General features: G+C 37.8%; 2 protein-coding genes and 1 long non-coding RNA gene across 7 annotated transcripts; 2 read left to right on the top strand and 1 right to left on the bottom strand.

Annotated features, from left to right (window-relative positions):
- The first annotated feature begins 24,402 nt into the window (after positions 1–24,402).
- Positions 24,403–37,529, top strand: YIPF4 (Yip1 domain family member 4). Its single transcript, XM_071429847.1, has 6 exons — positions 24,403–24,759; positions 28,314–28,467; positions 31,099–31,270; positions 33,438–33,515; positions 35,200–35,313; positions 36,478–37,529. The coding sequence occupies exons 1-6, from the start codon at positions 24,675–24,677 to the stop codon at positions 36,613–36,615; spliced, it is 741 nt and encodes a 246-aa protein (XP_071285948.1). The 5' UTR covers positions 24,403–24,674; the 3' UTR covers positions 36,616–37,529.
- Positions 37,530–40,491: 2,962 nt separating this feature from the next.
- Positions 40,492–217,441, top strand: BIRC6 (baculoviral IAP repeat containing 6). 5 transcript variants are annotated; one of them, XM_071429879.1, is made up of 74 exons: positions 40,492–40,878; positions 56,179–56,360; positions 58,716–58,853; positions 59,246–59,439; positions 61,069–61,180; positions 62,428–62,510; positions 63,619–63,841; positions 63,943–64,103; positions 65,956–66,014; positions 66,738–68,132; positions 76,874–77,023; positions 80,265–80,490; positions 84,759–84,919; positions 87,703–87,834; positions 89,067–89,198; positions 89,451–89,629; positions 90,101–90,231; positions 91,062–91,223; positions 91,333–91,464; positions 91,738–91,835; positions 93,025–93,172; positions 97,656–97,789; positions 98,881–99,027; positions 99,571–99,758; positions 100,393–100,707; positions 101,087–101,186; positions 101,675–101,889; positions 102,062–102,270; positions 102,573–102,919; positions 103,980–104,199; positions 105,137–105,270; positions 107,770–107,907; positions 108,708–108,835; positions 109,246–109,377; positions 111,343–111,558; positions 111,939–112,122; positions 112,508–112,663; positions 113,004–113,137; positions 114,737–114,890; positions 115,665–115,781; positions 116,698–116,852; positions 118,009–118,135; positions 118,996–119,106; positions 120,721–120,854; positions 121,793–121,920; positions 123,702–124,264; positions 127,188–127,363; positions 127,898–127,994; positions 128,170–128,364; positions 130,220–130,420; positions 131,086–131,365; positions 133,839–134,095; positions 135,341–135,389; positions 135,901–136,122; positions 139,049–139,829; positions 140,712–140,855; positions 142,561–142,690; positions 146,017–146,148; positions 148,493–148,660; positions 151,693–151,866; positions 155,949–156,145; positions 158,289–158,589; positions 161,240–161,457; positions 164,102–164,266; positions 166,212–166,380; positions 194,487–194,697; positions 202,579–202,724; positions 203,546–203,656; positions 204,894–205,111; positions 205,784–205,945; positions 207,243–207,320; positions 211,417–211,605; positions 214,902–215,036; positions 216,070–217,441. In XM_071429879.1, exons 1-74 carry the CDS (start codon positions 40,644–40,646, stop codon positions 216,247–216,249), a joined length of 14,505 nt encoding a protein of 4,834 aa, XP_071285980.1. In that variant the 5' UTR covers positions 40,492–40,643; the 3' UTR covers positions 216,250–217,441. The 5 variants fall into 5 exon arrangements, with proteins under 5 accessions (XP_071285980.1, XP_071285962.1, XP_071285987.1 ...); XM_071429861.1 differs by having other exon boundaries at positions 40,493–40,878; positions 135,281–135,389; XM_071429886.1 differs by having other exon boundaries at positions 40,493–40,878; positions 99,571–99,659; positions 135,281–135,389.
- On the bottom strand, positions 172,177–176,890 carry LOC139591335 (uncharacterized). The gene is made up of 2 exons (XR_011679614.1): positions 175,595–176,890; positions 172,177–174,475 (listed from the first exon to the last, which is right to left on the bottom strand). It is a non-coding gene; the product is annotated as an uncharacterized lncRNA (long non-coding RNA).
- Positions 217,442–241,117: the final 23,676 nt, after the last annotated feature.

Here is a 241,117-nt window from a genome sequence, read left to right on the forward strand (position 1 = left end):
GATCAGAAGTTAGTTAGATACCTAAAACCAGATACCATTCGTGTTTAGAAACAACCTAATCTGGGAGTACAGGTGCTGTTACCTAGCTCTTCATGCCTCTTTACCTATGACCCTTCACAGACCTTCTCACAAAAATATGCATCAAAGGAAGTCTAATACACCACATGTTCAGTTTCTAAGGAGAGGGCTGACCTGCTGGGCCCTGACAGGAACTTGGGGAGAAATAGTGCCCTGTCACTTGGAGCAAGAAAGGAAAAGTGCTGATTCTGCCCCCTTGTTCAAAGCACTCAAATGAAAAAGTGACATCTTTTTCTGCATGCCATAAAGGGTGCAATGAACAGTGCACTTTTGTAGGATGAGAGAGAACTGGCACTAGAGCCCATATCTGCCCACTTTAAGGGCTGAGAACGTCTATTATTATAGTCTCCAGATCAAGGCTAGAATTTTCTCACTCTTTTTCTGACTGTGGGACTCTTGCACTGTCAGATATTCAACACAAAATAAAGGCAAGACAGAGCGCTCAGGAATTTGAATGCTCTGAGCAGAGATACTTTGACTGCATGAGGTTCTAGGAAAAGTATGTGTGAGTGCATGTGAGCGTGTGTATGTGCGTGCCTGTGTGTGTGATATGGCTCCGGGATACAAGGAGCCAGACCACACACTGGAAGAGAGAGAAAAAGCAGCCTCAACAGTCTGAACAGAGCTGCTGTGTAGGCTTGTGGGAAGCCTGGAGAGGTGACTCTTGGATTAAGGTTCTGGCAGAAAGAGTCTTGAAGGGGTAAGTGAAGAAGCTGTCATAGGTTGTTTAATTTTTTTTCCTGCGGTCAAAGTGGGATTTGGACATTCCTGTAAATCAAGTTGCATGGAAGATGTGTGATTGAATCCATTACTAATTTTTCTTCCCAGCTGGCTGATCTAACAGCTGCTTAGATAAAAACCTGCTGCTAGCAGCAGTAGCAAGTTGTCTTCTCATGGGGAATGGGAAGATATTTTTAAGAATGTTCATATTTTTATGTTTCGGTGCTATGTCTACTATCTCACTACTGCTGCCCCTTTTTCGTGGTATTCAAAGATACTATTATTTCACAAAAGCAGACTTTAAATTTAGTCTACCATTTCAACCTTTTTGTCTTGAAATAATTCAGAAAACTCAGAGTTCTCCCACGAAGAAGATAGGCTGGCTTCCCATGTTAGCTGTACTCCTGCAAAGCTCTATCAGTTGACTCTGAGTTTGAAATGAATCCTGCAACTCAGATCATTTAGGTTACGTTAAGTTTATATAAGAAACGAGATCTGAAACTCAGCTGACAAGTACAGATCTCAGTGGTATATGTTATCTGTCTTTTCTCACAAATCTGTGCTTGGCACATCATCCACAGACAATAGAGAGGAAGAGAGACTGACAGGGAGATGCACAACTGACAGTTCAAAATAGTCAGAGAGGGGCTAAGGCTTGCTTTTGTTAAAGGGAGAAAAGATGCTGGGGAAGTCAGTCAGCTTACTTTTGAAAGCAGCTAGGAGGCTTCTTTCCACCCTCCAAGGAAACTTTCTGACTTTTGGAAGGAAAAACCTATCTACAGAACCCAAGATGGCTCAAGCTTAAGAGAAGTGAATGAGCTGCAGGCTGGCTGCTCTGCTGAAAGCTAGTGCTGGCTTCTGCAGAGACAAGGGAAGTAAGTAAGTAAGTACCTTCCCTCTGATCTCAACAACCTAGTAGTGCTGACATCTTTTAAGAAGTAAATTTAATTTGTATACAAATGATGCACACATAAATCCTGCTAGAAGTGAGACACTGCTCATGATTCACATTTCCTACTGCATGAGCATCCAGGTGAAATTTCTCCCCACTCACTTTCAGCAGTGGCCTGGCTCTGGCTTAGGTTTGGGCTCAGGCTGAAGCTCAGATTCCACCACAGTTCTTGGGGCTCATCCCATTAGCTTCCAGCAATGTGAACTGTTCTGCAAAGCTGTAAAAAGCCAACATGGAATTTAGCTGAATAAATAGTTTAGGAATGAATACTACAAAGTAACCTTTTACTTGGTCTTTAATAAAAAAAAGCAAAAAACCAAACCAAACCAGGGGATAGATGTTTTGCTGGCAGTTTGTGTGTTTATTTTCCAGTTGCCATAGAAAATAATTGACCTATTTTCTTCCAAGAATAAATATCTTTATTCAAGCTCCCTAAAAAAACAGGCAGCCAAGACTTGCACTGAAGCCCCACCCATGCTGTCTGCTGCTGCAGTCCACAGTGGACAGATTAAGCTTTACCATTTTTAATGAGGCTTTTGAACTGTTGGATGAAAACGTGTTTCTTACAGTACATTTATCCTGCTGACTCCTACTGTTTCAGACCAGAGATTTGGGTCTAATGAGAAGCCTGTGTAAAAAAGACAACATATTGAGCAGTGTCAGTGCCTTGGGCTCATTCCTGTTCTCTTTCCGTTTCTCTAAATCTTTCAAACAGATAACTAAGCCACCTTTCAGAATGTTTCTCCTAGCCATTTTTCTTTACCTTGCTCTGGATATGTAAGGGCTTCATCAAAAGGGCACTGAATTTATGGAAAGAGTTGATGGCTCAGGAGTTGAGAATTTCAGTGTTAAGTAGATTATCCTTTGTTTCTGGATCCTTTTCTTACTTTTGCTTGTGGATATAAAATGGAGTCACTTTGGAAGTCCTCATGGAGCTCCCTGAGAACGAGGCCATTTGCTCTGTTACCTTCTCTGTAACCCCATAAAACTCAGATACTTCTCCAGTTGCTTTTTCTCTTCATACTAATTCCTGAATATTCATCTTCTTGCATATTTTTCATGTTTGCATACTTCTGTTCACTTTAGATAATTCTAAAATTATTTCTGACAGATTATAGGCAGTGTTTCTATTTATATATGGTAGATTTTTTTTCATTGCTGCTAAACAGTGCACTGTATCTCTGAAAATCTTATCTATGGCTTTGTCTGCAAAATTTCTGTTCAATGTTTAGTGGTGTACATGGCAAGTGAGGTAGCCTTGACATGACTGAGAGTGTCTGGAGGAGTCCAACTTTATTTGCTGAAAATGTGGAAGCATGTAGTAAAGGCAGCACAATGATACACAAAAGAACAGAATTATGGTTTGATTTTATGTACTTGATTAAGTAGCTGTTAGAACAGCAAGTTGTTGGGCTGTTTCTTCCGTTCTTCTTTGCAGAAGAGTCAGTATCTTCAGACCCATCTACTGGGCAGTCAGAAACATGACCCAGGAGGACTAGGTAGAAAATTCCTCATAATCACAGGTAGATCCATATTATCCATTGGGCCATATTTGAACACAGCCTTGCACCTTTTCCTTGTCTGAATGCAAGGCATGACTTGGCAATACTAAAAGAGAGAGTCAGAGAATATCCTGCACCTGAGTGCCACTTCAGGCCCCCATCCCCAGGGGCTCTTTGCTCTGCCTGGCAGGTACTGCTCTTCCATCCTTCAGCTGCTCTCTGACACTACAGGAGTCCTCTGTCCTCCAAACCTCCACATGGAACGTACCATGGGGACAGTTGTATCTGCTTCCCAAGCCTATTCATCACATCTGCAAAGGGAAATCATTATAATGCATGATCCTGTCTCCCAGCTACCCTTGTAGAACATCAGGTATGTTTTAAAATGCAGTTGTTTAAAACAATCCATATTATTTGTAAACTCCCTTTAAAAATATGCAAATAACTAAAAAATGCTTTCTTAGTACACATCACAAGATTTTATTTCAGATACTAAATTAAAATTGAGAATAGCTGGAGTTTCTGAGATAAATAAGATTGATGGCAGCTGGGAAAAGGAAAGAGAAATTATTATTATTTACTTGGTGTTGACTGTATCATTAAGTTAAAGAAGGGATGGTTTTGATCTTGTCTTTCCACTAGGATTTCATGTATGTAAGTTAAGTGATCCCAAAGATGCTCATAAGTATCACCATTCCTGCATGACAAACTGTTTCATGTTCTCCATGGTATGATAGCGAAATAAATAGAGGCAGTGTTTATTTTGCCACTCAGCAGATCTTTCAAATATTATCACTGTGACATATTTTCTTTGTTTTATTTTATTTCAAGTCAAAATTCTATTTAAGACTTTAGGTCACTGCTTTATGCCCTTGGGTCAGGTACAGGTCTTTAACCAAGCCACTGTAAATAAACGGTAGTGATTTCCATGATTGCAGATCATGACCACACTGGCGGGAACATTTTCTTTAAATGCCATGTCACTTTCACCTACTGCCTTCAGGCCAGTGCATGACATGCAGTAAGTGTCAGGAGAAATGTCACATCTGGGAGGAAGAGCTTGTGTGAACGTTAAACTGGAATGTGGAAAAATGGTGTCACATACTCTGTAATCTAATACTGTTCTCCCTTAAAAGGGATGTTTTCTCTATGGAGATATGTGTTTACCAAAAGGACTTCTGCTTGAAGTTCAACAGAAACTAAACTTATCTACTTATCCCAAGTTTTCTTGGGAAGCTCTTGCTACAGGGGTTGAATTCCACGTCCTTGTATATTTTGCTGACATGATAAGAGTCTTTAGCAAATAAACTCAGAAAATGGAAAGGAGAGGAATGAAATTAATTTGTTCTATGGAATGAGATTAACCTTCTCCTAGGACATGAGAACAGCATCCTACCCCTCAGACTCAAAGTCTTACGAGTCCCTATTCTTATATTTGGAAGGATCCAAATATAATAGTAGGGAGGGTATCTAATGATGCTTCACTGATGCAAACTCAGCTCAGGAATATTAAGGACTAAGGATGCATCATGTGCAGTGCCTTTTTTCTGTTTGTTTTTAATCTGTCACCTGCTAGGTCTGTTTGATATCCATAGTTCTTATAATAGAAAAGGCAATGGAAAACTATTCCTATTGTTATTAATTTTTCTTGGCTACTCTGCTTGCAGAAGTCTGCCACAGCATTTCTCCATTGCTTTCTGTGATGTGTTCTGTTCCTCTTGTGGAAGACATTGCCTGGCTTGTCAAGAATCCCTCTTGTCTATGTCTTTATATTTTCTGGTTTTACTATATGTTTTTTGAGATGATGGCACTGGAATGAGTTTGCTGTCCACTGTGGATTCATGCTGTACTCTTTTCCAAATAATTCGCAGAATTTTAGCAGCTTATCCATTAGTAAGGATACCTTTCAAAATCTCTCTCCTGAGTGACAAACTATTTCTGAATCTAACTGGTAGGTAGGACTGTTTCTCCCACAGGCATTACTTTACATTTATGCATTCAGTTTCATTCATTGTTCTATTACTGCCAAAACATCATAGAAATCAACAAATCCTCACAGTCAGCTTTCATTCTGGTTACCTTGAAGAATACAGTAGCATCAACAAATTTTGTCACTTCACTGTTAGCCTCCTTTCCAGCTCAGTGATTACATTCTCTGCCACTCTTTTTATCTGTTTAGGTAGTGTTTTCAATAATCTTGAATTCTTATTTCTGACACCTGTAAGGAATTCCTTTCAGCTGTCATTGGAGTTGTTATAAACAAAACATTACATGTAACAGTTAAAAGTTTAGTTATTCCAAGCTTGAGATCCTTTAGAACTCTGCTCTGAACTACATCAAGGTACAGTGATTTGTTACTATTAATTTTGTTGATAATTCCACTTCCACCAACAATTAAGTTTGTGACACAGCCTCAGATTCATCCTCTAGGAAGGAGGAGTCTGATGGAGAAGTATACCCAGAGTCTCCAAAGAAAGCACAACTACAAATTTTTTTTTACTGTTTCTGCTCTGTTCTTGTGTTCTCTGAATACTCCCTTTTATGCTTGGCTATCAATTGCCCTGCTAAATTTCAGTCTGGCTTTTTATTCTTCATCTATTTGAAAAATAATCTACGTGACATTTCATGTCTTCTGCAAGTTGTTCCTCAAACTCTTTTCCAACCTGCCTTCATATGCATTTATATTTAACCTGCCAGGTTTAATATTGTTTTCCATTTTCCTCTTCTCAGTGTAGCCTCAGATATTTGAAAGCCTGTCTTCTTACGTCAAATACCTTCCATAAACCTGATATTAAATCATGTCAATTGATTGCTTTGGGCTCAGGGTGATATACCTGAAGTTTGTGTGGTACAAGTCCTGCCATCCTTCTGAGCCTTTGAAATACTGCTTATAAATAGTCTTCATGTTAACTGCAAACATTTACTCTTTAGTTGCCCCTTTAGGTAATTTTTTTCAGAGTTCTCATTTTTTAATAGCTCTTGCTTTTTTTGTTTAATTTTTTTTCTCTTTTTTAAAATCAGCTACTACTGAAATAAATAGATTTTGGAGACTTGCTGCTCCCCAGAACTATCATTGCCTTTTTGTGACCTTGCTTCTGCCTTCTCACTTGTCAATTACCTGGCTGTAAGAGATTGTCTTTATGTGCCCCTTTCAAAGATGATGAGAAATTTTGCCCATGTCCTATTTTCAGGGAGGTGATTCACCCAGTAATGCATTGCCTCATTCAAATGGGATCCTCTGCATTGCAACTGCTCTTTCTTCCAGTGAGATATTCCCTTCCTGGAACCATTTAACTGGATCAACACTCAACTTGCCCTTTTATTTCTAGGCAGAGGGATAATTGTGTGGCGTCATCTCAGACTGTGGAATGAAACTGTCACTGGTGCAGTGGTGCCATCTTACAATATTTGCCAAATAGGTCACAGAACTGTTAGTTAGTATGTGCTGTCATGTCAGCACCACTGCCTCTGCCCTCAGACTGAGCATCTTCTTCATGCACCCTCTTCATTTGACCTCAGAAGCAAGCCTCCCAAACTCACATTTTTGATGGGTTGGTACAGAGCAGGGCATACTGACCTCACTGAATACTTTATTAGTGAAGAAGTAAATTATTGAAATGCATACAGATAGAAGGAGAGAAAATGGAAACCATGCTATAAATAGAGAAAACTTGCTGCTTGAGAGTTAAGCAGCCATTCATACTCATCTTCTACATTATTTAACTCACTGCTTTAATTCACTAGTTTCTTCCAAAATGAAAAATTGACACTTGTTTCTATGGCAATCCTCTGAATTTACACTGAGCTGAAGATCTAGATAGCCCCTTATATTTTACAGGGGTTTTTAATCTGTTTAACCAAAACCTATAAACTCAAGTTTACCTTTATTTTTTTTAAATATATCCTTGAGGTTAGCTCTGTGTCTATACACTGATGACAGCGATAATACAGTAGAAAAATGAATAAGAGAGGCTTAAATTGATTTCATCAGGATGTTGCAGCCACAGTAACCTTGACATAAACCAGCTGCAAGCTTCTCAGGCTAAAACAGTCCTGAGATGGATCAGTTCTAATAATACTTCTGGCTTGTGTGCCATTTTAACTGTATCTAAAAGTCCTCCAGGTTTATTGAGTTCAAGAGATATTGTTATTATTCAATTTTATTTGCATGAGTCACATGAAACTTAAGCAATAAGCTCCCCACATGCCATGTACTTTAAAGGGTCATAAGTGACCTGTGAAGAAGTTTGTTGTAAATCCTTTGGTCTTGCATCTATGGTTCTGTCACAGAGCTTTGCAGACAGAACCAAGTGAACCACACAACTCAGAAAAAAATCTTGTGTCTGTGTACAAAAGACCAGAGAAAGAGAAATCTCATTCTTAGCTGCTTTCTTCAGTTATGATTGAGGGATGGGCCTGGAAGTGCCTGACCCACCAGCAGCTGCTTCATTACTGTACCTTACAAATGGTGTAAGGTAACCCCATCTACCCATAGTTCAGTGAAGTTCACTATTAAGTCAGTAAATGTCAGGATTTTCAAATTCACCCACCCAAAGTCCCAAGTCTAGGTGCTCGCTTGTTGTTTTTTTTTTGTCTCAAGTGATGAAAACTATGCATGTTTTAGCAAGTTTCCTTGGCACAGAGTGGACTTCTACAGCTGTCACTCTGTTTAATGTTGCTCAAAAGTAGACTGAAAATATTGGGACTGTGTCTGCATTATGACTGGTTTGCACTGGATCTCACTGTGAAGACAAATCTAAGCAATAACCAGGTGAAGTTTAATAGTACAAAATTCCTGTTTAATACTTCCAGAATGCTTTGTCTCTCCCCTCAATCAGCTTCTTATTTCCTTAGCAAGGAGGTAAATCAGAAATAGCCTTGAGAAGGAAATCCCATTACATTTTGCTTCGTCTTGAACTGAGCACTTCGGAGACAAATTTGGATCATGATCTTTGAATCCAATTTTATCAGTCACTTGAAATGTAAAGAAATAAAATATTATAGACGAATCTTGCTGATTCAACAATATTCCTCACAGACCTTTTCAAAACAGAGAGCACTTCAATATAATTCTGAAACAGCTTAGTGCAAACCAACATAATCTGAGAACCTCTGCATGCATGCTCTTGGTGGTGATCTGAGGACTAAGGACTGCAGCATTAAAGTCATAATATTCTGTCTGGTATCACAATTCAAAATGGTTACATAAAAAAATAAAATGAGAGGACACTCTAGCATTACTTTATGAAATAAAGGATCTGAGGGTAACTCAATGCATATGGTCCATGTCACATGGTTAAGAGTTGCAGTGGTGGGATAGAAGAGAAACACAGCTGATTAAAGCATCTGTAATGTGGCAAACCAAGTAAGACCTCAGAGGTAAACCTGCACAATGGAATTCTAAATATTTGAAGAGAGATGCTTCTGGTGAAGATCCCTCTTAGTTCTGTTGCAAGTGTCTCTAACTACAGGGTATTTGAGCATATGTCAGGTTAATCACAGCATGTGAGTTAAATGTCAGCAAATTCCTATTAGGTCTGTCATTTCCTACTTTACATCCCATATTTGCCTTCAACTGAGAAATATGCATCCAGAGAAGTTACTTCTATATTTGCAGAATGGAAGAAGGCAGTGTGTAAACACCCTGATTTCTTGTTGTTTTGCTTAAAGCAGTCATTTTAACCATCCTTTCCAAAAATGTCATCAACACTTGGAGTTGTTTGCATTTGAATGGATGATCTCATTACAAACATATGCCTTTGGTGTTCCTCTTTCTCAGCATCCTGTGATTTTCCCATCAAGAAAAGGAAATTTGAAATGCAAACTGCAATTTAAAGAAGTGGTGAGACCCTTAACAAAGTAGAACCTCACAGCTGGAGAAAGGAACTTCAACAAAACTGGGCTTTCTGTCCAGCGTGACTGGATGATGATCTCATTGCTGTCAATGAACCAGAACAAAGACCTGACTGGAGCTGTTCAGGAATTTGAGAAGAAAGTGTAATGACAGTGGAAAATCCTGACCTGTCAAAACCAACATGTTCTTTGGAAATAGTTTGGTTTCAACAAACTTCTTCCAAATCACTGTTGTATTTCCTTTCAAAACTTGCCTAGTTTTCTGAAAATTCATGGAGACAGGGCAGTTAAGGAGTTTGTACTTCAAAGGTCTAGAACTCTTGCCAGCTCTAGCAAAGCTTAAAATAAGTTGAGTTGGAAGGAGTTGAAGACACAAAGTTTACAGTTTGTGAACAGAAGGGTGGTTTGCAGGAGAGAGCACTCGACAATATTCTGAAGAAATTCCTCTAATTGATTGCTGTCTTCAGAGCCCTGCATCTGGGCTACAGCAGCTGATGACAGCTTCTGCAGAGAGCAAGGTCCATTGCTCAGCCCTCCTGACAGAAGAAGACCAGACAGAAATGATCAAGTGTCACAGGCTCCATCCTGGTAGCAAAAGGACTGCTCCTATCATTTCCACTTCTGCAAAACCGGTATGGGAAAAGGGAAGGACCAAAAAGCACCTGGCTCTGCCTGGTGTCAGGAAAGAAGATGTCATTGCCATTACAAACTTAGGAGAGACTGCCTCAGAGAGCAGTTCTTCATAATCTTACTTCCACAGGTACAGACCTGATTTGGGATATGAGAGATCAAATTAAATTTTTGACAGGGGTTGGGCTAATCTCAGGCTGGTGGTGGCCCCCACATTGATTTACTCTATGCTTATAGAACATGTAAGGCACAGGTGTGTCTGATCTTCAGCCTAGCTGATGGTTAGACATCCCTAAATTTCAAGTCCCCTGCCCATACATCTGGCAGACTCCCTTCTTGCTGACCTCTCAGGCTATAACACAGGGCCCAGGAGCTCTGGGAGCCTCAGCTCCCACGGGGTGTCACAAGACCTCCCCCCTCCTCAGCAGAGGACTGGCTGCTACATGTAGACACCAGAGTTTTTTGGCTCCCTGAGCTGGGTCTGGGAGTTGGGAAGCCAGGATACAGGGGGGGCTTTTGAGTGTCCTGGGATCTCTGGCACAGAGTAGAGCTGTGCCAGGCTGCAGGGCAGCAGCAGCAATCCTGCTGGAGAGCCCCCAGGAGATAAGTCAGCTCTGTTTCTTTTTAAAAGACAAAACCAAAAGCAAAGCAAGAAGACAGAAGAAATCTGGTGAGGGAGTGACAGTGCCTGTAGTTTCCATTCCAGATCAGAGGGGAAATAGTCCATGTTTAGGAGTACAAAAGCCTGAGTTTTAGGCAATTCTAGTTGCAACCACAAGGCCCCAGTCCTTGCAACTGCTTAGGCATCAGCAGACTCACAGAGGCAGAGGTAACTGCATAGCTGCTTCAGCTCCTCACCAGAGAATGTTTCTAATGCATACTCAGAATTTAGAAGATAACATATGTATAACTCACACTAAGTCAGTACTTCTCTCTCTTGTTTTCATCAGGACACTGACCTTTCTGCCTTCCTTGCTGAGATTGATCAATCAGAATAGTGTCATTGATACCTACAGTTGCCTGACTCTTGCACGAATACTTCAGATAGCTAAATATATATCACATGGATATTTCAGATAGCAAAATATATATCACACTAATTTGACCCTAAAGAAAAAAGAAAGCACTTCACCAGCACTTTCTGTTCTTGCTCTGTGATAACCATAGCTGCAAGACCAAAGAAATGTTGAATCTTAGATGCAGTTATCTGCCAAGTCTCAACTCTTTCTACTTATGCTGCTGTCAAGTCCAGAGATGCCAAGAGAGTATCACCACATATTTCTTCTGAGCTTTGCATATGTGCCAGTCATGACAATTACTCGTGGCAGAACCTTATAGAAAAAGACTTTGAGAGGCAAATTATATGCCTGGACTTGAAAGTGAGGGCTTTAAAGTATCCTGACAAGTTGGATCCAGGTTCCCTCCTTTGACAGCACCACCTCTTTCTGCCTCTGCTCTTCCCACTGGCAGTCCTGCAATGACCTGCCAGGCCTTGCTGGCAGGAGCTCAGCACAGCTCAGCTCCAGGCTGGGATGCTGCTGCTGGTGAGGTTCTCTTTGCTGTCCCTGCAAGCAGTGCATGGTAACCTTCACTGACAATGACACTCTGTCTTGGGAAACATAAATAGCTGGAGAAGCATTCAGGGGAGTAATGTGTACAATGATCTGTCCAAAGCTTGGAAGTTATCCTGGGCTTTGTTTTCTCTGTCAGACTGAAAGCTGTTGGTGAAACAGAGGGTTGGAAAACCAGAGTTTTGAGCTGTTGTGTGCCATAATCAATCTTTTTTAGAAAAATATTCACTGAAGAAAGAACTTCCTTCTGGAGAACAAGTTGTTTACAGGATGAATTCCATGCTGAGGTTAATATTTATAGCCACTATGAATCTTTTAAAGGAGAACAGCTTCTAAATGCAGTAAGGTATGAGGCTTTAATAACACAATAGTTGCAGAGCTTGGTCAAAAGATATGGTAGGCTTTTTTGTAGCCAATCTGTTGCAGAGAATGAAATATAAAATGAGCTCTGCCCACGCTGCAGTCACAGTTGCAGATTGTAAAAAGAGCAGAAAAAGCAGAAAAAGAGTATCTTTTTCCTACAGTAATTTCCTAGTTGATTTTTAGTTTTCTTATCATTACCTGTTCATTACTTTGGGGTTAAGAGTTTCTTATATACAGCAGAATAAGCAACTTGACAATTCCATAAAAAAGCCACAATAATGGTAGGCATTATAGGCAACTGATTTATTTTCTTAATATAGTATCAAGCCCATTTTAGCTGTATTTGTAGAGACACAGTGACACCCAGTGGTTGCTAATAAATATAATAGACTGATATATAATTTATTTGGGGCACTGGATCTGATCATTATCTAAACTAGCTCATATACATTCAGAAAAGTTCCAGTGTATGCTGTTTACTAAAAAAAAGGTGATTCAGTACCTGGTTTTGTTTTGTGTTTTATATTGAATCTCTAAAAAGAAAATAAAACAGAAACATACAAAGCTGATCATACAAGTAGTGTTTTCTGATAAAATAAAATTGTGTTGGCTCAAGCACAGTCCAAAGAATTAGCTGTTTTCATTTGCCACACAATTTTTTCTAATCAAGTCTGTACAGGAAATATTCTGTGTTTAAGACAGGAGATAGCATGGTTTACATTCACTTTATCCTTCCATCTTTATTTTAGCGTCTTGGGTAGCAAATGTGCTCTTAAAATGGACAAGTGTGTGAAGACCACTTTATGTTTTAAAGAAAAAAATCTGGCTTTCCTCTGTGTTCAAAGTGTAGATTGGAATTTTATTGTGATTTTCTTTTTTTTCTTTTTTTCAGGAGCCAAATGAGACTTAAAAATTGAAACAGTACAAGGTTTAATGAAAAAAACCAAATTGCTCTTGCATCAACTTGAGATAAATAAGAAGCTTCCTGCTTGAAATTAAGCTAATAGTGAGGAGTGATTGCTGATTTCTAATCTAGCAGCAATAGTCATTTATTTTTCACATTATGTAGAGCTGATGCTCAGTAATTCAATTCCCTTCGCTTGAAATATTTATTGAATCTTTGCTGAAGATTCACAGAGGTTATTCTGATGTTCTTGTGATGTTCTTCTTCTGATGTTCAGCAGAAGGAGTACAACAGTTTAAGGGTGGTTCTGTGCCAGGCACAGATGAGCATTAGTACACTGTGAAAGATGAGACTGTGCACGTTCGAGAGTCAGGGGAGGCAAAGCAGCATCAAAGCCCAGGCTCCACAGAGGATCCCAGAGAAACTCCCACTGACATCAGTGGAGCAGAACTGTGTGTAACTGGCCATGAGTGCTGGCCCAGGGGATTCCCGCTGTTGACAACGTGCCTCAGGTCTGGGGCAGATATACACTCCTGAATTGGCTATTGCCACCCTGACTGTTGGGAGATATTGTTATACTCACTCATCTTCCAGGCTGTGGCTTTCATGAAGTACTGGTTTTGTCCTACAGCCTGAGGAAGAAATCTCCTAGTCACTCATCTTTTCATGTTGTACTGGAAAAGGTTTGCTTCCACCAGGCACACTCCCATCTTCTAACATATAATTCAGAATAGGAGTTGTTTAAACCTTTTTTAGGATTATGTGTGAGCTGACATACCTTCTAACCTTCAGTGCATGAGCTTCTAGAATTTCCCAGCAAGGCACTATTGCTACTGGCTGCAGGGAGCCAGGTGTGCTCCACATTCCTTCATTCAAACTGTCAGTTGGGAGTGGTCTGGGGCAATTTTGAATAGAGAACCTAAGGGAATGTGAGTAAAGCTTCTGAGACTTCTGTGTGCCTTGACAAAGAATAGGAGTAGCTATGTCGCTAGTTTCTGCGTCTCCAGATCACTGCAATTTCTCTCTGGATACTGGAATATTCACAGGCTTGAAGAGGAGCAAGACTTTGCTGTTTTTCCTATTATATTCTTATAATTTGGAGGGGAAAAAATGAGTTTTAATACTAACAAACATAATTCAATTCCCTTCGCTTGAAATATTTACTGAATCTTTGCTGAAGATTCACAGAGGTTATTCTGATGTTCTTGTGATGTTCTTCTTCTGATGTTCAGCAGAAGGAGTACAACAGTTTATGTTGTTTTATGTATATTATGTTTTTGCATTGTGGCAGGTGGCACCAATTGACACAGATCTCAAGCTAATTTTTGAGGTCCCAGTTCTTGAATGAATTTGAGTGATTGCAGCTCCCACAAAAGCAATCTGGCCATTCCAATATCACCATTAAAATCTAGTTAAATACATTTTGTTAAAAATCTCTTTGTTTCAAAGAGAAGGATATCAGGGAAAATTCACAGGAAAAAAGGAGAGGGAGGAGAAAGGAGTAAAGTTAAAGAAGAAAAGGGAAACAAGTGCAGGGGAATAAATTTCAAAGCCAGATGTGAAGGTTAGAAATAGTCCCCACCTTATTTCCTTCCTATTGAATCCCAACATGTTTTCACACAGGAGAACTAACACAGTAAGGACTCTAATACACTTCTTGCATGCTAGCTGGTTATTAGAGCCTCACAACAAGGAAGGTGATCAGAGAATACTTGTCACATGCCCAAACTACCCTAATTCAAGGAACTTGCCACCTCAGTGCATCATATGAGGCAGGTCAAGCCTAGGGTGAAGCAAGCTTTCCGTGTAAGAATTTTAATTAGCAATGAGCACAATAAAATACATAAGCTGCTGAAAGTTAACAAGTGCTACTGTTTGAGATTTTTGTTCAAATCCATGCTGTGCACTTCCCTTTCCTCACTGCTAATGGATTAGCAGTATACTGGATAGTAATCAACAAATATTACAGTCATCCTTCTAATCTCATTAACAAACTTGTAAGAAGCATTAAGGACACATTTATACCACTTGTGGGAAACAGTCCAAATACAACGAACCAAAAGCTGCTTATCTACAAGCAAAACCAGCATTATATGACTGAAGGGCCAAGTAAATCAGAGCTATCAAGAGGCTAATTCAGGTCCAGAGGGCTGAGAAGGCAGGTGAAATGCTTGTTCATAAATCATTGAAAGCATACTGTATTGTACCACACTATACTGCATTGTAGCAACAAACAACGTTCTTCTGTAGGGTGCAGTTTCCTGCTTTCTGTATGTCTGTGTTTTGACATTTTAAGTATCTCATCAGCATCTCTTTAAGTTGTGAATATGTTATAACTCAGCTTGTTAATCATCAGATATTTAGGAAGGAAGGGGATAGGCTGTAAAAACAAACCTAAAATTGTTCATGTTTGCAGGGAGCACTACTGTGCTCACTACAAGCATATACAAAATAGAAAAGAATGTGGTTCCAAGATAGTGTGGAAGAAAACTGGGGAAAGCAACTGAGAAAATCTGAAAAATCAGCTGTATATGTTCCCAGCTCCTCTGCTTTATAGGATGGAGGAGAGGACACGGATGGTTAATTTTTCACTTCAAAATACTTTAGAGAAGCATTGAAATGTGCTGGTTTATATAATATAAGCTCATTCACTGATTCCACCAGGGAAAAACTGGGATCTGGTCTTACTATGCCTTTCCTCTGATGGGATTGAGACTATCCACAGGCTACCATTCACTACTGTTTAGAACTGTCTTCCAAAGGCTCACTTACCAATTTTTAAAAATGTTTAAAACACTGTTCCTCAGCTGCTTGCTTCTCCTGCACCCACCCCCCCCCCCCCCCCCCCGCCCCAGTCCTAAGGAAGACTTTCCTACTACTTGCTGTAAGTAAAGGATTCCCTTCAAAGACTAGAGATACTGGCACTCATTTCTGATCTCACAAGATGTGGAATATACTCCAGTTCTACATACAGCACAATATTCCATATTTCCAGTTCCTGATATTCTACTGCTATGCACTGTGGTATTTACATGCATCAGCACAAAGCGAGGGCAAAAGGCTCCATTGCAATGTGTTCCCTCTGAAAAAATGACACTCTGGGATAAAAGACAACAAAACATGTTAGGAAGAACAGAATAGTCCTTTAATTACAATCATTAAGTCATGTGTGGTTTTGTCAATTTTCCCAGAGAACACAGAAGGTCTTCAGACTGGGACAGTATGGCTGAATAGCACAAGAGGCCAAAGTGAAGCTAACACTTCTATTTGATAACATTGCCAAATCAAAATTGTATAAATTTGTCTTCAGCTACCTGAACAGCATCATTTGCTCAGTTTTGCAACTTCATGGGCATGTTTTTCAGTTCTCTTCCTTTCTTTTCTCTACCAAAAAACTTTACATAGCCATTTTTAGCTCTAGGAAGTAGAATGCCTCAGGGCTCGCACAGTCCTTTCATTTTTAGCATAGCATGAGACATAAGCCCTCATCTGGCTCTTATTTTCTTTCTCAGCCTCACCAAAATTTGACTGCTCCATAGCTCACATTTCCAGCTTGGTCCTATTATGTCTGAAATGCCAACTGGCAACAAAACTGCACAGGCACCTGGAGCAAAAAGTAAATATTTCTTGTTCATTCTAATTTTTCAGCATCATGTCAGAGCTCCTGGTTTGCTCCCTAAGATTCTCCCTAGGGTCTCAAAAAAAACCAAAAATAGGATTATCCATCTCCGTTCAAGCTCCAGGACTGAACCTTTACCATCTGTTCAGAATTTTGCTCTTACAAGGCTCCCTGCCTGGATTGCACACTTTCTTCTTCTGGTTCACCAACAGCCATTAACACTATTCTGTCAGCAGCTTTCTAGAGATGAGTTTTTGCAACTGCCTTTAAATGGAAAATGAAGCCCTCTCATTTGATTGATTCAAACATCTGTCCACATCCTTGTACATTAATTATGAGGCCTAATAGAGCTTTTTGGTTTTGTATCATTTGTCTTAGCTGTCATACATCTCAAGACAAAAACACTCAGTATGCTGCAACTCAATATCCACCAGAAAATAGACTGAGGGCTTTTCTACTTATATTTTCTTACAGAATAAAGCTGTGGAGCAAAAGGGATTTGACTCAATCTGCAGAATCAGGTGGCAGTCATAAAGAGTAAACAAAAGAAGACACATAATAAAAGTAGTCTTTCTAACTTTTCATTGTTTCTGCTGTAAACAACATTAACTGCAGTCTTTGGTGAGAAGTACACTCTTCTGAGGAAGCAGGAGGAAAAGAAACCAAATTCTGCTGTGAGAAGAGAGAGGAAGGGATAACCAAGAGCTTCTGAAAGAGAACTTTGAAGCAGTTGCTCTGCTAAGCAACTAAGAAATTGAAAAGATTGGAATTCTTAAATGTTGATGAGAATATCTTATCATATTATGCTGAGATCTCTGTTCATCATCAAAATTAAAAATAAGTATTTACTACAAAAATCCATGTGTCTGTTTTCACAGATGCACCCTAGCAATTTTAAATCAATTTTTCTATTTTATTCAGCTTTATTCCATTTTTGGTCATATATCTGATATAGGATTTTTCTGCTTGGGGAAAAAAAATCTACTATGTCAGATTTTCTCAATACAGATAACTTACACATTCTCACTGAATTTAGCTCTTTGTTGAATTGGAATCATGCCTTTGAAGGAACCAAACTACAGGAAAATTACTCAGAAAATTTTCTTTTAATTGGCAGGGTGAAAGTAGCTGAATGAAACAGCTCCAAAGCACTGCCCAGCACAAAACAGAGCCCACAAGCACAAGTGCACATAAAGAGATAACAGAGATAATGGGTTCATGATGTAGCAGCACCCATGGTTTAACAGTGCCTGGAGAAGTGAAACAGCAGCTCTCACAGGTGCTTCTGCCCCTTCATTCCACTGACACACTGGAAGCAAAGAGTACTGTCTTTGGTTGGCCACCACTTTTTACAGAGGTGGCCGAGTGACTCATCTGTTTTCTTCCTCTGTGTTTAGAGCTGCTTTGCGTGCATGGTGCTCTCCTGGGACATTTGTGGGCTCTGGGGGCCTGGAGACTTCATTCTGACTTGTCTACACCAGGACCTAAAAAGGTTTCAGTCTTCCTGTAAAGTGAAAGTACAACATGAACTTGAGAGCACACCTGCAACTTTGTTATTATATCCAGACGTCAGCTCTTATCACATGTTAAATGTGAGATGGCTTATTGTGAAAGAAACCAATACATGGTGACTTCTTTCTGCAAACCCAAATGGTGATATATTAAAGATGGTAAATTCACTTAAAATAAACTATCTGCTGCTTTGCTGTAGAGTAAGAATTCATTTGTGGTAAATAACTAAAGAATAGCTTCTGTTTACGTCTACTCCAGCTCTCCTTTGTAGAACTAATATCCTCTAATCACTCTTGTTATTTTAGAGGTCTAAGTTTTAATTGGCATATTCTGTCTTTGCAATAAATTTTCATGTAGTGAATTACAGAGATGTAACTATACTAGAATTGTCCTGCTGGTAGGAAAAATTTCCTTTTTCTAGGTCAGACAACTGTACTATCCCACTGGAAAAAACCCAATGGTAAAACACCTACCTATTATCCAACAGGTTGCAGGTTTTATTACCTTTTTCTTAAGAGCTTTCTCTAATCTGGATAGTTAATGTCAGAGCTAACAAAAAAGAGCTCATAAAAAAACCACACAGATAAAGTGAACACTCTTTGAAATCAATTAAAGACAGAGGGGTGTTACAGGTTGCTGGATCTGAGGGTAATGCAAGGTCAGCTCTCCCTTAATTTCTTTTGACTTGTTTCTTCCAGAAGAGGATATGATACTATTCTCACTCCAGTCTCACTTGCCAACAAGGAGATCCAGATAATCCTCAAGCTGCTGAGTCAATATGTGGTTATAGAGAAAAGTATTTCTCGAATATGAGAGATTGTATGTCCACTGGGAAAGCTCTTTTTCAGGCTTCTCTCTCAAGGAAAACAAAACTAAACTATTTCTCATAAGTCACATTTTATTAACCTCTAGCTGTTCTTGGTGCTCTCTCTCAACTTCTCTGTACCTTTCTTAATAATCCTACTGAGGCTGAACTCAGACTTGTTTTTAGGACTCACCAGCACGTTTTCTGCAATAGCACAGTTTTCCCAGTCTTTCACAGAACAGCCTTATTTTTTATCTGTTACACAGGTAAACCTCCATTTATATTAATGAAAATGATGACCCATTCCCAGCTGCAGCTTTTTACATCGGTCTGTAATGAATTCCCTATTGTCGTTTTTGAATCACTTCTTAAGTACATCCAATTTGATTCGTGGTTTTTTATTACAACAGGGTTGGTAAGCCTTTGAAATTCTGTATCATCAGATATTTTGTAAGTGTATCCTCCATTCTGTTGTTTAAGCCAACTTTTAACATATTGGTTAGAACAACAAAGGACTTAGAACCATAGAATTATGTTTTTTCCTTCTGTTACAGAATTATGTATTCATTGTCAAAACACACATATTCAATTTATAAACTTACTATTATTATTTTTACCTAGAACTTCCACAGCATCTCTGGAGATACAGCAGTTGCCTAGTGGGATTTCTTCAAGGTTGCTTAGTTCATCAGGGATTTATCTCACAATGTAGGTTATGGTATCCTCAGTAGCTACAATAAGCATAGCCTTCTCATATTTCTGATACCTTCAGCCATGAAGAGGATGAGGAAAAAATAACAGGTCATGTTCTTAGCTGAAGTGTTTTGGTATGTTTCTAATGCCTTGGTCACAGCAATCTGCTAGACAGAATTAGATGATTACTCTCTTACACACTACAGCTGTCTGTATTTTGATGCCATCAATTACATGGCAAGTTTTGTTTGCATAAAAAGATAAACACAGCCTACTGATCAGGTACTGTATCATGTAATCAATATGAACTACCCCTCAGCCCAGAGAAAGTAACTCATAGAAGATCAAATGGGATCTTCCTGTGGAACAAATCCAGGAGAAACACTTTTTTACCAAGTCATCAAAGGCAGACGTATGAATTGCCATATCCATTTCAGTTACTAGATTGTGTGGCCCTAGCAAACACTCAAACTTTTCAACCTTGGTATCCAGTGACTGACCTCACAGAGAGGCAGCAGTCAGGGTCAGAGAGGGGAACTGTGTCACCTTTGCAACCTGAATGGCAGTTGGTGCAGATTAGCCAGGGCTGGGGTCAGTCTGTCAGATCAGCTTTACTGTGGTATGCATCACTAACTTGAAAGGAGCTCTCTGATACTTTGTGACATTTAGGATACAGAACATATCACAACTTCAGTGCAAATGTATAAGAAATCACTTTTCCAAATAAGTTGTAGGATTTTCAAGTTGTATTAGCATACAAACTTCAGAGGTTATTAAAACATTCACATTCTCAGCACAATATACTTTATTGTAGTGTAAAATAAGAGTAAGCAGCAAAGTGTTGTAGTGCTTGTCAAAAACTGTCTCCACATTACCTGAGTGCACTTTCTCTGCAAATTTTCTCCATGTACAATTACTTCATATCTTGTTTGCTTACAGAGTAAGTTGTGCAATGCCCTTCTGTTGCCAGAAAAATTAGAGAATGGTTTCCTGATGTAAAGCAAGTTCCTGTTCATAAGTATTTGAAATTTTATGATACAGCTATCAAAAACTTGGTTTTCTGTCCAGAATTAATAGTCCAGTTAGCAAATATTTCTGCTACCAGCAGAAATGAGTGTATCTACAATGCATTTAATTCATTCATTTTTAATGATTTCATTAAAAGATGGTAACTTTAATTCATTAATAAGATGTTTTTTTGTGGGACTTTGATATCAAGACTAAACCAAACAGTCATATTGTTCCAAGAAGCCAGACCTTACTAATTTGAGCAGCACTGACTCAAGCAACTAAATATAGTGAGGCAGGTCCAAAGAGAAGCTCTAACAACCCTAGATGAAAATTCAAAAGCCATTTCAAAGTGGATTATTTATATTATAACAATTAACCTAATCTGATATTACTCTGAGACATTAGGAATAAAACTCCACAGCAGTCTACCTACTTGTCTCATCATGGCAGTTGGCTCCAAATTTCCCAAAGAAATCAGAAGATGACTTAACATCAGTGGTTCTGACTTCCTTTTCACACAGTAATTATTACAGTATGTTTTGGAATTGACATTATGCATGATTCTTGAATGTCTAAAATTTAAATCAAACAGGAGTCTTTCCTAATGGCAGACAGGTTGTATTTGTGATGATGCAAAAAGGCATTTTTATGCAGCACAGCTTATTACAATCTGTTGAAATGCTTCCTTTCCCCTTTCCCTTTCTACCATACAGTAAGCCAGAGGGAAAGTAAAATCCCACTGGTGGTAGGAATGAAGCCAGCCTTTGCCTATAGTTAAAATACGTGGAAGGGTGGCTATGTGCAGAGAGCTGTAAGACACCCTGAACTTCAACAGGCCAAACAGAACACTTTATGATTGCTCACATATCTACATGTGGTGCGGGCCTTAATAACTAAAGGCAATTTACTCAGCAGGTTTCAAGCACTTCTCACACACACACACACACACACACACACACACACCCCCCCAGGAAAAATCCCTGAATGGAACTGCGGACAAGGGCTGATCTAGAAAAAGCAGTGCTAGAGTGCCCTCCGCTGGCACAGCTCAGGCAGGAGATAGAGGGTTGCTCCTCTAGTCTGAAGGGAAGGAGCTGAAAGGAGGACACTGAATATTTCAGCAAACGCTGAGAAAAATCCAGATGGATTTCTTGATCCTTCACTACTCACGTGTGACAGAGCATCCGGAAGAGCAACTCTTAAAAACCTACTCACTGTTATTTTACATAGGCATGGGCAGAACATCTATCCTTTGTCTCTTTCAGTGTCTCTTTGATGTGAAATTCCATCTGGATCTCAGCTGGTCAGAAAATCCCTAGAAAAGGAAATAATTAAAGTAAGTTTTAATCTTACTCTTATCAAAATTATATTTTAAAGTGCATAATGATTGATAATTAATGTCTTCATAAATAGTCTTCTATTGAAAGCAGAGAAATCAATTTACTTAAGTGCTTGTGCTCATACAGAGATCACAGTCAGAATCAGACAATGAGAAAATACAGAAAATATTTCCAAATAGTGAACAATATCTCGTCTTTTCTAGGTACCAGCAGTGTCCCAAAATTGTCTCCTGCTTCACACAACCTATGTGTATTTCACTTATACTTAGAAAATTATACAGCACATGCACAGTACAGGGTCCAGTGCATGAAACCATGAAACAAGGAGAGACAGAACTAGTCACCCAGCCTGTCATGTAGCCTCATTTGTCACTGCTCCTTTTCAGCACACTAATAAAACATGCATTTGTGACTCATCTTATTGCATAATATTCTGTCATTAACTACCATTGTCCAAGTTTCCTCCTCAAAGCTGATTCAGAGTGATATTTCATCTCTTTCTCTTTTGTCTCCTCCCACCCTTTTACAGTGCCCTGAGGACCACTCCTTGTGTTTATCAAGAGGTACACTACTTTTGTGCCCCTAATCACCAAGTTTTGTTCTAGTTTTGTATGCTGTTCATCTTGTTAGGAGGCAATTACTAAACAGCTTAAAATTCTATTTCGATAAATAAGAATTGCAATGAGGCAAGTGAAAGGTTTGCCTTAAGCGCAAGCAATTCCTTGACATGGCATTCTTTGTTGCCATCCCTATATGTAGTTAAATAAAAAGAAAAAATAAAACCAAGCAAACAAAACAATAAAAACCACAAACTAAGAAAGGAGTCTAGGCTCCAGAGAGGGATCTGGACAGCCTGGATCAGTGGGCCAAGGCCAATGGATTCTGCACTTGGGTCCCAACAATTCCTTGTAGTATTATATGCTTAGGGAAGAATGCTTGGAAAGATGCCTGGGGGAAAAGGACCTGGGGCTGCTGGTTGATGGTGATGTGCCCAGAGAGGCAAGAAGGCCAATGGCACTCTGGCCTGTGTCAGCAAGAGTGTGGCCAGCAGGAGTGGGGTGGGGATTGTCCCCTGTACTCAGCTCTGGTGAGGCTGCACCTCAAGTTCTGTGTCCAGCTCTGGGCCCCTCACTACAAGAAGGACATTGAGGTGCTGGAGCATGTCCAGAGAAGGGCAACAGAGCAGGTGAAGGGTTTGGAGCACAAGTCCTGTGAGGAGAGGCTGAGGGAGCTGGGGGTGTTTAGCCTGGATTAGAGCAGGCTCAGGGTGACCTTGTGGCTCTCAACAACCGCCTGAAAGGAGGGTGCAGCCAGGTGGGGACTGCCTCTTCTACCAGGCAACCAGGGACAGGATGAGAGGCCTCAAGCACCAGGGGAAGTTTAGATTGGCTAAAGGAAGAATTTCCTCCCTGAAAGAGTGGTCAGGCATTGGGACAGGCTGTCCAGGGAAGCAGTGGAATCACCATTCCTGGAAGCATTCAAAAAAGTGTAGTTGTGGCATATGGGGACATGGTTGAGTGGTGGACTAAGTGGTGTTAAGGTAATGGTTAGACTTGATCTGAAGTGTCTTTTCCAGCTTAAATGGTCCCATAATTCTATGATTTCATTATTTGAAATTTGTCTAATAATAGACCTGTCTGGCATCCTCTGGAGGGCAGATTCCAGAAGCATCCAAGACATCCCAACAACAACACGGAACAGCACACTCATAGCACTGTAGTTAAATATAATAATAGACTCATGGAATGTCTCAAATTGAAGGGATCCATAAGGATGAACAGGTCTAATTCCCACCTGCTTGCAGAAAACTATATGACTAAAAGTATCATCCAAAAGCTCCTTGAATTCTGACATGCTGGCTGTAACTAAAAAAAGAGAAAGAGACATCCGAAACTGAAAGAAGCCTATTGCAAAGATCTTGTACCACATAACAGCTAAGAAAATGAGGTGCTCTTAACAGATGTGTTGACCGCTTACCTTTTAAAAGGGAAAATCTGACAATACAAGTGTCTGTAGGGGCATTTTGTACTCTTAAGACAATTTTTTATTTAAAAATAGGTTATGTGCAAATATAGGTATTTTTTCCTCTGCTGCAAGGAAACTGATAATTGTTGTAAAATGTCTACAGAGAACCTGAACCTGAATTGTATTTGATATACATGCAAATTTGAGTGATGCTTGGATTTGGCAAAGTAGGAACTTCAAGTCATGTTTTTTCCTTAAAAAGAAAAAGATTGGGTTTTACTTGTTAAAAATTTTTTGAGATGGACCTTGCAGATTTCTTTTAATGGGGTATATATAAAAAAGAAAGTTCCTTCTGTACATCAAACCATTGTTCTAATGCTATTTCTGGACCTGCAACTTTTCCAATTTATAATACATTTATATTTATATCTTATGGCACTTGATGAGATCTATGTATGAAATGGAATCAAATGTATGTACCACGAATGCCACATTTAAGCCTGTTTCCTCGAGATGTCAGGCAAAAAGTGTGTCCTCTCAGAATAAATGTTGGTATTTAGTAGGGAACAAAGGGATGGATTTACCCTATCTAGGAGCTTTTCTGCTAAGTCATTGAACACAGGAAAGTGAGATCCCACTTTCTGATTCTTCAAAGCACAGACCACAACCAGAGCCAGTGCTTGTCGTCTTATTATAACAGGGATTGGCAACATCTCAACTGTATTATTTTAAAATTTCCTCACTGCTACAGAGGGGAGGGGAGGGGAGGGGAGGGGAGGGGAGGGGAGGGGAGGGGAGGGGAAGGAAGGAAGGAAGGAAGGAAGGAAGGAAGGAAGGAAGGAAGGAAGGAAGGAAGGGAGGGAAGGAAGGAGGAAGGGAAGGAGGTTCGGCCCCCGGGAGGAGCTTGGCGGCGGAGTGGAAGTGACCTCACTCCCGGGAAGCGCCGGGATCCACTCAGCGCTGGAGCACCGGCGGCCAGTGCGGGCGCGCCTTGCGAGCAGCCAATGGCAGCGGCGGCGCCGCTTGTTGTCGCCCCGTGAGGCGGCTGCGCCCTGGGCTCGGTGCCGCCGCCGCCGCAGGAGGGACCCGGGAGGCCCCAGGCCCCGGTAGCCGCTCGCCTCTCGCCGGCCCCGCAGCCCCCGCGGAGGGCGGGGAGATGCAGCCCCCGGGCGCTCAGCAGCCGCCGCTCTACGCGCCCAGCAGCGGGGACTTCACCTTCGTCTCCTCGGCGGACGCCGAAGGTGAGCGCGGGGCCGCGGGCAGGGCCGCACTCGCTGTCCCGAGGCAGGGGCTTGGCCGGGCCCCGGGGGAACGGGCCGTTCCCGGGCCGCGGACACAGGAGGGGCCTTCCCTGCCCCCCGTGCCGCCGGCCCCGCGGTTGGTGTCGTGGCTGGGGGCGGAGCGGGGTGGCCGAGCTGGCCGCTGCCCTGGGGCCGCTGCCGCGTCCGCGTCACGGGAGCAGCAGCAGCGTGGCAAAGGCGGCCGTGCCCTCCGCTTGCAGCTGCTCTGGAAGCCGGGGCCGAGAGTGTCCCGGCTAGGTGACATAGCCGTGAGCACTGTCGCTGCCTGCTCCTCTGGCTGCCGAGCTGCTGGAAGCCCGCTCTGTTTTTTGTCTTACCGAAGCCACGTTTGCTGTAATGTGCCGAAGTGTCTGCGCCGTGTCTCACTGCGGCACAGTCATGGAGCAGAAAAGGAGGCCGTGTATGTAATTTAGGGGGTGAAGCATGGCCTGTGCCAAGCTGCTGCACAAACAGCAGTGCTGTGCCAGCATGCCGTGAGGATGTGCCTTCAGACTTCGAAAATGAACATACAGGATCAACATCGTGCAAACTTACTTTGTTGGAGAATATTTTTTGGTCTCTCCCCATTTAAATAACAAGGATTCTACTTTCATGTGTGTATTTAGTTACTCTTAAAATTGTGACTAAGGAATCGTATAAATCCTTACTCATGTGTCCCACCCTGGTAAGGAATTGCTGAAGTGGAGAAATTACTGTAGAATACCTGTTCTTTAGTGAACTTCACAGTCCTTCTGAAAAGAAACGCAAGCCAACAGTACTGTTGTAGCTGTGGGGTTTTTTTGCTGCTGTGTTTTTTCTTTTTGCTGGTTAGTTTTCCTTTGTTTTGGTTTTTTCTTCTTCTTCACCTTGGCCTGAAAAGGAATCCTTGTACCTCTGAGCAGAAGCTCTGTGCTTCTTCTCTGGAAGTATTTGTTGGGCAATGCTGAACCCAATCCAGTAAAACCACCTTTCTGGTAGGTTGTGTTGAATCACACTTGGCTCTGTGTTTTTTATGAACACAAGCAAGATGTGATCTCCTGTGTGTTCAAGTGTAGTCCTGTCCTCAAAGTGCTGGATAGACCTACCCTAGCAAAGAAAAAATAAGCAAAATTGAGCATCGTGATATTTTAAAATTAAAATACTATGCATTGCCCTCTAATTTTTGCATGTTTCCCAAATCCCAATCCATATGAAAAAAATAAAAATTAGCTATACTGTTTCCCCATCTTATTTTTTGGGAGGTGTTTGGAAGAAAGCTGGGGAGATGTTCACAATTAGGTCACCAGACAGAGTAGAAAGAGCCCTCTGTTTGGGGTTTTGCCTCTTGTACTGCTTTTTCAAAATTAAGAGTCAAGACTGTTTTGAAAGCTGGTTTTCTACAATGCTTAGTTGAAATGAGGCATCGGAGAGACTTTGGGTTTGCTTCTGTTGTGTTCAGCCTGAGACAGTAGCAGTGAAGGCACCCAGACTGTCACTAGGAACCGTCAATGTCATCAGTTCTTGGCAGATTTTCCAGTTGCCCTGCAGTTAAACATCTCATTCAAAGCAGCCTGCAGAAGAGGAGGTGACCAATCCCTTTTCCCCTAGGTTTCTGCAGCTTTTGTCTTGCAAGACAGACTTAAGGTCATGTTAATAGATTTTAAAATTTAAAAGTATGGTTGCAGGTATTTATGGACTGTTAAAAGGAGTCTTGGAAAATACGACTTGTGTAGGAGTTTCCGTGCTTCAGAATGGATTGTTAGTGGTCCCTGAGAAAGGAGAAATACGTGGCTGGTGGGACTCTGCTGTGTTTGCTTCTTTTGACAGCTGCATTTATGCACAGAATAGCACTCCTTGCAAAAAAGTGTTATCTCGTAGCAGAAACAAATAATAACATCATATATATATGTTATTTTTATATATATATATATATATATATATATATATATATAATGTTAATGTTATTAAGACAATATATGTTGTTGTCTTAATAATAACAATAATCAATTCCCAATGGATTATTCCCCAATCAAGAGAAAACTTCTCAGGCTTCAGCTTGATTAAGGCATTAAGATTCTTCTTTTTTCCCCCCTCTGTAAACAGCAGAGGAAGGCTTTGCTTGAGGCTGGTGGGAACGCTGCGTGTGCTGGAATTGGGAAGAGCAAAGAGAAATTCCTGCCTTAAGTTACAGTGATCTTTACCAGGGTCCTGTGCAGATGGTGTTCCAAGAATCAAAGGGGTGGATCAGTGACTCTCATGACTATGAAACAGTTGAAAAGCTTTTGTGGAGAAGCTGGAATCTGAGTGGCCTAGCAAGCTGGTCTGGGAAGAACAATTCTGTTGAATTAATTGCAATACTGAATGATCAATGAACACCTGAGACATGTTGGCTAAAGACATTGAGATTCTGTTACTGTACAAATTGTTTCTATAACACTGTAATATTTCCAAAGTGGATGTTGCAAATGTAATCTGCAAATGTGGCCTGATGTGCCTCTGTGAGTGTTTCAGAAGTACTTGCTGTAGTTAGGTGTTCTGGGAAATTTGTGCTGAGGAACCTTAATGTGTGAAAAACACACAATGATGATAAGGCAAAAGATATTTTCTTTACCTCCCAGTATATTTATAGTAAGCTGGTACAAAATATTTACACATTTCTGTTTGGATTTTTCCTTCTTAGCAGATAATGGAAATCCATTATTTCCTAGAGAAATAATTACTCCCTTCTTATGTATCTTTTTCTTTCATCAAGTTGCTTAATTTATTTTCCTATACTATTTTTTATTTTCTGTCCATATATAACTGAACAAAATGAGCAAAAAAATTAATATTTATTGGCAATTTTGCCAAAACCAACCAGAACATAGATAAATTGCTGTTTGTTTTGCTTAGTACTGTTGTAGAAAAAGATCATAGTATAGCAAAGAGAAGTTGTATAACTGTGTAACTTCTAATTGTCTAGAGCCTAAGGATCTCTGATAGCATTCTTTCTCTAGCTTTTTCAGCTGCATTGAAGGTAGGCTACAAATTAAAACACCTTAAAATGTTTTCCTTTTATGAAAAATTTGGCATAATAGCAGAGACTGGTTTTGGCTGAAACAATGACACTATTAAAAAATGGGTACCAAAAGAGGTAGAGTATGATCAGAAAAAAATTATAAATAATCCACAATCTATAGCATGCTGAGACTCTCATTAGTGTCCTCCTTTTGTGCCTTTAAACACTTAATGATGAAGCACAAATGGAAGCCTTTCTGTTGTACCACAACACTGTGTCATAAAACAAGAGTCCCATCCAAAAGCTAAAACCTGGTATTTGAGACCTAACCCAACATTGTTACTATTGCAATAAAACCACCAGTACACTTTCAAATTATGTATCTGTGAAAGTATAACTTTATTTTGTAACTTTGACTGTTTTATGGTCATGACCAACACAAGTAGCTTCATATGTTTGTTATCTTCCAGTACTTTTAAAATCAAATGGCTTTTGGCAAGACATAAAAAGGTCTATATTTTTCTCCCTTTTTCTTTAGATCTTAGTGGTTCCATAACAACTCCAGATGTTAAGCTGAATCTTGGAGGAGAATTCATCAAAGAATCTACTGCAACTACATTCCTAAGACAGAGAGGATATGGCTGGCTTCTAGAAGTGGAAGATGATGACCCAGAAGATAACAAGCCACTCTTGTATGTTGTAATTATTTCTGAGTATCTGTCTTTATTAGCTGTGTTGGGAAAAGAAACAACTTGTAGTCTCTGATTGTCCCACAGCCTTGTGCTGTGACTAGAATTCTGTTTGACAAATTACTTGACCAATGAGTGTTTTCTGCTGCAAGAATGAAAACATTGTTTCTATTATGGATTTTAATCTCCGTAAGTATAAAGCCTATATGGCTTTTCTTCTTTTAACTGTTGATCTTGTACTGATTTTTTTAAAAGAGACTGCATTCTTTGTATCATTTGCATTCATGTTTCTGGATATTGTGAAAGAATCAAAGACTTAAGACAACCCCATGGGAAGCCTTCTGCTAAGTAAATCTCAGTCAGTTCTGTCAGTTATTCTGAAGCAAAAGCACTGTGAATGATGGTTGTTACAGTAGGGATATTAGAAGCAAGGTAGCACAAACTTTATAATCTTTATGTTGTCTATTACTATAAAGCTAGATTAAAAGGGTGATAGTGCTGAAGGACAATAATATCCTTAGAACTGGAAGTCTCGCATCCATTGTTCTGTTCCTAGAAACCTGGTTGGCTGAAGAAAGTTTGTATCTTAAGGTTATTACATTGTGAGTCAGGCAGCCTGGTCCTTGTTCTGCACCCAAGCAACTTCATTCTCACTGTCTCAGTGTTTTCCTGTGAATTAAACATAATGATGCTTTAAAAAATTGGAATGAGAGAGAGAGTACTCTGTAAAGCTCAGATGAGTGTTGGGAGACAATAGATATCTGGAGAGCTTAATGACAGTGCTACTTGAGAACTGGCTTAAATTAAAGTGTGCAGAAGTAGGTCCTTGTGTGAATGTCTGTTTTGTGAACCTCTAACTTTTAATTAAGAAACAAACTTATGTAGTGAGGTTACAACATAGGAATTCTGACTTTAGTGTAATTTTGTTGTTTTGATTATTCCCAGAAATGTGTCATAATGAATTCTTACAATCTGAATCCTATTAAGGATTGAAAGAGCAGAAGCCTGCTAAGGGAAGTTCACCAACACAGGGCTACAGTGCAAATGTTTTGTTTCAACAAAGTGAGATTATTTTTTTCTACTTTCTCATTGGGCAGCCTTAGTCCAGACACTTATTTCCTGATACAGCTACCATCGCTTTCAGTCGAGTTAGCTGTCAGCTTCATGCAAAAGACAGTTTATTCACATGAGAAGCTGTCAGAAGACCTAGACAATGAGAAATAATTATTTCCATGTAGCAAATATTTGTATTACACAGTCTACAGAGTAAAATATAGGTCTGCTACATCCTTTTTAGATAAATGGTAGCAAATAGATGCTTCTAGTGTGTTCTTTAATTCAAGGATGGTTAAAGAGCAATTTTTGTTACTTAGTCACCAGTTAGTAATACCACTTATAAAGTAGCTTTAGTAATAATAATCCAAAAATTGCCTTGAGGGGCTGAATTAATACTATTTAATTTTTTTAAACAGAATTTGTGATGAATCACATCTTTGCATTTTTTTCTCACATCAGCTTTTCTGAAGAAAAAGCCAAAAAAACAAAGCCTTGGACAAAACCTTCATAAACGGACTTAGGATATAATTCTACATTTTTCTTCACTATGTTCTCAAATATAGAGCAGTTTATCTGTTGGAAGTGTCTTGCAACTCTTCAGAGTTCCTCAGTCATGCCTGAGGTTCTGCACATAAAGAGGTGGAATTGCCCATTGCTTGGGAAGTGTGATTCCTTCCCCATGAGGCTAGTACAGTCAGGGCAGCATGTCCCAGAGTCTGGGCAGAAGAGTCTTCTGGCCAATTTGTATCTGCTTGCAGAGAGTTCGTAACAGGAAGCAGAGAAGGCAATGAGAGAAGGCAAGATCTGTTGATACATGTTGGAGCTAGTTCAAGTGACTTTTATTTATTTTACCCATAGTGGACACAAGCCAGAAATTGAACAATAGGCATAAACTGGTCTGTTGAAAACTACTGTTCTTGAAGGAAGCTAAACTCCATTATCTTTTAAAAAATTAGTTTTACATTATGTATTTGGAATGGTTTAAGGTTAGTGAATGTAATGGTGTTCTTTCTTGCAGAATTTGAAATAAAATATTTTCATAGTAAGTGTGCTCATGGCAAACTGTTTGGCATAGGAATATACAGACATTCTTTATTGTGTGCATGTCTTTGACTTGTAGTGTGTCACATGTCCTGGTGTATCTGAAAAAACCCTCCTATCTTAATGCAGACTCAGGGTATCACAGAATCATAGAATGGTTTGGGTTGGAAGCGACCTTAAAGATCATCCATTTCCACCCTCCCTGTCTTGGGCAGGGACACCTTTCACCAGTTCCAGTAACTCAGAGCCCCATCCAGCCTGGTCTGGATATGCTTTGTATGCTTTCTGTAGTCAGTCATGTAATTTGCTTTTGAGTAATTAAATAAATCTGTGTCCCAGCAGTTGCTGAATGCAGCATGAAGTTATGGTGTTGCTTTACTGTGGATAAACTGTTCCTTTGCTAGTCGTGGCTTCAGAAAGCCTTGTGGCTGACAGGAGACTTGCTCTATAAATTTACTGTTTGCCCCTGTACTTATTTTTTTAGTTTTATTTCATTACTGTGCTGTATAGTAATGCTCACTTGCTTTACAATTTCAGGGAAGAACTCGACATTGATCTGAAGGATATTTACTACAAAATTCGATGTGTGTTGATGCCTATGCCTTCTCTTGGGTTCAATAGGCAGGTAGTGAGAGACAATCCAGACTTTTGGGGTCCTCTGGCAGTTGTCCTCTTCTTCTCAATGATTTCATTATATGGACAATTTAAGGTAGGTATAAATCTTCTGCCTAAAAAGAAATCTGAACTAAATTTGGGGATGTGATTGCTAAGCAATTTGCATTCTTACGTAGGTAGAAAGTCTTTTTTTCACATACTAATGTGGGGCATTTCAAGTGCTGTTTCTCAAGTTAATATGTAGAAAGACAGCAGTTAGGAATGTATTAAATAGCCCACGGGTAAGTTAATCATGATGAAATGTCAGTATATATATTTTATACAGTAAAACAAAGGAACAATGTGGTTTTTAGAGGAACCAGATTGATACTAATGGGTTTATAGTCATATTAGTGAATCTTTCCATTTTAATTGTGACTTTTTGTTAACTTGCTTTTTATTACTAAAAAATGTTAGCAAAAAGCATTTCTTTGGATGGCATGAATTCTAATTTCCTGACAAATAAAGCTGCTTATTTAATTCATGCTATATGGCTGCTGTTATCTGGTGTATTTAATCTTCATTAGTGATGTTTGCTATTTTGCCCTCCCTGCTCAGTTACAATCAAATAACTTTCCTCTGGTCAATAGACTTTTCCATAATTCCTTTTGAACTCCAGGGTGAATAGCTACTCAGAGGCATTGTGCATATGTAATTGTCATAAACACCGTTTTCTTTTTTCTTTATCTTCTGATTAAAATAAAGAAGCGTTGTCATTTATAGTAACAATTTGTATGTAAGCCTAGGTGCTCCTGCATTAGAAATCTTTATGACTAAATGTGTGGTTACAGTTGTTATAAATGTGACCAAGTATGGCAATATCTGTATGTAAACCAGCAGAATGTGCTTATGCAAGGATTCTTGTGAATGGTGGGATAAAATCATTCCCTTTGGGACCTCTGGCTTCCATATGGCATACCAAATACTGACTAAGAATTCACTCAGTAGCTTGTCTCTATGAGGCTTGAAGTGAGTAGACTAAACCACTTTATTGTTCAGGTCTTCTGGGTGGACCACTCACCTGTCTCCTTGGCAAAGCAAGGAGCATTCCTTGACCCTGGGACAGATGAACCACCTCCTGCAGTGTGTGTACCTCCTGTACAGGAGCACTGGCTCTCATGTTTCTTGGGAGCACTGGGTTTACCATATGGATGCCCTAGTGCTGTATACGTACAAGGAGGGAAAGCTAGCAGCCAGCAACAGGATGACTGACCGTACCTGGACTAGATGAACCCAAAGGTGGGCTCTAAACTGGAGAGAGATGAGCACTTCTGCTCTTTAGACTTTAAACTGGTCCTCTTCCTAGTCAGTGGAGGAAAACAGGAAGTAAAAAGAGGCTATGTGCTATTTTCACAAATAGAATAAAGCCACTTCTATTGTTTTTAGTGCTGCTGTGATTTTTAGCTGTTTTTTTCCTATTTCATTCTTCTGGAAATATGGAACTTCTAATTAAGCAAAGTACTGAACTGAGTACTGGCTTAATTTTTTAAGTTCAGTCATTGTACGTTTGGAAGTACATAGACTGGACTTAGACTGTTGTTTCCTTCTAAAAAGTTGTTTCAGAAAGGAAAGCTCTCCTTCTGGTCCTCCCAGTGGCTCAACACCAAAACCAGCTAAGTTAATTTGAAGGATTTTTTTAAGCCAGAGAATGACTTTAGGATTCCTTCTGTAGTTTAAGAGCAGTACTATGAAAGAAGCAAGAAAAAATAATGACAGATTTGGTCTCAGGAATCTGAGGCTCTTTATTAAGTTCTCATCATCATCAAGTTCCACTGAGAAGTAAAGTCCTATGTCTTCTGAGCATTCTCAGTTTGAGTAAAGGATAAAGTGGCATCTTTATAAGTGAAAGGAGAATTCCAACTGCTTGTATTGGTTGGGCTGACTTTTAAAAACAGTTTGAGCCCATATTTTGTAATAGGTGGGATATGAAGACATTTAGGGTAGTTTTAACTCAACTTCCTACTCCTGTTACAATACTTACAGACCACATTGAACATGCATTCCATGTACACTAAACTTACCATTAATGTGACTCTGTAAATGTAACTTCTGAACTTCATTTGTTAATTACACTGTGATACTAAACACTGTTCTTGCCACAATTCAGAATTCAGTTTTGCATAATAAAATCCTTGACTGCCGTGAAAGTGATTATGGAAATGCATTTTCCTTTTTCACAATGACAATTACTCATTTATATGAATTGTTCTTTATCTCTCAAGGTTGTTTCTTGGATCATAACTATTTGGATATTTGGATCCTTGACAATTTTTTTACTGGCCAGAGTTCTTGGAGGAGAAGTAAGTACCTGTATGTGAAAATGATGTAGAGGGAGGTAATGTAAAGTCTCTTGACAGTGTTTTTCAGCAATAGTTGGGTTTTCATAGTGCTTGGGTTTGGATCTTGTAGCCAGCTCAGAATGGATGCAGTTGCTAAGTGTAAAGTCAACATTTCAGGTTTTCAGTCTCCAAAATGAAGTCTAAAATACAGAGATCATCAGCTAATCTCTTGGTGCAATGGATGGTGTGCTTGCTTCCAGATTAACAGTCTAGAAATTTGTGCTGTGAACCCTGGAATTCTAGCAGCTTCCTGTGCTCCAGAACTGAAGTCCATTCTTGAGGGAGAAATGCTTTCAAGTTTTTGGTCACTGGACTAAATGGAAACTTTTTTTTTTTTAATGGGGTGCTAACAGCAGTTAGATGTCATTGTGTGTAAAGCACCTGCCAGTGTTTGTTTTCATCCTTGGCTGATGCAGTTCAAACCCATCAAAGTATGAAAGCTAGGGCATGTTTCTCAACTGCAAATCCAGCTGGAGTTGTGGCCTGCATCCCTTCCTCCAGCTGCATTCACCAGCAGGGTTGGAATAGCTGCTTGAGCTGTTTACAAATTGACTTATTAAGCAATTCAGGTGTAAACAACAAAAAATGACTTAGAGCAAGGTCCACAGACAGCTGCAGTGGAACAGTCGGGAGAATAAAACTTCTTAAAATGGATCTGCAGCATAAAATGCATTGAACTGTGTAGCTGGGAAGAACTAAATATTCAGTGATGCTTTATTTTTATACTTTTACCATGGATATTGCATTAATGATGCACTAGTATTGCAGAGGTCCTATGTTGTTTACTTTAATTTTTAAAAATTTTTCTTTAAATCACAATTGTTAGAGTCTTCTTTTGTGAATGCTGTTGTGAAATAAGTTTTTTATAAATGTGATTGCATGGTATTTTTCTGCATTTTAACACAATCCAGAGGCCCTTAAATCAATCTGGTTTGTGGCTCAAAATGGGAAATCATCAGATGTATAAACTGGAGAAAAAGTATAGGTTTGCAGATCTTGTCATGAAGGATCATCATTCACAAGAAAATGCTTGCAAGATGCCACTACTTTTCCTGTTAAATCCAAGAAGCCTAGCTGTGCACAGGATCATTTCAGACCATAGTAGGGGAAAATCAGACATTTCCTTCTGAAGCTAAAAGTAGTTATGGAAGTACTTGGAACAACTCTGTTCTAGATAGTCACAATAAATTGAAGCTGGAAATCAGAATTCTGTGCCTTACAGGGATCAAGTTTTAACTCTTCTGCTGACACCAAAAACATTCATGTGCTTTATGTATTTATTTATGTATAATGGATATGAATATGTTAATGCAGAAAATTATGTCTTTGCTGCTTTTGACAACCAGGACTACAGCTGGTCCTTGAGAGATCTGTTGCAGTTCTATGCTCCTGGGTATCATATGTAAATGCTTCCTTTGAAAGTGATAGTTTACAGTTTTTTGGGGAAAAAAAAAGATAACATATTTCTAATTTTAGGGTTTAGCATACAAAACCAATTTTTATACTAGTAAGCCTCCTTAGGCTGAAATTTCCTGAGTATAACACATTATAATTATTATTCATAGTGTTATAACAAAAACAAATTGTATTTGGTGACAGAGATTGAGTACTGCAAAGCTTATTTTTATGTGCTTGAAAATTTCAGGTTGCTTATGGCCAAGTGTTGGGTGTAATAGGATATTCCCTGCTTCCCCTCATTGTCATAGCACCTGTACTTTTGGTGGTTGGATCATTTGAAGTTGTTTCTACACTAATAAAAGTAAGTTCTTATAATCTATTGAGAATTTAGTTATTTTTAAGTCACTTTCTTAACACTTCAAGTACTCTACTCAGGAAAACATAATGATGTGTCAAAATTTTCAGAACTACAAAGCGAGCTCTGTGATCCTTTTGGATAGCATGGTTGAAAGTGAATGGGGTTTTAAATGTTCCATTTGAGTGCTTGGGAATATACAATGCTGTTGCTATAACAACACCTGTTGTTACTAGAGTAGCTTTTATTTAAGTATTTTGCTGTGCTCTAATAGTTGCATTATAAAAAAGATTGGATTCTCATGTTGAGAAGAGAATGCATAATTAAACCTCAGAATGAAGAATCTGAAAATAAGCTCTCCCTTCCCCCATGATCCAGATTATTTTTAGTCACTGCAGCATGAATATGACGTTAGTCATTGTTCTGAGACCTCCCCGTAGTGGTATCAGTACAAAGCTCTCCATACCCTTTGCAGAGAAGGTAAGGATTGTTCTGATTTAGAGAGGGGGAATGTAAGGCACAAAGAATAACCTGCCTGATATCACCTGCTGCTGGACACCTTTGAGAAACATTCCCTCAATGATCCCAGAACAACATAATGCTCTTGAACACTCCCAGTACCTCTTGAAACCCTTTAAGGTAGCCTGTGAAGTTACTGCTGAGCCTGGGAAGGTTAACTGATAAAATTCTGTTATGAGCTAAGCTCTACACTTTCTGGAGGTTTGTTCTGTTGATTTCATTATTTCTGTCCCTTTAGCTTGCTGGCAGACAGTATAATTGAAGCACAACTAGAGTTATGATAAGTAACAAAATTGCTGTATTTGAGATTTGATAATCTGGGAATACTGATAAATGATAGAATGTAAATCATTAACTTGCCAGTTAACTAATAAATAACTTCAAAATAAATATACGTTCATGAAACCTCTGTTACTTGATTACTACTAATAGCCTCATGTTAACTTCATGGTGAATCTCTGCAAGGTTCTTATCTTTGCACTACTAGTATGAAAATGCATTACAAGCCCCACCTGGCCAAAATTTCTTGGGCTGTGACAAGCACTACTCCTGTAGCTGGCTCTGTGTTGTACTGAGCAAAGTGATTTTTACTGTGGTATTTGGAGAGACTTTCTTGTGGTGTCAGCTAAGACTGTTCATCTTCTTTTTCAGTTGTTTGGAGTCTTCTGGGCTGCATACAGTGCTGCATCATTACTAGTTGGAGAAGAATTCAAGACCAAGAAACCCCTTCTAATTTATCCAATCTTTTTATTATACATTTATTTTCTGTCCTTGTATACTGGGGTGTGATCTAGTGTAAGATGTGGCCAGAAACCATATTTCAGTCACTTGCAGACTGATAATGTGTGGGATTAAGAAGGCTGGAGATAATACAAGTGACTGTTTTGTATGCAGTTGTCAAGATGTTTTAAGATGGAAAAGCATATTTGTGTATATTATTTAATGAAGCAATTGTAGCTATATAGATTTGTATCAAAGTTCTAGGTTTGTTTAAGACTCTTCAGATTTTAATGAACAAAATAAAAGAACCTTGTGTTTTATAACAAAGCGTAGCAAAACTGCAACTCAATACCTGTGCCAAAAGCACTGGGACCAGATTACTATATTCAAGAATTAAAAATGAGAAGTTAACTGTTAACAATCTCAAAGTGCAATTTTTCCTTTAAGCTTAAACACAGCTGGCTTTTTTTGGCACAGCAAATTCTGTAGATAATATATATTTATGAAACAGTCCTGATTGTTCACAGAATAGTCTGTATAATCAAGACAAAAAGATACTACTTTTAATTTAGTGCCTCAATTACTGTGATTTGGCTGTTGAGTTTTTATAAATTCCAATTTGTTTTCAAAACATGTATATACTGTGTATTTTGTATCTATGGCTTGTGTGTACCGTAAATACTCCTTGGTTAAGGATGTATATTGGGTTTTTAAAAATTGAAGATACAAGTATTTGAAGTTTTCATTTACTATCTCTGACCAAAGGAGCAAGATACTTACCGTGTGACATAATTAATTAAAGTGCATATTTAGAGAATCAAATTATTTTACTTAAAAGTATAAATTTACAGAGAAATGGGTGAACACCTTTCTCAACTCTAGTGCTGGCCTAATGTTGGAGAAAAAAAGATGATCTATCAAATTTGTGTGATCTTTAAACAATGTTATTTTATGATGACAAAATAAAAATACTGCTTCCCTAACTATGTTTTACAACATCTTGCTCTGTTTTGCTTTTAATAGCATGGTATTTAACATGCCTCTTTTTTTTTTTTTTTTGCCAATACTGTTAACCCCCTGTAAAGAGAAATAAGAAAGATTTGAGATTTGGAAGGCTAGATTCTCCCTCCACTAAACAAGGCAGAGTTACAGCCTTAGTAACAGTTAGAGTCTTGCTAATTTTGACTCTCCAAGGATTATGTAATTATGTGATGACATGTTAAATATTTCCTGTATACTGTGTTGATTGCTTATGTAATGGTCCTTATGGTAATATTTCTTCACAAGGGAAGTCCACTGAAGTTCACTTTGTATGGTACTAACACAGGCATTTGCAATCTTCAGGATGAATCAACAAATAGCTCTGAAGGTTTGGGGGTTTTTTCTGACAACAGAAAAAAAGCATTTCCCATTCTCCCCCCTCCATCCTTTTTTTTAATGCTACAAATAAAAATCAGCCATGACAAGATAATAGCAAGGGCTGTCTTGGATCCCTGATGGACATATATCCATATCAGAACTGTAATTTTTCAGCTTTTTAGACTATGTAACTAGCCAGGTTGGTAATTTATTTTTACCAGTCATTACTGATGCAAAATACGTAATTAAATTCCAGCTCTCCCACAGACCTTTAGCTTACTCAGTCTGCTTTCCTGGCTGATTCTTGTGTTGGTTTTAAACAGAACCACTTGAAGTTACTGCTGGACATAAATTGTAGTGTAATACTTGAGCTTGTAATATATAAAAAGAGAAAAATTGGTAGAGTGATTGACTTTTCACCTGATTTTTGATTTCTGAATAAGTTGTGGTGGAATTAATGCAAACTTGTACTAAATCAATTTATACCAGCAGCAGCTAATTTCTTACCTACAAGTGTTTTGAGAGCATTCATACCACATTCTTAAAAAAAAAGGCAGTTACAGTGTATTTGAAAAAAAAGTGTATTAGCTTTGGAATCTTGCATGATAATCTGGTTTTACCTCCTTTTTAATGACTTACATGCCTTTTTTTAACAGGAATATCCAACTGTTATTATAAGACTGCCCCCAGCCCCTGTGAATGCATTTAACTTCTGTCCCCACAAAGGTGAAGGGCAAGAACACATTTAGGTTACTGGGCTGTCAGACAGCTTTAAGCTTAGTTCCTCTTTGCATAGTTCTTCATGAGGTGTGCTGTGCATCTGAACTGACGATAAATAAGGATGCAAGAATGTTCTATTGAATCTCCAAATACCTCCCTTTCCAGTAATGCTCTGTGAAAGTTATGGTTGGAATTTTAACTGTTCTCTTCCACAGACTTTGCACATGTGTAATATGCAATGTAGATAATGCACTTAACATAGTACATATTTTGTACCCAATTGCAGATTTGCACCTTTTAATCTTAGTATCTTTAGGGTCACTTTTTGCATAAATTGTGCAAGAAACATTCCAACAGCTCTCAAATTATTCTGATAGTTTGTAATAACTTTGCATTCAACAAACTCATATTTTTAGATGAGGTATGTGTGTAAATACAAGATGTATTTTATAAAAATTTTGAATTAAACTTGTTTACAGAATCTATGAAGCTCATTTATATTTACTGACTTAGTACTGAATAATTCATATTGATGAATTAGGACACATCCATGTTCCTGTGCATGCCACCAATATATTCATGCTATATACCGATAGCTTTGAGGCTATAAATGAGTTTTTGTGATAATCAACATACTGCTTCAGTCTGTCAGAACTGGAAATTTAGAGTACGTCCATCTAGCAAAAAAATTGTCTTTCTAAGATGCAACACCTCATTTTGGGGTGGTGACATGGATATTACACCTTGGTGAGACATGCATTTTGAATGATCTCTACAGAGCAGCTAGACATGTACATCTTGTTTCCTCTCCTACCCATCAGACATACTCTGCTGTTTATCAGAAAAATTATACTTTGAAAAGTTGATGGAATCAATTGTTGAGACAACATACAGCTTGAGATCTGCTGTAATTTTATCATTGTCCTTACTGGTGTTGAATGTTTTGCTCTCATATAGCTGCTTATTTTGTTCTCAGGACAATTTTGATTAGCCTTGGTGGCACACCCATGTGGGTTTGCTTTGGTTTTCTTATTTTTTCTTCACACACTGTATTTCTTTAAAAATTTCCCTGCCTGTGCTAATGGGGGTGCTTTTAATAAAAATATTCCATAGAAAACTTTGTATTTGAAAATTAGCTTTAAGACCATCAGTAGCCTAAAATCTGTGTGTAACATGTCACTTCGATCAGATAAAGCCTATGGCAGATAAAGTAACGTTGTACAGGTAGGCTGAGCTATACAAACGAAATTGATGTTTTAGTGGGTGAAGAGGGAAAATCTCAACAAAATACAAAATATTTGATTAAACTCAAGTCGTTTTTGAAGCGCTGCTCCAGGGCAGAATGCTCTCGTGGGTGCAATGGCTCCTGCTGCCGGCCCGGGGCCAGGGCCAGCCTTTCCAAGGGCAGCGTGCCTTCCGGCGGGCAGTGGCATTGAGGCATTGTGCCTTTGTCCCTCCGTACCAGCGCCGAGGCCACTGACACCGGGGCTCTCTGCTACGCTCGGGGTCAAAACACAACCGGTGTGGGAGCCGGGCTGAGAAACACAAACCCCCGCTCCGCTTTCCCTGAGGCGGCAGCGGCGAACGCGCTCGCCCATTTACGACCCAAGTTTTGTCCGAAGCACTAATGACACGGCAGCGGCGAGGGCGGGGATGGCCGGCGAGGGCCGGGATGGCCGCCCCGGGTGGGGAGGGCCGCCGGGAGCCGGGATCGCCCCGGGCCGGGAGCACCGCGGGAACGGAGCCAGCGCGGGGTGGGCGGCGGTGGCGCGCATGCGCAGCCCCGCCCCTGCCCCGCCCCTCGCGGAGCGGCCCCTCGCCCCCGCCCCCCGGCGGGCCGCGGCCGCTCGGTTCCGCATCCGGCGCGGCTGTGTCACTTCCCGCTCACGCGGGCGCTCTCCCTTTCCCCCTCTCCCCGGACCCGGATGGTGACTGGCGGCGGCGGCTCCAGGGACTGTCAGTGAGCGGCTCTCCGCGGGCCTCTTGTCCTGAGGGCGGCGGCGGCGGGGGCCGCGAAGATGGCTGCGGCGGCCTCCTGCTCCTCGGCGGCGGCGGCGGCGGGGCCCGGTCCCGGTCCGGGCTCCTGCGAGTGGCTGCTGCTGCGGGACGGCTGCCTGCGCTGCGACGCCGACGGGCTCTGCAGCCTGTGCTATCACCCGGCGCTCAACGCCATCCTGGCCGTGACCGCGCGCGGCGCCATCAAAGTCATCGACGGCACCTCGGGGGCCACGCTGCAGGCGTCGGCGCTCGGCGGTGAGCGGGGAGCGGGAGCGGGGCCGCACGGCCGCCGAACAGGTGTCGCGGCGGGTCCGGGGAGATTCGGGAAGGAGCGGCCGGGCTCGGCTCGGGCCCTGCGTGCCGGAGGATCCCCCCGGCCTATTGCCACCCCTTTTTCTTTTTGTGGCCTGAAGGGCCTCCCTGGGCAGGGAGGTGGTGGAGCCGCCGTCCCTGGAGATGTTTAAGGAGAGCCTGGACGCGGCACTCAGTGCCATGGTCTCGTTGACGTGGTGGTGTTTGGTCATAGGCTGGACTCGGTGAATCTCAGAGGTCTTTTCCAACCAGAACCTCTGGTTCTCTGTTCCTACTCTTTGGGGGAGAGATGCTCATGTAAACAGTGCCGAGGCGTTTTATTTCTGTAAAGCATGGTTACTGAAAGATTAAATAGGGATGGAAGGCTGTGATGTATAGGGTTGTATTTTTTAATTTTGCTTTTGCAGGTGTTGTTGTAGATCATTAACGTTGAACGTTCCAAAGATTAGAAGCAGCATGTTAGGCAGGACAGGCATAGTTCTAATTCTTATTGATACATGATACTGAAATAATTTATTTATTGAGCATTATTCTGCTTTTTAAAGAAGGCTCACTGCTTAAAAGTGTCATTTGTCCTGTGGCTTAAAACAGTTTAAGCTCAGAATCCTTCATGAAGTTATTTGGTGACACGTTTTTGTATGTGTTTGAATAGTTCTTCAGGCTGTTGACTCTCTGGACTGTCTCTGGTGGTAGTCACCATATCCCTGCTATTATGTTCAGGAGGCATGACTGTGTACTGGCTTTGTAGAGGCTTAGGCTGTAGCATCTCCATAACTATGAAGCAACTTTATTTGTTGACCATTAGTGTTTCTGCACTGTTAATAAACTAGCTCTGTAGAAAAAGATCTAAATGCCATTAAAAGCTTTTGTTCCTTGTTCATTAATGGCTTGTAAACTGTGGCACTTGTCAGAATATTGGCATTGGATGGTGGGTAGGGTTATTTGTCTCCTTGTGAGTCCAGCCCTTGGAATAGAAAGATAGGCTCCTTACCAGTTGTGTGCCTCCATATTTAGGGTACTGAACTGTAAGGTGCCTCCTTACCGTTGTGTGCTGCTAATAAGATGTTGCTTTGCTGAGTGCTGGTGGTGAAAGGTTGTTTGCTGCCAGAACGTGGTACAGTAATGCCAAGAACCACATGGGAATGCCATAGCCTAGGCAATATGTACACATTCACCTTGAAAACCAGTAACTGTATTGCAAATGTCAAACTGAAGAGAACAGGACAAAAATTGCTGATTTCCTTTCATTGATCAAAGTTGGTACATTGTATGTAAAGGTTAAGCATTTGGGGCACTTGAAAAAAAAAAAAAAGTTTTGTGGAATTATTAAGAAGGTCCCAGCTGCTTTTGTTGTCAGTTGCTTGCATGGAGAATGAGGCTCTTGTGTGGTGTTTCCTGCATTGTTCAGATTCAGATCACTCTGCTTCTATAATTCCCTTCTACCATGCTGTCTCCTAAACTGCTTTTTTATTAATAACTTGCTTATTTTCTTCAAGCTATTGCAGGAATTTTAAAATTGCTTTTAAGTTGTGGATGAAGAGGGCATAAATAGAGAACTTAATTTGTAATTGGCTGTCTGTGTAGGAGATGTTTAATTCTCAGATACAGAAAAGGAAGTGATCTGTAAATCAAAGTGGTTCTACAATTTGCTGTGATAGAATCCTTGCAAAGGATTTGACTCAGTATTCAAAATGCAAATGGAAATTCTCCCCAAAATAGTAACTATTAGAAAATAACATATTGCTTTGCTTCTGTTACGTATGTTCAATCATGTATACTTCCTTTAGTGTCAGTCTTCTCTGTGACAGCATGGCTGTAAAAGATGGGTTCTACTCCTCCTCACATCAAACAACAGAATTACTTGCAATCTACCCAAATTTTATCTCTGCAGTAGAGCTGATGATTTTATTACTGGGGAAAAAAAATGATAACCTTTAGTTTGTAGAAACTTCAGATGAAATTTCTCATGGATTCAGACCAGCATGCTGGTCAGAAATCTGGTGCATCTCAGCAGTTGGTGTCTGTTGCAGCTATTAGCAATCCTGTTCACTCTTTTTCTCTCTCTCTCTCTTCCTTCCGTCTTTGGGAAGAGGAGGAGAAGGGAATTTAGCTGCTCTCTGATGTCTGCCTGCAATGTACAGTGTGAGCTCTTTTAATGTAGGAGAGTAGTAGCTGGACACTCAGACCTGTAGACCAACTCTGTCTGTGCTCCCTCCCCTGCCATAAATGACAGGTCAGAGGATATTGTTGCTTCAGGGACTTGTGGTACTATAACTAAAAATAGAGTCTCTAGGAATTAAAACTGCTTCTCTTGGGAGACTGCTTGTCCTCCTTGGTAATTGAGGCTGCAGGTCTTCTGCCTTGCCAAAAGATTTATGTTGGACAGAAATGCTGTTGCTTGTTACCCAAAGAAAAACAAAATGTAGCAGGCCTCTTTCTAGAAAGCAGAGCAAGGAAAAGATTCTCCTGTCAAGGCAGGATAGTGGAGGAAAAGAAACACCACCAAGCCTCAGTGTGTTTTGTATTTGCAGTCACAGTTCACTGCGGAAATATATATTAAGCTTTGAGCTCATTCTCTTTGAAAAGATTGAACCTGTGGAATGCTGAATGGGGTAGAGCAGTGGAAGCTGCCTTCGTTAGAACAGAAATGCAGATTGCTCTTTGGTGTGTAAAGGAGCAAGGCAAAAGATTCACAGCCAGAAGACAGTCCAGTTCTAGATGGGCTCCAGACATTAGGATGTGGTCTGTGTGCTTTGGTTGCTCATGTGAACTTGATTGATCTAATGTATGTGGTGATCCAGGGACTGTTCTTCTGAGCCCAGTCTGAAGGCATTCAGTTTGGATTGTTAGACTATGCTGAATCTTCAGCAGCTCTGTCTCTTGAAAGTGTGTAATCATCTTTAATCTGTTTCCAGCATGAGCCCTGTAGGCCTGTTCAAGGGGACCAGGTGATCATTTGCAACAGCCCAGAGTGTGGTAGTGCATAAAAGTAGGGGGAAAATCAGGTACCACTAACATTAAGCTCTGTCTTACCTGGTCATAAGGTTATCCATTTTTTTCTGTCAAGACTGTTGCATGCACACTGCATTTCAGAGAACCAGACAGGAAGTGCAAGGACAATTCTTGTGATTTCTGGATGTTCTGCGTTTCTGTTTATTTGCTTGTAGTGGTTAGTCAGGACTGGTTTTGAATCTGTCACGCAAGTCTATCAAGTACTTTATTTTCCCTCTTAGACATTTAAATATTTCTGTGGTTTCAGTTTCAAGTTGAACACTGGTAGCCAAAAAAGCATAAATGAAGAAACTTCAAATACAGCGCTAGAGATGAGCTTTTTCCTTGGCCTCAGAAGAAGCAAACCAAAACAGCGAGACAAAAACCCCTGAAGAATCTAAACAAACTTCCAGATTAGTCTTGAGTGACTCTCTTAGTGTTCATAGAGGTGTTCAATTTATCAGTCCCTTCTATTTACAAATAAACAAAGAAAACTGTCTGAACTGGAAGAGTGCTATAACTCCCAGAGAATCTTTAGTTTCTTATTCTTTGAAATAAGAAACTAAAATGTACCATCAGATGGACAGTGACCATCTTGAATGTTCCAGTAGGTATTTCTAGTTTAATTTGATGTAGCAGTACCTTGTTTGCTAAAATGCACAGTGTTTTGTAGCTAAGGCCTTCTAAATTACTCTAGAGGCCCTAACAGGAATCAAAACATAGACTTCTGAATCTGTACAGGGAAGGATCTGTTCATGGTACACATATACCAGTTTCTGTAGGGGAAACAGAGCTTCTGCCTTATCATCAGAGGCCCTTGAGGGCTGTTCCTCAATCAGAAGAATTTAGAAGTAAATAGACCTCAGGCCAGGAGCCTTACCTGTGCCAGCAAGTTCAACTCCATTGCCTGTCAGTGTTCCCTTTTGGGAAGTCTTGTTTTTCTTCAGCTGTCTAAATTATGGTGCCTTGGAAATCTCTTAAGAGGTATCCAGATTTGTTTCTTTCTTTTCCATGTGATGCAGAAGGCAAAACAAGAGGAAAATACTCTCTTTTGCTACTTGGAAGTCATAGAGGGAATTTACACTTACAATAATATTTAGGGAGAAACTGTTGGGATACTCTGTCATCCAATTCTACACCTGATCTATTTGAAGACACCATCAACAGTTTCAGCTGTTTGAAGCTCACTGGTAATACTGCTCAAGTTCTCCTTCATTCCTCACAACTGGGGCTAGTTTCTTCCATCTTTTTGTTTCTTGTGTTCTTTTGTTCCATTATGAAATAAAGATAATGATAATAATAATAATAATGAAGCCCCTTGGTCTTAACAGAGAATTTCTCATCATATAGGGAATGTTGTCAAATCTAGTGATGTGCTACAGCCCACCTTGCATTTGTGCATACTTGAGTGACTTCTAATCTGGGTGAAATGATTTTTAAAGAGATCATCTCATTTATTTATGTGATCTTAAGATCATTCATGAGGTGTCTTAAGCATTTGAGAAAACAGAATAGGAGGACTGTTAGATTTGAGTTCAGTGTTTTATACTAGCAAAGGCTCTAGACTACTGTGAGTTTCATTTGTCTGCTAGCTTAATCAGTGTGTCGGATATCCCTTCTTACTTACCAAGCATCTTGCCAAACTGTCAAAATGCTGTTAATTGATATTTCCAGGCTCTGTTGAAGCACATCTGGATTATCTTCTGCAGAAGCCAGAAGAGAGTAAAATTAGAGATCTTTTCTTTTCACGTAGCTTTAAAGGGATGTTTGCATGTCCATGCTTCATGCAGGGATTCAGAAGTTGTAACAGGCAGCAATGCAAGCATATGTTATGTTGCCAAGCATGATCACACAACATTTTTTCATTTTATTGACAGATCATTCATATCTGGACTGATGGATTCATGGCTGTCACTGCAACAGCAGAGCAGTATTATTAAAGGTTGCAAAATGCTTTAATGTCAGATAATCAGAAAATTCCTAGATCTCTGCATATGGACTTTGAAAAAGGTTTTCTGCAGGAAGACAAATCCTGAAATGCTTCTTAGTGACTTGAGGAGGAAACACTGTGCTGAAATTTGTGTCAGGGATTTGAACTTTGACTACCTGTCCTAATTGTCCCACAGGTAGTTAAGGCATTTCTCATTGATATGAAGGTTTCTCAGGGAAAAAACTGACTTTCACCTCAGTGCTGATTATTGTCCAACTTTGGTCAAGACAGCTTTTAATATGCCTGTATGATATGCTTCAGCTCAGCTCCCAGTGATGTTGTGTACTGTGTTGTGTAAGATGTAGAAGAAACTTGGCAGAAATATATCCTGACAGATAACTGATAGTTCAAATCCAGAACATTATGGAAAAAGCAGGTGTATCTCTGTTGGACTTCAAGTAATGAAAACATAGAGAAGGTTTGTACTCATTGTCCAGCCTAGTCATCTTTCAAAGCCTATCTTTCACTATTCTGAATATGCTGGTGATCAGTGGTTTGGATCTAACACACTCTCTTGTCCTGTAGTTGGTCCTTCCTGGCAGCCCACCACAGTGTTAGCTGGCCCAGTAGAACCACTTTCTGAGTCTTTAGTTACATTGTTTATGTTTTTATAGTTGCTGTTGCACTGATATCCATAACTTAAGTGAAATAAGACATCTAAAATTTTATAAGATAGGGTGTAAGAAAAATCTGTCCTAGATGAAGATTCACCTTAATTATTTTTTAATAATTATTAGGTTTGATTTTTTGGTTTCAGGTCTTCTTCCAAGTTACTTTCAAATCCCAAAACAAAGCTGTCCATCCTTGCTTTTACAAGCATTCTTTAATTTTCCCTGAAGACTATGATGTATTTCAGAAATGCTTCTTAGGCTGCCTTGAAGATGGAGAAGAGGCTTGCAATCATGTGGAGTCATGAGCAACTTGAGTGTATCAGACTGTCCCAGGTCATGTTGTGAGATAGCTTTTTTGCATGTTGTCTGTTCCAGTGGGATTGGTAACTTTTCACAATTTTTAAAAAATTTGTAAATAAAAGATTTACACATGGGTTAGTTCATTTTCCTGATGGTTCTTAAGTGATGCCACAGTATTGCTTTCTGCTGTTAGAAAGCTGTCCTTTAAATAGTTAATGCTTTCTTAATTACACTGACTGCTTGCAGTCACCAGATGAGTGCTTGCCACTGAGTAGAAGTTTCAAGAAAGAACAGCTATTGGCCTGAGTTGTTTTACTTGTGAAATACAGATGAATACTAACACTTGCAAGTGCTTTGCTGCCTTGTCTTTGGGAAGAGTATCAAGATTTGTTAAGGACCCAGTGTACACTGCCAGTGAAAAGATAGACAGGAATACTGCAGAACATTTATTTTGAAGATTCCTGTACCTGTTGGGGAAAGAGCACTCCACAGATAAGGATGATAATCAATAAACATTTTGCATAACAAAAGTTTAGAAGTGTTAAATTATGAAAATAATAACTAATCTGTCGTATCAGTATAAACACTATTATGTTTAAAATTTTCTTGAGCTATTTGCTAGGGCCATTCAGGGAGTATTGATAACTTTTTAATATGTAGTTTAAGAGGAAATTTGCTTAAGTTGTCTTGAAAATTGGTAGTGTTAATGAAAACATATCCAATGACAAGTGCTGGTTAATGAAGGCTTGCATAGCATACAGTCTGTCAGCAGTTCTTCAGTCCCCTGTACAGTCTGGGGAGGGAAATCTGTTTGATCCACTGCACTTCCTTTCATTTGGCTGAGCATGAAGCACTCAGGATCTTATTGTTGCGTTTGACAACTGTAGGAGAACAGTTTGGCAAACTCTTGTTTCCTGGGCAATGGGGTACAAAGATTCATGAAAAACTCCATATTGAAAGGAAGAGCTGGGAGGGTGAAAGGTAGCACTGAGAACTATGATGGAGTGCCTGAATGACAGTGGGGAAAGGGTTAGGGAAGTAGGAAGCTGTGAAGCTGGCACTGAAGACTGGAAATATAGTGTTTAATTGGAGGATAAGTAGGCAGTGTGGTTAATGTGGAGAAATAGTGGGGTAGATTTAGCTGACCTGTCTTCTGCAGGATCCTAGATTTAAGTTGTGATGTAAATGATGATGTGTAACACTGCTTGTTAAACTTTTTTTGGTAGTGGATCTTTCCTGATCAGTTTTCTATAGCTTTTGTGAGTCAGAAGTCACAAGACCAGCATTTTTCAACAAATAATCTCAGATTCCCTCCCCCTGCCATAATGGGAAAGGAAAAGTTCTTATTCTGAATCTGTGGAGGACCTGGCTTCCCAATACCTACAGAAGGCACCTGGCAAGGCCAGACTTAGACTTTTCTGAATGTCCCTCTTCAGTGACAAAACTCAGGTTTAACTTATGTGGTCACCATGTTCAAATATTATGTTGCAAATAAGTGTTTTAAATGCACAAGGCCTTTTAATTTTGCTGGCTTCTCTGAAGAGCTTGAAAAAGCATCCTAAAGGATAGTTTCACTTTTAAATATAACTTAAACGTGCATGAATCTAGTCTGTTCTACTTCAGTTTCCCTGTGTAGAAGTAGTTACCAGGAGAATATGAGAATGCATTTAATAAACTTGAAATACTCATAAGAATTTAGTGGCGTTGTAGCCTGGTGTACTGGGGTCTAAACAAATTCATAATGCCAGGAGATCTTGTGCTATGAATATGAAATACCAGCTAAATGCTCCATTGTTACTATATAAGCAAATGCTAGAGAAGTTGTCAAGAACTCATCTGATTATATGTCCTTTTTCAATGGCTGTATATGTGCTGTATTTCCATCTCAAAAAGAGTGTGACAGAACTAGAAAATTAAGGTGTGGAATGGTTTATATATGTGAAACAAATGGTTTATATATGTGAAACAGTATTCAGTCTGAAAAAGATGATGGGGATGATTTGGAATGGGGAGTTGAGAGAGTGAGAGTGTGAAAAATGAAAATTGGGAGTTGATTATTCAAGTACAGGAGCTGAGGGCATCAAAAGAAGTAACTATAAGAAATAGTAAAATATGGAGCTCCTGGCTACAGGGCATTGTGGATGCTGATTGTTTGTGGAAATACAACAGTGTTGGACAAAGTGGTAGACGAAAAGCCTGTCTAAGGTCATTGTAATAATCAAAATCCCTTTTGGATCAGAAGATCCCTAAGCACAAGCAGGCTCAGGCCGAGAGTGTTCCAGGAAAGAACCATTGTGTAGATTACCTTTCTTAAATTTGTCACTAACGTCACTAACCGCTTGGTTTAGACCGCTGTCTTGGGCAAAATATGGGGTTATGAGCATTTTCCTCTGATCCACTATGCCTGCTTCTCTGGTCATTACAGTTTTTTGAAAGTAACGTCCAAAAGAGAAAGGTAGTAACTCAGCAGTCTAAAATAGCTTTTGAGCTACTGCTGCAGTAATGGAAGAGTGCTGTTAGATTTTCTGCTAAACCTCTTCTTCTTCAGACTAAACAAGCTCAGTTATCTTAGTCTTTCCCCACGTATTGTATTCTCCAGCCCTCTAACTTCATAGTACTCCCTTCATGGGACTGTCACATGTGTGCTGATACCTCAGATGGAGGAGCAAAGATGGAACTGATATTCTGGATGTGGGCTTATTGCTGCTTAGAGGAGACTGATCTTTTCCTGTGCTCCTCTCTATGGTAACAGTTTGTTGCTGAGAGGATGCACTGCTGCCTCTTGTTCAGCCTGTCCATCAGGATCCCCAAGTTCTTTCTGTTGGGCTCCCACCCAGACAATTGGTCCCCAGCTTCTCTTGATGTATGGGGTCATATCCCATTCTGGGTGTAAGACCTTGTATTTGTCTTCACTCAACATCAGGAGATTTGTGTCAAACTTTTCCTCTGTCTGTCATCCTTGTAAAAGGCAGCCCTGCCATTTAATGCATCAGTTGCCCTCAGTCATCTCCTAGTGGTGTCATCCCCAGTCTAAATAAAGGTGCAGCATGTCCCACCATCCAAGCCATTGTTGAAGGCAGTGAACCATATATCAGGCTTTGTTGAATGCCACTCATAACTGGGTAGGTGTTGTATCCTTAACTACTAACTTTGTACATGACAGTGTAGCCAGGTTTTCACTTGCCTTATAACCCACCCATCTGCTTTTGAGAACTTGCTGCTTCTCCCAGCGTGATGTCTTGGAATCTTCTTACAATATTGGAGCTCTGAAGGGTGAGAAGCTAAATCATTTCCTGCCAAACAGTCTTGGGAGTTCAAAAAGTGCCATATGTGGAGATGTTTTCTCCTGTCGCAGAGGCTGCAGGATACATAATGGGTGAACTCAGATGCCACTTTAGGGACCAAAAGAGGAATTGGTAGTAAAATTTCATCTGGCAAAGTTTCTTTGTTGTGAAATGCTGAGATGGGCCTAGCACTTGAAGAACGGGAACTTCCTGTTACTGAGCTGTGAAGTGTTCCTTGCCCGTGTCTGGTTGTGGGTGGAAGCTGTGTAATCTGTCTGTCTGCACCCTTTGAAAGAAAACTTTCTGGAATTTTTTTCATCATTTTTGACTTTAAGAAAAATTTTGAAGAAGAATGTGCCCTCAGTGAGGTGTTTGCAGAAGAACTGCAGAGGATTACATTCTCACAGTTTACTGGGGCTTACAGGAAGGATTCTAGAATACCTTGTGAAATCTTTCCTAATTTTTTCTTGGGATAACGGTGTAAAGCTGTGTGAGTAGTTTTGTTCTGTACATGCAAGTGATGCCAGTGATATCAGATACATGGAGATCTGAAACCACACAAAGAGCATGGGCACAAGGAGCTCAGGAACATCCTCCTGCTGATTCACTCTCATTTTGAGTGTGTACAGTGGGAGAGAACTCTGTGCCTGCAAAGCGAGTGAGATATGAGCTGTCTTGATCTCAGTGGGGTTTTGTTTATGTTCTGAAACCTTTTAAGTGTTAGTGTTAGCTTCTCTTAGTAGTTGCTTGAGCAGACACATCTAGTTAATATTCATGTGGCAGTCTCCAGTGCTTTGGCCCAGATAACATATCTTCCTGTTAATAAGGATTATTAAAACCAGCTATCATATAATGAAACTGATACTGAAACAACTCTGTTGTGCTTGTTGCTAAAGGAAAAGATAAACTTTCGATCACACGTCTTGTTTTTTATTAATTAAATCCAGTTTTGCAAATAAGCAAGTTTGAAGGCACTTTGTGATGTGAATCTGGGTATTCATCTCCTTTAGCATTCTTGCTGTTTAGAGAACATTTTAAATTTTCTTTCCTGCTTCAGCTCTAGTGTGTTTTTTCTTATTAAATAATTTTGGACAGCTCTTCCAGCTGATGTGGCAGATGAATGTATGTGCATATAGTGAAATCTAAAAGAAAATGTTTTTTGTATATACCTAGAACCTGAACTTGTGTACCTCTAATAGCTTCCTTTCTATCCTTTCCTAAAGTTTGAGAATGTTTCTTTTTTGGGGAAAGGAGAGGTTCATGGAATGCCTTTGTGATGACAGCAGACTGCTTTGGTGAGGTGATGTTTAGTGCAAACAAGGGGCTGGACCTGGAAGATAAAACTACAATGCCAAAGTATCCACAAGGGATGTACATGAGGAAGAGAAGAGGAGGAATGAGGGAGGATCTGTAACTGATAAATTCAGTAATTATGAGCAGTCATGGCCTGATTTGGCCAGCCATTAGACATCTTCTCATTATGGTGTTCCCAACTGTTCATAACCACCATGTCTTTGTTTCATTTGGGAGCCACTGATGTGAAATAATTTGGAGGCAACTTTATTTTTAGACCAGACTTAGAGGTTTGCTCTTTATGCTCTTTTTGTGTGAACCCTTTGCAGCTCATCCAAAGTTGTGTATTTTCTGTAGTATTAGTTCAAAATAGATTCCTGCAAATATGGCAAGTTAAGACAGCAAGTTGAACTTTAGGACAGGATTTTCCTTTTTTAAAAATTCTATTTGTATTGTCCTCAAATTGGAAATGTTCTGTTATGCTTGCCTTGGCAGATGTGTTGCTTAGCTAATATGTAATTGGGTGTTATACTTGCTAACTTTTTGTTGATTTTATGATTACATGAAGTGGTAGCAGTAAGAAAGGCACTTGCTTTGTAACAAATGAGGACAAGTGATACGTAAGGTTTTTTTTAATCCCAGGTACCTGAAAAATGTGTGAGAAGTAGCTGAGTGAGGTTCTAGCAGGAAGTGTTTTTGTCTCAGATGGAAAGAATAGTTTTGCTGTTCACTAACTTGGCCTTTTCTTGCGTTTTGGATTCACTTTAAGTAGCTTGATGCTTAAATCTTATGGTACAAGATCAATAGAATAGGTAGGGCTTTTGATTTCCTGAAACTTCATTCATTATTTTTGCCATGCTTGCAAGTATTTTGAAATGGGTACTGAGATATTGTTTGGATATTTTAACTTATATGGCAGGTGCCATTAGTAACCAGATTGGAAATTATTAATGGCAGATGCAATTAAATGCCAGAGACTGGTATTGCTGCACATAATGTATCTCTTCTACTGGGCTGATGGGATTTCTGTTACTCCAAAAATGTTACTTCTTTATTTAAAGACCTAGTGACATTCATAGATCAAAGCTATGAACTCTGAACCTTTAGATACTTGATTGGACTTGGGTCTTAGCCTTATGGAATCAGTGTTATGATGCATGTGTTTACCACTCTCACTTTATAGCTGCAGGTAAGTGTTAGTTTAATTTAGAAATTATTTTTGAGCTTTTTTTGCTCTGTATTGGGAGCTTCTTGTCCAGAGAATTACTCACTTTGATATGTTTTAATACTATTCCTAGCTAGCAGTTTTCTGTGTGAATTAACTTTTTCCAATATCACAAAAGATAAAGGTGTTACTGCCAGCATTAATCTCTATCTCTTCATGATGGTGGCCAAGCATATGCATGTGACAGCCACTTCTCTTAAGCTCTGTAGCTTTGAGGCTGAATCTGTCTTTAGCAGAGAGATGGAGACAAACTTTTTCATTGTTCTACTTCTTGAAATGCAAGGCTAATTCTCTAATTGGTTTGGTTCATCTTAATGCCCATAGGCAAGGGGGCATGCCAGATGCTGCTAAGACTGTTATGAGTTCTCCAGACGAGTTTGTTTTCTGTAATACTCCCATGGGTCAGATTGCGATCACAGGAAATTGCTGGTCTCTGTTCTCTGTTGTTTGAAACAAAGAAGGTGGAGGTGAAATGTTCCTTTTCTCAGGTTCTTAATTTCTGCAATCTGATGTTTATTTTAAGTTTTTAGGTTGCTAGTTCTAATGTTGTGATAGATGTCATACCACAGTGTAATATGCTATTGGATTTGCACTTCTGGCATGCTAGCAGCCTGCCAGGTTTCCTTGTAGGAACTGACAAAAGGTTTAATGACTTCTTTGTAAGTTGTTTTGTTTTTAATCCTGGGCAGATAGGCTGGAGATATTGGGAGAAGCTATGATTCACTTGCGCCGAGACTGAAAAGCAAAATCATTAGAAACTTAGAATGACTGCTTTTCTCCTACCACCCAAAATAAATTACAGCTGAAGCTATGGGGGCTAAAATGAGAGTAACAGTTGGGTTTTGATGATCTAGCTTAAATAATTTAGTGATTTTACATGAAACTTTTTAGCTGTGGTTTGTAAAGGTGCAGATCACTATTTATTGCCAGTAAACTTAGACTGGACAGGCAGGACATAATGTTAGAAGGGCACCAGTATGTTTTTCAATGGGTATCGGCAGAGTCCTTTAGCACATTGTAAAATATTGATCTTAAGTTAAAAAGAACACTTCTGACAATGCTTTAGGATGATTTAACTTTTCTAGGCATAACTTGTAGGTTACTACTTCTGTAGCAGTGACTTCTACATTTGTGGGTTTCCTGGTTCTCAATCTATTATTACAATCATATGGGCAGCCATATGTAGACTGTTACAGTATGTGACTAGTATTAGAATTATCTTGAAACGCGTTTTGTGAACTTTTAAAATTAAACTCCTATTTGCAAAAAAGCTTCTCAGCAACTCAGAGGCTATTTAGTGTAAACTAGTCAGTTACAAAATGTGTTTCTCTGAGTTTTGGAAAAACATTAAATATTGATTGAACAATTTCCTTGAAGTTCCATCGACTTAGGCTAAGGGAGCCTGTTTTGGTTTTATGTGCTTCAAATAAAATAAAAACGGCAACTGTAAATAACTTTCTAGAGATAATTTGGCCAATCTTTCTGTCAATACAACAAACCAGAATATTAGCCAGCACACAACAAAAAATCACAGCGGGAAGACAATATATTTTTTATCCTGTAGTTATAACTTATTTTGTTTTGCAATGGAGCAGAAATACTATGTTATCTGCCTCATTAGTTATCTTCATTGGCTTCTAAAGATTTGGACCATTTACTCAGAGGGTAATAGCTGTTTGCTGCTTTAGACATGAGATTTCATTAAGATCACTACAGAATTGATAAAATAAGAATGGTCTAGCCTGGAAAGCCACAATGTCTGGGAATGAGCACACTCCTGTGCTTGACAAGAAGTAAGGAAAGTGCAAAATAAAGTGTTCATGGTGTTGGCACTGCCAGAAAGGGTGAGTTGCTTTTCCCATTTTCTCTGGAAGGGGGAAGGAGGAGAGAAGTGATGTGTTAAAGAAAGTGTCCTGTAGTGATCCATTCCTTGGATCACTCTGGATAGTCTGCAAACATCATCAGAATCTACTGAGGTTTCTAGTTTAGTGCATCAGATACTGTTCAGTTTATTTGCATAATAGTTTCCACTACATTGTTGAAACTTTTAAAAATATTAAAACTTGTATTTGAATTTTTGACAAAGCTTATTTTCCTGTAGAACATTTTACTTCCTTGCCTGCAGCTGTGTTGATTGTAGAAAGTTTTGTGTGAGGAACTCCAGTGTATTGGCAAAAACACAGTTTGAAATTAGTTGATTTACCATTCAGAGAACTCTTTTTTGCTGAGCAAGGACCAAAGACTTCACAGCTATCAAGTGATTCCGGACTCTCAAGTGTTTCTGACTGCTGTATCAATGATTACAGCTGCAGTGTACTTACTGCAGGCAAAGGCATATGTCCTTTGTTTTGTGAGTATGAGTCATTGTTTCCGAAATCTTGGTGAGAAGGGCAGCTGACAACTGTTCTTTACCTGCATTTTCAAAGAGAGGATACCACAAATGTAATGTGGTCAGATTCATGTACTCTGGATTTCCAGAAGTTTTAATTTCCCTTCAACTATTATCAAACTGTGAAGATGACAGAATTATGTAGCTGTCCTTACCTGGATGTTTTACTGTATGCTAGTAACCAAAATGGTGATTTTTAAATTATTTATTATAAAAACAGTATCCAGTGTCTGAGGAAAGAGGAGAACATGGACAGGACATGATTAATGCAAAATTTGATGAAACTCCTATTTCTATGTGACAGGAAGACATGTATGTTGACGATGCACCATTTTCAGCTGCCATTGGAGAATGTGTCCATGTATTCATAACATACACACAATCTGCTTCTGGAGTGGCAGCTTACTCTGCCTGTGACAGAAAGCAGTTTGCCTTCTATGCAGGTAGCATTTCACATGGATTACATTTAGTTCTGCAGTCTATCCAGCTTTAGGCACCTAATAGTGATGAGTAACATTAAACATTTTAGGGGTTAATATCCACTGCCACAGCCTTTCCTTATTTATCTGGTGGCAGTCTTCCTCTGCCTTCACCAAACTTCTCAGACCTGTTACTAACATCACATGTGCAGCACTGAGCAGAAATAAGCTGTTGTAGTGTTTCAAGGAACACACACCACATTGGTACGTGCTACATGCTGTACTTAGTTTTGAGAAGTGTTGTTTTGCTTGATGAAGTGTTGTTGGTAAGCCTTGATGGTAATTTAGCAATTTTGTCTCAGTGTTCATTCTGGTTTGTGCATTTTTGTTCTTATTATTGATTGTCAGCTAGTATCAAGTTTAAACACCAGGCATCTGCATTAAGATTGAAAACTAGCTGAGGCCTCCTTGTAGGAGGAGGATTTAAATTAACGGCTTCCACTGTAAGAATAAAATGGTTGTAGTTATTGATGGAAAGTATAGATTTTGGTAGTTTGTTTTTTAATGTAGGAAATATAAAACCTTGGTGAAAATTGTGGTTGCTAAAATGCTAGGTTTTGATCATCTCAAGACGTAAAGATTTTGCCAAAGTTTTACATTTCTTTCCTAAACAGAAATTAGACATCTTTTCTATAAAAGCATTTTTCTAATTAGATCTTGCATTTTATCTTTCCTTTATAGCTAAACCAGGTGGACGGGTGAAATGTCAGTATATTTCTGCTGTGGATAAAGTGATCTTTGTGGACGATTATGCAGTAGGATGTAGGAAAGATCTCAATGGCATCTTACTGTTAGACACAGCTCTGCAAACGCCTGTTTCAAAACAAGATGACGTGGTTCAGCTTGAATTGCCGGTTACAGAGGTAAGATGTGGGGGGAATGAAAAGAGGTATGTAAATAACTCTGACAGAAATACTGAAACCAGACATTTGACTCTGAGTTTCTCAGGTGATATTTATACCATGTAATGGAAAAGTTTGTTAGTTATTAGTTGTCATAGGGCCACAGCCTTTCACAGTTTCCTGTATCTCAAACAATAAGAGCATGCCCTAAGACCACATTATTTCAGAAGAACTTTTTAGTGACCAGAGATAAGGACTCATTTCCCCACCTTTGTCAGTGATTGTGGAATATATATATGCACTTCTAGGAGTCAGTCTGGCCTGTTAGACATCCCTGATTTGTTGTTATAATCTTTCAGGAAAAGAAATATGAAATCAGGTAACACGGTGTTCCATCATGTGAAGAATTAGAGCTGGAATCTAAGTTTTCTAGCAAGGTCAGCTGGCCTAACAGAAGACTTTTTTCTAAGCAAACCTGGCTTCCCTTTTATGTTTGGATCAGGTGTAGCACAGTACTTCGTGGGTATTTAGTATCGAAGTACTACTTTAGGCATTTAGTATCACTTTAAGAGAAGCTAATGTAGGCATTTCTACTTAGAGTGTAATGCAGAGGATTTTGTTGCATTTGTTTATCCTCACCATTGATGTACATTATTTGTTATGAATCAAGAATGTATGTTATATATGAGGTTTTTAACTATGTGACTTGAGTAGGAGTACAGCAATAAAATATTTCATAGAGGTCTTTGCAGAGAGCTTTCCAGGTTCCTGATGCTTGCTGCCCACTGGCATCACTTTTGTACCCTTTGTGGGTTACTAAAGAATCTTGGTATGTGTGGCTGAGTGTGAAGAAAGTGTCAGAGGTCAGGATTTCCTTTCATAAGGTCTGCTGTGACAGGTTTCCAGTCTCACATGGTTCAATACAATCTATAAGTTTGTGTTAGTTTTTGGCACAGAGCTTCTTTGGTTCTAAAGAGTTTACAGACCCTTTTTTAAGCACTTCTCTGTTAAGATCCTTCCTGTAGAAAAAGAAATGTGGAGTTCAGTAGGAATAGCTTTGGGAGTTTCATCACTAGATCAGTGAGGAAGGAGGCAAAACAGTATCAGTCTCAAGTTCTTTTAATTTTAAAGAGGTGGTAACCCAGACCTTGGAAAAACTTAGTAAATACTAAGCAAATATCATACAAACACATCTGTCCACCTCTTTCATCGTAGAAAGGTCAAGAACTTTCATCCAAGGAAGGGTATTTAGCGGGTTTTTTTTTTTTGTCTCTAGAACTTTTCTGCAAATTTTTGCACTTAATTTAAGTAGTTTGATCTGCTGGTAGTGCTGTGCACCTTTATGCATTTCTTATTGTCAGCATTAACAAGTTATGAAGCAATCTCTGTGCTGTTTTGAATTGGCCGTAGAACACTGAAATTGAGGAACTTCCACAGTCTATCTGTTATTCTTCTGATAGAACCTTAGCTCAGGGGCTGGTTTGCCTTATTTCAGTCTTTCTTCCCCTGAACTTCCCAAGGACATAACTAAGGCCTTTTGGTTCGTGCTGTTTCAAGCAGTTTGTGGTTGTTTAAAGGACTGGCTGACCATTGTCCTTGGGAAATATTTCCCTGTATTTGTAACTTGAAAGAATTCCTGTAATATTTTTCAGATATTAACTCACCTAACAGCAGATTTAGAATACTCTGTGCCTTGCACAATAAGCATTCCTTTAAACCTTACCTGTCAAAATGAAGTTAGCAGACAGAGGGATAAGCTGGAAACAGATGAGACTTGGAAGAAATTGTCTATAAATGGATGATTATAGCATTCTTTTCTAGCTGCATTATTTCTGAGTTTCAAGAACTAACTTCTAAACTAGCCTGGGTTTTTCTTTGCTTCATTTTTCAGCTTCGCTCTATTAGCATTGTAAGTAACTTATCTCCAATTGTATTGCAGTGTGGTTGTTCTCATTATTATCTACCTTTTTGAAGGTACAAAGCTACTCAGAAAATGGCAAGACTTTTGTTCTTGCTGTCACTTTTTGTCATTAAAGCTGAATGACTCCTTTTGAAGAGAAAGCGTTGGGCAATAGATGTTTCCTCATTGCTTAAGAGATCTTGTTTTAACTTTGACTGACTTTTTTTAACATTTGGTAATATTGCCCAAGAGAATTTGTAGTAATTACTGTTACCATTGCTCGAGTTTATCTGTGTGTTGGCCTGTGATGTAAAATTTGGAACATCATACTCAGGCTGGAATGGGAATTATGCTGATATAATATATGATAAAGTAGGATCTGGCAAAGGACATTTCCGAGAGTAATGAAACAGGCATAATTCCTGTTGTAGTTACTCACTGTGGATGCTAACTTTGCTTGCACATCTGCATTTTAGGCTCAGCAGCTGTTATCTGCTTGCATAGAAAAAGTAGATGTTTCTAGCACCGAGGGATATGATTTGTTCATCACACAACTGAAGGATGGCTTAAAAAATACCTCACATGAAACAGCAGCAAATCATAAAGTTGCAAAGGTAAGAATTTGTACTGTCTAACATGAATTCCCAAGTCTAATTTGTGTGTCTACCATTGAAATATACAAAATCTGTGACTCAGTGTGGTGGATTTTGTTTGAAGACAGTGGAATATATTATCTTCCTTAGTTTTATGTGTGAAGCTTCACTTGGTAAAAGAACAAACAAGATTAGTTTCTTGCTGCTAAGGTCAACTAATAAAGTCAACTTAGCTTAAAATTGAGTTTAAAATTTGAGGTTACTTTCCTTGTGTTATGTTCATGTTGCTTTTGTGTGTCTGTTGTTGTATTTCTTGATATCACAGGTGTTTGGTTTTGGTTTTGACACTCTTCTGATGTGTTTGTTGTTAAGATTTTAAAGTTCTAAAACATAGACACTTTTTTCTTATTTAGTGGGCAACGGTTACGTTCCACCTTCCTCATCATGTTTTGAAGTCTGTCGCCAGTGCCATTGTAAATGAACTCAAGAAGATAAATCAAAATATTGCTGCCTTACCTGTAGCATCCTCTGTGATGGATAGGTTATCTTACCTCTTACCCAGCGCACGACCAGAGCTCGGTGTGGGACCTGGCCGATCTGTGGACAGGTATATTAAGGCAAAATAAGTGATGAATTTGACCCCTTACTTGTATCAGGATAAGCTCTTAGATGACTTTAACTTAAAGTGTTAGTCCTATTCTGTACTTTGTTGCTCTTACACGTACAGCTAATGAACTGTTTAATGTGTGCTGTGCCATACATATTACTGAATTTAGGAAAGCCTTTATGGACATCACAAGACTATCTGGGTTTCACCTTTAATGCAAATCAAATTTACTTTGCTGTTAATCCCAACATATGCTTTTAGAAAGGTAAGAATTGAAGCCTTAAATACATACTTCATTGTATCCTGAAGTCAGCTGCTTTTCCTTCATACAAGAAAGAGTCATGATTATGTTTCATGGTTTAGAAGTTTAGGAAGTTACCTTTGCAGACCATATTATGCTACTTCTGAACTCTCTAGTCAACTGCAACATGTGCAGGATAAGAGAACATTTTATCTCAGATTGCTGCTTCATCTCTTTCTATCTAAGTGGTAATGTATACACAAGCATTATTTTAACCTTCATAAGCTGAGACTAGTTAGAATAGTGGTAAATCTTCTAAGTTTATAAATTACTCTTTCTTGAAAGTGTCTGTACAAATACTGTTTTGCATTTGTATTATCATTTCTTACATCTCAAATAATTTAATGAATTTGATTTCATCTCTTAGCTTTCCTTCCCCAAGCCTTCAGGTCTACCTGTACCTCACTACATTGCATTTTGATTAGAGCTCTCCCAAGATCTGTCTCTTGAGCTGGTATAATTACAAAAAGTTAAGATAGCTCTTATGTGAGCGTTGCTAGAATAGATTACTTCCTCAGCAGGAAATGTTTAATATTTCCATTCTCTTACAAGACAGCAAAAATCTCCTGAAACTGAAAAGCAGAAACAGGAAATAAGGCACATTTCCCTCTAACAGCCCTAGTTCTTGGGAGAACAAAACTCTGTCAAGGGAAAAGAAAAACTGATACTCATTTCTCATGTGCTGTTGCAAATGAGAGACATGCATTGAGTGAAGGTGGAAAAGAGAGGAACTTCTTTGCTCTCTTACTTAAGTTGCAGAGGGGTTCATGTTTTGGGACATAGTAGTTTAAAATTTACAAGTATTACAGTATGTAGTGAGTGATGACTGGGAAGGAGGGTTGTACCATGTATTTAGTTAAGCCTAAAATATCACTTTAGAGTATTTTTAAATATGTAAATTTATATGCGTTTAACTAAGAACCCCAAATTTTTACAGTAGTTGTCATGTTTAAAAAATCCAGCTCTCTTACACTTCTGTTGGGCTAGCTTCTCCACCTGCCTTCGATGCAGAATAGCTTTGGGCATCTGATGCTTTTTGCAGGTAGATCAAATAGGCTACCTGGAAGCTTATTTTCTTAATCCTGCTTTTAAGGTCCATAGGTTGTTGTGTGGCTTTTAGTTTTTTACTGGGGATGTACTTTAGGCACCCAAGTGAGGGAGGTTTGTAATTTTCATGTAATAGTTAATTATAATTTTATGTGTAAGTTATAGGTAACTATTTGTGCTATTTTTAATGGTTACTAAAGGACTGAAAGTCTTATAAAATAGTTTAGGTTTTTAATTTTAAGTGGCAATTTTGGGTCATGTAGAGTTTTTCACCTCTCTAGGTCTTTGATGTATAGTGAAGCTAACAGACGGGAGACATTCACTTCATGGCCTCATGTGGGTTATCGGTGGGCACAGCCAGATCCTATGGCTCAAGCTGGGTTCTATCACCAGGTAAGAGATTTAGTTGTTCTTAGTATTTGTTCCCCAGGTGGGAGGGCAGGGGAAAAAAGGTGGTGATGTTTTCTAGTAGGGCTTTTTTTTTCTTTTTTTAATGGATTCCTTCAATTATGCATAAACCATAAAAACTTTGTAATTCAACTTTTTTTTTTTAAGTTTCAAGGGGTTTTGGTGCCTGGAGTTTGCCTCTTTTTTTTTTTTTTTTTTTGTACAGATCACAGAAAATACTGATCTGAACTTCAGCGTATCAAACTTTTTGAAATAGTCAGATTAATCTGAGTTAACAGTAATAGAGATTAAGTTGGTTGTTACATAGAATCTGTCTTTCTCCTTGTTAGATTGTTGGGTAAATAATCCTTTTTATATAACAAGTAAAGCAAAAAAGCAATAGGCTTGGCACTGGAGTTCTCTAAACATACTTTCCTAGTAGAACTTTGTTGTATCAAACAGAAGTCCTAGATCACATTAAATTGTTAGGCTCAGTGAATAATTACAACCTCAATGTTTTATTCCACTACTTTTGCTTATTTCCACTTTTCATTCCTTGAAATTATTCCTGATTTAAAAAATATTTATAATATGGATTTAGATAATGATTGCTGGGCAGTGCCTATCATTTGACAGCAATATTGTTTCATTCTGTCAGCTGTAAAGCGTGATAGGTGGATGAAGTTTTTGGATGATTTCTTAAACTTGCACGGAAGGAAAAATGCAGGGAATTCATATGTTGGAATTGCATCTGCATATTCCCAAGCATGTTTTGAAGTGAGATCATGAAAATGCTAAATTTTAAGAGAATGGAAATTTTGATTGTTTTTCCTCAGTTACTTCAGCTAGTAACAACTGTTCTTTGCAGAGGAGTGATAGAGAATACTTTATGTCCTAAGAATTGGTAGGAATATCTTTTAACCCGTGTTTATCCAAGCATGTATTCTGCTGCAGTTCTAAATTTTTTGAACCTTGTGAATTTTTGCCAAAGAAAAAAGAGTAATTTCTATTCTTTGTCTGTGGTTTGCATCCAATGACTTGCATGATGTTAGTTCTTGATCTCTTCTACAGAAATCTGTATTCTTTTTTTAATGTGAAATGCTGCCACTTTGTAGTAAATAATTTGTGGCCTTTTACATGTTTGGTGTGATGCTTTAGTATGTCACTAGAGGGAAAGATGTTGATCACCTAGTTAAAAGTGTTTTGTAGTACATAGCTATATAAATTTCAAGTGCTTCTTCCTATTTTCATAGCCTGCTTCATCAGGAGATGACAGAGCCATGTGCTTTACCTGTAGTGTGTGCTTGGTGTGCTGGGAGCCTACAGATGAACCTTGGTAAGTTTAATGATGTGTGAAGAACACCTAATTTTGTGCTGAAGAGGTTAGAAGTCTTCAAAGGACAAAAATCAACATTTCTCAAAATGATTCCATGGAACAAGTCACAAAAAGATTTGATATACAATATCAAATTTCTGTATAATACTAAAAGAAAAAAAATGTAGTTGGTTTTATATCTTAATTCTGATTTGCTGTTTCATTTCAAATTGCTCCTTGAGAGCTGTCAGCCAGTACTTGTTTGTGGGGGTCTAAACTGAGTCTTCTATTTGATTGAGACTAGAATACATCTCTTCTCAGGTTCAAAAACTGCTCTGACTGTTTAGTGCATATTTGCCTTTTATGTGACATTGCAGTATCCATTACTAGTTTCCTGAATCATCTAAAATTGTGGATGGTGACTGAAAGGGGGGACCTTACACTAATTAAAGAGTTCTTAATGTAATTTTATTCTTGATTAGTTGGTAATTTGTAATCTTTCCTTGAACACATCAGATTCCTGACTTGGTGGAAACTTTTCCTTGTAATATTATCTTCATAGTTTTTGTCTACTCCTTTCACTTACGATTTTCAAGACATTTTGTAGCCGTGTAATTGCTCTTGTCATGTCTCTGCCTTAGTTGTATATCAAGATTCATTTTTTTCCATGCTTCTTGGTTAATGTGACATTCAGGACTATTTCCAGTTTTGATTTTTTTAATTGTGGATATAGAACTAAAACGAGGACATTGCTTCTAAAGTTACTCGTAACATTAGAGTTTTAATGTACGGTAATTTAATCTGGGTTTTTCTTCATGGGGACATGATTGGCCACTGCCTATAGAACATTTTTTTTTTGATGGACTAATTATATTAAGAGCATTGTGTAGATTGATCCATTTTACTATGAATGCACATTGAGTGATCAAAGTCTTTAAATACAGTCTGCTATTGAGAATCAGCAGGGAAAGCTGTGTTAGTAACTTCAGAACTCTCTTGTATGGTTGGCTGCAATAGAATTCAAACAGTTCAGTTTCTGCTTCACTTCTAGGGCTTAACTTGCATATACTGTGTGTAGTTTTCACAGTAAAAAATGGTTGTTTTCTGTGTTTGTTTTTAATCTGGAAAGGTCTGAACATGAGAGACATTCCCCAAACTGCCCATTTGTCAAGGGTGAGCACACTCAGAATGTACCTCTTTCAGTCACACTGGCAACAAGTCCAGCACAATTTCCCTGCACAGATGGCACTGACAGAATAACCTGCTTTGGATCTGGAAGTTGCCCTCATTTTCTAGCTGCTGCAACAAAACGAGGAAAGATCTGCATATGGGATGTTTCCAAACTTATGAAGGTATGCAATGTAAATAATTATTTTTCATCAGCTATTTACTGATCAGGCATAACCTGATTCAAAATCAAATATCTCTTCTGTTTTTTCTTGTAATTTCTCAGGTCCACTTAAAATTTGAAATCAATGCATATGATCCCGCTATTGTGCAGCAACTTATGTTATCAGGAGAACAGAGCTCAGGGGTTGACTCAAGGAGACCAACACTAGCATGGTTAGAAGATTCCTCTAGCTGCTCAGACATACCAAAATTAGAAGGAGACAGGTATGCCAATCTACCAAATGAGAAATATTAAATGCTTCTGTGTGAGTGGTAAATGTCATTTAGCAAAGTCATGCTTTGTGAAACATAAGATTGGTAATTTTGTTTTCATGGAAATAATATTTTTTGTCACTCTGTATTTGTACACAATTCAACACTTGAAACAGACTAATCTAAATTTCTATTTTTTAAGCCAGTTTCCTGCTGTTCCAGTTTTATACTCCACTAGCAAAGATATTTCAGATCTTGTTGCTGCTCTATGCTCATGTTTCAGAGGCAGTGTAAAAAGAGAAAGGAATATAAGCTTTGGATCAGCCTTTCATTTTAGTTATGGATTATACATTTCAGATCTTGAAAGTAAAGGCTCGTCTCGGACTTCTGGAACATGCTTTTTTTCTGATTGCTTCTCCACAATTTGTGGTTATGTCATTCTGAAAATAAACTGTGTGCACGTGCTAGGAATTTGTGCTTCCTTGCATACTTTTAGTACATATATACAGACTCTAAACAATTAGATAGTCCTGTTGCAAGGGTTTGGATAAGCTACAGGGTATGTCACCTCTTAGAAAGGGCGATGTGAGAAAAAGTAGTATTTCACTTGTGCGTCATGCAGCCTAACCCAGTTACTGGGTACTCTTGTCTGGTCTTGCCAAAGCTCAATAGAGTGAATAACTGTTGGAAAATGTAGAACAAAAGTTGACTGGGGAGTCTTGCTAGTTATCTGAATGTTGCTTCTTAAACTTCAGCGTTAAGAAGAAGGCAACAATACTGTTAAATGCACAGGGATGTAAATCTTGGTTTTAAGCTTAGTGTGATGTCTACAGTAGTGCAGAGCAAATACAAAGGTTGGGCTTCTGCTGACATCAGCAGCATCAGCAGCTGCCTGGACTCTTACTATAGCTTTAGGGCTGGGAACTCCTTAATAGCTAAAGAATTAAACCAATTTTAAGAACTGCATAAAGGAAAGTGCAATCATACTGCCTAGAACTAAGCATCTTCCATTTCATTTAACCTACGTGGAATTTACTCTCACTTCTCTGCTTAAAGGGAAGCTGGATCAGAATTAAAGTATTGAATTGTGTCTGCCATGTGAAGTGAATGTTGATCAGGTTTGACCCCACAAAGATCTATTTCTTGGATATGAGGAATAAGCATCTAGTTTGTTGAAGTTTGAGGATCTGACTTGGTACTGTGAGTAGTTTTACCTGAAGCTGCAAAGGGATTACTGTACTTCCTGTGTGTAATGAGCCTGTAATAGTAAATAATTTCTTTTATTGGAAAAGTCAGGTGCATTAATTATTTATGTATTCTTAGAACTACTCAGGGTCCTATTTCTCTTGAAAAGATGTCTTGAACAGAATCTGGTTTTATGACAAAAAGATTTCTCTGGCAGTATTTTTAAAACTGACAACACTGTTCACCCCTTGTTTCAGTACTAGCTACAAAATCGCTTGTAGAACTGAAGACCAATCTGTCAGCTCCACTTTCCAGAGATGATTTTGAGGAATTTGAAGATGTTGATATTCATTTTCAGATGTCCTGATTGTATAGTTTTATTTTTCTTGGAAAGATTCCTGAGAACTGGTTTTCATTTTAATTCAATTTAGACCTGAATTGTAGGAAATACAATAGTAGAATGAGGCAAAAAGAAATCTGGTCTACTGATTCAATAATGGAGGATAAAGTCTTTGTTGTTGGTGTCTGTGATGAACTCATCAATGGATGAACAATGCTGACTAAAGGAATGGCCATCTATAGTACACATTGTGGTCTTTATGAAGTTTTACTAATTTAATTAAAAATAGGCCTGCAGTTAGCATGTACATGGTGTCATTCATGCATTATTTTTTTTCAGTGATGATCTACTGGAGGATTCAGACAGTGAAGAGCATTCCAGATCAGAATCTGTTACAGGTAGGTTATATCTGACCTGTTATATATGTAATAGTTTAGAGGTGAAACGGGAAATTCTTCTTCCAGACTTTTTAAAAAACCCTGTCAAAACTGATGATATCATATTCACTGGATTAGAAAAATGGAAAAGGATTTACCTTGGAAAAGGATTTTCAATCGATTTACCATTGAAAGGAATACCAGTATTTAAGTTTGTGTGATGGAGAGATGATGGCATACAGGAGAAAAGAAAAACTGCACTTTGTTAGTTAATAAATGTCTTACTTGACAACAAGCATTGCTTATCTTGCTGTGAATAAAGCACACAAACCAAGATAAAAGAACTTTCTTAGAACAGGAACAAATTACAGCTGTATGAAACGCTTTAAATTCAGGGGATTGCCAAAAGAGTTCCTGTGTCTTGATTGTTTCCCTAAGGGTATGCACTTTGATAAAGTATTTCTTCCTGAGTAAAGATTTTATATGGAAGCAGAACAGTGCTATGCATGGTATTCTTGTGTTGTTTTCTTAGAGGTTCAGTCAAAAATTTTGAGGGAGGGAGGACTACATGTTTATTTTCTATAATGTGGTTTACATCTTTGAGTAAGGATCACCAAGTGGGGAAAAAAAGAGCATGAGATGTAGAAAAAGATATTTTTTTTCCAACAAACTGTAATATATGCAGTATGATTCCTGTTTTGTTTTTTGAGCATGTGTATTATGTTAAACGTTTTTGTTTTTAAGGGCATACATCACAAAAAGAAACGATGGAAGTCAGCCTTGATATAACAGCTCTCAGCGTTCTTCAACAACCTGAAAAACTTCAGTGGGAAATTGTTGCAAATGTTCTGGAGGACACAGTTAAAGATCTGGAAGAGCTTGGGGCAAATCCCTGTTTGGCCAACTGTAAGAGTGAAAAGATGAAGGAAAAACATCTAGAACAACACAACATTCCCTTTCCTTGTTTATTAGCTGGAGGTCTATTAACATACAAATCACCTGCTACCTCTCCCGTTAGCAGTAACTCTCAGAGATCACTGGATGGCTTAAGCAGGACTCGAGGTGAGAGTGTCTCGGAACAGGGATCAACTGACAATGAATCCTGCACTAATTCAGAACTGAATTCCCCTCTGGTAAGGAGGACTTTGCCTGTATTGCTGCTGTACAGCATTAAGGAGTCTGATGAAAAAGCAGGAAAACTCTTTTCCCAGATGAACAATATTATGAGTAAAAGTATACACGATGATGGTTTCACAGTTCCACAGATCATTGAAATGGAGCTGGACAGTCAGGAACAGTTGCTGTTACAGGACCCCCCTGTGACTTACATTCAGCAGTTTGCAGATGCTGCAGCCAACCTGACATCTCCGGACTCGGACAAGTGGAGCTCTATGGTTCCCAAGCCTGGGACTTTGGTTCAGTGCCTGCGCCTGCCCAAGTTTGCAGAGGAGGAGAACCTGTGTGTAGATTCAATCACACCTTGTGCAGATGGAGTTCATCTGTTAGTAGGACTGCGGACTTGTCCCGTTGAATCTCTGAGTGCAATAAATCAAGTAGAGGCCTTGAATAATTTAAATAAATTAAACTCGGCACTATGTAATAGAAGGAAGGGGGAACTAGAATCAAGTCTTGCTGTAGTGAATGGCACGAGTATTGATGTAATCCAGCAGGAGACACCAGCAGATGTACCAACTCCTTTAATAATTCAGCCTGAACAGAGAAGTGTTAGTGGTGGATACCTAGTGCTTTATAAGATGAATTATGCCACTAGAATAGTTACTCTAGAGGAGGAACCGGTAAAAATCCAACATATCAAAGACCCCCAAGATACAATTACCTCAATGATTTTACTCCCACCAGATATATTGGATAATCGAGAAGACGACTGTGAGGAGCCTGTAGAGGAAATACAATTATCTTCTAAAAATGGCAGTGGGAGAGAGAGAAGATCTGAGATCTCTACTCTTGGGCACCTGGTAATAACTACTCAGGGAGGATATGTAAAAATACTAGATCTTTCAAACTTTGAAATTCTGGCCAAAGTGGAGCCACCTAAAAAAGAGGGCACTGAGGAACCAGATATGTTTGTCTCTGTGATATACTGTTCGGGCACAGACAGATTGTGTGCATGCACCAAAGGTAAGACTTTTCTTCAAATTTTTAAAAAAATATTTATTTTACTGTATTTGGATTATGTTAAAGAATTTAAAATTTAAATTTCAAATTCCACTGAATGTACATAGTTTAATGGTCTAAGAAGCATGGACTCTAGTTAATTCCTCACCTTAAATGTCAGTTTTAATCTCTAGAATGGCAGTAGTTCTTGCATGTGTTTTAATTCTTGAAGATGCACAGGTTTTCTTAAGTCCAAAACAAATAAAAGTCATTCTTGTATGTACTTACTTCTATGATAGAGAAATCCTACTTTGGAAAAATGTCTTTGCCTGTAATTGATTATATTCAAGACAGCAGAGAAGATAATGCTTTTATACCTTATCCCAGTGTGTTTTCATTCAGGTAGCATGCTTCTTGTTCTGCTTCAGCTTTTTGCAGTTTGGATTGTACTTTCTTGAGTGTTAGAGCCAGACTATCCATGCAAGATTCTTTTTTTCCAAATGAACACAAGGCATTTTGGGGAAGTAGGCAGGTAGGAGGGGAGTGTAACTCAAGCCCAGGTAACAACTACTTGGTAAGAGTCCCTAAACCACCACACAGTTCCCTGTTTCCTTGTGCCACATTGGAGCCCTGGAAACAGCTCTGGGTGTTATCCAGCTGAGTTCCTCCATGTCCCAGTGTTCTGGTTAGTTCATCTGCAGTTGATTGCAGCTGTGGAGGAAATGCTTAGGCTCTCAGAGGGGTTAAGCTGATGGGATGGTTCGTAGATTTCAAAAAAATTCCCACCAATATCACATTGAGCTTCTTCTTTACTAGAAGAATTGAAATTGATACCTTTTTTCCTTTCATGACAGTGTCACACTAATTATAAAATCCTCCTATGAGCAGTTGTTAAATCAGATTTACATGTTATTTCCAACAGATACAGTCAAGTTTATTGTAAACATCTCAGTTTTCTTAAAGGCTCCTTCAGTCACCTACAAAGATTTCTAGAAGTGGACATTTCAGATTTGCTTTTAAATACCAATGAAAATGTTGCAAGTTAGTAACTAGTATTTATGTTTGCAGATTCCCAAGGGTAACATCCATATTTACTAAATTGTTCTCTTTTGGTGACTGCTTTTGAAGAAATAGCTATTAAACTGTTTCAGCTGTATTTAATAATGCACGCTTTTTCCTAGTTACAATGGAACTCTAAATGAAAGGTTACTTGCCTTTGAAAACTGTTCTGTCTTATCATATCCATGTGTCCTGGTTTAGGGCGTATTTGGGAGAAAACCTCCAAAGGGGTTCTTCTAGAAAGCAAATTCAAGTGGCCCCTCCCTTAACCAGCTCGGGAAGATATTTCCTTGGAGAAAAGTGTAAAAAACCTGTTTATTTAACAGGCAAAGCATTCACCACCACAAAAAATGAACAATATTAAACAATAAAACTTCTTGCTGATCTGAAGAGATGACAGACTCAGAAATTCTCCTTGGTGGGCTGTAGCTTAGCTCACTCAGTCTCTTATCAGTCCCTCTGGTGCTGGAAATGCCGCAGCCCAGGCCTGGCCAAGTGTGCTCAGGTGCTCTTCTGGGTTTTCAGTCCAGAGCAGGTTAAACAGTTCTAAGAGAAAGAAAAACCACAGTCCAGGGAACTTCTCTGCCTCAGCTGGCTAAAACTAACTAAAAGCAAAGGAGAGCTCTCTCTCACTGTCCGGTGCTGCAGACAGCACAGTCCAGGAGCAGGAATGTGGAGGAGCAAGTGCAGTTTCTGATGACAAACTCTGTGCTTCCTCTCTCCCCTCCTCCACTCTCAGAACCAGTCTTAAAGGTGCAAAACTTATTTCTGGGCTAAACAGACAAATGGGGATACAAGCATCATGAAGTCATTCCAGGACACCATGTCATAATGTTTTGACTCTATGCTTAGCTGATCAAACTGCAATCTCATTGAAAAGACCTCCAAACAGAATTTTGTTTTTCTACAGAATTTTATTACTATCAACTTCTTTCCTATCATCAAAGCTATTTCACCTTTCTTGTGTTTTAAGATTCATGATAAAAGTTGAAGAGCTCATTGTGCATGGTACTTTTCCATCCAATACTAGTGTTTATGGTAATCATATTTTCTAGTAGCTTTTGGTATTACCTAACCAAAAAACCTCTTTGGGACGTGGAGTTTAAGATACACAGGTCTCTTGAGCTGGAAACATTTATTCTCTGTGTATAGGAGTATTTTGTCTCTGTCTAGATAACTTCCATTTCTGTTACTGACTGGAGAATACTTCCATCTTCTTTGTAATGGACAAGCACATCATTCTGCTTTTGCAGTAAATCTCTCAGTACTATAATACCCATCTAGTAATTCATCAATAGCTTTTTTTTGATTTCTTCTGTTTGTGCTGCCCTTAAGATGACTTGGGGTATTTTTTGGGGTATTGTTTCTTCTGTAGCCCAGTATGCTATAGGCATCAAGTCAGCCTGCAAGGGTCCTCTTTTTGAATATAGTACTTCCACTGATTTTTCTTATCAGTAATCAGTAAATCCACTGATTTTTCTTATCTTTCATTTACATCCACTATACCTTGTAGGAGGATAGAATATTAAAAAACAAAGATAGTGTAGAAAGTAATCTTACCCCTAAGGAGTTGCAGCTGGGCCAATTATCAAAGATTAGGCATAGGCCTGACTATAACAGGCCCCAGTAACCAATGAGAAGCAGAGTGCTATAAAAGAGTGGTTGGCTGGTTGAGAAGGGAACTGGAGTCAGTTGGCTGCTTTGTGAAGAAGAAAAGAGTCAGTGCTCTAAGAGCTGCCCACAAGAAACACCAAGAAGATATGAAACCTTTGCAATACGGAGACAACAGTATGCAACCCCTGCAATAAGATGACAACAGTACCTCTGTTTGGAACTTCCATTTTCTGCTCAACCATGGACTTCAGGATTCATTATTTTAATTGCTTAAATGTCTTTAGAGGCTTTCAATTTCTATTCTTTATTTAGCGTATCAGTCATTGTTATCTTTTTCTCACTTTGAAGAAATTAAGTCCAAAGCTATCATAAATACTTAGGGGACAATGTCCTTAAGAGGTCTGAACTTCAGGATCTGATGCTAGGTATGTCTGAAGCCTCAGAGTCAAAACATTTATGCCAAAATACGTCACTTGGTAAAGAATGACTGATTGGAAAGGTTTATATATAAGGCATAAAAGGTATAAAATTCAGGAACACTAGAAGAAAAAGCAAATCATGAACCTCACCCATTAATCTAACTTTTTAAATCCTCTATCTTATGGTATGTTTGAATAGCTTAGCATATGAAATGAGCTTTGCATAATTTTCTTTGTCTTGAATAATAATCATCCTTTAAACTTTTGCTTTAAATGGGTAGAATTTCCTGCTTAGCTAGGTGGCTGAAGATGGAGGGTTTTGCTGTTACTATTTTTTCTTGAGTGCTGTTTTCTTAGGCTTCTTCATGAACCACTTAGAGGTATTTGCTCCTCTAGGATTCCTGCCACAAGTGCAGGAATGCAGTCTGACAGCATTAGAAAGATACACTGAAAGTCGAAGAACTGTATTCACTGATGTGTTTAACATTATTCTGTATACAAAGGACTTGTAGTGCAAAGACATAAGTGAAAGTTTTAAGTGAAAGTTTTGGAGCATACATGCATTGGAAATGCTTGAGTGATGTTGCAAAATACTCAGGCATGAGAAGTGTATTCTTTCCTGTTTACTTGTTCGGGATGTCAGAGTAGGCAAAGAGGTACTTTCATGTTGGAAAGTTCTGAATGCAGAGTAGCATTTTCTTCTGTTTCTCCTGCTTGTTGATGTATTATTTTCATTGGTAGATTATATAAATTTTTTTCATAGCTGCCTCTAAGATACAAGTGAGAAAGAAACCTCTGTGTGAATGGGTGCTTCAGATCTGGAGTGGTTTTATGGAAAGATGTTTTAGATCTGCATTTGACATCATCCATCTTTGTGAGTCACACTTCAGAATGTTACCTCTTGGTGTCAGCTTCAGGTACTTACCTGTTTCTGCAAGGATTACCTGAGCTTGACCTCTGGGGGAAAGTGTGCAAGTATATTCTTGGTTCCAGTTCCATTAAGCAAACATAGTGAACTTTAATCTCTTTGAATTTTGCTTCTTCTCTTCCCCTTGGCCAAGGTAGGCTGTATTTAATATCCCTCTTAGCAGTGCTTTGTCTGCTCTCATATGAGGGTTCAGATGTTTTCTCTTGTGTCATTAGTAAGAGTCTAAACTCTGCTTTTATGATGTTCAAAATAATAAGTAAGAAAATAAGTAATTTCTTTATTCTAAAAGAAGGCAGCAGGTGCTGTTTTTAAATAGAGATACTGCTGTAGGGTGGTCTTTTGATATTTAAAGTTTATTATTTAATGTTTAAGAGGGGTAGATATAGTTTCTTACTGCTGGATGGGGCTCATGTGAAATTTTGAATCTGTTACATTATAACATTTTGAAGGTGCTACAATATAACAAGAGTTTTTAGTCCCTCCCTTTTGTTGGAAAAGTATTTTTTCAGGCTGGGTTTTGGCATGTCCAGAGTGAGTTGCGGATTTCTTACCTGCGAGCCTGGCAGGACTGGATGGCACTTGGATACATTTGAGAATTGATTCCCCCAAGTCTTGTGCCTTTCATTTATAGCAGCTTTCTTGCTCTTGAGTTGTAAATAGCGTAGTAATCACATTCTGTAGTTTTTTTCTGATTTAGTTTGGATATCTTACTTGTGTCTTCCTTGTCATTAGGCTTTGCCTGCCTGTGTACTGTGTATTTGAAGTTCAGGAAGCAATTCAGTATTTTCAATTTTCTGCCTTTTTTGGTAATGGAGTCTAATAAGATTTGAGAGAGGCCAAGTTTTTTTCCCACTTCAGAATTAGTATTGGAAGTGATGCTCAGAGCTCATCTTCAAGTCAAGGTCAATTATACTTACCCATTCAGAAAGAAAATATTGATCACCATTCTCAAACATCTTCAAGACTGAGGTTTAACAGTCTGCTCATGAAATTTCTCCTACTCATGCTGGCCTTGATGATGATTTTTTTCACTAGTGTTTAGCCTCTATCATCTTTGTCACAGGAGTCATATCTGTTGTAGCATTGATTATGAATATGGCAAAGAGATTTCTTCAAAAAAGGAGGGAAATACAGGGTGTATTTAGGTGCTGTTGTTCTCCAACCACTTATTTTCTCAAGCTGGCTATCTCCAATCCTTTCAAACCTAGAAAAGAAGAAGAAAAACAAAGCAGCTTTTACTTTCCACTCTCAAAAGATCTGATCAAGTCAGTCCACAAGCTTCTTGATGAGATATGCAAAACCAGGCTTGGTAATCCTACAGATGAATTCCTCAAGCAGCTCTGGAGTTTGTACATACCATATGTGTGTATACATAGTGGAATGTTTGCACTTTTGAGCAGGAAATTGAATGAGGTTTATTATCTGATTCACAAAAACCTTTCTTACAGAACTCCTGTCCAGCTGATTTTTTTTTTTTCATCCTGTAACAGGGCTTTTAATTATTTCTTTCTAGGCGTGGTAACTTTCACTTGTCCCTATTCAATTGCATTTTTTGTTTTTGAATCAAGGCAGAATTTTATAGCTAAAATCTCCTAGAGTAGTTCAAATTGGAGTGTCTCCAAGTGAGGTTTTGGGATAGCTTTCTTGATTACGTTTTTCAAGTGTTCTGAACTTGCACATTTAGAGCTAACCAATGACAAGAGAAGGAGGGGACTATAGACTAATTAGTGCAGAGTTGCCTGTGGTATGGCTTTGTTTTCAAATTCCTTTTGATTAATTGTATATTGTTCAACTCTGTCATTGTGTTGTGATTTGCTAATGATAATGGTGTCACTCTTCCCAAACTCCTTCTAGAGTGCAGGAACATCTCATGTAATTGGCTTTGACTGCAGTGGCCTTAGTCTCTGACATGCTCTCTAGCTTGTTGCAGTGCTGCTTTCCTGGAGCCAGGAACTGTTTTGCCTGAAGGAAGCCTGTGATTTATTTGAATAAATCCATGATTTTTGTGTCCTGTTTGTATTGCTACCAGGTTCTTGAATCCATGCAAATTGCAGGTTTTAAATACAGTTCAGAATTAAATTAACAATGTTTTGATTGTGTTACCTATATTTTGAAGGAAGTATAATGATGCTAATTTCCAATTTGTCTCTTTTGTGATAACTGAGTAAGTCAGTGTCAGCTTTCATTTCTTCTTGGTAGTACAACAGAAATATTTATTCCTTCTGTCAAAGCGATGCAAGCAGGGGAACCTTCAGATAAACTGCTACTTAAGATGTTTGTTCCCGGCTAGAATTAGAAAGCACTGGACGAGTCACTCTTTGAGCCTAGTGCTGCAAACAATAGTAGTAACACCAAAAAAAAAAAGGAAAAAAAGAAAAGGGCATTGACTTCTGTGCAGATTTTTTCACTGGCACTTGACTGTTGGAACTGCAGTATCATTGAAACAAATAATGAAGCATGCATCATCAGAAAGTCATCTTTGGATGTTGTGTGAGAGGAAATGCCTCCTTTGTGATACAGAGGCACAGCCAGCTACAGCATTTTGGAAGAGTGTGCATAAGCAGAGGCTAATACTGTACAGCTAAAGTTCATGGTAAACTTCTTTACAGAACCTTTTAAAAATGAATAAGAGGAAGTGAGGTATCTCAAGTTTAGCACAGACTTTTCTTGGAAAAGTGTTGGAATCTTTCAGGAATGCAGGGGTTATGACTATTTTCATGGAAAAAATGATAAGGACATTTTTGCTGCTGAGCAGTAAACAAAGTGATATACAAACTAAGGTTTGACCTACTACCAAATGAAGCTGTCAATGTCTGTGTTTTCTAATGTGTCTCAAATTCTCCTTCAAGTTTGAGGAAAATTGCTTATTTATGAGCTGTTTAATTTCAAGGAAACTCACAAGTGTTATTTGCTAGAACTATTTTTTCCCCCTCCACTCCTGAGGTCTGCTTGGGATGCACTTACTGTTCTGCACCAAGGATCTGTGGTTTGAGACTGAGAGAGGGGAGGTACAGGCTTCTTAGTGGATCTCAGTTAGAAAAGACCCACCAAGAAATGGCTTAATGGAATAGCTGTTTTGAGAAGATAGAATGAAAAGATAAATAAATATAATGAGAAAATCTCCCATCTCTTCAGATCCCAGAAATACCACTTTTGTACATTAACTAGACCTGGGGTACATTTTCCCACAGCGCAATGCACTGATGCTGTCCATAGAGTTGTTCTGACCATTTTGGTCATTTGAGCGATTTGTTTTTCTATCTTCATAAAAGACTGAGTTATAAAGCCATTTGTTGTCAGGCCTTTCTTAGTGATATCTCAAAAAAACCCCAAAACTGTGCGAGTTCCCTCTGTGCCTCACACTCTCCCTGTGCCTCTCTATCGCTCTGTTTCACTCCCCTCACAGTACAGGACCTATACCTGCTTTTATCTTAGGGTTTTATTACATTTTCATTCTCAGGTGGTTTTGTTTCAAATTACCTGGATATTTTGTGTAACAGGGTTTGTGATAATGTTAGATGCTGAAAGTCAGTCAGATCATTTTTCAGAAAAATCACATTAAGGCCTGTGCTTGGATTTGCCTCTTGATTTGAATCCTACTAATTTGACTTCTTGTAACTTCTGGAACTGCAAACAGCTCTTCTCACCCTCCCTCCCCCAGCATTATGTAAAGTTAAACATTCTTTCTCAGTGACTTAGAGCACAAGTTGAAGGAGGAGCAGCTGAGGGAGCTGGGGTTGATTAGTCTGGAAAAAAGGACGCTCAGGGATAACCTTATGGTTCTGGACAGCTAGCCAAGAGAACATTGTAGTGAGGTGTGGGTTGGCCTCTTCTCCAAAGTGACAAGTGACAGGATGAGAAGAAATGGCCTCAAGCTGCTCAAGGAGACGTTTGATATTAGGAAAAAAGTTTTCATAGAAAGGGCTGCCAAACATTGGAACAGGCTGCTCAGGGCAGTGCTGGAGTCTCTCTCCCTGGAGGTATTTAAAAGATGTACAGATGTGGCTTTTAGAGACATGGTTTAGTGGTGGACTTGGCACTTAATGGTTGGACCTGAGGATCTTAGCACTCTTTGGTTCTATGACTTCTCTGTAATGACACAATTGATGTATGTCTATCTGTATTATGGGCAATTGAATTATGGGCAACCTCCTTGAATGATTTCAAACTTCCATCAATACATTGTGTCCAGTGAAAATTTTGGACTTTGCTCTTTTGTCTGTTGACTTGATCAGTGTTTTAATTCTAGGTTTGATGAAATAATGTGGAGAGCTCCTTAGTTAGGAGAATTCAGAGAAATTAGTTTAATTTTCAGATGTTGCATTTTAAAAGGAAGTTTAGGCACTCTGTACAGATGAGGTAGTGTAGGCCTTCACTTGACATGGTAGAATATTTTCTGTTATAAGCATATTTGGATTGTGGAAAGTGTCATAATGTTAGGATTTTTGGTTTCTATTGAGGTATCCTTTGTTAATTGCCTTTTAAAACCCATCCCCCCATATAGTTTTTACCTTTGATGCCATTTGCAACTGCAGTATTTCTGTAGTTCTGATTTGCATTTGCCCTGAAAAAAATTAGTAGTACTAAAGCAAAATAAGTATTCCTCTACAATTTCACTGATTTCAGGTCCTGCATAAATACTGTCATAATTGCATAGCAGTTTTAAGTGCAAACCTGTCTTGTGAGTTGAATTTAGCTGTATGCCTGTCCAAACGTTCTTCTTTTGTTGTCTGTGACGATTTTAGGTGGAGAACTTCATTTCCTTCAGATTGGAGGGACCTGTGATGACATCGATGAAGCTGATATACTTGTAGATGGATCCCTCACCAAAAGTGTAGACCAGTCATCAGAAGGCACCAAGCCATTATCCAACCCTTCTAGTCCAGGCATTACAGGTAAATTGCACATGTGTACATGGATCAAAATACTTTTGTCATTTTTGAAAGCTGCATCTGAACATGACTTGCAATTATTTAATAGCATACTGCTTGATAATTTTTTTGCTGGTCAAATTTAGAGTTCTGTAGTTGCTGTATGTCTGTCATTACAGCAGTTCCTGATTTAAAAAAAAAAACAAACAAAACAGTGAATTTTTCCAGCCTCTAAATGTGATTCTAAGTGTGGCAGACTGTATTTGTGTGACCCTGATTTTATTCCTCAAGAGTCAGTCGAAAGAAGGAAGATATGCTTTTTGTTGTAAGTTTATTTGTAAGCAGAATTACAGCAGTTGCTTTGGGGTCTGAATTTTACCTGTTCCCCCTCTTTTTCACCAAAGAGGCCATTCCTAAAGTTTGAAGATCACTAGAAAATAAAGTGTTGTACATATGTGAGGGGGGGAAAGTCTATGGCTTTCTTCTGCACCCTTCTTTTGCTAATGGCAAATAAAGCAAAAAAGAATACAGATGTCAAAGATGTTCTTCAATGGATGCATTCCCTGTATAGTAGCTTATCAGCAGAGAAGTGAATTCCAAGCAAATGGTAACTCACTATCCTGATGAGTCAAATAGATGATTATTATTGTTTAAATTCTGCCAGTACTATAAAAGGATTTTTTTCCTTTTTTTTAATCTTGTTCCCATCCAGCCTTCAAAATAGCCTTGATTATGACTTATTGGAATAAGAAATTGATTTATTCATGTATAGGCTTCAAAGTAGCTGTATCTTTAGGTTGTTCACAAGCTGCAGGTCCTCCTTTAAGTAGTCATATAATTTAGACATTGTAGTATTGCTTGATTTTGTTCTGTAATGGTTTCCAAAGAGTTGTTAGGTATGCAGGAATGATCAGATGAACTGAGAACTATTTTGCTGTGGTGTAAAACAGAGTCACTAAAAGCTCTGAGAGAAGCTTAATAGTCCTAAGAAGCCAGTGCTGAAATGAGGGGTCTGGGTGGGAGTCGTTGAAACCAAATGGCTGCAGAACTCTTGAGGATACTGAAGTCAATAATACAGGACTCTTAGCATATATGAGAATGATTGATTGTTAGGGCTGTGTAAACCTCTTCAGTACTGAGGTTGTCAGTACTTGTATGGATCATGATCAGGATTTGGTTATAATATCAGTGTTGCTTCTCTTTTGGTGTTACATACTAAAAAATAGAACAAGTGTTTTCTTCCACTTCTGTCTTAGCATGTTTTTCAGACAGAGACACAGCTCAAGAGAAAGGCTTCTGTTTGGGGAAATGAAGTCCTGCAACAAGCAGAAGCTTCTAGTCATATACATTGTTCCTTTATTTTGTGGTCTTTGTGTGTTTATTTTTCTCCATCGCTTACATTCTAGAATGTGTTTCTTGCATTTTATCTTCTAGCCTGAATTTGCAACTTAGATGCATATTAAATTTTGCTGTTTTAAGAGAAAATAAGTTAATCTTATAGCAATCTTAGATTAGTGTTTCCTTTTAAGGAACAGAGGATTTATTGAGGTGAAGTAATCTAAAATAAGGCCTTTTTTCAAAGTGAGTTAAAAAAGAATATTCGTCTTCCTGACGAGTTTAAAGCCTGTTTTCAAGTTTGGTGTTAGAACTTTGTCTTGTTATAACACTTGGTTAGAATAGAATAAAAGTCTTGTAATTTTTAAAAGAAGCCAAGTATACTTGACAGGAGTGGAAAGTTAAGTCCTTAATTTTTCAGTTTTGGGCATTGATTTACATGTATGTGGTTGCTGTGAATACTCTGAATTTGGGTTTGTTTCTGTTGGAGGAGGAAGGAGAATGAAGCAGAAAAATCCAGTCTGCTCAAAGATAGGCTTGTTGTACAGTTTGAGCAATGATCTCACTTCTCATTGCAGTGTCATCCAGCTAATGAGGTTCACATTTGGCACTTAGGAAAGTGAAGGTCTTTGCTGTATTATTGAAATTCAATTTCTAAAGCATTTCTAATTTCTTTGGCATTTTCCTGCCTCTGAAATTGAAAAGTAGAAATTATAGTTGCAATGAGAGTGAATTTATTACCTGCCCAAGTGTCTCACCTCCAAGTCAACCTGGATTGCTTTTCAAGATATTCTCTAGGTTCAGGCTTTGCAGTGAGAGTGGTATTTGTGTTGGTGTATTATTATCTCCTCACCCTGAGTGGTGACAGCTGTAGTCAGGTAGCAAACTTTGTCCTTTTGAAAAGCATGATTTCTTTACAAGTAAAAGATTTTCCTTCAAAACCCCTTTTTTAGGAGAAAATGCTCAAAATACTAGAAAATATACATTGTGCATGTCTTATTTTCCCCCAAGTTTGGTTGGTGGGAGTTTGTTGGTTGGTTAGGTTTTGTTTGGGGTTTTCTTGTTTTGGTTTGGGGTTTTTTTTGGTCTGTTTTTGTTTGGTTTGGGGTTTTTGGGTTGGTTGGGGGTTTTGTGTGTCTAAGGAAATCTGATTATCAATTTTTGGTTTCTATTGTGGTTCCTTTAGGTGTTTGACTTCTTGAGATATTTTTATTTTCAATACTTCCATTAATACCCTTGTTTCCTTGGTACAAGGCCTAAATATAAAGACAAGACAAAATAATTATCAAGGCCCAGTGTCTTTTAAGTGCTTAACATAAATCATGTTTGTTTTTCACTTACCCCTCTTTTAAGGTGAATTGAGAGTATCTATTAAAACTACAATGTTCTACTAGTCCATCATAAAACAAGTCAATACTGATAATCAGAGGCCAAAGTAATGTTTTAAACAGTGATAAAAATGCACAGTAATTCTTTACGTCTGTTTTCATGAAATATTTTTTTTTTTCATCTGAGTCAGTAGGGATATTAAAAAAAATGTTTAATCAGCTTTACATCTTCAAAGTATAGCTGGCTAATTACTTATTCCTGATGCCTCTGGCTGAATTCCAGACGGCATGCTCAGAGCTCTCAGTATTTAGAAAATTTATTCTAAGTGAACTGCCTTCAAAGGATACAAGCTTCAAGGCTGGGATGTTTGGTTGCTTGTGTTGGGATTTTTTGTAGTTGTTTTTTGTTGTTGTTTGTTTAGGGTGGTACTTTGGGCGGGGGAGTGGGGAGTTTATTATTTTTCTTTTTTAACTAAAAAGCCTTCATATGACTTGTAGTTCATTTTGCCTATAGTAGTTCTGATGTATTTCAAACTATTTTTAATAGGATGTTCTGAAAAAATATCTATGTAGTAATGAATGTATGTGCTGTAATTATTCAGGAGTTGATCTTTTGGTGGACCAGCCATTCTCCCTTGAGACACTGACATCCCTTGTGGAACTGACCCGTTTTGAGACCTTGACACCACGGTTTTCAGCCACTGTCCCTCCCTGTTGGGTGGAAGTCCAGCAGGAGCAGCAGCAAAGGCGGCACCCTCAGCATCTGCACCAGCAGCACCACGGGGATGCAGCTCAGCACACTCGGACTTGGAAGCTACAGACAGACAGGTATGGAGGGGAACAGTCCATGAGAAGTTGTGTCCATTGCTTAACTAGCTGGTGTAGCTGTACCTACATTTGTAACCACAAATTTAATGCAATTTAATTGCTTTTAACTAGTGTGCAAGTTAAAGAACGTGTTTTTGCAAAGATAATCCCCATTTGGCAGTTTGCATTGTAGGTGTTGGTGAGATTGCCAGAGGCATTTTAGTGGACCTTGAAACAAATTGAAAAGTCAGGTTTTGAATTGGTGGAGTTTTATTTGCCAAATGTGGTCATTACATTACATAAATAGACAAGCACCTTTGCCAGAATTAGAGATATTCTTAACAGTTTCTGTAAAAGTCTGATTCACCCTTCTTATGTATACACACATTTTGAGTACATTATTTAATCAGAAAATGCAAACTGTGAATGCCAGTGTGACTAATTAGTTGTCCTAAATTAAATCATATTGTAATTTACTTTAAAATATGAAGGTAGAATCTGGTTTTATGTCTATTCAAGTTACATCTTTATATATGAAACATTAAAGCCCCTCTAGAGCCCTAGTAGTGCTAAAGTTTAGGCAGTATTTTCATTGAAATGAGCTGCACCAACATGGTATGTGTAGCAGGACTTAGTTTTTCACACGTGACATGAGAACTTGGAATTCCTCTGGACTCCTAAATATGACTACAGCAGTGTTGCAGTCCCTTTGAAGGATTGCTTAAAACCTATCTGAAGTAGCTTTGCATAGTTTTTTTTTGTGAAAAATGCTTGGAGAAACACAATATAGGTAGAAATTGTTTTATTAAGGGGCGTGCATAAGATACTACAGGATTTTTAAGTCAGACTGTTACACATCTGTTCCATGGATGTGTAACATTTGGGTTGTCATGTAGACTTGAAATAGCCATAGAGTGAAAATAATGAAATAGCCAAAGGGTGCTAGGGAAGCTAGAGGTCATGTGTGGGGCAAAAAAAGCGTGTCATATAAACAGCTGAAAGGTAGCATGTGATCATGAAGCATTCCAGGTGGGAAAACATGTAATAGGTGGAGGCGTTCCCAGGGCTGACACAGAACAGGAGTTGGACTTGCTTTAAATAAATATTCATAAGCTACAGTTGAAAACTTCCAATGCATTATAGGCTTTAAAGCCTTTTTTTATCTTGTGGTTTTGCATTGTGTAAGTCAAATATTCTGTATGTAGCAAGTGGAAGGGAAGTGGTTCCTTGCAAAATAATATCCAGTTAAAACTATTGATTGTCCAAATGTGTTCAGCAGCAGTTGAAAAGTAAAAAGCTATCAATATGAAGTTACAAGGAAGCAAGCAGTGAAGGTGATAGCTGTTAATTGGAAAGGGCTAAGTGGAAAATTAGCTTATGAATATTGTTTCTTTAGAGGAAAAGAATTATGCTTGCTGCTAAATAAAACAGGGTTGTAAAAAGGAAAAGTTAGAAGTTTTGGTTTAGTACTCGAAATCTTTGACAGTTACTACATGACTCATGATGAAAATGATTAAATTACAGTCCCTTTGTTCTTAGGGTAGAGTCTTAAGATTGAAAGCCATGTTAGCTCTTAAGTAAAAGTTAGCTGGGAAGAATAACTGATGGATTTCTGGATTATTTTTTTGGTCTTTAATATAAGGTTCCTTTTATCTCCTTTTTGAGTGCCTCATATTGATACCTATCACAATGTGTGGTTACAGTCTTAGATGGATGAGTAATGCAATTTGATATGGTAATTCTTTTGTTTCTCAAATAGATAGAAAGAGATAATCCTATAACTCTATTTTAGAAAATGGCATTATATTACAATCCTAATTTGTTATTTTAAAAAGACTATGCACAAAGAAAAAAGAAAAGCAGAGTCTGATTTACCTTGCGAATTATCTGAATATCAGTGTTGTCCCCTCAGGTGTAATGTAACTGAAATGTTAAAATGAGGTTAATTCTTTTAAAATATATGTACATGAATTCCTAATATGAATGGATAAAACAGTGACATCTGAGTTGCCTGGCTTTATCTCAAATTTATGTAGGATGTATTCATCTTACAGAGACTTATTTGAAAATATATGAAAGAAGGAAGAGCTAGATAGTGATGTGCAGTTGTGGTGGAAGGTCAGACAGTGAGATGTTCTAGAAAAGGAAGGAAAAATGTGTTGGAAAATATCTTGTAGTTGAGAATAACAGTATATTGGTGCTTAGAACACAGTATGGATTGTATGTTTTCTTTAGAAAGATGGCATAGATTTAGAAGGGTTTCAAACGTAGACGAGTTCCTAAAAGACTTTGCATTGGGTTATCTATTTAGGATAGATATGCTAATATATGAGAAAATAACAAGGAAGTAAATTAATTTGTTTGCTACTTTGAAACTTTGCACATCAATAAAGGATGTACTTAAAGCAACCTATGAGATATTAAAAGAAAACTTTAAAGGGGAGGTTTTTAACTAATTACAGAATTAGATTGTGACGTTTATTGTCAGAGGTATAAGAAGATCTCTTAACTGCTGGATTAATGTGAGACCTTCAGGGAGATTATTTATTCCATATGTGCCTATTGAGCATCTGCTGCTCAATTCTGTCAAAAATATATTTCTGGGGTAGACAAATAATAGTTGTAATTCACTATGGCTGTGTGCATTGTATGCAACACATAGATTACAAAAGACTGCTGCAGACAAAGTGGTTTATTATTCATTTCTGGGCTTGTACCAGATCCTTAACTAAAACTGGATGAGCAGAATATTACTTTGTGTTTCAGAAGTCTGTCTCCTTTGAGTATCTTACGTAGTCCATGCTTTGTATTACGTTAAACACCACCCCCAAATCTCTCTGTTTGGCAGGATTGGATTATGTGTTGTCCAAGCTAGAGGAAAGGCATGAGTGATTCTAAATATTTAGTGTTACAGTTGCTAACTGAGGTTTTAGGGTTTTTTCCCCCCAGAGCAGTGGGATAAATTTTCATTATATTTTATTCACCTGTGTTCTTTGTACAGTTAGCTGAAAATTCTACACTGTTATTTCTTGAATTATAACCAGAAATTCTCTTGCTTCTATCCATCTTTCCTCCCAACATGTCTGCTTTTCTATGCTGCTAGCTCTGAAAAGCTGGCAGGCCATTTCATTACTCATACCTGAAATCTCTTTTAAGTTGTCTAACATGTGCCTGAAGGAGATCTGGCCATCAGGGATATTACCATAAAGAAATGCATTTGTACCATTCCTTAATCTATTTTAAATGGTTTTCTGCACAATACTTTATGTGTAGCATGCTACTGAAGTTAAAATAACTATTTTGGAATTAGATGTTAGAAAGATGTCTCAAAAATATTTATAGCAGCGTACTCAGTGTACTCAGTTATACAGCCAAATAAGTATATTAAAGTTACATTTAAAAAAATTATTTACTGTTAAATTAAGGAGATCAAGAAGTTCAGTTAGTTTTTAACATGTACACAAACAGGACAATTGACACATAATTAGTTTTATTTTCATTGCTCTTCAGTTTGAACTATTTTTTGCAAGCCCCAAAAGTGTATCAAACTATGGAATGGATCATCAAGGGGTACTTGTCTCAAGTTTACACTTCCAGTGTGAGCCAAACTTGTCTTCAAAACAAAAATGTGACTTTATAAAAGAAAGTTGCACCCTTTTGCACAGCACAGGCTTCTGAGTGTGCACCTGGTAAGAAGCACTTTTCATCCTGTATGAATTATCAAATGTGCTTTAAAAATACTTGGAAAATAGTGTTTTGAGTCTCCTGTATGTTGATTTTTTACCACTGGAAAGTGACGTTAAGCAATAAGCAATGGATAAGGGCAACTTGAAAGAGATTACAAGGTAGTTACCTCTGATCATGCTTTCATACACTTCACTAATTGATAGATCTTATTTTAGTGCTGGTTTTGGTTTTTTATTCTTGTACTTTTTTTTTCATGGAAGCAAATAACTGTTATTTACAATAGTATGGAAACTGTACTGAAACTTACGTTTAACATGAGATAAACATAATAAAGATAAACGAATCTTTCCACTTCTGCTTTCATGTGAACATTGCTTCTCCCTGTCATATCAATTGTCATTTTAACATCATCTTCACAAAATTAATGTGGTTATCTTGAAAGCTTTAAAGTTTGAAAGGCTTCCTCAGAAATTCATATGGATGTTAACTAACGCAAAATAAGTTTTTCTTCTTATTAAAGAGAGTGTGCATAGATGCAGAATAGACTCTGTGATGGGAATTTTCTCTGTACACTGGATCATTGTCTTCTTTTTTCCTGACAGCAACAGCTGGGATGAGCATGTCTTTGAACTAGTTCTACCAAAAGCCTGTATGGTTGGACATGTGGACTTCAAATTTGTTTTGAATTCAAACATCACAAACATTCCCCAGATTCAAGTGACTTTACTGAAAAATAAAGCTCCAGGCTTAGGGAAAGTCAATGGTAAGAAGAAACTAGGATATCTTTCAGAACATTATTTCTTTTCTCAAACTCAGTATTCTCTGTGATGTATATCAGAAAAAATTGCTTGTAATTGTGTATTTCACTTTTACTCATTTATTCTGTTTCCTGGTATCATGGAGTCTTTTCAGTTTTCATGCTTGAATGTAAATTGGGGAGACAAACTTGGTAAACAGCTTCAAAATCTTGACATTTATGCAAATAAAAGTACATAGCTCAAAAAGACTGAACTCAGTTATAATTCTGTACTGCATTAATCCTACAGTAATTAAAAATAAGTTGTCAATTATAAATCATCCTAGAGATTGACTGATTAAGCAAATGGTGCTCTTTTAAGGTCTCAATGTATTAAAAAAAATATGTACTAAATTATTCCAAGTCACAGAAGGAGATTATTTGCCAGTGAGAAAATAACAAGGCTTTTCTTGATGGAAGTAAAAAATCCCATGGGTTCCTTGGGAATTCTCTCATCATTTGGCTCATTGAGTAAGCTGTGTGAAAGCTGCAGTAGGATTTCACATTTTATTCGTGCAGCTTTGACAGAGGAGACCAAAGTTAGGAATGCTCTTGCCTTGGGAAGGCTCCTGGCTGGACTGTGCATCTTACTAGCTCTCAGGGAACCTGTGAGGGCGTAGCATAAATTGAAAAGTCAATTCTTTGATGTGGAAGTGCCTCCACTGGGATTTCCCTGTGGTGAGAGCATTTGTTTCATGTCCTGCTGCCTTGTCTGCTGGATGTGGAAGGTATTACGTACTGCACCTCCTTTTATTGAGGCATTAATTGTTTATCTTTTTCTGGCCCCCTCTTTTTCAAAAGCTTTTGGGAACTGGCTATTTCAGAAAAGTCTTGCTGTCAGATATTATTAAATTACTTGCTGGATATAAATTGTGTTGAGAAGAACAGCAAGCATGATCATAAAAGCCCTTTTTCCCTCCTTTTCCTATTTTTTTCAATTGCTAAAACCATCCCACTTCAACACAAGAGTAACAGTAAATTTCAAAAAGGAGTATAGGCATTTTAAAGATCATTAACAGGCTTTCATAAAAGCTCACTGTGTAGCATCCTCCAGTGTTTAGTAATAAAAAATGTGTACTGGAGATGCTCTCTTAAATACTGTAAACTGCTTGTAACCCAAGAACAAAATATTCTAGCTTAGTAATATTGTTTGAGAAACTCCTATTCTTTTAGGGTGTGAGATGCTTTAGATTTAACAGAAGTGCTAGCTGTGACTGCAGGACAGCAGTCAACAGGTGCTCTTTCAGTTTCTTCATTTTTGTTAATTCTTGCTGTAAAACCTGAATTTTAACATGGAGTAAAAATTTGTTCTGTCAAAGAAAAAAAATAGAACAGATTGTCCATGTTTCTCTCCTGAATGGAACCTCTGTTTTCAGCATGATTTCAGTCCATTTGTAGATCTGGATGTCAGAATTAATCTGAAAATCTTCACCTATGGAACAAAACAATAGAAGAAAAGCTAAACTCTTTTCCTTAATGCTTCAATTTTAAACACTTCTGAACAAACAGTTCCATGAGTTAGTGATTCCTTGGAGACATTTATTTGATTTAGCTGTGAAATAAATTGCCAGAGCTCTCTGTGAATGCTTTTCAGCAGAGCATACTGATCAGAAGACATGACAGAGCTCTTCCAGAAAATGACATTTCACTTCCTTGCATGTAATATACTGGAATTTGCTTTTTTATGTTACAAGGAGGAAAAGGCATCAAATAGGGGGTCAGGAAGTCTGGAAGGGTCTGGGGAGTGTGAGAGCACCTGCAAGGCAGCCTTGGCAAAGTCTTTTTTCTTTTTAATTCGTAGGATTGGAGATCCACAGCTAACCAACATCTTCTCCAAGTGTAACTGCATTGCAGTTGTTTCCTTCCCGTTTTCAGTTTCTTGAGTTTTGGAAAAGGACTTTAGTGACATTTGCCTTTTTTCTTTGCACTATTGAATAATATAATAGGGCACTAATGATTTCATTATAAGGGAAGACAAAGTTAGGTAATTTATATCTGTGATAGATCTTAACCAAGGGAGAAGTAATACAATGTTTGGCTCTTACAAATGTATAAAAACCTCAGACTGAAATTCGATTAACTCCCTCTCCAACTTCTGTCCTTCCAGATGGGGAGAGAAAGGAACTAAAATTTTAAGATAATGAGACATAGGGAAGATGTGCAGGGCAAAATTTATTCAGTCATTTTTTTGTATGACAGGAGCCCTGGAAATAGTTAAATATGTAGTGTGTAATAATGGGAAGGCCAGAGGCATAATTCTTCTGGTTGGGAATTAATGGTTTTGGTCTGGCAGTTAATTCACTGTATATGCTTCTTGTTAATTTGCTTGCATGTCCTCTTCATTTATAATTCATGTGATCCATTTAATTGGAAAAAGGGCTGTGTTTAAGCATTACCAAAATAATGTTTGATGTTCTGCAGGAGCAATCCAGTTATTTTATGTTTAAATTATCAAACCTTCAGTACTGGAATCTAATTGCTTAGGAGTAATCTGCAGTTGATTATTAGGGAAAAGAATTTGGGCAGTGTTAAAACAAAACAGGTTCTTTACAGGTCATTCAGAAATACGGTTTTTTTAACTATTTTCTGCAACTTCAATCCATATGAAAAACATGTTTGTGTACTTGTGGATTTGTATTAAAAATATTGCTGTGGGCAAAAAGTTGATAATTTTGCTATGAAAACTACCACTTCTGTTTTTCCTGAGCCTTGAGCAGTGTTTGAAATCATGCTAATATTTTTATTTCCAGAAGCAGCAGTAGATAGACAGATCGCATTTCCTTTATCTCCAGCTCATAATATAGAAGTGGAGAGAAATGGAAAACCAGGACTGGCAGAATTCAGTGAAGAAATGCAGTATATGGATGTAGAGGAACCACAATGTAAGTTTTATTGATCTTGTTATACTTCACTTAAAATAGGACCTTGCTTTTTTCTTGTTTAAGATGATAAATTTGAATTCCTCTGCAAAAATTTCTCAGACATTAAAATAGGCTAATTTCTCAGCTGTCTTCAGAGTTTTTTTTCTCTCTTATCTGTTTGCCCTATTGGTTGAAAATTTAACACAAACGCACCAGAAATGTCCTGAACTACTGGAGAGGTTTGGTGCTTACAAGCAGATTAATGTTTATTTGAGTTTAGAAATCAAGTAGATTGACATGGCACCTTTCTAATTTAAATTGCTAGCCTGTTTCAGCAGTATTTTACTTTGTTTCTTTGGCTAGTTTTAGTATAATTTTTCTTTGCATACCTGGCTTTTGTAGACATTGCTGCAATAAACCAATAAGGAACAGAACATAAAGAATTCATAACTAGGCCACATCACACTGTGCCTGTTTCTATAACTTTGTTGTTAACTAGCACTCTTCCACAAAATATCTTAGACTGTGTGAAAGCATTGAGTGGGTCTGGGTGAGGAGAGCTGCAGACTAAAATTTAACAGTTGGAGTGACTCAGTTCTACAGCGATGGTTCTTTTTCTTGGTCCTTTCAACAGTCTTACTTTGCACCTCCTTTTCTCTCATGGAATCAGCCTTGTCTAGAACATGACTGTCAAGGTCCTTTCCAACCCAAACCATTCTATGATCCTATGACTCCAAGGGAGGAGGGGTTAGAAAGGATGAAAGGAAGGATCAAGGGGTGATAAAAGTGCTGAAAGGATGTGTTTGATGCTGAGAAAGGAGCAGCAGATGAGTGAAGATGATTTCAGTAATTTGTATGTCCTACAGAAGAAACAAAGCCATCCTTGTTTTAAATTTATTATTTGTTTTGTTTCTAAACAGTGTTGTCCTGCTTCAGTAATGACCCAGTAAAGACTGTGGCTCTGTATATATTGGTTCTTTATTTCATCAGTTGTATATTTTTGTGGCTTTATAAGCCAGTCAAGGTAGATATTAATCCATATAATGCAACTGAAAATGGTTTTAAATTGTCATTTACCTTAATTGATTTCACTGGAAAATGTCTAAAAGTGAACTTCAAGTCTTTTTTTGTGTAAAGTTATATGAATTTAGTGATCAGAGTTTGACATGGTGCATTTTTAATCCATACAAATGATCAGATTTTATGACTTAATTATGGCTAATTCAGATCCATGTTACTTATGTTTTTCTAAGGTCTTAGATTGTGTCCATTTCTGGAGGAACACAAAGAAGATATACTCTGTGGTCCAGTATGGCTGGCTACTGGACTTGATCTATCAGGACATGCTGGAATGTTGACACTAACAAGTCCAAAGCTTGTCAAAGGTAAAGCAGTTTATTATGCTATTTGCATGAAGCCTGTGTGACTGAAGTGCATCTCATACTTCTGTAGTCAGACATAGGTTTGTTATTTATTTTTGCATTGACAATTCTGCTGTATAACACCATAGTGAGTTGCTGTTTTAAATGGATGGTAAGCTACTGTAATTAACATGGTTTATCTGTTCTGTTTACAACTTGCAATCTGTTTAAACTGTGCAAATTCTCCCTCCCTCTTTTTTTTTCCTCTACTTTTAGGCATGGCTGGTGGCAAGTACCGTTCATTTTTAATTCATGTCAAAGCAGTGAATGACAGAGGAACAGAAGAAATCTGCAATGGTGGCATTAGACCAGTGGTTAGAATACCTCCTCTAAAACCTCAGACAAACAAGGGCCATTCACTTGCTTCATTGTTGGCAAAAGTTGCAGCAGGCAAGGTAATGAATATCCAAGGAAGATAAGTTGGGTAGTTGTAGACTTGGTATGATTCATGTCATCTGAAAATGAAGCAGCTGTTAGCAGAATTAAGATCCATTAAAATCTACTTTCTAAAGAGGTGACACTGTGTTGACACCTTCAAGAATTAGAGTTCAACATTTCTAAGCTGTTTCTTTTGTGCAGATTGCAAAGGTCTGTTCTGCCACTTTCACATTCTGAACACTTGTTTTTGAAACTTCTGTTCCCTTGAGTATTTTCAGTTGTTGATAGGTCTTATCCTTCTGTGAAGATGTGTGTGTGTGCATGTGTATTGTTCTATATTAAAGCAATTAGTGAATAAAAATAGTTTATTTTGGAATAATGCTCAAACTAAGAGATTTTAGCAAACTGCTTGCATTTCACTGAACAAGGTATAAAAATAAATCAGAACCAATGTGATTTATGAATGTTATTTTCCCCAAAAATATAAGGAAAAGCCATCTAGCAAAATTGAAGCCACTACTTCTTCAAGAAAATCAGATAATCTGCGAGGCTGTGACTTACTTCAAGAAGTCTCTGTAACAATTCGAAGATTTAAAAAAACTTCCATTTCAAAGGAAAGGTTAGTAGGTATTTTTTAATTCTGAAAACATATTAGCTTTAGTTATGCTTCTCATCAAGAGCTTAGTTCTTGAAATAGCTCAGGTCAAGATGCTGTTTAAAGTTATTTCATAAGCTTATTTTTGTACAGAAAATCCTGTAAATTGCAAGTAAGAGGGCACTAGGCTGTGAAAGCTGTGGTAGAATAACACTATGCATGAAATTTTATGTTGAGTGAGTTTTTTTTGCCTGACTTCAAAAGGCGAATGTAAATAAGTTTTCTTGGTAAAACTAATTTTTTTCAAAGGAAGCATCTTCTCTTTCTATTTCCACATTGCCTTGTTTTGTACAGCAGAAAGTATATTATTTGTCAAAAAGTTTAAAATGAAATTTAGCTAACAAAGAAGTGGTTGAAGTCTTTGGTTTGGTACTGCAGACCTAGATACAGGTAATACAATATTGAAAGTGTATTACCAGCTGCCACCCTGCAGTGGTGGCATTCACTGTAATGGGCTTAAAGAGGTTGACGAGGCTGCAAAAGAAGTATGTGTGAACAGTTGATAAGAGTTTTGTAGATGGTGAAAGTTTGTTTAGGTTTAGAAGTTGCCAGGCAAGTTACTGGGGGGAAAACTTCATAGAGGTTTGCTGGATCTGTTGTAATGCAGGAAGTTCTGTGAGCAGAAAGTAGGATGATTGGGAACGTGTGCACAGAACGTAGTGCATATGCTTGTGTACTGCTTTTACTTTCATCTAGGATTCTCTTTTTTTTTTGCTACTCCTAAGACAGGATACAAAGCTGGAGAGTGGCCATATTGGTTAATTGTGGTTTTCTTTCCTTCCCCTCCTCCCCAGAGTTCAGCGGTGTGCCATGTTACAGTTTTCAGAGTTCCACGAGAAGCTGCTCACCACTCTTTGCAAGAAGACAGAGGATGGTCTGACTACAGAACATGCTCAGAGTCTTGTACTAGACACACTTTGTTGGTTGGCTGGAGTGTATTCAAATGGCCCTGGCAGGTAAGGGAGGAATTCTGTTCAAATTATCCTGGCTGTTTCTCAGTATCAGTTTGGTTTAAAAAAAAATAGGTTTATGTTATTTTCTAAAGTATATAACTTGTTTTCACAGCTCAAAGGAAGGAAATGACAGTTTGCTTTCTAAAACACGTAAATGTGTCTCTGATATTATACGTGTTTGCTTCTTTGAAGCTGGGCGGAGCATAGCTCACAAATGTGCACGATTTCTTGCACTATGCATCAGGTCAGTGCTAATTATTTGCATCTATTTGTTTTTGTTTATTTCTGTTTTACATGTATTTCGGGGATTTGCATGCATTCTGAACTGAACATTTTGTTTGTTGCTGTTTGACGTTGAATTCATAAAGCAGCAAGAGCTGGTAGATGCTCTTTTCAAGAAATATGTGTTTAGGGTGTGAGTGCAAAGAACACCAGTCTTTCAGCTTCGTCTCCTGGAGGAGATTTCATCCCTCATTCTTACTTCCTTAAATGTTAAAGTGTTGTGGTTTTTTTGTAGCAATGGCAGGTGTGACCCAAGTCAGCAAGGGTTTGGATCAGTTCTTCTGAAAGCTTTACTCGACAATATGCCTCTTCTGCCTGCTGCTGCCACAGGCGGTACGTATGCAGTGTTCTTGTCATAAGCGTACACCGTGCATTTGTTGTTTGTCGAGTTGTGTTGGACTCTCTTGTGAAATTAGAATGAGGTAATTGTTCAGTTAGTACTAAATGCTCCTTGGAGTGGTCTGGTCATGAAGTAAGCATTTGCAGTTGGTGAAATTTTAAGCAAATAACCTTGTTTAAGCCAGAGCGTGAAGGCTGACATTTTTTAAGAACTTAAGTAAGTTTTCTAAAAATTTTGAAAGGTGTTTAGCAACAGCAGATTCTGTTGACATAAGTGACAGTCAGGGTGGTCTGTTATTTTGTAAAATTAGGAGATAGCCAGGAAATTGGCTATCCAGATGATGTCCTACTAGCAATCCACTTTTCGTTCTGCACTACAAGGAAATTTTAACTAAATTAAATTTCTTCCTTACCTATATTGCAGTGTAATGGTCTCTTAGCACCTTGTTGAAGCATCTGGAGTGCCAGATGGAATGGGAAGATGACTTCACCCTTGTATTTTGGGTGGCAAGGCCTGCCTTTTCACACTAGGATATTGTTGAATTGTTTCTAGCTTGGTATCACCAGCGAGTCTTACAGAAAAATTAGTTTGGATTCCAGATTGGGACTACCACCCAGGTCAAAACACATAATACAGTGCTACAGGGGGTATGGAATGCACAGGGAGGGAAGGAGTAGGAGGAAGCTGAGATTTGTGTTTCTGTACAGAACCACAGTGCTGTGCTCCCATAAATTATTTGTATGGAAGCAGTGCCTCCAGCAAATACAGGTTAAGGAGACAGTAACCAGAATGAGAGGATGAAAGGAGGAAAAGAGTTGGCTCTAGAGTATGGCTTGGCTCTGATGAGATTAGAACCCCTAGCCGAGCACCTTAATATATCAAGAGTATTTTGATTGTTGTCAGCAGGAGGAGTGAAGGAAGTGTGCAAAGCTGTCTCTTGGGAACCATTTTTTCCTTCAATTATGTGTTAGTTGATAAGAGAATTGGAAGTACTTGTAGAAAGTTATGATTGCAGAATGATTCTTAATTGAAGCCTCTCAAGAAAGGGGAAGAGGTAGAATATCTCCTAGTCTGTATTCAGACCATTAGAGCATTATCACTTCTGTTGATTATCCTTCAAAGTATGCTTTCTCAGTGAAAAATTTATATAATATTTCATGTGAAATATTTTTTTTAATGCAGGATCTGTGTATTGGTATTTTGTATTGCTGAACTATGTAAAAGATGAAGATTTGGCAGGATGCAGCACAGCTTGTGCATCATTGCTGACTGCGGTGTCCCGGCAGCTGCAGGATCGCCTAACACCAATGGAGGCGTTACTTCAAACAAGGTACTAACAAATGTGGTTGTTGCAAACTTAATAAAAACAAGCCTAAGAATTATCTAATTCCATCCCTTGGTGTTCTGAAAAGGGTTGTGTGTTACACTTTGCTGTGTTTGTCTGAACAAGAATTAATTTGCTAAAGTTCAGGAAAACAGTTTTAACTTGTGCAAAAATAAAGTTGAATTTAATTGCTGTGTCACATTTCAAATTAGCAAATATGTATGTGGTGCTTGAAGTCTGTGCAATCCTTAAGTTAGTAATTATGATTTTTATTGTAAGGACTAACACAGCATGTCAAATTTTGACTCTTGGAAGGAATTAAGTATACTGAATAGTTTCAGTTAGGCACAGTGCTTCTCAAAGCTATAGTCTTTCAGTACATTGACAGTACATTTAATGTATTTCTCCCAAAGGCCACATTCTAGGTGTAAATTACCTGGAGTAATTTACTGGGAATGCAGGTTCTTCTTTTAAATTACATATCAATGTAATTTAGGACTGTGATGTTGTTTCCATACTGAACTGATTGGCCATTTAACTTTGGATTTACATGATACGAAAAGGAAATTTCTGATGGTTCAGTTGTGTAGCAGTTCCCAAAGTTGCATTTTGGTGAAGGAAAAATGCTGCTGTTTGACATCTCTTTCAGTTGTGGTTTGGGTGTAAGAGTTTTCCTCCAAGTCAAACAAGATCAAGGTAGAAAAGGTTTGGTGGAGATTAGTTCAGAATTTTCAGGTAAAATTGAAAATGTAATAGAAAATGTAGTAAGGGAAGGTGTAGAGGAAGAACAATATCTTTTAATTTTTGGTTTTGTTTTTAAAGAATTATAATTCCAAAATACTTCATAAAAACTTAGTCTCGGGTGTTACACTTGGATCCTTATCCTGCTGTCTACTGCATTCCTCTACTTAGTTGTTAATTTATTTCCCCATCTGTAGTCCTTACAGTTGATTAGAAGACTTAGCCCAGCAATATAAATGGTGTCTGGAAAAATTTAGAATTTTGGAAAAATAAGTGAGTTGAATCAAATGAAGGAGAAAAAAGTGAAAATTACACTTGACATGAGAATGGCACCTTTCTGTAGGAATCAAGTTGTTCCTGCGTATAAATTGCCTCCAAGTGCTTTCTTTAAATAGAAGGTTTTCCTCCTTTCCAGTTGCCCACTTTTGAATTTGGTACATGACATTTCAGATCACCTTCTGGTGAGCACGTGCTGTCTGCATGGCAAGGGAAGATTTCTGAAGTGAGCCTGTTCTTGGTGTCCTTCAAGCTTAGATTTTCTGAATGTTTCTAGATGGTGTTTTACTGAGTTTCTTCTTGAAACTTAATTTGCTTTCTCTTTGAACTCTATAACCCTATGGGTAGTTTTAAGAGTTAGCAGCAAATCCCTTATTTGATTACAACATCTCTCTAGCAAGGACTGACTATTTCTTGATTTTGTTTACTAATTCAGGCAAAATTTGTGGGTCTTTCTTTCATATGTCCATGGATCGAGAGAATACTGTCATTTTTGGGTTTCTGTGTTTGTTTTTTTTTAAAGAGAAATTAGTAGGCAGCCATAGCTTTCCCCTTTTTCCCTTTCCTCAAATTGTGTTGTATCTTTTTTGTGTACTTTTGTGTTGCAGAATTTATCGTATTGTTTTTCCCCTTGGTCCCGGGTGCAATAGGCTAACATCTGGTAATCTGCTAAAAGCAGATGTCTAATTAATGGATCTGCACATTCATGGGGGAATAATATTCATTTTACTGTCATGTGCTGCAATAAATCAAGTAAAACTTGAAAAATCGAGTAAAACTTGAAAGGATAAGGCCAGTAGGATGTGTTACATGATTTGCAGTTCATAAAACAAAAAAGGGATTTTAGATAGGATTTTTTACTTTCTTACAAAAAACTAGGTTGGTTTTGTCTCTGGCAAATCTAAAACAATTTCTCCAGCCTATTCTTGAAAGTACGAGATTCATGTAGTCATGGAATTAAATTATTCTAAATATTGTCAGGTGTTACATGGTTTAATTATTGTTATCATTTGCACTTGAACTGTCTCTGGCTCTCGTCTAATCTGAAAACTCTCCTGCTGCTCCATTTAGTGCTTGTAGGGGAATAGTATATAAGAAAATAAAGATAGTGTAGAAAGAAATCTTACCCCTAAGGAGTTGTATTTGGGCCAATTACCAAAGATTAGGAGCAGGCCTGACTTTAACAGGCCATAGTTGCAACCAATGAGAAGAAGAGTGCTATTAAAGAGTGGGTTAGCTGGTTGAGACAGGAACTGGAGTCAGTTGGCTGCTTTGTGAAGAAGAAAGAGTCAGTGCTCTGAGGAGCTGCCCATGAGAAACACAAAGGAAGGTATGGAACTTTTGTGGTAAGGAGACAACAGTATGAAACCCCTGCAATAAGATGATAACAAGTGCTTATGTCCTCCCCACAATGGCACTGGAGAGCAGATTCTTTCATTCTAAACAAATTCGGGATGTCTGGAGTGTATTCTGTATTCTCCAGGTCAGTAGTCATTCTTAAAGAATTTCCTTTGGCTTCTTTGGTCCTTGTCTTCTTTGTATTGTGATACACAAAATTTTACACATTATTCTGGTTGAGGGCTCTGATGAATGAAATAGAAGAGGTATGTCACAGAGTTCATGTTCATTACTGCATGGATGAATAAGGTGATTGTGTTTTTACATTACATTCTTCATTTAGTCCTTGTTTTTTTGTTGGTGTGCCTTCTATATCCTTTTGTGAAAAGGATTGCTAATGAAGCTCAAAACTGTGAACCTGATCATTCCTGCTGAAGAACAGGTAAAAGGCACAATGCTTGTTGAAATAAATCCGGGCTGGACAGCATAAATTAAACCCTCTGCAGTTTGTTCAAATTCTGATTCTACTCTACAATACTCTTGCAGAATTTTGACATTTTATCACCTGCTTATTTAATAAATCAAACTGTTTAAAATATGTAAGTAATCAGTGCTAGTGTTGAGCTGACCTGATTTATTGAACATTTAAATTCTGTTATCTATAGCAGGCTGTGAAGGTGCCACACTGAATTTTGTCTGAGCATTTTTGTATGTTTTAGCAGCCACTTTACAGGAACAATGTTGTCTTGGCTGGTGTGCAAAAAAAGGTCAGGCAGCAAACACATCTGTCTTGTCAGATGTGTAGGATGAACTGGTCCTGTCTAATGCATGCTTGTAAAGAGCAACCAAGTGTATCTTGTGTTGTTCTGAATATAAAGTTATTTTAAATTTGCTACCTTCTAAGTAACTTGGTTGGGAAATGTAATGTTAAATGGGTTTGATCTGTAATTTTCAGATGGTCTGCCCTTTTGTAAGATCATTCATCATTTTCTGATAATTGCAGTCATAGCATTGTGTGGCCAAAAGCACTGACCCCAGCTAATGGGGAAGCATTTTGACAATCAAATAAGTCTAGAATCTGTTTTTACCTTGTTGCTGGTGTTGTATTCATGTAGACATTTACACTTCTGTGATTACTTGATAAAAAAAGACATTTAAACATTCCAGCCTTCTCAGCATGCTGGGGGCTTTTACTTCAGCTGGTAAAGAGAAGAGGAACTGCTTGGAGGCAGAGGGAAAAGGGAAGAACTTACTGCCTTTGCTAGTGTGTTTGTGGAAATATTTCAGATTTCTTCTGTCTCTTGCCAAAGTGCAGAGTGTTATGTTTCTCACTTTTGTATCTACACAGGTGCATTTCTTTCTACTCTGGCTTAGTAATTTAGCCTGATTTCCATTTTTTTTTCTGCTTTTCAGTTGCTGGTAATAGGTATTTGCAAAGACTAAAAAAAAAAGCCAAAACAAAAAAAACCACTTTTAAACAAAACCAAAACCGCAAACAAACAACCCCATTGATTTTGATACTACTTTAAAGTTTCCTTTTTCTTGGCTTGTAAAACCATAATTGATTTGGGACCACTTCGAGTGATGGTGCTATTTTTTGCCCTCCAGTACTGCCAGAGTAAATGCTATGAGTTTTCTTCTGTTGAGGTATTTATCACAAGTGTTGATTGGTATGCCTAGCAGCATTTCCTCTTTTAATTCTTACTTCAGCTGGAAGAACAAGCTGAGGTGGAATTTCTTCTCCTGTTTTGAAACAGTACTGTGTTTTTATTGACTTCAGACTAATGTCTCATTTACTATGTGCAGGTGTGTGTCTTGCTCATTGTCTGAGGCTTGTAGTTCTGTTTTCATGTCTAGTGTGATTTTGTATCATGTTTTCAGGATAATATTACATCTTCGAAACTCTTTAGTAATGAAGAGTTACTTACTTAGCATTATAAGCTGTTTGAAAATGCCATCAAATAAATAATTTTAATAAACTGTAAGCAAGTGATAATTTCTAAGATGTGTCAAATGAATGAACAGGATAATTTGGAGTATAATAAATCTGGATGGTAAAATACTTGATCTTTTACTGTAAATAATTTTATATGAGTTCTTATTGTGTGAATGGTGCTGTTTGTCTTATTTGCAGATATGGATTATACAGTTCACCTTTTGATCCAGTTCTGTTTGATTTGGAAATATGTGGCTCTTCTTGTAAAAACGTATACAACAGCAGTATTGGAGTGCAGTCAGATGAAATTGATTTGTCTGATGTTCTATCAGGTATGTATGTTTAGTTTAGCAGTGATTGATTGTGGTAGAATTAGTAAATCTCTATTATAGTGTTTTCTTTTCCTGAAGATGTGATTTTATATTTTCCAACTAAGCTGAAGTCCAAGGTATTCTCTAGCTCATGGTATCTTTTACATTTCCTGTGGCCTTAGGACAAGAAGAAAAAGCCTCTTTCTGGGATCTGTTATTTTCCTATCCTGTGGAATATCTCAGGGTAGAGATTACTCAGAAAGGCTGCTCTCATTCCCTGGTCAGTCATCTAGGAATCATCTGTCACCTCTTTCAAGTAACTTCCTTGAGCTATGTTATTATTCATTTAGGCTAGCAAGACTCACATGAGCAGAGAAACTTAAATGGATTTTTCTGAAGTTGGAAAGCTGCCATATGGCATTCTTCTACTTAAATATAAGGGTTTAATGAGGTATTTTTTTCTGTTTTAGAGGAGTTAAAATACCTTAAAAGCATATTTGTGTCTATCTTCTCAGGTTAATTCATAAGTGAACCTTTAGACCCTGCAATGTCCTAAAGAACTAAATAATTTTTACCTGTCAGGAAATTCTTTTCATAGCAAGTGTGTTCATCAGTCTTAGTGACTCCTTTCCTTCTCTTGTATGCTATTGTCTTTCTCCTTCCTGTCCCTTCCTCCATACAACTTTGTGAATTTATTTGGATATTGATAGTTATTATTAATAGTCTGGGTTCTACACTAAATTTGTCTATGATCTTAGTTGGTCTGAAAGTTTCTTCTTCCTTTTAGGTAACATCAATATTTTCTTGCAAGCTAATTTGCTTTCAGTGTAGAAAGAATAGAGCATCCATATATGATTTTTTTCTGGAATTTAGAAGGTTATGCTACACTTCTCTCACAGTTGACAATTTGACTTATTAATATGCTCTCTTCAGATTTGACAGCAAATCCCCATTTATATTGAGGATATGATAATGTTAAGATGTTTCTTCTACAACATGAACTAATAAAATATGTGCCTTATATTTAGTTGTCCCTTTTGGCAGTTCATGAATTGAAATGTCACTATAAAGAAAACATTGGCTGACTGTGCAGATACATGTTTCTTTTTCAGGAAATGGGAAAATAAGTAGCTGTGCAGCTGCTGAAGGTAGTTTTACTTCTCTTACTGGACTTCTGGAAGTTGAACCTCTGCACTTTACCTGTGTTTCAACAAGTGATGGAACTAGAATAGAAAGGGACGATGCAAGTACGTTTACTGGTATATACAATTTTTCATTTTTTCTACTTAGCATAGTTTGTTCCGTAGTACATTTTTAATTTAACATAATGGCACTGTTTGACAAACTGACTGCTTGTAGTTTTGAAATATTAAAATGTTTTGTCTGTGATTGTTTTTTTCTTAAATAATTTCTTTATGTGAAGAAAGCCATATGTTTGGTCTCTGAACAGATATGTGGAGTTAAACTTCTTGGATCTTAGCAAACAAAGTGGATTTTAAGAATATTAACTTGAATCCATTTGTTTCTATTGGAGAGTAAAATGTACAAGCTTGCGTCTTTACCTTACAAGCTTTTGTGGTGGAAGAATTCCAGAGCAATAGGTGGCTTTTCTGTAATCCAAGTGTTGCATGTATGACCAAGTGCGTAGTCTATAAACTATATACTTTGTAACTCAAGATGATGTTTCTTGTAGCAAGAACTGGATTATAAATCTGAACAATTTATAAGGAATTGTGTGTTTTAAAAGTGTGTTTTATAATTTCTACATAGGTGTATTATTTTGTTTGTTTGTTTCATGCCAGTGAGTACCTTTGGGGTTACCCCAGCAGTTGGTGGCCTCTCTTCTGGAACAGTTGGGGAAGCCTCGACAGCACTGAGTTCAGCAGCCCAGGTAGCTTTGCAGTCTCTCTCTCATGCAATGGCCTCAGCCGAGCAACAGCTCCAGGTGCTGCAAGAGAAACAGCAGCAGCTTTTGAAGCTTCAGCAACAGGTTGGAGGCCATTTGGCTCTTTTCAGTGCTGTATCTAAACTTCGAAAGCTGAGAAAGTAGTTGCAGAGCTAGATGGCTTTTTTTTCCTCCATAGTATATTTGAGGAAGGAACTGCTCAGCATTTTGGTTTGCTCTTCTTAAACAAAGTGCTGGTGGTGTCTCCCACGCTGCTTTGGTCTTTCAGACTTAGTTTTTGTGTATTTTAAGGGTGGGTTGGGAGTTTGTAGTAAGACCTAAGTCTTCATAAGTAGGTATATCAGTCTGAAATTGAAAAAGCATACCAAAATGAAAAGCACAGTTGCTGACACAGGAAAGTGCTAGTCATAAAGCTATTGTTAGCTGGCCAGTGCTTGGCTGTGTTGACTCTACTTTGCTGTTCAGTGTAAGGATTTTACTTTTTTTTTGATTATTCCATATAATTACTCACGTTCCTCAGCTTGTGAGTCAAATTAAATAGTTTAATAGTTTAATTTTTCAGCTTATAGGTAAGCTTTTTTCAGCTTACCTGTATTGAAGGTAGCTTAGGTTTATTAAATCCAGTTGTATAATCAAAGTTGAACTTGTGGCTCAATACTACTCCCATGTTCACAAGTAGTATTATCTGCTACATACATTGCTTTCATCTTCTCCACAGAAAGCTAAGCTGGAAGCAAAACTGCATCAGACAACGGCAGCAGCGGCAGCAGCAGCATCAGCAGTTGGTCCTGTTCACAACTCTGTGCCTTCCAATACAGTAGCAGCTCCAGGGTTCTTCATTCATCCTTCAGATGTCATTCCACCCACACCAAAAACAACTCCTCTCTTCATGACTCCACCTTTGACTCCACCTAATGAAGCAGTTTCTGCTGTTATTAATGCAGAGCTTGCTCAGCTTTTTCCTGGTTCAGTCATTGACCCCCCAACAGTTAACCTTGCAGCACATAACAAAAATACCAGCAAGTCTAGAACGGTAATTATTTTCTTTTTCTTAGAGAAACAAGGTGCTGTAAGCATTACCAGGGTCTTAATTTGTAATTGAGTGCTAGTAAATATATATATATATTCGGGTGAGATGTGAAAACTATATTGCTAAATTTATACCATGAGAAAAGAACTTATGAAAGCAAGATAGTATTGTTACAGTACCTCATCTGGTTTCTCTTTATTGGAGCTAGCTTAACTGTGTAAGGAGTTAATAATCCTTTGAACTTAGTAGTTCATATATTTTGATGGTTCATGCTCAAATCTAAGTGTAGTGAAGTGTTGTCAAAATTATGCCTTTTTAACAGCTCACAATAAATGCATAGGTGTTAATCACTCAATTTTACTGATGTTTTTCCATTCCTCAGAATCCACTTGGATCTGGCCTTGCTCTTGCAATATCTCATGCTTCACATTTTCTTCAACCTCCACCTCATCAGTCAATTATCATAGAGCGAATGCACTCAGGTAAAACCACAATTCCTAATAGTTTTGACACATGTTCTAGTAAGAAGTGGAATATTTTCTGGGGCTTTAGATAAGTTGCTTAGCTACAGTCTCTCTTAGCTTTCCAGAGTAAAGATATTTCTTGGTTTGTATTCTGTGATACCTGTGAGTTTAAGACCTAGCACTTGATGATAGTTGAAAAATGCTGGAGTCTTGGGGAATATGTTGGGTCTCAACAGAGAACCTGTTCAAAAATAATGCATAAAAAGCAAAACAGCTTCATTTATGTTTATGCCTAAATTTTCTTCTCAGTGTTCAAGCTGTAGTGGGAGTTTCTGGGATTGTGCAGGTATTTGTAGCCTCAAGTATGCAAATACAACTTTTAAACAATGCATAAACCTTTATATACCTTTTAAACAATACATAAACATGGCTTTATTGAGAAGTAACATGTCTCGCTGGTTAGCACACACTGGTCTTTCAGGCAATCTTGTGTTTTTCTTACCTAGGAGCAAGAAGATTTGTGACCCTGGATTTTGGAAGACCTATATTACTGACAGATGTATTGATTCCCACTTGTGGAGATTTGGCTTCTTTGTCCATTGACATCTGGACTTTAGGAGAAGAAGTGGATGGAAGGCGACTGGTAGTGGCTACTGACATTAGCACACACTCACTTATTTTACATGACTTGTTGCCACCCCCAGTTTGCAGGTTTATGAAGGTAAAAGGATCTTTTTTTAAGTTCTTGATGTTTGTTAGTACATGAACTTCCACTTAAGGTGTCTTCAGGCCAAACTCTTTTGGGCTATACACTTTTAATATGTTTTTGACTTGGTGTTTATCTTTCCTGTTTTGATACAATTGTGTTACAATATAGTTGCATTTTCTTTCAGATCACTGTTATTGGTCGATATGGTAGCACAAATGCCAGAGCAAAAATCCCATTAGGATTTTATTATGGCCATACCTATATCCTACCCTATGAAAATGAGCTGAAACTAATGCATGATCCCCTCAGAGGAGAAGGTGAATCAGCAAATCAGCCAGAAATTGATCAGCATTTGGCAATGATGGTTGCATTGCAAGAAGACATACAGTGCAGGTTAGAAGAAAAAAAAGTGTATTTGCTACTTATTTTAATGTAAACCACTGGCATATCATAATGTTGTAGTTTTTTTTTCTTCCCATTTTTTTCTTCAGACCAAAAAATACTCTGCTGTTGTGGAGTTGTGAGTATCTTTATAGGAATAATAAAAACTACGCTGTATTTTTTTTTTTTTTCTGTATCTGTTTTAACAGCGCATTCACAATGGACCAGAAGTTGGCTTCTGGCAGGGTAGTTGTCAAATGTATTGCTGTTTGCTAATGTGTATTGAATTGTATTTTTTGAATATTTCCCTTTAGGTACAATTTGGCCTGTCATCGGTTAGAAATCCTTCTGCAGAGTATTGACCTGCCACCACTCAATAGTGCTAACAATGCCCAGTACTTTTTGAGAAAGCCAGACAAGGCAGTAGAAGAAGACAGCAGAGTATTTTCTGCTTACCAGGACTGCATTCAGCTGCAGCTTCAGCTCAACTTGGCTCACCATGCTGTTCAGAGACTCAAAGTAGCTTTAGGTGCAAGCAGGAAAGCACTGAAGGAACAATCTGATCCAAAAGAGTTGATTCAGATGTCATCCACAGAACAGCTACGCACCATCATTAGATACTTACTGGATACTTTGCTCAGTTTGCTACATTCGTCCAATGGTCAGTATTTTTTGAGGTTTTGATTTTTTTTTGTCATAATAGTAGAAACAATTTCCAAGTATTTTTATTTCTTGACCTGCACTTCTCTACTATAAGGCATTTATACTAGGTTTAGATGTAGAATCATAGAAATGTAGAATGGTGTTGGAATTTGAAGGGATCTTAAAGATCATCCAGTCCCAACACCCTACCATGGAGAGTGACACCTTTCACTAGAGCAGGCTGCTCCAAGCCACATCTACTGTGATTTTAGTAGCTGATAGCATACTTTGTAAAGTTTTACCATTGGCACCAAGCTGGCCTATCCACTTCCTGAAAAGGATAGGAGAAGGTGTCAAGGTCTTTCTCGCTTTTCTGTAGTCCCAGCTGCATATTCCTTTTTCAGATAGTCTTTCTTGGGATGATCCAGTTTGCTGAAGTAACAAAACATTGCCCAGGCAGAATACTCTGGTGGTTTTCACAGGCAGAATCACCTTGTGAAAGGATCTGTGAGCAATTGAGGCCAATGTAATGCTGGGGATGGATTGGGCAGTTAGAAGCGGGCCAAGGTAGCAGAAGTTGCCTCAAGAGTGGCGGTGGTAATGAACTCATAAAACCAATATTTCTAGTTAGTTCATGATTTTTTGATATCCACTAAACATTTTTATTTCCTAAGCTTGCCATTGAATGAAGTCTTGGCAAATTGAAAAATCTGAGTAGGAGTTGGTGGCGTTTAAAAAAAAAAAAAAAAACAACAGAAAAAGGAAACGTTAAATTTCCTTGTTGATTAGTTGTTATGTGATTTTTCTGTGCCAGTTTGTTCTAAAACATGATGGAGATTTGGTTTTTGCTTCATGTAGTTTCTGTGGAGTATTTGCACTGACATAGTATTGATTTGGTTTTGACCAAATGGCCTGGTCTTTGAGTTACCTGCAAATCCCCATCTCCCCATATGTTCCCACCTCCTTTGCTCCTGTGCCAGTTAGTCTAATTGTAGTAGTTTAAAAAACTTATTGCAAACTTCTTCCTATGTTTTCAAGTCCTTGTCTCTTTAAACAGAGGTGTTCTCTTTTCTTAAAAGGGCACTCAGTTCCTGTGGTTCTGCAGAGTACTTTTCATGCTCAAGCTTGTGAGGAGTTATTTAAACACCTGTGCATCAGTGGAACCCCCAAGATCCGATTGCACACTGGCCTTCTGCTGGTTCAGCTCTGCGGAGGGGAAAGGTGGTGGGGTCAGTTTCTCTCAAATGTCCTGCAGGAATTGTACAATTCAGAGCAACTTCTCATATTTCCACAAGACAGGTAAGATATAAATCTATATTGATACATTACCTATGGATCAGTGAAGCAATTTCATTGTTCATAATTTAGCATTGGAGTTGACAAAATGAGACTGAAGGGTACTTATCCATGGTTTTCACTGATTTAAGAAATAGACCCAAAAAAATACTGCAGATGATAAATGTCCAATTGCAGTTATTTATTGCACCTATTTGGTTCTTACACCACAAAAAATTTGCTATTTTTTCTTACTTGGAGATCTTTGCATACCAAGCAGGATTGCTGTCCAGTGGCAAAAGTGATCTTCTCTTTTATCAGGCTTAAAATGTACCTTCATCACAGAGCTGCTCTTCTCCAGTATTTGAAAGTGGGATTGAGACTTGAAGGTACACTATTAGCATTCACTGCAAAAGACTAAACTGAGATTAGAGCAACAACATGTAGAGTTGAGCACTGAATGTTGGATATATTGATTATTTCAGATTATTGATTGAAGTCTTTAATATTCTAAATGTTAGCATTTTATTTAAATCAAACATATTTGCTGCTTAGAGGCTTTCTGCCTTCTTTGAACAGCAACATCTATATTCATATATTTATAAAGAATAATAATTAATTTTTAAAATTAATTAATTCAAGAATATAAGAATCCATTGATTTCATTCTCTTTGCCTGCTATCAATAATATGTAGTAGGAAATAAAATGGATGAGATCTTGTTTCAGATGTGGAAGACTCTGCTGACCTCTTGAGGGTGAAAGAGAAGATGTTCACCCTAAATGCTGCATTAACCTTAACAAAGATAAGAATGTGAAATCCAGTCTACTAGCTGGGCTGCAGTACTGCTTTCTGTGTCTCAGATGAAAGCCTGGGACAATAATGTTATATAAAGGGTGTAACAGCATATTACTGATTCTGAAAAAGAAATAAAATCTTAAATATGTAAATTTTGTTTTTAGGGTCTTCATGTTGCTTTCTTGCATTGGCCAAAGATCGCTTAGCAACAGTGGTGTTTTAGAAAGTTTACTTAATCTCCTGGATAACCTGCTGTCACCACTGCAACCTCATTTACCTGTGCACAGAAGAACTGAAGGTAGCTTTCTAATTTGGGAGGTTATTTTCATATTCATTATAAACTAGAAAATTAGGAGACTAACTCACAATTTTTGGTGTATTAAAAGAAGAAATTGCTTGTTTACTATATTTCTAAAACACAGTTGTCTTTTAAAATGTGATTAATCTTTTTGTTCTTTAGGTGCTAAAAGAGATTGCTTCCCCCACCCCATTAAAACTGAGCAAAATATGTTTGATTATTTGTATTTCAGCTAGGAAGCTTGGGCAGAGTGGGGGGAACATTCAGTGTATAGGCAGCTCTAGTGAATGAGTTTGGAATTTAATGGTTTGGAGAGAAATGCACCTTTTTGCTCATGAGATCCTTTCTAAGTTTCAAGTTTTGGAGGTGAAACAGATACAAAAACAAGTTTAGGTGTATCTGCATGGTTTCTGCAGACTACACAGTTTACTCTTGTGGGGCTTTTTGTAATTACATGGAATTTATATTTTTTGATCCTAAAAATATACTGAAATTAGATTCTGCAAACTTGATTTTCTTTGAGTGTTCTCTTAACTACCCCGACGTTGACGCAAATTCTTATTTTTGAAAACATCACACCCTAGGCTACTTCATTTGTTATGTACAGGTAGCATTATAGAAGCATCAGTTGTTTAAAATTCTTAGCCTTGTGAGGTCTGTAAAGTGCCAGCTGAGTCTCTGTCCTTACAGACCTACAGCTGGTGTCAGAAGCTGTCCTATTGCTTCCCACTGATCTACCATGTGCTTTCTCTATCGGGGCCATATCCTGCTATAGTCTCTAACTAGTTTGAGGCAAACCCAAGCTTACATCTCCTCTACCTCTGTTTGCACTCTCCCCACAGCTTCCAATTCCTTTCATAGCTCTTGCCTTACTAGTTGTCCTCATGGAGGACTTTAGGAAGCAGAAGTAACTGATACTTCAGAGCTTTATTTGCTGGTCTTCCAGCTTCCTTCCTCCTGGACAGTACAGGTGAGTACTAGGGCAATATTATGTGTGGTGGAAGCATCAGGTATGGCAGAAGAAATTCCTTTTTGAGAACTGTCACACATAAATCAGGGTCAAAGGGGTGAATACTTACTGAGAACAAAGTGAGAAAGCAAAGGAAAATGAGAGCAAGAGGTGAGTGTTAGGGGTGGAGAGAAGTTGTAAACTTTGAGTCCGGAAGAGGAAAAAAGGAATAAGCAAGGACATTTGGAGGGAGGGAGGGAGAGAAGCTGAGAATTTTTTTTTTTTTGGGTGAGATAAAAGGAAAATAAATGGTCTTGTTTTAACAGAAGCATGAAAAGGTATGTACTTCACTCTGCAGCAGGATCCTTTCTTTTTATTCTGCCAACCAAAAAGGTGTGTAGCAGTCACCAGTGCTCCTCATTTCTGTTCTTGCAATTTAGTCTGTGGTTCCAGTCCAAGTCCCGTTATGGACCTGTTGGGGTCCTTCCTCTGCCTCCATGGGATGGGCTGCTTTCTGTCAGTGTGCTCAGGAAACTGCAGTTAACAAGTCAGGCTGCATCCTAATGCTTGGATGCCAGCAGCTACATGTGATTTTGGATGGATGATTTCTGTGCCTTAGTTTTCTTGTTTGATCTGCATTTAATAATAGTTTGAATTAATTGCAGCTTTTTTGAGGTCAGTGCATGAAAAGCACAGTGTAGTTAAATGTGGCTCAGCACAGTGCACTGATATGAAAATGTGGGTGTAACCTCTTGTGCTGATGTCTTTGCTCTATGTTGACATGGTAAAATTATGCCATTTGCATAATTACTGTAATTAAGTGGTCATTATTTGCATATTATTACATGTTATTTGTTTCTGGTTTTGTTGAGCAGTCATGAGTTCACTTTGGAACTGTTTATTAGGATTTCCATGTGCACCAAGATTTTTCTTGCATGATGTGCAAGATGGGTTTTTTTTCCTTTCTGCCTGTACAAAAACACAGCATTTCAAGTGTGAGACTGAAATAGGCATTAGCCAGTCTTTAGTGCCACCAGTGTCGTTCATCTAGTCTGAAGTCATCCTTGGCTTTCCTGCAACTTATTCAGATAGCTACATGAAATGCACTCATGGAGAAGTCGAGATGAAGGTATCAGTATGCATGGTTATAACTGTCTTATTGGAGCCCTGCTTCATGGAGGAGTTACATACTGTAGAATTTGAGATATCTACTTCATGTACTTTAATGCAAGCAGCTGTCATGCATTTGGTATTTAGGAAATTTAGACATTAAATTTTTGACTCTTTGTAAGAAAAATGCCGTTTAATTTTTAGCTTGAACAGTTGAGGTAAAGCTTTTGACATCCAACTTAACCAGACAAAGGGAACTGTGCCATTTTCGTTTGCACCTAAGTTTTATGCTGATTTCTTTCCTCATTTATGAGTGCTCAGACTCTCTCCTTTTAAAAAACAAAAAGAGGGGAGTGGAGTCTTTGTGGCCTAGTGATGTGAAATATGTGATGTTTGTCTTCAGAAATTTATTAAAGCACTGAAATTTGTTTATTTTGAAGGAGTTTTAGATATTCCCATGATCAGTTGGGTTGTAATGCTGGTGTCCAGACTACTGGATTATGTAGCTACTGTTGAAGATGAAGCAGCCACAGCCAAGAAACCTCTGAATGGAAAAGAGAGGGAACGCTTTTTGACAGGTACATCACCTTTATTATCAAAAGTTCATTCTGTGAGTATTATTCTGGGAGGTGTTCAAATAACTGAAATTCATTTTCTATTCACTTGAAAAAAGAGATTTTAAGAACACATGTTGTGATCTTTTTTCCTTCTTGTCTACTTATTTACATCTACATCTCCTTATAAATGTAATCTCTTTCATTTTTTCAAGTGAAAAATGCAGGATTGATTTTAATTTGTGAAATGTCTGTATATTACCCTATGACTGGGACTTTACAATTGAACACTCACCATGTTCAGACACTTGGTATTGTGAGAAAGGGCCAGCAGTATGACATTATAAATGTTTTGGTATTTTTATCCACTATCTTTAAATTGGTTTTTGTCTGGGTTTCATTTATTTAATAATAATAGTAGTAGCAGTAATAATATGTACTATATATTGTTGTTCTTGTCGTCATCATTATTGTTATTATTATTATTTTGATTAGCTATGGTTTTCTTCTAATATCTTTTCTTAAAAATTAAAATAAAGCCTTTATGTTATGAAGATGTTTTACTATATTTGCTTAGGACAGAGTTGCTTGCCTGCCTGTGTGTTCTAAGAATAATGAAAAAAAGATGGTACCACTGCATTTTAATATCACACAGAAATACTACTATGAGTGGGGACAGTTGAATAATGCCAAGAGTTCAGTTTAGCTTGTTTTTTTATTACTTAATATATGGAGATGCTAACCATTGAAACATAAAGGCTTTTCTCTAAAGTTAAATGAGGTTTAATAAGATGGATTAATTTTTAAAATTTTATTTCCATTAGGAAACCAGTGGAGTTTTATAAATAATAGCCTTCACACTCAGAGTCTGAGCAGATCTACTAAAGGCAACAGTAGCCTCGATAGACTGTATTCCCGAAAGATCAGAAAGCAGCTCGTGCATCATAAACAGGTGACTTCCTGCATGGTAGTGGCCATTTTCACAGAAGTGTGTCTCATTTATAGGATATCTCATTTCTTGAAACAACAGCTTTGGCATTGGGACTCATTCAGCCTTGCTTTTGCATAGGTCTGATTCTGTAGCTAAAGGCTGCCTAACTTCTTTGACATTCATCTAAAACCATGGGGCAAGGGATCTGCTAGAAAAACAGATGTTGGACTGTACTGTTGTACTCTATTGGACAATAAATATAATGTACTTTCTACATAAATCTGAGTACAAGCACCTAAGCTGTGATTTAAAAGTATTTTAAAAGCTCAAGTTACAGTTTGAACTGAAGATTGCTATCATGTGAACATACTGATCCTTTTAACATCTTATTGCTTTAATTTTCATTTATTCCTATTAACATTTTCTTTTAGCAACTTAACTTATTAAAAGCAAAACAGAAGGCTTTGGTGGAACAGATGGAAAAAGAGAAAATACAAAGCAACAAAGGATCATCATACAAACTTTTAGTAGAACAGGCAAAACTAAAGCAGGCTACTTCAAAGGTACGATGCTCTGAAACTGTAACTGACTTCTTGTCCTTTATGTGAAAAGACCTGTTCCTGCAAAGTCATTTTTGTCTTACTTTGACCTTATTACAAAAAATTGTTTCATCATGGCTGCTATCAAGTATATTCTAATACTGAAAAAAACAGCCATCTGGAAACTTACTGCTCTGTGAAAAATAGTTTATTGTTCTACAGGATTCTTTTAGGTAGTCGTGGCAAAAAATACTAATAAATTTGTAGCTTCAGGGATGCCAGTCATGTCATTAAACTTTGGATAACATGCAGCAATAGAGAGATAAAGTAGTACTTTATATGGGTAGCTTTTGTGCATGATGCTCTGTTAGATGCTTTCCTGGTTGAGTAATTGAAAATATTCATGTCAATGTCTGTCTTCCTGAACTAATAAATACGACTTTTGAGAATTGTTTTTGAAGTTTGTCATAAGCTCTTTAGCTTCCTGAAGGTACCCACCACTTCAGTTGTGGCATCTTGCAATAGGCCCCAGATATTGAGAGTCGATGATGTAGTTAAAGAATTGTTTCGGCTACGAGAGGAGATGCTGAAATTTAGTGATTTCAGACAATGACAACATGGACTTTGCAGGGAACACAAAAAATGTGTAAATCTTTCTAGCTACCAAACTTAGGTGATATTTCTCTTGAATTATCAATATTTTGAGAGAAATAGTTCTCTTGAAATATTTAGTCCCTAGTTCAAGAAGTATTCATGTCTGTTAGGATGCCTGAAAATAGGTCTGTGGAAGGAGATTACATGATGTTGGACCTTACAGGCAATCTAAAGGAAATCTTAAAATTTCTAGTAATTTTGGGAAAAAAAAAATCACTAGCATAAAAATAAAGCCCTAAATTTTCACTAACTGTACTTGTCATGAGCTGTTCTTTCCTGCACTATCTTCTGCTTTATTCGAGCAGGTTATACCAAGGGTACTACTCCACTGGGGGCCCCTTGAGACCCCTTTAAATGAGTTACTGACTGAACTGTGCTGTCCAGTCTCACTTTATATATAAGTCTCACTTTATATTAGCCATGTTGCATAAAAAAAACGTGGTGAACAAAAGATCTTTCCTCTTGTAGTTTCTTGTAGTTAAGGTGTTACTGCACCCTTGAAAAGTTGCATTTTATGCATGTTTTGCTATTTTGCCTACTAATCACTTTTAGTTATGACAAGCTGTGAGTGACGTGAGATGTGTACTGCATTTAGGAGAAAGTGAAACCTTTGGCTTACTAAATAGCTCTTTCTTTGGTCTACTTCAGTAGCCACTGCTTAAGTGAGATTATTAGAGGAAATTGTATTATCTAATGACTGCTAGTGTAGCTGATACAATGAGCTGAGTTGCTAAATGAATGCCCTTGGTGGATGAGAGGATTAATAAAAGCACCTTCTTTTCTCCATTGCATATAGGCCCTCTGTCAGAAAGGTTTTAGTTCAGAGCCTTTATCAAAAATCAAACTAGTTCAACTTATGGTATGAATGATACATACTTTGTATCATGGCAGTATTAAGAAATTGAGAAATTCCTAATGATTTATCAAACGTGAAGAACTGAAAAGTCAGTGTTCTTGTAAAAGTAAATTTCTATGCTATTTTTATATGCAGTTTGTTTTATGGTAACTGTAGCTTTATGTCCATGTGTGGAAATACCAAAGAAACTTTGAAAATATGTATTTTCAATATGTGTTATAGTACACGTAAGGCTTAATTGGCACTTTTGCAGAACTGAATTTGATTATGCATTTGTCATCTGAGATAAGATGCTGCCAAAACAAATTTCTGCCAATAAAGCCTTCATTCCATTCCAGATTCTCATATATTTTTAGACTTCCTTCTGGTTTTTTAAGGAGTTCCACAGTCTCTGTTATTGCTGCCACATTGATTCAGTGGGAAAGGATTTAGAGATCAGTTTTAAACTGTAACTGTTGTTTCAAATTTAATTTCTGCAGCACTTCAAGGACTTAATACGCCTGCGTCGAACTGCAGAATGGCCTCGTTCTTCTTTAGATACAGAAGTATCAACAGCAAAGGAAACTCCAGAAATTGAGCCACTTCCCTTTACACTGGCACACGAACGTTGCATTTCTGTAGTGCAAAAGCTGGCACTCTTTCTCTTGTCCATGGACTTTACTTGTCATGCAGATTTACTTCTTTTTGTTTGTAAGGTAAACATAATATGGAACATCACTATGTAGCTACAGTAGCAACCACATTACATTAGTTTTCTATTGCTGCATTTTTGCTTGTTTGATGGTAAGAGTTAACTGCAGCACTAAAATGGCTACTCATTTCTGCTGAAGTAGTTTTTCTGATCTGTCACTTTTTGTGTGACTTAGAATATTGTGGCTTCAAAATTGCATGGAAAAACTATCTTTAAAAAAAATATATCCATGTAATTACACTTGTAAAATTCTAAAGTATGAGCTGGTAAAAATACCTGATTTATTTATAAGCAAAATCTAATAATCATAGAAAGTAAAGTTATTGTATACTTTCATAGGGTTAACTATGAAGAGGCATATATTTATCTCTCTTATTTTAATAGGTTCTTGCTAGAATTGCAAATGCTACAAGACCAACAATTCATTTATGTGAGATTGTAAATGAGACTCAATTAGAAAGATTATTGCTGCTTCTTGTTGGAACTGACTTTAACAGAGGAGACATCTCCTGGGGAGGAGCATGGGCTCAGTATTCTCTGACTTGTATGCTGCAGGACATTCTAGCAGGTTTGTTTTAAAATCATATTCTTTAGAAGGTAACTTACACTTGAATCTTTCTTCCTTTAGTATTTTGGGAGGGAGTTTATCACTCTGTTAATCTGCTGACACAGTCTAAATTATTGAAAAACCCCAAAAAATCATAGCATTTAGGTTAGTGTGTAAAAATGTGATTTAAAATTGCAATTAGAGTAAGTTGAAAAGTTACATTGAAAAGTTAATTTTATGTGACCTGATTATTTGGAAATTATTCAGAACATTTTCCCTTGAAGAAATAAGCCCCCAGAGGATTTAAAGTTACATGAAAAAAATGACATTGGCGTAGACACTGGGATGTTAATTTGTAATGGGAATAAAGTTTGAAATTAAGTTGTCTGCTTAATTTAATACCTAGGAGAGTTGTTGGCACCTATAGCAGCTGAAGCTATGGAAGAAAGTGCTTTGGGAGAAGATGCTGGAGCTTCAGCTGGAGATTCTGATGACTCTCTCCAGCAGGCCACAGTTCAGTTAGTGGAAACCATAGATGAGCCTTTGACACATGACATTACAGGTAAATTATTCCATAATTCTGTATGTGCGTATTTATTGAAAAGAGTAAAAAAACAATTTTACTCATCTATCAAGGTAGCAGTAAAAGACTTTTTGGTGATAGTATAAATACTTTTGGATAATATAGGCAGATTGAGTAATTAATTAAGTTAGTTTTACATCTGGCAAGTAAAAAATGGTTATTTTTCATATTCTTTTTAAAAAGGCAACTTGATTGCATATTTGAACTTTTTCCGCAAAGTTATAATAGTAAAAAGGTTAAAATTACCTGTTAAGTGTATTATGCATCCTCATTGTATAATTTTAACTTGCTAATGTTAATATTCCTTTAATGATTCAAGGTGCTCCACCCTTGTCATCATTGGAAAAAGATAAGGACATTGATCTTGAATTACTGCAAGACCTGATGGAAGTTGATATTGATCCTTTGGATATTGATTTGGAAAAAGATCCCCTTGCAGCCAAAGTCTTCAAGGTATGTCACACCTAAATTTTCAAGATAACCTTTACATGTGAGATAGAAAAGTCCTTACTCTCTTACACTTCTTCAGTAGTGGTATTTGTTATCTTAATCCTGCTACTAGTTTTTTGTGATGTTTAATGTGGAATGACAAGAAAGAATGCAAATATTCACTTCTCAGTTGACCACAAAATATTTTACCTTTGCCTGAAGATACTTGTGTAAACAAGAGGTTCTGAGTTTACTCACATGTGTTGAAAACAACAAAGCATGTGTTGAAAATAACAAAAGCATAATAGAAAAACAAGACCTAGTCTTGTTCTTTTTATTAAGAACAGAGCACCATTTCTGTGACTGATCTTAAGATGAGTTTATGTTGTTAGCATTGTATTTAAAAAAGGAGGCCAACAGTAGCTTGTGCTCAGATTGGCTTCAGACTATGAAGAGAAGCAACTCACTTCAAAATTTACTTCACTGGGGAACAAGAAAATTACTAAGTACTTTTATACTTAAAATTAAGGCTAAATATAAATATGTTGTACAATTACAATGTTCTCAATGTCTATGAAAAACCAAAAATATTTAGACTTTAAAGAAACACACTGTTCATAATGAAATATTGAGTGTCTTTTCTCTGTTAAGAAGGATAACATTTGGAGTTTTTCCATGCCTCTCACTATTGACTTAAACCTCTCATTTGAATTAACCTAAATTATCTGTCTCACCACTTGCTCAGAAAACACAGAAATTTTTTCTGTATTTCCTCATATGTCCTTCCACCCATTACCTATCATGTAAACATTTTTTTCTTTAAATCTCAGTCTACCACCAAAAATTACACTTACTGCTGAAGTTCTGTGTTACTGATGTTTCCTGCCTTCTTTATTCTCCTATCATGTAATGTGGCAGTACTCTTTAGTCAGCTTCATCCAAGATATCTTTATTGTCTTATTACCTGCTTTGATGTCTACCAAAAAATCACCATAAAACTTCTTGATTCTTCATCCTTCTTAATATTTGCTTCCTTATCTCAAAAATAAAAGTTGGTCTTGGATCTCACCAGTAAAAAGACCAGCATATGCAAATTGCCTTTATACAGTGTTACATTACTTTTTTCCTTGTGTCCATATGCTTTGTTAGTGTCTTAACAGTGTCTTAGTTAGTGTCTTAGATTTCTCAGCTGTTTCTTTTTCAGAGCCCAGTACAAATAGTCCCTGAGCCTCACTGAGGCTTCAAGGTACTTAATTAGTACAGTTAATAGTATAGTATAGTATTCTGTCACTATAAATACTTCTTCAAAATATCTGTGTAATGCTCTACTTCCAAATTTACAATATGGTATAAATGTGAGAAGAAAAACTGATGTTGACATTTTCAAATTGGCTTCTTGAATCTTTGAGGCAGGTAACTACACTGCTGGATTTTGATAATCACTAAGGATTCAGTAGCTTATACTGCAGTAAGGATTGAAACAATTTTCTAAAGCTATCAGAACCAATCTTCTGGTTTTAATTTTTTTTAACTTCCATGTTTGTTGTTAGTCATGAAAAGCTTTTGGCAATCTAAAGACTTGGCAATTATTGTTTTTCCTTTGTTTTTTCTTTATTTTTTAAGCCTATAAGCAGCACCTGGTACGATTACTGGGGTGCTGAATATGGCACCTACAATTACAATCCTTACATTGGTGGTGTTGGAATTCCAGTTGCAAAACCACCTGTAACTACAGAGAAAAATGGATCACAAACTGTCAGCATATCAGTCTCTCAAGGTAAGCAATGAATTTAACTTCTGTTCATGGTTTCTTTTCTGTAATGCTGTATTTGACACCTTAGGACAAGAAATTATTTTAGCAATATCTATGTATTTTAAGAGGAAAGAATTACATTTTATATATGCCACTTTTTTTTCTTCCTGTAGTAACTGAGAGAATATAATGTGAAACTTACATTTAAAAAAGCCCAACATAGCAGAAAATCTTACTTTCTAACATTTTGGAATGCACTTATAGGCAGTTTTAAATCATTTCTATTTTCTCAGGAAATTTTGGAAGCTCTTTTGTAGTTGGCTCTACCCCAAAGGAGTGAAGTGGCACACTTGTTTCATTTGTAGGAGTACTACTGAAATGTGTGATAAATTTTTCTTTTGCCACACTGGGAAAAAACAACTTTTTGGTTCTCGTTTGAGAGCTGTTGCCTTAGGAAGAAATGACTTGAACATATGCAGATTGTCATGTGTGATAGTAAAGTCAGTGTGGAAAGAAATTTGGGTCTGTTTCAGAGAAATACAGTATTTTAATAATTACACATTTCAGGTCTGTAAGAATGTTATCGAAAATTAGAGGAACAAAGGCGAGATGAGCTCAGTTGTTCAGAGCATGGTGCTGATAACACCAAGGTTGTGGGTCCAATGCCCATATGGGCCATTCTCTTAGGAGTTGGATTTGATGATCCTTGTGGGTCCCTTCCAATTCAGGATATTCTATGATTCTGTAATTATGTATGTCCTTGATATACTGTTTTACCTTATTTGTTGCCTTCTGTAGCTTTAGATGCACGTCTGGAAGTTGGACTTGAGCAGCAGGCTGAGCTGATGCTGAAAATGATGTCCACACTGGAGGCTGATTCCATTCTACAAGCATTAACAAACACATCTCCTACATGTAACTACATGTTGTCAAATCATTCTCTTCACATAATGATCATGATGCTTTGGAGTTTTTAGTCATGTGTTTGTAGTCACTTAGTAGCTGAGAAAAAGTTACACTTTGCTTGCATTTTCTTATTAGGCTGAACTTTAGAGATAGCTCTTTATTCAGATTTCTGATTAACTTATATGCCTGTATTTAAGACACTTTGTGAAACAGTCAATTATGCATGTGGATTATGCTGCAAAGAAGGGAAAATTTTCAGTTTTAGGTTTAGGTGCAAGCAAACATTAAGCTCCTGTGTGAAGCTTCATTCTTGGTGTTTGAAAACTCTTTGCATTTGACAGTTATACCTACTGAGTGATGAAAGTGAAAAATACTTGAATACAATTTTGAACTCAGCTGTTGAGTGAGCTTTATGTTACAAAAACACTCAGAGTGTTTTACTTTTCAACCTTTTTTCAGTGAGTTGTGCTGCCCATCTTGTTAAAATGTGTTTATTTGTAGCCCTCTGGGTACTTCAATATGCATGCAGTCATTGGCTGAGTATGTAGTGATGGAGTAGGTTTAGTGATATCTTCGGAGTTTACACTCTGGAAGTTCATTATTGTCTGCAACAGTTGCACTGTAATGGATAAAAGAGATGTTCCAATTGTTTGTCTTACCAGGGCACTGCTGTAATAGCTGTGAAAATGTATTTGTGTGGACTTGGTTCCAAACAGTTTTTGTCAAGATGGAAATGTTTGATATTCAAGTATGCCACTACTATGGCAGTCAGTAGTCCAACTGAACACTGTGTTGAAGATGTTCTTCTAATTTATAAAAAAGTGTCTTTCACTTAAGTACAAAATGCAGGAAATAGTTATGAAATGACTTCTGGCAACTTTTCAGAGTAATCCATGGGGGGATGGTGCCCTGTTTTGTTTTCTAGTGACGCAGTCTCCCAGTGGCACAGATGATTCCTTGCTGAGGGGATTACATGCTGCTAACCAAAATGCCCAGCTCATTGTGCAGTTGTCATCTATACCTATGCTGAGTGCATGCTTCAACAAACTCTTTTCCATGCTGCAAGTCCACCATGTTCAGGTAGAGAATTTTGAATTTTAAATGTTCTGATAGTATTTTTCTCTAAATTTGAGAGTTGTTTTCCACTACTTCTTGCTACTTACGATTCAAGTAATCTGTTAGGTTTTGTGCTTCATTGCTTATGAATATGTCATGGACAACAGTACTGTAGTAGACAAATTACAACAATGTAATAAACAAAGCTCTGAAAGCCTTTGTGAAAGCAGGCATTGCTTGTTACAGTGGAAAACTGGTATACATTTGCATATTTAAAAACAAGTTTGTATGTCCACTGAATGATAATTGTTTGTTTATTAATGAAAAATGTCACTAAGTGACACTTAATGACATATGGAGATTTGTGGAGGTTTTCAAAACCCAGTTGAATAAACCCCCAAGTGACAAAGTCTGATATCTTCTTTGGCATTTCTTTGAGCAGATTGGATTGGATAACTTGCAAAGGTTCCTTCCTATCTGAATTATCCAATGATCCTGTATGGTAATAGCAAATTTAAAAGTTTGCTTTTTGAGAAGTCACTGGTTTAGCAATGCTTTTCTTGATTCATACAAAGGAATGCCATATTTTGATAGAGTGGCTGACTCCATCCCTCAATTGTTCTTTACATGAGAAACTGTTTTGGATGAGATGTTTAAACATCCTTGATGCTTCCCCAGAATATCTAAAGTTATGTTCCTCAGGGGAATTATTCAGAGTAAGCATTAGCATCTCTGAGGTTTCTCATTAGATAAATGGGCCTTTTGAATAATTTTGGTTGACTGGGAAACTGTCATTTTAATAACATTCCAAAAGCTTCCCTGCAAACCTGTAAGCCTACCTGTACGTGTTACAGGTATAGGGTTATGATAAAGATATTTCCAAACAGTGTGTAAAGCTGCATTTTCTTAACACAAGTTTGAAGAAACTTCTTCAGAGAAATTATTTGGAAGAAATCAATTACAAAAACAATAGCAGAAGCATTTGCTAGTTAGGCTGAATTTGCCTTGAATATTATGTTTAGCAGAATTTTCAAATCCAGTGAAAGAGAGAGTGAGTGAGTGTGTGTGTGCAGTGAAATAGTAGCAGCTGAGAATGTAGATCAGGCTTTTAAAATTAAAATTTTGATGCTCTGGGGTTCTGAGTTTGTTCTCATAATGGGTTTTTTTCCCTTTCTTTCAGCTTGAATCCCTATTGCAGCTATGGCTCACGTTAAGCCTGAATTCCAGCTCCTCTGGAAGTAAAGATAGTGGTGCTGATATTTTCCTTTATAATGCTAACCGAATACCTGTTGTTTCCCTAAACCAAGGTAAAATACATTAAATATGGGAAATGACTTTGGGTTTGGTTTTTTTTTAAATAGTCAATTTTTAATAATAAGCAAAAAGTATTGCAGTAAGTATTTTTGATAAGATCAGTGTTGAGATAATTTCTATGTTCTTATTAAAGAACTCTTGGTCTCGTTTTCTTCTTAAAGTGGAAAACACATTGCTAGAGTGTATCAGAGAGTTGATTCATTCAATTTTTATAAAATGGTAAAATGGTAACATTTGTGGTTCTTAACTCAGAATTATTCCCAAGAGGACTCATTAAAATATGCTTCTTAGTCTGAGATGAACTCTGCAACTGTATGCATTTTTCTGACAAATTTAATCTCCTTTATACCATCCTATGATCCCTCCCTTAACAAAGGGGTCAGCAGAGTGGGAAAGCTCCATTATTGTTGAGCATCAGACTACTAATCTAGTATGAAGGCATGCTGAATTTTATTTTTTTTTTTGCAATTTGTTATACTATTTAATTAAGGAAGTCTATGGTATCTTGTGGTGATAATGAAAAATGTTAATGTCTGATATAATTAACCTGTTACACTGACTTCCTGAGTACATTTGAAACGAGTTTCTTTGTATCATTTTCTTTGAGATGTCAGGGTCTGTACACTGTAGGAAGTTCTGTGGGCCAGTTCCTGTGAAGCATTGGTGAGGCTTCTTTTCCTAATTTCCTGCAACAGTGGTTGCAGGAACAGTGACAACAGTGGTCAAAACAAAATGGATGCAAGGAACAATAATATTAATAACAATAATCAGCATAGCACCTTGCAGTAAAAATTAGAAATTTATAGTAATACCTTGAAGATTAAAACTTGGAAAAAACTGTTTTTCTTGACAGCTTCAGTAACTAGCTTCCTGTCAGTTCTGGCATGGTATCCTAATACTTTACTCCGGACGTGGTGCCTTGTGCTTCACAGCCTAACACTCATGACAAATATGCAGCTTAATGGTAAGTTTGTTTGGTTGGTTTTCTTATGTTGACAGTTTTAGAGATGTACAAATGAATGTTGCTTCCATCAGAAGACTTCCAGAACATTCCTTCTGTCATATGCATGCTTTTGTTCTCCATTAACTTCGGGCTTTTCAAGAGTGAGCTCCTTGAATTGCTTGTACCATGGGAAACAGAAACCCTTATGGTAAAAGAAAATGTCATTTATAAGTAAGTCATCAGTATCTTCCAAAAAACATTTTAGGACTAGCTAATGATCTCTGGGAATTAGTTTTGTAGTAGGAGAAGAAGTAGCAGAGAGGAGTGATTAAGTTGCTGTGAATGAGATTGAAGTTTTTCTGACAGAGTAGGAATATTTTTGTAAATATGCAGGCACCAGTCACTGCTTATATTAAGCTATCTGAAAATAAGCCCCCAGCAGCTGAATCTATTAAAATAGAAATCCAGCCATTTCATTTCCCTATGCATACCAGAAATATCTCACATTCTCTATATTGCTCCATAACACACTAGAAATAATCTCACTTTGTGAATGAGATTTTGCCACAACGCTGATGGAAATTAAATGAAGTAGTTTTTAAATATTGCCTATGAATCTTTTTTTCATATTTGCCATTTCAAGTAATTGACTTTAAGATGCACTTTGTTCGCAAAATTTTTACTTTCTATGATGTTATTTAGAATTCAGTCTCACAAAAATCTGCTGAAATTTTTGCCATCAGATGAAGAAGTAGAGCAAAAAACCAATGAAAAAGACTTAGGCACAAACTGAGACTTCACTCTTATTCATAGTATTTGAGAATAGATCATGGCCTGATTTTTGGAATAACTGCCTTAATTAACAAGCACACGTACTGTCAACTCTTGAGTCAGTCACACCTTATCAGAAGGGATGATCACATTCAGACCTATGTGTGAATGTCCCTGTAACTCCCCCAGGGTGCAGTTGTACACCTGAGCCAGTTGTGAAAAGGAGAACATTGGCGTGATGGCATTGATCAGAAAGCATTGTCCCACTTCCACAGGATCTGTTTCATACTGGGCTTTTTTCAGGCTTTGAACTGATTCAGTATACTAGTGCTGCAAGAGTAAGGCTTCACATTTAGTAAAGCTCATTTGTTTGATCGCTGAAGGGTGTATTTTGATTCAAGTTCCAGTCTTCAGAGTTCTTATCTGTTAAGCTCCCTACAGTTTTATTCTGAGAAGTCTTTGCATGTGCCAAGAACAAAAATACTATGATTGTTTACAGGATAACAGAACACTTGGTCTCTGTCTGACAAACTAAAAAATGCACTAGAGCCTTATTGAAGTGTTGGACTAACAAAAAAAGACAAATCAAAATGTCTGTATCTGTTGCACCTGCAAAATTAATCTTGATTTTCAGGAATACTGCCTTAGCAAGCTTGGAACACTGATTAGATGGTTTTGGGACTTTGTATCTGTACTTACTGGAAAACTCAAAATTGTGGTCCTGAGTAAGCAGTTTTTGGTACCTGATTTAGCTGACAATATTTCTACGTCATGAAATAAATATAAGGGTTTTGCACTAAAATTACTTGATTTACATTTAATGTTCAAGATTACACACGTAATTTTTATGTCTTTATTTTTAAGCTGGTCCAAGCAGTGCCATTGGAGCTCAGGAAAGTACTGCCCAATTGTTGGTGTCAGATCCCAACCTTATTCATGTGTTAGTGAAATTTCTTTCTGGCACTAACCCTCATGGAACAAATCAACACAGTCCACAGGTAATGAGCAACTAAAATAAGAGAAACTTCTTGCAATAGGATTTCAAGACACTTGACAGAAATAAGTGTTCATTCACAATGTATTATATCCTTGTCTTGTTTCTTCTTCTAGTTATAGACTTAGTTGGTTCTGATGAGCAGCCATAGGGAAGTTCATGTTGTTGATACACTCTCAGTAGTGCTGGTATTTTTTCACAGCTCTCTGGAGCCTTGCCACAGGGAGAGGATGCCATATGTGAATGAAGTGTTCCATTCAGTTACTTTCCCAAAGTCTTGTTGGGTTGGGATAAAAATGCCAATGAAGATTAAGTTTTAATAGCTAAGAATTCCTGAACTTAAAATTATACTTCATTTTCTTCCTGTTTCTGAATTCATGTGGTATCTGCTGCCTCTCCTAATTTCAATTAATGTTTTCTTGTTTTTTTGCCATCTTTGAAATATCTGCGAATAGTGTTTTAAAAAAAGCCCAAGTGAACTTAACTGTAGCTAGTATTTGCCAGGAGTCTCAGTTTGAGAGACAGAAAACACCTGGTAGTTCCACGGGGTTTTCTTCCAGCAAATTTTTGAGAAAATACATAGTCATTTCCAGAACTTGAACACTGCATAGTGCCATTAAAGTACTTACTTAAGTATGTACTTTGTGAAAAAACATTCAGATTAGCACAGAAGTGGATTCTGTATGGACTACAGTTTGCATTACTGAAAAGAGAGTCTCAAGCTGAAACAAAGACAAAGAACTGAATTTCTTGCTTTTGACTCGTGATTAATAATAGAAAAATACATAATATAAATGGATACAGATTAGTTTGTAAAGATGCTGTAAAAAATTTCAAAAAGCAAGTTAAGCTATGAAATACTTTCCTGTTCTTAGAAGATGTAAATGTTCTTGAAGACATTTTAGTTGTATATAATTCTTCCTAAAATGTCTTTTCTTCTAGGTTGGGCCAACAGCAACACAAGCTATGCAAGAATTTCTTACTCGATTACAGGTGCACCTCTCTTCAACTTGTCCTCAGATGTTCAGTGAATTTTTATTGAAGTTAATACATATACTTTCAACAGAAAGGTAAATCTTACATGTTTGTTTTTCTTTCATGCCCTCCTTTTCTTTAAAATCTGTGTAATTGTGAATCACACCTCAGATGTTTATCTGCCATGTCAGTGGAAATCATCATTGTTGCTGCAGCACGAGCAGCAGGACCTGGGCTGCTCCTGGCACATGGAAAAGTGCATCTGGAATCCACACACATCTGTCTGTGTGAGGGAGTGTCAATAGAGGCACTAAAATATTGGAATGATTTTATTTAAAGCTTGGTGAAGTAATTCCTTTTGTTGATGAGCTTACCTATTTAAAAAACTATTCTGAGAGGTTTGAATTAATGAAAGATTCGAGAAACTCATAGTTTCTGGAATAGAAAAATAGTAAAAATAGTACAGATGTCTTTTTTCACATGGTAGGATGAATTGTGAGATTGCATCATTCTATTTATGCAATATGCATTTTTACTGCTTTATCTTTGGTGGGTTCTTTTTCTCTCCACATGACAGTGGAAAACACCCTCTGTCCCACTCTCCTGGGGCCTATTGATGCTCACTAGTGTAGAGAAGTGCCTCTGGCCAGGAGAGAGAGAAGAGCTTGTGGCTCATCTTGCACAGTTCTGCTTCCTCAAGGCAAAGCTGATGGGCACAAGAGTCTGTCTCAGTGGTACACTGGAAATAAGGCAATTGCTTTGTCTGAAGTACACTAGAAAGCATTTCTTTCTGGTATTAATGTTCTGCTCATCTCCAGACAAAGGCTTCCCATAATTAGGGATGAGTTTCCTCCGTTCTGCATTCCCAGTAGGTGGCACTGGTGTTATCTGTTCTCTAATCTTACAGAAAATGGTTTCTGCCTTCTCCAAGAGATTTTACCTTTGTAACTTAAATTATAGGAGTGGTGTTTACCAAGTTCTATAGATGATCAGTGATTTCTATGAGACATGTCATAATACAATAAAATCATTAATTCACAGTGAATCTTGGAGTGTGTGTCTGCATGCCAGCATTTGTTTAAAATAAGGTATTGAGACCACTGAAAGGGTAGTTTTTGAAACGTGTTAAGGTTTTTTGTGAAATGCCATGAAATGGAAGCAAAGCACCAGGAAGGGATTTACATGGTTATTTCAAAGAACACAGATAATTATGGAACTGTACTGTGTCTGATCATAAGATTAGTTGTAAAGAAAAGCATTGTTTTACTGTTAGAATGACTTAAATTGCAAATATTTTTTCAGAGCTGTTTCTATAAACTGTTTTGTTCTGTATTTAATTTTAAAAGTTCAGTTAAGATTAATCAATGGGAAGAAGAAAATCCATCATGATTTCCCGTTAGCAACTAAATAATCCTCATGATATTAAAGTATTATGTGACTGCTTTCCATGAGGTTTTCTTGCAAATGTTGGAAACTTTTCACCAAGAACTGAACAGGACTGTTCAGCCTGTATGTAGACTGTTCCAAGTATTTACTTACAAAATTACCTGAATTACAAAACAAAAGATGAATCCTAGCCTTTTTCAAAGCTAACCTCTTAATCCTTACTAGTATCAGGAAGGTAGTGGCATGAGTAGGTTCTGCAGGCTGTTTAATGACCAGTATATTAAAAAATTACAGAAACTTGATGCAGGTGGAAGATTAGATTTTGCTTCCACATGCATTTCTGGAAATAGCTGGATTTTTATTTATTGGAAGTTTGGTGTGCTTTTGAATCCCTAAAAAATCAAGGAAAAAGACCGCACTCAAACTCCTAAACCTGTATAACTTGTAATATCTCTCTTTCTTCCTCTTTTTTTTCTTTTGTTTCTTTCAGGGGTGCTTTCCAGACAGGCCAGGGACCATTGGATGCTCAAGTGAAACTCTTGGAATTCACCCTGGAACAGAATTTTGAAGTTGTATCAGTCAGCACTATTTCTGCAGTGATTGAGTCCATAACCTTTCTTGTGCATCATTACATTACGTGTTCGGACAAAGTGATGTCTCGCAGTGGCTCAGACAGCTCTGTGGGTGCTCGAGCCTGTTTTGGAGGGCTTTTTGCCAACATTATCCGTCCAGGTGATGCCAAAGCAGTTTGTGGAGAAATGACAAGGGATCAGCTCATGTTTGATTTATTAAAACTGATCAACATTTTAGTTCAACTGCCGCTTTCCAGTAACCGAGAATACAGTGCCCGTGTTCCAGTAGCAAGCAGCACTACAGACAGTGTGTCTGATGAGGAGAAGGTCTCAGGAGGCAAAGATGGCAATGGAAGCAACCCTAATACTCAAGGATCAACTGCATACGTGGCAGACTTGGTGTTGGCCAACCAGCAAATTATGAGCCAGATTTTGTCTGCCCTTGGCCAGTGTAACAGCAGTGCTATGGCCATGATTATTGGTAGGTATTTTCTGAGTAACGTGCAAGGTCTCTTGGGTGGTGAAATGTTTAAAACTTCTGCAATCTCATAAGCTGCGTGTAGATGTGAAAGAATGCGTTACAGAAGTGACAGGAAAAAAGAGAGAAAAAGCTAAAGGGGAACAGATGCATGAACAAAGCCCCTAACAGGAGGTGGGAGACAGTAATTGAAACCAAACAGGAATGTGTTTGACATTTGAATTTGCTGAATCTCAGAATGCTTAATGTTAAAGGACCTCTGGAGATTGTCTAGTCCAGCCTTCCTGCACAAACTCAGAGCCACCTCAATTGAGAGCAGGTTGCTCAGTACCTTGGTTCAGTTGGGTTTTTAACTGAACTCCACAGCTGCTGGGGGCAACCTGTTATAATGTTCAATCATTCTTAAAGTAGAAAAGCCTTTTTCCTATGTTTAAGTGGAATTTCCTGCATTTCAGCCTGTGGCCATCAAATGCCTCTATGCATTAGGATGAATTAGGATGAGTCTTCTTACAAGACACCTTACCTCAGTTGCTTGCTGGACTGGATGATTTTCCTTTTTTAAATCACTTTTGGAAAATAATGATTACAATCATGTCCCTTTCATAGAGTACCTAAACTATTCCTCTGTTTTATCAGAAATTGCATTAACATCATGTTCTAGGAGTTGCAGTCATATATTTGTGGGTGGGATCTTCCTCTATGAACTGAGGGAGATGATGATACTTAGAAATCAAAGCTGCTGTTTGTCAGACATTTATCTGAGGTGCATTTTCTCAGAGTCTACCTGTCTTTGTGACTTACTTGTGTGCTGTGATGGTAGCATAAGAATTTATTTGCACAAGTTAAACCACTGGCTGAAAGACCATGGATTTCTGCATGTGCTGAGCATTTTGCAGGAGGATAGACAAAGACCTGCACTCCATTTCAGGTGTAATAGTTGTAAGATTTTGTTCTCTTTATACTCATTTTCTTACTTTGAAGCAAGTTGCTCTGGCCTTTTCTGTTCTGCCTCTTTTAAGAAGATAGAAAACTTAACCAGTCCTATTATCAGGACACAGTTACTTGTTCAGTGAGCCCTCATGAATATTAGACCAGTGGTTTATTACAGCATGAAAGCAATTGAGGAAGAGATAGTTATCTCTAGTAGTCAAATTAAACAGGAAGCAGAATTTGACAAGCCTGCATTGTGCTGTTGGAACCTTCCTGAAATTAATTCCAGAGCATCTCCTCCATCACTTTGGGTAGTTGGAGTCATATTGCAAATGCACTTGTGAACACTGAAAGTAGTTTGTTCTGGGTGTGTGTTTCTTTGGAGTGAAATTCAGATATTCTTCTCAACTTTGATGTCTTTCTAAACCACTGACTTTTCTCTGGCAGTTGTTTTAAGGACAGGCTGCATTTTTTAAGGACAGGTTGGAAAGAAAGTTTTTTCAAAATGTTTTTCATTGAAATTAGGCTTCTGGGCCACCTGATCCCTTCAATGAATTGTTCTTCCAAAGGGTTTTTAATTCAGGTTATTGAAAATAATCTGTCCATGTATTTTGGGAATATGTAACACAGCTATTTGTGGGTTTAGTTCCTTCAAGAAAAACTATATTAAGTTCTCTCCCGACAAGTTCTGTGAAAAAAAAAACCATTTTGCGAGACTGCAGCCAGGGTTACAGAGGATCTGAAAATCAGTTATGAGCATATAGTAATAAATATGTAATAACTAATGCAGTATGGAAAGGTGCTACCAGGATAGGTAAACAAGAAGATGTCTGCAAATGTTACTGATAGGTAGTGGCTCTGGTGTCAAAATTTATGCCAATAGTGTTAATTTACTACATCTGGCAAGCCAGCTCGTCAGGATCCAGGATGGCCCTGAGTAATTCACTTTAAAATTTAAACATTTTTCATTCTTTTTTTCCTTTTATGACCATTGTGTCTATTTCATTAGGGTTTTATGTTTTGTAAATGGCAAACTGTGCAAATCGTGCCAGTAACAGTATTCACCTCCTATCCTATTTTGTCCTTAGCTGAAGGTCCTCCCTCACAGCAAATCCAGCTCACTTGACTTCAGCTGTATTATTCATTCCATTTAACTTTTCTTGGCTGGACAGAGGCTGGGTCTTAGGACTGCTTTATCTGTTGCTCTGCATGCATTGCTTATCGATATTTGCTTCCTTGACAGTTTAAAAATGGCCAAACACCTGGCAGTTCTCTTGCCAGAAGGTTTAAGACATGCTCCAAAGATCACTTGAGCACATTGATCTTTATTATTATTTGTTCATATAGCTTCAGTTTCTCTGAATGGGACAGGATTATTCTGTGGTTGTCTTACATTTAAGACCACTTTTAACAGCTCTTCCAGATCACAGTTATATCATTGTAAGACAGTTGTATTTATGGAAGTACTCTCTTCCATGGGAAGACTATTGTTTTGCTTACTGTCTGTAATCTCAGCAATGTGTAGTCAATATTGCTGCTAATTGATATTCAGAAAATTGTCCTGAATAAATCCTGAGCTTTAATAGTGAGAAACAGAATGCCAGGAGAGGTATTTCTGATAGAAATATATGTGTTAAATATTTGGGGAGGTTTTGGGCAGCACAAGGGCACTTTATTATTATCAGGAAAAAGATCTTAAATGTCAGTTGCTTCTTGCTAGGAGTGATTCCAATCCTTGTAGTTACCCTGTTTCCTTCACTAATTACACTCATTTTTATGGTCTGATTTGATTTAAATTTCCTGACTTCCTGGGTCAAGTCTTCCTATTTATACATATCTGGGAGCACTAATTGCAAGTCATATGATCCTGAAAACCGGTCCATTTTTACTTAGTAAAATCCATGTGAACATTTGAATATTCTTGAGTTCTCTTATGTGCTATTAATGGTTTGTTAGGTCTCAGTTTGTGATCTTTGAACTGTCTGCTTTTGTTTAGGTGCAAGTGGCTTACATCTGACTAAACATGAGAACTTTCATGGTGGCTTAGATGCAATATCAGTTGGAGATGGGTTATTCACTATCCTGACAACACTTAGTAAGAAAGCAACAACAGTTCAAGTGATGCTTCAGCCTATTCTTACCTACATGGCCTGTGGGTACATGGGAAGGCAGGTAAGTTCCCTGAGGCTTGCTGTGCTTCAAGGTAGTTGACTCTGTAATCAGTAATAAGGTCAGAAAACTAAAGTATTGCCATGTAAAAGAAATGTTAACAGTTTTACAGCCTCACTTCATTTGGGTGCTGAAGTTAGGAAGCCTCTCTCTGTTGGCTATGGTAGAGATCTCTAAGAACATTTTGACATTCCTGTAAATGTTTCTGACAAAAGGCTTAAAGATGGAACAGATATTTTATTATGTGCAAGTGAGAAGCACATTTATTGTGGCTATTTTAATGCTCACTACTCATATTTCTGAGAAGATACTCACCCCCTGAGTTTGAGCTTTTCCATACCCCAAAGACTTTTCCTGTGTAAGGAATTGTACCATGTGGAACATGGCATTGTATATGGTGGCAGAGAGATTAGCTGTGGTGGCATTTCTTCTCTAGTAGTTTTGCCGACTAAAAGAGGAGGCTGAGAGCTGTTACTTGAATTTCTACTGTACTAATTTTGTATGAAACCATGTATTTCTTAATTGATGTTCTTCTAGGGTTCTCTTGCCACATGTCAGTTATCTGAGCCACTGCTCTGGTTCATTTTACGAGTGTTGGATACAAGTGAAGCACTGAAGGCTTTCCATGATATGGGTAAGAATGTCTTTTCTTTAGCCATATCAAATAAAGAGTTTGATTTAGATCTTTTTGGCACTTAAAGAGTACATATATGTGTTGACATGTATTATTAAACAGGCCTTTGCTTGTGTGGAATCTGTTGTGCACTCCTGAGCAGTATTTTTTTTCTCTGTGCCCACATTATACACAGGTGGTGTTCAACTTATCTGTAACAACATGGTAACAAGCACAAGAGCTATTGTTAACACAGCAAGAAGCATGGTTTCAACTATAATGAAATTCCTGGATTCTGGTCCCACCAAAGCGACAGACAGCAGTTTGAAAGCCAGAGTGCTCGCTTCTGAGCCTGATAATGCAGAAGGAATTCACAATTTTGCACCTTTGGGTGAGTAATGCTTCTTTTTCTTAGATTAATATCTACTAGTCATTTCAATGTGTATCAAGTTCTTAACAAGAAGTAATACAATAGTGTCAAATGTTCCAATACTACTAAATCCTCTTTTGAGAGGGGTTGCTGGTGTTTCAAGGTAAGTCCCCTCCACCAGAGGTAATAAGACCTCATGTGGACAGGGGAGAGAAGGAGAGGGAGTGAACTGTGTCTAATTAATACATCAAGGTGAGCCCCTTTCTCCTTCCCTGGGTCAGGGGATGCCTGGTTCCAGCCCACCATCTGCCTTAGACATAATGAGACTCAGTAACTTCTCTCAAGGCCCATCAATTTTGGTGGAGTTTGTACAGAATCATGGCATGGTGGGATGATAGTGAATGAGCCTGAGCTCTGTGAAGCTGGAGCTGATATTGCTAATGATGCTCTCATATCTACTTCTGACTGCTCTCATGTGATCTGCACAAGCATTTGTTAGAATTTCAGTGCTGTTCTGATATCAATACAATGGCTGCCAGTTAACTAAAATATGTGTGTGTTAAGAGGTAGTGGTACTGCAATATCTTACAAAGGCTTTCCTTTTCAGTACTAGTGTCTTTGTTTTCTGTTGCTGCCCACTAGCCTGGTACAGCCCTTGAATGCATTCATACAGTTTGTCTCACTGACCAAAGGGGATTAATCTTAAAATTTCTGGAGAGATTGTTAAATGAGAAAGCAGTCCATTCAGTCCTGGGATTCAGATTTAAGAGTGTCAAAAAGAATGGCATTGTGAAAGACAATAAAAAGAGGTTTATTTGGTAGAATAAGGACCACTGGAAATCTTCGATTTTGCTCTTCACAAATTTCTGAATGGTAAATTTAGGAATCCTGCACATGTTCATTCTTTTTTACTTTAAACAAAAAAAATCCTAAGCATGTGTAGTGGTAGGTTCTTGCCTACCTTATCTTCCAGCTTACTGGAAGTGCTGCAGTTCTTGATATTCTGCCATGAGGGCATCTCTCTTAATGTTTAACTTTCAGTCAGGAGTGTGCTTTTAAAATTAACCTTCTGGTTACCCTCACTTAGTACATTCTAATTCCCATCATTTGATAGTCTATGTAGTACATTCTGATTCTCATCATGTGGTTATTCTCTGAGATGGGCTCAATTCATTTTGGGATGAAAGTTTATCAATATCCAGCTGCTGCTAGACATTTAGTTGTGGGGTCAGGCTGTAGCTACTTTACAGTAAAACACCCCAAGTACCTGGAGTTTGGAACAGCTCAAATCTGGTCTTGTATGCCGTATAACCTGCTAAAGAAGACAGCCTACATCTTCCTTCATCATTCTTAACTTATGCTAGGAGTAGAAAAAGAAGCAGCAACTGTGGTCAGGATTTTTTTTATTCTGACAGGTTTTTTTTTTTTAGGAAAGGGTTTTCATGTGAAAGCTGTTTAAAGAAAAAGGGTTGCAGAAGTTGGTTTTCAAGTAATTTATGTTATTTTAGTATTTAAAATGTGTTAACTGTAAATTAACTGAATTCAAGTTCTAAGCATTGCTGTTTAACCTGCACCTTTCTATTTGGTTTGATTTTGTCATGTACTCTTGAGAGTAAGTTTAGAATTTTGGCAGCAGTTTTCCCCTAGCAAATTTCAAGGATATACATATGCATGTGGGTATGTCAGCTGCCTATTTAAAACAGCTCAGAGTAAAAGAAAAGTAACTGGGCAGTGAGCATTAAATATGGGATATTACTGATAAAGCAGAAGAGATTAAACAGGAACAAAAAAGGTATTTTCCACAGTTCAGGTTGTAAATTAATCTAGGTTTTATTAATAAACATTAATAATCAGTGTTAATGGTGCTGTTTTGAAGGTTCAATCACCTCAAGCAGCCCCACTGCTCAGCCTGCTGAAGTGCTGCTGCAGGCTACTCCTCCCCACAGACGGGCTCGCTCTGCTGCATGGTCATACATATTTTTACCTGAGGAAGCTTGGTGTGACCTCACCATTCACCTGCCTGCAGCTGTGCTGCTCAAGGAGATCCACATCCAGCCTCACCTGGCCTCTCTGGCAAGTAAGTAGATTCACTGATGTTGATGCCAGTTGAAAAATTTGATGGTTGGGATACAATACAAAGAGTGTAATCAGAGGAACTAAAGCTGTGAAGTTGTTTGAGTAATATAAGTTTGTAAAATAAGTAAAAAGCTTGTAAAAATATAAGTTTGTAAAATAAGTTTGAAAAGCTTGCAAATTCTGCTTTCCTTGAGAACAGAAGTCCCTGCCTCTGCTTGTTTTCTAGTGTAGTAGATGTCATGTGCCATTCTTGTTAAATATGTCAAAAAAACTTTGTCATGCTCACCAAAACCCAGTGAGAAAGTGATATTGGTCAAGGCTCTTCAGGCAAAATGCTTGTGTATGGTAGTTGGGAAAAAGCATGAGATTTTCAGCTCTTGCTGTTGTAACCCTGATGGGGAGAAACAGTGTTTACAGTGACAGGACTATTCTTTCTCTGAAGTCTTTGAAATAAACTGAATGTACCATATATCAAAATGCTTGTGCTTTTTGACATGTACCGTCTCCCAGGTCAAGTTCTCCAGCTGCAGTTCTGTAGTAGTGTCTGCCTGAGACCATTTCAGTCATTCTGTTTTCTGAATTTTAAGTGTTAACCGTGTAGCCATGATGAAGACAAACTGGTACAGATTTTAAAATAGTGTTAAACCTTCTTGTCTTACTCTGTAGCTTGCCCTTCATCAGTGTCTGTTGAAATAAGCGCAGATGGTGTCAATATGTTACCTTTGTCGACTCCTGTTATCACGAGTGGTCTCACCTATATAAAAATCCAGCTGGTAAAAGCTGAAGTTGCCTCAGCTGTCTGCCTCCGTCTCCATCGTCCTCGGGATGCCAGCACCTTGGGGCTCTCTCAGATCAAACTGCTGGGCCTCACAGCCTTTGGAAACACCTCCTCTGCCACTGTCAACAACCCCTTCCTTCCCTCCGAGGACCAGGTCTCCAAAACAAGGTAAGGCTCCAGTGACAGGGGACAGTTTGTGCCAGTTCATGGTTTAGTGTTCGGGTTTTTTATGGTGTTTGCTTCTCTGAGTCAGATCTTTCAGTAGCAAACTCTTCCTCCTTTTTTTTTCCAGTATGAAGGGATGTTGATGCAGGGCGACCCCAGCGTAGGGAATAATGTGCTCTGACTCTATGATTTCAAAAGGCTGAACAAATGCTTTATTAAGCTATGTTTTATTACTCTAATACTATACTAAAGAGATACTGTACTAAAATGGTACTTAAGAGAAACCTGACCATGTCTGAGACAGTCAGGACACAGCTGTGACCCAATTGGCCAATCAGTCCAAACAACCATCACCAGAATCCAACTAACCAATCACCTTTGGTAAGCAATCTCCATAGCACATTCCCCATGTGCCAAACAACAGGCGCAGCAAGTAGAGATAAGAGTGGTTTTCTCTTCTTCTCTGAGTTTCTCACTGCCTTCCCTAGGAAAAATCCTGGGAGAGAGAACCATGTCTCTCTCTGTTCAGAGAATGTGAATACTGCATCAGGAAATAAAAGCAGTGCTTCTGCCTTCTTTAGTAGCATGCTTAGTCTGCAAATGTAAAAGGGAATGTTTTGTCCCTGCAATGGCGAGAGAATATAAAGCACAGGAAAGCATTTTGAGTTGCATTTTGTGTTTTTAATGGGTAGGCAGTTGTCAAAAAAAATGGAGTGCCAAAATACTTCTTATCCTTACAGAAGTCAACGGAGTTACATAAGTTTTGGAGCAGGAGTAGAAGTAGAACAATGCAATGTTTTGTGGAAGTCATATCTAATATTGCTGTTTGCAAACATTTCAGAAATAGGAGCTGAAGGTTCTTACAATTCTGGCATATCAGCAAGATTTCTTTTCTAAAGTGTTGATTTGGTTAGGTGGCATTTTGAGTTTCTTACTTATTTTAAAAATAGAACTAAATGAACACTTCAAGAATTTTTTTTAAGTGTCAGCATTTTCCAACTTTGAATTTAATTTACAGGATGGATTTTTGACATTTCCTGGTTTTCAAATTTAGCTTACTAAGTTGTAGAAAACTCATTAATTTTAAATATTCAATCTTTAAATCTTAATGTTTATATATTTGAAGAGCACGTGGGAAAGTTTTGAAAACCTTTCTTTTGCAGGGGAAAATTTTGAGAGCATAAGTAAATTTAGAGAACATGAATACTTTAGGTGTACATTTATAAAAGCTGTATAACTGAAATTGGTCTTTGCTCTTAAATAGCAGTGAAGAAAATTACTATAGCCAAATTATACTATATTTTTACTTAAGAAAAGGTTGTTATAAAGTCACACAAGAATAACCAGTATCTAAAGAAAGGTCAATGTATGTTCCTCATTTCTTGAAATATTTTATTGTAGCTTTCAGCTTAATGTTGTATCTCAGTAAAACAGTGATAGTAATGTGAAACATATATTCAATAAAATTGGCATAAATTTTATTTTAGACATAGCAGAGAACTTGCTCTTTTTTTATTAATGAATCCAATTGATTTAGGAGTAAGTGATTTCTAAAATGAAATTGTAAGCCTAATTTAGGATCTGTAATTAAGTTTGCATTTTTTAAAACTGTGGTAAAAGTTAGTTGTCAAAACAACCTGCTAGTTTAGAACTTGTCAGTGAAAGATGCCATTTATTTCACATACAGCTTAGATTGCCATCTTGTTCACGATTCTAGTTTAAATAGTATTGTGGTGTAAAGTCTAATAGATGTGTTGCCAAATTGATTTGATTACAATAGGTTTATTTCTCAGGATTTATTATTAAAAGAACTTCTGAACAGTTTTGTCAAAGAATGAGAGACATGAGGGAAATGTAGTAGCTAACACATTTTTACTTTCTCTGCTTATTCTATATGTATTTTAAATCAGGTTCCCTAAGGTTCACTGTAGTTTATTGTAAATATGTATGATCCTAAACATTTATAATGTCAGGGAAGTTGTGCAGGTGTATAATTTTAATGCCAACTACTGTTGCACTTTCACTCATTTGATGTAAATAAAAACAATACACAAGCAAACAAAACCCAACAAAGAAGGAAAAAAAAATGAATAAAACCCAAACCTGCCCCACACCCATCCCCATATATATAAACACCTTCCCTTTCATCCTTCCCTCAACAGGGAAGGATTTCTTCCTGTTGGAAGAAATATGTATGTGAATCAAGAAATCTTGAAAAACCTTAGTAATAAAACTTGCAGGCTCTTAACTCTTTCTGCCCACAGACCCTGCCTTTCTTATATTCTTAATCCAATGATTGCCACAGCATTACTAATGTGTATTTCATTATGGTCTTAAATTCAGTCCTTTGCTTTGCTCAGATGATGTTTGATCATGTCACAGAAGTTTTCTGCGGTACTTGTCCTGTAATCTAATACAGGTAAAAAGTAATGCAATAAAATAATACATTAGCTCATTTTTCTGTTTTCCTTTTCAGTATTGGATGGTTAAGATTATTACACCACTGCCTGACTCACATAAGTGATTTGGAAGGAATGATGGCCAGTGCTGCAGCACCCACTGCTAATCTGTTGCAGACATGTGCTGCTTTACTAATGTCCCCTTACTGTGGGATGCATTCTCCCAACATTGAGGCTGTGCTTGTGAAAATTGGGCTTCAGTCCACCAGAATTGGCCTAAAATTGATTGACATTCTTCTAAGAAACTGCTCAGCATCAGGGAGTGATCCTGCAGGTGAGTGCAGTGTATTTCTTCTCAGTTGCTGCTTAAAAGCATTGCTTGTCTAAAAGTACAAATACAGTGTATTTACACGTTGCTTTCTGGTTCTGAGCCTGGGTTGCTAGAACTTGACATTGTGCTTTGATGGGCTTCTAAGTATCACAGTCTTTGTATGTGGGTAGTCCTGCCAGGATAAAGCAGTGCTCCCAGAGTTGTTTGGTTTTTCATAATTAGAAGGGTGTTTTGAAGACAGTGTAGGATGTACAGTGTATGTTAAATGCCTCTTACTTTAGAGGCCTCTTACTGTGTCCAGATGTTTTAAAATAAAGAGTACTGCCACAAATGCTGCTAAGGAAAACAAATGCAGCAGAATTTGGGCAGCAGTAGTCTGTAAAACAGTATGAATTCTGAATACCTGAATATGCTGAATATTTTCAACATTGAAAATATTTATGTTTAGAGGTACATAATGAAGATATAATTACATTCTATGTCCCACAGTGAAGTATTGCAGAAGCTGTTCTGTTAGTGAACTGGGGATTTTGTATTTATGGTTTCATACCACTTTGCTGTTTTGTAGTTTCTAAATGAAAGAAAACAAATTCAATTTTTCCTGTTTTGAGTTTGCTACCAGAAAACACTCTCTTTAAAATGGCTTCCATCACTTCTTTTGCTATGAGTTAGTGCTTCAGCATATATTGCTCTGTTTTGCTGGAATGTTGTTAGATAGGAAAGTACTTTATGACAGAGCAGAGGATGAACATAGTGAGGAGAAGCTGAATAGGAAATAATCTGTGGAAATCTTCAACTGTAATCCCATTGATGGAAATTGGAGTCAAATAAGCTTTCATTTTAAAAAAAAGTTTGCTTCTGTAAAGCAAGAGGTTTGACAGCTCTATTGGAATTAGTCGTGTCTTTTTGGAATATGTTGAAGAATACCCTACTATGCAGACCTCTGAGTTCTGTATCTGATATATGTTGTAATGGTTTTTCATTTCATAGTCAGGATGAACATTGGACATACAAACTGTGCAGTTTTGAGACAGTGGTGTGTATAGGAATTTCATCCTTATGTTAATGGGGAAACTTAATTCAATGTTCATATTGCAATTCTGTAATAATGTCATTAGTACACTTAAAAAATATGTATGTAAGTACTTCTATTATTTCCCCTCCCCTTTTTTTTTTGAATGCGGCAAGATCTGAATAGCCCTTTACTGTTTGGAAGATTAAATGGTCTCTCTTCTGACTCCACAATAGACATTCTTTATCAGCTTGGAACAACTCAAGACCCTGGAACAAAAGATAGGTAATGCTATTTGGGTTGTCATATGGAAGCATATTCAAAAAATAACCTGCTAAACAGTGGCTTGATATTAGTTCACAAAACCAAACCTTTTTGGAATCTCATTGTTAGGAGGTAGCATGAAAGTGCAGAAATCTGAATAAGCTCTCCCAGTTTTCTGTTCTAGCTCTTTTCATCCTTTTCAGGGAATGCTCTCTTTGTCCCTCTATTTCTGCTCTTATAAATATGATAAAACTTTGAGAGAAAAGTCAGTTGAAAAACAAATAGTCAGAACTTAAATACCTGGTATATTTTCTTTTTCTGTAGAAGGTTCACATTTGGCTGTCCAAGATAAATTTTTTTTATTAATTTTTGCCCTGATTTGAGTCTTGAGAAAAAAGAGCTTGAGCTCACTCTCAAACTTTACATCAAAGAAAGAGATAAATGTGTAAATTGGATTACAAAAAACCCAGCAAGCTGATTTGACTCTGTTTCTTTGCTCATTTATAATATGCAACATCATCTTGTCTTCCAGAATTCAAGCATTGCTGAAATGGGTCAGTGATTCTGCAAGAGTTGCAGCTATGAAAAAAAGTGGCCGGGTCAGCTACATCTGTCCCAATAGCTCAACCAGAGAGTATGGGCTTCTGATGCCATCCCCTTCCCACCTGCATTGTGTGGCAGCAATTCTGTGGCATAGTTACGAATTGCTTGTAGAATACGATTTGCCAGCGTTGCTGGACAGGGAGCTCTTTGAGTAAGTAAAGCAAAGTTTAGCACCACGTTATTTTTATAATTAAATTGTTTCGTTCACGGATGTAATACAACTTGAAGGGCACTTATTGTGAAATAGTAGTGGAAAGTGAAGCTAATTGATAGAATGGATACCTAAACAAACAAATGGATACCTATCCAAACAGATCGTTTTGTAATTCTAAACTCAAAGCTGCACTTAGCATATTCCAGGTATAATTGTGTTTAAAGACCCAAAAATCTGAAATGAGACAGGAAATGCATGTGTATACTTGCATATATATAAAGGTAAGCTGGTTCATGGTCTTGTTCATGAGGTTTTTTAATGGACTGTTCTTGCTGAAATCGTTTGCAGTAATTTTCACAGTAGATATAGGTGATCTTCATTAGGATGCTGTTACAGAAGCATTATTTAGTTGTCTTAGTATCCAGTATCTATAACTGAGAGGTGGGAAGGTGGGGATGTTTTCTTGGAGTTTTCATTTCTGTTCTGGTTAGCCAGACTTGAAAGAAATGAATGCACAAAATCTGGAGTGAATCCTAAACTATGAACTTGTTTCATTTTGATGCATTCTAAAGAGAAGTTCACCCTAAACACCAAATGTATACTCTTAGGTGACTCCCAAAATGAAAATATAGGGTTTAGTATTTGCAATTTATGTTGTTTAAATGGAAGAGATAGTTAAACAAAAGAATAAGCCACATAACACTTTTTCACATTTTACAGAAAAATGGCTTTTAAATTATGGTATCTAGCATTAGTCAGGCATCTTTGATTTGTACTGTTGAATGCAGTTGCAGTTAATGAAGGGATCTTTGCACATGGTTTTGTTGTTGGTCTTAGGAAACCTTCATATTTTTCCACAACCAGTCTCCTTTAAGCATAGTCAAACATTGAAGTACTATCAAGTGTGTAAGTTATGGTTACAGGTACAAGCATGTGGAACTCTTACATGACTTCAAGCAAGACAAGTTCCAAAGACTCCTCAATGACACAGTGATGTAGATAACTTTTAATTCAAAATGAGCTTGTTCATCATGGGAATCTGTTTAGGGATTTTAAATTGCAGGTCAATTAGTCCTTTTAGCAATACACTTTAACAGAAACACATTTTAACATTTGAAAAGGAAAAGCTCTAATAAAAATAGACTTTCCAAAATGGACAGCCCAATTAGATTTATATAAAATCTATATATAAAAGTTGGTTTCACAGCTGAGTTCCTGTCTTTTGGAGGAAAGTGTGCTGTTTTCATTACAGGGAGAAATGATAGTTTGTACCTAGTTTGAGTATGCAAGTTATAATATAACCCTGTTCCCCTACCTCCTGCCAGATATAAAACTATCACTCATATAGGCCACCATCTGGAGCAAATTATAAAATATATTCTTTAATAAATATAAAAGCTTTTTTGTCAGAGTTATATGGGCAAATATTTTTTCTGATAAAAGTAACTTTTCATGTGTATTCTTCATTTTTTTGGTATTGTAACTTTTGAAATATTGTAATGGATTCTAGCTATAGCTCCAAGTTTCTCCTTCATGTGATAAATCACTTTGTTCTTGGAAATATTTTCCCATCATCCCCTTTTTCCATTCCAGTATTTTTGCTTTGGCCAATGGATGCTAATCCCATAGTTATTTTTAAATATGTATTTAGCGAAAAACCTTATTTTTCATAGAGCGTGAACTCATGCTGAAGATTTTAGCATTTGGATTGTGTTAATATGTATTTGGAAAAGAGTTAAGTGTAGCTTTATTACATGTGGACTTTTGGAAATTGTGACTGTCTTCCCAGAGTTATAGATCATTTAGCCACTGAGATGAGTTTTCTGTTGGGGAGGGATTTTATCAATCTTTGACTGTGATAAATCCAACTCTTGGTTAGACCCAGGGAGTTCCTTGAGTTCCTAGGGTGCCCTTAGACGAAACACAGAATAACATTTCCATCCAGAAGAAGGGAAAACAATCCTTGCCTTCAAATCGGAATGCAAGATACAATAATACATCCAAATTTAATTTAAAAACCTAGCATTGAATGGCATGAAGTGCATGTTCACTTCTGTCTGTAAATGGTAAGATAATGTAACATCTGTGGTGTCGAGGTACTGTGAATGCAGTTTGGAAAACTGTTTTTGTTTTAAAGTACTTCACGTACTCTGGACAAGTCTGTGTGAAGAAATTATCGTTTTACTTTACAAGTACCTGTTCTGAAATTTAAGCTGGATAACAGGAGCTAAATTAGCTTCTGCACTTAAATGGCTTAGATTAGCATTCAAGCAGATAGTACTTGGATGTGATGCCAAAGGTAGGTGGGACTTTATAATAGCTGAGGAATAATTCTGTTGTTGTGTCCTAAATTTAGGTCAAGTAAGGATAACAAGGGTGTGTTGTCCAACCAACAAGGTTGTTGCTGCTTTCATTTTTTTTGCAGCATCTTCAAGAAAATCCCTAATAAGGGAAATTTTCAAAAATTTTGAAACATGTTAAACTACTTTCAGTTCTTACAAGGAATTGACACCTTCATGTAAATTACCTTTGTCCACACACATAGGGTCATTGTGTGACCCTAACAGCTGCAGCTCGGAGAATTGACAGCACGAAGAGGTTGCAGTTGGTTAAAAGTGGATGAGATGTGTGACAACTGTTGAAAGACTGAAATCTGGTTTTTGTGTGCAGCTGGATTATATCTATTTAAAATACAGTATGATGAAAGAAATTTAAGCATACAGTTGAGAAATGCTTTTTGTGGGTAATCAGCATCTTGCTGATATTGTGATCTAAAAGAAGCTTCCAAGTTCAGCATGGAGTGTTTCACAGCAGCTTCTGCAATAGTAAACCATAAAAGTGCAAAAATGTTGTATGAACCAATGATAAAAAAGGGAAAATAACTGGCAGACTATGTATTGATACAATTTTCTGTCTTCTACAGGTCACTGTTTAACTGGTCCATGTCTCTTCCTTGCAACATGGTTTTGAAGAAAGCTGTTGATAGTTTGCTTTGTTCCATGTGCCACATCCACCCAAATTATTTTTCCTTACTGATGGGATGGATGGGTATCACTCCTCCTCCGATGCAGTGTCAGCACAGACTGTCTATGACTGATGACAGCAAAAAGCAGGACCTTAGTTCATCTTTGACAGATGACTCTAAAAATGCACAAGCCCCTCTTGCACTAACAGAGTCTCACCTGGCTACTCTTGCTGCCTCATCTCAGTCTCCTGAAGCTATCAAGCAGTTACTGGACTCAGGTTTGCCTTCACTGCTTGTAAGAAGTCTTGCTAGTTTTTGCTTTAACCATACTTCTAGCTCTGACTGCACTGCACAATCAATGGACATCAGCCAGGACAGGCTCAGGAGGCACCATGTTCCACAGCACTTTAATAAAATGCCCATCACGGCAGACCTGGTTGCTCCTGTTCTCAGGTTTCTGACAGAAGTTGGCAACAGCCACATGATGAAGGATTGGTTGGGTGGCTCTGAAGTCAATCCATTGTGGACAGCACTTTTATTCCTGTTGTGCCATTCTGGTGCTACCTCTGGAGGACACAATATGACAGCACAGCAGACCAGTGCAAGGTCCAGCTCTCTTTCTTCAACTGTGACCACAGGATTGACCACTCAGCAGCGGACAGCAATTGAAAATGCAACAGTTGCTTTCTTCCTCCAGTGCATCTCTTGCCATCCTAATAACCAGAGACTTATGGCACAGGTGAGAGAGAAGAATAATGCTTTAATGTTTTGAAAACTTTCTGTGTTTTTTACCTTTCTTTATAATAACTTGGGGTTTTGTAAACTGTCATTGACTGGAAAAATTTATATTAAAATTGTTAGCTTGTTGATCTGAGTCTGAAACATATAAAAATGTTTTGGCGTGGATGTCCAGTCCTTTGTATAGATTTGTATTCCTCTTGGTTTAGAGAAATAAACTTTAGACTGAACACCAAAAGACTGTTTAATTGGGTAGGGCTAAACTTCTGTGAAATGGAATTTGAACAGAAAGCTTCACACATATTTTATATTAGTAACCTAAGGAGATTTCCTCAGAAGTTTGCTTGTGCAACCTGTGTCCAAGGAAATACAGGGTATTGCAGAAAATGGCTTTGCATTTGGCATTTTAGAGCAGATTCAGCTATCTTTGTCACATTCATTAACCTTGCAGACCTAGCTGAATGCAAGTATAATGAAAAAATGCTTTTTCAGCATTAAAAATAATGATGCTCTAGGAAAAAGTAGACTTCAGTAAAAAATTGAGTCAGTTCTCTGTTAATGGCTGGGAGTAATAGTGCATTATGCCATGGGAAACGTTCGCTTTAGGGATTCAAAAGCTGGTATTCTAACTACTTTATTGTCATTTTTTTTATCTTTTTGAGAAATCTATATCTTTACAATTACTTTGCTGGAGTCAGCATTTTAAACTTTAATATTAAGGGCCTTATTTGCTGTTGATGTTTTCTTCAGTGGTGCTCATTTCTGAGCTGGTGTGGTAACTGGAAGTGGATCTCAGGCACTGCCTACTTTGGCTGTGTATAGCTATATTTTAAAAACCTAAATGTAGAAATATTTTAAACCTGATATCATTTTGCCTTCTCAGGTTCTCTGTGAATTGTTCCAGTCCTCTCCTCAGCGTGGGAACCTCCCAACCTCTGGAAATATTTCAGGATTTATTAGGAGGCTTTTTTTGCAACTGATGCTAGAGGATGAGAAAGTGACTTTGTTTCTTCAGTCACCTTGTCCAGTAAGAATTTTTGATACCATATGGTAAACGTGGGATAAATTTAGCCTGTGAATCCTAAGCCTGAGTATATTCAACTTTGTTTGACATGTTAGCAGCTTTTTTCTGCTGTACACATTATGGAATTTTGGAAAGGAAAGTGCTGTTGAATTTTAACTCATCATTTTAGAAGGAAATTCAAGGCACTGTGCTACAATAACACAAAATATTTGTTGGAACTGTACTGCTTCTGAAGGATCTGACAACTGAAATTGATCTTATAGAAGGCTTTTTAATAGTACCCTTACACACTAGCAATAAATATAGATACAATATCTGTTCAGTAGTCCTTAGCAGTATCATTAAGGATCAGTCATAGTCAAAATTGGCAGACATGCTTCAGCAGTTAGCCAAAGTGCCATGAATAGAGTGACAAATATGTGAATTCATTTATAAAGCAGATGTATGCTTTATGGTTCCACATGCTTCACTGGAACAGAATTACAATTGATGTCTGAAGTGCTCTCCATTGAAGGCTGTGACTAAAAAAACAGGGCAAAACCACAAGTTTCTTTTAAAGATCTGATACTCCCAGATAAAGATAATCCAGAAAAAAGTATTTGCTGCTTTGGTTTCTGCATCTCAGAAGTAAAGCACTGCAGGAGATAACATGAGAGGGGAACTGGATCAGATAGTATAAAATGGAAAAGGAGGCACAAATACAGTTTTAGCACAAACATTTAAATGTTTTAAATTGGCTGAATAATTGTTAACAAGTCAATTCATAATGTGAAGGTAACATCAGTTACCAGTTTTGTTATTTTACATACAACAGATTTTTACAGAAGCTGTTACTAGATATGTAAAAGCAGAAAACATGTCTTGAAGTTGTCATAGTTCAGTTTCTTTTATTAAAAACACTGGGGAATTGTGTTCTTAGTGAGATGATTCCTCCTCTAAGATGCAAACAGAAGCCTTAAAAATAAAGTGGATGTACAGGATATACTCCTAAAATTTCCAACAACATAACCTTTCAAAGATCAATTCCCTATTTTTATCTTACAAGTTCTTACCAAAACTGTTTTTCAGAAGCTCAGTTCTGGTTGTCAGGAAATAAATTTTTTAAAATTGCATTGCACAACAATTAATTGGTCCTGTAAGTTGATATGCATAAACAGGCCTTCAGGGCTGTCTAAAATACATTATGGTAAAATATTTGCAATGTTTTAACTAATAGTGACTTAGTTACCTGTCATAATAACAAAAAGTAGATATTAAGTCTTGAATAAACTGCTCTCCTCAAGTGAGACCAACAGAAAAACATCATCTTTCTCTACTCTAAGTACGTTGTTGTTTTTTGATATTTAGTTTCAAAGTTAAGTTTTTGTTTCCTAAATATTGGCAAGTCTCAGGCTTGTGGTTTTTCTGTCATATTACAACTATGTAAAATGATTGGGTTTTTTAAAGCAAAGATGATATCATACTGTTTCTGGTCCTAAAAATATTGTAGGCTTTCAAAACAAATTATTTGGAGTTAAAAAGCTAAACATGTCCTAATTTGATGTATTTTTACTGTTTACCTCTAAAGTTGAAGGATATATTAGTTTTCTTTTTTAGCATACTAAGGATTTAGCTTTATCTAGCTGATGTGGCTTTATAAGAACATAGTGATTTAACTTATTTCTCAGTGTTAAAGTCATAATTAATGTTGACTCTTTTTTCCTTTCAGCTGTACAAAGGTAGAATTAATGCTACTAGTCATGTAATTCAACATCCAATGTATGGAGCTGGACACAAATTTCGTACTCTTCACTTGCCTGTCTCAACAACTCTAGCAGAGGTTCTTGATCGTGTGTCAGGCAAGTTTGCAATAGTTCATGGTTTTGTTTTGCTTCTTTTATAAATGCAGTTAAAAAAAACTTACATTGTTTGTTGGACCATACAAATCATACTGCAAATCTCAGTATTTAAAACACAGTCTTTTATCCTTTCATTAAATTTCCCAAAATTTTATCAGTTAAATAGCCTGGAACTTAGTGGTACATCTCAAGGTGGAGATATGTGTCCTGTGAAAAGGACCTTGATAAGGGCTTCATCTAATTTCTGTGGTTATACATTTGTCTGCTCTATAAATATTTGCATTTGCTTACTAAATGAAAACTGAAAAGTATCATTTACTTTTAGATATTAATTTTAAAATTATGCTCAGTGAGAGGATAATGTTATGGCATTAATTTATTTACTTGTTTTTTAAATTTCAGTACTTTCAGTTATACTACTTGAATATACACTGAGATTAACCTCTCACAGACCATAATATGGATTTTGACACCTAAATGGTAGACATCTTAATCTTAAAATGAATCCCATCTTTAATTTTAGTGGTTATTTAATACTTCAGGAAACAGAACTATATGTTAAAGATTATGAGTAATAATTTTTTAAAATTTAGTTAGCAAGTAGAATTCATACTGAAGGTATCATCTCCATGCCAGAGCTCTCTAGGTAAAACCAGGCAAAATGCAAGTTGATTCTCTTCTAGTAATGAATAGAGTAAAAATTCTTTGGACATGTTAAATGAAAAATCAGTTTTATACGTGTCTAGTTTTAAAAAAAATAAACAAATCCAGGACTACTTCTTTACTCTTAAAATGTGGTTCTCAATAATGCCAAAGAAAAGTCAAAGATTGTTAGAGCAATTATGTTTTTGCCAAAAGGGAGATGTGCACTGAAGGGTGTGCTCTTAGTTGCCTCTTCGTCTGACTAGATATGTGTGCTCCTAGATGTAGGTTTACTTGATTGTGTACTTCTTTGGAACTCAGGGTAGATCAACTTTTCATTTATGAGACAGGTCTTCATGGAGTTAAAAGCAACTATTGCTTTTTTCTATCTATGGAAATGTTTTATACTTACAAATTTGTTGGGGTGATAAATGTTACCTAACAAGCTGATAGGAGTACTAAAATATTATTTGGCAGAATCCTAGAAAGGACAAGATGTGTTTTAGGATTTTAATAGAAAAATATCCATTCCTAGCTAAATGCTTGAATCTTATTTATCAAGGAATAGTTCACTATTTCTGATAGAGTTCTATATTTATTTACTGTCCAGAGAGTCATGTGTGAAATGTGACTAAGGTTTTTCTGACCACAAACTGCACAAGGATCTCATTACTGTAATGGGTGGGATGGTCACTTTGTACGAGGTAGGGATCAGTTGCTGAGCAGTGACATAAACTGTCCTGAGTAGCTGCTTTAGTGGTGCATTGTTGTCAGCTTGATAGCCAGTGCTAATAAGGTCTGGAGAGGAGAATGTGATGATGTGGTAGACTGTTATGCCTGATATTGAAAATAGTGCTGACTTTGTAGGGCACCATAACTTTAGGGTTTGCTGCTGCATTGTTATGCCTTGGCTTTGTGGTTCTTGTATGGCATTCTAGGAAGTCGATGGTCAGGACAGAGTAAAGAAGGCTTGACTAATAGAGGAGCAAGCTGTGTGTTTAGGGTGAGAGAGAGAGAAGGGGTGGATTGGGGTAGAAAATAAAGAAAAGGCTGTCACCACTATAGCAATAGAAGTCACGAAGATCCTGTGTCAGAATCTGTCCATTGGGTTAACTTTTTTCTTTACTAGTGTTAATGTCTCAAATTAACCATTTCATACTTTCTGCATGAATAAGTCACAAGACCCATATTCATTTTGTACTTTTTTCCCAGCTTTAAAAAAAAGAGGGGGAGAAAGGGGTCATGAAATCACTGATAGATCTGCTAGTTGCATCACTTCACCATAGGAAGAAAATGTGCAGTACACAGCAGATAGGATTGCCTGGAAGAGTACCAGGTGTTTTGTAGTTCATGCACCTTAGACTTGAGTTACTGCTGGAGTCAGAAAAACTGAACAACAAATCTGGATTTCACCTGAGTAGTTAAAATACCATTGCTTAACCTTCTTTAATAATTTTATTAATGACCTTTAAATTCCTCAGCAGTAAGTGGACATTGAGTCCATGGGACAAAACTAGAGCAACTCAGAAATTTAATAATAATAATGAAAGTTTTTTAAAAGCCAAAACCATTCACAGTCTCATAGATACATTTGTATGTGCATATATATATATATATATACACACAGATCTATGCAGAGAGATTGTATGTGTGTGAATGTTGAGTCCTAAGTGGCAGTAGTTTCACACTCTGTATCTCTTTTTAGTCTCCAGTGCTGTCTAATACAGACATAACTAATGTTTTCAGGCACAAATCATAATATATTTCCAGGCAGCCAAATCACATCCCATTCAGCACCTTATCCACTGGTGACACACAGTTAAGGTAGCTGCATGTTACTTCTAGGTCTTGAGTCTGGTTGTACCTTAAAGCTGCTGTGGCTATGTGGAAACAACTCAGAAGCATTTAGAGAATTACTTGGCCATTTTGGTGCCAGGGTTGTACCACACAGGGTATGAAATTGTCCATTTTCACCAATTATCAGTGATTTAATAAGTTAGATTAGATTTAATAATGTACTGATAGTTGTGATCTGTGCTAGTGATTGAACCAAAATGGTCGAACTGCAGTAATCCAATGTTCTCTTAAACAGCTCAAAATTTGGTTGTGTAATGTACTTCAGGCATCTTCCAGTTTTCTCTTCCAAAGGAAGAGAATTTACCAGTTCTGAAATTGGATCAGTATGTAACAAGAAATATCCAGACCCGAATACAAGATCATGTTTAAATAAGTCTGCAGCCATCCTTAAAAAAAAAAAAATTGATATTTCTTTTTTTGTTCGATTTTTTTGCTTTTGTTTTTTTGTCAAGATTTTTTGTGGGTTTTTTGGTTCATTTGGTTTGGGTTTGGCTAGAGATTTTTTGCTTAATCTCATTTTTGGTTGATTGCAGTGGTTTAGTGTTTTTTAATGTGAAAACACTTGACTCATCAAGTAACAGCTTTAAACTTACAGATTGAAATTATCAGAGAACAGAGTTTTGGGGGAAGAAGGGGACAGAATTACTATAGTACCTTAATTTATAGATATTGACAAGACTATTGCTGCCTGTGTTGGAACTCTGAAATGCTACAGTAGTTGAGAATAGCCTTGTTAACAGCTTAGAAACTAATAAAATCAACTCAGTATCTTGAAATGCTTTTCTTTTCTCTCTTTCTTTGTCCTTATCCCCTCCATTCCTATATAGATACACCTAGTATTACAGCTAAGCTAATTAATGAACAGAAGGAAGATAAAGAAAAGAAGAATTATGAGGAGAAAGAAAAAGTTAAAGCAGAAAATGGATTTCAGGACAATTACAGCGTTGTTGTTGCTTCTGGTATGTCTTTTTCTTCTGTCTTTTATAAAATGGATCTTTCTGGTGTTAAAAGTGTGTTAGGGGAAGAAAATATCTACCAATAATTAACTTTATTACTAGTGATGGTTAGAAAGATGGTAGCACCTGTTACTACAATTGTAATGTAACTGACTGTTAGGCAAGAAAGATTGATTCCTGGTGAAACAGCTGCCCCTAGTAGATTATACTGTGACAAATTTGTCAATTCTGTGTACACCTAAATATGTGTCAGTGATATCTTCGTGGATGCTGTTGCTAGGGTATTTTACAGGATTTTTTTAAAGACACCCCTGGAGCTTGGAGGGTATTATTGCTTCTGCTTTTTGCAGTAGCTGGTACAACAGAGTTTAGTCACCGCTCTTCTGAAAATATGCTTTGGAAATAAAAGGTATCCACATATTTTGCATAACAGCAAATGGTACTCTACTAAAAACTGTCAAATGGAGATTTCGGCATAAACCCATGTTATTCTACTTGGAAACAACTAATACTGGAGTTTCTTTCAAAGCATTCAGTTTATAAAAACTATTGAGTCAAGCTTTCAAAAGCCTCTTGTGTAAGCCCTTTTTCTTACAAAAATGCAAACCTTTTGTTGGAGCATATAGATTGAACATAGTAATTTTGCAGTGGTACACAAATGTTACAAATGTTACAAATGTTACAAATGTTACAAATGTTACAGTTCAGATGATGGCTGTAGAAGTCATTAGTCTTTCAGTTTGAAGTTGATTAATGAACTTCAAACTACTCCTTTCCTATCTAGCTTTCTGCCATTATTGAGCTACCTTCAGTTCATTCACACTTCATGAAGCATAAAGCAGAGATGCTGATTTCCTCTGACTTTTGGCACCAATATTTCTTAAGCCTTTTATTTTAGGTTTTTAGATGTAGATATATCTTAACACAAAGGTTGAACAGGGCAGCGGTTTCACTGAACTTGGTGGGCATTTAAAACAACATAGCTATGTTTATTACAGCATCTTTAGCTGACAAAATAGTTACAGTAGGGGCCACTTAACTTAAACTAAGTTAAACATGTTTTAGTAGTATCTAAAATATTAATAAGTCCAAGGAAAGGGTTAAAACAAAAAAATCTATAAAGAAACAAAAATACTTAGCTAAGTTTGAAGATAGGGCATAGCACAGTCAGCCCTGCCATTGCAATTACATCGCTCATCCTACTGCATGATATAGCTCATTCTCTATTAAAAAGAAGCAGATTTCAGGTTTTTTTCTGATATTTCCAATTTTCTTCAATTTAGTAAGAGTTTAAATGTAAACTTATTTAATTTGGATTTGTTTTACTGCCTGTTGGTCAAATATTTTCTTCTTTTGTAATAACTTTTCATATATTCTGAGGGTTTTGTAGAGTCCTCAGAATCTCAAGAAGTTGAAAGTATTTACGTTTTTACCTATGGGTAAAATTAATAGAGGGAGAAGATGGTATTTGCAGCCTGATCTTCCTGAAGCAAGCTAGTCTAGTGTACTGAGATTATTGGACAATGTGTTGTACATTAGAGCTGCTTCTAATGATCAGCTGAAACCAGAGTGTATTACAGCATTTGAAGTGTGGACCTTGTTAATTTTGTGGCAGCTCTTGGACAATGATGAGTTAGTAATTGTCTGTCTTTGTCTGTTGACCTGATGGCTTTTTACCTCTGTCACCTGCACAGAAGGGTACATGATTGCAGTATAATTTTGCTGTACCTTAAGTCACCTTAAGCTGTCCTAAGATGAGGCAGTCTTGCTGTGTAGTAACAGTAAGCTCTTCTGTAGCTAGTCTACCTCCTGATTTTCATGTAGTGCTTGCTTCAAATGTTTTGGGGTCAGGGAACTTGGAAAGCGCGTATAAAGACGCCTTTCATCACATGTGGTACTGTCAGTACTGCAGCTAAAGTCACCTTTGTAGGCCAGACAAGGGTTTATTAGCTATAATCTGTGCTGAAATGTCTGTCAGTTTGGAAAAATTTGCCTTTTTTGCTTTCAGGTGAAAAGACAGTCTAAAAACATTTTGCTCTAGGGCCCATTGTGAGACACTCTTCAATGACAGCAGAATCAGAATAGCTTTTGCTTTTTTTTTGCATGATGTCATCTAGTTATGGTTTGGTTTATGTTTGGAGCTTAAGAGAATGCACAGCCTTTTCACTAAAAATACTGGGATTATATCCAAATATATTTTATACAAAAATATTGTTCTGGCATTAAATTAGCCAGTGAGGTAAAGTTCGTATATTTTTCTATCATTGAAGGTTTTGAGTATGTTGTATCTTGGCAAACTGAAGGTATAAATACTAGAACAACTTGAAAATTTTTACTTCTGTACTAGGTTTGAAATCTCAGTCAAAAAGAGCTGTTTCATCCACCCCTCCACGTCCACCATCGAGGCGAGGAAGAGTGATGGCAGATAAAGTTGGTGCTTCTTCCTCAGGAGGAGAATCTTCCAGCAAGACCATTAGTGTTCCAGTCTTTCATCTGTACCATAAACTACTACCAGGTAACTTTAATAATACATTTTACATATCAAAATTATGGTTTTTTCAGTGGCTGATACATGATCAGGAAGTTGTTACAATGGTAATGGGCATTAGCATCTTGGAAGTGTGGAGCTGGTAAACAGCTTTCAACTGGAAATCATTATAACAGCAACTGCAGCATTGTAGCATCATAGCAGCTCAAAAAAAGTGGCAATTATGTTGATCTCCCTTGAAGTTTAGTACCTTATTCCTAAGAAAACACTCAAAACACTTTCACTCACAAATGAAAGGGTGGGTTTGAAAGGTGACATTAAAGGTTTTTTCTTCCACGTACAAGGCAGAACTGAACTGGTACCAATGCCCTATTACTTCAGGTTCTAAGTGGGCAACCATCTTGCATTGCTCTCTGAAGGGTTGATTTGCCAGTTCAGGAATATTCTTGAATTCCATAACATTTGTGTTTTAAAAGCACAGCATGTCCTAAGCAGTTGGTCATGTTCCATGTATATCAGATGGGGTATAGCAAGACTGGCAATCTTTCTTTTTCAGGAAGAAATTGTAGTGACTTAGATCAGGAATAAAAAACAGAAACATGAGTGAAACACTTCATTATTATGCAGAACAGCTTCTTGTCTGCATCCAGCTAATGGAATTAAGTGGTCAACTTCTGATCAAAAGAATTTTCACTCAAAAATTCCTAAATTTGAGACTTACTATCCAATTACCAGCTTTGAGGCTGTCCTCTGGCAGTTATTAGCAGGATAGTATACTTGGATTAAAATATCTAAAATTGATGAGTGTCCTGGTTCAGGGCAAATTTGGGAGAGAACCTCCAAAGGGGCTCCTCTAGAAAAGCAGATTCAATTGACCCCTCCCCCAACTGGTTCTGGAAGAAATACCTCCTTGGAGAAAAGTGGAAAAAACCTGTTTATTATAAAACCTAAACAATATTAAGCAATAAAAACCCTTGCTGCTCTAAAAGAGATGACAAACTGAGAAAGTCCCTTCCCCGGGTTATTCTGATCAGTCCCTCCAGTGCTGGAAATGCCACGGCCCAGGCCCGGCCCAGTGGGCCACAGGTCTGAGCTGCTGGTGCTCTTCTGGTGTTCAGGCCAGAGCAGCTTTAAACAGGTCCAAAGAAAAGGAAAAAAAAAACAAACACAGTCCAGGGAACTTCTTTGCCTCAGCTAGCTAAAACTAACTTAAACAAAGGAGAGCTCTGTCCATCTGCAGCCGGGAGCAGGAATGTGGAGGAGTGAGTGCAGTGTCTGAAAACAAACTGCGTGCTTCTTCTCTCCCTCCTTCACTCTCAGAACAAGTCTTAAAGGTGCAAAACTTATTCTCCAGCATAAACAGAACAAGAACAGACAACTGGGGATAAAAGCATCATATAGTCAAGTGAGGACAATGAGCAAAACCTGGTGGGATGAGTCCAGTGATTGGTGTGCCATGACAGATGGTTACAGGCTCTTCTGGAGAGTGGGCAGATCAGGCACAGCATTGCCAGCCAGGCGAGGGAGGGGGTTGTCCTACTCTGCTCTGGGCCGGCCTCACCTCAGGTACTGGGGGCAGTTTAGGGTGACACAATATAAGAAGGACTTAAAGCTATTAAAGATAGTTCAGAAGAGGGCAATGAAGAGAGTGAAGGGCCTTGAGGGGAAGCCATATGAGGATGCCTGAGGTCACTTGTTCAGCCTGGAGAAGAGGAGACTGAGGGGAGACCTCGTTGCAGTCCTCATGAGGGAAGGAGGAGGGGCAGGCTTATCTCTTTTCCAGTGACTGGTAACCAGTGACAGGACCCAAGGGAACAGCCTGAAGTTGTGTCAGCGGAGGTTTAGGTTGGATATTAGGAAAAGGATCTTCCTTCAGAGGGTGGTTGGGCACTGGATCAGGCTCCCCAGGGAAGTGGTCACAGCCCCACGCCTGATGTTTCAAGAAGCACTTGGAAAATGCTCTCAGGCACATGGTGTAACTCTTGGGGCTGTCCTGTGTAGGGCCAAGAGTTGGGCTTTGATCCTTGTGAGTCTCTTCCAACTCAGGATAGTCTATGATACTGCTATTTTGGAGATGAGATCAAAACCCAGTGCCTGTTTTCAGTATGTAGCTGGTAAATGTTGACTGTCTTGCAATGGTCATGTAAACCTTTCTTTATTTGTAATCTGGTCACGTCTTGCACAGCAGACTGTTATTACCTTGTAGAATGGCAAGGCATTTTGAATTTTTGCTTTTCTTAAGACATAATTTTCAATTGCAGAAACAGATTGTTACTAAGGAACTCTTAGATGTTGTTTTACTTGATTAAGTGCAATCATGATGAAATGGACTTGCTATTATATGATCCAACTCTAAAATATTTAATGTGTAAATCTACTTGTTTTCAGACAAAATTTTTCAGCCTTCAGATTAGCTTGTAATTTCAGGCAAGAACATATTTGCAATCAACAAAGTGGCCAAAACCTGAATTAAAAGTAATCCGTTGGGACTGTATTGCATGTGCATTTCAAGTCTATGTTGCTGTGGAGAAAAGTGATCCTGGCAGTGCCCTTCTTTTTTTTTTTTTCCCTGCTGTCTTGACACAGGAGTAGTAGCTAGGCTTGGGATTAGTAGGCCTGAGAAGGAATTGCCAGTTTCTTTGTTTTCCACTTTTTTCAATAGCACCTGTTTTACCTTCCGGTCGCAGACACCTCTCCGCTCCCACAATTCAATGGTGCTGCATAGGCAGTGGTGTTTAACAGTGGGGGACAGCCAGTCCCACTTAAAATGCACATCAAATTACAGCCTTAGCCATTTGTTGAATGTGCCAAGTGCTTGTGCTCTCAGCACAGGGCTGTCTTAGGGAATGCTGGCATAGATCTTTTTGATGATTGGTTCCAAACTGATGGGGCCCCTTTTCCCAAGAGAACAAATGGTAAAATGAAGGCCTTAGTTTGGAGCCAGATGATATTTAGTCTACTTGGCTTCTGTGGTGCAAGTAATGAACAGCACCTGGATATGTATGTTAAAGTAACCCAGTCAGAATTTTCCTCTCTGACTTGATGCCTTTGTTGTCTAGGTCAGCCATTACCAGCTGAAATGACACTTGCCCAGCTTCTGACTCTGCTGTATGACCGCAAACTCCCTCAAGGATACCGATCCATAGATTTGACAGTTAAACTTGGTTCCAAAGTAATCTCAGATCCAAGCTTATCAAAAACAGACTCATTTAAACGTCTTCACACAGAAAAAGGTGAGTGTTCTTACTTTTTTGGTATACTCCTTTTAAAAATGTTTTTATTTTGGACAAAAACTGTTTTGATTTTCTTGATGAGAAACAGCAGTTTTTTGTATTTTCTTGGATGATTTTCCTGAGCTATTCTTTTCCAGATAAGAGCTAAACTTTGTGATAAAGTATTAATTCATTCCCTGCCTAAATTATATCTATAAGATGCTCCAATATGGTTGCTCTGGTTTCACTTTTCTTTTTTCATTGTAATATTGTATGTGATACAATTGTGATTGTATATATACAGTATATTTTATTTCTTGACATGTATATCAGCTCTCTCTAGTAAATGTGTTTGTGCTGGTAACCAGGGCAGCCAGAGGAATGTCCTGGGTTATTTTTTAAGGTCCCAACAGTACCTTAAAAAAAGTGTCATAACTCCAGTAATACAGGAGCTGTTGGAAACTAAATGAGTTAGAGAAGCCTGTGAATTTATTTATTGAGCTATCTTATGTACCAAATGCTGCTTTGAAAATGGGGATTTCTCTCAAGCCATCTAAGCAGATCTTATAACTGCAACTTTTAAAAGCATTTAACATTTTCTAATATGATGTATTTATTGATAATACTTCTGCCAATTGCTTGCTGTCTACTTGCTGGGGAAGGGGAAAGGAGATCTATCCCAGGAGTCTGTTCTGAAATATTTTTATATAATTCCTTTAGGCAAGACTTAGAGAAATAGGACTTTGAAATTAAGCTGATTGTAATCTGCTGATCATCAGCCTGCTGACACGCATGGAATTCCAAAATTAATCATTCAGTTCTTTTCAGACAGGGGCTTCTTTTAAAACCTGTTCACTTGATAGTCTGTTTCTGGAAAAGATAAGAAACAGAAGTGTTGAAAAACAATTATAATTTTCTTGATATCTGGTCTGAAATTAGCCTTTCATGACTATGCAGTGTTTGGATATACATATCTCTCACACTATTAAGAGATAGATCTTTTTCAAATAATACTTTGGTTTACTTATGCTCTTTATTTGAATTCTAAACATACAGTAAATATTTTACTATTTGATTAAAACTCAAATCATTAGACAAGTTTCAATTTAGTAGTAAAGTTGTGTGAAGACATAAAGGTCCTCTGAACTTACATTAAGTTATTGGGCACTTTTTTGTTTAAATTTGAGCTTGTCATTACAAATCCATTGATCTGCAGTGATATACAGCAAAATATTAGTTATATTCACAATCACCACTCAGCAATAATGAAGGTCAGAGCTACTGCTTTTTCTTCACTAGTGTGTAATATCTAGAGAAATTATTCTTACATATCAGTGCTCCTTTACTTGCTACTTAAAGTAGACTGCAGGGTTTTTGACACCTGGATAGATTTTTTACCTGCTGGATAGATTTTATAGGTTCACATGGTGTCTCTAGTGCTACATTTCCTGTTGAGGAAGAGTGTCATTTATTAACACTTTTTTCTGTCTGCTTCAATGCCTTTTTTGAGATCAGCAGTTTTCCACAGTGAAGTGCATGACTTCACTGAAAACTTGGAAAACGCTCCTGGAGGTGAAATGATTTCAGTTGGATTATAAGAAAATTAACTAAAGCAAGGACTTGAAAAGCATACTTAAGTGTAACTCCTTGAGTGAATAATGAAGAAGTTACTGTGTTTGCACTCACAATGAAAGGATCTGCCTCTAGCTTTACTCACTGAGAACTTACTTTTCAAGTGTCTTTTGCAGAGAAGCAGTTTTCAGTGCTTTATCAATATCTCAGTGTTTATATTTTCTTGTTGTCTTCCTTTGGGAAGGCTTACAGCTTTTTACACTGCAGAACAGAGGGGTGAGGTTTTTGGTCAAAATCTTTCTTTTAAAATCATCGTTATGAAGGATATCTAACATTTCTTGCAGTCTGATCAATTCATGCCACTGCAAGCAATTGAATTGCAAATCACATTCAGCCTAGTGAAGTGGAATCCTCCACATGTCTGGTGGAAGGTGATTCCTTGCTGATACCAGCAAGTTTGTGACACCCTCATCCACTGTCTGTGGGGAAAAGGAGCATTTCCATAGAGGTTTCTGCCTGTCCTTTAGAACAGTAGACATCAAAGCTGTATGTACTGAAAGTGTTACGATTGGACATTTTCTTACAAGGATTATCCTGCTTTAAAGGTATCTGCGACCTTTTCTTAGTCTGTCTCTGAAAGACTTCTTCAGACAGACTTTTCATAGTCTTTGCTTTTGAAGTAGGATGAATTGATGTACATATTCCTACATGTCCCTGATTTAAGCTTATTAAATCTTACACTTTGATCATATTATTCCAAAGCAGTGTAATCCTCCCACAGTATATCAGTGATGTCCTTGTAACACGGTGCTTCTTGCATGTTTTAAAGTTGAGAAATAGGATGGGGAAAGACCTGCTGTTTGCTATTCCCTTTCAAATTAGAAAGGAAGAGTTTTAAAAGATGAAGTATCTGTTAAAAGATACAGTGTCTGCTGTTTAAAAGTTTTTTCATAAGAAATTTATTTTGGTAGCTGCACAAGTTATTCATTAATGTGCTTCTGTGTTTTTACAAGTATATAATAAATAGCATGTGTGCTATATATTTGGAGTATAACTGAGGATTATGATGAGTGTCAGAATGTTCACAGTGAAGAGATACTGAGACCACTTGGTCTCTCCTGCCTTTTGATGTGGCTGTACTCTGAAGACTTGGAGGACCCCTGCATTACATTGCTTAAAAATATAATCTGCAAAACAGATTTTTAGATTAAATATACAGAATATTCACCGAAGTTTGCCTGTGGCAATTAGCAAAGAGGGCTGATGTTTGGCAATAAGGAATTGTGGTAGGGTTTTGTATATTCTGTATATACTTCTGTGTGTAAGTGCATAGAATGTTCATTTTTTTGTCTGTTGTACAAGATATTAGGGTGCTAAGTCATAAACTGGGAGGATGGAGGTTAGTAGAAAGTTAGAAATCCAGATCATGATCTTTTTTCATGAGGAAGAATAGAATTAAATCTCAAGGCTTTTGCAGAGGGTCATTTTGACACCTCACAGAGAAGAGATGTGAAAAGCAAAACAGGTTAAGATTTAAGGTTATCTTTCCTTTCTTCAGCTATAAACTCTTTATTGGAGAATAACAAACCTACTTCTAGATGAGTGTTAAAAAGTGTCATAACTCCAAAATTAGCAAAGTCTTGAAGCCATAGATCAAATTCTGATAAAACATTAAATTCTAATAATTAACATGTAGCCATGTGTAAATAATGCTGAGTTTGACATGGATCTGCTGTCATTGGCAAAAGGTACTGTCAGGACCCAGGACATTCCTCTGGCTGCCCTGGGTGATTCAAGACCCTGGCAAGGCTCAGAGAGTCAAAAACACCTGTGCCTTTGATTTTAGCCCATGGAAAAAATTACCAACTTTGTGTGAAGTTTAAAAGCCACAAGAGTTTGAGTAGAATGATAGTTAATCTGTCACAGGGTGAAAAAGCAGACTTTTGGGGTTTTAGAATGGGGGTTCAAAAAGCAAGATGGAGGGATCTGGGTGTGTCCTGTCCTCCTTCTCCTTCTTCTTGTCCTCCATCTTCTGCTGTGATAGTGACACTTCTGGATTGGTTTAGAGTAGAGACAGACTGTCTAACATAGGTGATAGGTATTGGAAAATTATTGTAAATAAAGTACACGTAGTTCTTAGTATAAAAAGATAACACCGCCCTGAGGGCGGTCAGTGTGCCACAAACCAACCTGCCAGGCAGATCTCAGCAGGTCAGAGAAAGAATGTAATAGATAAGGAAAAATAAACAACCTTGAAAAGCAGAACTGACGAGTCTTGACTACTTCTTCAGTTGCAGGGCTGGGAAAAAAGACTTTCTGATACCTCGGGGGTCATCTCAGCCACAGAAACCCGAGAAGGTACCACTAACACATTTATTTTCTTTTGTCATTCTTGTATTCATTTCAGGTTCTTGACTCAGTCTTTGCTTGAGAAGGAATCAGTACTTTTGCAAACCACTTTTAAATGAGGACAAAGAAATAAAGACAGTGTTGATGATATATATTAATTTCTTTTCTGTTTGTTTTTGTAGAGCATGCAGATTTACTGGGACCTTGCCCTGAAGATGAAGCCATCAGTCCTGGGGATGAGTGTATGGATGCAGTTCTAGATGAATCACTTCTTGAAACTTGTCCCATTCAGTCTCCACTGCAAGTTTTTGCTGGCATGGGTGGATTGGCTCTTATTGCAGAGAGACTCCCTATGCTTTATCCTGACGTAATTCAACAAGTGAGTAGAAAAAAAATAAGTGTCGGAAAATATGCTGAGAGTATTTTGTTTGTTTGTCTGAGGACAGTATTTTCCTTGTCTTTCCCTATAGTTCAGTTTAACTTCTCAGTTATTTGGGGAAGTTTAAAAGAGGCAAATGGATAACTCCACAGCCCTGTCCAGCTGTATGTGTGCTTCCCTGTCCATGTCACAGACTGCCTGAGTAGCTGTGGTCTTTTTGGGACCAAGGCAAGCTTTTTCTGTTTGTTTAAAATACCTTGGAGGGTGCAGTAAAATAAAGTTACTGATGTACTATAAAGGCATACTTGCTTATCACTTAGTTGTTCGTGCAAGTGTACCCTCATAGATGTTTTTATGGTTAAGTGAAATTCAGTTCTCAAAGATTATGTAATTTTCTTATTATAAATAACAGTATCTTAATTATATTAATATGAAGAAATAATAGATATTATTTGTATACTTATATATATATAATTCCTCTAGATGCACTGATAGACATTTCAAAAGTGTCAGTAGTGGCATTAGTGTGGAATTACTCCTTTGGCTGCTGTTTTAAATACACACTGCTAAAAAGGGAAGAAATAACATGTGAATTATTCAGATTCTTTTTGACAATATTTTTGAAGCTTTTGGCTGATACTAACAGGAAATAATATTTATTCCCTTTGAAACTGAATTAATCATGAATTAAGGGTATCATACTAAGGATATGAATTGAGAGTACATTATTCAGTATCTTGACTGTAAAATTATGGCAACCATAGGAACCCTGTAGTGAGACTGGATAATTAATATGCATCCTTTGTAAATAGTTCTACAAAGGCCTTAGAGGTCTAGTACCAATGCATTTCAAAAATTGCAAGTTGAAGAAGTATTTACATAAACAGTTACTGTGTTATGAATTCCAAGAGGGATAATGTGTACTCTGTATTGAAGCAAACGGATATGTGGAATTCTGCAAGACATGAAAAGTAAGTTATGACCATGAGAAATTTCATTCCTTTTTTCCTTCTTTTTCTATAGTCCTAGGAACTTACTGTCTTTTCACAATTTCTTAGCTTGAGATATATGTTTAGATTCAAATACTGAATAAGAATTCTGCAAACCATAAAAAAAAATAGATACTCACTGTTCAGAGTGCAAACTGATGATTTCTCCAGACCCTTAATTCTTTAATTTTACTTTTATATTTCTCCAAGTCACTGGAGAAATGTGAACATAATTGGAATAAATGCAGTAAAACATGGCTTTGACTTTAAATTAGGAATTTGGTATTCTGGATAATTTCTGTAAAGGCTTTTCATATTCATCTTTCCCAGTTTATATCAGTCTGGTAATAAGTACTAAAATTCTAAATATGATGAAATCAGTTTATCTGAATACCATGAAAGCTTGAAACCTCTGAGACATTTAATTATGAGAGGGGACCTCAGTGTCATAATTTCATTTCAATTGTTTGATTGTGTCTTGGGGCACTGTACAGCTACTACCCCCTTAAACTCTGACTCCCATTATAATGCTTGACTACACTGTCCTCTGGTCATAAAACAGACTCTTCTGTTAGAGTATAATAGTAATAAAGCCTGCCAAATCAATCACAAGTTCAAAAGGCTCATTGCTACAAAAGGCTCATTGCTACAAGTTGCTACTAAACTGCTAAGATACCTGAAGTTATTCTTTGTTTTTGAAGGCATTATGATTAATTTTTCTTCTTTTTACAATATGTAACTAAAAATTAAATACTTATGGTCACAGTGTTTAATGTTAAAAATAAAGGGCCGTTTCTTATTTAACAGTATAGTACATAAATGAATCTTTGTATTTACCTCAGAGTAATTTGTGTGTCTTACACCTCTGTGTTTAAGCAGCACACTTTAACTGAGGATTTTAGGTTGCCAAAATATGTTTGCTTGCTTGTGTAGGCACAACTTTGTAGCACTGTATTGAAAATGTAACAAGTATGCCCTTTCAGGCCATTTGGCATGGTCCCTGTATCTGCAAATGGTGGAGTAATTCATGTGACTTCTTTTTTGTGTCCTACATTAAAATTGCATGTCTTCTAGATCCTTTGTAAAATAGAATTTTTGTTTAAGGCGTTTAACTGAATGACTGCTAAATTTCTTTGTTGTTTCTGTTGGTTAAGGTGAGCACTCCAGTGGTTACGTCAGCCACACAAGAAAAACAGAAGGACAGTGATCAGTTTGAATGGGTTACCATTGAACAATCAGGGGAGTTGGTGTATGAAGCACCAGAAACAATTGCTGCAGAGCCTCCACCGATCAAGTCAACAGTCCAGACTATGTCTCCCATACCTGCACATTCTCTGGCTGCCTTTGGTTTATTTCTCCGTCTCCCGGGCTATGCTGAGGTGCTGCTAAAAGAACGGAAACATGCTCAGTGTCTGTTGAGATTGGTGTTGGGAGTTACAGATGATGGTGAAGGAAGTATGTGCTGTAATTATTACCTTTCTTTGTAGACCACAGATAGATCATTTTACTTAAATTTATTTGCACTGTATTTCTTTTATCAGGAAGTTAGCATTGGTTTGTGCAGAAGCATGTTGCAGGCATCTTTGATAAACTGTTGTCTCTAATAAGCTCTCTCTGGCAAAATTTTATCACAATCATCAATATTCAAGAGTTCTCATCTCATGTCAGAGATGAGATGAAATTGTAAAATAAGCACTGATAAAACCTACAATGACATTGTCAAGCTAACTGCATTCAGACAGAAAGTAGCTGGAAATGCTCAACTAATTGTGCAAACATCCTATAATTCCGCAACCAAATGTAGAATAATATGGATAAGAGCAAAGCTACAACAAATGTAGAGTAAACCATTGAATAATGTTTTAGTAAAGGAGAGTAAGATCGAAAGATTTTGGTGATTAAACTGCCTAAACAGAAGCTCTGCCTTGATGGTGTGAGTTCAGAGGAGAAATGGGATGTTCTTCAAAGAATAAACAGACAAGCCAGGAGAAAAATTTGTTGTCAGTGTCTTTGCAAATGAGCCTGGAATTCTGCATGTAGTTCTAATATATTTGTGTTTCTTACTGTTATGAGAAACTGCAAGAGTGTGTCTGAAATATGTTTTCATACATTGAAGGCATTTGCTTTCACTGGGTGTTGTGTAGTGGTGCACTTGAGCAGTGTCAGGTTTACAGCTGAACTTGATGATCTCAAGGGTCTTTTCCAACCTGCATGATTCTGTGATTATGACTTTGAAGAGTGCTGGTTTTTCTAGGCTGCAATCATCAGAAGTTAGTCTCTATTTAGCAATCTAAATAGGGTGGTAGAGTGGTGTGCAACATGGACCTTGTAAGACCAGCTGGAAAACCAAGCATCTCATTTGCTCTCCCTTCTTATTTCACTAGTATTTAGGTGCAGGACAGTAGACAAGAATAAACTGGGCAATAAAAATTCAATCTAGCTGTTTACACTCACCTAATCTGAGTGGTAAATAACCGAAGAACTGTATGCAGTTTCTAGAGTAGTCCAGTCCCTTACTACTGCAGGCAGTTTTGATATCTTTTCTTTTTTTTAACAGAGAGACATTTAGAATTTGGGTTGCTTTCTTTTTTTTGTAATAGTGTGGGTGTGTGTGCAGCCACTACTGCTATTGGAATACCATTCCAGAACATAATTTTCTTCATGGGTAGGGGTTGCTTTAATTTTCTGCCTATGTTTATTCGTATGCAGTTAGTGGCCAGCAGCTCTTCTTTCTCCAGTGCATTTGTTGACAGGAATTGCATTCCCTTGTAGCCTTAGTTTTAGCTGGACTAAACAGCCAATTTCTCTTTTCCCTTAGCCAAACATCTGAATTCAACTCTACAAAATGTGGGTTCAGTTGTACACAGTAATCCACATGAGTTTTCTGTATAAACTATTAATAAACTTCATTTTTTGTTTGAAATGCAGCTTATCACACATGTAGAATCTCATTACTTACTTGCATAATACGGAGAGCTGCAATTATAAATCTATGGCTTATAGATTGTAGTTGTCTCAAAGATAAACAATGTGCAGATGTTTCGATTTTCTCTTTTCATTTGGCTATGCCTGCAGTTATGCAATTCTATCAGATAGGCTTATTTTCCAGAAGTTTTTGATTTTATTTGTGAAGATCCTGGTCAGACGACTTTTGATTCCTTCTTGTTACTGTCTTTGCAAAGAGTATCAGATAGATGTGAATTTACACATGTGTATGTGTGTGGATACATGTACACAAATATGGACATTTGTTTAAATCTCTGGATGATGATATAGCTGATAAACTCTTAAGAATGAGGGAGAAAATAAAGTATTTAAAATAGAAAGCAAACTTCTGGACAGAGTTGGCTATTTTAAAGTATTTTCACTGTTCAAAGCATCTCCAGTTGTCACTTGTCTCTATATAAGCACTGGGGAAGGAATGTGAAATGTATTGTTAAATACAAGGAAAAAATTGAGACAGTTTCCCATATCTCAGTGTGTTGCATTAATAGGCCACTCCATTATTTGAAATGTGGCTTTTAAAAGAAAATTTTTGCTCATAATGCAAAGGGGTTAAAAATTTTAAGGACTTGTAGCACAAAATTCATACATGCAACTCATCTAATTTGAATTATGTTAGTATTTCACCTTGGGTTCAACTTCAGTAGAAACTTGGTTTGTGTCAGTGCATTAATTCATACTTTGGGCACGTGAATACAGAAGAGAATCCTACATGTAATAAACTACTGCTGCTTGTCAGCTGGGCTGCTATTAGCTGATCACATGCATTCTTTATCTTGCTGTATTTGCTAGTATTAAAAATATATATGTATTTTAAAAAATTAGCCCAAACCAGTTTTCTCCCTGGAAATGGCAAATCAAATTTTTAAAATTTGATTCTTTACCAAATCTATGAATAAAATAACGAAACATTCTTTCTTCTACACTCTCCTTATAATGAATTTTTTCTTGGAAGAAAAACATAGTAATGGATATTTACTGTATGTGAATGCTTAAGTCCTTAGTGGATTTCTGTATGTTCATAAACTATTGCAGAGATTAATAGGCTATATTGAACTATTGAAAGAAAATGTGGGTTTGATGTTTTCCTTCTCCAACCTAGGTCATATCCTGCAGTCTCCTTCAGCAAACGTGCTCCCGACGCTGCCGTTCCACGTGTTGCGCACTCTGTTCAGCAGCACCCCGCTGACCACTGATGACGGAGTGCTGCTCAGGAGGATGGCGCTGGAGATCGGCGCCATCCATCTCATCCTGGCTTGTCTCTCTGCCCTGAGCCACCATGCACCACGAGTGCCCAACTCAAGTCCCAACCAGGCAGAGGTAAGCTTACCAGCACAGCAGGTAGCAGCCAGAAGTACTAAGAGTTTTAATTAAAAAAAGAAAATCATCTCGTCGCTTTCATTGTAGCCTTGTTTTTGCAGACTTTAAAAATAATTGTGAAGTACTTGATTAGGTAATTGTCCCTGCATGTTGCAAACAAACATAGTAATCATAAAAGTAGAGAAAGAAGGCTTGTCTTGAGGCATTAAGGTGTAATCAGTTTCTTTCACAGAACCTTCTTTTTCAGGGCAGGAAAGGCATAATGGTCAATGAATGGTGGTTCCTTAATACCGATTAGATAGTATGACCTCATTACCTTGTTTAGCATTCATCATCTTGTCACAGACACATTTTATGAAAAATCCTTTTGCTAGGATATTTTCTCCTGAGAAGCTGAGAGGCCTCAGGAACAAAATGTAAGCACTAATTATCTGCTGCTGTGGAATGCAACAGGTGCATCTTTTATTGGTCTCATGTGGTTGTTTTTAATTAACGGCCAGTCACAGTCTAGCTGTCTCGGACTACCTGGTCAGTCACAAGATTTTATTTCCATTCCTTTCCGTTCAAGCCTTCTGATGAAATCCTTTCTTCTATTCTTTTAGTATAGGTTTAATATAATATATATTGTCATAAAATAATAAATCAGCCTTCTGAAACATGGAGTCAAGATTCTCATCTCTTCCCTTGTCCTAGGACCCCTGTGAACACCACCACAATCATCTAAACTCCTGGTTACAAATTATTTCCTCTCAAATGCTTCACAAATATAAATGAGTTGTGAAAATTAATGAATTAATGCAGTGATTTTTGTTACAATCTTCGTACTGATATTTAAATGAGATCCAAACACAAAAAATTTCCATCATATTCAAGATCCCAAATTAATATTGAGAATTTGACTTTTTCAAGGCATTTCCCATGTTATACCACCATCTATTCAGAATATGTATATTCTGATTTTCTTTTTAGGACTGTAAGTTACCATTTCTACATAATGTACCAATTGTCTGTAAAAGTATTAAAAAAAAACCACATTCATGACTTGCCCTCTTTAGCATTGTTTTGGTAGAGGCTTGCATGAAACAGTTCCTGGTGGCTGAATATGGATTAGTACTTGCAAAATATAGGGCTGTCCATATTTTAGCAGCTCTGATACTGATGAAGGGTTGAGCAAGCAAGAGATGAAGTTGTGCCTGAGAATAATTCACCTTAATGGCTAATCAAATTCAAGGGGAAGCTGAGAGATTCTACTTCTAATGGGGTATCAGGCTCCTGACACATTAACACCTTAGCATTTTTGCATGTTTGGAGGGATAGGGCAACCATTAATTCTTACTTCTGCTTCAGTGCTACCATGACCCTTTAAATAGCTTGCTTTCTCATAATTCATATCTATCAAGTGATAGATGGTAACTTGAAACTAGGGATCCATCAGGCCTGCACTGAGGCTTGTATTTCTGGGGCCAGACTCTCCCTTAAGTGCTTTAATTCAGTGCTCATGACAGTCCTCTCGAGTGTTAAAGGCACAACATGTTCATGAGTAATGTCTATGCGAAAATAACCACACAGCTGTTTCATCACCAAGACACATTGCATTCCCAGTGTAAAAGATTATCCAAGACTACTGTCAGTATGATACTTCACAGGTGATAATTTCTTTTACCATTGCAGTCTGTTCATATATCATTTCTTTTCTTTCATACACAATCTTTAATAAAGTCACTGAAGAACCAAAAATGAAACTTTTTGGAGCCATAAAACAAATACTGCATGATGTGGTTTCCAGCTAATTGTGACCAAGTAATGAAAGTAGCAAGTCACTTGTTTAGGATGCTAAATATGCAAATAGGAAAACATCAGTTAAAAAATGCTTATCAGAGTTTTTTCTGCGTCCTTTTCACCAATGACCTGCTAAAATTCAAAAATTAATGTAAATACTTCCACACTACTTCATGAGGGCTAAGCATTGTAATATTGGAGTTGTGTTACTAAAATCACTGAGGCAGACCGTTGGTCAAAGGTGTTTTAGCTGTTACCAAGCACTGTTGGAAAAATGTGCTCTTAGAAAATTTTAAGGAAGACTGACTTCCTTGCTCTTACTTAGGGAGGACGTAATTCGTATTTTAGTGTCACGGAGATCATGTGTCAGAGCTATATGTGTAACTTACTCCTTTTGTTTTGGAGCATTTATTCAAAATCAGTAAATACTTGAGCATCTTAACATTTCAGTTCTCTTGATAACATTTCCACTCCCATCCCTTTCATCTCATTGTGTTATTAGACTTGATTAGGTTCTAAACAGCAATAATTACAGAGCTGTGATGTTTAAAATGATATTGATTAAGTAGCATTCTAATACTTCTCATCATTTAAGCAGTGATAGTATCTTAAAAGAGAATAATAAAGGGCTTACAGTACTGGTCAAATGGAAGAACTACTTTCAACAGTCTACTGCTGACCTTGACCAGAACTCCATATATGTGGCAGTCTTTCCAATGGAAAGCTTTGATTTTCACTGGATCCTGAAGATATCTTTAGAAAGTTAATAAACTGGGATTACATTCTTTTGCATAACAAAGACTTTTTAAAGATAGTGCAACTAAGATTAAATCATTAAATAATTGTGATTTTTTTTTAACTTTAGCCACAGGTGTCAAGTACACACAATACTGCATCAACAGAAGAGCAGCAGTTGTACTGGGCTAAGGGTACAGGATTTGGAACAGGCTCTACAGCTTCAGGATGGGATGTTGAACAAGCCTTGACTAAGCAAAGACTAGAGGAAGAGCATGTGACCTGCCTTCTACAGGTGTGTAATTCTAAATTATGATTAATGAGAGGCACTTAAAGCATGGATAATAAAACTGGAGTTTTTTCAGTCACACAGTAGAGTAATTACAATATTTTGGGCAAAAATTACTTGCAAACAACTGTCTTATTGGAAAATTATATAGTTCATATTTTGAGCAAGGCTGTTTTCAGGTATCACTAGGCTGCTGCATAGAAGACCTGGGTATGAGTTCTGAAGAGAAAGTGGGTGAGGAGGTGTTCCAGTGCTTTTATCTTGAGCTGTCACACACCTCTGTCCAGAGCACTGCACACAGTCAAAACTAAAGACTGTCCATTGAAGAAGGATATGGCAGTAGGCATTTTGTTTTGTGTGCCAAACAGTGTTACCTATATGATTTCTTGTGTACTTTTCACTCTACTTTAAGGAAGTGCTTATAGTTGATATTGGTGTCCATGAATGTGTTATGCCAATATTACAAAATCTCACTCATACACATTAGAAAATCTTGAGTATGTCAATTACATGACAAAAGTAGTTCTTCAATAAACATCTAGATCTTAGTAAAATTCTGATGTCTTCTAATACCTAAGGAGAGGAAGATCGTGCATAATCAGGCTTTTCAGTCCATTATGAAATCCAACCAATCCCTGTTATCTTGGATCAATGTAGGGAATATGAGATTGTATCTAGTCATCAAAAGTTTAATTCAGTTGAAAAGCATTAGCTAACCTGCTGGGGTTAGAGCACAAAGGAGATGAAACTTTGCAAATGCCCACACCCTGATGAAGATACCATTTTGATGATCAGTTATTTTAGACACTATAGATTACATGGCACAATCATCATATCCCTTGTAAAATACAAGTAAAATCTGAAAACATTTTTCTATGCAAGAAAGAGGAAAATTGCCTAAATTGCTCTCAGCAAAGCTTCCAGGCAGTACTCAGTGAAACCTCTCCCTGGCAGAATATAATCAATGTGATAAGTCATGAAGTAAGGAGGCATTTGCTGAGGGCACTCAGCAGTTGAAGGAAGTAGCATTTTGCTGAACATGTCAGTCAGTTGTACGGCAGACTTTCCTTAGTCCCTGCTCTAGAAAGGTTTAGAGAAATTCTGTACAGAGTGATAATAAGATGCTGCAGCAAAATACCATAGGTAAGGGGGTTAAAACAAAGAGGGTGAATGAAAGAAAAGAGGCTGAAAAGGTGAATAGAGTCCCTGGGACTTCAAGCTATACAGCCTATCAAGCCTCAAAGTTACTTAATTTGAGAGTACAGCTGCACCAATCAGAGCCATGGAAACACTTAAATCTACAACACCCAGTAAGGGCCTGTGAACTCAGCCACAGCTACCCTTGGGACAGGCAGGTGTGCAGTCAAGAGGTGCCTTCCCCTTGGCAAGGGGAAGGCTCTTTGTTTACTCAGATAAGAGCTGCTCTTTGTTTACTCAGATAAGAGCTGTGCTCATGAGTAGTTGTTCCTCCAGGTAACTGTTGTGCTCACCATAACTTACTGTTCCACCTGTAAACCCCGAAGTCCCATCCCAAAGGAAGTTACAAAAATACCTGAAGCATTTGCAGGTGAAAAACAGAAAAGTCCTACTGCTATTTGGTGTACTTAGTGTTCTAAAGTGAAAGGGACTGGTCAGCTGCAGGTCTCAGTGGTCTGAGCTGGCAAACTCTTGCTTTGAGCAACTCCAGTAAGTTTGTCAAAATTCATATTAGTTGATCTCCTAAAATAATTCAGAATTATAACAGTTACTTAATTTTATCATTAGCCAAAATTTGAATAATCTAAAAACTGTTTAGAAATTCTTCTGAAATCTTTCTGGGCCTGCTGAAATAAATACCAGAACTGAATTTGCAAAACAGTTAGTGAAGTGTTAGGGCATGTGTCTTAAGGAAAGTCAAAGTTCTTTTGACTGAAATAAATCAGTTTTGATTAAATACTTTGGTGTATTTCAGGTTCTTGCCAGTTACATAAATCCTGCAGGGAGTACATCAAATGAAGAGACTCAAACGAGCCATGAGGGTAGAGGCCAAAACAGCAGCGCTCTTCCATCCATCCTCCTGGAGCTGCTCAGTCAGTCCTGCCTCATCCCAGCCATGTCATCGTACCTCCGCAACGACTCAGGTAACCTGTCCCTGCCTCCTTCCAAATCCAAGCTGCCTTACTTCTGTCTAATCAGCTTTTGAGAAACAACAGGGGGTTCTTGTTTCAGTATGCTCGCCAGTTCAGAATTTTACTAATGGAACATTCACTTGAGCCTTAGAAGACAAAATAAAACAGAATCATCAGACAGAATCTTGTTGAAATGCTCACATTTGTTGCAATATCTCTTTAAATTAGAAGTTCAGTTCTTTAGCTGTTGAAACTATCAGGAAAATTGTGTTTTCTTCTGAAAAGTTTGCATGTTAGTTCTTCTACAAAAGATACACAGTGGAAAGGAGTACTTTATACAAGACCATGAAATGTCGTGTGAAGAAAAATGTCAATTTTAAAGAAAATTGAGGAAATGCATACCTGAATTTGGTAAATGTTGCACATAGGGCAATTTTACTTCAATCAAAGCTTTTTTCCTTCATTTAGGAAGTACAAAAATAAGCCTCTTATCAGAAGTGTAAAATATTTCAAATATATGGGAACAATTAAATTTTTGAGCTTTTTAAAGCAAAAGCAAATGAGTTCTACGAGTTCATCAAATTTCTGCTTATAATTTTAAAACCAAGATGCTCTGAGAGTTTTCATCTGGTGTGTTGTACCTGACTGGGGAAACCATTTCAGTTTTACAAGGTGGTGTGAAGCAGTATGAATTAAGCAAATGCCTGTGCAGAACTAATGACAAAATCAGCAGACTGGGTTTGTGATTTATGTGCAGTCTCACTAGATGACATGCTTTAGTATGGAGATGAGCCTTAGGTTGGATTTTATTAAGTTACTTTTTTTATAAAGATGGATTTAATCCTTAAGTATCTGGAGGAGTTGTTGCAAATGTGAGTAATTTGGTTTTGGAGCTTATTTTGCCTGCCCTATTTTTGGAGCAACTGATTAATGTCTTTGTCACATTACTGCAGTTCTTTGGGATGCCAGTTGGAGGGTGTGGTCATGTGAATTCATGGAACAATGTTATAGCTCCTTGAATTGCAGCGTACATGTTATGTTACAGGTAAAAGAGAAATTATCTCTTAAGTATTTGCAAAGCTATTTAAAACTAAAACAAGAATTTGGCTCTTTTAATTTGTACTAAGTAGAGCATTGCATAATCTTGTGTGATGGAATGGAACTAGTTCAAAAAGTCTGCTGGGGTCTTATAGTAAAAATAAAAATATGAAGATCTTTCACTTGCTAGTCTGCAGATTGACACCTCACCCTAATTTTGCAGTGAATTTGTTGGTTCTGTTTGGCACATACTCCAGTGAGGAAAATGAACTAATGATAGACCAAGCTTGTTATTGCAGTTGAAAATACAATGTAAAACAATCAAGGAAATTATAAAGTAAGAGAATAAAGTAATCTTTCTAACAGATACTCATAAATTCTTCTTTGTTGAGGAAAAGGAAGAGTCATTGAAAGGCCTAGCAAAAATGCCATGTTATCTAAAGGATGAAGCAGCTGATCCTGAGTTACAGATGAATCACAGCTGCTGAAATTGCTATTTCCTGTTTTCAATAGAAGAATGTGTCTGTCTGTGTAAGTCACCTTTAACAGAGAGAGAACAGTCAGATACTGATAGAATAGATATGTGGCTGGCGGCGAGAAGTTCAGACTAGTTTGGCTTTCAGGAACCATTTGTTTTCTCATCATACATAGAGGCAAAGTTTTGGTGAAACATGTTCGTTTTAGGTGAAAGACAAACACTGCTGAACTACTGTTGTTTGTGGTTGGCAGGTGTTGAAATGCCTATGCATTAACAATTAGGAAAGAGTGAGCTATGTAGCAATTAAATTGTATTAAAGCAAAACCTTGCTTTTCAGAGCAAAAAATGAAAACTGCCCTTCCGTTTACAAGTTCACAAAGAATGGCGTTATTTCTATTGAAGTTTAGAATTGTAAAATCTAAGGGTTGTTATCCTTTGATTGATCAAAGCAATATGAATGTTTCCTGCTGTATTTGTTCAAACATCTATAAAACACTATAATTAACAATGCTCTCCTGGATTTAAAAATAATAACTTTGCAGCCTTGCAACAGTCAGGCTCCTCTTTGGAAGCACAATAGGATAGCAGTATGAAAGGGAAATGTGCAAAAAGGATGACTTCTGGAAAGAATGTCTTCTCTTTGTCAATATTTGAGCCAGATGCATTTAGTTGGGAAGGAACCCCTGAAAACAGTTTGTCTTAGTGATAACAAGGCATAATTCCAGTGCAGTAATTACTGTTGAGTTGAAAGGCAGACAGATAATTTTCAGATTAATGAGTGCAAGTTGCACGTGATGCTGGGGCTCTCAGTGTTACCGACACTGAGTGTCAGCAGACATAGCTGACACAAGAGAAGCAGGTTGAGAAGCTCTGAAGCTGTGTTAGGTTCTGGTACAATGCTTGTGGGACTGAAAAATTCCCTTAATGCATTTATGGTTCAAACATTTCAAATAAGGAGATGACTTTTTTCTTATTACTACTATTTTGATTTTCTTTTTTAGAGTCTTGAAGACCAATGCAATTTAGTAGAACAGATTTGAGTCTTTCCTGATACAGCTTTATCTAATTTCAAACTTATCTTGAATACCTGTGTCTTCTCTAGCAAGGCTGAACAGGAGTCTAGGGAGAGTTGGAAAGGGAACAGCATTGGTTGTAATGCACATGTATATGGAATTCTGATTTTCAGACTGGTGCCACTTCTGCTGTCAAAGTATACTTCTGTGTGGAATAAGCAGGTAACTGCATTCTTCCTGTAACATGCTGGTCTGAGGAATTAGGGCATTGCATATAGAATGCTAACAGAATGTTCCTGGATTCTGGCACTTGAGCAGGAACAAGCTGTGCCCAGCACAGTGATGACAGAAATCAGTGATTTTCAGCAACCCTGTAACTTGCTCAGATTTGAGTGGGTACTGGTGGGACCAGATGAAGGTTACCCTTATGCTGAAGGTATTCTGCTAGATTTTAGGTTTTGTTGTAATTATTGGAATGATAGTGATCTTCACATATCAATACGTACCTACCATACGCATAAAATTAAGGGGTAGGGGGGAAATTTTGATATGAAAATATGTGCAATGAATCTGCAGGCATGCTTTTGTCTTTGATTGCACAGTAGGCTGTTAACTCTGTGGTAATATAAGACAATAAGTATTCTGGTATTTATGTGAATTTTGTATTTTTTTACACATGTTCAGTTAGCTACAGGTCTGACACATCCATCTTGCAAAGCTCTTTCAGCAGATTGGCCTGTGTCACAGTTGTAAATCTATCTAGGATTTTTGTTGCTTAAGTTTATTTTGGCATCCTGCTTAATTTGCCCAAAACATACATGGACTAGATTGTTATCTATATAGTCCTAGATAAAAGGAATATTGATCAGGCAAGCAGTGCTCACATAACATTTAATCTTTTAGAAACCTCACCTTGAACCAGATTAGTACAAACCAGATTGCTCTGATATGTTCTGCAGCTTCATCTGCATCAAAGTGAGGTGATTGTGGAAGTCCTTGGAAATTATGACCATTTTAATTGATTTCTATAATTGCTTGTTTCTTGTAGAGAAGGAAGGTTTATCTGTCCTTGAAGAACTTGCCTTAGTATGCAAGATAGCTCTCATCACAAGGGCCAATAGCTGCTGTAATCCTCACCATTTCTTGATAATTTTTTTGGTGTTTTTTCGTGTCTTGTTATGGCGTTACTGTGTTTTTTATTATCTTTCATTCCGTAAATGAGGTTTATTTCTGCAACATGTGAGATTTTTTTATTATACCTATGTTTATTCCTATGACTTAACTCATATTTACACTTGTGAAATTGATGTAGTTTTTAACTTCTGTATCATGAAACATCTAGCATGTATTGATTATCATGCATATAGGCATATTTCACACTAAAAACTATCATGTAAAACCTTTTCACTATTGTCTTGTATACAGCAAGTTTAATTTGAAAGATTTTAGGGACTCCTTCAAATATGTCAGCACTTCTCTTCTTGAACAAAATGCGCAGCAATAAAATTTGCACTTTACAACAGGTGGTTCCCAGCAAATGTGTGACCATACGTGACGGTCTTGGAGGTCTAGATTTTGCTAATATAAGAGTTATTTGACTGGTAGGTTTATGGAAACTAATACAAGATAGTATTTGCAAGTGGGGGAGAAAAAAGCAGTTTTTATAACAGTCTTTGTAGCTAACAAGATTTACAGAGACTAGACAGTGCAAAGGAATTATGAAAACAGAAGGAAAATCAAGTGACTTTTAGAACAGGGCAAGGACTGTCTATTTTTTAATAGGCTTGAACAGTAAGAAGGCAAGTGAAGTTGGGATTTGTCTATACCACAATATTAGCTAGTCTCTTAATGGTAATGTCCTTAGACTAGCAAAGCCTGAGATGACTTAGACTTGTTTAAAGCCCAAATATCAGGAGAGGTTTGTTATCACCTTTGCCTTGGAAAACAGACCTCATAGCAAGTTGCAGAATTCTGTATGAACTCTCCTTGTTTGAATTTCCAGGCTTACAGGAAACAGATGATACTGTAGTTTTAGCTGGGGTTTGCTTGCATGCTCCTTTCTTAGGCACCTTTTCCTTCTTTGGTGGACAAAATGCCGTGTGATGTGGTCATCATAGCCTGTAGTGTTATATGAGCTTAGTTTTCCATAGGTTTGGCTGCTGAAAAGAGATGATGCATTTCTGTGGGACGGCTTTGCTAAAAGGATTGTCTTTACTGACCAAAATGTTCCACTTGATGAGAGTCCAGTATTTGCTTTTTATGCACTTTTCATAGTTTACCAAATACTACCACATCATGGACTTGTGGATTCATTAATGTTGTGCTGCTTTATCCTGCTGCCATATACCTCAATGTGAACTGTGTCTAATCAGTACTGTGGACAGATCTGTTGAATGTGAATGTGCTGCATTCTTTTTTCTGCCTCTTTTGATGTACCTTTCTTAGTTGAGTCATTGAAGTCATACTGTTGAGGCCGCAGACCATGAACGCCGCTAGTTGGTCTGCTGAAGATTGAGTATTTCTTTTCTAGCAATCACACTTATTCTCAAGGCATTGCATGGTGTTATTTTACTTTCTGTCGAGTTATCCAGTCCCACTGAACTGAGTATGTTGGGTACTCTGAGGCAGGTACACTGAGCTCCTTATTCATCCATCACTGAAGGTGTGACGGTACTGCTGCAGTGTAAATGTTGAATCATCATGCAACTCTGCTTTTCCCTAGACTGTTGACTTTTTGCTGTGTATAAGGAGAGGTAGTTGCTATTAAGATATTTTTTTGTTGGTGAAATTTTTAAGCATATATTGGATTAAATGTATAAGTACCAAAGCTGTTTATTAGAGCTTGTTTAACTAAAGTTAGACTTAGGTCCACATGATATAGCCTGCAGGTATTACCTGTTAAGAAAGGACATCAGATTGCTGTTTTAAAACAAAATGTAACTTGTTTGCTGAGGCAATCTAATGATGATGTTACCCTGTGACTTCCCTCTAAGGACCAAAGCCTTTGCTATAAATGAAATCAGAAGTACAGTGGCAGTTTAGATAGACAGCATGTAATTACTGAAATTAAAAATTCTCCTAGCCTTCATTAATGTTAATGAGCTCATTCACTGGTAAAAGAAATCATACTGACCCTTTGCCACATTTGGTTATCATTTTGGGATTGGTTTTTGTCTGTTTTGCGGTTGAAGAGCTTACAAAAAAAAAGGTGCAGTATTTCAATGTAATGCTGTTGTACTAGTTGAATCACGATTTCGAGAAGAGAGCTAAGCACTGAGATGATACGAAATAAAACTGTTTATTTATTTCACAGAATTGACAAGTTTTAAATAACTTCAGGGATCAAAATAAACAGCAGTAATTTCTACCTGAATTTCACTGTTCAGGTTCCTGTAATATTTCAGAGATCCATCTCAAATATCCTGGTATTATGAGATTAAATGCAATAATATCCATAAGTATGTAGATATAAGAAGTACATTGAAAAAATAATAATGGTAATATCTGTTCTGTAGTCTTAAATAAACATTAGTAACCTGCATAATTCCTCTAGAATGTAGCTTAGTTTGACAGAATGCTTTGGTGTTTCATATACTGAAAATAAGTATACATTTCATAGAGACTTGCTGAAGACTGTGGGTGGTGAATAAATTTTCTTGTCTGCATGTGCTTCCTTCCAGTGCAGCCTCAGCCCTGTTTATCATTTCTTCTAGTTGAGCAAGTATTGACTCAGAGTTGCAAAACCAGAATATACCATCTTCCACCTCATTTGTCCATAAGTCAGTGTTACAGTGTGCAACTGACTGAAATATCGTTGCCAAATTCATTCTCTTCTAGGTCCCTGACCTTATTCTGTGCATGTACTGGTTTCAAAGTTCCTTCCAAAGGCTCAGTTGGTTTAGCAGTTACCAAATTCTATACACTAACAAGCTATCACCTATATAAGAGATGTATTTCTTCACATGTCATTTTATGGAGGGACTGGATGTAGTTTTGTAGCCTAGAAAAAATTGAGCTGATATTCAGAAATGCAGCTGCTCTGTTGTTCCTCTGTGGCACAGGTAATAGTAAGAAAAGTATTTATTAAAATCAGTTTCTTTTTACTTTTTTCATGTTATTTGTTTAATGACTTTTTAATCCTAAGCTCTCAAAAGTAATTTTCATTATAAGGTACATGTGAGATACATTCATGTATACAAAAACTTCTGTGGTCTGAGACTGTCTGCAGCTCTGGATCTAGTTTAAAGGCATATGTAGCTTTAATTGAATATGTGGAATTAGTTTCTAATTCCACATTCTACTAATTTCAGTAGCCAAATGGTATGTTCTGTGAAGTATGCTTAAGAGTTGCAATTCTGGGCCTCAATCACAGACAATGCAAAAAGGGAAAATTTCTTCAGAACTTGGTCCAGAAGGAGAGAGTACAGTCCTCTGGACAGAGGTTAATTAAACCTGTTTTCCATGCCACACTGTGAATCCTTGCATGATATGTTTTACTTGAAAATAAGCATCAGGGTGAAAACATGAGAATTGTATTTGACTTCTTTTAAACACATTCTAAAAATGATGCTATAGAAAATGTAATTTAAGATTTTTTTCATTTGGAGAATATGCATTAGTGTGTCATTGGAATTATTAATATGTCTTAAAAGAAGTACTAAAATTACTCTTTTTTTCACACCACTTTAAAGTATTTTTAATTAGAAAAGCACATTATCAGTATAGCATGATGATTTCAAATACAGATTTAGTAAAGGCAAGAAAAATCTAATCTTTTTCAGCTTTCCACAAGACTAACAAAAATGCTGCAGAATATAGTCAATAGTTAAAATTTTATTTATGATATTACAACTTCTAGTATAACAGCATTCCTGTTTCCACACTTACTATACATTAGTGTGAGTCATAAGCCTAAATTACAGTGGCCTAAAAATAAAAAACCCTTTTGCCTGTTTTCTGGTCTCAGCTATGAAGAGACATACTGCACAAAACCATAGAAAGCATGGGACTTGCTTATAGTTGCTCATAGATTTAGTTTATCTCTTTCTATGTTCTGGTTATTTTCAGTGTTTGGCTACGTTTCTGTCTTGCATGTTTGCTGGCAATAAAACAGTGCCATCTCTGATCCTGCTGTTCAGATTTCATCTGTTACCATCGAAATGTTATATTTGGTCTGCCTCCATTTACGTAATTTAGCACCCTAGCTGGGCTCATAGGTACACTTTGCAGTCATTGATGCAGCACCCTTAGCCAGACACTTCACTCTGGAATGTTTTTGTTGCTCTTTTCAGAGAGTAGTGGGGTTTTTTGCTTTAAATTTAGAAATCATCCTTACCATTGCAGGTCTTTGCACTTTGTGCTGTGCAATTGATTTTCAAAAATGTCATCAAAGTGTAGTGTAGATGTACACAAAAACAATAACAAATAAATTGAGCACAGTTCCAATAATCCCAAGCAGTGCTAAAATAGATTCTTCTTTTTCCTCTTTCTCCTCTTGCCTTTTTACATCTTCTAGTGTTGTGATGGCAGAGGTCCCCATTTTTCCTGCAAATACCTTCACCAGTATTCTGGCAGCTAGCTAGAAAAAAGAAAGCAAATGGTAAATCTGATCTGCAAACATGCAAGATTTGATCTTTTTAAAAACAATTCTGTAGTTCTTCATACAGCATTTCTTAATGCTGTGTTTATTGAGTTTGTATGTGTTTATTGTATTTGTCTTTTGTTTTCTTTCTGTATGAACATGTCTGTTAAAAATAAATGTTCTGTAGGTATAGATTTGATAGGAATGAAGAATAGCTTGGTGCTTCAAGCCAGTTAGTATGCCTTAATATAAAAGACATGTAAAATTTATCTTAAGCCAGCTTATTTGTTTATAAAAGATGGTACCGGTGAAAGCAGGTATGTGAGCATTGTCAAATCCTCTGAAATGCCTGGGGAGGTTATATGCAATTTTAGCTTCTCTTAAATATTTAACTGCCATGTAAAAATACCAGTTGAAAATATTCATGCCTGCTATTTTCAAACATGGAAAATATGCCTCCTTAATACAGTATCACAGTTGCTTTTCACCAGTGAGCCCCAAGCAGGCAATTGCAAGTGAGATCTTATCCTTTTTCATGTTTAACAGATCAGCTTTTGGGCATCCATGCAACAGTAAACATTTATCAGAAAATGTCTGTCTTTTGAAATAGAAAGGTGGTTGTTATGTATGCTGATGATTGCAGTATGCCACAGCATGGTAGTACTTTATAGTAGCAACATTCTATGCAGTGTAAGAATTCAAGTAGACATTTACAGATGCATGTATGATTTGTTAGATTTTTTTATTTGCAGAAGTGAGGTTGACAGGTCATTTTTATTACTTAGCTGCACTCGTACTCCTAATTTGCAGTCAAATATCTTCTAGAAACATGTTCCCTGTAAAATTATGTTCATTGGTGACTGGGATGTTCATCTTGTATGTAATCTGCTTTGCTGTTTTAGCTTTATTGATCAGAAATTTGATGGGGATTTCTACTAGTTCAGATCACTCCAATTTATTGAAGATATACAATCATTTTATAGTGCAATAGCATCTTTCTCTCCTGGCAAATGGCTCTAATGATTGGAGATTAAGGTATTTCTGCTGTGAGTCTAATTAATGTTATCAGCTCAGAACATATCTTACAGAAAGGTTAAAAAGAAAGGTATTTCTTACCCTACATTGCATCAGGAATAGAATGTCATCAGACATGCTTCTTACTTGTCGATTCAGTGGCAAGCCAGGCTTTTATCTTCATGAAGGGGCTGCTCTCCTTTCTCAGACAGACCAGACAGGAGCACGTACAGTTTCTTGATGAAGAAGTTTATCAGTGAAGATAATAATGTTGCAGAATCTTCCAAATGACTGGTGTTTTTTCTCAGTAATCCACTAAAGCAAGTGTAGTCGAAAAAACAGTAAAGCTCTTTCTCATAATGATCCTCACTGTTGACTAATTCTCGTTAAAATTGAGGCTTTTTTTCCTCAGCTGATGCAGAGCAACAAAACGCATGCTGTTCTGTTTTGTCTTAAAAAAAAAATACGAACAGCTCCTGGTTTTATTCAGTTATACTTAGTTATTTATTAAGACTTCAGAAACATCCAGCCTTTGATTTACTCTTTGTGGCAGCCGTCTGAAGAGGCTTTCTCACGTTGACATGCTGTAATTCCAAATGCAGCGGACTACGTGCAGTCACACTGTGTGATTTTAGTCCAGCCTGAAAAAGGATGAAAAGAGGTCTGCTTTGCTGGCAGGAGTTGGAACGCTGTCACCCACCTGCATTCAGAGCGTCTGGAAAGAATTCCAAGGTATTCTTCGGAGCATTGCATAACTCAGCCAGGCAAATCTGAAGAGAGGAATGACAGTGGCTTTAGTTGCACACTGTGGTGAGCTGTGACATTGATTAAACATGCACTTGGCACTTGCTGAATAAAGAAGGAGCTACGAGCCACCCTTGCAGACAGTGAGTTGCATAACAATGTGCGATGGCTCTGCTGTTTCATCGGCAGGCCGGGCACATTTTAATCCTGTACCCACGGAGAAAGTGCACGGTGTAAAGAGGAGCAGAGTTAACTGTGCTTGGGCTTTTCTGAGGAAGTGCTGCATGACAAATGGTGACATTAAGGCATTCAAGCTGAAACAGTGTTTCTGCCTTTTGTCTTTTTATGCTTTGTTTGACAGGCAATTGTTTCTATGGGAAATAAATGCTTTTCCTCTTTTTTTCACCACTCAAAGAATGCGGGTTACCTGTAATTAATGGAAACACTTAAAAATAATCCTGTTCTGATTTCTTAGGAAGCATCAACAGAATTTTTTTCCTGTTTCAATCAGAGAGGCAATTTTTTCCTGCCCAATTGGAAAGGGGGGAGAACTCTGTGAAGTCTTCTCCTCCCCGTCTCTCCAGACAAAGAAAAAAAAAAAGAAAAAAACAACCCATGCAATTTTAATAGCCTCTGGAAGGAGCTGTATTTCAAATAATTTTATTCAGTCACTTTGATCTATGAAGGCTACCAATGCAATGTATTTTCATTGGTGTAGCATAGCTTCTTGCTGTGAATGCAGCTGTATTTTAAATATATCAGAAAACTTGTTTTGTAAAAAATACTTGCAACGCCAAGCAAGTCAGAATTCAAATGTACAAAAATGTACTTTTGTGTATGTTTTTGAAAAATCAAAATGCAGTTAATTAGATTGAGTTTGAACAATAGGAGTGTAACTGGAAAACCTTAATCATTTTCCAGAACAGCATATTTTAGGAGTTACAAGGCATTGTTTGAAATTCAGTGTTGAAAAATCATCTATAGAGAAAGCAGAAGACAGTAAAATCATTGTTTTAAACTCTTCCATTTTCAACTTAATTTACATTACATTTTTTCTCATTATTTTTCCAGAGTACATTTTGGAAAAGTACATTTGTTACCAAGTACATTTGTTACTTTCTTAGTAACAAACAAAACTGCATATTTTGCATGTGCCTTATTTTAATGGTAATGCCACATTTAAAGTACTGTGAGTTGTATGGTACTTCTATGTGGTTTGTCCTGTATCCCAGAAGTTACGTTGCCTCACTAAAATTGTTTGATTCTAGAAGAATAAACTAATTGGGTTAAATCTCTCCACCATAGCTTCCCTAAATATATATTTTCTAAAATTTATATGTGGTCTTTCCTTTCAAGCTCTTCCCTTTTTCTGAAAACTGCTTCATCTTCAGTTGTCTTGCAATTGTTTTGTGTCTGTGTATCTTGAATATATTTCTGTATTCATTTGGATCCATGGGGAGATACAAAGATGGGGGAATTTTCAAGCCACTGTACCTCACCTGCTCAAAATCAAACCCTTTCCCTTGTGAAAGAGGGAAATTGTGCAATGTGAATATTTTATTTAAAGATTAATGATACATTTGCAGCTCCACAGCTAAATAAGATGTACCCACAGAGAGCAGCAAAAAAATCCTGCAACATTTCTTGGCCTGGTTATTACCATGGTTGAGATCTCATCGTGGTTTGCTGTTTTTATAATTGTGCTGCAGCTGGCCCTTCAGTGGCTCAGTGAGGCTTGGGAAACAAACCTGTCTGGGCTGCCTTTGCACACAGGTGAGGGGCAGAGCTGCCTCCTGCACAACGTGATCCAGACGCAGCGGTTGCCTTTGCATTGGTATGCAGTGTCTGTGTGGGCATGACGTGAATGGGCTTGGGAAACAGAAATAAATCTCCAGCACAACACAGTAGGGATGGGGAAGTAGCTGCTTAAGCTGTCAGTGGTGGCAAAGAGTTGCTGTTTGAGAAGAAGCAAATAAAGGTTGTCAGACTTAACATTTGTCAGTTATAGGAAACTCAAGGAATTCATCCATGTTGGGTGGAAGCTGGCATTTACAAATAACTTCCTATAGCATCTCCAGTGTGAAGAGAAAGTTTCTTGCAAGATTTCTCACATGAGTGAAGTGAGTAATGTAGGCTGATTAGAAAAGGCCTTGATTTATCCATAATATTCAATATTTGGAAAGATTTTACATTTTGTGTAAAATAACATTAAGTCATCATTTTATAAACATCAGTTATAAACCCACCTGTTTTGGAGTGAACATTATATGGTTATACAGTATGTGGAGTTTGGACACTGGTATCCAAAAACATCCTAAATTTAATTCTGTTACTTCCATCTAGGAAGAGCTTTCAAGCACTTAGTAAGACTTTGGCAACTCCTCAGTAACTGATTTATGTGGTATTCTGAGAGCAGTGCAAATTTGGTTGATTAGAGGTCACTCTGTTCATTACTGCTGAAGTCACTTCTCTTGCATGGGAATAGACCTTAGGCAGTACAAATGTATGTCATATTTTAAAGATATTCCTACTTCAGGGGAAGTTTCCAAGCTGTCTTGTAAAAACCTCGTGGTATAAATTCAACAATTTACAGTCCCAATCCTTTGATGATCATTATCCTGCTATACGCTACAGCTACCAGTAATGTGGTACACCCAGAGCATCACAATTGCAAAAGAAGCAAGTTCTCTTAAATGTTTGTGTATTTTTCCTCATGTATTTTTATGAATTTTTAGAATTTGGATTTTTGTGTATGCTAAAGTCATTCTATATGCTGTATTTTTTTCATTAAAATAGCATGGTTTTACTCAGATCATGTCTAGACTTTAAAATCTATTTAGGTTCAAGTGCTCTAATGAAATCCAAAAGATCAGTTGTCCATGAAGAGTGTTTTCCCTTATAGTTGTTCTGAATTTTCCCTAAGCAGGAAAGTACTTGAAATTAGGTAGCACATGTATTCTCTATGGCGATGTATTCTAGTTTTCTTCTCCAACAATCTCCACAAACTTCCCTTTATGAGGTCTGGTGGTTTTTCAGTTAAATTGTAGAACAATAGAGCAAAGCTGTGTCCCTTGGGAGATGCAATAGTTTGCATAAATTAAGATGAACTGGTTGGCTTAGCATAAGCAAGAAGTGGATAGCCACATCCCTTCTTTCTTCTGTAGTTTTTAAATTTTTTTTCTCTCTCCTGATAACATAGATACCGTTTTCTTTGTGGTAGCTGTTAGCCTATTTTTTACGATGCAGATTGATGTGTGATGCCCTTGAGTCAGCAGTGATAGGCATGGCAAGGTTTCAAAGTATTTTTTTGCTCTTCTGCTGAAAAAAAGAGGAAGGACTCAGGTCCCCCATCTGAAGCAGCGCGAGTTATTTTTATTTAGCTTTCCTACTATTCTCTTTCGTGGCTCTTTCATGTATTTCAGCTCAGCATTGACTTGATGATTTTGGCACTTCAGCTGTACACTTCATCTTGTTTTCCTTCTGATTGAGGAACTTTATTGTTCTTTTAGCTATTGTCTGGGGGTTTTCCTGATTTTGTAACTTAGATGCTGACCCAAAATACCCTTGGAAAAAATCAGAATTCTCTCATAACTTAACTACAGAAGTTTCTCCAGTCAGTTCCCACCTGTCAGTTTTCACTTAGCAAAAATGTTCTTGTTCCAGTTTCCCCCCCCTTGCTCTGAAATAGTTCTGCATTAAGAGGTCAATTAAATGAATGTGAAATAGTACCACTTCTTCTGCCACAGCTCTTTCAACACCAGCTTCTCTTGGTACTGGTCAAGCTCAATTCCTGTGACCATGGTCAGAATGGACACTGCTATTTTGTCAAGAAAAGTACTAAGTTTGACAATTGAACAAAAGTTTAGAAAAAACAGCCTTTGGAAGGTGTCACATGACATGTCATGTATTTGTTAGGAGAGAAGTATTTAAATCACTGCCCTCAAGTGCTGAAGTAATTCAGAAGTTGGTGACTGACAATTAATGTTCCTGTGATAAAGGTGAGGATTGCAGCCCCAGCTGAGTGTGGTGACCTTCTGACACTGTGCAATCTTCATTTTTCTCTTACTTACTTATATCAAAAAGAATCTCTTGTGTCGGTATTGTGCCTTTCTAAAGTGGTTAGTAGCTTCTGGAATGCTTCAGTTCTGATTCAGTGCTGTTCTCTGCAGCTCAAAAGAGGATTTTTATCAAGAATCGCAGGTTTTTGAGACTATTCCTTCACAATGTTTGACTGGTTGGGCTTTATGCTTCTGTGGGAATATTTCAAGTATCATTTTTTTGAGTTCTAATCTTCATAAATTTTGGTGTGTTACAGGAGTCCAGTAAGTGAATATTGAGACCTTACTGGGCAAGCAGAGTAATGAGAACTGATCGTAGTCCAGGAGGGTGGCTCTCAGGGAACTGCAGTACCACACCAACCTCTTTCTCCTAAGTCCTTAAAGCATCTTAACCATCTGAGAAAGAACACATCTTGTCTGATTTTTCAGATGACTGATCTTGAAAAACAAAACAAAGCTAGAGATTACTGCACTCCCAGCATCTTTTATATGTTTCTTTCTTCAGTTTTGTTATCTTTATTTGGAAATAGTTTTGAAGTAAGAGGATGAAAATATTAGCCCACAAAGCCTCTTATTTCCTATTGCAAAAGAATATGAATATATGCTTGTATTTTCAAAGCACTTAAAGTAGCAGACTGTTTTCTAGTAGATACTGCTTTTGGATTAGAACTATAACAGAATTTTTTTCAATGTCAAAACTGATTATCCATTTGACTGGTTGATAATATAAAAGATTTATGAAAGAACAAATAATAAATTTGTAGTTTCAGCTCTACTGAAACAGAAATTGCAGAAATTTGTTTTAATTTATAAGGAGTAATTATGTATTGAAACATCATGGCATTGGAATCTTTGAAAATTAGAAACCTAGTTGTAGGAATGAAGTAGCTTAAATTTGATTTGTAATTGGGTACTGGATTGCATGACAGATAAAGCACTTGCCCTTTTCAAGACTGAAGCTTGCTACAAAGAGCTAATTGGAGGTATTTTTTTTTCAGCAAATTGGTATTTAGCAAAGTTCACTGAGACACTGGAACTTGGCTTCAATCTTTATCTGTACCTGTACTGCACATTGTTTTATACGGCTTTTAAACATAAATTCATGAACTGGCAGATCTTCATTGATTTTTTCAGCTGGTGGTGTATTTTGCAGCTGCAAGTACAGAACATTCCTCAGACTAGCTTGTGACCTCTGGCCCCCCTCACTTGATCATAGTGAATTAAAGTGCCCATTAAATTTTCCAGAAGGAAAGGATTTTCATGGTTAAGATACTCAAGAAATATCAGGTGAGAAATAGGAGGGGTAAAGACGAGATTTCAGTAGGGCTTCTCACATCCCACGTTGTTCTTACTTCTGCTTCTCATCCACGTATTTTTTTGTCCTGCTGCCTAAATGCTAGAGTGTTTTGCTGTGGAACCAAGAGTGGGGTGGGGTTTTTGTCTGTCACTTTCTTTTTGTAAGCCTTAAATAACAGAAATTTTTCCAATTGGTAGCTAAGCTTCTGAAGGTGCTTTACAGGACAGTCCTGAAAAGCTAAATAAACAAGATTTCTTCCTCATCTGAGACCACTATGGATTTGTGGACCTTTGTGGTTATTGGATAATATCACTGTCTTGAAAGGAACAGACTGCTGTATCTATATCTGCCTGTCAAGGACCTGTAATTTTTTACTACTCCCCTTTGGATCCACTTAGACATTACTCTTCTGGTACTAAGCAGAGATAGATTTTTTTTCACAGACCTTTATGCCTTGCACTCTACTGTATAATATATGTCTTATGTAAAAGGAAACTAAACTATGGTGTTTGCCTTCCTGCCTCCTGCAGATGAGTTCTCTTTCAGGAAATACTGTTAGATGCTGATCCTTGATACAAGGATGTATAGAAGCTAACAAATCATACATGAGATGCAGCTGGTGTTTGTTTCATTCCTAAGATTGGTTTCTGTATGCTTACCTTTAATTGTTCTCTTGAGAAATAAAAGGCCTGGGTTGTTGCCTTCAAAAGTGTCTGGGTTTGGCCGTGAGGGTTCAGTAAAATTCCTTCTGCCAATAGACTGTCACCATCTTGTTGTGATGGCTCTTTAGTTTTGGGAAAACAGTGCAGGCCATTGCCCTGCCTGTTTGAAGGCACAAGGCAGTGAAGTTTAGTCTGGAGGGAGCCTATCCTTAGGCTTTCTTGGGCCATTCATCTTATTGCTAAGGCTCAGGAATGCTTCACCCAGGAGTTTGTTTTTTCCCTTCATCAATTGGAAGCCAACACTGATAGCTGTATTCCTGCTCATATGGGAAGCCTGGGAGTCTATAAGTAATGGTATTGGTTTCCCCTCTGAGGGTTACTGGTGAAGATGTTCAGCCAGCCCTTTAAAATTGGAGATACCACACTGCATCTTTCAAAATTTCCAGAATAAATATTCCCAGTCCTACCATTTTTTTCTTATTTTACTTTAGTTAGACAGTGCATCTCAAGTGGTTTCATATAGACTTGGTAATTATGGTTGGGAATATGAGTGGTGGATGTGTGAAATAGATTGCTCTGCAGTGCCACATGCTACAAACATTCACAGATTTTACTAGAGGCATTAAGAATTAATTGTAAAAATTACGCCTCATTACTAACAGGCTCAGTCTTTTTTGAAAAGAGAATATGACTTCAAAGAAGAATGTGACACCACACTACATGTCCTACACAGTTCCTATATAGCAGAAATGTCCACTGTGTGTTCTTCCTTTTTTTTAACTCTTGTGCCTTCCTGGTAAGATACAGTAAACACTAACAGGACACAAATGTTTTAAGGTACACAAGAGACCTCTGAAAGAACTGTAAGTAACACATTTTCAGTTTTTTGTGTTTCTCCATAGTAGTGATTTTCCCAAGTAGTAGCAGCACAATTAGATAAGCTGCTAAAAATTTCCTGACTACAGAAATCCCTTTCTGACTAAAGAAATCCCTAACAATCTCTTTCTGTTCATGTGCAGAGCAGATTGCCAGAGGTTGTCCTAGACATCTTGGCTTTGCTTTTCCTAAGAGCAAGCTCACTGTACTTTCAGGGAAGAGTTTTATCATCTGGGATGTGTGGCTTGATGTGCATTTGAAGAACTTAGTGAAGTGAGGGCTGACTTTCATTTTCAGCAGTTGAAAGTCTTATTTATTTAGTCAAGTGATAGGTTTTCATTTTCTGGACAGTAACAACCTTATTTGTCATTTATTTCTTTTGTGTTCTTTTTTCCTCTCATGTTTTTGAAAATAAAACATTGTAAATGTATCTGGCACTTCCCATATTGTTATGCAAGCACTTCCCACTCAAAGTATTTCCTTTCTTACTCTCCTCTGAGGGTATTCTTAGTCCTGAGTACAAATCCAAGGAAATGGATCCCTGTGGTTGAAGGAAGTAATCTATGGCAAATTATTCCAACACAAAGTATAGTTTTTTATTATGGGATTTGTATCTTCTTGTCCTCTCTAAAGGACATCAAGATAACACAGCTTATTAACAAAAGAATATTGTATTTCATTTTGAGTTATTTTTTGTTGCTCTGCTGTAGCATAATGGAGGATGATCCATTTTCCTAAGTGGTGCAGGAACTTGCATGAGGTTGCAGGAAGGTGAAAATTTTCCTATTCCAGAAGTCTTAGAGATGTTTCTTCCTACCATATATTAAATTGGTTGATATATTTACCACATAAGACCTATCTAAGGCACTTTGAATATGCAGTAAATACAGAGAGTTACCTTTCATTCGACTTGGACTCAAGGAAGCTGTAACTTTTCAGCATGCTCTTCGTGTGTTTACTCAAAGCCTTTCTTGGTATTTAAAGAACCTACTATTCTCTGAAAAAATACACAGGAGTGATAAAAGTTCTGTTTTGCATATGCACAGTGGCTCTGCTATCTTGGCCAAGCGAAATAATTAAATATTGAATGCAGAATGAGATGCTTAAATAGTCTCCTTTCTATCCCCTGAGGACATGACCTTGTAGGTGTGCTCACACATACAGGAAAAATAAAGCACAGCAATCACACATCCTTTCATTCCAGTAACAGTCTTGGTATCTTCTGCTGACAGAGCAGAAGACCCAAATCTTGGCCTTTTTCCATCTGCTGAAGTAATAGTTTAAAAACACTCCACAACTCCATTATCTAATTTTGAATTTCTGCATCTATTTCTGCAGCATGTGCAATGAAATGGCAGGTTTCCATCTTATTTCCGATTCCTATCTTATTCTAAAATACTACTGACTGTTTTATGGCCTGGAAGAGGTAATGCTCAGACTGAGGACCATTTCAAGGTGGCTGCTTGCCCACTCCTCTGCCAAAAATAGTGAAATCACTATTCCCTTCTCCATTGCAGGGATGATGAAAGCCAGTGTAACTTTTATAAAAAATCCTGATCCATGTTCTAAGGGTAGTGATACCTTTCCTTTCATCTCTGTATAGTGCTACACACTTGGAACACTAAAGATGACATGATAAGCAAGCCTCCACCTCCTTACTTATTTTGAACTTATTTTTACTTTTTTTAAGAAAGGGTTTGTCTGCAGAGTATTTAAATCTTGTATTTTTCTCTGCAGAAAATATTTCTCTCAGAAAATATTTCTCTTTTTCTAAGTGGAAGATGAATTTGACACTTCTAGCTTACCTTTATTGTTAGATTTATTTTAGTACATCGACCTCAAATAGAAATCATTGGTCCTCTCTATCTTACTAATGCCATAGTGGGTTGTATTAGCAATAAGTTTTTTGTCATCCCTTAACCAGGCAAACAACTTATTCTCATGCAGTCTCTGAATGCCTGTCTTTATATGTGTCTGTCTTCACATTTTTCATATATTTTTAAAATTATTTTTTCTTTTATTTATGCCTTTCTCTATATTGTTCTTTATTTGTTAATATACAACATTCCTGGAGCATTGATGCTTCCAACAACACCAATTGTTTTCTAGATTTCAATGCAAACTTGATTTGGTTAGAGCTTTATGCTTTCTTGAGTTCCTCCCTATTTTGTTGTTTGTAAGAACTGTTAATGGGTAAATCCAGCTTTCTTTCAGAGGAGAGGTTATTAAAAGTTGTGATGGGGTTGGATCCCATGGCAGTTTGTGCTTACTCTTCAGTACTTTGCTCACAGCCTTTCTACACTGATGTCTGCTGGGCCATGCTTAAAATCAAACAACCAATGAATACACAATTTTGCATTTTTAGATTTCATTAATTAATTTTGCTTGATGATGTATTCCCAAGCCTCATATAAGATTCCTCTGTAGACTGCAAGAAGAATCTCTCCATTACCTGACCACCCTTTCAGGTTTGTTTGGCGTTCTGTTTAATGGCACAGAGTGATCCCTAGTGGATTCCATTATGAGGGACTAGAGTGCAGCATTAAATAGTATTATCTCCAAAACTGGGGATCATGCATGGCTTTAATAGTCACTTATGCTTTAAAAGCTCACTTTGGTTTTCATGACTTTCGTACTGTTTCGGTTTCTTTTTCCCATCCTTTCACACGCAGGAAATTGTGTCTTGTTTATTGAACTGTACATACTGGCCTAATGAAATAATGCCTCACACTTCTTCTGGCAAAGGGTTTTTTCTGGATTCATGGATACATGTGTTAAAAGTGTTGTTTGACTTGACTTTTAAACAGAACTTTCCTGAAAATATTCAATTCCACCAAAATCAGATGTTCTTTAAAAAATAAGTAAGCCAGGAATGGCCAAGAGCTCTAGTTTTGAGTGCTCATGACTACACTACGGATGACTGTCCAGTTTCCCTGAGCGGTGCCTTTTGCCTGTCTAATTGAGCACATTTCCTTTCCTCTTGCAGTTACACTTTTTTTTCCCAAGTTTCCTAGAACACACCTTGTAATAGCAATACCAAGACAGAACAAGGTTGTTAGGCTGCCACTTTATCACCAATAAGAGGGAGAATATTGAGATGGGGTGCCATGCAGATGCTGCTTTGATATTGCTAGTATGTTGCCAAGGGTGGTGTCCCCTCATTTATTAGCCCTTGATGGCCTGTTCTTACATCAATTTACCCAATTACTTTTGAACTTGTGACAATATTTACTACCCTGACATTCAGTGCTAAGCTTTTCCAGACCTTAAAAGTGATGTATTGTGTAGTGTACGTTCTTATACAAATGGCATTATTTCTTCTAATGGTGTGCCCATTCCTTTGAACATATTGATCAGTCCAATTCTATGCACTTTTTTTAGCACTCATAATTTAAAAGCAATGTCTTTATGATACCCTTCATTAGTCACTGAGGCTGCAATGTCTTTATTTCATTTTAGACAGTGCAGCAGCTCATTCTGTACCTTGTGTTGTTTAGTCACCCTTCTCTCTCTTTTCCAGGTTTGTCCCATCTCTTTTATAAAAGGGGGAAATGCACATGGTGTTGAAGTGATACTAATGATTGAATGCAGCCTCAGTAATTAATTTATAATTTATTATCAGCTTTTCTAACATTAGACCTGATTTTTTTTGACTGCTAATGGGCTCAGTGCTGACATCAGAAGGACAAAATTTTCAAGTTGTGTCTGAACAATAATAGTAATAATTTGGAGCATGACACTGTACCCATCTTAAATTCAGAGGCCCACCCTTCTTGTATTGTTTTTCTGCTCTGACGTGGGCTTTGTGACTCATGGCCTATAAGGGTGCTTAACCCCTTTCTCCTGCTTCATCATTCAAGGGACAAATCTCTCCTGATGTCATCTTTCTTAGTACTGAAAACAGTACTGTGAAAATGCTGGTGTTATTCCTATTTTAAAATAAGTGAAGGAGAAGTCAAGCTAATTAAATTACTACAAGATGACAATATTTGGAAAGCTTTTGTTTTATTTTTACTTAAAGGCTAATGCTTTCTTAGAGATCTGATTTTGAGCTACTCTGTGGGCAGTCTCTTTTTCTATCAAAGCAGAGCAGAGCACAGCGTGTTAATTAGGCCTATTATAAAAGAGGCTTGCCCTGGGTTGATTGTGAAACAGAAAATCAAGAGGCAGCAGAGCATGACGTATTTGGAACTGACACTATTGCCTGCAGCAGGGACTGCATTCATACATCATATGTTTGCAAAGAGGCAGCAAATGGGGGCTGAAGAACGGCTCTAGTTTTGAAATATTTAGCAAAAGGGTTTGTGGCCCTGTTGCAAAAATGGAGTGCCTCACTCGTGCTTGGCAGTATATGTGGCCACAAGACTCTGTCTTCTGAAGGTTTTAATTAAAAATACAAAATTAGTGCTTCCTTTGTGTGTTGTTTTTGTTTTTGGGGTTTTTTTTGAACAGTGGTGTTCATAGCAGCTGAGAGTCTTTAATATGATAATGGATCCTGAAGTCTTTAATCTGATCATGGCTATGGGTGAATAGCATACTGAGGCATCCAAAAAAAAGTCCTCACTAATTACTAAGCATGCTTTAGAAATTGTGTAAAATTGACAACTTTTGGATCTTACTTTTAATTTATTTGGAGGTTTAAAAGCATGAAATAAAAAAGAAAAATGTAGTGCCAGGTGAATGTGGTACTGTAGTCATGGTCTTAACATTGGCCTTAAACTTTAGTAAGTAGCAGGGTAATAAGAATGTCTTATTTTACTTTGAGCTTCTTAAGCTGATGATCCCATGTCTTTTAAACTTTATTACTATGAAAGAAAAAATAGGTTACTCAGAATACATAGGTATTTTCTTGGGGTTTTTGCAGGGGAAACTTGGATATATTGTAGTAAATTTAGAGCATTTGTGCATGATATGAATAAAACAGTTTTATAATATAGTTAGTCCACATAACTGGTATTTATCTTTCACATTGCTTAAAACTGAGGCAGGGTTAGATGGCTACTTCAGGATGAGTATTTAACAAAACACATTCATCTTCTCAGGAAGATGAAATATCTTACTGAAACAGATCCAAAACAAAATAAGAAATGAGGTTTGAAGGCATCTCTTGGGTCACTGGAAACTTTATCCCATGCAAGAAGGAGGCCTCCGTTATATTTCTGGGGTTTCCATATGGGTTCTCTCCTGAACACATTTTTCTTTTCAGCTACTTCCTTTTAATTGATCATTCATTATCATCTCTCTCATATTTGTGGTGGTAGATCTCTTTGAGAAAAGAAACAAAAGGGCTGTAGTTTTGGAAGAGTTTCCAGTTGCTGCTGCGGCTGCCAGCACAATCTTCTTTCCTTCAGCAAAGGCAGAGCATCAGTCATGTGTCTTGGTCCAAAGTAAAACAAGATTGTACAGAAGAAAAATACTTCTGTGGGCCTCTAAAATGACTGAATTTCACTAAGTCCTTAAATAATGAGTGCAGAAAATGAGAAGTTACATACAGGAGAGTATAGATTGAGAGTATATATAGACAGCTTTTGTCAGAGCCCAGAAGAAAGGAGAGTCTGCATCTGGCACAGTCATAGCTGTAAAACTGGTAGAGGTGTTGATTTTTTATTTTTCCTCAAGGGGCTGTTTGGGGTTTTTTTACACCAAGTTTCTAGGCTCCTTTGGGGTAGGAATTACTAATACAGTCACAGTGAGAATTACAGTGGGAAAGACCTTGACGCTAGATGCAAGTAAATAAGAACTTTTCATCATTTTCTTACAAATTGTTCTTCTGTATTTGTCTCTTTAATTTGCTGTAAAGTGTGAAGATTTTTTTTATATAATGGATACACTATATTAATAGTTTGCCTCATTTTAGAATAAATGTGCGTATTCTTTGTGATGTTTTAAATATACTTTGCAATGGAAATAATCTTTTTCATAGCCAGTTAAGTTGAACTGAGGATGTTAAATCAATTGCAAAAAAATTTATTGCTGTTCAGTACTGCCTATTTAATGGGCCATTAGGCCTGGCTATTCTTTGTTTGAATATTGTATAATATTAAAAGAAAGCAAAGGAGTATTAGACTCAGTTGGGTCATTATCTTGCTACAGATATATATGAAGTTTAAGGTGATACCTTGATCCTGTGAAACTACCTGCCCTCATATCCTTTTTTTTCATTATATTAAGGTTGTAACTGGATATGGCTAGTCTTAGATAGTTGTAAGAAATAGATCTATATTAGTGATGAACAAACAGATTTGTGGAAAGCGATTTAAATGTTCTGAAATCACACATGATCATTAAATGTTAATCAGTTGCTTCCCAGGAATAAGCTGGCATAGGTTAAAAATTCTCAAAAATGCCTTAACCATCCCATGATGTTTTCAAAAACTGCAGTTTTCAAAAGACAGGATGCTCAGCAGTTTGTGGAACTCAAAAATTCTTAACAAAACTTCAGTCATACTCCTTTTCCTTCTACCCAAATCAGACTTATTGTTACTAGCATAGAAGGGAGATTTAGTTTCATGAAATCTCTATTTTTTTACCTATTTAGCCTTTATTCAGCATCTTTCTAAGTTGCAAATATTGTGGCAAGAGACTAGCTGAATTCCCCTAAACTATGAGATGTTTTCTAGATGTTTGTCATCCCCACCTATCTTAGCAAATGGCAGTGACCTTGCTGAGGTGCTGAGGTTTCTGCTTTTCAAAGTACAACAGAATAAATTTAAACCTAAGGTACTTTTTTAATGTGAATTGTGAGTAAATATGTATGCTGCCTGTTGCCCCTGAACTTCCTTGCTAATTATCAGGGACAGTAAGAACACTGACCCATTTTTTGGATATGTCCATTCATAATTGCTTAATTAATAAAGCAAGGTTAATAGAATAAAAATGCTACTGGTAACAGTTATGTGTGGTAGCACTGGTATTCCAGCCTTTAAGACCATTGCTGTCATCATCTGGCCACCGGCCCATGGTGCTGTTGCCTGCTGTTCTCTGTCACCTCCTGCCCTGCTCTGTCACCCTGGGCTGTCACAGCTGCCTCCAGGCCCCAGCAAGGGGCTGTGATGGTGTCCTGCAGCTGCCTGCTCCTGCTCCAGGTTCAACTGCAGGTTTTAGCCTGTGCTCTGCTTCATGCTCTGCTGGCTGAGCTGGTTAACTCTGGTGTAGCCAGCAGGTGAGACCTTGATGTGTATTCACTCAGTGCAGTTTGAGAATCCCATGGCAGGCTGTGGGGAAGCAGCTTGGCTCAGGTGGTGCAGAAGCCAGTTCCCAGTTCCCAGCTCTGGTTTTGGAGCCTTCTCTGGAACACCACCTTGTCACAGGCAGACCTATCCTGACAGCCCTGCTTAAGGTGGACAAGGAAGCAGGATAAAACCTGAGTGCAAACCCCTGCCTTGAGTATAGAAATGAAATAATTTAATCTTTGCTTTTGATGTAAGTATGTGTCATACAGTCATCATTTGAAGATGTGCTCAGGATAGCCAGCAGAAGTTCACATGGGCTCTCTGGGGCAGCAGTTCTGTTTGAGAGTCAACAAGGGGGAGCTTCTGTGGTGCTGGGAGCTGAACATTCCTGAGCACTTCATTGACCCACAGAATCAGGGAGCACCAACAGCACAAAAATGGACAGATGTGACAGCACAGCTGGTGGGAGCCTGACAGCCAGGACACTCTGAGTGTACTCAGTGCGGGAGGCTGAGAGCCCCAAACGGAGCTCTGGGTAAAAGGTATCTGTCATTATCTAGTAACTCTTTTGTCCTTGGGATAACAGACACTCATGGATAAATATCCATCTGTCATTTTTACAAAGCCAAGAATGTTCATCTCCCATTTCCATTCTTAGGAATGCTGTGTATTTGCAGTTTGGTGTGCTTGCATGCATGCCGGTATAAATCAAATGCTGTCGATGCCTTCTCACACAACTGAAGTACCCATACAGAAAGATTCTGACATATTAAATATGTTCTAGTAGTATTCAAATTATAGGTCTGGTATAAGCAGAAGTATTTGTTTCTATTTCATGGTGTGTTGGATTTTTTTCCTATAAGAAAAGCTATCATATTTAATTCAGGTAAAGTGTTATGATACACCTTCATTGCTCAATTGAGTCAGACAAAAAAAGCTGGATATGTTCCCAAGGGAGGGCATACTTTGAAGAATACAGTGGTTTACTTTTAACATGTGTTCTTCACTGAAGTTTATATTTGCTTGAAATCCAGATTGTTGACATCTTAGTTGGCCAGATACCTGTATGTGAGGACAGTAGTCACAAAGTTCCATTGCTTTTATTTGATGGAGATAGGCATTTTAATTTTCAAGTTTGTATTTTATGTTTTAATTCATGTTTGTAGTATTTCAATTCAGTTCCCTTAAAGGACCTTGTTACAGGATCTTTTTTTATTTTATTATAAACCTGTGTAATTTATATTTCTGAAATACATAATGATATCTGAAGGAAAAATCTTATTCAGAAATCCTGACTAAATGTGCTGCAAACACTAAAAGCAGCAAGGACAGTGTTGGAGTGTGAGTGGCACAGCCTGAACTGAAGTTCTACTTGGGATGCTGCTGGATGTGTTAAACCTCTCTCAGTCCAGAAAATTGCTGTTGGGACATCTGTAGCTGCAGCTGGTCACACCAGAAAGAGGTGGACAGGTTAGCAAAGAGTAGATCTGGTCCAGGGGTGTAATGTACAAAATAGTATCCTGATGTCCTAGTGGCTTAAACATAGTGTCTTAAAAATTACCTAGAGCTCAACAAACTGCTCAAGTCTTCTTCACCTCTTTCAGAAAGCAGAGCTGTGTCTGCTCTGAGCATACACTGTAATCAGTTTGGCATTCTTTCAACTGAAAGCAGGCACAAGGAGTAGGTGAACTGCCAGATAAAGATAATAAACAGATAAAGATAATAATAAAAATTCTAGGTTCTTTCCAGCAAGTTTTTCTGATATTTATCTAGAAATCCAGTCTTGATGAACATTTTGGGGCTTTAGATTGGGGATGGAAGGGAGTTGAGGCATTTTGGGCAGAAAAATACACTTGAATGAGTCACAATTCTAAGTAAATATAATAAAGGAGGAAAATAGGATAAAACACATAATGGTACCAAAAATTGAGTTCACAGAGTCTGGCATTAAGGTAAAAGAAATTAGTAGTTGTTCCCTAAAAGGTTGTTTAAATTGAAGCCAAGTGAATGCATTTCATTTGTTTCACATGGGAATTATAGCAAAGCAGTGCAAGTGAGTTAGATCTGCTAAAACCAGGAATCTCTCCCATCTCTCTGGAAAGCATTCCCACTTGAAAGTTATGTTGGTTCAGTTCCCTTCATGATGGGAGTTTTGAACTTAACTATCCATTTAGCAAAGGAAAGGGCAAGCCAGCATTGAAGGATTTGGAATTATGTATTCTGGTCTCATGAAAATTTCATGGTTAAGATAAATAAATAAAAGGTTTCCAGAGTGAAATGCTGTGGTTATCTAAGAGGTCATATCTCTCCCTCACTCACCATCCTCATAATAAACAGCTATTGATTAAATTGAGGAGCCACTTGGTCTTTAGCACTACAGGTGGGAGATGGTTTCTGGCCAGGGCTATGGTAGGATATATTTTATGCTTGCCCTTTTTTCACCACCCTCCTTTTCTTTTTTTCTTTTTTCTTTTTTTTTTTTTTTTTTTCTTAATGGATGTGTGTGTGTTTGGGTTTTTTTTTTTTAATCCACACATAATCAGATCCATATGTGTTTATTTTTACATATTGTGGGTGCTTTTGTGTGGGCAATTATTCTTCACTAGTAACTGAGCATAAAAAATGGAGGCATATATATATAAAAATATATATGTAAAGGTAAGAATCAGCAGGTAATTCAAACTGGTTTTCTTAACAGCACTGTTTAAATTCAGTTTGCTTTAGATATATGGATTATTTTGACATGGGTTATTTTTAGAGCCATGACACCAGGCCTGGCAGATTAATATTTTGTTTTGGTAAATTTTCTTCCTATTCAATAGCACTTCACCCAGTTAAGAGTTTGTACCATTGTAATAGATTCAAAAGACAAATAGCAAGCTATTGATCAAAGAAGTCCTGGCAGAGATAAATCCGGCCTTAAACCTGCATAAGCTGGCTTGTTGAATTTAGCTTGGCTATTTATACTGTCCCATCCTGCTGTATTTAGAGCTAAGGGTTTGGTGACAGGAGTTGAAAGTCTCTGATCTGCTTTAGCTTGGAGGATGAGATGTGCTAAATGAAACATTAAAGAGTTCTTCTGTGCTTTGTTCTGTTCTAATGCAAGTTGTCAGGGGCTTTTTGTTGTCTGGCCTTTTTTGCTGGAAAAAGAATAAATTTATTCTATCATAAACTCAGTCATTTGTGAATACTTTAAACTGGAGCAAATATTTTCTGCAGTTAGGTTAAACATAGCATGTCCTAGGGGCAGAGGAAGCAGCTGTGTTAAAGTATCTGTCTATTGCTACATTTTCAGGATTTCTATTAATGATACAAAGTCAGTTGAAATGACATCCATTACATATTTGTCTAAACAAGTGGAGAAGAAAAATAAACAATGTGGTGCTAGGGAATCCATTAGAATTGTGTATCTCTGCCTGTCTTCCCTAATCAGAGGAGCTGATATCTGTATTCTACCCACAGTTACTTCTGAAGCACTTATATATCACACTGAAAAGCACTAAGACAGTGAGGTTTGCCTGCCTAATCTATGTTCTTGCTCATCTTTGCTGTTTTGTGGTTTATATATATGCAGATAAAATTTGCATTCTCTGCAAGATTTATAATGGTTTCTAAAACAATCCTTTCTTCATGAAAAGAAGCAAAACTGGACTTCTACTAAGTAGATAACTTCATTCATTACAGAACCATAAATATTTTTGCAATAATGCAGAGAAATTTTCCCAAAGGAGAAGATGACTGTAAATAAAGTGGGTGATGTGAAAGTCTTTATACATGCTTATGCTGTTAGATTCAGCAGATGCTACTCTGCCATAGGTTGCAATTTTTCCTCCAGAGATTTTTGTTTACTGTTACTGTTAGCATACAATTTGAGCCAGGACTGTATATTAACGTACTAGAAATTAATATAGCATGTGATAATCCTGTGCCTTACCTTGTTAGCACTTTTGTCCTCTTGTGTCTTTTATTAACCTTTGTTTTCCAGGTATCTTGTAAATTTCTTTCTGTACAGGTCCATTACAACACAAATTAAAAATGATGATTACAAAATACTGGATTTTATCATTACATTTCATTAATATTTTAATAATTACTAAAATGTAGCTTTTCTGTTTGAAACATCCATACTAGGAGTGAGAGGGTCTGCAGTGTTAGTGATTTTAGTAAACTGCTTGTCTCTTGCAGTTTTGGATATGGCTCGCCACGTTCCCCTGTACCGAGCTCTGCTGGAGCTGCTCCGTGCTATTGCCTCTTGCACATCCATGGTGCCCTTACTTCTTCCTCTGTCGGGAGAAAGCAGCGAAGAGGAGGAAGAGCAGTTGGAGTCCCAGGCTTCTGTTGGGACCTTGTTGGCTAAAATGAAGACCTGTGTAGATACCTACACCAACAGACTGAGGTAAGCACTTGTATCAGCCCTGGCCTTCATTTAAACTGTATTGTGTGCTTGTGCTTTAGGAGTGATACTCCCCAGTTTAGTGCCCCCACTGAGACACTCCAAACCATGCGGCCCCTGGCTGGCTCCTACCTTCCCTTCCCCCTATGGTGGGCTGGAGGGGAGAATTGGAGGCACAAAAGGTAACAAATCATGAATTGAGATAAGAACAATTTGCTGGAAGCAGCAATGAGATAAGAGAACAAACAGCAACAATATTATTAACAAAAGTGAACAAAAGAGAGAGTGACTCACATGCAGAAATGCTCATCATGGAGCTCAACCCAACTGCAGCTATACCACCCTGACCTCTCCCTCCAGCTGGGAGCAGGCATTATCCAGCTGCTCCCTCCAGTGTGGACCTGGCACCACCCAGCTGCTCCCTCCCTCATTCTTACTTGGCCAGAAGGAACCCCTTCCCAGAGGAGAATCCCTTTCCCCTGCCCCAGCAATGGTCTGAGGTGGGGTACATTAACCTCTGGGTCCTGGATGTGCCCTCTCCTGGATACTGCAAAAAATCAACCCTGTTCTGCCTGGAACAGGACAAGCTTTTACTTATTATGAATATAGACATGAAAGAAGATTGAATTCTGTGTATTTCTCTGAATGGATGTTGCCATCCAGAGTGAGAATATACCATCTGTTTGATCTAGATTTGTATTTGTATGTATCTGTCTGGTTTACTGTACTATTTACAGGGAATGGTTTTGGTATGACAGACATAAGCTGGTAGATTTGCATACTCTTGTCATTTCATTGATAACTATCAATGTTGCAATGCAAATTTTCATTTCTTTATTTTAATAATTTTCTGTTTCCAGTAATTAGTTGGTTTCTTGATTCCGTTTACTTGCTTCCAGTTTAAAGACAGCTTTTTAAGAAATAACCTGTCCTTCTCTGCAAAATTTAGTGCTGCCCCTAAGCATATGCTGAAACTTCATAGGAAGAAGGTAAATAAAATGTCAGGAAAAGGTGTGTGGAGAATGTTCTTTCTTCCACTATTAACTCAGAATATTTACCAACCATTACCCAAGAGACTTTTCAAGAAGGAATCTCATTATTGGGAACTCTTTCTAGTAGTTCCTGATGAACTGGACTTTACCCATCAATTTCTCCAAACCCTCTTGACTGAGACTGCAAGTCTTTTTTTATCAAGCATGTAAGGTACCTGTAGTGGGATTTTTTTTTTTTTTTTTTTTTTGCTAGTGTAGTGCAAAAGAAACAGAACTGAGAAGGATAAAAGCCAGTTCCTTATGCTGGATACCCACCTAAAAAAGTCAGCTTGTGCCTGCTGGCAATATTATCTATATATCTCATAGTATATGTAATCTTCTTAAAATAGGAAAGAAACTTGGCTTTTGTGTAATCCATTTCCAGTACCTGTGTATGTGATTCTCCACCAGAATTGCTGACTGTTTTTTCTTTGCTAATCTGGTCATCCATCAGCCTGGGATATAATGGCCATGGAAACCTCTGTCTCCTCATGTCACTTCCCCAGGCTGAAGCCTAAAAAGTCTCTCTGTGAGAGTGGTGTGCACCTGCTGTTCATAGGCTCTTCTCTGTTTCCTAAAGTAAATACAGTAGGAGTAATTCTTCAGTGCCAGCTTAGGATCTGGAAGCAAAGAAGAATTCTAGAGTCACAATTATTTTAATACTAGATGGATTTGATAGGAGTTCTGTGGTTCATTCTTTATGCATTATCTGTACAATTTTCTTGCATTACTTTGTTATCCCAACACAAAAGGAAAGCCTGTCTTTTACTGGGTGGTTTAAGCATAGTGCAGTTTGTGTTTGAAGCAGTGCATAGACAAGGATGAAAACATCAACAGCCTGAACAGCCTGGAGTCACTGGGGTGGAAGGCTTGAATTCTCAGCGTTTTAGTTGAAGGTGTGCCAGAAATATAAGCAAGTATTGGCATGAATTTCTTAAATGGGACAATTTGCTGTTCCTTTCAGATCAAATTGGCAGAACAACAACCCAGAATTATGGGTTCTAGTTTCAAAGGCAAAACATCACATCCTCTGAGCAGCAGACTTGCGTGTCTGCCAAATGTCATCTCTATGTTGGGCTGGGAGTGTCCACTTTGTTCCAGAATTGAAGGAGACTTGGTTTTGGACTTCAGTTAGCATTGAATTTCCTTTACTTTCAAAGGCCACAGTATTCTCTTAGAAAATTGGGAAATTTCTGGATAATCGAGAAGACGTTTAGGTATGAGATGATTTCTCATGGCTGTTTGGGTGCTAGGAAGTCAAAGCCATCAGTGATTGGAGAGCAGTCGGGCTGGTGTAATGAGTTACCACGAGGGATGGGTTTGAGACATGAGCTTGCTGTGCTGGCTGAGCCCTGTGCTGCAGGGAACTGCTGATGTGTGGCAGGGCAGGCTCATTGGAGCCAACATCTGCTGGGTGAGCTTCGTGGCAAATGGTTGTTCTGGCAAAATGAGATGCTGGCTCATTTGTGTGATGTGCTGTCTAGCAAGCTTACCCCTAAAATTCCTAACTATGCTTCATGGGGATGCTGGAATACAACCAGGTGGGCTTGAGGTATTATCTATGCTATGGCTTTTCATTGTCTTCACTGCTGTTTTGGAGAACTTTTATCTGAAAGAGTGCATTTTTCAAACAAAAAAAAAAAAATTCTTTAGAACTGGGCCCCAAGAATCAAGGCCTAATTTGTTTAAATTTATTTTTCTTTAAAAAACAATTATCAGTTCCTTCTGCTGCATGCTGAAACTCACATTTTGAGTTGATGGTTGTCTGCAGGGAGCAGTCCTGCAGCCTCTGGTTTGGAATGCTTCCACTGAATGTCTGTAAATAGTGCTTCAAGCCCCAGGGTGGGGTAGGTGGAGCCATCTGGGAGGAGTTTACCAGCTTTCACCAGTGGTCATTTGCAAAATCACAGCCCCTTGCCTGTTTTGCCTGATTTCAGGAGATTTGTTTGAGCAAGTGTGAATTACTGGAAGGAGTGAATGTGGAGTCCATGAGGGCTGTGGTTGCAAACCCAGGGTAGTTTTGTCCCAAGACAGTGAGTCCCAGCCTAAGACTAAGCAGCCCTGTGCTGTAAGCACTGTCCCTGTGGGGCACAGGGGCTGAGTGCTTCATTGGCTGTACTCTGGGAATGCTTTGATAAGGGTATCATTCTGTACCACCACATTCACCTGCAAGCACCAGGCACGGGTGAGTAAGTATTAGTATTGACTTGGAAAATTAAAGTTGCCTTGGGAATGTATAATTTGTTATTCATTTAGCACAGCATAAAGAGAAGGCTGTCATCTCTAGCACAAGCTAAATTAATGGCTTAAATTATTAGCATGTACATTGCTGTCTTTTCTAGCAAATATATTAGTGACTGTCATCCCTTTAAATATGGGTTGACATTTTCTCTGCTTTTTCTTCAGTGGCTGAAAAACTGTATGGGAAAGTTTCTGTGTCTGAATTTTATATTTGGCTCCTCCTCCACTCTGGAAGTCATAACATTTAGATAAAGGTTTTTCCTGCATTAAAGCTCAGGAGTTTGTTAAACTGCTAGTTATCTGCATACAGAAATTTCTATGCAGGCTGATAGAATACAAGGAAAGAGCTGAAGCATCTTACTGGCTTTATGATTTCACTTTTGGTATTTTGTCTCCTCCTTCACAGAGTGTTGAGAGAGCTGTAAAGTTCCTGGCAACTGCTTCTCTCAAGCTGGGGCCCTCCTGGTGCCTCTGGATCACTCATGTATCACCCAGCTTGGAGAGAGAATGAATCCAGGCAGGACTGCAGCACTGGAGATGGCAGCAAGAAGGGGGATTGGAATTTTCTCAGCTAATAGTGGGCTTTGCCCACATTATACCTGCTCACAAACAGCAGAGTAGTCATCAGGTTGCTTTTCTCATGTGTGCACAAAGCAATGCCATGTGTTTCAGGTCACACTGAGATATAGTTTTTGGATTATCATCTTCAGTAAAGCTGTAATTTTGGTACTGGAGGACTCCAAGACTGAATCTGAGCAAGGAGTTATTTTGTGGGGTCTGTAGAACAGCCCCAAGGCTGCAGCAGGCTCATGGAGGCCTCCTGACCTTCCTGAGGGGCTGGGACCCTCACAGTGACTCTGACAGTGACCCTCACTTTGTGTGCTCTAAGATTGCCCAGTGCATTGGTGATATGTAAAACCCTTTGAACTTTTTCCTGGGCTTTGAATTACATCTTTGTCTCAGCCCTTTTATAAGAATACAGTTTAGGGAACAAAATAGGCTTTTAGATTTTTCAGACCAGGATGTTTTGTTACATGAGGGAGATGGGTACAGAGACCATATTCACACCTCCATCTGCTCCAGAGCTGTTTTGTGCAAGATTTTTGTCTTATAGTGCACCTGTTCTTTTTAAATTGCATGATTTAATAGCCAAAAGCATAAATATGTTTTAAGGATATGTTTTCAGAAAGGGCTGCTGTGGTCTTCTAATGTCAAAGAAATAGAAAATTAAGTATAATAGTTCATGTCTGCAGGGATGTTCATTTCTATCTCAGATCACAAAACTCTGTGAGCTTTAAAAATTATCATCAGTGTGAGAGTACATATGGCTGGGGAACCATGGACAGATTTTCCCATCTTGAGTCTAGGGAATTACTTGATTTTCCATATGCTGATTGTAAATAAACTGAGAAACTGTAAAATGCTGTTAAATTTCTCCAACATTTGTGAATAATGCTAAAGTAGAGAATAAAATAATGAGGCAGATGCTTACAGGAGAGCTGGAGAAGGACTTTTTACAAAGACCATGTAGTGACAGGACAAGAGGAAATGGCTTCAAATGAAAGAGTAGGTTTAGATTAGATATTAGGAAAAAATTCTTTGCTCTCAGGGTGGTGTGGCTCTGGAAAAGGTTGCCCAGAGAAGCTGTGGATGCCCCATCCCTGGAGGTGTTCAAGGCCAGGCTGGATGGGGCTCTGAGCAATGTGGTCCAGTTTAAGGTATCCCTCCTGTGGCAGGGGGTTGGGATGAGATGATCTTTAAGATCCCTTCCTACCCAAACCATTCTGTGATCTCACAAACTGTGCAGGATGGATCACACTAAGTTGGTGTTCTTTTGAATCAAATAAAGGTAGGAAGACAAAATGGGGAAAGAAAAAACTGGTTGTCATCATTCATAGGAGTCTTGCATGCTGTGGCAATATCAGTTGGTTTGTTCCCCAAAAGTGGGGGGAAAGGTTACCTTTAGCCTAACTAACCCTTAGAATATACAAGGAACACTTGTGTGAGGAAGCTAGATGTTGATAAGGCAGTATGTCTAATTTTGGGAATTTGTGTACCAGCTATCTTATCCTCCCTAAGAAACTGGCTGAAATCCATGATTAGGCAGAGTCAAGGACAAAAAAATGTGACTTGGATGGGGCAGAGGTGTGGCTGAGTCAGATTTATTCCTGCATTTTGCTTCCAAAACTGCTCTTCCACAGGTGTGGCCTGACTCAGAAGTTAGGCAGCTGGATAATGTAGCTGTCAGAGTAGAGTTGTTCTGCAAACATAGGATTTTAAAAGTCTCTTGTGAGGAGAGGCAGGGCAGGGGTTTTCTGTTGTGCTCATGATTGCAGTGGACAGAATCTCCTTTCCCTTTTTTTGTGGTGGCACAGGAGATCTTAGGAGAATACAGTTCAAAAGGGCTGGAGTGTAACTGTTGTGGACAGCAGGGAGAACAAGAGGAAATAATATTATTGGTAGTTTGCATTTGAGTAAATGTCTCCTTTCCCTGCTGCTTCAACTAATATATATTCCTTGTCTGCTGAGGTAGTTGCTGTCAGTAACTCACTATCTCTGTAGGAGTTTTTAAGCATGTGGTGAAGCATTTTGCTTAATGAGGCCAACACCTTGATTTTTTTGATTCTAAGACCAAATAGAAGGAGGAAAACCAAACAAGTGGTCCAAATTGTAAAAGCAAGTGGGCAACACAAGAGCCACAAGAGCACTGTTTTGAAAATGGATTTGCAAGAATTAATTATACTTTTAGTACCTTCACTAAGCACATGTTTATTGCTTTTCACACATCTTTCTCTTGCATAATGCCCATTGACATTTTACTTCAGCCAGAATTTCTCCAAGGGTTTTATAGCAAATAGCTTAAGGCTTCTGCATCAATAGCAGGCAGATCTAAATCTGTATACCTTTCTAGGGACTGGTAGCTGCTAGCATGTGCATGATGTTAAAACAGGTTATCACTGAGGTTTAGTAGGTTTGAATATGTATTGCTGAAGGTGCTTAGTATGTTATTTAAAAAATATTGGCCTAGCTTTCCACAAGGAAAAATGCAATAATAAAGATTGGAAAGTATGAATGAAAGATGTAGCTGCTGCTTTTTTGTCATACAATGTTCTTCAAATGCAACCTGGGGCTGGCTGTGATGCCTCCAATTCCTCCTAACTTTGAGTATCTGAAAGCTCAGAATAGCTTGAAGTCTGCCATGGGCTAACATCCTTTTGGATTAAATCTGGAACAGGGAAAATGGACCGTGCTACAGTAATGTATTTTGTTATTAATGCTCTCTAGGGATATTCTCATTTGATTAGGTACAGTTCAGAGACCATATTCAGTACTACTGTAATCACCTCTGCTGAATAGTTTAGAGAGTCATTCATTATGCACAATTTCAGTCTAGATTAAAACACAGAAAGGTTTTAGTTGGTAAAATATGTTTGCTATATCAAAACATTAAATTGCTGGTTTTACTCAAGTGGATAGTTTCTTGGTTTGCTAGTGAGAAAGAGCAAACCACTTCATCTTGGCTGTTGAACTTGTTTGGGTATCAAAACAAACAAGTGCTGTTGAAACAAAAATGAGTAGAAATTGTTGTAAAATAATTTGGGAGCTGTTAGCATTGAAATCTCCCAAGTTTTGCAGAATGACAGTGTAAATTTATGTTAGCTCTCAAAACACAGAAGCTTTTAAATAGTCACATTTAGGTTACATTAGTATCAAATACCCTTGTCCTCATTTCAGCAGTCGACTATCTATGCTGGTAAGGACTGGATTTTTGCAATCTAAAGATTTAAATGTATGATTACTATGCAGCTAGCTTCTATCAAACAACAGTGTTGTGCACATGCATTTGAAAATGCACTGCATTTTCAAATAATTAGAAGAATTTGAGATGTTTAAATTGACGTTTTGATTTGCAGATTATAAACATCCGATGTAACCTAGATGCTTTTTACATTTTAAGGCTCTTAAAATTATGTTACATTAAACTCCTTATTGAAATACAAGCTCTACATTTGTGTAGCCCAGAAGAGAACTGCAGAGACAAAATTTGTATTTGACCCACAGTCCTGTGGTGCCTGGGTTGATGTTCATCTACATGCTGTGAATTTTTACTGGAGGTTTCCTAGAGTTTTATCATTAGTGTATTTTCAGTAATTGCTAGTGTATTGTGTAACAGGAAGGAGCATTTTGTCATCTATTTAGGACTTAGTTTTGCACAAGGATCTGCAAGGAAGAAATGCATATTCATGACATGATCTTTGTTAGATTGATTTTGTAAGGTTTGAAGGTGAAGGTGTGCAGACATCAGGTCAGCCTGAAGGGTAGGCCTGAAATGTTGAAGCAGAAACTGCTGTAGTGCAATTGCTGGCTTTGTGTTCCTATTTTCACTGCTCATACTAGCTGTACCTCTGTTTGTCAAATCAAGGCAGCATGTTCAGTGTTGGAACTGCTGGTTGCTTCATTCAGTGATGAACCTGAAGGTACAGAGACACATTCCATTTCAGAAGGCTTGGTTTAGTTTCAATCCATTACCTTTGGTATTTTTCCCTGGATACTGTATGTCTGGTTGAAAGATACTCTCTCATGTTATATCCTATTTCTTTGCCCCATGCAGGTCTAAAAAAGACAAGGCTAAAGCAGGAGTAAAACCAGACAGTTCTGATCAAGAACCAGAGGGACTGACCCTGCTGGTGCCAGACATCCAAAAGACCGCAGAGATCGTTTATGCTGCCACCACCAGCCTGCGCCAAGCAAACCAAGGTGAACACACACACTCCTAGAAGTGCTCTTGCTGTTGGTCTGTAGTGCAGCCATCTACAGATAACTTATAACTCAGCTTAAAAGCAGGACAAAACATTTCCCTCCTGTCCCCAACTGCTGACTGCATTTTCAAAGGCGGTTGGAACCTTGTGGGAGTATTAAGTGTTTTGATGAAGGAAACAGAATAATTCAAGTAAATAGAGGACACCTAACAGCTTCCAGCACAATTTTATAGCACCTTTTTTATTATTATTTTTCTTGGCAGAAAACAACATACAGGACCTTTAGTAATAAAACTTTTCTGTTGAAACTAAATCTTATTAATTGGATTAACTATGAAGTAGATGAATGCAGAAGTAAAATCTGAAACATGGGTTGAACCTCGAAAGACCATCTGGTTGTCCAGTAATATAAACTAAAGATTAAGTAGCTGAATCAGGGGAGTGCATTTTATATAGGTATGTATAATCAGCTCCTGATTTTGGAGAGTCCAGGAATGCCTGTGGGAATAGCCATCCACACAAGCATGTGTCATACTTCCTTTTTGAAATTAAAAAAAGATAAATTAAAAGAAACAACAAAAGAATATTCAAAGAAGCAGCAGCAGTCATGACTTATTTCTAAGCTGAGATTATGATCTTTATTTACTCCAGGCTGCTCAGATAATGATATACAGTAGTGAGAAAGAGATTTGTATGCCCTAAGTGATGCCCAGTTTTGAGATGTCTCTATGAAAGAGTGTAACCATAAAATGTCAACACTTGCTGTGCTTTTCTTGGAATTACATAGCTAATTACAAATAATCACATTTTACACAACAGAAAAGAAGATGGCTGAATACTCCAAAAAGGCTGCTGTGAAGCCCAAGCCTTTGTCTGTTTTACGATCCCTTGAAGAGAAGTATGTGGCTGTCATGAAAAAACTCCAGTTTGGTAGGTTGAGAAGTGTGAATGTATGTGTTTTAGAAAGCAGACAATGAAGAAAATGTGTGTTCTGTTGAACAGAATCCTTTATTATTTTAAAAGTTAACAACTGTCTTGCATATGTGACCACTGATAATTTTCACATGAGGAAAATTATACATGTGTGTTTTCAGCTTACCAACTCATGCACTCTTTGAACTAATAAGGAATGTTTTAAGCATGCATTAAGGTAATTCAAGGAACCAGATGAATTCAGTCATGTGATGTTCATATTTTCATTACAGTAATGATTTTTTGTGAGTCTTTCAGTTCTCAAATTACATTGAAATGTTTGATTTTTTTAAAGCTCATATATGAGCTTTTTATATTTATTTATTTATTTATTTATCTATATATAAAGCTCATATATGTTATTTTTAAAATAGAAAATAATTCAAATCAAAATGTGTTTTTAGATGAAACTGCAATAAAGTTAATTGTGTCTTTTCAAGAAGTGCAATGTATTGCATTTGGAAAATGTGATGGGAATTGGTCCTTACTTTAGTCATAAAAGGAACGTGTTACCAAAAAAATTCATAAAGAACTAATAGTATCTTATCCAAAAAGGAGCTATAAAACTATTGCAAAAACATTCTCAGTGAGTATTTTTTGAGTTGTGGTGACAGCATTTGCAGTCACATTTCTTTGCTGTTGTATTTGCAAGAGGTTTTCCTCACAAATGTTTGTGGAGCGTATGCCAAGAATACGAGTTATGAAGGTTTGTAGGAAGAGAGAGCTTTTCCCTCTGGCAGCTGTGCTGCAGATTTTGTGTAGCAAGTGATTAAAGAAAACCAGCTCTAGTGTAGTTTTTCACGGTTCCTCAGTAACATTGCCACCAGCACACGAGTGAATACCACTGGCACTTGGCTTCACAAGGGTTCCATTATTAGCATTGTTATGTATTTGTAAGTATCATCATATTCCTGGTTGGGAATAGCTGGTAGCTTTCCAGATTGGGAGTGGTGTCTATTTGACAAGTTGCATATGAGAGTTTGTAAATTAGCTGCAGAAATTGTTTCAGCCCAGCACTGTTAATGCTTTGGTTTCTGTGATCACTGTTAGTGCAAAAAAAAAGTGTTTTCTGACTTACTGTGAGGCAAATTAAATTTTCCTTTTTTTTATTTTAATGCTCATAATCTTTATCCAAGACTAATCCATTACAAACTTCCCTCCTTTCCTGACACATTAAAATTTTCTTCTCTTCCAGATACATTTGAAATGGTTTCCGAAGACGACGATGGCAAATTGGTGTTTAAAGTAAACTACCACTACATGTCTCAGGTGAAGAACGCCAGCGACGCCAACAGCGCGGCCAGGGCCCGACGTCTGGCCCAGGAAGCCGTGACTCTGTCGACCTCCCTGCCGCTCTCCTCCTCGTCCAGCGTCTTCGTGCGCTGCGATGAGGAGAGGCTCGACATAATGAAGGTAAGGAAGCAAAGCTGGGTTTAGTTCTCTCTTCAGCTTGGCAGAGAAGTGCTCAGGAAGGTGCCTGAAGTCTTAGGGAAAACCAGAAATATTTCACATCCACTTTAATTGCTGTCCAGGCATTAATGTAAGTGGTAGTATTTGAGTCTGAGTCTGATTTCTCAGCACCTTGGCAGGGACAGGGAGAGCCCATCTGCCCCAGGAGTGCTCTGTTGGCCAAGGAGTCTTCACAGAACAGGATTCATTCTTTTTCAGCTATTCCAAAGGGAAAAGTTTAGTGCTGTTGCTCCATTATGGGCCAAACCTATCTTGGCATGTGACCATTGAAGTTGCAGGCAGTAGGTATGGAGAAGTACACTGAGTGCCTCTGGACCTGTATTTTGGAAAAAACATTCTGTTAATAGCATCCAAGAGGAAAGAGTTTTCAGCTCCTTCTGTCTTGCTTTCCATTTGGAATCTGGAGAAATGAGTGTTCACAGAGGGCTTTGCTTACCCACAGTATCAGAGTGAACAGCCTGTGTGTGATTATGAGGTCTAATAATAATTCCTGCTACACAGCAGGTGGAAATAAAATGTGTCATATAACTTACAAAATCTCAACTGTGTGATAGATACAAGGGTGGGGATTTTTAATTCTTTTTTTTTTTCTTTCTCTCTTTTTAACGCTGCTAGGTTCTCATTACTGGTCCTGCAGACACCCCATACGCAAATGGTTGCTTTGAATTTGATGTGTATTTCCCACAAGACTATCCAAATTCCCCTCCACTTGTCAATCTGGAAACAACTGGAGGCCACAGTGTGAGATTTAACCCAAACCTCTACAATGATGGCAAGGTAAGTCAGCTGGGATCCTGTGTTAGATGTCAGCCACTCCCAGTGTACAGGAGGAAGCTCTTTGGTTAATACTGGTCTTCAGAATGATATGAAAGAGGGATTTGCCAGTTTCAAGTGGAATTACCTCCTTTCTAAATAGTCTTGCAGATTTTTGGAGATCCAGCCTTTTTGAGTTGGATTGGACCAAAAAAAGCAAGTACTTTTGACTGAGAAAAATGTTCTTTTCCAACATTTTCTGCTAAATGAACCAGTCAGAAATCTGTTTTGGCTAGCTGAAATACCCTTTCCATGGACAGAGTATGCTTCATATCAGCAGAAATCTGTTTTGGCTAGCTGAAATACCCTTTCCATGGACAGAGTATGCTTCATATCAGCTGTAGCTGAAGGTTTGCTTGAGTGCCTTGTCACTTCTTCTCCATTTGTTTTCTATTAATGTGGACACAGAATATAATTCCTAGTGAGACTTTATCTCCATTTTTCTTTGTCTAGTTTTAAGTATTGGAAAATACTTGCCTCTAAGTTTCTTCTGTTCATTTTGTCTCTTTGTTTTCCCTGTCTTGGATTTTTCCTTTTCACAATAAGATTCAAGGACACCATAAACTTCCCTGACATTCAGATCAGTCACAAAAGTTAAGGAATAATTCAAATTTCTTGATAGTCTGTGTGACAGAAACTACCTTTTACATGCTTAAGCAGAATGCCTGTCTTCAAAACACACAATTACAGGTTTTATAACAGTATTTAAAGCAGAAGGTAGAGAATTGGACAATATTCATAATTCATTTTTTTTGGAGCCACTAGAATCCATAGGTTTCCTGTGAGGAAAAGTAATCTGCCTTGTCTTGTTTATTTATTAGCATGCTGTTCTTGTTATCCACATTATTTTTATGTTTTCCTTTCAAAACAGTCTCATGGTCTTAAGCTGTACTAGGAGAGTCTTAGGTTGGACATTAGAAGGAATTTGTCCACAGAAAGGATGTTTAGCCATGGGATTGGGCTGCCCAGGAAAGGTGGTGGAGTCACTGACCAACCCTGGAGGTGTTTAAAGCCAAGACTGGACCTGGCACTCAGTGCCCTGGTCTGGTTGTCATGGTATTGTTCCATCACAGATTGGACTCAATGATCCCTGACGTCTTTTCCAACCTCATTGATTCTGTGATAGGAAACAAATTTGTCTTTTAGAATGCTGTTGTAAAAAAGTTTGTAAAAAAAAATTAATGTAATGCCAACATTCTGTCCATGCAGAACAATTTTGTCATAATATTTGTCTGTGGTATTAATAATGTCACTTTTTCAGGTGTGCTTAAGCATACTTAATACATGGCATGGGAGGCCAGAAGAGAAATGGAATCCCCAAACATCAAGTTTTTTGCAGGTGAGCAATTTCTTCTTTCTCTTCTAAATGTCATTTAGGAGTAGTAAGTTGTCTCTTGGTCATAAGGATTCCTTTTCTAGACCATTTAAACCAGACTAATCTTCTTCAAATAAGCATAAATAAGACAGAAGTCCAGAAAATGTCCTTGGAGCACTTGGAAAGGAACACTGCTGAGGAGACAGGTTCTTCAAAATGCTCTTTCTAATGAGTATTTCTGTTGGTCTGGTCTTGAAGAGCAGCTGTTCATGTGTGCAGCTTATTCCTGCACCAGCTCTGCCCAGATGATTTCCAATAGTTTATTTTATTTTCAAAAATTAAAAAAAAAATTTACTGGGAGATGACACCATCTCATGGATTTATCACAAAGTTTTTATGGTGAAGACAAAAGAGGCTCCACACTGAGAGATGAGAAAGTGAAGTACACAGTGCAGACTGTAGCCTTCGTCCTCCTAAGTATGCAGGTGAGCTGAGTAGAGGAAAAAAGATGAAGGGAATGCAAGTGCAGCTATGCTGTGTTCAATAACAATTAGTGTTACATTAGAGCAGAATTTATTAGGCCATGCAGTCCTTTTCAGCTTTATTTCCCAGACATGCACTGACTCACAAGCAAAGACATTAAGTAAAAGTAAAGCTTGCAATGGCTTCTTTCCTATGGCAGTTACTGAATTTATTCCGAGTTTGGAGTAATTATTATGTAGCACAAGGTACAATTTCTGTTCCAAATCCTAGAAGACTGCACAGCTTCAGCATAATAGAATTACTGCCTTCAGCAGAACAGATTTCAGCTTGTTCAGAATTTGGCCTTGGAGAGCAGGTTTATCAGTCTCCTGATTTATCAGTTCAAGAATGGTCTATTCCAGTGTGTGGAAGTTAGGCGAGCGAGGCAGAGGCCAGCATGGGTAAACAAGAGCTCTTGCCTAAGCTCAGCTGCAAAGAGAAGCAAGAAAAGGTGGAAGGAGGGGATGGCTACTTGTGCAAAATAAAAGGATATTGACCAAACATTCAGGAGAGAAATTAGGGAAACTAAAGCTCAGATGGCACTGAAAATGTTGAGGGTTATGAAGACAAACATGAAGAGCTTTTCATAAGTATGCTGGCAGCAAAAGAATACATTTTCCTTAGGCTCTCCAGCTGCTCAGAGGGGAAGGAAACCTATTGGCAAGGGAATGGAAAAGGCAGAGGTCATCTCTGCCTCACTCTTAGGGGTAAGACTTGCTTTGCCTTGTCCCTGAGCCCTCACTAGGGAGGTTGGTGAGAATGAGGAATTACCCACAGGAGAGGAACAGTATTGAGCTGCTTGGACCCACATGTCCGTGGAACCAATCCCCATGAGTCCAGGGGAGCTGAGGGAGCCAGCGGGTACCACTGCAAAGCCATTAGCTCCCATCTTTGAAAGGCAGGGCAATCAAGGGAATTTCCAGGCAAATCTCCCACTCAGCTTCAAGATCAGCTAGAGAGAGGATCATGTTGGGATAGGTATCTTTAATGAGTGCAAGTCTCCCAAGATCCAAATTCTTAATCAAGAGATGAACTGCAATTTTGAACTTCAAGTGAAAAATCAGTGTAGAAAGGTACAAGTATTTAGGAAGTCTTATTTTCACCAAAGTCCTTTTTCTTACATTAAAATGTTAGATTTGATAGTTAGAAATCACATGCAGCATAGAAGTTTATAATTTAAAACTTTCTTTCAGTGTTTCATTTTGAGAATAGTAAGAAAACTGTTGGAAAAAGTCCCATCCCTACCATATTGGGAGAAAAACACTTTACAACTATTAAATAGAAAACAGCTGTAGGACTAAATAAGTTGCTTGGAAAGAATTAAGCACTACGTGTTTTTTCTGGCTCAGAGATTTAACTATTGTCAGACCACCCAAAATACTTCAGAAATTAATTTTTATTACCCAGCAAAACTGGAAGATTGGTGTATAGTTTCTCATTCATTACAGTTATAATTGAAAGTACTGACTGCTTATTCAGGCCCAGGAACTAAAATGCTGCAGTGTGAAATTTCTCTACCATAGCTTCTTTAAAAAGATATAAATATCCAAAATAGAACATTTTTGAAAAACAAAAGCCTATTCTTCCAGAGACATGTAAAGGCCACAGAGATCACCTTTCATACCCAAAACCTTGGCATTAAAGTCACTCTACCATGACTTAGCACATCTACATTAATATTCTGCCTTTTTTGGTAGCTATGTGGCCATTTGCTTGATGAAACCTGATGTGTGAGGCACATTCTGTACATTTTAATACATTTACCTATGTCTTAAGGTTTAACACTAAATAACTAGTTGAGTGCAGGGCAGGGTACAGGAGACTGTGATGATGGTGCACACAGTACCAGCAGCTACCTGGGGCATCTGCCTGAGAAACAGAAAAACCTGGGTAATTTTCCCTCTCAGCCCAACAAGGGAGGCTGGTTCCTATCTCCCACTGCACAGCTGCATGTCCAATCCAGGATAAAGACTTGGCTGCCCTAGACTGCCAGTCTGTGCTGTAGTGAAAGCACAGCCAGCACACAAGGGCAAAGTGCCGTGGCATCTGAAGGAGTGAGGCTGTGTTCCTGTGAGGTGCTGGTGGGACTGAGGGTAGCCTGTGTCATTCAGCTGGCTCTTGGACTGCTGCTTTGATAGGAGTTACTGATCTGGCATTGTGTCTGTGGAGTGAGGAACCATCACAGAGAAGATGGGAAGCTGGGACACTCCTGTGCTCCCTTTGCTACAGGAGAAACTCCAGAAGAATGCCACACCTGAGCACAGAGCACAGCTGTGGATGTCAGGGCACTGCCTGCAAAAGAGTCAGAGTTTGGATTGCTGCTGACATGGCATCTGTCTGATGTGAGCTGTACATTCTGCATCCACCAAGAAAAAGAAGGGCTCTTGTCTTCCACATCCAAATTCACAAATTAGGGGATGTTTTAAAGCTCTAAGTTGTACCTGGACTGGGAGGAGAGTCAGTTCCAGAAACAGCTGCCCTGACATGTGGGTATCTGCACCTAAGTATGCCCTAAGTGCTGGAAATGCCATTCCTAGGTCTGTAACATATCATCAGCTTTTCACTAAATGAGAAAATATAAGTGTTCCAATCATCTTGGTTGAATTCTTCACAGTTCTGGAGGTTTGTGTCACAGAACTGAAATCCCTAAAATTGTTGCTGGTGGACTTGGTCCTAAGTACATAAGAAAACCTTGCCATTCATTTAGTAAAAAAAGCAAATTGACAGGGATAAACTTTAATACTGGAAAAACTAGCAAGCCTTCAAATCATGAATATGCAGTACATCTACATTTGGAAACCTAAGAGCCTTATGTATCTGTTTAATTATTTGGGGTTTATTAGGAATGGCTGAGTAAATAGTTAATTGCCTTGAATATATGTAAACATCTATTCACACATGTGCTGGATAGTAAAATAGAAAACAGGAAAATTGTTATTTCTGAATTACTGAATAGTTGGTGCTTTGTTCATATAGTATTGAAAACATTTTTTCCCTTATCTTAAAAAAAATACTGAGGTTTTGTTTTATTGGTATATGACACAGTATTGTTTGTAAAATCTGAAACTAAAGGGCTACGAACATTCATTTAAAAGAAAAAATTGGAGATGATGTAGATGAGGATTAACTTCAGTGGTTCATGTGCCATTTTACCTCCTTTGTTTTTTTTCCATCTAGTTCAGAATTACAGGAATTAGCAAGCTCGGCCATAGGGGAAAAAAATCAAAATTGTTGATTGAGAAGCTGACAAATACACTTTCTTTCGCAAAGGGGCACAATCAGACATCTCTTCCTTTAAATACTTTATCTTACTTATATCTGTATGTTTGCGTTGTAGGGTTTTAAGTTACAAAGGTTTTAAAATTTGTCATTTTCTCAGTGTTTGAGCTAAATACACAGCCACAGGACTTGGTGGTTTTTGTGTGTAGTGACAGTTTAGGTTTGAAAGCGTGGATGTTCCTGCTTGCACACAGCCTGTATCACAAATGGAAGTACTTTGCCATAGAAATGGTTTTGCTTGTAAAGTGAGAGGAGCTTTGTATATTTGTAAGAATACTTCGGCAGCATAATTTTAATATTTGGTTTCTTCTCTTGCCAGGTGTTGGTGTCTGTCCAGTCCCTAATACTGGTGGCAGAACCATACTTCAACGAACCAGGTTACGAGCGATCGCGGGGTACTCCGAGCGGTACCCAGAGCTCCAGGGAATATGATGGAAATATCCGACAGGCCACGGTCAAATGGGCAATGCTTGAACAAATGAGAAATCCATCACCATGTTTTAAGGAGGTAGGTTTTGTGAAAGGCAGTATTTCTCTTTTTTGAGCATTAAGAATAATGCGAATATTTGGTAAGATAATGCATGAGATGTCTGTTTTAACCTTCAGTCAAGAGACTGAAATGAACAAGGATGTGCCAAACTTGACAGATTCTTTTCTGGGAAAGAGGAATGCAGGCAAAGTGGGACTGACCTGGACGGGATCTTGGTGCACAGTTGGATAAAACATGGTTCAATCAGCTCACTCTTACTACTGAGCAGGACCTCTTACATGGCCTGTAACACCTGTTGGTCAGCCCTACAAAGGGGCACTCCGTGCTCCACACTCTGCATAAATAACAGGCAGTATTTTCCCAAGGATCATAAATTTGAAGCAAATACTAAGAAACACTTTGGATATACCAAGATAATGCAAGTTGGAAAAACACCTTAAAAGAAATTCCACGAAGCATCTGCACTAGAAACCTGTGCCTTTGAAAAAAACTGTCTCGATGCTGCTAAAAGCAATGCTAACCTTCATGCATTCAAGCTGTCTTAAAAAAAAATATTGTAATCAATCAAATTGCCTAATTTGCTTACATTCCTGAAGGTAGACTAAAGCTCACCTGTAGCATCTTAGAAGAATTTCATTATTAGGGACTTCTCAGTGTCTGTAGTCCAATTCCTTTCCCAAAGCAGATGAGTTAGATATCAGGGGTTCAACATATACAGCAAGAGTTCAAGGGAAAAGGAGCTGAAGAAGCACTAAGAGAATCTGTATGAATATTGATACAAAATGTTTGGTCAAACATGAGTCATCTCACAGTATTACCAGCGAATATTTCCAGAAAAACTTATTTTGCTCTGAACTACTACAGCTGTTGCCAGTGTTGAAGTGTGGAACCATCTGGCAGTATCACCTATGCCTTCAATTGTCTGCATAATAAAATGTTGAAAAAGCCTAAACATTTTAGGAATATGCACATTGCTGGGTGTGGCATCTGAGATGTTGATCTCCCATCCCTTCCTTGATATTGTAAAAAACATCCTTTGGAATGCAAAACCTTTTTTCATTAAAGTTATGTGTCTTGTGGAATAAGAAACTATATTTTTATCCACATGCAGGTAAAAAAGGATGTGCAGTGTATGTAGGGATGTTGAATTAATGAAATAAAACCTGGTGGTTGTTTAGAATTACCTTTTAAATGTTCTACTCAATAAGTAGAAGACCATGCATGATAAAGATATCTGGATACATAATCCAATAACTTCTGCTAATAGATCTTTTTCTTCTAGCTAATGTAATGGTTTCACTTTGGCAAAAGGCATTCTCAAATCACAGTAAGATTAAATTAATTGAATATATAAGAATATATAAGAAAGCAGTGGACAATAATGCTCCACATTCCTTCTCACATGTACAGAAGTGAAGGATATGCAGTCTTACACCATTTGGTAACTGAATCCCAGCTATTATTGCTGCACTTTTCTTTAAGAGTCTCAGTAATTGTGTGCTCATTCTGCAGTGCAGCTCTCACACTGCTGGTATGAAAAAGGCAGCTTTGGAACAGTGCTAGAGTCCATCCTCAGCCCCATCCAAATGGAAATTCATCTCTCAGATTATCTGAGCACTTCTTTGGGAGATTCCCTTTTTGTTCAGACCTCTGGGTTTTTTGTACAGTTATCTTAGAAACCTTAACAATGATGATCAATTCAGTAGCACAAATGCAAACTCATGTTGAAGACTGAGGTCTAAGAACATACATCCTGAGATCTGTTGTCTTCAAAAGCCTGAGTCTTGTCTTCAGTATCTTAAATGATGGGTAGGCTCAGGAGATCTAAACTGCCAGTCTTTGGGAGTTTTTCCAAGATCCATTATGGATTTAAGGAACATATCCAGAATTGAAGTCAATAACACTTTCAATATGCAATTTCTATTTAGACAGATAGCTATTTTCTCTAACCTCCAGAGGGAAAAAGTATTTTTCCCATTATGTTGCAATATGGCCAAGAACTCCCAGTGCTCAATAAAATTTCTTTGGTTTTATTTTTGCCTTCAGTGTTCACAGTTTCAGAAAACTGTTTAAGACAAAGCCAACACCAAGTACAGTTTCACAACTTTGTATGAGTGTTGATTGGTTGGATTTTTTAAACTCAAATACGTACTTCAATACCAAAATTACTCTTCAGTCAAATACTGGCTCCCATCCAAACTGGGCAGCTCAACTGCCATGGCCTGAGAATTCCAGTGTCCCCAAACGTGCTGCCTCTGCCTAGACCAAGCGGCTGCATCCCCTTGGAGGCAGCTGCTGTGATCCTGCTCTCGGCAGAAGCACGCAATGTTCCTGTGCTCGTACCCCAGCAGTGTTTCTGCTCTGTGGTGGTGTTCACAGGGCGAGGGAAGAGACCAGAATCTTGACTCCATGTTTCAGAAGGCAGATTTATTATTTTATTTTATATATATATATTGTATTATATTAAAACTGTACTAAAAGAATAGAAGAAAGGATTTAATCAGAAGGCTTGAAAGGAAAGGAAAAGAATGGAATGATAACAAAAGCTCATAACTCTCAGAGAGTCTGAGCCAGCTGACTGTGATTGGCCATTAATTAGAAACAACCAACATGGACCAATCAAAGATGCACCTGTTGCATTCCACAACAGCAGATAATTATTGTTTTTCTTTTTCTCTGACGCTTCTCAATTTCTCTGGAGAAAAAATCCTAACAAAAAGATTCTTCATAAAATGTGTCTGTGACACTGCTCCTCTGTTTTCTGTGAGGGGAGGACGTGGTGCTCCTGCTTGCTCTGTGCTTCTCTAGCAAAACAGGGCAGGGAAGGAAACAGTGAAAGCCTCAGCACCGTGTCTGTGTAGCTCTGCTCCTGTGCGAACTTCGTGCCTGTGTAGTACATCCAGCTTTGAACTGCAGAACGTGAGCAGCGCTCTGCTCTCCCTTTTGCTTCTGCTGGTGTACTTCTGGCACTGCTTTGCCCTGCACCCAGGTAACACAAGAGACTGCTGAAATGGCAGGCTGCACACAAACAGTGCATTCCTGCAGACTGAAGGAGATATCCAGACCAACACACTCCCCAAAACAGCATCAGCTGAATTCAGAACAGGTTCCTCTGGGCTTTTTCCAGTTGGATTTTGGAAATCTCTGAGGACAGAAATTCCAGTTTTATCTCCAGTCTGGTTCAATTCTGAATTACCTTCATACTGATTTTTTTTCCCTTATATTCAATTAGACCCACAGAGGTCTTGCAAATTTGGTATTGTTAAAATATATGGTTCCTCCATCCATGTTACATTGGGAATGTTTTCTTGCAGGTCATCCACAAACATTTCTACTTGAAAAGAGTGGAGATCATGGCTCAGTGTGAGGAGTGGATAGCAGACATACAGCAGTACAGCAGTGACAAACGGGTAGGCAGGACCATGTCCCATCATGCAGCAGCTCTGAAGGTGAGATGTTTATAACAAATCCAAGTTTCCCGGTTGTCAAGAGAGGCAATGTGTGTGCATTCCACTTCCTCAGTATTTTTACTACAAGTTGGATTTTCCTCTAGCACCTGTCCTGCCTGTTTTTTCTATGAATATTTGTATAGGATGCAGTGACTCCGAGATGGTTGGAGCATGGTGCTGATGTAACACCAAACTTGTGGGTTTGGTCCCCTATGGGCCATTCACTTCAGAGTTGGACTGGATCCTTGTGGGTCCCTTACAGCTCAGAATATTCTGTGATAATAGCTTTTTCTGTTCACTCTGAGGGTGGGTGGGGGTTAATGATAAAGTTGGATTACAACCAATTCCTTGCCAGAAAACAAACTCCTAGAGTAGACAAGCAGTTAATAAACTGTGGTCAGCTACCATCAGTTTTATCCTGTGTTAATTTGAATCATTCTAACCATTATAAATATTTTCTGCCTTCCTAGCCAAGTATTACCATTTGTGTATTTTGTGACCACACAGATAACAGGGCTATATTGTTTTTAATATTTGAGGTTTTATTTCCCCTGAAGTGCAACCCCCAGGTTTAGAAAGGCTTTTTTTTTCTGTTGCCAGACTTCCATTCTTTCAGTGTCACCAGTCTTCGAAATGAAGTTACTGTGATCAGTATACAAATCTCTGCATATCTGTCTCTGTCACAGGTCTCATCATGAATTCTTTATAAATTTGATTTGACTGTATGACCTACCAAGTCCAAACCAGTTTCTGCTGTTACCCCTGAATACAGATATGACTCAGCTGCAGGACCAATAGTGTAGCATTTGTAGTGAGGCACTTGTTGGCTGCAGTTCTGTTGACCGCCTTTAATTTGTCCCCAGCAGCTCTTGATAATTATTCTGTCACTAAAATGAAAATACCAGTCCTTAAATATAGGGGAGAAGCTGATGCAGACATTGAAATAGTACATTTAAGCCTTTCCTTAGAGTGTCTAACCTTGTGAAAAGTTTTAACTGTGGCCTTCCACACTGACTTGTTCTTGTATATCCAGCGTCACACAGCCCAGCTGCGGGAAGAACTTCTAAAACTTCCCTGTCCGGAAGGATTGGATCCAGACACTGATGACTCCCCAGAAAAATGCAGTGCCACAACAAGCTCAGAAGAGACCATGTTGCACGACCAGGTTAAACCCAGCAGCAGTAAAGATGTCCCCACTGATTTCAAGTCATGAGTTGCATTGACATGGACTTTGTAGACACAACGGCTTTGAAGCACAAGCCAAATATGTCAATATTTGTATGTAAGAAGTTAATTATGTAATAGGTAATGAAATTGAAACTATACTATGCCCTTAAGGATATACAGTTTAATTAAAAATGATCTTTTATTTACCTGTACAAGAGTGTAAACTTTTTTGTGCTTTTATTTTTCAATTGTGAGAACCACTGATTGGTATGTTTAAAAAGTTATGTATACAAAAAATGGATAAATCACTGATATATAAGGGAAACTACCTTAGGAAAGAATGTTTACTGAATGTTTATTATTTTTTTTTTACTTGTAGAGTGAGGGCAGTTGTAACAAAGAATATATATTGGTCATTCTTACAGCTACTATTTAAAGTCAGAAAATTTTCACTGAATTTGATAGATTTTACGTTTGGCCATATATTCATGCTCATATTTGATTCTAAATAAAACCTCCTGTATACTTCAATAAACGTTAAATGGACATGATCCCTCTTTTATGATTTACTGGTACGTTTTTTAAATAAACTGCCATAAAATACATTCTAGCTGAAGACTTGCACTTGTATGACTGAATTCATTACAGTCAACCTACTTAATTTTATGCTTACTAAATCTAAAATGCAGATGAAATAAATGCACGTGGTTTTACCTCATGCCAAATTTGGACTTCTGAATTAGTTGGGGTTTTTTGGCTATTTTATGCAAACTAACAGTATTCTAAATTTTTTAAGGGCTATTCTGGAACAAAGTCTTTACTGTATTGAAATGTCTGATTTTTACATACACAGCTTGCTCTTACTGACACGCCACACAGGACTCTGATGTTCTGTAGTTCCTACTGTGTAGAATTATTTCCAGTTTTATACTTGCTACCACAGATCCCTGACTAAAAGGGGAAGGAGTTTGCTTGGTTTAATAATCAAGTCTCACTTTTAACATAACATGCATTGCTATCATTGTTATTAATTTTTGAGCAGTCCTTGAAGGACTAAAAAGTTAATACTGGTATTACCTCAGACTAATGATCTGTTGTATGATACATACTATAAATCAGGCAAAACCGAAAGTTTTTTGTTTTCTATTTGTTCTTTGTTTATAAGTATCACGCTGGAACTTTTCCACTTTTTGTTTTACAATGTATTATTTCTAATCATTAAAAATGGCACCAACTGAGGTTGTGTTCTTATGCTGATGGTTAACAGTTAGTTCTGATAGTCCTTTTAGCAGTTTTTGTGTTCTGCTGATGTGTTGTGTTAATCCAAGGCCTGTTCTGATTGTACATACCTCTCAAAATACCAGCTTGGCCACATCTGTGGAACTTCAGGGGTCCTTAGTCACAGAGCAAAACAATCAGCCCTGTGCCAGAACTGCTGGTAAATACATGAAACAAAGAGCTTATGCCACATAGTCCAAGTGTTAGAACTTCATCAGTGTTAAAACAGCCCTGCATTTTTCCAGATGGGTATTTACTTCCATTCTATTACTGTTCAAAAGGACTGTGATACTCCTGTAAAGTCTCCAAAAGCAAAATTACCCACTGACTTCCAATTAGATTTGTTAGGAGTTTCCATTAGAGCTCTTCATTTACTGCTTAAGCTGCCTGTCTACAGGAGCACAGTCTTTTTATAAAATCCTGGTACTTGTACCAAAACCAAATGTATTGAACCTGAAGATCCTCTTTAAAAGTGGACTTTTTTCTTTACCATTAAAACACAAGCCTGAAACAAGAAGTACCCATCTTGCATTGATTTGACATGAGGAAGGTGGTTAACATGATTGTACCTTTATCTCTGGTGTGTATTTACGGTTTCATAGCAATGCTAATGTGAAGTCACTGCTGCTTAATTAAGCAGATGTAAACAGCTGCATGGGATATTAAACTCTAATTTGCATCTACATACCAATTATCCTTTTTTTGCTCTAACATGAGCTCGAATGGTATTGTACCAAATTAATGCAGAGATTCAATCCTTAATAAATTGCAACTGTGTTACAGCCTAAGTAAATTGTGAACTTGGCAACAAATACAAAATACACATTTTTAGGTTTTTAAATATACAAGGTAGCTATGCTACATGGCAGTAACATCACAGTAAATCCTATGAGGTGAGAGACTCATCTCTTACCATTTCATCAAAGTGAATAGAAACCTGTACAAATATAGATCACAGTTTCTAATCATCCATTCAGGTACTGTGTTTTTAACTGTTAAGCTGATTTTGTAGAAAATGTTTTAAAATTCAACAGAAATTATATTCAAAAGTGCAAAAGTCAGCAAGCTGCTAGTTAGATCATTACGGGATTTTACTCCATGTTTTTTGGTGCTGCCTTTGGCCCAGGATTGATGGTTGGCACTACAGTGCTGTAGTGTAGCGTGGGATGTTACCAGCCCTTGGAATTGCTGTGGTCACTCTGCCAGAGGAGGAGTAAGGCACCACAGAGTTAGGCAGGAGTGTTTCATGGTGCTTCACAGCCAACAATGCCAAGCTTTTCTGCCTGGTGCAAGCACAGTGTCTGTGGAAGAGGAGACAGCTGGGCAGTCCATGAGCCCTTGTGCTCCATGAGAGCAAAGCCCTTGTTGCACTGGCTGCTGCACACTGTTCTGTTCTGCAGCTGCAGCCGCAGCACTCTCCATATACAGACAGTAATGATGGTGCCTCCTCAGGATTTGATGGTTTCCTCTGCAATTTCCTCTGGGTAAAAGATGTGCATAAATGTATGGATTAATGCTCCTCTGTAATTCTGCCACTCCTATACAGGAAGAAACAAATATGACCATCTAGAAAAAAGATAACAAAACAAAATTTGAAACATAAAAGCTGTAAACAACTTCCAAGTTTCACTCCAGTAATTACATGTTGAATGTTTAGGTAAAAGCAGAATAAAATATGCGTGACTATAGATGGACTGGATCTGCAGTGACCTGTGTGGCATTGTTGGTTGGGCTTTGTAAATGTTTTTCTTGTGTAAATCTTTCCATAAGCTCAAGGTAGATACTGTGCACCTCTGCCAGCCAGGTGAGGAGACTCTTCTGCAGCCACAGGTAAAATCCTGCTCCCACAGGTAAGGCACTGGGCTGCTGATCACTTCCAGGGAGCTTCAGTGTGAGTGTGCCAGTGCTGTGCTTGGATGTTCTGTTTAGCAGCAGTGGAGCATCTATTCTTTGCTTTAAAAAAAATTTTAAAAAGAGGAAGCTCCCATACAGTACAGGAAATGTACTGTACTACTTTTGATGGCGCTATCAAATAGAGCATTCAGTTTCTGGCAGGATCACATTGTTAAGAAAATGTTACTTCAAAATAGTGTTTTTTCTCAGCTATGTCATCTATTACTTTTCTTCCCCAAAATGTGTCTGATGGCACTTTAGGAAATGTTCTGTTTAATGTCCTGAGGAAAACAAGTAAACAGCCGTATTATTAATTTGTCTTGTAAAACCCATAAATACCTGAATACAAACCCAGCTGACCTATATTTAAGCCAGGACTATATATGTTGTTCTGATCCCTGTGAAGGAGAATTATTTAGGCTTAGATTTTTAGTTGGAGTTTCTCAGGCAGGCCTTCTTCATTTTATATCTCCATGCTGCCTTTGTACTAGTGTGATTTATAGGTGTTTCCTTTTTTATTCCTTCAGAAGCCAGTCACCACCAAGTGGACTCACCTTCTTGGACTGTCAGCTCTCTCTATAGAAAACAGAAATTAAAAGCATTTTACAAAAGAAAGGAGACAGATTTTCATTTTTTCACGTCATAAGGAACAAGTACAAGGTGCAGAAGGTATTTGAGATCTATTTCTCAATGTTTTTTACCAACACACACACATATCTATCCAAATATAAATGCATCTGGTCTGGCAGTCTTGAAAATGTTTCCTGAGCTGTATTTTTTTGTCCTTCTACATAGACAGTGATAGCTTTAGTAGGAGCAATAGGGTATTTATATCACAACAATGAGCATTCCGAAATGGACTGAGCTGAGTGGGGGGTAAAAGTAAGCTCCACAAATACTGAAATAAATTACAGGTAAAAACATTTTGATTCTCCAGAGATTTGGGTGTTGCCATTGTTTTATTCTCCTAAACCATGAATGCAGAAAATATATTATCCACCCATTGAATTACTATAGCAGAGCTCCCAAATAATCTCACCACTGCCTCTGTTTTATAAAGGCTCAGAAAGCAAATCCCAAACCACAATTCTCTGTCTTGATTGAGAGAGTTTTGCATATTGTGACCTGTCATCTCTGTAGGCTGCAGTCTCCTTTGCTCTTGCCTCAGAGCCCAAGTTTTGGCTCTCAAAAGATAACCTGATCTACTTAGTTCTCCAGGTATAATAATGCTACTTACCCTTTGCATTAAGAGTGCAAATGTGGAAAACGAAAACAAACTGAAAATCTCATTATAAAAAAAATTCAGTTTGCCATCTGTAAAGATTCTGTGTTGCTTCATTAAGGATTTTCTTATGTACTGAGAGAGCAATGGGAACCGCAGAACTTGGGGGGGGGGTCCATCTTCTTTGTTTTCATTAAAATATTTAAACAAGCATGTGATGCAGAAACAGAATACCAACAGAAAATGTCTTACAGTCTACTTTTAGCAGTGCCTTGGATGTCTCCAGAAGTCCAGTCAAAATTTCTCCAATCATTGCAGAGTTTTCAGTATAAACTTGTTTCTACAAGTATTTTAAGCAGCGTGTGAGAAGGTGGCCTTAGCTGGATTCTGGTGCAGCGCATTTCTAAGCCTGGACTATGACAGCAGCTCCTTAACACTGCAGGACGGGTACCAGTGTGGTGCTGCCAGATCCCTGTGCACAGTGGCTGGGAATGGTCTGCAGGATGGGTCCCTGCCTTCATCCTGGCTATAGCTACAGTTCAGGCTGTCCTGAAAACCTTGGAGCTGCTTGCTGGCAACATAGTGGGGCAGTGATTCAAGAGGGAATGGAGGTGATGTGGCACATCAAAACCTAGCAGCCAGCAGCAGGATTGCTGGAAAGCAAATGCTGTGCTTGCCCACAGGACCCATCTTCTCAGCTACCAAATAGTCACACTGCACATCTCAACTGTATTTTGAGACAGTTTCAAGCAGAGAAATTTGATGTGATAGATAAAATTCACAGGGGTTGGCCTCCAGCAAAGCAGCAGCATGATTTCTAACAAGAGAAATCATGCAACCATCTGGCTGGCTGAATTTTGACATAGCATGTGGGATTCTGGAAGAGTCCCAGAGCATTGGAGGAACTTCAGACTAGTGGAAAAAAATCAGATTCAATTCTACACATCTCCAGTTGCCTCATGGTCACTAAAGAAGGCAAGAGTGTGCAGGCTTGTCACACAGACACTGAAACACTGCTCCAGTACAGGTCCCTGGGAGACTTCAGCATCAGCAACATGAAGAGTCTAACAGACACCATCTGATCCATCTGACAGAGCAGGGAAAACAAGGTGTAAATTACATCCAGCTATTGATTTAGCTCCATACAAATTTCACTCGACTTAAAGAAACCAAAACAGACAACACTACAAATGTACACTATGTACACTCAGACTCAAACAATTGTTGTTGATGAGAACAAATGATGACTGAAGCAATGGTAAGCCAAAGAACAAAATATCCTTTTGTATCTGCACTGCCTACTAATGGGTTGAACCTTCTTTCACTTGTTTCTAGCTCTCCCTCCAAGGGAATTCATGTTAGAAAACAAATAGCCAGATGAACAAACAATAAGTTGTATCAGAGGAAAAGCCAAGCCATTTGAACAAAGAATGGGAGAACAGCAGTACATGGCTCCTGATAAACAAGTGTATAAGTCAGGAAAGGTCAGTCTTGAAGAGCTCTCAAGAGCCTGTACTGGTAGCAGAAGTCAATGAGGGACAGTGCTGAAATTTCTAGATTGCATATAGAGAACTGCTGTAGAATGCTAAATTTAATGCATGCCTAATGGAAGACTTGGATTAATCATCTGAACAAAAATAACACGGTTAAAATGCTTGTTGTGATACTGCTGTCTTCCTGAAAATGTTAGTATGACTTGTGTATTTTAATCAGTACCTTAAATACATTTTTGTTTTACTTGCAAATGCCTTTTCATGCACAGAATCCAACAGCAAGTTATTTTCCATTGCCAAGTGTGCCCTCAAAGAGAGTTGTCCAACCAATGTCACTAAGGACAAGCCATGACTGTAAATTCATCCAGTTTCCATTTTTCCCCAATACTTCATTTTACACATTTCCACACAGTGAAAGGCACCAAGGCTCCAGTGAGGCAGCAGAGCAGTGCTCAGTGCCCAGCATCCATCACAGCCTGGGATTAAATGTCCAGAAGCAATATGTAGTTGATCTGTCATACAAAAATTATTCATTCTCAAATATTACATCTTGTGAATGATACAAAGTCTCCATGCAGATTAAATTGCCAGTGTTCACCTCAACCTTTGCCTTCTTTTTAGCAGAGTGATTCTGTTCCATAAGACCCCTGGGAAAAAAATGCCACTGTTTACATTTTTCCTGAATTTAAGTTTTTCCATAGTTGAACAGCTTTTGCCTTAATGGCCTTTGGGGTTTAGTTCAGTTAACCTATGTAAAGAAAATATTTCAGAGTTCTTAATCAGCATCTTCTTCTCATCTTAGTTTAGGCCTTGGTATATTACTTGTTATTCATATGATATCTAAGGAAAAATATTGCTCTGTATGAAGCTAAAAGAAATGTTTCAAATGTCATTTTAAGGCATGGATCAGAAAATATTATTTGCTCCATGCTTTCCTGGTAAAATACTATTTCACCATTCATATGACCATTCTGTATTCCAAGTTCTCTGCCCAAAGTCAACTGTTACAGAATCATAGGAATGGTAAGCAGGAGGGGCAGCTGGAGGCAATCATCCTTTAGCCCACTCTTCCCCAAATGAAACGTGCCTTCCTTGAAGACTTGGACTCCTCATGGAATATGTGATTCAAGTCCCCTGCCATCATGATAGTTTAGGCTCTGTGCTTCAAGCTGATTTCTCTCTCCCTTTTGTCTCCATTTCTGTAATGATGTTACCATGGCACCCCAGCATTTAAAATTACTTCAGTTACAAGACATAATTTTTACATTTTCATTTACTCACAACCAAAATCATTTTACAATAACTGAAGAAAATAAAAAGGAGGAAAATTGAGCATAGGTCATGTTTCACTTTAAAAAGGCTGGCCATTTCCAGGTTCTGTCATACTTGCAGTAAAACCATTAATCATCATAAACTCATTTTGTCTAAAAGCAGAGGTAATACATTTTTCCATGTAAATCACTTCATTGCCATGACAGAATGATGTCAGAGAATCAAAATAGGTGATATAATAAATTTTCCTTTTGGAACATTGTTTAGCACTAAAGGTTATGGGGGGCAGGGGGAGGGGAGAGAGGGGACAAGATTGATGTCAGCTGCTAAAGAGTAAAATTTGATTTTAATTTTCATTAAATAGACATAAATACGGTATTGACACAGACTCACTTTCACAGACTAAGAAAATATACACACAGCTTAAAAATGGTACAGTAAGAACCCAAAACCTTTCCAGAATAAAAATCAAGCTCCAGCTAATACTTTGTAAAAGATGATTAAAATAATAATTAATATTGCAGGTTTTAATTTCTTCCCTTTTTTTAAGCACAGTTTTTGAAATTCAGGGCTTCACATTCACCATTTGTACAGGCACATATAGTTGAACACAAATAAACTGGAATTAGCTTAGCATCTCATTTGGCTGTATGCATAAGAATCCTCAAAGAAGGAAGCAGTAGTACAAGAGAGAAATAGAATTTTATTTCCCCTCCTCCAAAAGCAAGCAACCTTGTCTGAAATACAGCTTATACCTTAACCAAAATGCAACTATTTTCTGAAATCCTGCAGCAGCCTGGTACAACAAATATATATATATGGCATCATGGAAAAGGGAAGGACTGGGACCAAACCTAAAAGTCAAAGCTATTACTCCCCATTTCTCTCTGTAAGATTTCAAGTCAAGGTTTGGAAGAAATTAACGATTTTGGTTTGATTCAAACCTTTTGTTTTTCTATTAGCTCTTTTTTATTCCTTTGGAGAAGACATGAAAAACAAACTGGGGAAACAGCTGAAAATCTGTTTCCCACAGCTTTAATCCCTCCTCCTTGCTGTAGCCATGGTATGTACAACCACAGCCCTGCTGGGTGAGGCAGAGCAGTTCTCTTTCCACACAGCTGATCTAATCTGAGGTGTGCAACAGCCCACACAGAACAGCTGCAATGAAAAAGCAAATCCCTTTTAAAAACATCCATTTCCTACACAGATGAAATGGAAGGCTGGATAGCCCCTCAGCATTTATCCAGCTCTTAAAATGGGTCCCACAGTGCTGAGGCTCTTTCAGCTTCACAGTAAGCAACTTCAAAGCCAAGTTTTTGTACATGAGACTTTTATATTTTAACTTAGAAATTAGACACCATGAAGAAACAAATGCCATCATGCAGAATGCCTACTTTGGGAAAAAGAGAATTAACACTCAAAAGTGTGCATTTGTTCATTATTTGTTCCTATTGATGTTCAAACTACAACACCTGACTCCAAAGGAGAAGCAATTTTGTTGGGGCTGTTTATTTCTGTAAAATGTAAAATTTTTCAGTACAATGTTATGCACAATGTTATGCACAAATATTTTAATTATCCATTTCATCCTGAAGCACAACACACAGTCCTGTGACATGGCCTGACTTGGCCTAGGAGGTCACTGCTGCATGAATGGGGGTGGCTCCAGCACTCCAGAGCTGAGCTGCTCATCCAACACTGCCATCCCTGTGACAGTGTCATCCTCCACCTGAACAAAGAGGCACCTGTCAGAAGCTGCAGCCCTCAGGGAATGCAAAGGGCAGAGTGGATGGAAGCAAAGCGGGAGGGCAGGGTGTTGAGACCTCTAATTTTCAGAGGCAGTGACCTGTTTGGCCAGCTCAGCTGCTCATGCAAGCAAAGCCTCATCTCAGCCTTACCTCATAACTTTTAGTTTCCTTCTCTGCTGTAAAAGAAAAAAAAAAGAATTAAAAAAGGATGTATATATTTTAATAGCTCCTTTAACTAATCTGATTTATTACAAAAGGACAGTTTCTTGGTGAATTCAACCTAATTCTTTTATCAGTCATGTTTATTAATTTTTATTCAGCTTGATTAGCTCACCAACTTAAATTTCTCTAGATGGGCTCTGAAATATATTTTTGGGGTAGGGCATATAACTAGCATGACCTTGCACCAGGAAAATCTCAGTACACTGTATAGGGGAAAAACCCAAAACCAAAACAGGAAACAAAACAAAGCAAAAACCAAATCAAAACCAAACAAAACACCAAACCAAACAAATATCACCAGTAAAGCCTCCTGAATACACAAAGAAAATTTTAAAAAATCTTTCTTTTTCCATATTTCTGCATACTGTCCAGGAATCCTACTGTCTCCCACATCACACACCAAAACTAAAACCAACCACCTTGGGGACAAAGAATCTTATTTTTCCTTCGTTCTTACCCTCATAAAAGGAGACTGTATTTCCATTGTTGTACTTGCATGCCAGCCCACTGATCATGACAGGAAAGCAAAATCAAATGAAATAACCCTGCCCTGTTCTGGCAGGTATGACACAGCCTCTGTCCTTCTGAGGAGCTTCATTAATTTCTCAATACTGATACAGGGGAAAGGAAATAGACTAAAGTGCAGTATCAAGGGGTTAATCTAGAGCTGCATGCTGGTTTCCTGGCATCCTGGAGGACACCACCTTAAATGAGACCAACCCTCGGCAGCAATCAGTCAGGATCTGGGTGGTATAATCTATACTGCTGACTCTCAAGAAACTCAAAATAGAATCAGATCCAAAAAAATTGACTCAATTATGAATTCCTCTCACTAAAACATTTGAACTCAAGCACTGTATTCTCAAGTGCTGTTTTCCTGCATGACTCCCTTTATCAGCTCATAGATTTTTCCTATTCATTTATCTTTCTCTCACTGCAAAAACTACTATTAACTTCTCCAAAGTTTGCATTGTTCTTTCCCTTCTATATTCACTCTGCTCATGCAATCTTTGACTCCTGTCTTTCAAAAATTGTTCTTTCCTGGTAATGAGAGGCCCATCACTCCAGGCTATTTAATTAGTGTTTAGGACTTAACTTATATTTGGATGCCCAGTTCTCTTAATGCGTACAGTATTTTCTAGATTAACAGTAAAATCTTCACCATTTTTTTTCCTAAAATGGCACCCTAAATATGTTCCATTTTTCAGGCTCTTCACCTTTCTGCCCCTTTTAAGAACAAAATATAAAATGCAATTCAGTAATTGAAACAATGATTAATTTCAGTGATATGTTAATGTCACATTTAAATGGTAATGACAGTGGTAACATAAAATAAGAGAATTTCATGCAGACATTCTCCATGTTGTATTCAGTGCAGGAACAAGACTGTAGCTGTCAACTTCATGTTTACTTCAAAAAACTGAGTAGTCAAATTTCTGTACTTCTTGATGTTGATAAAGATAGCATGGGCTTTAAAGTAATACTGAGGCCTCTTATCCTCCAAAGCCATGCTAAAAGCTGACAAATTAAACCTGCCAGCTATGGATATATAAATTCCCTCTAATTCCTTCTACCTACTACATGCAGAAATCAATTACTTTTCTTCTTTTAATCCTTGTATATGAGTCTCTCTCTAATAATTTCTGCCCAGTGCACTGTGGTAAGCCAAAGAATAATGTTAAGCAATTTGCAAAACTGTTCTATGCAGCATTTGTTGAAGTAAAACTTCTTTTTTCTCTGTTTTTGACATCCCAGTGACTGCACTGCTGAATTTCTCTAACCACTTCCCTTACAGGTGTCAACATGCTGATATCTTATTTAAATTCTGCAAGGGCACCACCTGCCCTATTTTTGAGCTATGAGGCTGAAATGCTCTTTATTCCAAAACAAACAGGAGGTGTTTTAGAGAAAAGAATGTAAATTTTGTGGGGGTAGAAGGAACATGGACTAGCTTTCATTTGCTTGAAAAATTCTATTGCACTCCAAAGAAATAAAGCAGACTTCAAAGGAGCCTTGGTCAAGGACTGAAACTCTTGTCCAGATGCTTAACCTCTACCAGCAGAGCTACCAGAATTTACATGGAGGTTCTTCCCAAACATGACTCTTGTCACAAGATGCTACCTTTAATAACTATTTTCCTTATCAGTAGCAGTAATGTATCAGACCTTTTATATATCCACTCTCTCACCTTATTCATCACCTCCTGAACAAGGCGCTGGAGTTTTTAATGCACGTGTATGGAAACTGGTACAGCAATGTTCATTTCCATTGCCTGTTTACCCTTTCCTCCACAAACACATTCATCCATCTTTCACACTGCATTATGGACAAACTAAAACAAAACCCTTCCAGGCCTGTCTGCAATGCCACTTCTCAGCACTCCTCTTTTCATCCTTTTCCAGGATCTACCATGACAGCTCCTGCAATGTCCTCTTTGTAAATACATGGAGGGTTTGCAGAAATTTCCATTATTTGTGTAGCACTCAGATCTTTTCATTAAAAAGATAAAATCCGACAAGATGCAGCTGTTTACACAGCTGACTTATAAAAATGTTGTTTTCTCTGCCTTTTACTACATTAGCAGTCCACAGCATCTCCAAGTGTATCTTGGGTGAAAAATGCATATTTTATGACTGGCTTTTCACAAATATTAAAATGAATATTATATATGTTGTGTTAGAAAGTAATGCTGTATTAATTCTCTTAAGCAGTGTGTTAAATATAGTTTTAGGTTATAACAAAATGTTAAAATAGAAACTAAGCCATGTAGGATACTTTTTTTTCTAAAGAAAGGACTCGCAGTGAGATGGCAGCCCCAGGACACCTAAATCATTCAGAGAAAGAGAATTTATTGCTCCATTAGCAGAAGAAATGAACTTCTTCCCACCTCGCTTGGGCAGGATGACGCTGTCAGGATTAAGAGGAAGAAGTTGACACTGACCAGACAGAATCCTGTGTTTGAATGGAATTTATGCATCATGTGTGAGATGTATGAATATGCAACAGCTTATTGCTTGTAAGGGTTAATCCTCTGTTAATGTGTGTCCTTTTTCGGGCTTATGCTGCCCAGGAAAAGGTACCCGGACACCCATAACTCTTTGTTTCTATTGTCTCATATTGTCCTAATTCAAATTGCCCAAATTATTATTACTCTAATTGTATTACTATTTTTATAACCATTTTATTACTATTAAACTTCGAAAATTTTAAATACAACTGATTGGCATTCTTCACATCTTGTAACAACTCTTCCCATCTTAAACACTGGAAGGGTTCTTGTCAGAACCCCCAGTGCACTGACAGGCCTTGGTCTTAACAGGCCTGACCAGCCCCACCTGCAGTTTCCACACACAGCTGTTCCTGTGGGCTCAAGAGCATTATTTAAACCCAGCCCAAGGCTAGTAGCCTTTGCCTGGACTGAGCTGGTGTTGGTTTCTGCCTCTGCCATAGCCATGGATTCTCTTGAACTGGACCCCTGGGCTGGCATGACCCTGGACCTGGTGAGTTTTGTAATGATCTTGACTTGCCTGGGTTTTGTGGCTTGTGGGGCTGCTTTGCCCAGGTGTTGTGGGTAGTGGGCCTTGACTGTGGGGGACCTGGCCCTGCCCTCCCAGCTCTGTCCTCACCAGCCCTGAGGAACAGCCAGAGCTTGCTGCTGCCTGCTAGCCCTGTAGTAAGGACTGCCACCCAAATCTTCAGTTGTGATGAAGAATTCTGGTCCCTGTTTTAATATGGGCTATTAAAAATTGCTTCCCAGGCAATGAGTTTGCAAAGCGGTTTGATTGCAGGGCTGAAATCAGACTTTCCATGGAACTGACAAGCTTCTTATGCTGTGTTTGTACACTGAGTGGAACAGCAGGATCTAGCAGAGGCACAACCCCAGTATGAACAAACAGTAACACAGCTTTGGAAATGCAAAAAGGAAGGACCTCATTTGTGTGAGGTTAAAAACTGCTATTGAAATTTTTTCTATTAAAAAATCAATCTACAAACAGGAGAAACTGCAAGTGCTCTGTTATGTGAGCACTATGTTTGTAAGCAAAGCTCAAGCTGGTGGCACAACTGCATTGTCAACATCAGAGAAAAACTGTTACTAACACAGTCTGAATGCAGATGAATCATGTTTAAGATAAGTCATATTTGGTTTTATTTTTGTCCTGTGGCTTCATCCAAGATATTCCTAGATTGAAGATTATCCTGTGCTGGACTTGCCAAATTTCTCACATTTGAATCTACTGGCTGTCAGAATTATATGTAAAACCAGTGTCCTGCAACACAAGGCAATACTTGTCAGAGACGTGTCTTTTGCCTCTTAACTAGTCATTTCAATAATAAGGATGAGGATCATTTGCAGAAACCGTAAGAGACTTCAAAGGCAGATATTCTACCTGAGAAAGCTGTAAAATTTTCTAAGAGCAGATATCTGACTACAATAGCGCTGGAGCATGTGCTGGAAAAAAACCCTGCAGATTGCTGCTGTATTGGCTTTAACATTGGCTTTGTTTAAATTTGAATTTTATTTTACTCAGTCTTCTTGGGAAAGTCACAAATCACAGAAGATGTGAATTCACTCATGTCTAGGGAAACTATGAAGACTGTGGAAGTACTGGGAGGTCATTAATTCCAAGAGCTGATCCTTTCTCTGTGTCTCAGACTATCCTTCTATCTTGAATCAGATTTCTTGCTCACACACGTATTTGAATGTGTCTTGCTTTTACTTCTGGTGTATAGGTGAACACATCAGGATGACAAAATGATCAAAAGAGGGATATCTGGGTTTGAGGGTTTTTTAAAGAAGGGAAAACAAGTTACCTAACTCCCATTTTAGTCATACTCTGCAAATAATTTTTCTGAGTCCTCAAGAGACTGGAGTTTTCCACAGTATGTCTTTTTCCATGTTTATTTTTGGCCGTGGTTGCTGGTTTTTTCTATAGAAAGGACAAGGAGGAGAAAAGCCTGACTGGCCCCAAGTTCTTGGTGGGCTCTTTCAGAAGTTCTCAATGTCACCTAGAACCATTCTTACCAAGAATTCTCCTGGGCTAAAATATGAAACCAGCTACAAACTGACTTAGGAGTTGAGTAAGTTTTGCAGCTGAAGAGTGGTAACATCTTATACTTTCTAATTTGCTTTAGGGTTTTTTTTACAGAAAAGCAACACAAAATATTTTATACTTGACTTACACTGTCACTACTGCTCTGATGCCGGAGAGAAAGTGATGTAAATAAATGTTCAAAGGAAAATCCTTTAAACATGGTTATTTCTGATTGGCTTTAATCTGCTACAATTGCTCCAAAAAATAAAATTCTAACCTCAGTCATCCAAAGACTGAAGCCTTGCCCTCTCCATTAGCATTTTAAAAATTGTGACTTGTTATGTAGTGAGGAACAGGAATGCCTTTTTTAAAGAAGCTGTTCCAGGATTTCACAGCTGTTTCTGGGTCCAAAGGAAGTGTTACATGTGAGAGGGATGCAGCCAGTGCTGCTGCAGCTGGGAACTGCCATGAAGATGCCCCTGTGGTAGCACTAAATTTTGATGTCACTGAAATAGACAGAATTTCATGTCAACATCCAGCTGTCCTTTGCAAAGGCAGGTATGGTGAAGGGTGTTCTATGGGACTATTTCATTTTTTCCTTTTTTTGATGATGGTACATATCTTACTCATACACCCCTATTAAGTCGTGTTGCTAATCAATGGTGTTTCAGTAAGCATATATGTTCCATCCCAAGTGAAATCAAGAAGATGGCAAAAGAAAATTGTTATCAATTTTGCAATTCAAGGAGTTTGGCAAATCTGACTCAACAGAGAAAATGTCAAGCCTTTCTCTTTCATCTCTCCCTCTCATCTTCACTTTAGCTAGTATTCTTTTAGAGTTTTTTTTTCCCTTTCAGAACTGTCCTGGTAACCTGTAGCAAAGCATTCCTCATGTTAGAAAGTTTGGGGCATATTGACAGTGATTCAAACCACAATCACTAAGACTAGAAGAACTTTACAAAGAAAATCACTGTATACCAGAATCATCTTCCTCTTCTTCCTTAGAAAATACCAGCATGACTTCTAGAAACAAATCCTGGTTTAGAACTGGAATTTGGAGATTTTAAGCTGCACACTTTTGTTGATGAAAAGAAGACTGAAAGGCAAGCTGGTTGTAAAATGAAGTCATACCACTAACTGAAATACGGGATAAAAGTGAATTATGACAGCAGCTTGCATTGCCACAGGCAGCAGAGTTGAGCAGAGATGTAACGTGGGTGCTGTGACACAGGAAAAAACCCGTGTTATGAAAAGAGAATTTAAGAGACAGAAAATTTACTGGGAGAAGTAAATAAGCTTAAAAGCATCTGTAGCAGGTACTCTATTGTCTGATAGCTTTCCAAATGTGTGGTGCTGTAAGCAGTAATGTTAAGGATCATGGTGCCATAACTAAATCAGGAGTTTTGTGTCCAGAAGGGTTCATGAGTGTGGCCTCCAACTGATTTGTGCCTCAGCTGACTGCAGGCACAGCTGAAGCTTTTTCTGCTCTCAGGGCCTTTAATGTTCCCCTCTCCTACACCCCTCACCCTCCTAAGGTTGAGTTCTCTTTTACATAATAATACAAAAGTTTTCACACAGGATCCAAACTTCTGACTGTTATCTTTCTCTTCCCCTTATCCATCCAGCTTTTTCACAAACCTAGAAAAAACTTAACGATCTTAGAGGCAAGTTTTGTCTCTGTTAAGTTCAGCTGAATGATGCCAGTGCCTTCTGAGTGTCTTAACTGAGGGCAGTCACAGAGATCAGACTGCATAGACTGGATTTTCCCTAGGAAATCAGGCTAATAAGGACAGTACTAAAGGGACTGGAGAACTTTTTTTTGCCCCCTTATGTGAAGTGTTCTCTTTATTTTCTATCACTTGGAGGATAAGATGTTGGCATTATCTCATTATTAGGGTTGGTTAATATGTTTTTATGTGTCACCATCATCCAACAGTCTGAAGTTTAATGCCCATTTATTTAGGCAATGAGTGTGAACATTCTTAGTCCAAGCTGCTGGTAGGCCTTTTTCCTGGAGGCTAAATGGCATCTTTCCAAATTGGATGCTGGCAGAGATTTTGGCTGTGCTTAGACCTGTGGGATTTACTTCTTTTTCTAAGTCATTAAGCAACAATAAAATCTTTATGGTATCTAGGTATTGAATTTTATAACCACTGATCTAGTAGTATGATGATAAGATTAGTTTATAATGTCATTTCAAGTTTGCTATCACATGCTGTATTGTATTCCAACTTCGGTGTCAACAGACACTAGGCTTGACAGAGTGACAATAAGTACTCTCTATATTCCAGGTGTGGGACCTTCCTACATCAGGACAGGGTGTGTAGTTTGAGCCCAGTCTCTACCATAAATGCTAAGAGACAACAGAGTAGCTACTAGAGATGTTTTTAAGCTCCTTTTAGAATGGATGGAATAATGCAATAATATCTAAGACCAACTGAAATATCTCTGTACATGCCAAGGTAACAAAGTTTTGATTTATAGCAACTGCATATCAAATTCAAGAAATAAAGCTAGGGAACACAGGTGGCAAAGGATTACACTGTCAATTCCAGAGTTCAAAAGTCAGCTACTAAAATAAGCTTCTCATCTGCCTCTCCCTAGGGCCACTTGTGCAATTCTGAAGCAGTTAAAAGATTCTGCATTTGGAATGTGTCTGAAGTTACTTAAAAATGTTTTAAAAATAACTATTTGAATCAACTATTTTACATATCTAAATCAGATATGTACTATGTAATAAACATGAAGCTTTCCTGTACTTAGGCCTATGCACTTCAGTGCAGAGACAGAAGACAGAATTTGGAATCTCTGAATGCTCAGCCATTAAAGTCAACAGGGGATACATTCAAACTTGGTTCATTTGTCAACCTGACAGCAGATGGAAGATTTCTGCATGCAAAATATAGGAGCATCTGGCTATCAAGGATATTTAAGGCCTTACCTATTGATCTCTTTCATCTGCTTAAATTAATTCAAGATGTTAAGATGCCAAAAAAATGTGATTGAAGATCTTGTGTGTGTATAAAGCTCAAATCCCAATAAGCGGTAAGGAGAAGATAATACAAACACTACAAAACAAAACCAGCAGCCAAGCTCCCAAATAAGTGATTATAAACCTGGAAACAGCAGAAACCTGACTGCCAGAAATGGAGGACAGTATGGCTTATTAACTCAGAGAGACACACACACACAGAAAATGCATTTTGTTATTTTGTCAAGAAGGGCTTTAGGGAAAAAAAATAATTGCAAGGAAAGGTAAGGAACTAGAAGAAGAGGAAAAACACAATTAAAACCAAAAAAGAGGCAATGTTGCTTACAAATACATGCTGGTGTAACCTCTCTAACAAGGACCAATAGGCTCTGCAAAACTCAGGTTTCACATAGTGAATACCTGAAGCAGATTCCTTTAAGTTCAGAACTTTACCAAGTAATTAATTTAAATAAGCAAATGTTCAAGACCAGATTGGATGGGGCCCTGAGCAACCTGGTCTAGTGGAAGGTGACCCTGCCTGTGGTCATGGTGTTGCAACTCAATGATCTTTAAGGGCCCTTCCAACCAAACCATGCTTAGTTAGAAACTGGAGGGCTGCACAACCTAACAAACATGTGTTGCTACACTAACTAGGTGACTTAGGGACAAAAGCTGTATCTTACCTTTATTTTTAAGAGAGTGGGACTAAAGTCCCCAACATCACCTCCATTCTTACAGAAACAAATGAACTATAACAAGGGCTTTTATCCTGTCTTTTTATCCTGTGCCTTTTTTGTCATTTTGGCACTGGCAGGAATTTTGTGACTTGAAAATGAGATGTAACTAGAACTAGCTATTATTCTATGTCAGGAGCAGAAAGATGACATTACAGGAGAATCCATCCACACTAGAAGCCAGACTAAATTAAGTCCTGACCTGTAACATGCTGTGATGCTATCAGAATCTGTCTCCATGCCAGCCAGTCTCAATGTCAACTCTGCAAACTAAATTCAACTATTAAAAAGTATGTTTAGCTACAGAAAAGAAGGAAAGCAACACACAATGGCTGCTTACATTGCTAAGTTAATGGAAAAGTAACAAAGCATTATTTCAGTAGACAAAACACCATTAAGACTGAATAATACATAACTGTAAAAAAAAAATCAAGAAAGAGAGGCAGCCATTTCCAATCAAAGCTGTAATTCTGTCTCCTCTTTTTAAGGTCATTCAGGTGTCATTCCTACAATGAGACTTATTACTCATTGTAGGGCTCTGCCTGGGTGCAGAGTGGGGACTGAGATAACAAGCCAAAACAGCAGAGGAAGAAGAGGAGGAAAGGTTCACTTTAGTTGTTGGGGTTTTTTGAGAAGCCTTTGACTAAATGTTTTGAATCATTTTTCTAAAATGATTCAAAACTCTTACAGTATGATTGAGCAGCACTGTAAATGGGACACATAGTTTTAAATCTATTAATCAGATCACAACCATCCATGACAGATCTTGTCCCCCTTTTCCTGACTGCCACTTCAATGGAGCAGACCAGGAAAGGTCTGTACTGATGAAAGTTAAGCCAGCATATTCTGTGCAATGTGTCATCAAATTGTCTTCAAATGTGAATGCAGCCATCTCATATTGTGGGGATTCATGGCTCAGAGAAAAACTTCAGAGGAGACAAAGTCACAAGGAAAAACCTTCATCAAGAGATCATTTAGACCAAGCTTGCAGCATCAGAAGATCACAAAAGTCCAAGTGTGTGCTGAACACTGTGTGTCTTTTTTATAGCAACTTTTCACAAATGGGAAGACTATTATAAACTCCCCTAAAACTTCCCTTTTTTTGGCTCTTTTTTTAACACACTAGTTCATAAAGAAAGTATCAAAATTTGACAAGGAAAACAGAGAGAAATGGAGAATTACTGATTAACAGGAAAGAAATAAGGAATTTAAAAGAACCTTCTGGTTCCCTGATGCTTTAGCGATTGTCAGAAAAACACCAAAAGAAATAGACCAGTTCTTAAGGGTCAAGAAATCCAAATTGATTTGTTTCTGAGCCCAGATCCTGTGATGACACATTAGCTTAAAATTTCCTAAATGAATTTATCATTGATTTCAGCAATTAAAAGAAATCATTTACAATGTAATGCATAAGTGAAAAATACATTTCATCATTTCAACAAAGCTCTTGGTGGAAGAAAGAATATATAAATAGGTTTTAGAAAGAACCTACTTTGTAACAATATAGGAAAAATTTAGCAGTTTTACAAAGTTTGTCCGCATTGAAGGTTAAAATGGCATGTGAGCATCCAGCATAGGAATGATGAATCTATAGCTCAGCCTTGGAATTACTGCCAACTCCGAAGGAAAATTTGAATAAAAAAATCTAACCTTCCATTTCCTGGGTGAGAAAAGTCAAGACATGGCCTCACTAAGTTAAAAAAGAAAAATAGGTCTGGGCAAGAAGATCTAAGAGCACTATCAAGACACAGGTAGCAGCAGAGACCCAAAATATTCCTTGGAAGTTCTAAGAAAGGATGTTTTTATTCAGGAGGGCACTTGATTATGCCTCTTCGGCCTGATCTCTCCTCAACTTGTGAGGGCTTATCAATTTTCAGAAGCAAATCCTGTAGGACTTTTGCCAGACATTAAGTCATATGCTCTTAGCCCAAGTGTGCTGACAAGAATTTGGCAGTAATATTAATGTTCACCTGAAAAGTCCTTGTGAAAAATGCAGCAAGCAACAAAATTCTGGTGACTTTGTGGAAGGACAGATCACCTGCTATGTCACTAAGGTTACAGAGGATGATAAGCGTGGGGCCAGTGGGGGAAATGATGACAATTTCTGGAAGAAGGATGTATTGAGTTCCCTTCTCCCTGTCCTCAGCATAAATTTGGAGATCTGCCCTGAAAACACAATGCCTCATCTACATCCAGAGTGATTAGAAGAACATTAAGTCAGGGAAGGATCTCCTCTATGTGTGCCACTCCTGGTTCACTTCATCTAGGACTGATGTATGGTGGCAAAGCCCACGGAATAAGTACCATTTCATCCCAGGCTGGAGAGTTCTGAGCTGGTGGAACTGAATACAAAGAATTTGTAGCACTGGCTGATCATCTTATTTTAGAAAGGCTTTTCTTTTGGTGGCTGCACACAAGATTGTTTTAAAAGGATTAGCATCTTTATTCTAAAGGGTTTAGATGTTACATCTATAAAGGAAAGGCACATACAAACAGCACAAATCAGCATTCTGCTTGTGTTAGCCTCTTGTGTGTTGGCATTGGAAGGAATTCAGTTACAGCAAAATCCCTAGAAACTGGAGGTAGGATTTTATATTCCTTTTCCAATTGGAGGAGTGAATACCTGCTTCTAATAGAGCCATAAATGACTTACTGCACCTGCAAAACAGTGCCTCTCCTTCACTGTAGATGTCTGTTAAGACAGAAACTTCATTGGGAGGAGAAAACAAAAATGTGCCAACTGAAATTGCTACAAGGGAGAGACGGCAGCTCTTTCCCAGCAGGGATGTCAGTACGCAATGAGAATGAGTCATTGTGATGCAGGTCTGTGATTCAGACAATTCAAAGCCACTCTGGGATGTCAGACCACCGACATATTTTTGCTGTGTGTGAATCCATACAAAGATAAAAAGTATTCTCCAGCTCTTGTTAGACTCCTATGTCTCTAACAACTTTCTTGTAATATTTTTTAATTTTCTTTTCTAAATTTGTTACTGCAAATCCGGATTTAGATAACTTTTGCTCCTTTGTAAAATATCTGTATTCGTTTTAGATCATTCTTTATCAGGAAACCTAGAGGTACTATATAGTGAAAAAGAGCCTTAGGCAATTCAGACAAATATCCTAAAATTAGGAGTAGATAAGGACCAAAACCCAGAACTGTTTCGTTGTTAATATTTTGTTTTAAAAGCCAAACAAGAAGAGCTCTTCCTCTGAGACACAATGTAAGTCCAAAGCAACTGCTTTTCTTCCAGTGAACAGGTTGAGAATGAATGAACAGTATGAATGTTTCTCTTACCCTCCTGTTCAAAGTATGATCACAATGCCCCACAGCTGATTTCATGGCAGAACGAAATTAACCTGTAGACATGGGCTAATCCCTTAGTATTTCCTCATCTATTTCCACTAATAATTGCCATAGTCAGTCTTTGAAGAGAATGGATGAAATAGATCAGCAGAGCTCAGGCAAACAGTAGCTATAAAAAGTGCTTTCTCATCATAAGCAGGTCTAGTCACAACCCTACCAGAATATTCCTAAACCTACATCAGAAAGAGGAAAGAATTTCCCACAGCCACAAAAGTAAGGCATAATTCTGCTGCTGAGAACAGCTGGAAAACCTATAGGAAGTTATTTTCATCCTATTAGCCACAGGAAACCTGGGAGAGGACTGGAATATGATACCACTCACTGTACCATATGATCTGAAAGATTGTACAGAAGTGAAAGTCAAAGCCTGATTTTATTGATACTAGTTTTGCCTGTGGAAAGAGATTGTGAATGATAGATGAAAAGTATTCTCCAGCTCTAATGTTTGTGGAGTCTAATGATTAACAACTGCAAGATGAATGAAAAATCACTGGAGTGCTGGTTTTACACAGAAAATTTGTTAGAAGAATTTTTTGGACACCTTCAAGGACTGTAAAAGAATGGATTTCTTCCAACTCTCTGGAAGCCTGCTCAGAACACGTCAGAGTTTCTCCTTTGGGCAGTCAGGAGAAGCAAAGAGCTAAGCAGAAGCAGTCATGGAGGACAGGGAAATGAGTCATCCTAATCCACTGTAATGATCTCATCAATCCTTCACCGTGTCAAGTTATAAATATATAGTAAATATTGACAAGCCTGTTGAGGCAGGTTTTGAATTAGAACATTTATCTTATTGTTGTTCTTGCTAGGACAGATAATCCTCAAAGAAGCTAGTAGTTTCAAAGGTTTAGGGAGAAACTCATTATAGAGAATATGAGAAATCATTTCAGTGCAGATTTTTGGTTGCTGAAGGGTAGAGATCTACTGGTGTTTTAAGTGTGAATAGTCTCTTCTCCATCTACTTCCCTCCACTATAATCTAGTTACTTATTTTACTAGAACCTTTTTCTTTGCAGCTTCTAATATTTGCAGTCAGTTTTGGAGAATAAATAGAATCTACAGTGATGTCCCATATTGTCCAAAATAACATTTGAAATTACCATAAAACATCAACTTCTCATAAATATTGCACAAGTAATTATCCAAATTAAATTCACTAGAACAATTGGATTTGTGTCTTTTCCAGACACGTCCAGAATTTGAGGCCTCCTGCCTTAACATTTGGTTCTCGTAAGTTCTATTTCTCTATGATTATAATTCTATCCCACTGCAAAGCTGTGCTGAATTTTTACTTACAAAATTCAAACTGAGATGGCAAAACACACTTCTCTGATATACAGGCCACCATATGCCCAATCACTAAATACCTCCTCATCCAAAATACACATTTCAAAGAATAGAAAATACAAGAGCAAACATTTTTGTGCCTGTGTTTAAAAAGAGAGAGAAATTGCACCTAGTTTGCTTAGAAGTCCAAGCTAAGGGACTTTTTCCAAACAGAAAACATCAAACTTGGTATTTGTGCTATTTGGCAAAGCTGTGAGCCATGGGAAGTTTTAGGATAATACTCTTTTCATCAAGCAGAATGTTCCTTGTTGTGTTCCTGTCATTACAAATCAAGATAGCATTTAAGCCAATACCACTGTTAAATCCTTCATGCTAGTTAGTTAGAATTGTACTGGAAGGTACATTGTAACAACTCAGTTTGGTGACTATTCTGTAGATCTAAAACAATTCTGGAATCCAACTTGCATCAAATGCATTAGTGTCTCATGTAACATTTCAGCTCATGTTTTTAAGAATCTAAGAAAGATGAATAGAACTGCTTTTTATATTTTTATAAAAATAGTCACAGACCTGTATCTAGTATTTTCTGCTGATTCACATGGAATATTCCACATTAACGTGACATGCCATATTTCATCCACAGAACCCACCAAATCTTACATATAAACCAGGAATGACCAATGGTCCTTATTCCCTAAGTCATGCACCAAATTTTACTGAAGTCAAGAGTCACAGAGATGCCCCAAATTTTGGAGGCCCAACATAAAAAGCATCACTGCGAGTGATTTCAGGCACAATTTCAGGTGCTGATGAAATCCAAGAGCTTCACTCTTCCCAGGTGACAGACAATATTTTAAGGATCCAGCTGGGACCTCCAGATCAGGAACTCATCATCCCCCTGTTGTTTGCTGCCTGTCTCAGTCCATGTTTCTGATGAACCCACAGTCTCGTGCCAACACAGCCCCACAGGGATGACCCGGCAGGAGCACTGCAGCCACCATGACCTGGCTGTGACACAAAAATATCCCAGAGCCAGAACTATCCACTCTTTTTGTTCAGTGTGTGGTAATCTCAAGAACATGTTTCTGCTTACAGGTAACCATGCACATTCTATGTTCAAAAATATAATTATGTTTGTGGGTGCACTAAAGAGATAGAATATTTTATGAAAACTACATGATAATTTCAATCTGTTTCAACTAAAATTTATGTGTAATGTAGTGTGATGGGAACCAATTTTGTTTGGCTTGCTTTCTTCAGACTACCAAAGAGAATCCAATTAATGAGACCCATTTAATATATTTTAAATCTCACTTTAAATTCTCTCCTTTTGAAGCTAGCAAATAGAGAAAATGCTGCTGTGTAAAACAAATTAGACATCATAAAATAATGCTTCTGTATGAGCTCATATAAGAAGGCATTAAATACTTTGCAAATGTCTACTTGGGCAGATATGATGTGCTTATTTAATGAAAGAGTAATTTCTAAATTCTTTTGTTGAACAGTAAATTGAATTATTTCCACTTTGGTTTCTTCATCTGAAAACTCTCAGATGTTATGTAGTTGAGGCAGAGCAAATATCTGCTAACAAGGTAATGACTACTTTTTAAAAGTTCAGATGAGATATGTTCTGATGTGACAAAAAAGGAGAAAAAAGAAAGAACAGAGCAACATTTGCAAAATGGTCAGCAAATGCTTATTCATGGACATCAGGAATGGCAATAGATTTTCTACTAAATGGCTAAATTTTAGAAAAACTAACCTATTATGAGTGGGAAGACTGCACCTTAAATATTAAAGCTGTATTTTACAAACAGAATAAGTATTTACTGGAGACCTACTTCCTCTTTTTCTATTCATTTATTCATCTGGGACACCATACAAAGAGAGATACAGTAATGTTAATATATAGTATTTTCCAAATGATTAATGAAGATTAATGTCAGCTTCTAGAAGAGCTGCCACAATACCAGAGAAGAGCTGTCCAGGGTTATTTGCCATCGGCCATGCTCTTCATTTTACATTCCCAGAGTGGTTTGAATCACTCTTTCCTTTCCTGTGGTGCAGTGGCCTACACTAACTGATACTGCTTTATAAAGTTGTGAGGAAGAGAAGAATTCCCTAGCCTCTATTATTTTAGCACCTTTGAAATGTAGGGTTTTTTTACCTCCACTCCACTGACTGCCCAGTGATTTTGTTCTTTGGGGTTTGGTGAAGCAGGAGCATAAGTTGGTCAAGTGGTAGGAGAGACCCGAGGGATGCAGAGCTGCTGGTGAGAGCAGTGAAGCAGCCACAGTGCACACCAGGAATCACGTCTGTGCCTGTGCCCAGATACCTGCTAGGAGCATGTAATCAATGCTGTTCTTTTGCCCTTCTCACCTGGAGACTGCAAGTCTGT

Source organism: Agelaius tricolor, unplaced genomic scaffold (assembly GCF_023055355.1).
Source record: "Agelaius tricolor isolate 1412-34295 unplaced genomic scaffold, bAgeTri1.0.p SCAF_1, whole genome shotgun sequence".
Lineage (NCBI taxonomy): Eukaryota > Metazoa > Chordata > Aves > Passeriformes > Icteridae > Agelaius > Agelaius tricolor.

Bases quoted from the DNA above. Each gene is read 5' to 3' on its own strand.
- YIPF4 (XM_071429847.1), top strand. From the start codon at position 24,675: ATGCAGCCCCCGGGCGCTCAGCAGCCGCCGCTCTACGCGCCCAGCAGC. The intron at 24,760-28,313 runs GTGAGCGCGGGG...CTTTTTCTTTAG, and splicing joins CTCCTCGGCGGACGCCGAAG to ATCTTAGTGGTTCCATAACA. The intron at 31,271-33,437 runs GTAGGTATAAAT...TTATCTCTCAAG, and splicing joins CATTATATGGACAATTTAAG to GTTGTTTCTTGGATCATAAC.
- BIRC6 (XM_071429861.1), top strand. From the start codon at position 40,644: ATGGCTGCGGCGGCCTCCTGCTCCTCGGCGGCGGCGGCGGCGGGGCCC. The intron at 101,187-101,674 runs GTAAAACCACAA...TTTCTTACCTAG, and splicing joins CATAGAGCGAATGCACTCAG to GAGCAAGAAGATTTGTGACC. The intron at 166,381-194,486 runs GTAACCTGTCCC...TGTCTCTTGCAG, and splicing joins GTACCTCCGCAACGACTCAG to TTTTGGATATGGCTCGCCAC.